This window comes from Camelus ferus, chromosome 5 (genome assembly GCF_009834535.1).
Source record: "Camelus ferus isolate YT-003-E chromosome 5, BCGSAC_Cfer_1.0, whole genome shotgun sequence".
NCBI classification, from domain to species: domain Eukaryota; kingdom Metazoa; phylum Chordata; class Mammalia; order Artiodactyla; family Camelidae; genus Camelus; species Camelus ferus.
Genome location: NC_045700.1, coordinates 80,081,049 through 80,362,371, shown reverse-complemented (window position 1 = coordinate 80,362,371; position 281,323 = coordinate 80,081,049). Strand labels below are relative to the sequence as shown.

General features: G+C 51.7%; 3 protein-coding genes across 26 annotated transcripts; 1 reads left to right on the top strand and 2 right to left on the bottom strand.

Annotated features, from left to right (window-relative positions):
• Positions 1 to 9,570: 9,570 nt before the first annotated feature.
• CXCR2 (C-X-C motif chemokine receptor 2) lies at positions 9,571 to 22,606 on the bottom strand. 7 transcript variants are annotated; one of them, XM_032480217.1, is made up of 4 exons: positions 22,355 to 22,606; positions 19,745 to 19,827; positions 17,205 to 18,011; positions 9,571 to 12,734 (listed from the first exon to the last, which is right to left on the bottom strand). In XM_032480217.1, exon 4 carries the CDS (start codon positions 12,706 to 12,708, stop codon positions 11,647 to 11,649), a length of 1,062 nt encoding a protein of 353 aa, XP_032336108.1. In that variant the 5' UTR covers positions 12,709 to 12,734; positions 17,205 to 18,011; positions 19,745 to 19,827; positions 22,355 to 22,606; the 3' UTR covers positions 9,571 to 11,646. The 7 variants fall into 7 exon arrangements, with proteins under 7 accessions (XP_032336108.1, XP_014416469.2, XP_032336107.1 ...); XM_014560983.2 differs by lacking the exon at positions 17,205 to 18,011; XM_032480216.1 differs by lacking the exon at positions 22,355 to 22,606 and having other exon boundaries at positions 19,745 to 20,050.
• Positions 22,607 to 23,697: 1,091 nt separating this feature from the next.
• RUFY4 (RUN and FYVE domain containing 4) lies at positions 23,698 to 50,664 on the bottom strand. Of its 6 annotated transcripts, XM_032480213.1 has the most exons (14): positions 50,528 to 50,664; positions 43,250 to 43,365; positions 42,066 to 42,224; positions 40,461 to 40,588; positions 40,238 to 40,344; positions 38,821 to 38,946; positions 38,369 to 38,475; positions 37,911 to 38,054; positions 37,394 to 37,463; positions 35,587 to 36,234; positions 34,780 to 34,886; positions 29,543 to 29,689; positions 24,886 to 24,996; positions 23,698 to 24,344 (listed from the first exon to the last, which is right to left on the bottom strand). In XM_032480213.1, exons 4-14 carry the CDS (start codon positions 40,504 to 40,506, stop codon positions 24,242 to 24,244), a joined length of 1,716 nt encoding a protein of 571 aa, XP_032336104.1. In that variant the 5' UTR covers positions 40,507 to 40,588; positions 42,066 to 42,224; positions 43,250 to 43,365; positions 50,528 to 50,664; the 3' UTR covers positions 23,698 to 24,241. The 6 variants fall into 6 exon arrangements, with proteins under 6 accessions (XP_032336104.1, XP_032336103.1, XP_032336101.1 ...); XM_032480212.1 differs by lacking the exon at positions 50,528 to 50,664 and having other exon boundaries at positions 43,250 to 43,370; XM_032480210.1 differs by lacking the exons at positions 43,250 to 43,365; positions 50,528 to 50,664 and adding an exon at positions 42,621 to 43,022 and having other exon boundaries at positions 42,066 to 42,350.
• A 23,298-nt stretch (positions 50,665 to 73,962) lies between these two features.
• TNS1 (tensin 1) lies at positions 73,963 to 260,646 on the top strand. Of its 13 annotated transcripts, XM_032480201.1 has the most exons (36): positions 73,963 to 74,112; positions 85,933 to 86,047; positions 97,326 to 97,363; positions 149,182 to 149,223; positions 161,209 to 161,250; positions 162,031 to 162,081; positions 167,937 to 167,986; positions 170,202 to 170,373; positions 172,746 to 172,796; positions 173,915 to 174,037; positions 174,461 to 174,525; positions 175,727 to 175,810; positions 178,801 to 178,913; positions 179,348 to 179,408; positions 179,639 to 179,714; positions 180,290 to 180,419; positions 182,440 to 182,505; positions 183,628 to 183,744; positions 214,210 to 215,781; positions 221,542 to 221,628; positions 226,635 to 226,831; positions 227,736 to 227,811; positions 231,288 to 231,380; positions 231,950 to 231,973; positions 232,422 to 232,460; positions 240,484 to 240,682; positions 243,250 to 244,316; positions 247,081 to 247,167; positions 247,916 to 248,047; positions 248,447 to 248,539; positions 249,259 to 249,336; positions 251,159 to 251,230; positions 251,473 to 251,641; positions 252,272 to 252,340; positions 252,831 to 252,863; positions 255,871 to 260,646. In XM_032480201.1, exons 1-36 carry the CDS (start codon positions 74,080 to 74,082, stop codon positions 256,013 to 256,015), a joined length of 5,661 nt encoding a protein of 1,886 aa, XP_032336092.1. In that variant the 5' UTR covers positions 73,963 to 74,079; the 3' UTR covers positions 256,016 to 260,646. The 13 variants fall into 13 exon arrangements, 12 of the variants coding, with proteins under 12 accessions (XP_032336092.1, XP_032336088.1, XP_032336091.1 ...); XM_032480197.1 differs by lacking the exons at positions 73,963 to 74,112; positions 221,542 to 221,628 and adding an exon at positions 216,549 to 216,611; XM_032480200.1 differs by lacking the exons at positions 73,963 to 74,112; positions 221,542 to 221,628.
• Positions 260,647 to 281,323: the final 20,677 nt, after the last annotated feature.

Genomic DNA, 281,323 nt, shown 5'->3' with positions numbered 1-281,323 from the left:
GGTCAGGGAGCTAATAGGAGAGTTGGAATATAGCGCTTTCAAAGGCATTGGGCTACTCTGAGATGAAAAGTCAGATTTTGGAATGGGAACCGATTGTCTTCCATCACGTTCCTACAACACCCATTTTTTTCTCTTCTCCTGGATCATTGCTATTAGCATACAAGTTCTCATCTTATAATAACTCTCCTTTGACCCCACATTGCTGTCAGCTTCAGTGCTAATTTTCTGTTCCACTTTTCAGCTAAGCTCTGAGTCTCACTGCTCAAGGGGTGCTTTAAGCCTGTGACATTTAGCAGAGTCTCAACTGGATGCTGACCTGGACCTACTCTGGGGTTTGCATAAGTCTGGGCACAACTTAAAAGAATGAAGGGTCTAGGGGCCTGCAGGGAATGAGCTCATCCCTAGGGAGGCAAGAGTTAAGCTCACGGGCCTGCAGAAGGCCATCATTCAGAGTTGGGGGCAATGGAATTGGGCGATGTGGTTAAGACCAGCCTTGGACTGTGGACTCTCACTTGAGTGTTAGCGAGATAGGGCTAGGAGTGAACGTGAAAAAGGCTGGGAGATTTTGGCAGTGAAAGCAACATACTCACTCAGGAAACCTGGCCATGTTCCATTCCAGGTGGCTGGGCTGAAATCGGCAGCTGAGTGAAGGCCAGCTTGGCAGGAGGGCCCAGGAGCCTCAAGGGGGTAGGTGGAAAGTGGGTCCTGGAAAGGTTCCCTGAGCTGCTGAATCACTGCTTGCTCACTGGGTGTACACAGACAGGTGTAAACAAAGAAAGAGTTTAAAGGGAAAAAAAGAGTCAGATTTCTGTCCTGCCAGGAGTGTAGAAGAGCGTTATTGTTTTCTCTCACACACCACACTTCCTCCTTCTTAAGTTTCTGTTTTCCCTGGGCTCCTGCTTCCCTCCCACATCTTTGCCTTCTTTCGGTCTCTTCGGAAGGCCCCTTTCCTCTTTCAGTCCCTTAGATGCTGACATTTTTCCAGATCCTCTTCTCTCCCTTTTCTGCCCTTTCCCTATTGTCTGCTTTTCCTGAGTGATGTCACCTACTCCTGTGGCTTGAATGAGCAGCCATCTCTGTGAAAATGAGCTCCAAAAATGTGTTTCCAGGCTAGCCATTTCTTCTGGGCTTCCAGCACTAGATTCCAGGGCACATTGACATGTCTTTGTGTACCGTTACTATAAATTCAAAGTTGAAGCCAGCATCTTCCCTCCAAAACCTGCTTCTTTCAAGCCATTTGTCCAAGCTAGGGGTTGAAGAATGCTTTTCAGCTCCCTCCTTCTTTCTCACTGCCCCACCCCATCCAACTGATAGCCAAGTCCTCTTGGTTTGCTCTTTAAGATCTCTTTAACTCACGCCCCTATCTCCAACTCCATTGTCATTACTTTGCACAGCCACTCACCATTTCCACTGTAGCCTCCTAAGTGGACTCCTGCCTTGAGCTTCTACCCCTTTCGGTTCATTCATATACCACTCAGGGAGCAATCTGATTGCGGTGTTCATCTGCTTAAAGCTCCTATTGCCTGTGAGATAAAGTTCCAACTCTTTAGCACAGCACTCAAGGCCCTCTGTGATTTGGTCTTACCTGTGACCCAGGCCTATCTATGTCATCTTCACATCTGGTAAGGCCTTTGCTTTGGCCATTCTGACTTCCTTTTCCCCTGATACATCATCCTGTCTGCCTTAGTTTAGATTTCTCTGGTTGTAGTAACAGAAACCTGCTTTCAAGAGGCTGGAGCCTAAAGGGAATTTAGTGAAAGGATCCAAGGGGTATCTGATGGACCCCAAGGGTCATGAGATTTTAAGAGGGACCAGAACCAGGAGCAGGAAGGTGGCTCCTTACTTGGGCACTCTCTTTTTGAGGGCCACTGCTTCTTCATCTCTACTTCATTTAGCAGGTCTATTTTATTCCTCGTTTTAGGCACAACTTTCTCTGCTTCTTTCTGCTCATAGCTATCCATGAGTTTACATCACCCCGAATAAACTGAAAACTGCCTTCTGGGTCTCTATCAAAAATTGGTTTTCTTTCCCCCTGAATTTTCATCTACAGGTACTGGAAGAAAAAGTTCATGGCACAATCTTTTTTTTTCCTTTTAATTTATGTATTCATTTTACAATATTATATTTTTAAAATTGAAGTATAGTTGATGCACAATATTGTATGTGACAGGTATGTAAGGTAGTGATTCATAATTTTTAAAGGTTATACCCCATTTATAGTTATTATAAAATATTGGCTGTATTCCCCATGTTGTATAATACATCCTTGCAGCTTGCAGCTTATTTTATACCTGATAATTTGTACCTCTTAACCCTCCACCTCTACATGGGCACAATCTTATGAGTCTTGACATCAGTCTTGTGGGAATTAGGTTCCTCAGGGACCTGTGAGGAGACTTTCCAGTAGAGAGAAAGGAGAACGACTGGGGAAACAGGAAACCAGGGTCTAGCCCTGCTTCTGTTACTTGTAGTTCAACTTTGGCAAGTTTCCACCTACTCTGGGCCTCAAGTAGGCCACCTGTCAAAAGGGGAACTCAGTCTAGAAATGAATCCTTTTTTTTTTTTTTCCAAAATTTTATATACATACAATGAAATATTAGCAAAAATTAAGAGAACTATGACAAGGATGAACCCTGAAGATAATACAATCAACTGGTCACAAAAAGATAAGTACCATATGATTTCACTTACATGATGTACCAATAGTAGTCAAAAATCATAGAGACAAAAAGTAGAATGGTTGTTTTTAGGGGCGAGGTGGGGGGGAAATTGAAAAGTTGTTATTTAATGAGTATGGCATTTTGTTTTGTAAGATAAAAAGAGTAGTGGGGATGGATAGTGATAATGGCTGAATACTCATATGAATGCACTAATCAAGAAGTGAATCTTTTGGGGGAAGGTGTAGCTCAGTGGTAGAGCGTGTGCTTAGCATGCATGAGGTCCTGGGTTCAATCCCCACTACCTCCATTTAAAAGCCAATCAAACAAACAAACCGAATTACCTCCTCCTCCCACCCCCTCAAAAAAGAAACTGGGCTCCCAAGAAGTGAATCTTTTAAGCTCCCTTCCACCCAGACAATCTAGATTTAGGTAAAGCAGTTCAGGGCCACCACTCACAGATGGGCAGGTTTGACACTGCACAGCCCTAGAGGGTTGCCATTTGCAGAGTGTTCAATGTACATGTATATGTCCTAAGTGGAAATAGTAGAATCTTCCCATAAATGGAGGATTTTTATGCGACACTGACCCTGGTCCCTGGGAGTTACTATGACATTGAATCCCCGGAGCCTTTCAGAAATTCCTGGGAGTCATGCTTATTCATTTTTGTCAGCTGAGTTGGACCCTTGGGCAAGGGAGGGAGTTAGGCAGGGGGCAGCAGTGGTGTCCAATTGCCATGGCCAATTGAATAGTCAAGCAAAGTAAATCCCTTAGTATAATGCTGGACCTCCGAGAAAGTCCTCTAGAAAAGCTAGCTGGTATTATCACTGTAGTGGTACAGAGAAAAAGTATGGGACAGAACACCTCATGGGAATTAAGAGTTTAACACAACTTCTGGGTTGGCTTGGCACAGAGCCAGCTTTGATAGGAAACCGTCCCCACTGTTTATGGCCACGGGAACATGTCTGACATCAGACTTTGCAAGGCTCTATTGGGAAATCAGTGATGTGTCTGTTTTCTCCGGGAAGGTGCCTTGTGAACGTCTCTGAAGCTGCTTGGGGAGGGGCTTAGGTTGGGACAGTGATGTCTGCTCTTCCCCACATCCTCTCCCTACCCCCACATCTGCCCCACCTTGGGTGGATGGAATGGTCAGGAGGAGGCTCCATGCAAGGCTATCTTGCTTTTGGCTGGGGGTCAGCCTAGAGGAGTTGGGGGGGGGGTCTTAGAGACTGGAAGTGGATATGGAAAGAGAGAAGATGTAGACTATATACCTGTAAGGGGAAAATCACTCTCACAGACAATTCTAATCCTGATAGAGAATTTCTCATGTCCAGTTTGAGCAGATCTGCCACCATTGCTTCTGGGTCAATGGGTTTTAAACTTGAGTCTTGATCAGATTCATCTTGGGCTCCAGATTCTCAGGACCCACTCTCAGCTATTCAGATTCTTTAGGACTGGGACTGTCACCTCACGTTAACCTTACGCTGGGGTAGTGAGTTGGATATTTTCCATTTGCTTGTCCAGACCCCCCTCTGCCTTTCTCTACCATGTGCTATGCCCTGGAATGCTGACCAATATGGACTGCCTTAGTGGATTTCTGGTCCTCTGGTTTCTGAGTTCAGCCAGTAGGAACCCTGGCCGGAGATGTACAGGCAGAAGCTTCAATTTCAGAGAATTTATCCCCCAGCTCTGTCCCTGCTGATTGCTGGGAATGGCTCTTGGAAGGCAGCCCACATCATATAGCCTTCTCTTGGGGCTCCTGCCATGGCTCCCCTACCACTCCTTGGGCCTAGGGTTAGTAAGAGCTCACAATCGTTACTGGCCTTAGGGTGCTGCACCATTGCTCATTACTTTCTCCAAACCCTTCCCATATTTTGTTAAAGGTCCTTTTTATTCAATTCTCATGAGTTTTTAAAAATTGAGATATAGTTGATTTACAACATTGTATTAGTTTCTGGTGTATAGCTTAGTGACCTACTTATACATGTATGTATGTATGTATGCCTTTTCATATTCTTTTTCATTATAGGTCATTTCAAGGTACTGGATATAGTTCCTTGTGCTGTACAGTGCAACTCTACTATTTATCCAGTTCTCGTGAGTTTGATGAAACTATCTGTCCTTGCCCAGCTCCAGGATGCTATCTGGGTCCTGCCTGGACCCTGATCCATTTGGGGCTTGTCCACAAAGCTACACTTTAAGCAAGGAGCCCAACTTAAAGATGGAGACAGAAATAGAAATACATTAGAAATACTGTTTCAATGGCTTTTAATGCTTCCTAGTTCCTTTTTGGCCTCTTAGTGCTTAAATTATTTGAGACTAAGGTGATGTTTTTCAAAAAGCAACTTTACCAGAAAATGAAGTTAAAAAGGAAAAAAGGCTAATACTATTTAAGGAGAAAGGAAAGCACAGAAACAGGCATATCCACAAAGCCCAGCCTCCTTGTCTGTAAGGAGGCCTACACCCGTGATGGCCCGCAGGCCCCATCCATACTCCCCAGGCCTCAGTCCTCTCAGTTCTGGAAAAAACACTACCCCAACCAAATAAATTGAAACCATTGAAAACTGCATGAATTAATCGTGAATATTACTCTGCCCTCCAATTCTCTTTAACAGTAGCTCCTTTTAACAGCTTGGTGTAGATCCTCCTAGATATTTTTCTGAACATTTTTAAACCCATATATATTTTTATGTTTTTAAACAAATGGATAAGCCATTTACTATGCATGCTGTTCTACTTTTCTTTTTCATTCAACATTATTTCTTGAAGATCTTTCCATGTCCATTCACACACAATCGTCCCTCAGTTGTCATGGGGGATTAGTTCTAGGACTGCCCCATGGGTACCAAAATCCACAGATGCTCAAGTCTCTTATATAAAATAGCATACTATTTACATATAATCTACATTCATCCTCCTGTAGACATTAAATCACCTCTAGATTACTTACAATACTTAACACAATGTAAATGCTAAGTAAATTGTTGTAACTACAAGATAAATGCTATGAAAATAATAGCTGATGCATGGTAAATGCAAGTTTGGTTTTTTGGAACTTTCTGGAATATTTTTTCCGAGTAGTTTCAATCCGTGGTTGGTTAAATCTGCGTATGCAGAACCCATGGGTACGGAGGGCTGACTGTAACCACGTCATTATTTGTTCAAGTTTTCTAAAAACAGTTTTATTGAGGTATACTTAATATAAAATTAACTCATTTTAAGTACACAATCCGATGATTTTTAGTAAATGTAAAGAGTTGTACAGCCATTACCACAATTCAGATTTAGAATCTTTCCATCACCCCTAATAGAAACGTAGTGTCTGTTTGCAATCAACCCCTCATCTACTTTCTGCCTCAATAGATTCACCTTTTCTGAACAATTTATGTCAGTGGACTCATACAATATGTGATCTTCTGCTCTGGCTTCTTCCACATAGCATCATGTTTTTAGCCCTCAGTTAAACCACTGCCTTCAATGCATTCCATGATGTGGATGCACCTTCATAGTTTGATCTAACCATTTCCCTACTGATGAACATTTAGGTTGTTTCTAAGCTTTGAGTTTTATAAACAAAGCTGCAAGATGTATCCTATATGCATTTGTCCACTTATGTGGGTATTTCTAAGGGGTATATTTTAGAAGTGTAGTTCCTGGATTAGAGGATGTGTGCACTAAAAGAGGTATGAAATTGCCTTCTCTAAAGGCTGGACCTATTTACTCTCCTAGAAGTAGTGATGATAATACTGTCTTCTCATTTGATGAATTCTGACCAAAACCTCTCTGCAATGGCTCCTCCAAATTACTGAAGTTGTCCCCTTTGTTCTCCTGATGACTTTCTTCATATTTCCCCCTTTATTTTAATAATTAAAAGCATTTTAATTGTGAATAGAGCACGTACTTGTGGAGAACTTACGTTTATAGCTTAAAGAATGATAATATAGTGAACCCCAGTTTTCCATGACCTAGGTAAAGAAAGAGAATATTATCAGCACCCTCCAAAGCCCCAGTGTGCTCCTCCCTAATGGGTTGAAACCTTAAAAAAGCATTATCCAAACGTTGGTGGTAACCATTCTTTTGTCTTTAGATTCCTTTTCATAGGTAACCAAAGTTCGAGTGAAAGATTTGTACAGAGTCAGTTTAGTTAAGCTGGAATTATGTTTTCCCAAATCCCTTCCTTGCTTAGTTCCAAGTTAGCGTCGACCGGAAGAAACTTTAGTGTGAGATATGCAAGGCAGAGTTGGAGCACAAGCTGCATTTTTTATGCTCTGGAAGGTCAGCACCAGGTGCGAGTCGCTGTGACATGCTGCCGCTTATCTGCTAGCTGCTGTCGTTGGTCGGCCCGCAGTGGGTCCCCAGCCCCTCGTGCTCCCGAGGCAGGTGTGCGCTAACCTTCACGATGCAGGTGCCAGCTTCTCCAGCAGGCAGGCCATCCACAGACAGAGCCTGGAGGCCACGAGAGCCCCTCGCAGCTTTCAGTCTGCCCTCGCAGGTTCCAGCTTGTCCTCGCTCTTCACTTCACATGCATCTTTCCTTCTTGGCTGTCTGTCCTGCCACTTTCAGGTCCCAACACCAGAAGCAAAATCAACAGCCTGATCTAGACTATTTAACCGACTCCCGGTTGCTACAGTCAGATCCCTGCAACAAATCCCTCCTCCTAGTGGTTCTGCTTTTCTAACTGAACCTTCTGTGGTAGAGCATGTGTCTCAAGAGAGGGTTTAGTTTGGCCTGTCTTTGAACTTCGTGTTGGGCTCTGATTGTCTTTTAACTGTCCTGCCTGCCAGTGCAGAATAGGGTAAGCTTACCTGAGCCTGCCCCTGTACCTCTGCCCTAAACCTCAGCTGGCCCTTCCTTCCATCAGACTCCAAATCCCAGCACCAACATAGATGACTCTAAGTCCTGAAGAAGTAGACTGGCCCTATTGTGTGAGTGGAATGCTCTGAGAAGTTCATGTATAACTCATGTACCATTAGAAAAGCAAAATATTTGGAAAAAAATGAATTGAACTAGGAATTTTTATTCCAGTGTCATTACTATTCAGCCATGAGATTTTGGTCAAGTTGCTTTGTGTGGGCTTCAGTGTCCTCACTTAATGATTTGAAGGACTTGGCCTGGGGGTGGGTCTCTGGGTCTCCCCTGGCTTTACTGCTGCGCGATGGTGTGGTTCTCCGTGACGGTGTGGTTCCCCCTGTGGGCCTACATGTGATGTGTTTCAATGTGACATGCAAACTGGAGGTACTTCTTCATATCACCCAAGAGAGGCTGCTGTTATGAACAACAGGAGCCCATCCTGCAGAGTCTAGGGAGGGATTGTGGCAGAGGAAGATGTCATAAACTTTGGGGACAGAGAAAGAAGACAGATGGTGTTAGTGTAAGCAGAGGAATGTTCTCTGAAAGCAATAGAGAGGCCAGCTCAGACGGAGCATGCAGCTCTGGGCAGAAAGTTGCTGGGCCCCGACATAGTGGGACTCAGGCCTGGAAACTTTGGAGGAAAGACAGAAATCAACAACTCAAAGGCAGACCCTGATTTGCCCTGTCCTAGTGATGGCTTAGTTGGTAGATTATTTGGGCCAAGACTGTCTCTATGTATGTGTGAGAGAGTGTGAGTAAGAGACAGGGATAAATATTAACAGCTCACGTAAGTACAACTCAGCCTCCGCCTCATTGCTTCTGGGCTTATTTTATCCTCTTATTTTCCTTGGAGAACCATGTTCTTTTAGCCCCTGTTCAACAAGGAAAGTGCAGAGTTGCTGGAACCGGAGTGGCCTCCTCCCACTGACAATCATCTCAGGGAGCCGTCCGGTCCGCCTGCCTTGCCCAGTCCTGGCAACTCTGGTGTTTGGTAATTACCTGTCTCCCTGCCTTTCCCTCCTGATGAATCAGAAGCTAGTCTGAAGGCTCAGCCAGAGCAGCTAAGTCATGTTTGATCCTGACTGTAGCACGCCACCTGGCAGAGTGAGCTGGGAACAAGAGATTACTGTTGCTGAATTAATCCTGTTTGCTGAATGTGAAGGAAAAGCACCTTCATGAGTTAGAAGTCATAGTTGCCTGCCCCGTGAGCATTCCAGCTCAGAAGTTTGCTCCTACCTCCCTGGAGAGGCCTCTTTTCATGGCCAAAGTGGCTATCCCCTTGATTAAATGGTCAGACAGTTGTTAACATGAAAGGGATTGGAACCTGGTAAAAGTTTGGTGATAATGAAGTTCAGTTCCCCTTGCTTCCTGACTTCCTCAATAGGCTGCTCAGAGCCAGAGTCCCTCCAGTCCAAAACCCGTCAGAGACAAGCCCTATGAACAGGGGCTCTGCCAGAGGGAGGCTCAGTCTGTTTTGAGTGCTGCTGTACCCCAAACTCTGAAACAGGAGGCACCCAATCCTGCTGAAGGAATGAGTCAAATCTTTGTTTTGTCCTGGTGACTTATGCCATTTCCCTATTCGACATGAGTGCCCTTTTGTCAAACCTGAATGATGAGTGTGTCTGTGTGTGTTCTGGGTGGTAGAGGGGAGAGAGTGAAGGGGAACTCAAAGTGGGGCTTGCTGGTTTTGAGCTCAGGAGAGCTCTCTGACTTCTGGCTACCCAACCCTCTGACTTGGTAGACTTTCTCAGCCCTTCTAGGTTCGTCCTTGACACTTGAGTACTCTTGCACCCAGGGACGTGAGGAACACCAGGGGATCCCAGGCCACGTTTCCTTCCATAATACATATTCAGCGGCAGGAGGCTTGGGCTGGGGGAGAGGAAGGAAGAAATGCCAGCCTCCACCTTGATTTTAGTCCTTCTCTCTATGTACTCAGTAACTAACAAAGGGATTTATTTATCATAAAGAATTTCATTCAGGACCTCTGCTCATCCTTGCCCGACCTCTCTGTAGCACTTAAATGCTTTGTGTTGCAAGTAATGAAATACCCAACTAAAAGTAGTTTATACAAAAGAGACATTTAATGATATCATTTAAGAAGTTATAGGTAGGTGGGTCCATTGGTTCAAGTTTGCCTTTTTGGAACTACGTGGTAAAATATGCATAATACAGAATTTATCATTTTAACCATTTTAAAGTGTACAGTTTAGTGGCATTAAGTACATTCACATTATTGTGCAATTATTACCACTGTCCATCTCCAGAAACTTTTCATCATCCCGAACTGAATTCTGTATCCATTACACAATAACTCCCCATTTTCCCCCTTCACCCAGCCTCTGGTAAACACTATTTTACTTTCTGTCTCTATAAACGTGACTATTCTAGGTACTTCATATAAGTGGAATCATACAGTATTGTGCTTGGTTTATTTCACTTAGCATAATGTTTTCAAGGCTCATCCATGTTGTTGCATGTATCAGAATTTTATTCCTTTTAGAGACCGAGTATTATTCCATCGTAGGGATATATCACACTTTGTTGATCCATTCATCTGCTGATGGACAATTGGGTTATTTCCACATTTTGGCTATTGTGAATAATGCTGCTATGAACATTAGTGTACAAATACCTGTGTGTAAAGTGGGACCTCACTGTAGTTTTGATTTACATTTTCCTAATTATTACTGATGACCTATTTCTTTATGTTCTTTGGAGGAATGTCTACTTTCTAATTCCTTTACCTATTTTTGAATTAGATTGTTTGCTTGTTTGTTTTTTGCTGTTGAGTTGTAGAAATTCATTATATATTCTGTATATTAACCCCTAATAAGATATATGATTTCAAATATTTTCTCCCATTCTGTGGTTTGCCTTTTCACTCTGTTGATAGTGTCCTTTAATGCACAAAAGTTCTTAATTTTGATGCAGTCCAATTAACCTACTGTTTCTTTTGGTGCCTACACTTTTGGTGTCATATCCAACAAATCATTGCCAAATCCAATGACATGAATCTTCCCACCTATGTTTTCTTCTAAGAGTTTTAGAATTTTAGCTTTAATTTTAAATCTTTGACCCATATTGAGTTAATTTTGTATGTGGTGTAAAGTAAGGGTCCAATTTCATTCTTGTGCATGTGTACATCTAATTTTACCAGCACGATTTGTTGACAGACTATTCTTTCCCCATTGAATAGTCTTGGCATTCTTGTTGAAAATCACTTGACATTTATGCTTAGTTTAACTTCTGAGCTCTTTATTCTTAGGCTCTTTTTATCATTTGGCTCCATCAGCCTGAGTGTGGACATACTTTTTGCCTCATTGTCACAAAGTGGCTGCCTCAGCTCCACACATCATATCTTATAACCATATTCAAAAGCAAGAATCAAGGATATGTTTCTCTCTCTCTCTCTCTCTCTCTCTCTCTCTTTCTTAAATCAAGAATATTTCCCAGGGGTCTCCAGACCCTAGCAAACTTCCTCTTAAGCAAAGGTGCACTGAAGCCAATTTTTACCTGCCTGTAAAAGCATACTATTACATTTTCTAGATTTCGTGAGCTGGTTGCTAAACACTGCCACCCCTGAAATCAGCCATGGTGGGAGCATTTACACACTGGAACATGGCAAATGCTACAAATCAGAAGTTTTTCTCCTAGAAGATTGGTTTACCAGAACACTATTGCCTTTAAGTCTCAGTAGTCAGAACCAGATGATATGGCCACTCCTGGCTGAAGAGAGTCTTAGAAAGTGAGTGTCTGTCATTCTCAGCCTCTCTCAAGGGACTTTGCTAGAAGGCAAGGAAAGAGAAAGTTGGGGAAGCAACTAATGATGTTTGACATCACTGGTTCCCAATGGTGGAAACTTTTATAGTTACTTAAATGAGTGTCTTCAAAGACTCTCTGCCAGAAGACAGAGGGCTGTGGGCTCAATGGTTGGATGGACCAAGCTCTAGCAGTTGACATGATGATTATGGTAAGAGGTGGGGCCAAGGCACACAATGGGGGCCTGATAAGGATATGGCCTCAGCAACTCCCTGTAACCAGAATGGCAGGCTGCCTTGACATGCAGACTGTGAACAGTCAGAGGATATGAAGCTTGGAATGGATGGTGAAGGGAAGGGAAGAGCCCTGTGTGGGGGTCTTAGAGGGTGGTAGAAGTGTTCCCTGAAGAAGAGCCAACAAAGGAAGGCCTGCCGTCCTTGACCAAGAACTCCTTGCTGATCAGGCCATGGATGGCCATGATCCTGAGGAGTCCGTGGCGAAACTTCTGGCCAATGAAGACATAGATGAGAGGATTGAGGCAGCTGTGGAGGAAGCCCAGGATCTCAGTGGCATCCAGGGCCCGGCCTATGTCATTGCGACGCTCACAGGTCTCCGAGATCACCCGCATCCTCATGAGGGTGTCTACGATCAGGACCAGGTGGTAGGGCAGCCAGCAGAGCAGGAAGACGAGCACCACAGCAAAGATGACCCGCATGGCCCGGTGCTTCTGCCCCATGTGGGCCGCAAACAGTGTGCGCAGGGTGAATCCGTAGCAGAACAGCATGACCAGCAGGGGCACGAGGAAGCCAAAGGTCTGGGGAAGAGCCCGCATCACCACCCGCCATTTTGTTGTATTGGCACCCATGTCTTCGTAGCAGACTGGGCTTGAATAGGGTGGGTAGATGGTCCTGCGGAAGAGGAAGATGGGCAGGGCCAGGATCAAGGACAGGGTCCAGATGCCTAAGCATATGAACTTGACCCAGTGCCGCTTCTGAGTCAGCGTGCGTGTGGCATGGACAATGGCCAGGTAGCGGTCCATACTGATGCAGGCCAGCAGTAGAATACCACTGTAGAAGTTGACTTCCTTCAGGAGTGAGACCACCTTGCACAGGGGTGTGCCAAAGATCCAGCCTTTTGCCTTGGAGGCGGCCCAGATAGGCAAGGTCAGGGCAAAGAGCAGGTCAGCCATGGCCAGGTTCAGCAGGTAGACATCGGTGACAGAGCGGCCCACCCGGCTGTATAAGATGACCAGCATCACCAGGGAGTTTCCCAGCAGGCTAAGCAGGAAGACCAGAGCATAGATGAGGACAATGCCATACTTGTTGACATCCAGAGATTCTGGCCGGCATGGGGCAGAGTCTGGTAGGATAGAGGGCAGGTCAGTGTTGTAACTGTAATTACCAAAATCTTCACTGTAATTCTCCCAGTTAATGTCGTCCATATTTGAGGTAAAGTTAAATTTCTGGCCTAGAGAAGAGAGATGAGTGTTACTGCACAATAAAATCATCCCAGATTTTAGCCCGTCTGCTCACAAACCTCAGACAGCATTCTTCTTGTTAGCTTGGAAGTAACTTTCACTTCATGGAATGGCCAGGGCTCTAAGGTTTTGGAGACACATTTAATAATAAATGATACATTTCACAAAAAGTGTCTAGTTCCCTTCAAAGTCAGAGAGAGGATAACACTTTCCATGACATTGCTATCACCCAAACCACTGTTTCAACTTTGCTTTGGTTAATCCCTACAGAACATGTGATCTTGGACCCCCTTAGTGGTGGGCACCTCTGACTGTTGAGGCTGATTTTGATGTCAGAAACATGAAGTGCCATTCAGTGCTTAATCCGGGGGATTAAGCAGGCAATACAATTGGGTTAGACCCCCTAGAAAAAGATCAAAGCTTGCCTATAAAGCTGAGAGATGAATTCTTTTGTCCAACTTTCTGAAAGTTAGTTAAAAAGAGGTGTTCTGGAAAAACAGTCTGAGTGATAAGAGCATAGAGTTTCCAGTTGCTTGAGGTAGAATAAAGTTGACTCCGTTGGCACAGCCCAGAATTCTTTTGGGATGCAGGAGAGCTGCTCTGGGAGCACTGGTGCCGTTTGAAAAAATATGTTAAAAATCATAAGGCAGCTGACTGATTCTCCACATGGGTGGAAATGTAACAGATTATTTTGGGAGCTCTGGGTGGGCACATTCTGCCATGCAGGGGTGAGCAGAGAAAGGCAGTATGTCCCCAGCATAAGGAGGAGGGGCAGCAGGAAGCAGAGGAGGCCGATGGAGATACGCTATCCTTGTTTTGGTGGCTTTCCAGGCCTGGTGTGACCCTCCCTGTTCTGCCAGTGAGCACCTTCTCCCAACTCTGACTCTCCAGCATGCCAAGACTATCCCAGCTAAACCTACCTCTGTGGGCTTTGCCCTTATTACAGGGGTAGCAGAGAGCCTGCTTCTGGGGGAAGCTACAGCCCCTCTGAAATATTATCCCAGTTTTCAAAGAGGAAGTGAACTAAAGGAACCAGATCTTGAATTATCTTCCTTTTGAAACATGAAATCTATCACCACAGAGCCATTTCTTTATAACAAGGCATGGTCGTCCTGTGACCCGATGCAAGCCTGTAGCCCACCTGAACATGGAACCTACTGTTAAAGAGAAGACCATCAAGTAAAAAGGCTCAGGAATTACTTCACATTCACTACCACGATCATAATAAAAGAAAAAGGACAATACGGTGGTGATGAAGATGTGGAGAAGTTGGGCCCCTCACATATTGCTGGTGAGAATGTAAAATGGCACAGCTGCTTTGGTAAACAGTTTGGCAGTTGTTAAGAAAGTTAAACACAGCGTTATCATATGACCCAGCAATTCCACTCCTAGTATACCCAAGAGAATTGAAAAGGTATATCCACACAAAAACTTGGACATGAATCTCCTTAGCAGCATAACCACCAGAAAGTGGAAATAATCCAAATATCCATCAGCTGATAAAAAGATAACAAACTGTGGTATACACATACAAGGGAATATTATTCAACCACAAAAAGGAATGAAGTACTGATACACGTTACAGCATGGATGAAACTTAAAAACATTATTCTGAGTGAAAAGAGCCAGACACAAAAGGCTTCATGTTGTGTGATTCCATGTATGTGAAATGTCCAGAATAGGCAAATTGGCAGAGACGAAAAGTAGTTTAGTGATTGCCAAGGGCTGGGGGTAGGGGGAATGTTAGTGAATACAGGGTTTCTTTTTGGGGTGATGAAAGTGTTCTGGAGTTAGATAGTGGCAATGATTATATAACTGTGTGAATACAGATCTTTCTCAACTTACAATAGGGTGATGTCCCAATAAACCTACTATAAGTTTAAAAATTCATAAGTCAAAAATGTATACTAACCCACGGAACGTCATAGCATACCTTAGCCTACCTTACATGTGCTCAGAACACTTGCATGGGACTACAGTTGTGCAAAATCATCTAACACAAAGCCTGTTTTACAATAAAGTGTGGAATAGCTCAGCAACTTACTGAATACTGTATGGAAAGTGAAAAATAGAATGGTTGCTTGTCTCAGTCCAGAATGGTTGTAAGTGTATTGGTTGTTTACCCTCATTATCAGGTGACCAGCATCATGAGAGAGTAGCTTCTTATATGTTGCTAGCCCGGAAAAAGATCAAAATTCAAAGTACAGTTTCTAGTTAATGTGTATGGCTTTTGCACCATCGTAAAGTTGAAAAATTGTAAGTTGAACCATTATCAGTTGGGGACTGTCTGTGTACAAAAGTACAAAACCCCACTGATTCGTACACTGTAAATGGGTGACTTTAATAGTATGTGAAGTGTGTCTCAATTTTAAAAATTAATCAAAGGTGTCTAAGCTTGCAAAGGAAATGCAAATATTAAAATAATATCATCACCATCAATGACAACAACACAAGTGCTAGGAAGCTTTTCTCAGAAGAAGAAGCTGTGGTACTGTCAGTCATACATAGCAAAGCAGAAACCTGAATGAGATCAGGAGGAACTAGGAAAATATGCTCTTTTCCTCTAGAGAGATAGAATTCGCAGGAAGCCTTTGCCTTCCTGAGAAGGCGTTACTTTTCCCCCGAAGTGATGGGGGCCAGATAAATTGCCTTCTCAGCACTCAGAGACCACACAGATAGAGTAGATGAGATAGGTCGGTCCAGGAAGTTGAGAGATGTGGTGATGAGGGTGGGTTCCTGCCTGGCCAAGAGGCAGGGATGGTAGTGAGAGAGGGGAATAGTACAGCTGGCTCAGCCAGTGTTGCTGGCAAAACCTGAAAGGAATCACTGGCTCTGCAGTCACAAAGTCAAGAACAAGTTTGCTCAGAGGTCCAGGGTAATACCTACTGAAGTCGCAAGATGGGTCACTTCCAGGAGCAGATGATCAGAGATGCTCTAAGGAAGCACAAGATCGAAGAGAAGACCCACCTTTGAGAGTGGATGCAGAGCTCAGCGGGTGTTGGGAGCTCATTCCCTCAGAGAGGAGAACCTCACATTTATGAGCATCGGCTGTGAGAAGGCAGAGCTGGGGCAGTCACAGAAACTGCCTATCAGAAGGAGCAGCAAAGGCCAAGTGTGATTCACAGAGAGTCTTCATTCTGGATGATCCCGTGCTCAGCTGTACTGGAGGCGGGCTGGAGGCGAATGGGCAATCTCCCACTCCCAGGCATGAAGGGTCCAGAAGGAGACCATGCAAGTCAGGACAGACAGTAGAGAACACAGAAAAGGGAACAAGGCCAGGACAACGACCTCCAGCCACTGGGAGGTGGGGATAGGGAAGATTGTTTTAGTGTTGTTTGCTTTTTAATTCACCAGTCTCTGAGGTGCCTCGTTAGCGCAGTAGGTAGCACGCCAGTCTCATAATTCACCAATCTCTGGAGAGGCTGTCTTGACAGGTAAAGGGAGAAACTCAGGGCAGGCAGATACACATCTGGGGTCTGGTCTGTGCTTCACCAGTACATGATCGTTCGGTAGTTACAAATAGGTGTGATTGACCCTGTTTACTGGTGAGAAGACAAGCCATAACATGGTTCAGAAACCAGCCTGTAGTCACAGAGCCTCCAACAGGTGTGAATGGCTTGACATGCTGTTTTCAGTCTACAGATCTGCTTCTTAAAAACAACCATAGCTCTTATATTAAACATACTTGTAAGCTAAGTTCTTGAGATACCACGAAGTCATCCTGGATATAGTCCTCTCCCACTGTTTGAAGTTTTGTGCATTGCTTCCTTTGCTATTCCTTAGGCCCAGAATGAGAGAAACAGCCTTCACAGGGTAATAAACCAAATGCCCTTGACCTGACTGGTCCCTGCTGACCATCCAGCCACGTTCTCAGTAACCAAGCTGGAGATTCCCTCATTGAGTGAAACCGCCAGCCCCTTAATGACTCATGGTAGTTCAGAAACTCTATAGAAAGGATGAGTCTAATTTATTTCATGAAAATGCTAAATTTACAAGAACCCAAACCTTCAAGGCAATCTTTAACAACAGCGACAAGCAACAACAACAAATTCAAGATTGTTTTAATACATTATTCTTTCTCCATAAATATCTAGCATCTATAAGTAATCTAGTAATCTTTCTCTATAAATATAATCCACACATAAATGCATTTAATAGGGGGGAGAAGGGCTCAGCAGCCCCGGGCTCTTCCTCAGATCCAATCCTAGCCAAGCAGGGAGAGCTGGCTGAGTGGGCAAGAGAAGGGGGTGGGCAGTGAGCTGCCCTAGGTGGTTGTTGGAGAGAGATGTAGGGAAGAGGGGCAGAGGCTCTCCCCTTGAGGGTAGGGGGGCCTAAAGAGATAAGAGGGAGATTAAAGGATATGGGGATAGATGCCTGAGACCAATGGAGGCTGGATGTCAAGGGGGACAGAGAACAGAGAACTTCTGGATGGTGGGAGGTGTGGGTGTTGCAAGACTTACCAGGATTCTGGGCTTGTCACCTGAGGGACACCTCCAGGAGGAAAGATGTGCCTGACTGAAAGGGCGGCGGTGATGAGATGGCAGTGGTGAGAAGCCGGCGGAGGAAGTGAGTGGTGGATTAGGTTGCTCAATTATGGGGTGGAGCCCCTGAGGGTGCGAGATGCTTTTGATAGCTTGAATAATTAATTCCCAGGTCAGCCTTTTGATAACTAGGAGTCATTTTATGAACTGGCAGAGCTCATATTGGGAAGGGACCTGTGGGGTTTTCTAGCCCATCTCTCCATTTCACAGAGGAGGAAACTGAGGCCCACCCAAAGGAAGTGGTCCAGGATTTTTCTCATCTTTGCGCTGATCTCAGCAGCCCCTACTCTTTCAGTTGCCCTGCCTGACTCTCCCCACACTCCAGCTGCCTCGGGCTTCCAGTGCCCCAGACACCACTACCCAGGAGCACCACTGCTCTTGAACATCTTTCCCATCTCAAAGGGGAACAGCTCATTAAGGCAACTGAGGTGGAACTTAAACTTCTGGTGAGTCTGGTGGCTTTCGTTCTTAGACTTAATGCCTCTTGTCTCCACCCCAGCCAGCCCAGGCATCCTTAAAGCCTCCCAGATTCCTTCTCCAAGCCACCCACCTTTGAGAACCCCTACCCGCAAACGGGGGCCCCATTCCACCTTGCGTTGTCTTTCACCTCACTCCACAACCGTCTGCTCTCACCAGGCACCTCTCTTAGGGCATTGCTAGCTTTCTCTTCGCTTGTCCACTTGGAATTGGGTCTGCAGTAGCTGCCACCTTTGGGGCCAAGACCATCTAATTTGGAAAGCAAGCCATTTGGTAAAGTTAAAATCCCACCCAAGTTCAAACACATTTTTGAAAACTGTTGAGTGACAGCAAGACTATATTTTGGCACATTTGCTGTTGATTACACCTGAAAGGATAAATACAGGCAGAGCAGTGGACACTAATTCACCACCCCCTCCCAGGACCCCACCCGGGAAATCGATGCCTCAACACCCTCCACTACTCCTGGCCCTGGCCTCTTGCTTCACGCGTCCCAGGACTCACGGAGTGCTCAAAGCCTGTGACAATCTCATCTAAGCTACCCCTAGGAAGGAACTTTTCAGTCCCACTATTTAGCAAATATTCTTTGTCACCTTTCTCTTTCCTATGCTGGAGAAGAACGCAGTGATTTCTGACCAGGTGATGCTAAACCCAGACAGAGGCCTAGGACACATGGAGAGAGACCATGAGAACAACAATTAAGAACTCTGTTAGCTGAGCAACTCTGGGCAAGCAGCTTTTCCTCTCTGAGTCTCAGTTTACTCACCTGTAAAATGAGGCCAATGACAGAATCTAACTTGTTGGGTTATGCTGAGGATGAAATGAGGGTAAAGCATAGTGTGAGCATTTATTGCATTTATTGTTGTGGTTATTATTATTGAAATAGTTTATCAGCGAATAGCATGATGTCTCTCCCATGACATCCCCAAGCAAGAGAAAGCAGTGAGTCTGCTTTCTGAGCTGAAGTCCATGTGTATCTTAATTTGCTTTGACCTGAATAAAAACAGTCACGCTAGCTGTAATGTTGAGTATCAGCTTAGGGTCTAGCTTCTGGGGAGAGTGCTTTTCAGAATCTGTATAATTTAATCTTCACAACAGCCCCATGAAGTGTGCACTTTCTGAATGAGGAAACTAAGACTCTGGAGTTAGGCAACTTACCTAGAGTGACTCAGATGAACTGAGTTTTAAGCAGTTTTTAAGACTTTGTTTTTTAAACCTGACCTCAAATCCAGTGTTCTGTCCACTGTAACAAGGAGCTAGATCCCAGCCTCAGTTTTCTGAACTCTCTGTCCTAGACAACTGAATACGAAAGGTATAGAAAGGACAGCCCAGATTTGACATGTCCCAACCAGTCTACTTCCTGATTGTCATTAGATTGATTTAATTTCCTCTGAGCCCACTGCATGCCTATGGATGGTGGATTGAATGTTAAAACCAGCATCCAATCGTGGTTCTGCTGTTAATGGTCAGGGTGAGCTTGGACAAGTCATTTTTCTCTGGGTCTCAGTATGGTCCATTGGAAAATGAGGAGATTAGCCACATGCTGCTACTTAAACTTAATTAAAATAAAATAAAATTTTTAGTTCCTCAGCAGGGGGGGGGTATAGCTTAAGTGGCAGAGCGCATGTTTAGCATACATGAGGTCTTGGGTTCAATCCCCAGTACTTCCTCTAGGAATAAATAAGTAAATCTAATTACCCACCTCCCACCTCCCCAAAATTTTTTAGTTTCTCATTTCAAGTGCTCAATAGCCGCATATGACTAGTGGGTACCATACTGGACTGGGGATCTACAGAACATTTCCATTGTTATAGAAAGTTTGTTTGTACCGTGCTGTCTTAGTGAAGACTTAGTTATTTTAGCTTTAAGTTTCTGCAATTCATCACTTCAGTTCTCAAGGGACTCAGAGGAGACTGAGATTTCCAAGTTCTTTCCATCAGAAATATGTCCCCAGCAGCCCAAAGTCTGAACAGCCCACCTACCTGCTGTTGTTGCTACAGCTGCTGTGTTACTGGAGTGGCCACGGATGCCTCCACTGTGACTCAGGGCTTGGTAGCTGTCAGGGCTGTTGGACAGGAAAAAGTGAAGCAGACTTTACATGGAAACTTCTGACCGGGGCCACAGGGGGAAATCCAGGAGGCCCACAGTGGGAGGTGTTCCCACAGAGGAGCAATGAAGTCTTTTCTAGGACTCTGACTGCAGCCCGAGGCTCTGCCTGGCGATTCTGTAATGAGTGCTGGGAATTTTCACACCTTCTTGTCTAATGGCTTCTGGAAGAGCCTGCCAGTCTGAAAGTGGAAGTTGACTTCCTCCGCCTCTGTTCTGAATCCTCCTTACAAGGAAAATGCAGGCAATCACAGCCCCCAGCTGGCAGATGTGCCTAAATTTACGTACACACTTTCTTCCTTCCTTCTAGGGGCAGCATGAGAAGTCACCCTCATCTTTCTAGTGAATTCCTGCACCTGGCTGTGGGACTGACTGCCTCTCACATCTTTGAGGATCTTGCCTTCTGGGCCCTCTGCCCCTCAATCACCTCTTTCCCTGAACTTGCTTGGGTCTTTCCCTCCCTCTGTTCTAGGACCCCTTTAGCTACCATCACCCCCAGGTCCTCCATTTCACAGGCAAACTTCTTGAAATAGCAGCAAGCAGTTGCTGCTTCCACTTTGCCAACTTCTTGTTCACTGCTCAACCCACTGCAACCAGCTTCCTTCTCACTGTTCTGCGGAAACAGCTTTTGCCAAGGTTACCAATGACCTAGGGTTACTAAATCCAGTAAACCTTTTTCTTAAAACTGTTTAATATTATAAAAATAAAGCATGCATATTGTAACAAATACAGGTGATACAAAAGCATATAAAGTAAAATTGGAGTCCCTTCCATCCCTCTGTTCACCCATATCTTGTGAACATCTTTCCAGACCTTTGCCCATGCATGTACTAACATGTTTTCCTTCCTTCTTTCCTTAATAAAATAATATTTAACTAGTTATATTGTTCTGCACCTTAAAAATGTATCATGTATCTATTTCACATCAGTTCGTATAGATCCATCTTGCTTTTTTCAATGATGACATAATGGTCCATGGTATGGACTTCACATGATTTATTTGATAATTACCTTATAGATGAATATTTAGGTTCTTGCTATGAGCATCTTTGAATGTAGGTCTTTGGGAACTTGTATGAGTGTTTCAGTAGCTTAAGTATAATTTTGCTGGGTCATATTTACGTACATTTAAATTTTGATTATAACTACTACATTGTCCTTTAAAAAGACTTTTCCAGTTACTCTCCTGTTATCTGTATAAAAGGACCTCTTATCTTATCTACTCATACTATCTTGTATTTGTCAATTCTGTTAAAATATCTTGGCTCAGCCTGCTGTGTGCCTTTTACTTTATTTATGGTGAAATTGTTACCATCCATGTTTTATTTGATCTCTACACCATTTAACCCCACTGACCCTATTCTCTTCTTATTGCTCCTGAAGTTCTCTTGGTCTTGCCTGTCACTTTATTTCTTAATTCATTCCTCAAATATGGATGCTCCTTGGAGCCTGCCTTGGTCCTCTTGTCTACCTGCTCTCCCTAGACCTGCCCACCTGCCTCCTTGGCTTCATCTCCCACCCAATATGTGCTAGCGTCTCCCACACCTGTAGTTCTCAGCCTCTTTTCTAAGCTCAAATTCCTACATGTAATTCCTTCCTGAAGTATCCCCTGAGGTCCTACAGATGCTGCAGGATGCTGAGTTTGCAGAAAACCAAACTCATAGGATTCCCTGAAACGTGTGTTTCTCCTCCTTAACCTGGAAACGGGCACACCCTCTACCCTACCCTCGTTCTTCCTCTCCATGGAGGCCATCTCCGTAACATCTTTGTGATTATCTCCTCTTCCTCATCTGGTGGCGCCAGGCCCCATTTTATTCTCTCTTGCTCAAACTCCTGCATTTGTTGTGTGATGGCTATAGATTCCAGAGCTGGACTGAGTTAGGATCTCAGCAACGTCACCTTGGACAAGTTATTTCATCTCACGGGTCTCAGTTTCACCATCTATAAAATGGGGATAATGAGAGCACCTACCACAGAGGGTTGTCCCGTGGATTAAAGGAGTCTGTATTTGTAAAGCAGTTAGAATGGTGCAAGCACTGTGGGTTGCTGCTGCTGCTGCTACTACCACTACTATTTTCCTAAATGCTTTCTGCCTCAAGCCTTTCCCTCCTCAATCCATCCCCCACCCCCTACCAGGACGATCTTCTTAAAATGTGAATTTGATCACCCTCTTCCTCTCTTACAACCCTTCAAGAACCCCTGTTGCCCTCAGGCAGAGTCAAATTCCTGATCTGGCCAACTTGTGTCCCCGCATGTGACCCCACATCTCCAGCCTTATTTCAGGCCATGCCCCCTTGAATCCTCAACACGACTGCCCTGCAGTTCCCCTGCAGAGCTGTTCTGGTTCCGTTGGGCTTTGTCATGCATTTCCCTTTTTCTCATCCCCAGCCTCCTGGTCTGGCCAACTGTCTCCTTTCCAGTTTAGCTCAGTTGTCACCTCCATGCACCACTGTCCCCTCTGTGCTCCTCAGCATCCACAGACTTACCTGTGTGATGGCTTCAATTTCAGGGACCTGTAATCATCAGCTTGGCTGCCTCCTCCTTCCTACAGTGAGGTTCTTGAAAGCAGAAATTTTTATAATTTATATGAAATCTGTCTCCCCAAACCAGTCACAGTGTTTGATATGTCCTAGGTGCTTAGTATCCTTTGTTGAGCACTGAATGGATTGACAAAGTGGGGAAACTGATGTACATTGCCCTGCCATCTCACTGCTGCCTTTGATAAGGAGAAGTTCTCACTAGCTCTCCAGGGCAGGAACTGCTGTTGCAAAACTCTTGCTCCATGCGACGGTAATGGGCTGCAACTCTTGGTGGCCCTGACCCCAGGAGGCAGTCCACAGGCTCTGGTCAGAGTCACAGGGTTACCCAATTGCTGTGGAGTCTCTGGCAGTCTGTGTGAGGCAGAGGGGACAGGAATAGCACACATGCCTGTTTGGAACCACAAAGTCTGCCCTGGAGCACAGGTAGGATAGCTAATCGCCTTGTCATAGAGTGGGGCCTGTATTTCTTCTGAAACAGCATTCTCGGAAGCAGCACAACTGGGTTCCCAATGAATAACACCTAAGACTTCTTGGGCAATCAGGGGATATGATCTGTACCACAGAACTACACGAGTCCTTAACAACCGTCTTAAATATTAAAGTCTAGCTGAGTAAGCACTGCACAGAGAGTCACCTAGACTCAGCCCCTTCCTCTAGGCACTCACAAATTGGGACCCTGCAAGTCACCATAGTGGTTGGCAGGGAAGGACAGAGAGGCTCAAGCCCCATGTCTGTGCCTCCTCTCCTGTCCACCAAACCAGACATATGCCCTGGGGAGTAACTGGGACTCTCACATTCTGTTGGTGTGAAGGTACAATGTACAATCTCTTTGGGAAATAACCCAGCAGTTTCTTAAAAGTTAAACATACACCTATCATATGACCTGGTCTTTCATTCCTAGGTATTTACCCAACAGAAATAAAAGCATATTTCTTTGCAAAGATTTGTACAGAGGTGATGATGGGAAACATTTGTAATAGCCTCAAATTGTAAACAACCCAAATGTCAGCAATAGGTGAATGTATAAACAAATTGTGGTATAGCCACACAGTGGAATACTACTCAGCAGTGAAAAAGAACAATGGATCTATGCCACAACATGGGTGAATCTTAAAATAATTATGCTGAATGAAAGAAGGCAGATAGTAAAGAATGTATACTGTATGATTCCATTTATATAAAATTGTAGAAAATGCAAACTAGCCTCTAGAGACAGAGAGCAATTAAGTTGCCTAGGGATGAGGAGAGGTGTGGAGCAGGAGGGAGAGATAACAAAGGGCACAAGGAAATGGGGGCTGATGGATGTGTTTATTATTTTGAAGATGGTGTGGCTTCACGGATGTATATTGAAGTCAAAATTCATCAGATTGTACACATCAGATTCATGTGAAGTGTATTACATGTTAGCAGCACCTGGAGAAAGCTGTTAAAAATGAAAGATGATAAAGACATACCCCTGAAGCACACAGACTCCAGACAAGTGTCTTGATGGATGGGCTGGCTGAAGAGGGAGTGCAGAGGAGAAACGTCAGGGCCACCGGCTCTTATTCTTGGATGAGGATTTTCTGAGGGTGAAGGGACTTTCGAGAGGATGACAAGCACTCCCTCATGTCACAGAAAAAGCCTGACAGCTGAGTGCTTTGCAAGGTTGCCCAGCTCAGCAGTGGGAGATGCAGGGCGGGCACCTGTCTCCTGACAGCCAGCCCCGCTCCTTCCACCCTCCACACCACGGCCTGTCCACTCAAGTGCTGTCCTCTTTAGATCGCTGACTTCCAGAAGGTGGGACCGGTCAGACCAGAGGGCCAGGAAGAGCTGAGGGGTAGGGGGTCTTGGTCAGAGGACTTGGGCTTCTCTTCTCTGGGAGCAGGGTGGGCAGTGGCGCTCTCTCTTCTTGTAATCCACAGAGCAGGCATGGCAAACCCGGCCTCCGCAGAGCCTGCAAAGCAGAAATGGAAGAGTGCGGCATGCATGGATGTGTACCGGGCAGGGGGCAACGGGATTCGAGCATCTTCAGGTCCACTTGTTTCTCATCTCCCGGCAGAACAGCCCTGGGTCTGTCTCAGGAGGCCTCCCCTTTCCTAAAGAGTATCCCGATGCCCCACCCTCCAGGGTCCTCTAACTCCAAATGGCAGGTTCTCCTGATGGCCCATTGTCCTCGCTCCTGTTGCTTGTCCTGCCACCGTGTTCCCAGGGCAAAGTGAGGGGCGTAGCTTCCACTGCACAGGAAATCTCTTCCCAGATGAGATCAGCCAGTCTATTCTTGGAAGGGTTACACAGTCCCATCTTTCAGATGCCATTCCTTGTCTGTCCCCTTCCTACTATTCTTGTTATGTTTCTGCTAAGCTTTGGGTAAAATGAGTGGCCAGCTTTAGGTGGCCTTTTATAAGGTGTTCCTCCCTTCTCTGGAGTGGGCAGAGGGCTGTGGCTGGTGGAAACTGGGTTGTCCCAGAGGAAGGCTTCTGTGCCCCACCCATTACCTGCATGGGTACCGCCGAGACAGCCGGCCAAAGATCTTGCTACAGCTGACACAGCATCCAGGGGCCACAGAAGAGAGATGCTGGACCTTCTGCCACAGGTCATCCTTCTCTCTGATGGGTGGTTGGAGGTGGGGACATATACACACAGAGGAAGATAGAAAGATGGAAATGGCACAGATGGAGAGACAGAGAGGGACAGAAAGAGACACAGAGATAAAGAAGAGAAAGACAGAGAGGGACAGAGTGAGTCTCACAGAGATATACACATAGACAAAAAGAGACCGGGGATAACAGAGCAGAAAAACAGAGACACAGAAATGGAGAGGGAGACAAAGAAGGATGGAGACAGTCACTCAGAGAGAGAGGAAGGAAGTCAGGGAGGTGGAGAGGGAGACAGAGACACACAGAGAAGCAGATGGGGAAATACATGTAGAGGGAGAGAGCAAGACACAGGGAAAAAGATGCAGAGACAGACAGGGAAAGAGACACAGAAATAGAGGGAGAGACAAATACAGAGAAGATGGAGAGAAAGAAAAAGACATAGTGATGGAGAGAGACAGAAACAAGTGAAGAGACAGTGAGACACAAACACACAGAGATTGGTGAGTCTCCAGTTTTTCTGGGAAGATGGATGGTGACACCCAGGTTCTCTTTGCCCAACATAACCTTGATGTATTATTTAAGAACTTGTTCATATCCCACCTCCTCCAAGAAGCACTCCCTGATTTGAAAGCCTCCAGGGGGTTCTCGCTCCAGACTCCTAAAGCATATAATGCCTATTATCTTTTATTTAGCACATTGTACAAACTGCCTTGTAGTTACATATGTTTATCCTCCTGCAAAACTATCTTCACTGTTTTTTAAAGGATGTTTATGAATGTGGGTAGTTTTATATTTTTATCAAAATGACACATACATACAATTTAAAAAGTGAATGGTACAGAAGGACTTCTATCAAAAGGCCTTCTTCCCAGTCTCAGTGGCAAACCCCTTACATCTTTTAGCTTATTCTCCTTGATATTACTTCCATGTTTATGTAATATGCTCCTATCCTTCTTTCTTCATTTTATTGATTTATCAAGAAAGAACATCTTCTATAGAGCTCCTTGATATCAGAAGATATGGCTTATTTATTACCATACTCACTATTAACTCTTCTTCCTTCCTCCCAATGCAGTTATATCCCATTTTTGGTTCCTCTTTTGGCTACGATGTAATTTTACAGAATACACTCACACATTTATTTCTCACTCATTTTATAAACTAAAGATATATCACAAGACTGCCATCCTGCAATAAGATTATACCAGCAGCCTTCTCTTCAGCTTTCCCCCTCTCTACTTCCTGACTTGTCATCTATTCCTGCAAATCCAATATGGTAGCCACTAGCCACATGTGTGGCTATTTAAGTGTATATTAAACTTAATTAAGGTTAAAATTAAAAATTCAGTTCCTTAGTTGAAACAGCCATATTTGAAGCGCTCAGTCACTACATATGACTAGTAGCTACCATACTGGACAGGGCAAACGCAGAACATTGCCACCTTCACAGAAAGTCCTCTTGGAGTCTGTTCTGTACTTACTGTTGTTTGGGTGGTGACATTTACACTTATTCTATAATTATAATTGTCTTCTGTGCATTGCCTTTAGGTTGATTCTAACATTGAAAAAAATCAATGAATAGTCTTTATTATTATTAGACAACATATAAGCATACTGTGTCAACTGGAGCTAAGATGTGTCCTATAACATTTGCCTTCTTGGAAATTTGTTGTTTTTCTAAGACTTTCTAATTGCCTTTCTTTGCTCTTTGCACGAGTTGCCTTTAACTTAGCCTAATCCTAACTGCCCCCTCCACAATTTTTTGTCATAGCAGATACTCTACTGAGTCTCTTTCTCCCCAGAGACCTCCCTCCTGGACTTCTCAGTAATTCTGCTATAGCCTGAACTGACAGTTTCCCGGGCTTGCTGCCCACTTGTCATCTTGGAGATTCCCTTTTCTTCTCTCCTAGGCTAGAGCTACTATTTTCTGAATTCCACATCTTCTTTCTTGGCTTACTTCCTTGTTTTTCTGGAGTATATCCTTCATTAACTTCCTAAGAAAGGCTGTGTGGGAGGTGAATTTTCTGTGACCTGTCTATCTGAAAAATGTCCTTCCTCCATCCCCTCCACACTTACTTCACAGTTTGGCTGGACATAGAATTCTAGGGCAAAAGCCAGCTTTTCTCAGAACTTGAAATCATTACATCATTGATTCTTAACATTTGTTGGGTTTGAAGTCTTCTGTAAGTGGACCTATCTTTTAGGATATTCTTCTTATCTTTGTTTTACTGAAATTCTACAATGTTCTATCTAGATGTAGTTGGTTTTTTTCCCCCTTTCGTTTATTGTGCTTGTCACTCAGTGAAATCTGTAAATCTGAGCTCTGTGTCCATCAGAGCTGGGAAAGTGTCTCATATTTTCATCTGATAATTACCTTCTTTCCATTCTTTCCTTTTTTTGAACTCCTATCAGTTGGAGAAGATACTGAAACTCCTGAATCGATTCTTTATGTTTATTTCTCTCACATCTCCTTTTATCTTTGCTTTCATTCTACTTGCTGAGACTGCCTCATCTTTCTCTTTCAATCCTAGTGAATTAAAAAATTTTCAGTGGTCATTGTTTAATTTCCAAGTACGTTTCTCATCTTTTTTTTTTGTTTGTTTTAGTTTTTTTTTTGGGGGGGGTAATTTGGCTTATTTATTTATCTTGAGAGGAGGTACTGGGGATTGAACCCAGCACCTTGTGCATGCTAAGCATGTGCTCTGCCATTTGAGCTATACCTTCCCTCATTGTTTCTTATCTTTTGATGGTTGCTTTTCACAGCATCATGGGAGATGGATCTTTTTTGTTTATCTTTGTCACTCCCCTTTATTTTCTAGACTCTGCTCAAATGTCTGGGGGATCCCTGGTTGTCATTTCATGTTTAATAAAGAGGTGATAAAAACTGCTGGAGCTCCAAGGAGTGGACAGGGATGGTTGACTCGTGGCTTCCCCTTAGGCAAGCTTGGGCAGGGAGCTACCTGCTGCTCTAGACTCTCAAATGCCAGAACACACTGCTTTATTATTTGGGGCATCTAAATTTCTTTAGAGAAAGATCTTTTAATTATTTGCCTGGGAAATAGGGCCCTCACTGTTGGGTGTTTGCATGGGGGAGGCAGGCAGGAAGCATGAGTGTGCACTGTTTTTTTAATGACTTCATCAGTTAATTTTCCTGATTTCTGCCCCTCATCTCACTTCTGCCACTTGTGTTCTTGGTGTCTCCAGACCCTGAAGTTCTAACATGGGCTAAATCCAATATTCACTTCTCCATCCATTTTCTGGCTTCTGGAAATTAGCTGAAATCTCTCATCTATGGTTGGTTCCTCCACTTACCGCTCTGTTTGCAATTTATTCTTTTACCATCACTTAAGTGAGATCCCAGGATGGAGAATAGATAATGCGTGATCAGTCTATGATCTTGGCACAGAAGTAAACCTTTGTGCTCTCCCCTCCCTTTTTCTTTTCTTCTTCTTCCTTTTTTTTTTTTTTTTTTTGCTTACGGCTGTATCTTCCGCAACACTTCGGTGAGGGACATTGTATTATGTGATTTGGGACCTGAGTGATTAATTTCTTTAGCACTAGGGAAAACACTTGTCTCTTGGGATGAACTGATGTAGTTCCTTTGAGTGGACAGTGAAATTTAGGTAACTTTCTGTTTCCTTTTTTGATCCTCCTATCAAGATGTTTTAAACCTAACACTTTAGGAGTATTGTTTTTCATCTTTCATTAAATCTATTTTTCTTTAACAATCATATATACAAAGGTCTTTTATTGTTAGCTACGTTTAATTCTTCTGCGAGATATATAGCTAATTTTTGGCATCTTCCTTCTTTCCAGTTGACAGCTCCTCAAAGGAGATTATTCTTCAAATTCTTTGTCCTTTCCAGGCTGATCTCTCCTTTCCTCATCTTTAATCATTTGGATTTTGTGCAAGAGGATTAGTCCAAATGATCCCTCACAACCTCCAGTTCTAATGGAACGTGAGTCCAATGGTCTCCTATTTCCTGAATGAGGTGAAAGTATAATGGACACCTGTGAATTACCGCCTCACTAGACTGAAGGGTAGAAGCCAGGTTTCACACATTTCCTCCATCCCTCAGTGAGCCTAGTGGTTTGGAATTGATCCTGGTGAACTCAGCCTCTGGAACCCAAGACACCTGACCCAGGACAGGCACAGGTCCAGTGGTCAGAGGAAGTCCAATAGACAGGCAGGTATAGGACATTCAATTACCTTTCAGTTAACCTCCTCCTTCTTCTCCTAATTCCTTTTCAACCCTTGGGCTCCTTTCCCTTCTCCTAGCATTGGTGTGTGTGTGTGTGTGTGTGTGTGTGGAAGTGTATGTGGGGGTTGGTTGGCGGAGTGTGTGCCTTAGAGGTAGAGGACTATATGCAATTTATATGCTGTGTGTCCTTGATGGCCAAGTCAGCCTCTCGGACCCTCTGTTTCCTCATCTGTAATATGGGGATAACAGCGGGGGGGGGTGAAAGAAGGAAATGAGTTAGTATATAGGAAAGGGCCAGAGCTGCTTGATACCAGCCCCCCTTCTGTACCCCAGTCCTGGGGTCCTGCCCTTACTGAATCAGTTCCAGCACCCGCCTCTTCATGGCGCGGACCAGGTCCCGCTGCCCTTCAAGCTCCTCCTCATGCATGGCATCCCTCCTTTCAGCCTCCAGTTGCTTCTGCTCCAGCTCCGCCTGCAGCTGGGCCCTCTCTTCCTGACACCTGTGCGCAGAAGGAAGACTGAGTTCTGAGGGAGAAAGCGCAGGGGCTGTGACTGAGCTGGGCTGGGCCTCTGCGTGGCAGGGAGCCCTGCTGGGGAAGCTGGGGATGCCCTCTGTGGATGGACTGCACACACACACACACACACATGCACATCACACACTACACACCACACGCCTCATATTCACAACACCGCACACACACACTGCACACACTCACAACACATACACGCTCACACACCACATACTAGAAAACACACACACCGCATACACTCACAACATAGCACACACACCACACACACTACATTCACATATGCATTATACTACACATCCATACACACCACACACATCACGTACCTACACTTACACCACACCACATGCCACTAGACATACACACTCTGCACACACTCCCAATACAACACAACACACACCCCCCACATCACATACCACACACACCATACTTTCCACCACACGCATACATCATAATACACATCTCACACATGCACACACCCCATACACCACACATACCACACATCACACATCACACCGAACCAAGCACTTTGTGGTCTGACACCTGTGGGTTGATGCCTCAAACCTTCCAGAGAAATGAAAACAGGGCTTAGCCTTGAAGGTTCCTTTACAGAGGACAAGTCAACACTTTCATTTGTTTTCCTTTTTTAAAAGAAAATTTCCATTTTAAAATGTAGTTTTCTGGAAAGGCATGTTCACAATCATGGCAGCTCTCTGAGGGAAATGGGTGTCTGGGAACCCAGGCAGGATAGGCTGTGCCAGCTGAGAATAATTGTGGTGTTTGGGAGAGGGGGTAAGTGGTGTGGGATTTGGAATGATTATTTGGCTTTAAAATATTTTGAAAAATCATGATACATTGTCTTTTCAGTTAAAAAAAGTAATCTTAAACATGTGGCATTCTTCAATTTCTGTTTCAGTTTGGGCTTGGAAACGCCTCAGCTCTATTCTTGCCTCTTTCGTTTGTCGTTGTGGCTTCCTAGAAGGTTCCAAGAAAACTAATGGACTGGAAAGAAAAAGGTCCCAGCTCCAGATCCCAGCCTCTTACTCCATCGCTCAGATAGGAGGGCGTTGCCACGGTGGTGCCTGTCCTGTGACCTCTTGATGCGTGTGTGTGTGTGTGTATGTGTGCACGTGTGTGTTTGTGTGCGTGTGCACGCCCATGCCCCTGCGCTGAGGGCGTTTGAGGGGAAGAGGCTTGTGAGCAGCTTGACATGAACTGAGTTACTAATGTTTCAAATGCTGCCACGTGTCATGCTTCAGGGAGGAAAACTGGGTGGGCCATGAAATCAAACCGACAAGACAGCCACCGAAATGCCGAAAAGGCCAGTCCCTGCAGCCTTAGAAGGAGTGACTTTTAATAAACATTCTAGTCTTCATTTAATGAACATTGTAGCCTCTTCATTTCTAAGTACTGGGATTTCATTTTCCTGTGCCTGCCCAGTGATCCCAGGGCCCCTGGTGTGGCCAGTGCAGGCCCTAATGTGACCACTGTGGGTAGTGTGTGTCTTTGGGTAGGAAGGAACATTTACTAAGCACCTACTGTGTGCCAATGGCTGTTTTCGGTGTCAGGAATAGAGCGGTGCCTATTCCTGGTGGAGCTTATAGCGTGTTTGGGGCAGTGGTCAAAACAAGTGATAGACCAGTAAAATAATTAAGTGTATGACAGCGACAAAGGAGGGGCTGGCTCACAGAGTTGAGAGGCGCTTGGAAGTCTTCTTAGACAAGGTGACATCAAAGCAAATCTGAAAGAAGAGAAGTCTGCAGGGTAGATCCAGCCAAGAGCATACACAGAGTTCTGCAAGTTGGGAAGAACTTGGTTTGTTTGAGGAAAAGAAAGAAGGGTTAGTGAAGCTGTAACCCTGTGAAGGGCAGGGGTGAGGGAGCAGGAGGTGAGGTGGGAGGCAGGCAGGGTCCTCAGAGGCCCCAGGAAGCATAGGCTTTGATCTCAGTGCAATGGAAGCCGTTGAAGCATTTAAAATATTTCAAGTATTTGAGGGGGTGACAGACACTCCTAGTGCAGGAGACATGGAAGGGATTAAAGTCTATCGAGTACCTACTGTGTGCCTGACACTGACCTTAGGGCTTCATAGCCTTGTTTCATTGAAGTTTTGCAAATTTATGGTACAGGTAATACGATCATTATTTTATAGGAAAGAAGATAGAGATTCAGAGAGGGACTAACACTTGCCCAGGGTCACACAGCATGATAAGTGGCAGGGAGCAGAAATTGGAATGCAGGCCTGTCAAGCTCTCACCTCTCTTTGCCTCCCCACACTTGCATCCCAGCAGGGCCCTGATCACCAGTGGTTTGTGGCACCAGGGCTGAGTGGGCAGCAGGTGGGAGTGAGGGAGGGATCCTGTGGTCCTGGGCATACCTCTGAGGAGCTCCATACTGCTGCCCAAGATGGGGGGAAGATGTGATGTTTGCCTAATTCCCCATCTGAGGACCGTCCACTCATTCCTGTCCTAATCCCTTTTGCTTTGAGGTCTAACCCACCTCAAAGGAAAAGGAAACCCAGAGGAAACTCACCTGCTTGAAAAGATGGTCTCGTAAAACATCTGAGCTGTAAGGAGGAGTTTTAGAGATCCCACCATCTCCTTTTGCAAATCAATGACCTAAGGCTGGAAGGGGAGGGCCAGTGTCCCAGGACCCCACTGCCAGAAAGCCAAGGGGTGGGTATTGGAAGCCCAGGCATATTTTTAAAGCCCCCGGGCTGTTCTGCTCTGGGGCCTGCTGCATCTCCCCTCTGCATCTAGCCTGGGGCTCTGCCCCTGCCCACCTGGTGCCATTTATTCTCCACACCACAGCCAGAGTGATCCTTCAAACACCCAGGTCAGACCATGAGACCCCTCTGCTCATGACTCTGCTCCTACAGCACGTGGGAGTCCAGCCACACACCCGTTTGCTCACGTCAGAATACAGACTAGCTCCATGGAGCAGTAAGTCCTCGAAAACACAGTTCAGCCCAGAACAGGCCTGTCTACACAGACAGAAGGCAGTTAGTGGTTGCCCAGGGTTGGGGAGGTTGCAGAGAAATGGGTAGTGACTGCTAATGAGCACAGAGTTTCTCTGTGGGGTAATGAAAATAATCTAAAGTTGATTGTGGTGATAGATATACAACTTTGTGACTATTTTAAAAACCACTGAATTGTCTTTTAAAAGCAAAGAAGTATATTTTTAACATTAAAACAGTCACATCATGTCCCCCGTCTGCTCAGGACTCTTACTGGTTCAAAGTCAAGTCAAAAGCAAGGTCTTTTTGATGACCTACTGGGGTCTCCCGTGACCCCCCCACCCCAACCTTTTCCTGCATCCTCTCCCTCCTTCGCTCCGCTGGGGCTATAACGACATCCTTGATGCTGTGCCCATTGCCATCGCAGGGCCTTTGCTCTTGCTGTTTGCTCTGCCTGGAACATTCTTTTACCACATATCCAAATGGCTCACTCCTCACTTCCTTCAGGTCTAGATTCCAATTTCATGGAGGTCTTCCCTGGCCATGACACCTCATCTAAACTATCACCCCTGATGCTTACCATTCCCCTTCCCTGCTCTATTTTTTTCCTTCTTAGAACTTACCACAATCTGATATCCTACGTATTTTGCTTGCTTATACTTATCAACTGCCTCCCTATTGGCATGTAAGCTCCACAAGGGAAGGAATTTTGTCTGTTTTATTCATGAAAGTATTTTCAGTGCAGAGTGGGCACTCTGAGTGTTTGTGGAATGACTGAATGATGGAAGGGATGACAGGCAGCAGGACAGGGGTCTGTGAGACAGGGGCTTCCCCAGCCTCAGGGAGCAGCCTGGGGCTGGTGGTCTCCCTGGAACGCCCAGCTACTCCCTCCAGCCTGTCTTCATCCCCAGAAGAAGGCCTGGGTGGGCAAGGCCCCTGCATTCACTTAAGGCCTGAATCATGGGAATCTTTGCTGACCAAAGCACAGGACTTAGCTGAGTGTCTGGTGGGAGGAGTCCCAGCGGGTCTTTTTGGGTTGATTTCTGGGCTGCTGGGCCTCTCTCAGCCTTGTAAGCAGTCAGTAGATACTCTGTGATTCAGTCTGAATCACAGACTCAGGCTCCCCTGGGGGTCGGGGCAGGTGTCAGCCACGTGGGAGAGACAAGGCAGGCGGGCAGACTGAGGCATGCAGAGACCACGGGAGAGACACGGAGAGACTGAATCAGACCAAGGAAGATCTTTGCACAGCGGAGATTTTTAAAAAATAAATTATGACAAAGAAATCGAGACACTGAGAGATCTAGGGGGAAAAGTAGAGATGAAACAGGGCACTTTGGACCCTTGAGGTTAATGTGGTGATGGCAGGATGAAGATGCTGGATGGTGAGAGAGGGGAGGGGGCACCAGGGAGACTGAAATACAGGAACTCGGGATACTGGCCCAGGGGTCGTGTTTAAGCCCACTAGTTCTGGAGACAGTTGTGGGTTCCGGCTCTCAGCTCCTCTACTCACTAGCTGATACCAGGTGAGTTGTGTAGCATCTTTAAGCCTTAGCCTCCTTGTTTATAAAATGAGGGTTCTTGGAGGACTGATCTGAGGTGGCTATGAAGAAGCACCTGGAATAGTGCCAGAGATGTAGTAAATGCCCGGTAATGATAGTTATGATTACAATTATTAAGAAGGTGAAAGAGAGATTGTATAAAAGGGAACAGGAAAATGAGAGACAAACAGAAGAAAAGAGAGAGACTGAAAGAGATAGAAAGGCAGGATTATGGTGGGGCAGGAAGGCTGCATGGATGGACAAGAGAGAGGGGAGCCCAGAAGAGGCAGCAGAAAGGGGCAAAGGTGATTGTGGGAGGGAAGGGAGGGGCCAGAGACGTAGACACCTCCTGGGGCTATGCAGCAAGGTCACTGAGGGAGGGGGCTGGCAAGGGGAAGCCGCCCAAGAGCGGAAACAATACCCTACATGCCTCAGCATCCCCAGCTTGTGCCCCACACTGGGCCTGGTGCACCAGAGGTGCTCAGAAGATGCTTGCTTTTTGACCATGACCGCGAGCCTCCTGCCCCCTGGACTCCCGGCTCCTGGCTTGTTCTGATGGTTGCCTAGGTTACCTTCTGAGCTGCTCCTGCAGTGCCTTCAGCTCCCCTTCCTGCTCCTTCAGCAGCTGCTCCTGGTGCTGGGCCTGCTCCTTGGTTTTCTGGAGACCATGTCTGAGGCTCTGAGGGCGGGGAGAGGGTGAGAGGAAGGGAAATAGAAGCTGAAGGAGGAGGGCAGTGACCCTAGCCCAGGGCCTGACCTGACAGATACCCCTGTGAGACCCCAGGTCATGTGAAACAGCCCTTGGGTGGTGGGCTGGACTGGGGACAGCACTAGGAGCTGGCTCTGTCCCTGGGTGAGCCTGAAGCCACCATCTCTTCCTTCATTAAAGGATTGAAGTTACAAAGTTCAAGGATCTGGAAGACTCCGGCTGGGGAGGAGGCTGAAGGAAGGCTTGAGAACAATCCAGGAGAAGCATCAATAAAAGCAAGGAGGCGGGGTCTGCAGTAGGAGAACTTAGAACCTGCCAATAATGTGGGCTATGGAACTTGAGAACAAGCAACTGCCCTGAAGAACTGCTTCGGAAGGGATCACAAACTCAAACGCCTACAAGGGCTGGGCAGGTAGTATTGATGAATAAAGTAGGCTGGGCGTGAAGCAACAGGGAGCGGTGGGGACTGCGGTGGACTGAAGAGTGCATGCTATTCACGTGACAAACTGAAGAACTTCCAAAAGGCATCCTCAGATCCTAATGATCCTGTGTGGACCAATACAAATTGATCTGTGGGCAGGAATGGCCCCAGGCTACCCTTGAGGACACCCATCCGTGGGCCAGGTTGGGGAAGAGAGAAAAGATAGGGACAGAGCTCAACTGCTCTCACCTTGACCACATCCTGCAAAGCCATCTCTGCTTGTTCCTCCTTCCTGGTCACACTGGTCACTTCTGTTTGCTCTTGGGGTTTCTCTGTGGTGGAGCCTTCCTTTGTTCCCAGGCCCTGAAGGACCCAGGGCTCCCCTGGGATGCTGGGCACCTCTCCCTCCTGCCTGCTCCCTGACGCTGCGTCCTCTACTGTCCCTTTGGGGCTGGAGGCCAGCAGCCTACGGACATGACCCCACTCTGCTTCTCTTTCATGAGTCCCGTCTGTTGTTCTCTGGCCCGACACATCCAGCAACACCCCCCTGCCTTTCGCCTCTGTCCCTTTCACCTCTTTCAGAGCCCCCTTGGCCCCCTCTCCCTGTCCCTGGATACTGGATGTTGAGTTCTCCAGGTAGATCCCTGTCCTTGGAGCTCCTTTCTCTTGGTCTTGCTGAAGCTCCTCCCCCTCTGGTTCCCACATGCTCTGGGGGTGCCCAAGACTCCTGGGATCTTTTTCCTTCTTTTCCAAAGAGGAGGGAAGATGCCTGTGTTGCTGCGTCCTTGGGAGTCCAGCCAACCGGTCTTCCCTGGGTGCATCTTGCAGACAGCCAGCTTGGCTGGTGTATGGCTCCTCTGGGTGGACTCCTATGGGGTCTCTGTATGTGGCTGAGATCTGCAGAGAAGCCCCAAACCCATCACCCCTTTCAGTACCAATTCACCAACCTGGTGCCTGTGAAAAGCCACAGCCCTAATCCATTGAACTGGCTAAGGGTATGGATTCCTGGCTCCTCCCACTAGAAATATTGATTCAGCAGATCTGGGGTAGGGTCCAGGAATCTGAATGTTGACAGCACCCCAGGAGACTGGAGGCCCGGGCTTTGATCTGGTCAGGGAGCAGCAGTGCTTCTCAATGCCCTTTCCTTTCTCACCTTGTACCCGCATCTTTCTCCTTCCTTTACCTCCATCTTCTGCACTGATCTGATTTCCCCTAAGTTCTTCCCATCTATCTCCTTTAGTCTTTTCCCCTGAACTTGACTTCTCTGTGTTTCTGTTTTCTCATCTGTAAAATGGGAATCATAATACTGCCTTGTGGTTGTGGTGAAAGCTTAAACAGACAGCCCCTAAGAGTCACTTCTGTCAAGAAGGCTTCTCTGCGCTCCCATGTTCCTGGGCATGTCTGATCACTACACTTGTGTTGCAATGTGTTCCTTTAGGGCCTGTCTCCCTGAACAGACCTGGAACTCCTTTTTAGGACAGAGATTGAGTCATAGCATTTGCACCTGGTGCCTGGAAGCTGGTGGGGGTGCAAAGCAAGCTTGTGGAAGGATGATAACCACAAGTTACCCCTTATTGATTATGTTGAAGGGGCCCTGCTCTGTGCTGGATGTGGGCTGTCACAATGCATCCTCAGGATGCCCCCAACCAGGTGGGACAAGTTTCGTATCCAAGGTTGGTAACAGATGGAGCTGGAATGTGAACCAGGCAATCTAGCTCTTCAATCATTCCCTGAATTGAACTGAGATGTTTGCAAATTGTCCAGCAGAGGATGTTTCCCTCGGCTGTTTCCTATGAGCTTCCGGTCACCTTCTGCAGCACTTCCTCCTCCCCTGGGCCCCAGTGGCACTTGCAGATGGTGCCAGTGGTTCCCTTCTCTCTCCCATATCCTCACCACCTTAGAAGCATGAGCCTTTCCTTCTGTGGCTCCCTAGCCCCAGGTCCTCATGTTGGCCTCTTCCTCTCTGTCTGTCCAGATGGCTCAGTTACTTCTCAACCTGGGGGTCCCCACAGAGATGGAGGAGAAGCAACTCAGAGTGAAAGTTGGGAAGAGGCACCTCCTTTGGGGAATCTGTGGTCTTTCTGGGTCTTCTCCCTTGGGTCCGATTGGAATTGGAGCAGTGGGACCTGAAAATGAAAGTGGCAGGGGGACCTCCGGCCTCTCTCGAGCAGCGGTCTTGGTTCTCAGATGCAGGATATCCCATATTTCCAATCACCCATTCATCCCATCACCCCTCCCATTTTCCTGCCCTTCCACCCTCACGCATGCATCCTCCTCTCCATCCACCCATGCATCCCACCCTCCACCCATCCTTCCAACCCATCCCAACATCCCAATATCCATTCATCCTTCTAAACGTCTACCCCAAACATCCAACAAGTGACTTTGTGTTCTATGCAGCATCATGGGACATCATAAGGTCACACTGGGGAAACAGAAGGCTAGGGAGGTGGAGACCCGGGAATCAGGGAGCAAGAAGGGAGAGAGGAAAAGATGGGGTTGGGGGCTAGTTTGGGTGGGTAGTGGTAACAGGAGCAGGCATTGAAGAGTCCCTCCACGCTACACCTACTCACTCTGAGAACATGGGCCAGGCCCCATCCAAGTCTGGCCGCTGCAGGTCCAAGTCGAAAGCCACTTCATTGAGAGCATAGAGGGAATCCAGGATGTCTTCCTGGAGTTCAGGGCACACCAGAGGGCTCCGGGGGCCATACCACTCCCTGTGTTAACAGTGATCAGCACCCTTGACCTCTGGCCCTGGTGCTATTCCACCCCCAGCCTCAGAGAATCCAGCTCCACTGCACACCCTATTGGGATGGTTCCCCAGGCAGGGTTGTGGCCACTGGGGAGCAGGAGGCCCAAGCATCATGATGTTACCAGGACTGGGATTCTAACCTCCCCTTTGCCCTTTCTCCTTTGACTTTCCCTTTACGACCCTCATTTTAGCTGTCCTTGATATTAAGCCACCATTCTGAGGTAAAGAGGGATCTTCATGAAGGAGGGACATGGGCTCAGATGGTATCAGTAGCCACACCTGATAAGCTCTGGGTTCAGGAGGCAGAGCTGCAAGAACTCAGCCAGCTGTCCATGGGCGAGGCAGAAGCGGATGAAGGCACGGCCTTTTCCCAGTGAGGTCTTCAGCTGCAGAGCCCACAGGGGACAAGTGAGGGGGTGGTGATGTTAGGGCAGAGGGAACCAGCTGGCACAGAGACAGAGGAGCTGGGAATGAGTGGTTGGTGGGAAAGGGTGTCCTGGGACTTGAGGCTGTGGGAGGAAAGGCAGTGGCTAGAGGGGTGCTGAGGGCAGGGCTCAAGAAAGATGAGGACCAGGTGAGGGGGTCTATGGTCAGTGGAGCTGGGATGGGGGAGAGAAGGGCCTCGGGCGGGTCTTTTTCCCCTCCTGGCCCCTGAGCTATCCTTGTTAAGGGCCAAGTGGCAGGTCTCCATCACACCGAGGCCAGCCTCCCTGCCACCTCGCCCTGGATACCTTGCTCTGTGAGTGGACGAAGCGGGCTGGCTCTGTGTTCCCCCGCTGCTGCCCCAGGGCAGTGCAGAGGAAGTCCCAGTAATCCTTCCGAGGCCTCAGGAAGCCCTTCTGCTCTTTCTGGTCAAACTGGAAGCAAGCAGAGGGAAGGGAAAGTGCAGAAATATTTCTCCCAAGAACCTGCTCTGCGTTCCAGCAGGCTGAGTGGGTCCATGGTAGGGGGGAAAGAGCTTGTGCAGACAGGCCCAGCTTCAGGTCCTGGCTCTGCCCCGACTGGCTGTGTGACCAGGAGCAAGCTGCTTGACCTCTCTGAGCCTTCAACGTTCTCATTCATTCCTTCATTCATTTCAGAAATACTTACAGAGCACTTACTATCTGCCAGACCCTGTTTTAAGCCCTGGGGATACAGCAATGAACAACTGATCTCGTGGGTTTACATCCTGGTAGGGGAAACAGACAATGAGCAAACTGAATAGGTAAAATATATAGTATGCTACAGTGTGCTGACTGCTAAGGAGGAAAAATAAAGGAGGGAGAGGGAATAGAAAGTGTGTGGTGTGTGCATGCATGTGTGAAATGTGTGTGTGGTGTGTGTGTGTTAAAAATCTAGATTTGGGTGACCAGAGAAAGCCCCACTGAGGAGATACTATTCAAGTCCAGATCTGAAGGAAATGAGAAAGTATGCCATCCAAATTTCTGGGGGAGGAGCATTCCAGGCAGAGGGAATAGCAAGTGCAAAGGCCCTGAGGTGGATGCTTTCTTGGTGAGTTTTAGGAAGATCAAGGAAGCCAATGTGACTGGAGTGCAGCAGATGAGGGGCAGACTGGCAGGAGACTCACACAGGCACACAACACATACCACACACACAACACATACCACACACACACAAACCTCACACACACATGCACACTCATACCACACACACATACAAGCACAGAGAAAAGGAGGAAGGGGGTGTGTGTGTGTGTGTGTGTGTGGGTGGGTGGGTTGGTGGGGATGGGCTGGTCATGAAGCACCTCAGGGGATTAGAGGGAAAATGAAACAAGATGGGCATGGAAAGAACTTAGCTGGGCACATAGTAAGTACTCAATAAAAGCTAGTGATAGTGATGACTGAGGCTGTAACCAGTAGCAAGGAGGGCCAACCCAAGGATATCCATGCCTCTGAAACTTTTGTCTTTAGAGCAGGGTGGCTGCCCCCAGCCCCACTGAACCCTGCCCCAGCCTGGTCCCACCTCACTTCCCAGACTACAGGGACAGCCTTCAAGGGTGAGGTTATTTGTTAGGAAGGACCTGCTGATTGAGGGAGATGAGGCCGTGCATGGTAGCAAAAAGATTTCTCAGAATCTGGGAAAGCCCATTGGGTGGTTGGTCACTGGGACCTGGAGAGATGGGAGAGAGGAGGGAGGGGAGGGCCCGACCTGCAGCAGAAGCTCCAGGCAGCCACAGAGTCTGTGCAGCTCAGCGCTGGCATCTGTCACCGGCTGCTGCCCACCCCCAAAGCCCTGGAGGATGGCGGAGACGGCCGCTGTAGGGAGGATGGTGGACATCAGACATCGGGCAGTGGGGGCTCTAGCAGAGGCTCCCGAGACCCTGAACCTCTCCCCCAATTCGGTCCCAGAAACTCTCTCAGGACATACTCACCCTTCAGGTCCCTGGTGATCTTGAGGACCTCTCCCTCTTCCGCCATGAATATTTGAAAGTGACGTGATTCCTTGTGGCTCCAGAATATCAGCCCAGGAAGGAACCTCTGGCTTCAGCCGCCCAGCGGTCTCCATATACAAAAGATCAGAAGGGATGTGACATCTTTGGGGCCACAGAGAGAGTTAACTGGTGGGAGAAAATCCCAGCTCTTTCTTGTAAGACAGGGTGGGAGGATGACAGTGTGACCCCCACTCACGGAGCAGTTCCTGGGAGTCAGACCCTGTGCCCCTGCCCTGTGTCCCTAACAGCCTTGTCTCATTCAATCCCCATAATGACCCTAGGAGGGTTATCTCAATTTCATTTTATACAAGGAGAAGGGAGTTCAGAGAGGATAATTGTTTTATCCAATGTCACAAAGCTCTCAGTGGTGAAGCTAGAATTTGAACTGGGGTCTGGCTGCCCACAGGGCCCATGTTTTCAGTCCTGGCTGGATGTGAGCGGCCCTGTTAGAACACAAGCCATGTATATGCTGGGCTGAGGGATGCCACCCCTTCCCCACAGGGGGCTTTGCCAGAGCAGTCATCATCCTTGGAACACACATTCATTCTTTCCTGGGCCCCAGCTGAGTGGAAAATGTGTGTTCTTTGAGGAAAAGGAGGCAGAAGTAAGGCGAGGCCCCAGAGTGGGGCCTCGGCCAGAATGCTGGGTAGGGAGCAGGACATGCGATTTTTATCCTGTGGCTTTCTTCCAAGCGACCCTCAGCCTGTTCCCCTCACAATGGGTCCTGGGGCTCAGAGAGGAACACTGTGGCCCCTGAGGGCCAGTGGGCTTATTCTGAGAGTCTGAAGTAAAGACAGGCATGGGGTGGGAAACCCAGATGTCCTGTCCCCCAGGCTGTGGTGCCTGGAATTTCGGAGAGTGGGTGTGAAGGAGCGGTAGGATGCAGTGGAGGGGAAGAAAGAAGGAGATGAAGGTAAATGAGGAGGGTGGGTGGGAGATGCATTCAGATGTGCTGGGAGTCAATAGACCTGGTTTTCCATTCTGGCCCTGCTGCTAACTCAGTGTGTGACCTGGGGCACAGCCTCTGCCTTTCTTGGGCCTGTTTCCCCATCTATAGATCAAGGGGTTGGGCCGAGGGTCTCCACAGCTCCTCCTAACCCTGGTTGTCTATGAAATCCACAAACATCCAGATGGACCTTCCCCCTTCCTCATCACTATCCAGGATTCCTCTGCCCTTGCTCCCAGCATCACCCCATTTTCCCAGCCACCCCCAGACCTGGGGGCTTCCCTGCTACTCACCTGGGAAGGCCTGGCTGGCTGGGGCATGGGAAGGAGGACACTGCAGCCTGAGACTGTCACTTGTGACTGAGGGCCCCAGCTCAGCCTTTCCCAGAGTTTGCTGCCTGGGAAGTGACTCAGGCCTGGCCCAGCCCACTGGAGGAGGGGGAAACCTTGCTTATAGAGGGAGGAGCAGAAGACTGCAGGGGAGCAGTGGTGGAGGCAGGGTCAAGAGCTCCAGGGCAGAAGGGGTGAGATGAGGGATGGCTCCTCTCAGGCAGACCTGGGGTAGATGCACTTGTTGACGAAACACAGACTCAGACTCACCCATGTGGTAGTGGCAATTGATGCTCTGCAAGTTTCTTTCCCCTTCTCATCACAGTCACTCTTGTCTTTCTTCCTTATCGCCACCAGGTGGCACAAAGAGGCTATGATGCTGCCCCATCTGATACTAAGCAGTCTTCACCATCACTTGGTTGGAGTGTCCTGCAGGTGGGGAGGGGAGGGCATGGGTCCCACCACATGTCTCCCTCCTCCTCCCCTCCTCAGTCTTCTGAGAGGTCCCTGTGAGTGCTGCTCATCAGTGCCATTTTCCCAGTTCTGGGATCACCCCTAAAAGAATTAAAGTGAAAGCACTGGTGAGATGCTGTGTCCAGGAACCCACAAGGGGGGTTGCCCAGGAGGGCTTGTGGTCCTCCCACACTGGCTTTGCTCTGCCTCCTTGAGGCGGGGGTCTTTCCACCACCCGGTCCCCAAGGGCTAGTACTAGGGACAGAGAACAGAGAAACAGGCACCTGCGAGGACTATCCTTTCCCACCCCCAGGAACGGCATGCAAACACTGGCGCACGCGGTACCCTCCTGCCAGGACAGGGTCCTCTTACCAGGACTGCCTGCCGGTATCTCCTTTTCTGGGACTCGGTCTCCTGCGTGCAGAGGCTTCGTCCCCCTTCTCTGTCCCCCGTGTGCCTGTCTCCCGTCTCTCCCTCATTATCTCTCCTTATCTGCTTCCTGCCTCTCCCGTCGCGCTGGCTGGTGATCTCTTTCCCGGCAGGTCCGCCGCTCGCGTCCCGAGACCCCGCCGCCGCCCCTCCCCGCGCCACAGCGCCCTCGGGTCTCCGTCGTTACTGGCTGCGTCCTGGCGCCCGTGTCACCGCCCCTCGTCGGGCCCGCGCTCCCCGGCTTCCTGGCGGTGCGGACCAAGAAAGCTCCGGGCGGGGACGGGCTGGGGGGCGTCGCCGTCCCCCTCCCGACGTCGGAGGCACCCTGGGCAGAGCGGTGGCCAGGGCCGGGGGCGGGCGGGCGCCCGGCCGGATGGGCTGCACCGTGAGCCTGGTGTGCTGCGAGGCGCTGGAGCCCGCGCCCCTCTGCGGCCCCCAGCCCCCGGGGAGCCCTCCGGCCCCCGCGCCGCCCGAGTGCCGGGAGACCCCTGGTTCCACTCGCGCCAAGAGCGGGCGGCTACTGCTTCAGGTAGGGCGCTGCGTGCGTGGGTGGCGGGCAGAGCCCAGCTCACCTGAAACGGGCAAAGAGCCTCTCCAGGAAAGCGCTCGGCAGCGGTTGTGGCGCTCTGGAGCCAGGACCAGGTGAAGGGGCAGTTAGGTTGAGGTCACACCTGGATCTCTTGAGCCCCTGGAAGGAGAGGGATGTAGGACCTGACCCTCAAAAGGGCAAATCTTTCAGGTATGGTTTTAGGAGCCACCTAAAAGGGGCAGAGCTGGACCTGTTGGGAAAGGCATTGGAAGAGTGAATTTCCCCTGAGCCCATCCAGGGGTTGACTGTGTGTCCCACCGGTTTCTGTGGCCGTTGTCTCTGACCCGGCTCTGTAGCCAGGAGGGAGGGGGCCTTCTGAGTCAGGGAAGGCCCCTTCAGAGTCAGGATCGACCTGAGGATGGTGGAGGAACCAGGCCCTCACCCCTGTGTTCTCTGTTCTGGGTAAGTCTTAGAGCTCTGCAAGTGGGACTCAGAGAGGTGGGGACAGGCTGGTGCTGGGAGGCAAGTATGTGTTCTGGGCTAAGTGTCTGTCCATGAGCCACCAGGCCTGGCGCAGGTGTGGGCATTGGATTTCTCTAAGGAGGAGGAGGAGGGGGAGATCTTTGGAGTCACTAGGGACTAGATAACTCTGCCCTTGGTTCCCTGAATAATCCCAACCTACCTCTCTGTCTGGGGGCTGTGAGGGCTGAAGCCTCCCAAGATTTGTTTGCTGTGTGGGGTTTGGATTATACTGATGTCTTACATCCCTCCACCTGGGGCACACAGAGTTTGGGCAACTTAAAATTTATTGTGTGACCACATCCCAGCCCCCTTGTCCCCCTTCACTTCAGCAGCCAGTGAAGCCAGGTGTGTGTGTGTGTGTGTGTGTTCACCAAAGTGACCCCTCCACCCCACTTGACTGGTGCCCCTCTAGGACACAGATTTGATATGTTTGTGGTTGTTCTCCACAGTGCCAGGCATAGGGCTGCGCTTATAAACCCAGCTCTCTGTCCTTCCTAAGCTCTAGCCTTAATCATCACCATGATGACCAGCCATGCTAAGGGACAGACTTGGTGGGATGTAGTTGTTGCCTGAGCCCTCGCAGTGGCTGCTGGTCCAGGGATGATCTGGATGGAGGCCAGAGCCTAACTTCGGGCCCTGGGGGTAGGATGAGGCCTGGAGGTGTCAGCTGGGCATCCCAGACTACTGCTTCTTGGTCTTGGCAGAGGGGCAGAGAGTGATGATGACGAGGCAGAACTCTTGGGCCCTTCCAGAGGCCATCAGGGCTCCTCCCCTGCCTCAGAGCTTCATGAACCTTTCTCTGTTCTTGAAGGTTTGGTGGGAAGTGAGTTCACAGTCTCCCTCCCTTATCTGTTCCTATCTCAGATGCTTTCTGACTTTACTCTCTGTTGGTAGGTCTCCCTGCTTTCTCCACTCTGCATGCAGCCAACAATGGGGTGGGTGCTGGGGGGCCACCTGAAGGCGGGTAGGGGCAGGGACAGGGACAGGGACAGGGACAAGCAGTCAGGGCTGAGATGGAGGAAGGAGCCAGGGGCACTGGCGGTGGGTGATCAAGGAGAGGGGAGAGGTGGGGGCAGGGAGTGTGTGTGTGTGGGCATGTGACAGCCACAGGGACAGGCATGGGGACAAGTGTCTGTCTGCATTCGGATGAGCTGGTTTCTGAGTGGCCTCTTGAGAGAGCCTGGCGCTCACCCATGACTCACCCCTCCTTTATCTTCAGGATGAATCTCCGTCCCAGTTCCAGCTCATGCCCACTGCTTCCCTGGCTCTGGGTCCTGCAGGGGACGCTGTTGCTGGCTGCTCTCTCCCCTTGCCGGGGTCCTCATTCATAGTGTAACCCTCACGAGACCTCAGCCACCCAGGAAAGGGCAGCCAAGCTGCCTATTGCCTCCCCAGAGGAGACATTTTACCATGTTCTTGTGTTGGATAAACATCTCTTGGGCTCCCAGCTCCCCCAGGAGTCGGGGCTTAGAAGCTACTTAAGCATCTGGGCTCCCAGCCAAGGCCCTCCCACTGACAGTCCTGCCACTGAAATGCCACCCTTTCTGCCACAGACACCCTCTTCTCCCTTCCCTAGGCCAAACTTCTCTCCTTGGGCCACAAGCCATGTTCACATCCCATCTCCACTTGCGGCCTTGTTCCTCCTCTCCCTGCTTTGGCAAGCACCCTTCTCACAGGGCCATCTTGCTCTCTTGCAACTGTGAGCTGTCCTCACTCACCCCCCTGAGCTGGCTGTCCTCTGCTCAGACCACACTGCCCTTCTCACTCTGGTGGCCTCTTTGTTCCCTCAGGCCCCATTTTCCACACCTCTCTCCTCCCTGGCTGGAATTTGTGGCCTGCGCCTCTTCTCGGCTTTGAGGAAGGTTGCCCACCTAGGCGCACAAGCCTCTAAGCTCCAGCTCTGGATTATTGAAGACCAGAGGTGTAAGCCCTGTCGGGTGGCCTCCTTAGGGTCCGATGGCAGCCCTACACTCCGATTCCTCCCTTGGTCCCACATAGCAGCCTGCCAGCCTCAGGAGAAGGAAAGGTGGGGCTTGGCACCCCTCCTGAGCATTCCTGCCAAACCTTCTCTGACCTGGGCGCCAAGGGGCCTGGAGGGCATCTCCAGGTGCCAGCCGCGCCTCCTTGCTCCCTGCCATATCCCAGGACAAGTGGGTGCTTGTTGGATGGTGGTGGGAGCAGAGGGGAGGAGACTCCAGGCTGCTTCTGCCGCCTCTCTCTGAAAGCCAGCCCCTGGGGTCAGTTCAGCTGGCCTCTGCTCAATAGCCCGGAGCCCTACTGAGTTCAGGAGGTTCCTAGGGTTAAAGGTCCTGCAGCCTCCCCTGAATTCCTGTCATGGGGTCATACACCTGTGATGGAAGTTCTGGGTTTCTAACCCCCTCTAACCACCTCTACTATGAGTTGAATTACTTCTTCATTCTCTCTCTCTAGTTATGTACAATCATAGACCCCAGAGCTGAAAAGGATCTTGGTTAGTGGTTCTGAACCTTGTGAGGTCAGATTCCTGTGAGAATCTGATGAAAGTTACAAATACTCTTGTTAGGGAAATGTATGTGGGCATGTACACACACAAACACGCAGACACACACACACACACACACACACACACACACACACAGAGACGCACACAACATCATGAACCCCCTCAAGCCCACCGAGGGTCTTGATTCTTACAAACCCTGTGTTTCACAAATGGGCACACTGAGGCCCAGAGAAGGGAAATGACTTTCCCAGGGCCACACGAGTGGTTGGCAGAGCCAGGACCACAACCCAGGTGTCCTGACCCTGCGCGAGGGAAGTTTTGTTCTCAGAGGCAACTTTTGCCTTCCCCAGACTGCCTGCAAGATAGGTGGGCCTGACCATTCATTTATTCCAAACTTTTTTTCTTTTTAGTTTTAGGGTATTCATTACCTCAGTTTGTAATAGAATTTATTTCATTGTAAGTTTATGTATTTCTTAAATTTATTTTTATAAAGATGTAATTGACATACAACGTTGTGTAAGTTGAAGGTATACGTGTTGATGTGATGCATGTGTATATTGTGATGTGATTATTGCTGTTGTGTTAGCTAACACCTCTTTCATGTCACATAATTATCATTTCCTTTTTGTGATGGGAACGGTTAAGATCTAGTCTCTTAGTCAGCAAGCACATTTGAGCACCTGCTGTAAGCCAGGCGTTGAGCTGGGAGCTGAGACTAGAGCAGGAATGCAGGCAGCCCATTTTCTTGGCCTCAGAGCAGGTGTCAGTCTGGTGGGAGAGAATCAAGTGCAAACAAGTAATCGCACAAACGCATTGTTGGAAACAGCACGATGGAGAGAAGTAGAGGATGTAATGGGAGCTACCGGAGGGATCAGATGTAGATTGGTAAGGCAGAGGAAGTGGCATTTAAACACGGCACCGAAGTGCAGGTAGAATTTAGTGAGACGCAGTCTGGGTTGTGGGAACAGCACACGTGAAGGTCCTGAGATGGAGAGGAATTGGGAGTGCCTACAGAACTTCACAAAGGTTTTCTCTGGCTGCTGCTGGCTCCTCCTGAACTCTGCTGTCTGTGTGGGGTGTGTAGGGGTGGATTGCAAGGGGCGAGGGGCAAAGAAAGGAGACCTGGGGAGGTGGTTGCAGTCATGGGGGTGGGGATGATGATGGTTTGGGTTAGCGAGGTGACTGGCCATAGAGAGGGCTCCCTGAGGATGAGGCCAAGACTGATTCAGGACGAGAAGGGACAGGACATGGAGATGGCTTGGAGGTGGGGTGAGGAGTGGGGGGTGAGGTGAAGATGACTACCTTCATCTTACGAAGACCATAACTGGTAAGGCTTCATCAGGCATTCCTTCATTTTAGTTTAGTGAAGTATTTCATAAATACAGAAAAGTGGGCATGCTTTCCACAAACTGAACACGCCCATGTGTCCATGTAAACAGGATCAGCCAAGAAATAGCGCATTGCCTGCACCCAGAAGTCCCCCTTCCTGTCCCCTTCCAGTCACTAATCCCCCTTTGAGGGTTATTCATTCTCCTGACTTCTGCCAGTATAGATTTACTTGTTGTAGAACTTCTTATAAAGGGAGCACATCACATGTGCTATTTTGTGCCTGACTTCTTCTGAGCAACATTGTGGTTGTGAATTTCATCCATATTCTTGAGTTTGGTTGTAGTGTCCCTTCTCACTGCTGCACCGTGTTCCACCGTGTGAAGACATCAGTTCTGCTATTGATAGGCATTTGGGCTGTTTCCAGTTTGGGGCTATTGCACACAGTGCAGCTATGAGAATTTTCGTGTGAGAGGATCCTGTGTTCTAGTTTCTGTCCGGTAGACATCATCCCTCTATTTTGGTGGTGTCTCTAGAAGACTCAAGCATCTCAAGAATTAGAGGCATCATCCCACAAAGGGAGCACTTCATCATCTTGGCAACGGACATGAGAGACATCCTGGGAAAGGGGAGGATTCCTAACTCTGTAATATGTCCCTCTGTGGTGTCTCTTCTCATCTTGCCACCCTCTTCCCCCACGTGGGGCTAAGGTGTCAGAGGGGAAGGAGGAAGAAACCCTAGAGGTCTGTATTCAAGTAAGGGTGGGGGGGTCAGCTGACTACCTGTCTCAGCCTTACCCACTCTCTGGGGGCAGGTCTGGGTCCTGGTGTGGGTCAGGAGTGTGTGAGGCTGAGAATGGGCCCACACCCTCTAGTCCTTCTCTCTTTCCTGAGGGCAGGAAGCCAGCTACAGCCTCCTTGTTTGATGTATGAACTTGCCAAGGGCCCCTGGCACCAGAACGGAGTGCCGCGCCAAGGGCAGGCAAGCCAAGGCAGCCCCTGGAGGGGCAGCAGCCCAAGAGTGGGAAGCAGAGGCTGCCATCTGCAGAGAAGCCAAGCATGGGGAGCAAAGGAGATTCAGGTGATGCTGAGGGTCCAGGTCCCCTTGCTGACTGTCCCAGCGCCGATTGCTTTTGGCCCATCCCCATCAAGAGACCCTAACCCTGGTGCTTTCGGCCAGCACCTCCCTCTCCAAGCCTGAGTAGCTGTAGGGCCCAGAGCAGGAAGCTGGGTCTCCAAACCCACCCCAGAAATAGGGGATGGAGAGACCTCAGCTTTAGCGTTCCTTTCTGGCCAAGAAGAGGAGAGTGTTGGGGGTGCTTCTGGTGATGCCTGTTTCCCTCATAAGTCTGTGAGCCGGTGTTTTCAGGCCAGAGCCAAGGTTTGGAGAATTTGGTATCATAGGACGTGTACCGTATAGATGCTCAGTAAGGGTTACTCAGTGAGTGGATGGATGGCGAGAGTGGGGCAGGGAGAGACCCCAGGGAAGGAGAGAGAATCCAGGTGGAGGCCAGGCACAGGGCATGGTGTCGGGAAGCTGTGGCCTGCTGCTTTTCTGCCTGGGAAGCTGTGGTCTCTCCTCCAACTTAGGGCTCCTCTTGGCACCCAGTGGGTGGGCACAAGCGTGGGGATAGGAGCTGGGGTGAGGCCACCTGGGTCAAGCTCAGGCATGACTGGAGGTCAAATAGGAATGTCTGCAGGGTTGGAAGATGTCCACTGACAGCAGGCCTTTTTGAGATCTGAAGAGTGTGGGAAGGGAGGTAAGACCCTGGTGGTCGGCTGGGGCCGGCAGTGGGCGGCGGTCGCAAGGAGGCCAATTGCTGGGGGCTCTGTCCTCTGGCCTCAGCTCAAGCTTTCACCTCTGCCCAGCTCCTCTTGGCATTCCTGCCAGCATCTCCTTCTCAGGAACTTCTAGTTGCCCCATCAAACCCCATTTCACCCCTCTTCCTGCTGCGGCTGAAACCACAGTTGTCGAGAATGGCCGGGTGGGTGCTTAGACCCACTCCTCAGAGCCTTCTGGCAAAGCCTTCGTTTGGTGCTCTGTGGGCCCTGCTGCCTCTGTGTGAAATGTTGGTTCTGCACCCAGTGGAAACTTCCTGGTTCTCATTTATCTGCTCACTTCTCAGCCAATCTGCCTTTCTACCTACCTGCTCCTTCTTCCAGCCACCACCTTCTCTTTTCCATCCACCCTTCATTCTTGTCTCCATCACCTTTCCCTTCTCCCACTCTCCCATCCTCTGCCAAGTACCGGGCACACACATGTGGTCTTCCCCAGTGAGTCCTCACCTTCTGTTGGGACACCCTGTGCTGTGGGGGTGGGTTGGGGTCAGACATCCAAACACATCATCCTGAGACAATATGCAGGGAGGCCTGTGCAAGCTGTCACCTGGTTCTGGGGCAGGGAGTGGCTCTTCTGCCTGGGACAGTCTGGAAAGCCCACCCAGAAGAGGTAACATTTTGACAGGGGTCCTACAAGATGAATAGGAAGTTCACCGACGCAGAAGGGAGCCAGGGCCATTTTTGTTGGGCCCAGGAGTGTGAAAGTGTGTACTGCCCTCAGGGAGCTGGAGTAGAGGGTGGGAGGGGAGAGGCTGGGAAAGAGTGGGTCAGCATGGGAAGGGCCGTGAATGCCAAGCTGCACATTTTGGACTTTAGACTTAGATAGGCCATAGAGAGCCTCTGAAAGTTTCAACCAAGGCTGGGAGGGAGTCTGCATTTGAAACTATCCCTGGCACAGGGTGGAGGATGGATGACAGGTGGGCATGGGTGATTGGAGTCAGCTGATGGGGTCATTCTCACGTGGCTGTGGATGAACCAAATGGTTGTGTGTGTGTGTGTGTGTGTGTGTGTGTGTGTGTGTGTGAAGGGGTGCTTTCTGAAAGCTGGTTCCCTTCTTCATCCCTGACTTCACCTCCACCCAGCCTTTCATCCCCTAACCAACAGCCCCAAGACCCCGGGTCTGGCGGGCCAGGAGTTAAGCCGGAGAGCTCACCTGGGGGAGAGGCGGCTGGCTCTCTGCCTTGTCCCTTTGGCTTATTTTCACCTGCTGCCCAGCCCAGACGTTGCTCCCACGGAGATCGGGCAGGGGACAGGCCTGGCTTTGTTGGGACCCTGAGACCCAGCCTGGCCTGTTGGCTTTGCCCTGGAAGGGCTGGAAGATGAGGAATGGAGGCGGCGGGGAGAGATGGAGATTCCTGGGACCCAGTGCTGTGAGCAGACTGGCTGCTGAGTTCCTTGGCTGCCACTTCTGGCACACCCTGGTCACATGCCTGAGGGGGTGAGCTGGGGGTGCTTGGCCAAGTTTGGCAAGAGGTGGGTGGGTCGGAAAGTGCCCCAGGGCCATGTTCTCCTTCCTCTTCTGCTTCCTGTTGTCCAATAGCTCAGCCCGTCCCTGCCCTGAGGAGGTGCGGTGCTCTTTCTTGAAGGATCAAGATCTTTGGGTCCAGAGTTGGCTCTCCTCCTGATCTCTATGCCTCATTTCCGCCTTCTTTCTCTCCTTAAATCTCTCTTATGCTCTAACTGTTTCTTTCTGTGTCTGACCTGCCCACCTCTTAGGAGTTTCAAGTCCCTTTTCCAGCCTCTTTCTTCCCCTGAAAGGCAGGAGGCAGGGATGGATGGCCTCTCCCTTACAGAGGAGGCACAGAGGAGTAGTGGTTACACAAGTGGCCTTCTGAGTTAAACTAAGTTTGACTTCGGGCTTTGCCATCTCAGGGCTGTGTGTCACTGAGCATTTTATGTAACCTCTCTGTGCCTTGGTTCCATCTGCTGCCCTTAAAAGCACGTAGGACGGTGTGGGGGATATCGATAGCATTTAATCAGGAGTAGCTGTTGTTGCTGTTTTTATAGTTATTGAGTGATTGTATTAGTTCAAGTCCTCTGAGAAACAAGCTGGGCTTAAATGTGTGACGATTTTATTAGAGGAGATGCTTGAGTGAAAGGAAGGAGCCAGGGAGGATGTGAGAGCCCTCAGATGGCAACGTGAGTCTGACCCTGAGTGAAGAGGAGGCAGAGGGAGTGAGAGTGGGATGCAAGTGTCCTAGACCTCTGTGCAGTCGAGGGAGAGTTTAGCAAAGCTGACAGGGAACCCAGGAACCAAAGTTGGCCGAGTCGGCTCACCCCCAGGAACAGGCCTGTCTTAGAATCGCTTTGACAATGGCAAGGAGCAGCCCGAGGGAGGTCCGGCCTCAGCGAGCACGGTAGTGGGTTTCAAAGCGTACAGCTGGGCCCCTGCTCCTGGCACAGGAGGTCTGCAAGGTGCATTTTGGTGGCCACCACAGGGCCTTGAGACTCAGGACAGAGCCATGGTCCTGAGGTCTGAGGTGGGTTGGGAGGGATGGAAGGGGGTGACCAGAGGAGCTGGGAGAAGGCAGCAGCCTGAGTCCTAGGCTGTTATGTCCCCTTCCAGGCCTGAGCCTGCTTGGTCTGGCTGCTAGGCCTCCTCGCCTGGGACCTGGCTTCAGTCTGGGTCCTGGCTGTTGAGTTACTATCCTTTACCTTAATCATGTTAAATGGTTGGTCCTGCTTGGAGCAGAGGGCTGGCTCCACCTGGCCTCTGACACTGCTCTCTGTCCCTCTTCCTTCCTGCTGGAGGTACTGAGGGGGAAACTGAGGCCCAAAGAAGGTTCTGGGTAAGTAGGGGCTTTCAGGAATCAGCATTGCAGTGGCCTCCTCTTCCCCTCTGGACAGAGCCATCCACCTCAAAGTTCATCCTAGGGGAGGCCTGACAGCCTGACACTACCCTTAACACTGACCTTGGGTGTCCTTTGGGACTGGCTGGGCTGGCCGGGCTGGCCAGAGTGTGGGACAGGGGTGCGGAGAGACAAGCCAAGCTGCGACACCATTAGGGGAATGAAGTTGGAGCAGGAACAAGTGTTTCTGGACGCTGAGCTGAGGCCATCTGTGGCGGTCGGACCAGACCCAGCCCAGCCAGACTGTCCTCTCCACTGCCCCCAGGAGCTCCCCATCACTGCAGACTGCATTGAGATGTGTGAGCCGCCCAGACGGCCTCTTGAACCCCAGCCACTCAATATGCTAAGCAGGGCTAATTTATTCCCTTGCTTCTTAATGGAATTGCAGCAAAGCCAGCAGGGAGTGAATGTGTTGGAGGTAGCTGGTGGTGGTGGAGGGCGGTATTCTCCATGGTTCTCTGCATATCTTGCTCCAAGACCCCTGGGCTCCAGAGTGACTTGACATTTTCCCCGCACCGACCCCAGCTCCCCATCCAAGCTCAAAGAGGAGGCCTTGTAGTGAAGGGAGCAGGGTAGCTGGGGACAGGTAGCTAGATGAGTTCTTGCTTGCTGCTTCCTAGCTGTGCGCCCTGGGCAAACTACTTAGTGTCTCTGAGCCTCAGCTTCCTTACCTGTAAAACAGGGAGAATAGAGCCCAGCTGACCGGGCTGCTGTGAAGAGCCCATGCCAAGCTCTGGGACGCTGTGGGCAGGTGGCCCCGTTTGAGCCTGTCTACATGCTGCTCTTGTTGGCGCCTCTTTCCCTCTTTTGTCACCCTCTGCAGTCTGGACTCCTGAATCCTGAGGTCAGCGGGGGATGCGTGTGCAGGGAGGAGGCTGTTCTGGAAGCTCTGCTCTATACTTCAGGGATTGGGGGTAAGGGGTAGGGACAGATGAGCTGACAGCCCCATGTGAACAAAATGAGACAGGTTTTGTGGTGGAAAAGTGTGTAACCATGTGTTGGGCTGATCTGGTTGCAAGTCTGGGCTTTGCCACTGACTACGTTTGTAAGCCTCAGTTTCCTCATCTGGGAAATGGGAATGTTAGCACCTACCGGCAGGTTTAGGAAGGGGATTAAGTTGGCTGACGTTTGTAAAGTTACTGGCATATAGTAGGCTCTCAATACACATCAGTTTCCTTCTCCCTCTGGAAATGTCCTTCGAAATCATCTGGTTGACCCCTTCACTGGCTGGCTTGGGCAAGGGCCTCACCTCTGAGCCCTTCTCAGAAAGGGCGGGGGATAGGGAGAGCCCTGGGCTTGGGATCTCTGACTTGGCAGACAGATTAGAGGTCACTTAGCAATAATGATAATGAATGCCCTTAAAAAGAGACTCACGCAATACTCACAACAACCCCAAAGTGATGCAAGCAGGTATTATCACCCCATTTCACAGATGGGGAGTTGGAAGCCCAGGGAGTGATTTGTCCATGGTCTTGCCGCTGTCAGTGCAGGGTTGGGACATGAGCCAAGTCTTAGGGTTCCTGGTTCTCTGCACTTGGCCTGTCTCCTACCTCTTACCCATCTGTTGAGCAAGACAGCCCCACTCAACTACACGGGGAGGGGGTGTGCAGTACAGGTAAAGGGAGGGGTTCTTCTTGTTCTCAATGGTCCCTTGGGAGTAAGAAGTCATTGTCTTGTTTGACTGGTCAGTCCCTCTGGGACACTCCCACTTCGCTGTCTGGTCTCCAGCCTTGAAGGCACCCACCTTCTTCCCTACCAGAATGAGGCAGAGTGGGGAATGGGTGGGGGTTAGCCTGCGGCAGCTGCCTTCTTTGGGGTTAGGGTAGGGTTAGGCCTGTTGCCCCTCACTCAGGCTGGACCGGGAAACGCAGCTACCTCTCCCTCAATTGCCTCCAGCAGGTTGACACTTCTGACCTCCTCCTCCAGGAAGCCACTTCTTGTCCCAACTCCCCAGCACAGGAGCCCCATCCCCCACCCCTGCTTCCCCTTCCCCCTAAGCTCCCCAGCAGCCTCTGTGGCTGTGAGAACAGCCCCCATCTTGCTTCCCAGACCCACTGACTGGGCTCTGGGGTCTCCCTTCTCCCCCTCCCCTTCTCCCCCCATTTATCTCGGGAGGCAGAGGCCCTTTGTGAAGCTCTTTGTGTGGATTTGAGATCCCAAGGTCAGTCAGGGGGACAAAGGGACACCCCTCTCCCCTCTCCATTGTCCTATCTCTTCCCAAGGATCTGTGTGTGTGTGTGTGTGTGTGTGTGTGTGTGTGTGTGTGTGTGTGTGTATGCACATATGTGTGTGTCCATGTCCTAGCTTGGTGTCTTTTATATGGAAGGGCAGGAGGAATCTTGAAAGAATTCAGGGAGGCAGAGCAGTCTTGGGGCCCCTACACCAAGGCTGAGAGGCCCTTGTGGGAGAAAGGAGACTAGGTGCCTTTGAAGAGGGGTGATCGGTCCTGGGAGTGTGTGGGGTAGGGGGGCCGAGTCACTGACTCTCTGGCCCCAGGACTGGGTGCTGTCACTCCTCCCCCCACCCCGATTCCATCTCTGATTCCATCATTCTGTATCTGTTTCTCTCTCCTTTCCCGCCCCTGCTCCCCCTCTCTCCCTGCAGCTCACTCTCTCCATCCTATCCCTCATTCTCACCCTGGCATCTGCCTTCCTTGGCACTGTCCCCTCTCACCCAGGACAGACCAGGCAGGCACCCCTCCCCGTTACTTGATGCCAGTTCCAGGGAGGCCCTGTCACATGCTGCCACCCCTGTACTCCAGCCCTTTCTTGACTTCTGCCCTCATCTCAGCTGTCCTAGCCTTGACTCCCTTGCCCTGGGCCCCTGCTATTTCCGCCCCCCTCATTCTGCGGGTGCCTCCTCCCAGGGGTGCTATCTCCATGGCCCCAGCCGTGGCTCCCCTTTACCCTGGCCAGCCTGATGACCCCACGGTCTAGAATAACACTGGGTGGCTGGCTGCCCGCCGGGGCCTGGCTAAAAATAGACCCATGCTTGGTGTGCTTTCAGGGCAGTCTGGGGCAGAGGTAGGGTCCAGCCCACAGGTCCTTCATGGGCTCCTTGGGGGACATACTCTGCCGGGGCCCTGGGGCCTCCCCACCACCCCGCTGCAGCCAGAAGCTTGGTTGGAGGGCCATGGGCCCCAGAGACACCTGGGAGGGACTTTCTGGTGCTGGTGGGTGACACATGGGCTCAAAGAGGCAAGCTGAGTGCCAGAATCAACCCAGGATTCCCAGCTGGTAAGTGTCGATGGTCTTGACTTGAACTCAAGTCCGGGCTCTCAGACTGGAGGCACAGTTGCTCCAGCCGTAGCTGGCTTTTCTGCCCACAGGTTGCTTTAAGACGAGTTCTCATTCCCAGCTTTGCACTTCTCTTGCTTTGGACTCTGAGCAATGACTCAGGCTCTCGGAACACAGGCTTTCCCACCTGTACGAGGGGGTGTTCCACCTCTTGGGGCTACTGCTAGGCACGTGGCTGCTGGGTCAGTGGTTGACAGGACTCCTGGGGGGTGTCCACAAGCTCACCAAGCTGGTAGCCTCCATCCTTTTCAGCCCCAGCCCTGGACACTCTGTCTCCTCTGGCCTTTTGGATCCCTCCCTGGGTCTCGGTCTTCACGTCCTCTCTGGTCTCCAGATGGCTCCAATCATGGACTCGGGGGCCCTATGGGGTCTGCAGAGCTCCCTGGAGAGGACAGCCTGGCCTCTGCCACTGTGTGCAGAGTGGGTGAAGGGGCAGCTATGGGCTGGGTGCCCAGTGAGGGCCTCCATCTGGTCTCTGTGCTTTAAAATTCCCAAGAGCCTTTGTGTTGTTGCTCTCTGAATATTCTTTTAATTTTATTGCTGCTGTTCTTGTTTCATGGATGCTTTTTCTCCTCTGATCTCTCTGAGGAGATTGCTAACTTTTTCTCGAAGTTTTCCTCCCATGGATTCTACCTCCTTTCTCCAAGTTGCTGCTGGTCTCTGCTGCTTCTCTGCTAAGCTTTCCTCGGATGCCTGGGAAGCTGGGCTCCCCATTTATATTTCAAGTGGGACATTAACGGGTGGATTGTTTGCACTGGGGTTGGGCATGGACCCACCCAAGGCTTTGCTGGCTCTCGAGTGTCCAGCTGGACTCCTGCACTGGGGAAACTGCTGTCAGTGTCTCTGAGTCTCTCCTCCTGGGCTTGCCAGATTTCCAGAGAGGTTCCCACTTTTCTGCCTTGGGGTAGGTACAGGCCTGGGTGCTTCATATTCAGTAAACACTCACTTGACCCCCTCCTTCCTATCAGTACTCGTGCCCGCAACTGTGCCTGGTGGTCCCGGGGCCAGAGTCCACTGTCTTTCCAGTGGACTCTTGTCTTCTGCTGGGGGTCAAGGAGAGGATCTGGAAATCTAAGCACTTCTTCAGTGTCCTGCCAATCTTCCCGGTTCAGGTTAACATTGACCCCTGCCCTTAAATGTGTTCCAGTGCCACTGATCCTAAACCTTTAGGGGGTTCTGTGCTGAATAATCTGGCGGCTTCCTGGCTTTTCCCGCAGCCATCTCAGGGTTCAGCTTTCTCAGGCTCACAGTTCCCACGAATACATCTGCTCTCCAGCTCCCAGAATTTTGACACCGTTGTCACGGGTGATAATCAAAATATTTAACAAGAGATCCTGGGGACTGTGCTGGGAGGCTGGAGCAGGTCCTGAGGCCCCTCCTGGGCCAAGAATTTGCCTTTTCAGGTCCAGGGAAGGGGCTAGAGCAATGGGAGGGCGGGTGTGCAGTAACTATTTACCCACTGGGCCAGAAGTATGTTAGTTCTCAACAACCGCAGTGGTTGTGCTGTGCTGAGCATCACTTCTCTTCTGCTTTCTTTTTTTGGTCCTTCAGGCTTTATGCTTTAATTAAAAAAAAATCTTTTCTGTTGCTTTCAAGGAGTTTCAAGAGGGAGCAAAAGTAAATGTGTGTGTTCAACTGGCCAACTTTTCTGAAAGTATGCACTGCCCTTCTCTGGGCTGGGGCCTCCCTCACCTGCAGTGGAGCAATGCTGGCAGGCAGAATGCTGTGACTGGGGAGGAGGGCTGGAAGATGCAGCCTTTTCTGGGACCCAGATGCAGGAGGTCCCCCACTCTCCTCTTCCTAGGTCAGCTGTCTTAGTTGTGGCTTTGAGGGCACTGATGGGATGTGAGGTGTGAAGCCACCAGCAGGTGTGAAAAGAGCAGCAGAGGATGTGGGAGGTCAGACATTAGGAAGCACTTCCCAGCCAGCCAGGGCTATGAAGCCAGAGAACAGATGATCTGGGGATGCTGTGGGGTCTCCCTTCTGGAGAATTTCAAGCCCCTGGTTGATCTGGGCTAGAGGGGATCTGCGGGAAGGCAGGGGGCTGACTGGGATGACCTCAGGCGGCAAGGATTGGATTTTGGTCTCTTGATTTCCCTTTGCCAACCCCCTCTCTTCATCAACAGAAAGCTTCTCTCCATGGGAGGCAGGGTCCCTCTTCTGTGGTGCTAAGGGACAAGCCTCTTAGGGAAGAGGAAATTTGAAATGTGAGAGGCAGAGATATGAGGAGGTCTGGGGGTCTAGAAAGAGACTTAAGGGTGGGGAGAGACCCCACGAGGGCCCCCCCACCCCAGGGCCCAAGGCTGGAGGGGAGGGGCCTCCTCAAGGGGGATGGGGGTTTCAAGGAGGAAGACAGTGGGAGGGAGGTTCTTAACTCCAGGACAGACCCATACTGACATCTCCTATAGTCAAGCAGGACGTAGACAAAGAAATTCCTGTCAAGCAAACTCATTTGCATATTCTGCATCCAATTTGCATGTTATTTGGGGTCCAAAATGGCTAGAAATTTCCTTTGATACCTACTTTTCTCTTTCCAGGGGTACTCAGCTCTACCCCTGTCTATTCTTTCCTGTCTACAGGGTCCCAGCCCTGAACCTTCTGCTCCAAGACCCTCACCTTATCCTGTGGGGGCATGTTTTATGTATTTCCATCTATGCTGTATACAATTCCTCTCTCTTCAGGATCTTTTTTTTTTTTTTTTTTTTTTTTAAGTGGAGGTGCTAGGGATTGAACCCAGGACTTCCAGCATGCTAAGCACACACTCTACCACTGAGCTAAACCCCCACCCCTCCTCTCTCCAGGCTCATTTTTGCTTCCTTCCTTTGGCTCCTTAAACAAAACATACCCCATTGCTAACCAACTCCCAGCCCTTTCTTACAAACTTTCAGGAACAATAATGGGGTTCCATCAGCCTTTCCCTAAGAGGGCTCCTCCCTGTCCTCCAAGCTGCTTCACAACTCCCACCTCTACCTCCATCCTCAGCCTGTTCACATTTTCCTCTGTCTCCCAGACACAGAAACTTAAGGAAGGGGACAATCGGGTGCTAGACAGAACTAGGTGTGAGTGGCCAGGAAAGGCCTGGTTGAAGAAGATATTTCTGATGGATAAGGAGTAGATGTCTGGATGGGAAGAGGTGTCCTACTCCAGGAATCTAGGATGACCATGGCTGGTAGGAATGGGTTTTGGTTTTGGTAAGAGAATCCATACAGAGGGTGCTGGGCTGAGTAAGGTTGGAGATTTGGGGACAGGGGAGCAGGGCTGGCCTGCTTTCCTGCTGAGGTTTTGTGCTAAGTCATAGGAATCTGAAGACTCAAACCTCATTTGGGGTTTAGAAGAGTTGGGGAATAGTAGGGTGAAAACAGAGGCCTCTCTGGCAGTGTGGTGCCACATAGGAAGTTCTTCCTGTTGTCTAACTTGAGTATTTCCTGCTGAGTCCTGACCATTTCTTCCTGATTATCCTCAGTGGGGATGGGAAGCTCAGGAACTCACACCTATGCTTTCTCTTCTGTCTTCCCTGCTTGAGAGGCATCCCTCAGTTCCTTCTCTTCCTGAGTTCCAGCTTTTTCTGGGCTTATGTGCCCCATTCTACTTCTCCTTTGGCCTGCTTCCAACATCTTCCTAACAATGCTGTTTTGGCTTCATCCTGCTAGGACTCCCGGCTGCTCTTTCTCGGGTGTCCAGTCTCTGGATGGCAGTGTGAACTGTGTGTTCCAGACAGGGTGCTCTAGCCCAGGGCTCTGGCGGGGACTGTCTGTCTGGTGGGGGAGGGGTAGGCAGCTAGCAGACCCAGGGAGGGTTGTGGGGCAGGTGAACTTGCTTTTACAGTCACCCCAGAGTGCCTGCCCCTCCTGGCCCCAGGTTCTAAGATATTTGTCCAGTAGCTCCCAAGGGTGCCTTGATGAGTCAGGTCTGGTGCCAGACATTTTCACATGTATTGAATCCTCACAATTACCTGTGAGGTTAGGATCCTTGTCTCCATTTTGGAGAAGAGGAAATAAGTTCAGACGAGAGAAATAATCTCTTCAGGTTCATACAGCCAGTAAATGTCAGGGCCAGGATTTAGACCCTGGTCTCTGCTGGCTTTATACCTCAGTTCTTCTCTTTGGGAGGTGGCAGTGGGGATGACGGAGGTGACACTTCCCATGTCCCCGGCATGGTCTCAACTGCACTGGGAGGTGAGAGAGGCAATCGCAGCAGTACCCATTCCCCAGAAGAGGACACTGAGGCTCCCAGAGGGGCCGTGCCTGAAACCTCGTCTGAGGTGTTGCCTCTTGTCCTCGGGTCCGACTCCTCACCCCTCACGGCCTCATGACTCTGCTCATCCATCTACAGGGCTGGGATGGGGCTGGGGTGCCCAAAGCAGGCTGCACCAGTAACCCCCTTCTCTCTGGTCTGTCTGGGGCCAGGCCTGCCCTGCTCTACCCTGAAGCTCCCAGACAGAGTGAGAATAGAATGTGCCAGAAGTCAGGCTCAAGTGGATCACAGAGAGGGTCTGGGATCCTTCTAGGAGGGGGGCAAGGAGCAAATGGAAATCAGCAGGCCCAGGAGAGCCTCCAGCCTTGATTCAAGGGGGTGCAGGGATTTTACCCATGTCTGATGCAGGGTCCAGCCAAGGCACACCGAGGTGCCAGTTTTCCTGGCTTCTGTGGAGCAGTGAAGGATTCAAGTCTGGGGACTCTTGAGGTTCTCCCAGGAGCTTGTTCTGGGCCTGGCCCCTGGGCACCAGCTGTGGCCTTCTAGTCAGGAAGCAAGTGCTTGAGAGCCTTGGCCCAGATCTGGTTCCTGACCCCAGGGACTGCAGCCGGGTCCTTGAGGGTCTCAGCTCAGACTCCCTCTGGGTCTGCCCCTTCATGATCAGAGTCTGGAGTGGCGGGAGTCCCTGGGAGCCCTGGGTCCGGCTTGCTTCTGGAGCCTGGAGATGAAGCCATGTCGCTTTGTTTTGTGCCTCGGTTTCCCTGGTGGGTTGGCTGGTGGCATGCCATACTTTCTCTCCTCTTTCTTTATTCCTGTCCTCTTCCCTTCCCTTGAGGCTGGTGAGGCTGACCCTTCCCCGCTGCTCTTTGTGAGATGGTCAGAGCCCTCCACCTCCCTTCTGTCTGCTGTCCCCCACTTCCTCCTGCCCTCTGCTTGTCTCCATCTCTACACTCACACCCGCTCTCTCTCACTTCTCTGGTTTTAGACAGCCTCAGCTCCACTGCCTTTCCCATTTTGGATGTCTCTCTTGGAGGCTCCACTTCCCCTCTTCTGTCCTTATCCAACTTGGGGTCCATCTGGAATCTGGCTCCTCCTGGCCCTCCTTCCTTCTCACAGCTTCCTGAACGTCTTCAGGGCACAGGGGTCCCACTTTCCAGTCTCTCTCCCATTTCTTCTCTCTGTAGAAACCGTAGTAGGCGGTGGGCCCAGGAGAGGAGCCCAGTGTGGTGTCCTGGCTGGAGAGGGGTGAGGAGTGCCAGTGAGTGGGAGGAGGATGGTTGTCCAGTGAAAATAGGCGGTAGGTGGTGATCTTCTTATCTGTATCCACCCCCATTTGCTCAGTCTCTGATGTCCCTAGCTGCCTGCCAGTCACTGTCACTATCTTTTCCTTCCTGGGACTAGGGGCTTTAACCCAGCTCCCTTCCTTCTGTGCCTCCCATACCCAACTGCCCTCTCTGTCCAGTTGGCTGGTTTCCCAGGAAGGGGAGGGGGGCTGTGTGGGAGGAGGTAAGGGCGAGGTGGGTGGTAATTGTATTGTCTTGTACCAGTTCTGATGCAATTGGGCTTCCCAGACTGGAACCCCCCACCCCCCTGCCCCCTCCTTCCTCCCTCTCCTCCTGCCTTCTCCATTCATCTAGCTCTGTCTCCCAGTTCCATCAGAATCAATTAGACAGTCCCTGCTTTAATCTCATTGCAGGAACCTGGGCTCAGACCCAGCAGCCCAGCTCCTAGGTCTGCAGTCCCTGTGCTGGCCCCTGCAACGAACACCCCAGGGACAGAGGGATGACCAGGATGACCTCAGGGCCCCTGTTCTTACTTCTCCACCCCCAGATGCTATGGCCTGCCCCAGGGAGGCAGCCCAGGCCCCCAACGGATCAATACCCACCATCACTCCAGGTCTGTCCCCACCCCTCCCCTACCCACCGTTTATCATGTCAGCTGCTGGGTGGTGAAGGAAGTCATTTGGAAAGGGGCCCAGAGGACCCAGGATTCTTAGCCTGCAGAATGCAGAGTGGTGGGGGTAGGGTGGTGATGGGGGCTTGAATAATGAGCCGCCAACGCCTAAAGGCATTTATTGTGCAGAGAGGGTGACCAAGTGGTTCTTCCCCAGACAAGGCAGTCTGAGAGGAAAGGGTCTGGAATTTGAGAGCCGGGATGGAGGTTAGGTATCAGGAGGAACTTCCTGCCTGTCATGGGTCAGAGACCTGGGTTGGTGGTGATAAAGGGGAGAACGAGAACATAGGGGCTCACCTCCCTGGGATATCTATAAAGGAGCAACGTTTCCTCTTCTCTCCCTCCTCTGTCTGCAATGTTGGGCTATGGCAAAGCAATCGAGCCAGGAATGGTGGGGCCTTGATCCATTCTGGATCTGCTACTTTTCAGCTGTGTGATTCCTGGCAAGTCACATTACCTCTCTGGGCCTCGGTGTCCTCATGTGCAAATCATGTTGGGGTCGGGGCAGGGAAAGGTGTTGGGTCTCTTTCAAGTTTAACTGGAATAAGTGTTGGATATTAAGGAGCTAGGATGCAGAATAGGGAGGTGGGTCCCTCGTCAGGGGCGGGTAGAGTGGAGATTCATAAAGATCTCACTCTTCTGGTGCAACAGCAGTAAGAACCCGGAAAATGACTCCCCACTTCCAGGGCTGGAAAGCTGGGGTAGGGACCCAGTGGGTTTAGAAGCAGAAATGGCCCACCTTCCATCTTTCTTTTTTTTATTCATGCAATCAACCAAGCAGTCCACCAGGTAACTCATGTTTATTGACCATGTGTCCTACGTCATGCTGGGTGCTGAGTGCTGGGAGTGCAACCATGAATGACTGACAAGGTCCTCTGGGAGCTGGCAATCTGCTGGGAAGGGCGTGAGACAGTGACGAAGTGAGCAGATCTATCAACAAGAGATAGTGCTAAGTGCTGTGAAGCAATGAACTTGCTGGTGTCACACAGAGACTGGGAGCCGGAGGGATGGAAGGACTCCAGTGGGGTGGTTAGAGAAGGTGACCTTGGAACCTATATGAGATGGGACCCCAGCTCTGCAGGGACCCTAGTTCTGTCACTGTGTATGAGTCCTGGACCTTGAATATGGTTGGGTAGTTTAACCATGAGTGGGGCTGGTGAACTCTGTCCCTGATGGAGGTGCTGAGGCTCTGGGGAACCCAGTCTTGGAGGATGAGACCCAAGTGGGAGCTCCCTGGGGGTCACAGGAGGAATTGCTATAGCTGGGAGGGTGATAAAACTAACTCTAGTTGTGAGAAAGCACATGGAGAGCTGGGCCTGCCAGAGCTGTCCCCATCTGATGGAAGAGAAAGGCTGGGGGACCTCTGGGGAATGGCCTCTGTGCAGCTCTCTTGGTGTGAAAGCAAGACCCGGAGCCTCTGATCAGATGCCCAAGCCATCTTACAGGAGCTGCCTTTGTTCCCCTGCAGACAAAACCAGCCAGGGGCACTATGGCCCTGGGGACCTGGGACAGAGGAGACTCTGTGCTTACTTTTTCCCCAAGGGGCTGGTGGCTGTGACCTGCTCTCTTGTTTCCCTGACACCTTTGCTGGATGCCTCTGGGAAGTTTCCCGTTCTTCTGGTCACTGTGGGGGGGGGTGGGGCAGAGTGGAGAGCAGCCCCCTCGCTGTGAATGTCGCCTCCATCCCTCCTGGCTCTAGACCCGAATCTCCTCCCTGGCCTGCATTCAGAAGCCAGGTCTCCAGGCTGAGTGAACAAGAGTGGAATGTGGAGGAGAAATTCTTCCTCCTTCAAGCCCAAGCCAGACCCACAGTCCAGCTCTGCTTGCCAGTCTGGAATCTAGGAGAGGAGAGGAGGTAGAGGGAGGAAAAGCGAGGGTCCCAGGGGGTGGGAGACAGGCCCAGGGTCTGTGGGAGCCTGAGCAGGGTAGGGAGACAAAGAGTCCCCAGAGGATCAGTCAACCCTTTGAGGATGGTGGCCAGCTTTTCAATAGTTCCACTGGGGAGGCCAAGGTGAGGAACTGGGGGGGCTGCCGTCAGCTACCTACGTGGGGGCTGCAGAGAGATTGGCGTCTGATGTGAGGCCCCTGTGACTGACCAGACCCTGCCCAGGCTTATCCCAATTCGTGGTCTCCTGTGTCTGAGCATCTGAGTCTGGTCCATTCTGTGGGGTCCCGCGTCTCTGTCCCTGATGCTTGGGGGCCTGGAAGGAGAAATCTGGGGTGGGGGCATGCAAGAACCCACCAGGTGCCAGATGCATTTTCTGGTGCATTGAGTGCTTTGCGGAGAAAGAGATTGAAGTTGGAAGGGGATTGAACGCCCTCCCCACCTCTTCAAGATGCACGAGTTTGGGTGAAAGAGGAAGCATAGGGATCCTTGCTAAAGCTTTCCAGAAGGTTCTGGGGGTCCTGGAGCTGCTCCCCTCAGGGTTCTGACCTCCTCTGGGGATGAAAACAGAACCGAGGATATGTGACTTCCCATGAGGCACCAAACTCCCGAGGACAAATTTCTGCATGCTGTTGGGATTGTGCACAAGAGGACAGAGTTCATCAACCTTCGACCTTCGGGAGCTGAGTTACTGGGCCTGAAGCTATGTGGGGCGATGGGCTAAGAGAGGAGACCTGGGGAGAAGCTCCAGACAGTGCCAGGTCTGGCTTCCTGTCCCTGTCGGGTGCAGACTCTTCCCTTGCTCTCTGGAGGGTCACTGGTTTAAGGACACCTCCTGCTGGCCAGTGGGTGAAGTGAAGGACTCCCCACCTTCGGAGTCCTTTTCATCAGTATTTCCTTGTTGGGAAGGGCAGAATCTAGAAATCTCTTCCTTCTCTTCTTTCCTTCTATTTGATGAGTGCTTTTCATGCCCTAAGTGCTCAGAAGACTTAAGAATCCTCTTAAGGAAAATCATCTTGTCCTTGCCTCAGGGTCCAGGCAGGAAGACACTCCAGCCTTTCTGAAGAACTTCCTTCCATTTAAAAGATTCAACCTGGGGTTCCTTCCGATTCAGCTTTATTCCACCTACTGTGGATTAAGCTCCATTTCCTCACATCTCACATCTGATCCATTTCCTCTGGTGCCAGGGTGGGGAGGCTGTGGAGATTGCAGGCCCCCAAAGAGGAGGCAGGCCCCTTCTGCAGGCCTGGCACAGACTTCGTAATGCCTGGCACTTCGCTGGAGGTCATGGGCATGAGCAAAGGCAGGACCTGCTAGGGATGGGCCCATATACTTCCTTTCCACTTACTTCCCTGATTCCACCTTTCATCCAGAGCCTTCATGGTGGTGTGTGGGAGGGAGGTGATGGGGTTCCCTCTTGCCTGGGAATTGTGGGGGGGGGCGGGGTTGAGGGCCCTAACATCTGTCTTTCTCCCTCTCTCTGTCTACGGGCCAGCAAGGCCCCCTCTTTCTCCCTCACTGTGCTCCTGCCAACCTCCCCCAAAGCCCTGTACCCCACTGCCTTGTCTCAAGGAGAGGAGCTGAAGTCGGGGCGGGGCAGGGCCTGAGAAGTCTGCTGGAGTAGAGGAGAGCTTGGCCCTGGTCCTCAGGCTGCATGTTGGGAAGGAGACCCTGCCTGGAGCCTCCTGATGCTGTCTCTGTGTCCTCATCCTTCCCTGAGGAAGGGGCCAGAGAGACAGCATTGCCAGGGAAAACGTCCCTGAGATGGTGCCAAGGAAACCCAGGCCTGGGAGTGCAGGCAGCTGGGGGCAGGGTGGGGGTGGGGCCTGGCTGGTGCTCCCGTGGCCTGTTGCTGTGGAAGAGGCCCTGGCAGGGTCCTGCTTGCAGCCTCAGCTCTCCCGCCCCTTTTCTTTCTGGGCTTGGCTGGCTGGCTCTCCTCCCAGTTTCTCTGCAGCGACAGAACCAGGGGCAAAGCTCAGGGCTGCTTCTCTACCTCTCTGTAGTCTGCCTGTGGGTCTCCTGCCAGTCTCCCTCTGCCTTTGTCTCTCTGTATCTCTATGTCTCTGTGCCTCTCTCCAGAGTCCAGCACCTCCTTCTCGTCTCTCTCTTCTTCCTGCTCCCTAGTTCCAGGGTCACAGTATGGTGATCCCAAACAATATTCTGGAGAGGCCCCCATCCCCTGTTCACATCCTCTGAGCACTGCAGAGGCAGAGAAGGGTTCCCAGCCTCTAGTAGCGACCATGGGGCAGGACATGATGGGACACAGTGCACCCTGGATCCTAAGCAGGAGGTTCAGCCAATAGCTGTGGGAAGTTTGTCCAGCTCTCATCAATCTGATCTGGTACAGCCTCTCAGGCAGGGGCCCTTCCAGCTTGTGGGGGCGTTTGGATGCTTGGAGCTCCCTCCTATAGTTGGCTGGAGAGAGATCCAGGCAGAGGAGTCGGGGTGTGGCCAGGGTCAGAGGTTGGTGAGTTGGGACAGCTGGTCCAGGTTGTGTCCTTGTGTGCATGCCAGGCCCACGGATGTTTCTGCTTCAGTCAGGGAAGCCAGTGGCCTCCGTTTAAGTTAATCACATTATGCTCTGGGGAGCAATATGGAAATAAGAGTGAGGTCTGGAGGGAATCCGCACACACAGGCACACACACACATACGTGCACACTCACACACTCACTGCAGCTTGGAGCACAATGCTGCCGCCGCCGCCGCCCAGGCTCCCACCGCCGCTGCGCCTTCCTCGCAGGTGGACGCCCGGTGTCTGGCACCGCCTCCGTTCTGTCGGATCAGCCTCTCCTGCGAACCACTCCGGGAGCCTCCGAAGTTGCCGGGGTGCCTGTGCCCGCCCCTCAGTTCGCCGGGGAAACCAGCAGGCGGAGGCTGTCACGCCGAGGGGAGGAGAGAGGGAGCTGGAGGAAGTCCCCGAGGGTGGAGGAGCCCTGCAGCGGTTCGCGCCTCCCGCAGGGGCTCCTGAGGAGATGGAGCCACGTCGGGGCTGTGCCGCGGGAGCCCCATCAAGCTCCTCCCGCTAGAGGGGCCGGGACACTCGGGCTGCTCCGGCGGAGCTGAGCTTTCGGGAGACCGCGGGGCAGGGCTCTCGCCTTCCTCCTCACCACCTCTCCGTAGCGCCGGGTCCTCCTCCCTCGACCCTCGACCCTCGCACCCCGAGGTGCCCACCCTCGGGGTCAACATGACTCGACTGAGCTGGTGCTTCTCCTGCGTGATTCAATGGAGCAAGTACCTCTTCTCCTGCTTTCTGCCCCTGCGTTTCTGCCTCCGCAGACAGGTAAACTTACCTGGCACCTGCCCCACCTCTCCCTGACAGGCACTCTCCTCCCTCGGGCACCTAGGCATCTAGTTTATCACCCTCCCACCCTCAGAGACACCCATCTGGACAGCTGTCAGCCTGGCTGTCATCAGTTTGAGGACTCCTGGGGAGCCCCCACCCATGCACGGATCAATGAGGGGGAGTGGCTGCCCCTCCCCGGCCATCTCTGGTTTGGGTCAGAACCCTGAAGGTTAGCACTGGAGTGTGTGCAAGGGCGGTGGAGATCTGAGCACAGAGGAACATTTCTAGGGGCTTTAAGCATCCCTCCCAAGTTTCTGTGGGAAGGGAGAGCAAGTTCCTGGAACTGTCTTTTTACACCCCACCCCCCCACCCCGGCTCGGAGGATTTAGTGTAAGGCTGGGCAGTAACAGAGTGAGCTGGAAATGGGGCTGATGGACGTCAGGAGGGATTTCCTATTTATTCAGGATGATGAAGGGTCATGGAGAGGATGGGGGCAGTAGCTGGGTTAGTGAGGTAGGAGGGGTCTGGCAGGACCCGCAGTGCTGTGGTTCAGCATCTTTTCCCCTGGGATTCTCCCAGAGAAGATCCTTGACAGTGCCTTCCGCTTGTGCATTGGGAGTGAGGAGGTTGAGGAGAAGGTGGAGGTGGGGGTATAGCTGGCCAGGAGAGCAGAAAACTGGTAAAACTGCATGTAACCTTAAATCCTCCCCTGGAGGCACATGACCTCAAGCCCCCAGAAGTCTCCAGTGAGGGGAAAGATTTCAGGGACTGGGGGTCTGTTTTCTGATCCACTCTCCATTCCTTAAGGGAACCACAGGGGCCCCTGTCATGTAGGGGGAGGGGAGGGCGCTCAGTGCATCATTCAGGCTAGAAGTGCCAGCTATAGAGCCAGTCTGCCTGGCTGTGAATTCTGGCTCTACCATTTGCTAACTGAGCTTTGGGCAAGTAACCTACTCTGCCTGTACCTTAGTTTTCAAACATGTAGAATGGAGATAATAAAAATACCTGTATCACTGGATTGTTGCGAGGATTAAATGAAGTAGGACATTTGAAGTGTTTACCAAATGCTTATTCCATAGTAGGTGCTCAGTAAAAATTAGGGATCTTACCTTTATTATTGCTGTGCTTTTCCAGCAAGGATCTCCCTCCTTGTAGACTTCCAGGCAGGCCAGAGACGGAGTATGTGGGGATGGAGGGATCTCTCCCAGGATCCATTCTTCCCATCACATGGGTAGGAAGGATCCTTTCACTCCGTAAGAAGTTGGGATGTTCAGCTCCTCCTCCCAGCTGCCGCCTCTGGGACTCAGTTTCCCCTTCTGCCACTCCGCAGTGGGGAAAGGTGCCAGCCGGCTCCCGCCCCAGTCACCCAAGCTGTGCTTTGAAATCTAGCAAAATGCATTGTCCCCAGGGATTGGCTGCGAGGCAGGCGCTGCAGCTGTGAACCGCGGGGCCAGAGCCCCATCTGCACCCCTCTGGGCTCTGAGTTCAAATGCTGCCAAGTCCAGGTTTTCAGACTTGGGAAAAGGCAGCCTGCGGCAGGAATGGCCAGCCAGGACCAGGTCAGTCGGACCCCAGGCCACTTGGTAATGCCCCCTCCTCACTTGGAGAGGTTGAAGATGACCAAACTCCTCCTGGGCTAGGGTTTGAGCTGGGGACTGGGGGTGAGGGGCTGGATGATCAGCTGTGGCTGCCTCCCTCCAGCCTCCGAGGGCCTGAGTGAGGCAGGAAATTAGAGCTAGGGAAGAGATTGAGATCACCGAGTCAAGCTCTGGGAAGGATTTTATTAAAAATTGTTGAGATTGGGCCTAGAGACTGTCCCCACCCAGGGTGCAGGTGGAGGGGAGGTAGGGGAAGGGGATGTGAGTCATGCTTCTTCCTGGGTCAGCTAAGGAAACCAAGGCCCAGGTAGGGCCTGGTTGGAGCCTAACTTTCCATCTTAGGGAGCATTCTGATTTCTGGAGTGCAAGGAAGTGACTTCCATATCATACCGTAGGGGTGGTAGGCATGCAGGCAAGGGGCTGGACCTCCCCTAACCCCTAGGATCCCTTGATGGGCATTAGGATGAATGTCCCATGCTCCAGGCTGATGTGAGTCCCAGGCTTGGTGAGTGGAGCATGGACAGGGCCTCAGCCGCCCTCACTCCTTGGCTGCACCCTTGTTCCCTGAACACCCTGAACTCTGGTATGTGGAGGCTCTGTGCCGCCCAGAACTCAAAGGCTGGGTGTGTATGGGGGAGGGGAGCAGGGAAAGGTGGTATGGCTTATCTGAACAGAGTCCCTGTGGCCAGCAGGGGCCAGACCCTGCCCTCACCCAGGGCTTGCTACGACTCTGCTTTTTCTCTTCTGGTTGGCTCTTCTGGAGCCACTAGGGAGTCAGTCAGTCTCACCCTGACCCAGGTGGCAGGATTGTCCTCGGCTTCCCTCTCTGTGTCCCCCTGCCCCATCCTCGCTGCCCCAAGCTGGACCTGGGTCTGAGCAGCTGACCTTTTTCCTGGAGCTTCAGCACCAGCCCTTGGATAAGGAGTCAGGAGGAAAGGACAGCTAACACATCACCTCAACATGGGACCAGCCCATGTCCCTGTGCAACTGTATTGCTAGAGGAGCAGCAAGAAAATCCTTGATCCTCACGAGAGGTTGGGTCAGATGCCCTGGATTCCATTCTCACACGTATTAGTTGTATGACTCTGAGCAAGTTGCTGAACCTTTTTGTGCCTCAGCTGGTAGGAGGCTTAAATATGGTACTGCAATTAAGCATCTGGTTAGTTAATATTGATCTATCTGGGGACGGGGGCAGAGTGGCAGAGTCCAAGGGGGCCAAAGGATGCAGATGCGGTTACCGAGGGCTTTGGTGTCAGGTTCCTGTGTCCCATGCTGTTGGGAATCTGCTGTTGGTCATTGACGGGGAATCGCAGCACCAGCTCTGCACTTGCCTATCTGGTGGGAGGCTCTGGGACCTGCTGGGAGGAAGGCTGCGGTGCCTGTGGCCCCAGTGTGAAGGCAATGGCTGCAGCGTTGGCAGGAGAAAGCTGGCAGCATGACTCTGGTCTTACAGTGACTGGACAGTGGGTGCTTGGGAAAAAAATCTGGGGCCTGGGAGCCACTGCTCTGTGACCTCAGGTCCGTCCCACCCCCTCCCTCCACTGCAGTGGTTTCATCTCTTAGCAAGGGGGCTGGGTTAGGTGAGCGGTGAGTCATAGACCAAAGCCCCCTGGCAGATTTGTTTCATTTAAGCTGACAGAATGATTTGAAAAAAGAAAAAGCCAACCTTTAAAAATTCATATTTTTTTTCATATTTTGTATGAAAGTTTCATAAGATAATATAGATTTGGGGTTTTTCTTGAAAGATCAAAAGATCTGACAGTGTGGACTCATGTCGCTGTTGCCACAGTGGTTGTTGCTGCGGGGCGGGGTCCCCGTTAGCCGGACCTGCCCTCTCCAGGTCCCCGTAGACTCCTTGCCCACTCCCCTCATTTAATTTCTGTTGAGCCCCTGAAGGGTCTGACTGTGAGCCCTGGACTAGTTGAGCCTGGAGGTCTTTCCAGCTCTAATATTCTGTGACCTTCGGACTCTGTGGGCAGTGGTGACAGAGGAAAGTCTCGATGCCACAATAGGAGGTGGGCTGACAATGGGAAGAACTTTTTGATGGGCAAGTGTGGAAGGATAGAAAGAATGGATTGGAGGGAGCTGGGGCCTTGCCCTGGGAAATCCGTGGCATCACAGGAGGTGGAGCTGGAAGGAAACTTCGAGACCATCATCAGCTTGGTCAGTTTGCAGGTGAGGAAACTGAGGCTGGGAGAGGGCAGTGCCAGGCTCAGGCTTTGTTCCTGCCCTCACTCACCCTTCCCTCTACCTCAGCTCAGCCTGCCTCCGGTCCCAGTGCCAGCCCCAGAGCCCACAGTCCTGACTGTTTCTTCAACTGGTTGCTGACTGGAGGACAGTGAGCAGCAAGCAGGAAGGCTCTGTGTGCAGAGGGGAGAGAGGAGTTAAACACCAGCCGCTGCAGGAATGGCTGGGGCAGTGGGTGGCATGTCACAGGGTCGGGGCGCTTGCTAAGGCTCCTGGGACCCCAGCCTGGAAAACCCAGCCAGCCCACCGGTGTGTACCTGATGTCTGCTGCGTGTGAGACCCTGGTGCAGGCATGGGGTGGGGATCCTGGGATGGGTGATACTGATCCAGCCTGTGGAGAGTCTGCAGCCTGAGAGAGCTTGGAGGTGAGGGGGTGAAAGGAAGAGATGGTGCTGAAGATAGGTGGGTATTACAAGCATGTGCAAAGGTGTGCAAGCAAGGTGCACCCAACACCCTTTCAAGGGGGCCAGGGTGGGCTGGGAGGAAGATTTTGGAAGGGGATAGTAGATGATAAAAGTAGGAAAATATGTTAGGATCCATTGGTTGGTAGATTGAGTCATTGCTTCTTCTCATGGCTGGCACCTGCTGTATGCCAGGCTCTGGGGTTACAAACACAGGCTATGTCCTTGCCCAAGGAACTCTCCTCATGTGTGGATGGGGGAGGGGATACCAGGCTGTGAAGGATGAATAATGGGTAACAAGCCTGAAAGCAGAGTCATTACATACAGATAGACACCTCAGATGGCAGAGTTGAGCATTCAACAGGGAAGGTGGTGGTTGGGTAGCTGGAAGTTCTTCCCAACAGTGAAAGGTTAAAATACAGGGGAGACCCCCATAGTCTTGGAAGAGAGGGGTGGGATTCTCGAAGGGGCCCCCCAGCACTAGCGTTCTCCACTCCCATTTTCAGTCCCAGCTGAGGGGACTGCAAAGGGAGCTGGCCTGGGGGCTGCAGGGACACTTTGGGCTGCATGGGAGGCCGGATGAGTTGGTGTCACTGTGACTTAGTCTTCGGTCTTGTTTTTCTTGTTTCTGGGAAGCCGCAAGGTGATTTCTCAGAACTCCCGAGATAGCTGCCGGGAGGCACATCTTCTAGTGACGCCAGCAGCAAAGGGCTTTGGGAGCAGGCAGGGGGAGATGGGTGGGAGTGGGCACTGGGACGTCAGGGCTGAGCTGGCTGTGCCCTTGAAGTTGCTGGGAGGCTGGCAGGGCTGGTGATGATGGCTAGGGGAGGGCCCCTGAGAACCACTCCTCCTTGATTACCCTACACTCCAGCCAGTGGAGAGAGGGAGGGTTTGCAGGAGTGTCTGTCTGTGGGCATCCCTAGAGATGGCTGCAGGGCCAGCTACATGTGGGACACTGGTCCATTTCAGTGTTGGCTGAACTGTCAATTGAACCCTGGCAGGCTTGGAAGGGATACCCAGGGGGCATTGTGGTTCTGGAAAGGGATGCAGGGTAGGGGAAGAAACTTTCATTGCCCCATAGCTCTGCAGAAGGACTTAGAAAGATGTGAGAAAGGACCCTGATTCCTCACCTTATAGCCTTCATCAGAGCAAAGATTCTTGACTCAGGTACCTGCTTCAGGAAGGACCAGAATTAGACATCTTGCTTTGGTATCCTCCCCTGACTTCTCGTATCACCAAGTAATAGAGGCCCTTGTGCAGTGCACAACTCGCACAGCTGCACGTGGCAGCCTGTTCCCAGATGAAGTGTGAATGTTTCCCTCTCATTCTGGGGTATCCCAGGTAGGTGTCCTGGCTGGACTATGGGCTGGGAGCCAGCACACCTGGCTGGGCAGGTCCACCTAAAGGGAGAGGCCAGTTGAAGAGATTGAACCTTGAAGTTGTGCCGTGTGTGGTGTTGACAGAGAGTGGTGAGGGCATGCTCTTGGGTGAGTGGGAGACAGAGGCAGGGGATATATAACCCTTTTCACATGTGGCCCGGGTCATGTACTGCATGCTGGTGTGTGTACATAGGAGCTCAAGCAGAGGACTTTCTTGCCAAGTTACTCAATCCAAGAAAATGGTCTCTGAGTGCCTGCTCTGGGTGGGGCCCTGTCCTCGGCATTCTGTGTGTTTATGTGAGTTGGACTGTGTGTCTTGGTGTGTGTGTGTCTACAGAAGGGGGTGGGGCTGAGCCCTCTTCCCCTCCCCTGGAAGGCTCCAAAAAATAGAGCTGATGATTCACCAGCCCCACCCACCCTCACTTGGTCCAGCTGCGGCCAGAGCTCCAAGAGGAAAGTTTTGGAGGGGAAGGTGGAGGGGGAGTTGAGACAATGAAGGCCCTGGGGGCGGGGGCAGATTTTGCTGGATTCCCCTTCAGTGAACCCTGGGAATGCATTTGGAACCTGTACCCCTCTTCTTCCCTGCTCTAGACCCCAAACTCTTGGCCCTGGGCTACGGTGTTGGTGTCGGGGAGGGGAGGAGAGGGGAGGGCTCGTTGGGGGGGTTGGGGGAGACCCTGTTTGAGGAGAAGTAGGCATGTGGAATGGTGGGAGGTGAAAACTGGGCCCAGGGAGGGGGAGCAGGGGAGGTGGAGGAGGAAGTGGGGAAATGCAAACCAAATGTTGGCCCAGGGCACAGTCAAGAAAAACAGACTCTCGCGGGAGCCTGCAGCAGGGCTCCCTTTAGGAACGGCAGGAAGGGCTGGGACAGATGTTTGGAGAAAAGAAAGAAAGGGGAAAAAAATGTAGGAAAAACTTGAAATGAAATCCACAGCTCAGAGGGGGCAGGGCCGTCCTCCAGCGGTCTCAAGCCTGGTTTCTTGCGAGTAAAGCATCGGGCTCTGAGCTTGCTGAAGGGGCACCAGGGCCTGACCTGGCTAAGTGTGTGTAAGCGAGCGTGTGTTCCAAGGGCGGGAGGGCATGTGTGTGATCTTGGAGATGGGATGGGGCCAAGGAACCCCAGGGCAGGCAGACTGTGCTGTCTCATGTCTGCCTGTCCATCCATCAAAGGTCGGGGGTGGGGGTCTGCAGTAAGTAGAACAGACTCCAGACGCCTGGTGGTGCCCAATCAAACCAGAAGGCAGAAGGAGCCTTGGGGGCTCACAGGGGCGGTGTGTCTGGGTTTGGGGGTGGCTTCTGCAGGGAGGGGCTGTCTCCTGCTTTGCCTCCTTTCCACCCCCTGTAAAGCAGAGCTTCTGACCCCCAAAGCCACTAGTGGAGCTGGGAGGAGGGAGGAGACAGGAGGCTGGGACAAGGGGGTGGAGTGGGGGAGGAGGAGGAGAAGGAGGGAGGGTGAGTTGGAGGCAGGCAGGGTGAGCTGCCGGGGCCGACAGATGCTGGCAGAGCCAGAGCAGCCGCTGCAGACTCAGAACTCCCTTCTGCCTACTCTGTGGGGACTGCGAGCTCAGGGGGACAATTTGCAGGCCCCGAGTGTTGCCCCAGACACGGGACCCATCGAAGATGACGTGGATCTGTCTGTCCTGCATGCTCTGGGTAGGTCCTGCTGCTCTAGCTAGGCGCTTGAACCCCACCCCCCCACCCCCACTCCTTCGACCTTAGCCTGAGGCTGAGAGAGCCTGTGGTGGGGGGAGTGTCGAAGGTGAAGGAGGGGGGGTCTCTCTGTCTCTAAGGGATGGAGGGAAAGACTGACTTGAGTAGATCCTCAGCCTGAGTCTTTCCCCATCAACAGGGCCCAGGCCCTGGTTCTACTGGTCAGTACACCCCGGTCCCCACTGCTCTCTCCCCGAGTTGAGTTCAGGAGCTGCAAGTAGAAAGAAGTCATCAAAAAGTTGGATTCTTTTTGGAGCCTCTCCTGTCCCCACCCCCACTGCCACCCCCACACTGGGGTGAAAATTCTTTACCCCTCAGTTGCTCAGCCCATGAGTCTGAGGAAGGAGCAGTGGTAGGGGCCTGGGGAACAGGGGATATTGACCTAGAAAGTGAAATTTGGAGAAGCAGGGCTTGGGGTAGGCTCTGCTCAGATTCCATCAGTTTTATCCCAATTTCAAATTCTACCTGCTGCTATCCCTCCCTCCATAGCCCTCCCATCCTTACCAAGACCTCCCGACTCCCTCCTGTCTCAGAGGAGGAAGCCATGGCCTCCTCTCCCCCTTTTCTTGGCCCCGATTCAGGAAGGCGTGTGTTGGGGCGAGGTGCCTGAGGGGTGGGCAGGCAGGGTCTGGGGGCCACATGGTGATGGTGAAAAGTCTTAAGGCCAGTCAGGGGCAGAGGCTTCTGGGAGAGGGGGCTGGGAGGGGGCTGACTGCTGGAAGAGGGGAGGGAGTAAGGGTGAGACCCCTTCCTCAGAGGGGCTCCGCTGCTGTCTGGGCCAGGAGAAGGCATGCACAGGGGTCAGGAGGGCGAGGAAGTCATCCCTGGCTGAGGTTAATGTTGGTCTCAAAGAGAATGATGGCTGGTTTGGGGGAGGGGGCTTCAGGCCCAGGATCCAGATGTGGCCTTTCCTGCCCCTTGCCCTGTTTCGGCCAGTCCTGGGGAGGGTTCTCTTTGGCCCAGGCAAGCCCAGGCTGAGGACAGTGGTGGGAGATCAGACTTGGGCAGCCAGGTGTACTTTGGGCAGAGAGGGGAAGAGGGGAAGAGGGGAAGGGGCTGGGCTGAGAGGGTTTGGGTGGAGTGTGGGGCTTGGGTGCAGGCACGGGTCTGAGTAATAGATTGAAGGTGTCTGGAGAGTCCTGCGCAGAGGAGGCATCAGGGGTTCATTGGGCTGGTGTTGACATCTGTAAAATGGGAGCAAGTTCATCTCTCCAGGCCCTTCTGGCTCCTTGGGACAGGCTCTGGGAGGCCTGCGGACTATGCTGAGGATAGAGGTGGGCAGGGAGGGAGGCCTGCAGTGGGCAGGATGGCAGTTGGACTTCCAGGGGTGATGTGCTGCTGTGGATGGAGGAAGGGCCACATCAGCAGAGAGGCAGTGGGAGAAGCGTTTCTTGGCTGTGAGCCTCAGTTTCCCTGTTGGTGAGATGAAGCTGATGGAGTGGGGTGCAGTAACCCTGTCCATGTTTCTTCTCTCCCCGAGACCTGGGAGAGGGGACAGGGGACCAAGGGCAAGTGTGGATTCTGTGACTTCTCTGAGGCCTTCCCTTTGCTCCTTTTTCTGCCCCCTCTCCTAGTGCCTTCCCAGCCCCTGTCCTGCCCCCACCCCCCACCACTGGGGTTGTGGGACAGCCGAGTGGGCAGGTTTCTGTGGGAATGGGAAGCAGCTGGTGGGAGTGGGCTGGGCAGAGGGTGTTTTCTCTCCGTCCAGCCCCAGCCTGGATGCCCACCGGCAGGATGGGCCCAAGTCTGGCATTGGGTGGACTGGCCCAAGGCCACAGTCCTGGCCCCATCAAGCTTCTTATCCCCCTCCTCCAGTCATCCAAGGCTATTGTACCAGAACTTTCCTCCTTTCTGGATGGGCCTCTGTGGGACTGGGGTGTGTGTTTGTAGCAGGGAACGAAGGGATAACCAGTGCCAATTATGGATGGGGGCATGGAGGTCCTGGAGACCAGGTGTTGCTTCTGCCTTGAGAGGCACCTGGTGGTGGGAAGTGTGTGGACTTTGACACCAGGCAGGATTAGGCTCAGATCCTAGTTTTGTCATTTACCAGATGGGCAGCCTTAGGTGCAACAGCTTCCTTCTTGAGCCTCAGTTTTCTGACCCGTTAAGCGGGGAGAATAATCCACACTTTTTGTCCTGCTCGGGTGAAGACAGAGACAATGTACATCCAAAGACCAGGCACCCAAGCACACAGTAGGTGTTCAGGAAATGCCGGTCCCTCCCCTACTCCATACCCCTCTGCTAGGCTTATGGGATTCCCTATATCCCAGATCTGATGTGGGGGAGGATCTCCCCAGGAATAGCTGCAGACAGTTCAGTCTAGAAGTAATCTATCTGTAGCACATGGTTTTAACAAGCTCTAGGAATAAAAATCACTTTATTAGCTGGGGAGCATAGCTATATATTATGCATAACTTGATTTTTTTTTCTTCAAATGCTCCCACTTGCTATTACATTTTCAAGTATGGTTTATTTAGAGAACAATTACATGCTATTAATTGAGGCTTTTTGTGTTGCCCAGATGGAGTTAGAGCTGCAGGCTCTTCCTTCTGGAGGGGCTCATTCTATTCCTGGGAACTGGGAAGAAGCTTATTAGATGGGGCTGAAAGAACCCCCAGGCAGGACTGAAGGCCAAGTCCAGCCCTGACCCCTCCCTGAGCAAGCCTTGTGGCCTCAGGCTCGTCACTTGACTTCTAGGCCTCACCGAAGCTTGGATGGTGTTCTCTGAGGCCACTTCCAGCCACAGACAAGGAAGCGTTCTCTTTGCTGGGGCCTGTGTGCTTCCCAGCGCCAAGCACATGTTTTTGTTGGAGAGTCCTCATGGGCCCCTGGTTTCCTGGTGGGCAGTTCTTGCCCTGTACACCCCAGCCTGACCACTTGGTCCTGAGTTCACTCTCTGGAGTTTTGTTGGCCCGTAAGGGCTGTGCCCACCGTGGGTTTGGGAGCTAGTCTGGGCTGCATGAGACTGATCAGGGTCTGAAATAAAACACTCCTTTTGTAAAATTTTTCAAAATGACGTTTGAGGTACAAAGTCCAGGAGAAATACCGTCCTGTTTTTGGGCAGTGTTCAGAGGAAGTGTGGCGCGCTGGCCGAGAGCTCAGTGCCTGGGTTTCATCCTGGCCCTGTCAGTTGGGAGTTCTGTGACCTTAGGCCAGTAGCTCCAAATCTCTGTCTCGCGGTTTCCTCACCTACTTATAGGGTCGTTAGGTTTTAAATGAGCCAATATATGTAGAATAGTGTCTCCTTCCCAGTAAGAGCTTGAGAAATGTTAGCTCTTTTCATCTGATAGCACATTTTCAAGGCCATGCAGCAAGTTTGTCAGAACTAGAACCTGGATCTCCTGCCTCCCCAGCCAAGGCTTCCTTTCTGGGAATACTTTAGCGCAGAGCATGTGGGGTCAGTGAGAATGGAGGTAAGGAAGATGTGAAGGCCCAGAACATGCAGGCCTTTTCCTGCAAGTAGCTTGCACAGGGTCAGAGCACGGACTTGGGTGCAAATCCTGGCTCTGCCGCTTGCTAGCTGTGTGGTCCCGGCAGCTGTTGAACTTCTCTGTGCCTTACCTGTGTCCATTTCCTTGAGTTTCACAATTTCATTTGAACCTCACTGTGATTCTGGGAGGTAGGAAGGCCAGGGAGCTCCAGTTTCTAGCCAAGGTGAAAGAGACCCACAGAGGGGAAGTGGCCTGCCCAAGGGACCACAGGGCCACTGGGTTCAGTGCTCCTGCAGAGAGGAAGGGTATGGGCTGGGGGCTTTGCAGCTCTGCGTTGAGGGGTTGGTGGTGAGCAGCCCAGGGATAGGAAGTGGTGAGCACTGTGATGAAGAAACCATGCAGTCGTTGGGCCATGTGAGCCCCCACCCACCCATGTTCCCGTCCATCTACCTCACAAATGATTACAGGTGCCAACTTTCTTCAAGAAACTTGCAAATATTAGGCAGATGATTGCAATAAGATGGGTGTTACCAGGAGGATGGGGGTCGGGTTATAGCTCAGTGGTACAGTGCGTGCTTAGCATGCTTGAGGTCCTGGGTTCAATCCCCAGTACCTCCATTAAAAATAAATACACATTGTGCTGTACACCAGAAACTGACACAACGCTGTTGTTATGTACTTCAGTTAAAAAAATTATAAAAAGGAATAAAAAAATAAATATACAAGTAATATCTTAAAAAATAAATACAGGTGTTTAAAAATAAATTTTAAAAATGTTAAAAAAAAAAAAAAGATGGCTGTTACCAGGAGGGAAACTGTGGGGACATTTAAAGGAGGATCTAACCTAGATTAGGGGAGAGGAAGATGTATCAGGAAAGACCTGTCCGGAGGTGAACTTTAAAATAGCTCCAGCGATGAAGCTGAGACCTCAGAAATCCAAGTGCAGGAAGAAAGAATAATTGAAGAAGAATGAGGCGGAGTAAAGTGGCCAGTAGACGGCCTTTGGACCGAAGGGCACTGACGATGTAACTGCCGGGGCTCCTCCAGGTCACATGGACGGCAGCTGTCAACACACCCTTGGAAGTGGTGGTAGTGCCATGGTTAGGGACTTGGGGACCCTGTCTCAGACTCAGATTTGAATCTTCCATCCCGCCTTCCCTGTATGTCTCAGAGCACATTCTTCAGCTTCATCGTAGGATGTTGTTGTGAGGATTCAATGATGGAACCTGTGCCAGCCCCTTGCCATTTTGTCAGGCCCATTCATGGGAGCTTAGATGACCCACATATCTGCACCCTCCCACTCCAGGAGATGATTTCACTTCAGAGCACAAGAAAGGGACTTGGGACTTGGTGCTCAAAAATGGTGGGATGTGGTTTACGACGAAGCCAAGGGGAGAGAGAGACAGGCAGTCTGATGGAGAAGAGATGATTCAGCTCAGGAAGCCAAGTCAGGGGCAAGGGCTACCGGGGAGAATCCCAGGCTTCCCAAGCCTCTGTGTGCTCCTCTGTCACGGGGGAGCGCAGTTAAAGCCACTGTCTGCATCCTCCATCCCGTGGAGATCCAGGGCTTCTCAGTATCAGAGAGCTTTCTCCTTGGCCAGGTGATGCCAGCACCTGGTGTCTGTGGTGAGTGAAGGGGCGGAGCCCGTGTTCTGTCCTCTGAGGGCTGGACAATGGGAGTGGGTGGAATTACACTAGAAGGAACCAAGGTCAGGCAGCAAATCCATCTGGTTTGCTCCTTCTGACTTGTTCGGGGCTCCTGCTGTTCTGGACCCAGGGGACACGGAGCAGCATGACATGCAGATGCTTGTGCCCAGTGGGCTAGTCCAGCACACACAGGCACGTCAGCACAAATCAGAGCCCATTTCCAGTAAGCACTTACTACATGTCAGGCGCTATTCCAACCACTTTTCAGGCATTGCATCCTTGTGATCCTCACAACCTAGGAGCGGTTGCTATGATTAGCCCACTCAGCAGATTAGTAAAGTGAGGCAGACAGGGGTTAAGCACCTCGCCCAGGGTCACTGAGCTAACAAGTGGGGAAGCAGGAATCCGTCAGATTGCACAGAGCGCTGTGATGGGGCATGAAGCACGTGCAGTGGAGGAAAGGAAGGGACACTTGGCGGCGCTTAGCCTGGACCGAATCGTGAGGAAATGACCAGACAAATCGAGATGCTGAGGGACAGACAGTCTGTCAAGGAGCCTGGACTCTTCAAAAAAGTCAGGGTCATAAAAGAGAAATCAAAAGGTAAAGCAGTGTGTCCACATGAAAGAGGAAAGAAACGCAGCAACTAAATGTAATGCAAGACCTTGATCGGATTCTGAGTCCAAAATAAAATCAAATGCAAAGAGCCAGATCTAATGGGTGCATTGTGGCAAAAGGGGAGATTAGACTATGAACTGAAGATTAGGTAACAGTATCATATCGATGTCGAATTTCCTGAGAGCGGTAGTTATACTGGGCTGAGGTAGGGGACAGAGACAGAGAACAAGCTTGGGACTGAAGTGGCGAAATGTTAACAACTGGTGAATCGAGGCCAAGGGCTTACGTATGTTCATCTTTTTCAGAGTTTTAAAACTTTTCATAGTGGAAAAAGAAGACAGGGGTGGGGAGACTGATTTTGACAGAGGTGCTGGGAGGTGGTATCTGGGAAGAGCTCCCTGAGGGGATGAGGTTTGAATGAGGCCTTCGAAGATGCCTAGAAGCTGGACAAGCTGAGAGGGAGGAAGGGCATTCCAGGAAGAGGGAACAGCAGGGTGGAGGCTCAGAGGTGGATGCAGGGCAGGGAGTTGGGGAGCTTGGTGTAGGGGTTGAGATGGCCTGATGGGTGGGGTATGGACCGAGGCTGCTTCCCTGCTGACTCGAGGGAATGCAGGTTTTACCTTGGATGCATGGGAAGGCGTGGAAACATTTTGGGGTGAGTGGGGGTGTCAGTGGCCCCACAGAGCTGTGCTCCTTAGAGGCTGTGTGGGGAGGAGGGGCACAGTGTCGAGGGGCCCATGAGGCTGTTACACCAGTCCCAGGCAGAAGTGACAGGGCCTCCAATTGGGCAAAGGTAGTGGAATGAAAAAGCACTGGAGGCCAAGAGAGTGTTTGGGAAGCAAAATTTACAGTATGGCAACCGGTTGGATTGGAGGGTGGAGGGCCGGGAAGAGGTGAGAGTGACTCAGAGTTTTCCACCTAGGGCGACCAGGAACATGGTCTGGCCATTAGCTGGCTGGGGGATTTGCAGGGTGGGCGGGTGGTTAAGGAACTTCGGGGTGTACATGAAGCTGAGGTGGACTTGAGGGGGAGCTTGCATTTGAGGTGCTGGGGGACTCCCAGATGCCAGGCTGCAACTTCATTGGGAGTCCCAGTCTTCTCCACAGAAATGATGGCTGATGCCAACCAGGGCCTGGTGTCCCAACCCAAGGTGACAATACATGGAAGGGTGGATGGCCAGGAGGCAGGGTGAGGACCAAATGATTCTCCAGGTCTGTCTTGGACCTGCTTTTTGGTGACTCTCCCAAGACTCACTGGCTTGCAGGCATCTGCCCTCTGGCCTCATCATCTGGGCTCCTAGTGTTGGCCCAGGGAGCCTAATGGCCAGGGCTGAGGAGATTTCTTGGGGAGGAGGCAGGAGTTCATGAGCTGGAGGACCCCTAGTGTTATTAGCCCCTTTTCATCACCCCCCCACCACCACACTGCCCCATGGGGCTGGGAGGAACCAACAAACAGCCATTCCCACCCCAAGGCCAAGGACTCCTGCCAAGGCTGCCCAAACCAGATGTGCCACACCCCTCTGGCAGGAAGCTTGGCTGAACAGAGGGTGGGAGGAAGAGATCCCCTAGAGGCCCAGGAAAGCCCTTCAATGCTGGATGGGCTTGTTCCAGGGCTAGGGCTCTGGGCTTGGAGAGTGGGGAAGAATGACTTCTGGCAGGGACCCCTCCCCTCTTCTGGGCTCTGGCTCTCAAGGGTGTTGGAAAGACCAGGCAGCTCCTGCCATGCTGGGCCTCCTCTGAGTTTCCCCCAGGTCCGTTAGGAGCTAATCCAGCAAGGGAGGGGCTGGGTGTGCTTTGTGAGGCTGTCTGCCACTTGTCGGGGAAAATGATGATCATTGTCATAACAAGCCGCTACCCTCGAGCTTGGGGCTTTATGGGCTCATCCACGTGCTCTGCCTGTGCGTGCAGGGTGACCGTGGGCGAAGGCAGGGTAGGTACTAGACCCTCGTTTCTCTTCTTCCTCTGGGCTTTGACATGTGATTGTTGGGAAGTTCTCGTTCCCCCGAGGCTAATTGTGCATCCTGGTGGTTCTTGCCCGCGGGGTTTGCTTTGCCTTCAGTAACTTCACAGCTCGTGTCTGGCCCCTTCTTCCAGTGACAGATCCTGCGGGTATTTGATAAGAGACTTACCCACCCTAGACTTTCTCCTTCCTCATCCTGGGGAACCTTCACACCTGTGCATCTGACTCTTTCAACAAGATTACCAGACATCCCAGTTTATACCCGGAGAAGCCAGTGCTGGCAGAGTCGAGGTCATGACCTGGGGTCACTTGCCCGGGCGTGGCTGAGCTGGTCTCCTCGCTCCTGCTGGGGTTGCCCAGCCTCTCATGGAGGGCGATGTCTTGCTAGACATCCTTACATCATCTCGTTAGATGTAACCATGTCCCATCCGCAGATCCCACAGTCCCTTCATCTCAAACTGGCCCATTATTTCCCCTACACTGTGTACACTCGGACTGTCTTGTCCACATTTCATCTGGGGACTATGAGGTCCAGAGAAAGCCACTGTGGTGTTTTCAAGGCCTAAAAAGCAGGTCTCTAGACTCCCCTCCCAGGGACCCCTTAGTCAGAGAGGCAGGATGGGGTGGAGGTGAGGGGAAGGAGCGTGCCAGGTCATCCCCCAGGAGCAGCTTAGGAAGGCTGTGAGAGAGGCCAAGGAGTGTGTCTGAACCCTGTTCCTGCTCTTCAAGGCCAGGCGAGAGGAGATTTCATAAACTCATATTTTATGGGATTGGGTCGGCAGGGTAGGCAAGCCCAGGGCCCAGGGGAGAAGGCTGGGTGTTTGCTTGTCAGCCTAGAAGCCTCTGCCTGCTCCCCATCTGTTCTCTGGGCAGTGGGACCCTCTTTGGGGAAATTCCACTACCCCAACTATGCTTTAGGGAGGAGACCTCTTTCCCTGGGCTTTGGGGGAAGGGCTGGATTGGGGATGAAGGCAGAGAAGTCTGGGGGATAAGCTGGAAAAGGGAGCTTTGTTAACTTAGTGGGGTGGGAGAGGTAAGCTTGGAAGCGGCAGAGTAGGACTGAGATGACCGTGCTCTAGGTCTTCCTGCCTTCCTCCCCAGACAGGCCTTACACTGAATGCCAAGGCCCCTCCCTGTGCCTCCTCCCATCCCTGGGCTGTGCTGTTGACCTAGGGCTGGATCCCCTCCCCGCAATGTCTGTGACCGAGATCATTTGGAAGGCTGCCAGCCAGGGGCTGAGATGGGAAAACAGGGGAGGTGTGACCTCAGAATGGAGGGGATTCACTTGCCTCTCCTTGTGGGATGGGGACACTGAGTGAAGTCCAGAGCTGGGCAGTGCCCTGCCTTCTACCACGCAACCTGACACCTCTCCTAGAGCCGTCTTTGGAATATCAGAACCCTGGCCCGGCTGCCTGGCCCAGCCACCGGGGGGCACTGCTGGGCTCCTGCACCCACTCCTGGCTCCACCACCCTTTGCTCTCTCTGACTCTGCCCTGGGCTTTATCTGTTCCTTCCTGCCTCTCCACCGTCTCTGTCTGCCTGTCTCTGAATTTTGAGACAATCTAAAACTTCAGAAAAGTTGCAAATACGGTGCAAAGAATTTTTTCCCCCTGAGCTGTTTGAGAGTAAGTTGCTGGTATGATGCCCTACTACCCCTACATACGTTCCTGTTTTCCTACAAGGACTTTTCCTACCTAACCTGACACAGCCATCGAAGTCAGGATAGTGACATTGCTGCGTGACTGCCTTCTCATCCTCCGACCCCACTGAAGTTTGGCCAGTTGTCCCAGTGATGTCCTTCAGGGGCATGGAAAGAATCCAATTCAGAAGCGGCTGTAACATTTGGTTGTCACATTGATTTAGTCTCGTTCCATCTGGAAACCTCCTCGGTCTTTCCTTGACTTTTGTGACCTTGTCACTTTTGAAGATTAGAAGCCATTTAATTGGTAGACTGCCCCGCCATTTGGGTTGGTCTGATGTTTCCTCCTGATTAGGTTCAGCTTGTGTCTGTTTGGCAGGAGCATCACGAAAGTGATGTTCTGTTCTCAGACTGTCTCCTCCGTGGCACACGGTCTCCACTCATCCCATTACTGGTGATGTTAACTTTGATCGCTTGATTTAAGTGGAGTCTGCCAGGGAAAATTACTTTTTTCCCCTTTGTAATTTATAAGTATGATGTGGGGAAGTGCTTTGAGACTCGCAAATGCTCTGTTTCTCATCAAACTTTTGATGTATTCACTTATTTCACGTATCAGTGCGGGCTCATTTAAGCCATTACTATCATTATGTATTTGATGCTCAGATCTTCCCAGTCTGAGGGGCCCCTTCAAGCTGGCTTCTGTGTCCTTTTGTCTGTCTCTCCCCCTTTGATTCTCTGGTTCCCTTTATAGTCTCCATGTGTTTCTATCTAAACTCTCTCACTCTCGGTGCGTGCTTGTTCGTCTCTGTCTTTATCTCTGCCTTTATCTTGGTCCTGTTTTTTTCCCCTCTCTGTCTGAGTCTTGCTTTTGTCTGTCTTTCTCTCTTTTCTCTCTCTCTCCTCTCTCTCTCCCTCTATCTCTTTCTGTATCTTTGTCTTTTTCTCTGTCTCTGACACTGTCTTTGTCTCTCTTTCCCCCCTCTACCTCTCTCTGTCTTGCTGGCTTTCCGTCTCTCTCATTTTGATCATTTTCCTCTCCGTGTCTTCCGCGGCTCAGTCTTGTTTGCCCAGGACTCACCACTGCAGGGTCTTCAGCTGGGGGTCCTGGACTCGCTGGGTTTGTGGGACACTGTCAGCCACCCTCGTCTGAACACACAGAGCTGGAAGGCTCTGGAGCAGGGTGCAAGGAGGGGGATTGGAGGAGAAGAACCCTCTCCCTGGAACTGCGGGGTCTGTGATCATGTCTGTGTCCATGTGTGTGCAGAGGGCGGGGAGAGGAAGCGTCATGTCTGTGCTTCTGCTGGCCCCTGCTGCTGGAGCCGGGAAATGAATCACGTTAGACACCAGGGTGAGGTCCTTGGAGAGGACAGTGCATGCGTGCAGGGCATGACTTCCTGGGGAGTCCTCTGAAAGGGGAGCTTTCCCAGTCTGTGCCTGGGCTGGGGGCCGCGGGTGGGAGGATGTTGGTCCTAAGCAGTGTAGGCACAGGACTTTGCGCTTAGAGTGCATTTCCATATCTGGTCATAAGGGGTGTGGGGTCCAACCTCATGCTGTCTGGAGGGGGAGACTGAGGCTGGTGGTAGCGGTGGGCTGGCTACTGGCCCAGGGCTCACGGCAAGTCAGACCCAGAGAAGGCTTGACTGCCAGCCCGCCTCTCATTTCATGTGTGTGGTGGTGTAGTCTCAAAAAAGATATTTAACCTATCAATATTTTTATAATTCAAAGCATAGTATATAAAAATAAAGATGGAAGATGCCTTCTAGGCTGGGGCAGGGGGCGGTAGTGAGGGTGAGGGAGAGAACTGAGGGGCCCAGCACTCTGGGGTCGTGGGTACAAGATTCAGGGCCACCCACAGTGGAATGGATGAGTGAGCTGCGGGCACAGGATGGAAGACCACACAGCGATGGGAAGGAAGGAGCCACTTCTCTATGCGACCACGTGCATGAATCCCACAGATCCTTGCTGAGCAGAAGAAGCAGACACATACTGTGTAATTCCACTCATATAAAGTTTAAAACCTGGCAGAATGGATCTTTGGTGATGGAAGTCACAATAGTATTTACCTTGGGGTGACAGGGACTGGGATGGCCACGGGGGAGCCTCCTGGGGTGAGGTTCCATGAGGCGCATGTGTGTCAAATTGTATTGAGCAATAAGTTTAAACTTAGTGCACTTTGCTAATAAAGTAAAATTTAAGAACATGATTAAGAAACCACAGAGGGGCCTGTGGTCCCTGGGTGTGGGGTTTCCAGTTATCTGTTCCCACTTCAGTCTGGGAGCCTGAGTCGCACCCATAGCCTTCTCTGTCCCTGGGCACCTCCTCCCAGAAGTGGGCTCAGGCCTCTCACAGCTGAAGGGGCTCTCGCCTCTCCTTTTTCCCAGGGTCTGCCTGCTTCTCCCCAGTCCCCCGGCTCTTTCCCCAGGAGCCCTGCCTTCTGCCCAGGCCTGACCACTGTTCCTTTCCTCCCACAGCCCGAGGATCTGGAGGCCCCCAAGAGTCACCACTTCAAGGTGAAGACATTCAAGAAGGTGAAGCCCTGTGGGATTTGCCGACAGGTCATCACCCGGGAGGGTTGCACCTGCAAAGGTGAGCAGCTGGCTGGGCCATGGGGGTGAGGAGCATGTCTTCATGGGAAGGAAATGGCCTGGGGCCCAGGTCAGGCTGGGACTTGGCTTTATGGATGTCCTTGGGGTCCCGACTTGGTGCCTGGTTCTCCTCTGGGAGGGGATGCTGAGCACATGGATGGCAAGCGTGTGGGTATGTTTGGACGGCATATGGCAGGTGTGGATGGCATGAAGGGGTATGTGGATGGCATACAGATGGCATGTAAATGGCCTGGAGGAGGCGTACGGATAGTATGTATTGGCAGGTGGCTGGTGTGTGGTTGGTGTGTGGAGGTCATGTGGAAGGTTTGTGGGTGGTGTGTGCCCGGCACTGGGGATACTGCAAAGACACCAAGCCACAGTCCTCCCCCTGTGGCAGCTTAGGGGTGAGTTTAAGAGGACCCATGTTCACCCTTGGAGAAGGGCCTGCTGGCTGCCAGGCTTTTGCAATGACTGTTCTCATGTGTTCATGGAACGGCCTGGGGTTTGCTGTCACTGCTGCCAGGGGAGTCAGTGTCTTGTCCCAGATTACACAGTGAAGTCAGCAGGAGGCCCCTGCACCCGATCTTGGTGACTGACACCACCCACCCCGATGTCCCACCAGATGCCTCCCTGTCCCTCACCCCTGCCTCCCATCCATCCCCAGCCCCCTCCTCCATGCGGCTTCAGTTGCTGGGCTTCTCTGCAGCCAATTCAGGCAGCTGGCATCTCTCACCTCTTGCAGCCCCTCTGCCTCTCGCATCCTGACCCCCCTCTCCAGCCCACCTCTGCACCAGCTTCCATGTGGATCTAGTCCTGTCAGTTCCCTGGGTAAAGCCTTGGCAGCCCTGACACCCTCAAGACCAAGCACAGACCCTTTCCTGCGGCCGCATGGCCTGGCAGTCCACCCATTGCGAGCTCTCTGACCCATGTCCTCCAGCCCCCAAGGCCATAGTGAAACAAGCTACACCTTGCACACTTCTCGAATATGCCAAATATATACAATATGCCAAAGGGCCAGGACATTTCTTGCCGGAAGCCTTTACTCATGGATGTCTCTCTGCTAGAACTCTCCCCTCTTCCTTCCCTTCATGCCCAAATCCTGGTGGGGCTGGGAAGCTGGGCATCACAGCCTAGTGAACAATGAATAAAACACTTCGTATGAAAGCACTCCTGCACATGATCTCTTGAGATGCTCATGGCATCCAGGAGGTGCTGGGGTCATCTCTGTTTTACAGATAAGGAAGCTGAGGCTCAGAGTAGCTAAATCTCTTGCCAAGGCACACAGCTGTCTGGGTCAGAGTAGTGTTTCCAGCTTGTGGCAAACTCTGGGGGTGGGAGGGCTTCCTAGACAGGGAGTTTCAGCTGGTGTTGGAGGTTGGAGTGAGTAGATAGAAGTGTGTGTGTGTGTGAATGTGAATGTGGGAGATGTTCCAGGCACAGCTAAGGGCAGAGGTTTATGGTCCTTAACTGCAGGGCTGGGTCACCCAGACTGAGTTTAGGGGGCAAACAGGAACTTTTGCAATACCAACATTAGCCACAAGGTGGCATCCTCCCCCCAAGACGTCTGGCTGGGATAGGTGGTGGTTTAGGGTGGGAGCTGGAAATAAGCCAGGGAGACGTTGCTTAGGGTTCTGCATTTTGCTTGCATCACCACCTCCACACCACCCTGTCCCCTGAACCTGCTCAGGTTAGCCCCTGGCCATCTCCCCATTCCTTCCTAATTCAGTGTGCTTTCCCTTCATCCCAGTGACCCTCAATGCTGCTCTTATAGGGGCTGGGGTTAGAGGGAAGTTCCGACATATTCACTGGGTGACCTTGGGCAGGTCTCTGGCCACACACTCTGTGATAGTCTGTGGTCCTAGGTTCTGCAAATGACCTGGCTTCAAGGCCTCGGTTCAGGAGGGGATTTGACCCCACGTGAATGGAAGGCTCCCAAGGTGAGCAGGGATGACCCTGGTCTTACTTGGTTTGGAGCCCGTTCCTGCTAGTGTGAACCAGAGTGGAGGGCCCATGGCCAGTGGCTGCCAGGCTGGTTTGGCAGCTCTGGGTGAGTTTGCAGGAAGAATGCCAGGGCTACTCTCCGGAGGCACCACCAGGTGTCAGGACTGGGCCACGGAAGGACCAGGGGCCCCCGGCCCTGCAAGGGAGGACAGAAGACTCCTGGCTCTTCTACAGGCCATATGTGCACCCCCAGCAAGAGGGTTGGGGGCAACAGGTCTGTCAGCAGGGTTGGGGCCACTGCGTTTGCTGGTGGGAGATACAGGAGTGGACCAACCCTCTGTGCTTTGGAAACAGAAGGTTGTGATGACATGAGATGAACAGACCCCTTATCCATCCATCCATCCATCCATCCATCCATCCATCCATCCTTCCTTCCCTCCATCCATGCAGGGCCACCAGGTGTGTTGAACAGGCTGTTCCCTGGCTGAGAGGGCAATTGTGGACTAAAATCCAGGCCATATTTTATTCACCAAGCCCAACCCAAAGGGTGTGCTATGCTCCCTGGTTCCTCTTCTGGTCTTTAAGTCTCGGACTACAGCCTGGATTAATGGCTGGGGGTTCTAGGTCGAATGTCAAGGCCCTGAATTCGGTCTCCATGGGGCTTGCAATGTTGAGGGAACTTCTGCTGCAGGCAGGGGCAGTGAGGACACCTTCCCAGATCTAGAGAGAATGGGGTATTTGTCCATCTCTCACCAGCTGCCCTGCTCCATAGGTCCCACTCTCCTGCATTTCACCGTTTAATGGAACATGGCCGAAGGAGGTGGGGTGGAAGATGGGGTGGAGAAGGAATTCAAGGAACCTGGGGTCTAGTCCTGGTTCTGGAGACTCAAAGGCGACTGAGGCAAAGAACCAAGGTGGGTGGACATGCGGGTGTAAGCGTGACAGACATATAGGAAAAGAGGTCGCCGTGAGACCTCAGCTGGTCTTCTCTGGCACTGAGCCTGCTTCCTCCTGCGTACCACGCGCTTAGTAATCAACCTTGTCCTCATCTCTGAGGTGGTGATTGTGAGGAGCACGAAGGTTCTGTGTGTGGCTGTAAAACGGGCAGGAGTGTCAGGACCAAGGCTCCCTGTGGGGAGACCATGGGAGAAGAAGCCCAAGGCCTTTGTCAGTGGCCCAGCCTCTATTTCCAGCCCTGTTGCTCACAGGATGTGTGACCTCAGATAAATCACTTCACTGCTTAGGCCTCAGTTTCCTCATCTATAGATAAAGGGCTAGACCAAGAATGTCCCCTGAGGCCCAGACCATGGAAGAGCCTGGAGAATTCCCTTGTTGGCATCTGTAGAGTCTGGTAACCCTCCCAGTGTAGGCTGCCACTCCACGCTTGTGTGCATGTGTGCACCCATCTGACAGTCATGAACCAAGCCCCGCTGGGCTGGATGCTGGGCCAGATACTGGTGCCAAGATTCAACCCCTGACCTGGGAAGCAGACATGCTATTAAACAGTTACAGGGCCTGGTGGCAAAGCTGGCACAGAGCTGTGTGTGAAAGGCTGTCTCTGACTCAGCAGAGATTTTCCTGTCAGGCTTCAGCAGGGATGGCATATGTAGGCTGGGTCTTGAGGGATGTGTAGGAGTTCCTCAGCTGAAACATGGGTTTCTCACAGGTCTCTGGGGGCAGTGCTCCAGGGAGTCTAGGGCCTTGCCCAAAGGCCTTAGCCTCTTGCCGGGCTGAAACCCAAGGGAAGAGACCAGAATGCCAGCTCAAGAGCCCAAGGGCTGCCGTCTGGATCTGAATGGGGGCCCAGATTTAGAGTGTTTCCCTTTTCAATGCCCCTGGTCACCCTGGAAGATAAAGGCCGTCACCTGCAGTTTCCCCAGGGTGGGATGCACCTGGGGAAGAGGATTCAGCCCTTCATGGGACAAGCCTACCAGAAGCCCTCACTGGCTGTATTTGGGGAAACCTTGTTTCAGGGAGTCTTCTCCTCTCCACTGGGGATCCCAGCTTCTACTGCATCTGAGGACCTCCTTGGAGTCATTGCAAAGAGCCTGCTAGAGTGGGAGGACCCTGGGTTCTAGTCCTGGCTGGCCCCTGCATGGCTGTGTGACGTTGGGTGAGACACTTAACCTCTCTGGGCCTGGTTTTCCTGGTTCTCTAAATGAGGGGTTGGACTAGGGCACAGGTTCTAACTGTTGCAGGGAAACTGTAAGTTTCTTTGAAGGTGTTTTAGGGATCTGAGAGGGTAGAGAAGAGGGGAAATCTGAGAGCAGTCTTAAGGATCTAGGGCCAGGGAAACCCTGCCCACTTCAATCAGCTCTGGTTTTGGGAGTTAAATATATTAGGAGGCCGGCTGGTGTGGCAGTTTTGCAGTTGTCTCAGACATCCTAGATTCAAATCCCAGCTCTTACTAGTGAGGACTTAGGCAGATTGCTTCCCCTCTCTGAGCCTCAGTTATCTCACTTTTAAAATGGGTCACATAGCAAACCTCCCTCCTCAGGTTACTGTGGGGATTACCTGAGATAATACCCATGAAGTGCTCAGGACAGATCCTGGCACACAGCAAGCATTCAATAATTGCCAATCAATATCACTGAGATTCCATCTAAGAGGAGGCAGTTGCAGGAGTTTAGCTGCAAAAACAAAAGTTTGAAAACCACTAGATAGGATGATCTAGAAGGTTTCTTCCTGCTTCAACATCAGAGCCACATTGTACCCACTGCCCCTGACCACCCCCAGAGATATCTTGCATTAGGGTTCTCCAGAGAAACAAAACCAGCAAGAGGGGTAGGTAGGTAGGTAGACAGACAAATATTTAAGGAACTGGCTCATTTGAGTGTGGAAGCTTGGCAAGTCCAAAATCTACAGGGCAGACTGTCAGATTGGAGATCCAGGGAAGAGTTGCAGTTCAAATCCAAAAGCAGTCTGCTGGCAGAATTCCTTTCTTGCTTGGGGAAATCAGTCTTTATTCTTCAGGCCTTCAACTGATTGGACAAGGCCCACCCACATTATGGCAGGTAATGTATTTTACTCAAAATCTACTGATTTAAATTTTTACCTCATCCAAAAAAATCCCATTCACAGAAACATCTAGAATGATATTAAACAAATATCTGGGTACTGTGGACTAGCCAAGTTGACACCTAATATAAACCCATCACATACCTCCAAGCCAGGCAGTGGAGATTAGCAAGGCAGGGAAGACCTGAGAGGCCCGGTGGGCAGGTGGGCAGCTGGAAAGTTGTCTCTGCCAGTCGGGGAAGGAGTGGAGGCCGGCCAGGCACACAGGCAGTTATCGCCAGGGTCAGGTGCACACTGAGGCTATGTGCTCATTTTCCGACCCGAGGCCAGGAGGAAAAGGCCATTTAGATCCCAACAATGTTGGCTTCCTGTGTTCCCGAGAGGCAGGAAGCCACCCCAGGACAGAGCACCGGCAGCCCAGCGAGGCGGGAGTTGGCCAAGGGCTGGGGTTGGGGGTACGGTGCTCCACCCCTGCAGGTAATCCATGAACCCCTCCCCAATATGGGATTTTGGCTCCGTCTCAGGCCACCGGCTGGGCCCTGCTGCACGGAGGCAGTGTTAACACCTAGGGGCAGAGGTGGGGCCTCTGGAGCTCCATGGCGCTTTGGTTTGACAGGGTTCCTTCCCCAGAGGGCATCATCTTGCAGGGTCACTGGCCTTCTGTGGGGGGAAAGCCACCATCTGCTCAGGTGGGGTTGATCCTGAGATGTGTGTCCAGAGAGGGCTTAGGCAGCAAAGGGTGCCAGGAAGGGGAAGCTGGGCTTTTCCTGCCCTTGTCACCCTGAAATGAGGAATGGTACCCTGTGGAGTGGGTATCCTTGTCAGCTGGATGTTTCCTCAACAACCTGAGATGTCTTCAGGGTTGGAACCTGGGTTCCCCACTTTGTTGGTTGGAGGGAGGAAGTGGTGGGTGGTGACTGTAAGAGCTTGTGCACAGGCTCTCACAGCTGGAAGAGGGCTTGGAGACCATCTGTTTCAGGGGTTGGAAATGCAAGCGCATTCAAGGGGAAAGCAGGCAAATGAGTGTGGACAGTAGGCCATGGTGAGGGTCCAAGGGATCTGGAAAGAGCTGATCTGCTGAAAGGCATTCCAGCTAATTAAAGACATCTTTGAGTTTTAAATATTGGGCCAGCTAATGAAGGCAAGGGTGCAGGCCCAATCTACCTTGGAGACTGCCAGTTGACCGTGTTATTCTCTAAGCAGGAATTAAGACTCAGAGAGGGGGGAATGACTTGCATCAGGTCACACAGCTATGCTAGCAGTTAGGACTAGGACCCAGGTCTTTTTCGAAGTGCGCTCTGGGCTGGCCACGTATATTAATTTGTTTAATTCTCGCAACAACCCTGCGAGGTAGGTGCTATTATTACCCCTATTTTGTACATGAGGAGATGAAGGCTCAGAGTAGTTAAGTAACTTGCCCCAGATCACAGAGCTGGTGCATGACCTGCATCTGAGCTGAGAGCCAGTCTACATGTAGCCAAGTAAGTAAGCAGGTAGATGGAGAGCAGGACCAGTGCGTGAGTGGATGAAGGATCAGTGAACTCCTTTAGTGCTCCCAACCCTCACCAGGCTTGATCATACATGGTGTTTGTCCTGAAGCACTTGGGAAGAGTGACTATGGTCCCTACTTGCCCTCTCCCAGCAGAGAGTGGAGCTGAACAGCGGGGCTCACCCACCCTTACTTGTGTCTTTTCTATTGTCCCAGAATGTCAGCCCCGATCCAGGGGGTTTAGGGTGGGGAGAATTTTTCCAGTTTGAAATTTACTCCACATTTATTGAGCCCCATCTATATACCTGACCCAGTGCTAGGGGAAGGGACAGTATAAAAAGCTGCAGAGTTGAACAGCACCTCAGGACCTCCCTTTCTGTCTTCAAGAAGCAGTTGAATGTGGGGGAGAACAAATCAAAGGAATATTTAGTTCTTCAAGCTGGCAAGAGCTTTCCAAGGGTGGTGGGCTGAGGATTCTAGTTGCACAGAGAAGAGAGGGGCCATTTTTGAATGCTTTATTATCCAGGGAAGGACATTTTGAGCTGTGCTTTGAAGGATGTATAGGAGTTCACCATTCCAGACCTGCACCTTGTAGACTCAGAGTCTGTTTGAAGAGTTTGATGCTGCAGGAACAGATCTTGTTAGGGGCAGTGGCTGGAGGTGGAGGCAAGACCAGGTCATGCAAGGTCTTATAAGTGTGCTGAGGAGCTGGACAAAGAGTTCTAAGCAGGAGTATGATGTGATCAGTTTGTACCTGAGAACGGCCTGTGACTCTGTGGATTGAAGGGGGACAAGGCTGGTGGGGAGATGGGGCCCAGGGAAGGATAATTGGTCTGAATTAGTGCAGTGGTCAGGGAGGAAGGCTGAGATTCAACAGCCTCTTTGGATGACTAGTTACTTAGTAGGGTAAGGAAAGGGAAGAAGGAATTACAGGGAGGAACATGCAGGGAGCAGGGAAGGACCCAGGGGACGGCAGCTGGTCTCGATTCTCAGCATCAGCCTTTGGCTTCTTGCTTTCTGAGGGATCCTATATTTCTGGTTCTGGTTTCTGTATTTGTTAGCTGTAACTGTGTAACAAATTACTCCAAGCCTTAGCAGTTTAAAATAAACACAAAATTATTCTCTCATATAGGTTCTGTGGGTTGGGCATTCATGAGTGGAGATTTGCCCAGGTAGCTGGGTGGTTTGCCCATGTACTCTGGGTGTTTCCTGAAGTTGCAGTCAAGATATCAGGCAGGGCTGTGGTCATCTGAGGGCCTGACAGAGGCAGGAGATTCCACTTCCAAGGTGCCTCAGTTGTGTGCCAGCCAACTTGGTGCTGGCTGGTGGCAGGAGAGCTCAGCTGTTCACCACATGGCCCTCTCTACAAGGCTGTTTGAATGCCCTCGCAACATGGTAACTGACTTCTCCCAGAGTGAGTGATTCAGGAGATGAAGGCTGAAGCCACCAGTAACTTGGATGAGAAGCCATCTACCATCAATTCTGCAATAGCCGATCAAACAGCCCTGTGCACTGTGGGAGGGAGCTGCAGGAGGATGTGCACACCAGGAGGCCAGTCACACTGGGGGCCACCTTGGAGGCTGGATGCCGCAATTTTCCTTTCTGTAACACAGTTGAATGTGCCGTTAAACTAGAAGTGAGAAGCCAACCAAATGGCATGTTTTAAATTGCAGCAAGAGGGATGCAAGTTAGAGAGTAGGAAATACCGCCCTATGGGAGAATACCTGAGACAGGTGACTAAGACTGCAAAGGAGCCTTCCCTGGAGGGGACTCGGGGCAAGAGGGTTTCCTTGCAGTTGGGAGCAGGTGATTTTAAAGGTGTAAAAATCCATGGGGGCTTGGCCATGCCTGCGCTGCTTAGAACCTGCCACTTGAATTCAGTTTGCTGAGCTGTCTTCTGGGCTGGGGGCTGGGGGCAGTTTTCCTTGCTCCCCGCTGTAGAGCTTTCAAGGACAGGCTCTGCATTCCAGCACGTAGGAGCACTCAGCACATTGTACTGAACTTGCCCGATGATTTCCCCATCTGCCCTCCACTCAAGGGCGTTTACTGAGTGTCTGCCCACTGTGTGACAGGCAGGGCTGCCCTGAACAGTCATGTAGGCCATTCACTGCCAAGGGCGCCCGGCCGCCTGCAAGAGCACTGGAATCAGCCCATGCCTTGCTTACCAAGCCATGCATTCAGATTCAGGGCTGGGTCCACCTGGAGAAAGGGCATCTTCTTGCCATTCTCACAAAGACACTGTACTCAGTTGTGTGTCCACCAGGTTGGTCTGCTCAGAGGGTAGGACTTTTCTAATTTTCACATAGGTGCTATTTGGTGCTGTGGGCCTGGAGCAGACACTGTTCTAGCTGCTGGGGATACAGTGTGAATGAGACAGGCATACTCTCTGCCCTCATGAATCTAGCGTAGGGAGATGTACTATATATAAGGGAGCAGGAATTATCCAAGATGACTTGAGATTGTGAGCTGCGCTAACAGAATTTTATTAGGATGCTGCTGAGAAAGAATGATGGGAGAGCCTACTGTAATTTGGATGGTCAGGGAAAGAGATGGCTTTCAGTGGATTCTAGAAGTAGAAGAAGGATATGGTTGGGTGAACAATGGAGAGCTGGGGTGAGAGAGAGTGTTCCAGGCAGCCCAAAAAGCAAGTGCAAAGGCCCCAAGGTAGGAAAGATCTTGGTACATTCTGTGAACATCAGGAGTATGAACTATGATGCTGGAGGAAGATGGGAGTCCTGGCTCTCACTGTGCTCCTAGTGTCTACAACTACGGTTGGGAGGCCTGGAGTGGACACATAGGGATGGATTTTGATTGAATATGAGACATTGAGGGGAGGGTTGTGGTTCAGGAAAAGGCCGAGAGTGGGGTGGGGATGATTAAATGGGGGTGAAAATAAAATTCAGGCATGATCTTCAGTCAGGTCAACTCAGCAAACATCTACCAAGCCTCTGCTGTGTGCTAAGTCCTCTGTATGTGTGTGTTTGATACAGAGGGAGATAGAGACCAAGCCAGGAGTTCCCTTCCTTGAAGGAGCCCATAGCTGTAGGAACCAAGATGGTGGCAGGAAACGTGCACTCTGTAGTGACGCCTTCAAGGAGGTAGGGAACAGTGAGAGAGGCCTTGAGAGAAGGGGCCAGGACTTATTCCTGAAGACCCAGCATTTGATTAGCAGAGGGAGAGGAAAGGTTCCCCTAGTCTGAAGGCAGTGGCCCAGTGGGGCGCCTGCCTGGCTGGGAGGGCCTTCCAAGCTCAGGCCACATGGCCTGAGGCTTTCTCAATTCCACATTCCATGGCCAGAAAAGAAGACATAGTGGGTGGGGCTGGGAAGGCTGCTGGTGTCAAACTGGACACACCCTTAGGAGCCGAGTTGCCACCTGGTGGTGGGGCAGTGAGAGAGAAGCAGAAAGGCTAGACAGAGGGGCATAACTTGACTTGGGTGGCCGGCGGTGGAGAAGTCCCTGAGCTGGGCTGTGTGGCTGGTGGGGTCAGGAAAGCCTTGCTCAGCACTGGCTGAGTCACAGGCCTGAGCTGGGGCCAGAACTAGGTTCTGGGAGAACAAGATCCGGCCAAGGTCACATCCCAGACTCCTCCCAGTGTGCCTCCCGGTGTCTCCTGACCCCTACTCCACAGACAAACCAGCAGGCTTAGTGCAGGGAGCCCTGGGGCCTCCATCTGTGCCTCTGTCTCCCTTTCTGTGTTCCACTGGGGATCTGGTTGGAAAGGAGATGGGGAGACTGTAGATCCAAGAGGCAGGGCAGCTGACTGTGGCCCGGAGCTGTGAGGATTTGGGGTTAGGGCTGTTCTTTCACAGGTGCCCCGGCCCACCTGCCTCAGCCAGCCCTGGGCAATCCATAAGGTCAAGCCAGTGCAGAAGCTCTTATTAGGGGACCCCCTCACCCTAGCTGCAGGACCTGGTGGGAGGGGGCCACCAAACTCCTGGGTGAGGGCCCTAGGGGTAGGGTGGGCAGGACTGGGACATTCCAGGCTGAGGGAACCCCATAGGAAATTTGATTCCAGCTTCTGTTAGTGGAAGGGCGGAGCAAGTCATGTGTATGTGTGTTTGTGTGTGTGTTTGCGTGTGTGTGTGTTTCAACACAAAGTTTGTGAGTCTGTGTCCACAAGTCTGTCAGGCTGTACTCCAAGGGTCTCCCATGAACGTGTGTGTGCTAGTGACCCCAAGTCAGAGGTTTCTTCTTGGCCTGTGTGTGCGTCTGTGAGGCTGGCTGTATGTGCTCTGTGTGCACGTATGGACGAGTGTGTGGACGTAAATGGTTCCTTGGTGAGTGTCTGTGTGTGTGTATATGTATGTAAATATGTATGTGTGTGTGCACCGGGCCTCCCCTGGATCATGAATTGGGTCTGTGTATCTCTCTGGGGTGGGAGGGGGAGTAAGTGTGATCGTGGTTCCCGGGTGCCGGCTGACTGTCTAGTGTGTAAGGGAAGGTCCCCTTAGTCCTTGCTATTCCCTGCTCGGTTGGCAAAGGGCCTGGGTCCTGGCCACCTCTGCCCCTGTTAAGGATCCAGAGGCCGAGTCGGGTCCGCGGCTCTCCCCCTGCTCCTCCCACCTTCCCGCGCCCGCCGGAGGGGCTCGGGCAATGGGGGCTCGGCGCCTCCCCGGGCCCCGCGGGTCCACAGTCTCCAGCGTTCCCGCCCCGCAGGCTTCGAGGAGCTGCGGCAGCCCCCCGCCCCCTCCTCTCTCCTTCCCTCCTTCGCTCCGTCCCTCCTTCCCTCCCGAGCGCGGGTTGCGGGCGGGGGTGGGAGGAGATTTCGCCGGAGTTTCCATTTCATACCTCGCGGCTAAACTTTCTTTCTGTGTCTCGCCCTCTTGCAGTCTGCAGCTTCTCCTGTCATCGGAAATGCCAGGCCAAGGTAAGGGGCTGTGGGCCGGCTGGCCCCGCGGCGGGGTTGGGGACGAGACTATCTTGGGGTGCCGGGACTGGAGCTGGGGCGACGGCGGGCCGAGGCGGTGCCCTGATCGTCCCCTCCTTCTCTCTTTGTTTATGCAAAGCTTCTGGGCCCAGGAGCGGGCTCAGGTCAAGGTGAAGGCGAGGGCCGGTGGGCAGTGGGAGGAGGGGCGCAGCGAGGGGCATGGGGGGCGCGGCTTTCTGTCTCTGCGGCTACTGGAGGTGGCTGGTGGGGACCGAGATCCGGGAGAAGGGCCTTTGAAGGTATTTCCCCTAGTTCTCTAGGCGGGTGGAGATATGGAGGGGGTGAGGGGTGCATTTCAATTACCCTGTGGGCCGCGCAGAGTCCTAGTCGGCCGGATTTGGCCAGCAAAGGAAAACGCGGGATGGGGCCACAGCCGTAGGACCTCGAGGGCGGGCGAAGGGGATGGGTAGGAGTGGGGGGAGGGGGTGAAGTTGAAAAAGGTCAGAGGTCAGGGTCGCTCTGGGCCTGGAACCTCCTAAGCAACCATCCCACTCTCTTTATTGGCGGGGGTCCCAGTTTGGTCCTCAGTTTCTCTGTCAGTGGTTCCTGGCTTGTCTTAGTGGGAGAGGAAAACGGAGGCAAGAAGCCTCCAGAGGGATTGCTGGGTCCTGGTTGGCCAGGTTGGCTGGTCCCCTAATGCATCCTCTCAGGCCTGGACAGAGGAGTGATGGATCAGCTGGTGGCAGCCTCTTGGAGTAAAGGGATGGCAGGGGGAGGGAGGGATGACACCAAGATGGATTGTGATGAATCATTTGGGAAGGAAATTGTTCTGTCAGATGCGCTCAGCTCCCTGGAGGTGGAAATGCCCTGCCTTAACCTTTCCTATGCAGCCAGTCTCTGCACTGTCCCCCATTGTTGCTAATATCCTCCCTGCCCTCTCACCCCTACCTTTGCTGTTCAGTTCAGTGAGTGGAATGGGGGTTGGGGGGGGAGAATACTTCAAAAAGGAACTTTGAGCAGTTGAGCCCCAGTGTCTGGTACATCTCATGCTCTGCATCTTATTGGCTGGATGACCTTGGGTAAGTCATGTAATGTCTCTGAGCCTCTGTTTCATTCTCCAGGATTTGGGAATAAGACAAGATTGTTATAAGGATGAGTTGGGTTAATGTGTGTGACACACCATAGGTGCTCAGAGACACAGCAGGTAATTGACTGTTATCAATCAGTAGCTCTGAGGGTCAAGTGTCACCCTGGAGAAGGGTGCTGATGGAGCAGACAGGTCTGAGAGGAATCCACTTTCTCCTGTGTGACCTTGCTCAAGTGAAGTACACAGCTTTGCTGGGAGTGTCTCCCCATCTGGAAAGTCTGTTCTCCCAACAGAAGTGCAAAGGGCCCAGCTCATGGTGGCCACATCTGGACAGTTCCTGCCCCTTCTGTTGTTGTCTGCTTTTCTGACTCCCTCAGCCTTTTCTTCCCTAGGTGGGGAGTGAGTTTCTGCTTCTCCCTCCATCTCCCTCCTGGTTCTCTTCATCCAGAGCAGAGTTTTCCACCCTTAACCTCAGAACCTTCCAGTGCTCTTGCTCCTCCTCAGTCTACCCCACCCCCTTCCTGCACCTGCTTCTCTCAATAACAATGGACATTTGTACAGTGCTGTAGGCCTTAGAAAGCACTTCAATGCATTATCTGATTTTATTCTTTTAATTCTATCAGAGCATAAAACAGGCCGAAAGAGCCCGTTGTTTTTCAGATAAGGGAACCGAGGCACCCAAAGGTTGAATGACTCTCCTAAGGTCTCACAGTATAATTCCTCACCCATCTCTGTCCTTGGGCCTTTGTGCTTCCTTCTAAATGCTCTTTCTTGCCTATGGACAGACATTCCTTGATCCTTACCTGCACTTCCACCTCTGCCTTTCATCTCTTGCAGCAGTGGATACAGTTAGAGAAGGATCTGAGTAGGGTGAGTGGGGAGTCTGGAGAGGCTGAGAGGTGTGACAGAAGGTGGCTCTTTGTTGTACAGCAGCCTCCTGTGTGGAGGCAGAGGGATGCCCAAGTTGACTTCTTGGGGATGTAGCCTGTCTGGCAATTCGCACATATGCTGGGGGTCGGAATGCACCAGGCTACAGCAACCCTGTTGTACTCAGCCAGGAAGGCCAACCCAGAGCAAGGGGGTGGACTTGCAGGGCAGTGGTCAGACAGACAGATGGGGCTTTTTGTAGGATTTTCCTCTGTAGGAAATGAGACCCACTGGTAGTATGAGCTCCACCCAGCTGGCAAGTCTCTCCCCTGAAACCACAGCTCTTACTCCCGCCCTGCCTTTTCCTCCTGCAGGGAAAGGGTGATGTGAGCCCTAGAACACACAGCAGAGCTCTGAACTTGAAGGTCCTCTCATCCATCCTCCTGCCTCGTCAAAATGCATTAAACAAATTTTTTTTGAGCTCTTTCCAAGTTCCAGACACTATTATTGGTGAACAAAACAGAGAAGGCCTTTACCCTCATGGGGCTGACATTCTAATAGGATAGACAGTAAATAGGCAAACAAGTTATGAAGGAAATGAGCTAGGGTGGTAGGTTAGAGAGTGATTAAGCTGAGTGGCCCAGGAAAACTCCTCCAAGGAAGTGTTGTGTGAAGTGAGACCTCAGTGATATTACGTGATGATTTGAGATTGAAAGAGCCAGTGCGAAGGCCCTGAGGTGAGATGAGTGTGTCATGCTTGAAAGAAGGCCATGTGGCTGGAGACTAGCGAGTGCTGGAGAGCTTTGAGCATGAGAGACATGATCTGGCTTCCACTTTGAGAAGGCCACTCTGGCCTTGAGCAGTCCAAAGGGTAGGAGAAGGGAGATGGGCCAAGAGGCAGCTGATATTGCCCAGGTGAGAGAGGCTGGTGGCTTAGTCCAAGGCGCTCACAGGAAAGACAGTGGGAAGGGACCAAGCCTGGGATGCATTCTGGGTTGTGCCCAGAGCCTGGCTGGTGGATGGGATGTTGGGTGCGAGAGAGAATGGGCTCAAGGATGACTCCCAGGTTTTTGGCCAGAGTCACCAGTACATGTGGTTCCATTTACTGAGTTAGATGAAGTGTGTGAGAAATTTCTAGGGAAGAAGGTGCCAGGATTTCTGCTTTGCTTGGTCTCTTATTTCTCAGTTCTTCTCTCCTACACTGGGAGTTTCTTGCTGATGTTGATCCTCTCCTGTCCTCTCAAATTCAGCTCACTCTGGCCACCCATCTAGAAAGTGACTGGTTCTGGATACTTACACATATCACCTTCCAGACTGTTCCTGCAGCATGAACCCATAGCTCTGAGAGGGGCTCTGTTATTTATATGTCACAATACGGTATAACAAATTACCCCTAAATTTAGTAGCTTAAAGCAGTAACACACAGTTTCTGTGGGTCAGAAACTTGGGAGTGGCTTAGTTGGCTGGTTCTGGCCTCGGGTCTCTCATGGGGTGGCAGTCAAGATGTCAGCTGGGGCTGTAGTCATCTGGAGGCCTGATGGGCTGAGGATCTTCTTCCAAGGTGGTTTTTTCATGTGGCTAGCAAATTGGGGCTGGCTTTTTGCAGGACGTCTCAGTTTCTTGCCACACAGACTTCTCCATCAGGCTGCTTGCGTGTCCTTACAACATGGCAGCTGGCTTCCTCAGAATGAGTGATTCAAGAAAGAACAAGGTGGAAGCCACATGTCCTTTATATCCTACCCTTGGAAGACAAACACTATTTCTCCAATATACTATTGGTTACCGAAGTCAGCCCCACTGAGTGTGGGAGGGACCTATATAAAGACACGAATACTTGGAGGCAAGAATCATTGGGACCATTTGGAGGTGGACTACCACAGACTTCCAGAGAGAGAGCAAAACTGATCTGGCTCTTGGGAGGTCTCAAGAGTGGTGGGAAGGGCAGGGACATAGGAATTAGACATACCCAGGTTTGAACTCTACCCCTGCTGCCTTCCATCTGTGTGAGCTGGGTTATAGAGGATTGAATGCACACTGGCACATAGTAGGTACCTTCTCCTTTCTTGGAACCATAGGTGAAACTGGAAAGGAGCCCAGATATTCTATGCCCCGTTCTTTGCCACTTGGGCTTACTTGAGAGAAAATGCTCAGTACCAGTAGAGGAGGGGCCTTAGCGCCCAGCTCATAGTAGGTGTTGAACACATGTTTATTGCACTTGCGAGGGTTGAGAGATACGTTGTGCCCTCAGTTTATAGAATAGTGCTTGGGTCATATTAGAGGTTCCAGTGAATGAGTAAAAGAGTGGAATAAAGAAATGTTGAGAAACAAGAAGTTCTTATGTAGAGAGAGAGGCTGATGGGTGGATGGGAGCAGGAAAGAGGGAGCAGAGAAACCATTTTAAAATTCCCCTTCAAAAAGCTCTCCTACCTCCTGACACAGAGATGCTCCAAATAATAAATCTAGATGTTTACATTTTCTAGTTGGTGGTATAACTCATATACCATAAAGTACACAAGTGGATAAATTTGTACATACATATGAGCCAGATCAAGATCTGGAACATTTCTAGTACCCCAGAAATAGCCGTTATGTTCCCCTACCAATCAATAGCCCCCACAGGTAATTGCCAGTCTTACTTGCGCCATCAGAGGCTAGTTTTGCCTGTGGATGAACTTCATATAAATTGAATCATGCAGTATGTTTACTTTTGTGTCTGGCTTATTTCACTCAGCATTATGTCTGGGAGGCTCATCGGTGTTCTAGTGAGTGGCAGTGGTCCATTCTTTTTTATTGCTATGTTGTACTCCCGTAGGTGAATTAACCACAATTTATTTATCCATTCCATTGTTGATTGCCATTTGGGTTATTTCCAATTTGGGGCTATTATGAACAGGCCTGCCATGAACATTTAATCACCTGTGTCTCCACTGAACTTTGTAATACACAAAACATTTCCTTTCACCTTCTCGGTTCTGTAAGAGAGCCCCACTTTATAGATCCAATGGGGAGGCCCAGGTAGGGTAACCAATTTGGCTAAGGGCACCTTAGCACAGTGGCTTTCTGGCACTGCCCTGGGATAGATGGAGGGGGAGCAGATGAGAAGAGGAGTAGACCAAGAGTGAGCGTGAGCCAGAGAAACAGATGAATAGAGAGAAGGGGCTGGTTCAGGCACTGACAGCTCACTGTAGTTCATGGAAACCCCACTCTCCAGCCATCCCCCTAAATCTCTTGAAGGAAGCAAATTCTAAGCCTCCTTTAGTCCCCACCCTTATGTCTCATAGGGGTCCTTATTTGTTCCCAATTGTTTTTCTCCTGTTGAGGATTTAAAATGAACGGCCCAGGATTTGCCTTCCACTTTATTTGAGCACATGCACGGTGTGTATATACACAGCAGATTTTCTTCTGTTTTGCTTTTCTCCTCACGTGCCTGCTATACAGTTCCACAACCTCCAGATACATTGTATTCATTTACGTTTTAATTTATTGTTTTAAAGGAGATTTTAAATTTTGTGGTAGTTTTACAGTTATGGAAAAGTTGCAAAGATAGTACAGAGAGTTCCTGCAGAGCCCACTCCCAGTTTCCCCTAACCCCCCATGTGTGTTTGAGAAACCCTCTTTTCACTCCTCATTTGCCCACTTGTTTTGAAATAGCAGTCCCAGCTGACAAGGGCAGCTCCTTCCAGCAAAGTGCTTGGTGTCCATTCCAGGTCAGATAAGAGATGAAAGGACCAGGTAGCTGCTGGGCAGGCAGATTGTGCAGGCCTGCACCTCAGCCTCTGGGCAGAACCTTCTCACCTCGCTTTTAGCCTTTTGCTCTCTGCTGCCCTCCTCCCAGCTGGGCACTTCCCTGCCCTAAGTACCCAGGGAGTTGAGAAGTAGTGGGTGAAGGGAGGAAGCGGCAGCTATAACTTGGTCTCCTTCCCTGTACCAGAGGGGTTTAAATCCCATCCTTTAAGCTTGAAAGGAAAGGAAATCCCATAATTAACCCCCATCTTTCAATCACATTACACATCACCTTTCCCGCTCTCTCATAAACACACCTGCAGCCTCCTGTCACAGTTGTGTTGGAGGCTTGTTGTGGTCTCCTGCTACCGGGATAGCCGGGTAGTGGGAGGAGGTTCTTGGCCCCAAGACCCATCCATTGCTCTAAGCCCAGCGGAGGGTTTAAATTCTTTGCTCTTGGAGACAGACTTTTGAATTTAAATGCTGACTACACCCATAACTGGCTGTGTGACTTTGGGCAAAGTACTTTACCTCTCTGAGCCCCAGTTTTCTCATCTGTAACATGGGAGTTATACTAACACTTATCCTGTAGGGCTCTATGAAAAACCAACTAAAATGCCAAGCTCAAAATTTAGTGGTCAAAAAGTTGCTAATATCATTTTGTGTTCCTCCTGCCTTCTTCTAACTCACAAAAGGTGAGGAGAATCTGAGAGACCAACCAAGCTTGCTGAGGGCACTGGTGTCAAGCAGGACTAGATACCTGCGTGTGCCTTTCTTCTCTTCTCCCTCTCCGTTATCAAGGAGGAATGAGGAAACCACGCTGGCGAATATGTCTTTTGCTTGTTTGCTTGCCTCAGGGCCCCCGAGATCCATAGCAGTGGTTTCCAGACGTTGTTTGTACATTAGAATCACTAGGGTGCTTTAAAAATACTCATGCCTGAGTCCTCCTCCCCAGGGATTCTGATTTCACTGGTTTGGGGCATGATCTGGGCATTGGGGTTTTTGCAGGTGGCAGCCAGGGTTGTGAGGGTACATTGGTACAACCTTTCTGGAAAACAGTTTGACTGTTCCTTTTATAAAGGTAAACATACTTGCCCTCTGACCCAGCAATTCCACTCTAAGGTATTTACCCAAGAGAAATGGAGACATGTCCACAGAAAGGCTTGTATGAAAATTCATAGCAGTTTTATTCACAATAGCCCCAAACTAGAAAAACCTGAATATTCAAAAACAGGTGAAGAGACAAATTGTGATCTAAAGGTCCAGTGGAATACTACTCGGTAATAAAAATGAGTGAACTATTGTTACCCGTAGCATCATGGATGAATCTCAGAAATACTGTGCTTAGTGAAAGAAACCAGACGGAAAGGAGTACATGCTAGGTGGCTCAATTTTAATGAAATTCTTGACAAGGCAGAACTATCATGACAAAAAGCAGATTAGTAGTTTCCTGGAACTGGGGGGGTATGGTGGAAAGATTGACTGCAAAAGGGTGCAAGGGAACTTTTTTGAGAGTGATACAGATTCTCTTTATCTTGATTGTGGTGGTGGTTGTCCAGAGTGTATATATATACATGTATATTTGACAGACTCACTGAACTATATGCTTAAAAGGGATGCATTTCTTATATATAAATTACATTTCAATAATGTTGATTTAAATGAAAGCTTCCCAGGTGAATTTGCAGCCGAATTTGAGAACTGCTGGTCTGCAGCTTCTGAAGACCCATCTCTGTCCTTGCTGACTTGGTGAGCACCCGGCCCAGCGCCAAGTGTGTAATAGAGCTTTCTGCAGTCAAGAGCTTACTCTTTTTAAAAAATAACAACTTTATTGACATGTAATTCACATACCATACAGTGCACCCATTTCAAGTATACAATTCAGTGTTTTTTTGTGTATTCAATATTGTGCAGCCATCGCCACCGTCAATAGTAGAACATTTCATCACCTTGAAAAGAAACCCTAACTGTCCCTCTTCAATCCCTCTGCCCTAGCCCCAGCCCTAAGCAACCAGTAATCTGCTTTCTGTCTCTTCAGAATAGTTCCCTATTCTGGAGATTTCATAGAAATGGAATAATAGAATGTATGTTGTTTGGGGTTGGCTTCTTTCACACAGCATGCTTTCAAGGTACATACTTTTTTATGGCCAAATAATACTGTTGTATCAGTATACCACATTTTGTGTATCCATTTATCAGCTGATGGACATTTGAGTTGTTTGCACCTTTTGGTTATTGTGAGTAATACCACCATGAATATTCACGTACAAGTTTTTGTGTGGGCATATGTTTTCACTCCTCTTGGATATGCAAACCTAGGAGTGGAATGACAGGGTCATATCATAACTCTACATTTAACTTTTTGAAGAACTGCCAGGCTGTTTTTCAAAGTAGTTTATGTGAGTTTTCTAGGTTTGCTGTGACAAAGTTCCACAGACTGACTTAAAATAACAGAAATTTATTGTCCCATAGTTCTGGAGGCTGGAAATCCAAAATCAAGGTGTTGGCAGGACCATGCTCCTCTGAAAACTGTAGGGGGAATCCTTCCTCACCTCTTCTAGCTTCCGGTAGAGAGCTTTGGTGTTTCTTGGGTTATAGATGCTTCACTTTAATCTTGTCTTCACATGGTATTTTCCATGTGTGTATTCTTATCCTCTTCCCTCTGTGTCTGTCTGTCTCTGGGTCCAAAGTTTTAGAAGGACACCAGTTATATTGCATTAAGAGCCACCATAATGATCGCACTTTAACTCTGTAAAGACACTACTTCCAAGTAAGGTCACACTCTGAGGTCCTGGTGGATTAGGACTTCAACGTATCTTTTTTTGGGGGGATGACACACAATTCAACTTATAACATAGCTGCACCATTTTAAGTTCTCACCAGCAATGTATGAAGATTCTGATTTCTCTACATCCTCATCAGCAATTATTTGACTTTTTGATTTTATCCATCCTAGTAGATATGAAATGATATCTTATTGTGGTTTTGATTTAATTTCCCTGATGACCAATGATGTTGAATATCTTTTTATGTGCTTAATGGTCATTTGTATATCTTTTTTTGAGAAATGTTTACTCAAATTCTTTCCCCATTAAAAAACATTAGGTTATTTGCCTTGCCATTATTGAATTGTAAGAGTTCTTTATATGTTCAGGACACAAATCTCTTATCAGATATGTGGCTTGAGGTATTTTTTTACCCATTCTGTGGGTTGTCTTTTTACTTTGTAGCATACAGTTTTAAAATCTGGATACCGTCCAATTTGTTTATCTTTTTCTTTTATGGCTTGTGCTTTTGGTGTCATAGGCTAAAGTCAAATCTTAAGTCATATTTACTCCTATGTTTTCTTCTGAGTTTTATAGTTTTGGTTGTTGCAATTAGGTCTTTATCCATTTTGAGTTAATGTTTGTATATGGTGTGAGGAAAGGGCTCAACTGCATCCTTTTTTTTCATGTGCCTATCCAGTTGTCCCAGAACCATTTGTTGAAAAGACCATTCTTTCTTCACTGAATGATCTTGGCAACCTTGTCAAAAATCAGTTGACTATAGATGTGAGGGTTTATTTCTGAACTCTTTACTGTATTTCATTGAGAATGGAATAAGACTATGTTTACCCTTATACCAGTGCCACACTATTTGATTATTGTTGTTTTGAAGTAAGTTTTGAAATTGGGAAGTGTGAGTCTTCCAAATTTGTTCTTCTCTTTCAAGATTGTTTTGTATATTCTGGGTCCCTTGAGTTTTCATTTGAATTTTAGGATCAACCTATCAATTTCTACAAAGCAGCCAACTAGGATCGTAGTAAGGATTAAATTGGATCTGTAGACCAATTTCGAGAGTATTGCCATCTTAACAATATTGAGTCTTCTGATCTGTGAGTGTGGGATATCTTTCCATTTATTTATATCTTTTTAAATTACTTTCCATACTGATTCATAGTTTTCAGAGTATAAAAGTTTTATACTTTTTTTTGGCTAAATAAGTATTTTATTCTTTTTGATGCTATTTTAAATGGAATTGTTTTCTTAATTATACTTTCAGATTGCTTATTGCCAATATATAGAAATACAATTGATTTTTGTATACTGAAGATTTATCTTGCAACCTTCATGAACTCATTTATTAATTCTAGTAGTTTTTAAAAAAACTTTTTGGGGGGAGGGATAATTAGGTTTACTTATTTGTTTTTTATTTTTAGAGGAAGTGCTGGGGATTGACCTCAGGGCCTTGTGTATGCTAAGCATGCACTCTACCAGTTGAGCTATATCCTCCCCCTTAATTCTAGTAGTTTTTAAAATGGATTCCTTAGAATTTTCTACATACAAGAGCATTTCATCTGTGAATAGAGATAGTTGTATTTCTTCCTTTCCAAACTGAATGCCTTTTATTTCTTTTTTTTTTTTTTTGCTTAACTACCTGGCTAGAACCTCCAGTACAGTGTTGACTAGAAGTGGCAAGAGGGGAAATTCTTATCTTGCTTTTGATCTTAGGGGAAAAGCATGCAGTCTTTCACCATTAAGTATGTTAGCTGATGCCCTTTATCACGTTGAGGACATTTCCTTCTATTTCTAGTTTGTTGAGTATTTTTAAAATCAGGAAATGGTGGTGGATTTTGTCAAATCTTTTTATGTATCTATTGAGATGATCTTGTGGTTTTGGTTTTTTATTCTATTGATATGGTGTATTACAGTAATTGATTTTCAGATGTTAAAACAACTGCATTCCTGGGATATATCCCTGTTTGGTCATGATGTATAATTCTTGCTATTACATGTTGCTGGATTTGGTTTCTGGTATTTTGTTGAAAGTTTTTGCACCTCTATTCATAAGAGATATCGGTCTTTAGTTTTAATTTTCTTGTAATGTCTTTGTCTGGTTTTGATATAAAGGTAATACTGGCCTCATAGAATAAGTTGGAAGGTGTTTGCCCCTCTTCTACTTTTTGGAAGAGTTTGTGAAGAGTTGATACTGATTATTCTTTAAATGTTTGGTAGAATTCATATGTGAAGTCGTCTGGGCATGGGCTTTTCTCTGTGTGTAGTGTTTTGATGCTAATTTAATCTCTTTATTTGTTATATATTTGTCTATTCAGATTTTCTATTTCTTCTTAAGTCAGTTTTGGTAGTTTGTCTTTCTAGGAATTTGTCCGTTTCCTTAGCGATCTGACTAATTGCCATACAATTGTTCATAGTATTCCTTCATAATTCTTTTTATGTCTGTGAGGTCAGTGATAATATCCTCTCTTTCATTTCTGATTGTAGTAATTTAATTCTTCTCTCTCTCTCTCTCTTTTATTTTTCCTCTCCTGGTCAGTCTACTAAAAGCTTATCAAGTTTGTTGACCTTTTCAAAGAACCTACTTTCTCTCTAACTCTTACAGGGTTTTTCATGGTAATCACTTTGTTTATAGCCACTGTTTACTGAGTGTTCTCTGCATGGTGGCTTGGCACTCGTCTCATTGAATCCTTAAAAAACCACACATAAAGCAGATATAATTGGTCACACTGTCAAATGAGAAACTGAGGTGAAGTGTTTTGCAGCAGTCACGCAGCCAGCAGGCCTGAGTGTCTGGCTCCAAAACCTTTTTACTTCTTACTTTTCCATCTTCAGCCTTTACTCTCTGCTGCTGTGGTTCATTTTCTGATTTCTAAGGAGATGAGCCATGAGTCACCAGTCCCTCGCATCACCTGTCAGTGGGCCTCAGCCTCACCTGGGGAGCCCATTAAGCATATTCCTGCCACCCTTCGCTTTGGTTCAGTGAGTCTTGGCTTGGGCCCATGGATCTGCATTATTATCTAACACCCCCAGTGATTCTGATGCTGGGGTCCCTTGATAGCACCTGACTAATGTGTGTTTGCCCCCTGGAAACTCCTCTTCAGCTCCACTGGACAAGGGCCTCCAGGAAGCCACTGGTTCCTCTGGCCTCTGTTCTCCTGGCTTCTGTTTTCCCTGAGGTGGGGGTCAAGGATGAGGTAGGTCTTGGGTGGGAAGCCATTTTATCTCTGCTTTATAGTAAATTGCAAGAAGTTGGAACAACCACCCCTCCCCCCAGTCTTTCTAGTGCTCTCTCTGAGAGTGTAGGGCCTTTGGGGGTTAATAAGTAGGCCTGGAGTGTGTCATAAGCAGTCAGTTAGTGCGCCCCCCTCCCCCCAAGGCTGGAGGAGAAAGTGACACTGAGCTGTGACTGGCTTCTCATTTTCCTGGAATGTGGCTCCCAAAAGGTCTCATATTTTTTGGCGTTTCTGACTCTGGGGCTGTGTAAACATTACACAGGGGTTTGCTGCATCTGACAGACTGTAGGAGTTAGGAAGGGGGAGGGTGGGAACACAGAGCAGGGAGAGAAGGGCAAATAGGGGCTGGAGAATTGGAGCCAGAGAGGGAGACAGTAGAGGGAAATCCTGGGGTCTCCTTGAAACAGGACATGTGGCGAAACATGCAGGAGGGAACAAAGGCCAACGGATTCCCACTAAGAACGAGTGTGAGGGATCTGGTGAAGGCTGGGGTCTATGGTGTAAGGAGAGGGCAGGGGGGGCCAGGGCAGGTTAGAAGTCCTATCAGTTGCCTGGGAGGGCAGGTGACTCCTGAACCCCTGGTCCATGCCAGCCTCCCTTTTAGCTGGGGTGGTCTTCAGTGCCTGCTGGAGCTGGCCAAGCAGGGAGAATGGGGGTGAGGTGGGCTTCCCCTCCTGGGGCGTCTGCCTGTGCCTGAGAGCTGCTGGTCCTGAAGGAGGACCCCGAGATGCCTCTTGAGGATTCTCCCCTGCTCGGCTCTCCCTGTAGGCCATGACTCAGTCTTAACCTTCTGAGCCTTTCAATCCACTGACCTAAAACCGATGCCAGAGCCTAGATGTCCTGGCGAAGGTGGAGCCCCTCTGGCCGTGGGCTCAGGTGGATCTTGACTCTGCCATTTACACGAGCTTTGTTCTATCAGACAAATTGCTCCACCTCTGAGGCTGGTTTCCTCATCGGTATAAAAATGGTGACATTGACATGGATTAGCCACCTTGCAAAGTTGGTGTGAGGATTAGAGAAAATGTAGGTAAAATCCTGGTAGGTAATAGGCTCTTCCTCGATAGATGATAACTCTTATTCTGTTACTCTGAGACCCAAGGATAACAAACAGAGAAGTGCCCCAGAAATCCACCAGGCAGCAGGCCTGGCCAGAGTCACAAGAATGACCATGGCCCACACTCCCTTCCCCTCCCCCTCATCGATTCCTCCACCTGTGGTCACCTGCTGGCCCCCCACGGTCTCCTCCTGGTCCCATGTCCTCCTGCTCTGCCCCACCCGGAACCTATGAGGCCCCTGCTCCCTTGTCTCTGAGGGTTTTGGCCCCTGGCTGATGAATGACTTGGCCAATTGTTCCTGGCAGCCAGCAGGCAGGCGAGATGGGATGTTAGCGGGGGGCCATTAGGAGGAGAGGGGTATGTGTGTCCTGGGGCAGAGCAAAGCACAGAGTGAGTCACAGATTAACCCCCTGGCCTGTTTCCACCTGCTGGACCTGGGCACCCAAGCGAGGGTGTCCAGAGGTGTCTGGGTTCAAACCAGGTTCTGTCCAAGGAAGCGGGGAAGGAAGGTCACTTGTGGGTCATGTGTGATTGGAGTAGCCGCAGAAAAGCTCCAATACCCTCTCCTGCACTCCGAAAATCATACTGGCTTGAATTCCACCATTAGTCTCCAGTTTACAAAGATCCTCTATCCTTACACAGACAGGATCATTTAATCTAATCCTCACAACACCACTAAAAGATAGGCATTAGTATAATCCTCTAGGGCACAGAGGAGGAAACAGGCTACGATGGTTGAGCGATGTGTTCATACAGGTGGAACTGGGACCTGGGAGTTGAACCCAGACTCAGGGAGAGCCTTGAGGAGAGAGTCTGACCTGGAGGTGGTGTGGTGATCATCCCCGACCCCGAGTCTGACTTTCCATCTTCAACGCTCACTAACTCTGTAACTGGGCAAGTTGCTTAGTCTCTTTGTGACTTGGGTTTCTGATCTATGAAAGTCATAAAAATAGACCCTGCCTCCTAAGATTATTGTGAGAATTGAAAGAGTGAATATGTCTAAAGCGTTTAGAGCAATAGATAATTACCAGCAATTATCATCATGGCTCCCCTGTGAATGGAGCCCCAGGACAGAGGCTGCAGTGAGGTTAAATAGAGGAAGTTGTGCTTTACTAAGCCTACCTGGATCTCCAGGGAAGACAATTGGGTGGTCCCCACTTGACTGGGCTGTCTTGTGAGATGGTGAGCTCTCAGCAGCCATCTTGTGTTGTAGGGAGGGAGTTTGGATTGGAGGCAGTGAAGGTCTTTTTGGTGTTAAGACTTGGGAGCTCAGGAGTCAGAGCTGGATTTGTTTCCTGCTTTCCTTGCTTACAGCTGAATGAACTTGGACCGTTTTCTGAAGTGCCCCCATTCTCAGTTTCTCATCCAAAAACAGGTCTTAAAAACCTTCCTATAGGGTTGTGGGGAGAACTAAATTAGCTAGATATGGAGTGTGCTTTTCAGCTCCTGGTGCACAGTAGCCAGTGATTTGTGACAGCTGTGGTTGTGGTGGTGGCATCGTGGTTATTATCATTAGATGCCGAGTCTGGGTCTCTCCAGGTGATGATTCCAGAGCTAGAATACCCGTGCATTCCACGTGTGTCACCTTATCCCTCAGCCAGATCTGTTTGCTCTGCTCCCTGAGCCGTCTGCATTCTTCCTCCTCTGCCCTCTTAGTCTGAACATCCCCTGTCTGATTCTGAGGACACCTTTCCAGGTCGAATCCTTCTTCTCTCCCAAGGACTTAATTCTTTAACGCTCCTCTGAATATCATTTTAACCCCTAATCTGTGGTCTTCTTTAAGACCCACTTAAATTTTTTTTAAATTTTGAAATGATTTTAAACTTACAGAAAATTTGCAAAAATGGAACAAAGAGTACTAATATTCCTTTTCTCAGTTTTTCTGAATGTTGACATCTTACGGGACTGTTGCACAATCATCAAAACCAGGAAATTAACATTGATCTGATGCTATTAACTAATCTACAGATCTTAGTAGAATTTGGCCAGTGTTTCCTTTACTACCTCTTTTCAGATCCAGGATCCAGTTTCAGATCCCACTCTGCATTTTTTCATGACCTCTCAGCCCATGCTAAGGTGGGACAGTTCCTCAGTCTTGTTTTCTCTCCCGTGACTTTGGCCCTTCTGAAGAGTACTGCTCAATTATTTTGCAGAATGTCCCTGTTTGGGTTTATTTGATTTTCTATTTCCATCATTCCTTCTACATTTATTAATTGGAATTCTACTGTAAAGAACTGTCCCTTATCTTCTGTTTATTTATTCAATTATTTGTGGGTTTGGAACCTGGATATCCACTTTATTTATAGGTTATAATCATTATTTTTATCATTATTTTTCTTGGATCAAATTGACCCAGCTCTGGTCACTGAGAAGTCTTTTAAGTTGGTAGGACCCGTGGTTTTTGACCTCTCTTATCTGCTCTCTGTAGCAGGCAGGGTTCTCCAAGGAACAGAACCAACAGGATATTTATATGAAGAGGATTATTTTAAGGAATTGGCTAACGCAGTTGTGAGAACTGTCAAGTCTGAAATCTGTAGGGCGGGTTGGCAGGCTGGCAACTCAGGTAGGAGTTGATATTGCAGCCTTGAGTTAGAATTTCTTCTCCAGGAAGCCTCAGTTTTTGCTCTTCAACTGATTGGATGAGGCCCACCCATATTATTGAGAGTAATTTCCTTTTATGTAAGGCCAGTTGACTGTAGATATAAACCTATCTACAAAATACCTTCACACACACCTAGATTAGTGTTTGATGAAATCACTGGGTACTCTAATCTAGTCAAGTTGACACAGAAAACTAACCATCACACTCATCCATTGTTTAGGAAGCAAGAGGGTCATTTAGCTTTCCGTAAGTCAACAAGGGTGGGTGGATGGAGAATACAGGGGCCCCCTCAGGCTGGTTTGGGATGGAAGTATGCAGTTCTGGTTCAGGCCTCTTTAGTTTCCAGGTTTGACCTTTGCTTCCTGCCCTCTGTGAGAGCTTGGGCAAATCCTTTTATCTGTAAAAGGGGAGAATCATTGTTCTGGGGTGGGTGGATTCAGAAGAAGGATTTTAAATGCCTGCCTTGGAAGCCTGAGTGGGCCCCAGCCCCTGCCCCAGGGCTTGGCTTCAGGTACCTTCCAGGACTTGCAGCCACCTATCTGGGGACATACCTGGGGTACCCCTCCTTCCTGGGAGAGGCGGAGGTGCTGTTAGCAGCAGCTGTTCCTCTCTCTGATCTGATCACTTTGGAAGAGGGTAGTCAGGGAGTCCAAAGTGGATTAACCACAGAGCCCAGGCAGGAGTTGTGGCTACGGGTGTGTACACGCGTGAATGTGTGCTTGTGTGTTTAATATCCTGAAGTCAGATGGGCAATAATTGGAGATGCAGGGAGACCTTCTGGTACTCGAACCTGCAAGGGGCCCACAGATGCTGAGCAAGGCTCTCTAACTGGACAGGGTTCCCGAAAGTTCTCAGGCTGCTGAGGAGGTGGGGGTGAGATGCCTGGCTTTCCCAAAGTTGGGCAAGGAGATGTAGAAAGAGAAGGGGAAAGGGGCCTTCATGCAAGAGGAAAACCCTAAATATATCCCCCAAATCTCCCCTGCTGAGGGGGCCTTGACGTTCCTTCCACCTCCCTGAGTGTCAGTTATTCCCCTTCTTTCTATAAGGGAAACTGAGGCCCAGGGCGGTTCTAGCTTCAGAAGAGGAGTGGATACCAGACATTGTCACCAGCTTATTTTCTTGCTCTTCATGGAGGGCAACCTAGGAGGAAACAAGTTGAAATCACAGCTGGAGAGGGTTGGGTTAGTTCTTGGAGGTGCTGGTGGGAGCCTGGGAAGGGGGCCCAGGGGACTGAAGGGGCAGCTGGGACTCCGTGGCTGGAATCTCAAGAACAGAAGTGGTTGTGTTTGGCAGGTGAGGGCCAGGCCTTCCTGCACTGATGCTGTGTGTGTCTGTAGCGGGGCAGGATGAAGAGCCGAGGAGAATCCTGGGGTCCCAAGCTGCCTTGTGCTGACTTAGGGAAAACAGTGCAGTCCAGCCGTGCCCCTTACAACCTCATTTGTTCTCATGCCACCCCTGTATCCACCTCTGGGGTGGTGGGACAGGAGATGGGACTGGTGTCAGTGAGCATCCTTGGGCCATGAGCTGGACCAGTCCAGCCTAAGTTTCCTCCTCTGTCTAGCTCACGGGTTGCTATGAAGAGCTTTGGAGATGGCATACCTCGTGGGGCCCATGTCCTCTTTCTGGCTGGGGTGATCAGTAGGGGCAACTTTGTGTAAAGCTGGCACTCCTTCTGCCCCACCGCTCACTGAGGGGACTGGTCTCCCAGGACCGAGGTACAGGAGTGAGTTCCTCCCCTATGGGGAGTCCTCCCACTGCCTTCTGCAGCTACCACTCCTCCTCCTTCCCTTGCTCCCCCCTTTCCCTCCTCCCCTCACCCTCACCAGGGAGGATGATAAACTTGCTGCCAGCTCCGAATAGGGCCTGACCTCAGCGGCGAGGCATCCCCTTGCCCCCCACCCTCCCAGCCGCGGGTCCTGCATTCCTGGAGAAGATGAGGTTGAGCTGCTGCCACTCACCCCTCCTTTGTCCTGAGGGCTGCTGCCCACCCTGCCACTTCCTTCTTCTTCCCTCATCAGAGCCTTCAGTGCCAAAGGCCCCAGCTGTGGGCCTCGGACAGGATAGATGATAATAATAATAATGGTGGTTACCATTTATTAAGCAGTGAGGCACATTACATGGATAGTGTCAATGAATTCTCAAGACAGTGCCATGGGGAGGTTGCTATTATGATTGTTCCAGTTTTAGCCTGGACAGGGAGGGGAAGGTGGTGAAGAGAGGGGAACTGAGGCTCAGAGAGGTCAAGCTGCTTGCACCACCTCACACAGCCCCCGCCCCCCACCCCCCCAACAGCCCACCAGCAGCATTAGGCTCAACCCAGGACACAGGAACTGGTCCTGAGAGGAGATGCAAGCATGGGAGGCCAGACTTGCTTGGGGGCCTGGAGCCTCCTGGGGCATCTCAGCTGCCAGAAGAGATGGGTGGGCATCTCCTGGGTGTTGAGAGCTTTATGGAGGAAAGTTAATGTCCCTCCTCTTTCCTTCCCTGGTTTCTAGAGGCATACATTCAGATCTGGGCAAGCAGGCAGCCCTCTCCAGTGTACTACCTGCCTGCCTTCAAAGTTCAGCGAGCAGGCTTGGGTGTCAGGGAGATGTAGGCTCGAATCCTGACTCTGCCACCCACTGGCCCTGGGGCCTTGAGAAAGTCCCATAATCTCTCTGAATCACAGTTTCCCCATCTCTAAGTGGGCATGATATCGTCTACCTCGAAGGACAGTTCTGGGGACTGGAGATACTGGAAGAGCAGAGCCAGGCCCGAGCTGCCCTTGATAAATCGCAGCATTGCACCCTCCGTCACCCAGCAGCATCATCGCTCTCCATCCCAGCTGTGCAGCACCAGCCGCCGGGTCCAACCTCTGGGACCGCCATGTCAGGTGTAGCCACGTACCTGCGTGCTCAGGTTGCAGACGAGAGCCCGGGTAGGGGGTGAATGACTCCCACTGTGGGGCTGTGTATCGGCTTCCCACGCAGGGGGCGGTGTGGGTGATCTCGCTGCTTTCCCAACCACTGTCAGGCTCGTTCTCCTTTCCCATTTACCACATCAGTCATCATCACCTTGCACTATTACTTCATTTAAAAAAAATGACTTGCTTTTTTTTTTTTTAACCTTTTACTTGTTCTAGGTGATAGAATTTATGGGTTTAATCCAAGATTATGTATTTTTAATCTCTTGCTAAATACAAAAAAAATAAAATTGTTGAGCCACGTTTCCAATGAAAATCATCTTGAATGTCATACTTTAGGAAACAGTGGTCAGATGAACTTCTCTCTCTTATAGATTTTTTTTTTGTCAATTCTTAATTACCAGAGATTTGAAACATATACAGAAGCAAGAAGAATAGTATACAAAGAATAGTACTCCTTTGTACCCATACTCCTGCTTCAAAAGCTATCAATATTTTGCTGTTTTTGATTCATCAGTCCCCTGTCACTTTTTTTTTTTTTTTTGGCTGGAGTGTTTTTAAAGCAAATCCCAGACGTTATATCATTTCACTGTAAATACTTCAGTACGTATCCTTAACAGATAAGGGCTTTTAATTTTAACATTACCGTAATACCATTATCACAGTCAACATAATTAGTAACATTTTCTTAGGAGCCGCTAATACCTAGTCTGTGTTCAGTTTTCCCTGATTATCTCAAAAATGTCTTGTTCCAGTTAGTTTGAGTGAGGCAGATGGACTTGGAAACTGTGCTGTAGTCTCTCTGTTTCTGTAATAATCCTGTGTCTGCATGTATCATTGCCTCTGCCTCTTCACCAATCAATGGATCATACATGATCACTTTTTCTGACGGGTCCTTATTCCAGTTTTCACCTGTCTCCTCTCTCATCCATCCTTTTTCTCCAGCACAGTTTCCCTCCAGGCTCCTAACCAATGTCTCTGTCCAGTTGGATGTGAAATCAGGAGCCCAATATCCCTCACATTTCCAGCGTCCCCTCCCCAGCCTTGGCCTGGCCAGCCCACTGCCTTGTCCCCAGGAAGGAGGTGCTCTGGAAGGAGAGGCAGTGGGTACTTCTTGGGTGAAGTTGGGCACGGTGGCGGGGAGCTCCTGTGCCCATCTCCCTCGATGCCTCATCTGATGAATACTATGTCCCTGAGATGCCCATGTAAGGCTGCCTGGTTTGCTGGGAGTGGGGGCCAGTGGACAGGGCCGAAGGGGCTGGTTGTGGGGTCATGAGGCTCTGGGAAGCCTTACTGGACGGTTGGCCTAGGGCTGGCCAAGGCCTCGTGGGAACACACCCCTGCTTTTAGTCGCGCTCCCCTCCAGGGCCCTCCCTGCCTGGGGCCCCTGCACTCTTGCTTTCATTGCCAGCCAAGGTCCTGCCCTCTCTGAGCCTGGTTGCAAGCTTGGGACGCTGCTCTGCTACTCTGATCCCAACTCCCTGGGGCTGGGAAAGTCATGCCCCGAGTCCCCGGGCCTTGTGTTCTTCCTCTCCTGCCTCTGCTCCCGAGGTCTCACGCCTCAGTCCTTTGTCTCCTGGGAAGTTGAGAGGATGGGGGTACTTAAGTGGGCCCTCTTCCCAGATTTCTCCTCGAGATCCTCGGCATCTTTGAAGAGGCTGCAGCTGTTCCCTGGGTCTCAATGTTCTCATTTGAGAAATGCCCAGAACAGTGCTTGACCGCGTTGACCGAGTCACCAAGAGGGATGTTTGAGGCTTAGGTGTGTGCATATGCATGCACGTGCATGTGTGGGCACCCAGACTTTAGAGCTGCAGCCTCTGAATGTGAGTGAGGGCTGCCCGGCACCACCAAGGTCCAACAGAACTTTCCAGCCCCTCGCCCCGTGTATTCTCTCTCTGCTGTCTCTTCCCTTCCGGTATCTCAGGTTCCACCTCCACATCTTTACATCTTTGTTCTCTTTCCTGTCTGACTTTTCTCTGTAGTCCATGTCACTCCCTTCTGCTGTGCCTTTCAGGACTCTGTATACATGTGTCATCCTCAGGGTCCTACCTTGTTCCCCAAGTCCCAGCCCTTCATCCTGATCCCCTCAACCCTTTGTCCTTAACCCCTCAGCCCTAAAATCCAAAGACCTCTCCCTCTTGACTCCATGATTGGGGGGCCTCTTTCTCTCCCAAGTTTCCTCCAAAGTGCTCTGTGACTTAGGGGAAAGGAGGGCTCATGTCCTCCCGTCCTCTGTCCCAAGGATACCCCTCCTGCCCAAAGGCAGCTACAGATGCCCCAGAACTCCTCCTAATGCCTGACAACTTTGTAGGGGTATTGCCTTCATGTGTGTTACTGAGAGTCCCCGTTTCTGAGCCTGTAATGAACACAAGGCTTTTCCCTGAGAAAGACGATCCCTGAGATGTCCCTGATCTATCCAGTGGCACTGAAAATATGTGATTTAAGGGTCAGCCATGAAGGAGGGTTGTTTGAGGTCCTGGCTTAGGCGATGGAAGACCTTGGTTCAAATTTTGGGTTTTCCTCCCTAGCCATGGGGTCTCAGTGAGCCTCAGTCCCCTCATCTATGGAAGAGGAGCAGCAGTGATGTCACTGAGTTGTGGAGAGAATGGGGCCAGATGAGGCGCCCAAACACCCTGTGGTGTTGGCGGGGGGCTCCCGTAGCTTCCCCATTGCCTCAGGCTCTGCCTGTCCGAGGTGCGCTCAGATGGAGGTGGTGCGGGGCGTGTTTGCCTAGCTTGGGGGGCCTGGAATGCAGGGAGGACAACCTGTAGTTTAGTCCACTTCTCAGGATGAACACAGCCCTCCTCTCTTGCTTGTGTGGGTGGGTGTCTCTGAGGGGTCCCTGGAGATGGGAGACTGCCAGGCCCCTGGCCAAGGCGTCTGTGTTGGTGGCGCCGGCTTCTGGGGCACCTCCAGGACGGCGCTGCGGGTGGGTGGAATCCAAAAGAGTGAGACACCGAGGCCGGAACGTGCCGAGGATGCTTGGGGCTGCTTATCTCTGGCCAAGAATGTGCTGTGGTATTATTAGCCGGCAGCCTTCTCGCCTTTGGAATAACCACCCGGGTGGCATGGCAGACACCTGTCCAGCTCTGCCTGCCCAGACAGCCCTCGGGTGCCTGCACTGAACCTCCTGTGGCTGGAGCTCATGTGTGTGCCTGTATGTATGTGTGTGCCTGTATGTATGTGTTTGTGTGCATCTACATGGATCCACGTGTACGTGGGTGGGGCATGTGCCTGTGTGGGTGCAAGTTTGCATGTCAGTATGGTTCTTTGGGGGCCTTTAAGCACTGGCATGTGTGTGCAAAGAGTGTGCTTGTGTATCTGTACTCATTTTCATGCCTGTGTGTACACGTGGATTTAAGTGCATATGCTTGTGTGCAGTGTGTAGGTACCTGTGCACGCATGCATGCATGAGCGTGTGCGTGTATGAGTAAGTGTGAGTGTGCACGATTGTGTGTCTGTGTCTGTGTGTACCTGTGCCTGGGGGAAGCAGGAAGCCCCGAGGAGGCCTAGGGAGCAGGAGGGAAGTAAAGGAGGGGAGGCTGATGACACCACCTGGACGTGGTGAGAGGCTGGGAGGCTGGGTGGGGAGGAGGGGACAGCAGGCAGGTGTGCAGGGTAGGCAGAAGGGGCTGCTGGGATTCTCCAGACTTGGGGTCTGGGCCACTCCCCTTGACTGGACTCTCCAAGGCAGCATGGTAAAGAGCCCTGAGGTCAACTGGCCTGAGTCCAAGTCCTGCCTCCATCAGTCACTAGCCTTGTGACTTTGGGTAAGTGACTTAACCTATCCAAGCCTCAGTTTCCTCATCTGTATGATGGTGATAATAATAGTACCTGCCTAGAAGAGTTACTGGGAGACAAAAAAATACAGTGCCTGGAACATACTCAGAGCCTGATAAATGATAACGTATCGCCATCATCATCATGACCGTGGACCCCTCTGTCTGCCCTGCATCTGGCCTTTGCAGTCCCTCTCTGGCTGAGACCTTCAGGCAGGGTGGGAGACCCCCAGCTCATTCCGCTCATGGCATGACAATGAGACGGAGGCCTAGAGAGGGCACAAGACTGGTCCAGGGTCACCAGGAAGCACGGCAGAGCCATAAGGTCGGTGCCCCTTGGCTCTTGGTAGCTTTTTCTACCAAGAAAGGCTATTGAAGCTCTTTCTGCCTTGCTCACATTTCTGGGTTGGCAGTCTGTTGCCGGGATGGAGAGGAGGGAGAGTCTAGCTGGCTTTCTCACCCAGGCCAGCTTCTGCCGACAGCCCAGGGCGCATCTGTTCACCATGCAGCTTCTTACAGGACTGAGGCTTCCACTCTCTGCCCTAACTGCCCTCCTATGAGTCTTTGATTTTGAGCTCCCAGGATCTTACTGCAAATCCTGACTCTCAGATGGAGAGGATTGGGGGCAGGCCCCAAGATCCTCACTTCCTCTCCTTGTCCTGCCTGAATAGCCAGCTCCGGACTGAGGTCCTCACACCTGGTTGGGCTACCCTGGCCTCACCTTCTGCTCCGTCTTTGGCCAGACAGGAGTGAAATTCCTAGGAAGCGCCAGGCCCATTTAGAACTGGGCCCCCACCTGCCCGCCTCTACCCCCACCAGCACATCCCACATCCTCTCCCTTGGCCCGCCTAGGCCTCCCTTGAACTCCCAGGTGCCAGGACGACTGCCCCACCTCCTCCACCAGGGTAGCAGGCCCAGGGTGTCGCCAGGCATGTGGGGGTGGGAGCGGGCACTTTGGCGCCTCTGTGTGGTGGGGTGGGGGTGGGCAGAGGCAGGTGGAATCTGCCAGGATCCCCGAGCCTGGGCAGGCTGTGATTGCCCTGGACATCGGCCAGAGAAGACTTGTTTTTCACAACCACCACCAACTACCCGGAAGAAGAAAAAAAAAACCAACAACAACAAAAACAACCACCAAACTTTTTTTTTTTTTTTTTTTTTTTTGTGGAATCTGCTGTTAATGGCCGATTGGCTGTACATTATTAAACAGGCAGCTGGAGGTCTGCCAGGGTAGGGTGCTTGAGCCAAGACTCACAGCCTGAACACAATGTTCCTAGGAAAACAGTCACCGTGGGGTCCCTGGGGAGGAACACCCAGAGGGAGGGGCTCCAGCTGTTGCTTCTCGCCCTGCTCATCTTTCCCACCCCAGCCTCTGTCTGGTCATCTTGTGGGGCCAGGGCCGTGCTATATCTGGAGCCTAAGCATCCAGGCCCTGTGAGCCCTTTCCCTTCTCCCTGCTCTTTCCCTTTTCACGGTTATGTGGACAGCCTCTTGCTTCTGTCCCTGCCCAGTGAGCCCAGCACTGGCTCTCCTGGCGGCTAGGCTGAGCATTGGGTTGGGAGCTGGACACCTGGTTCTGGGTTGATTCCATTGAGTTCCTCCCTGTGGTGACATTGGGGTTCCCTACTTGTACCCATGTCACTATAAGGATGGTCAACTCTAAATTCTCACCAACATTTTGTAAGCCCCATGGGGTGGCCTTGGAAAGATGCTGCGGTGATTGTTAACCAGGCTTTGTAGCCCTTCCTGCTCCCGTCCAGGTTCTATCGGTGAGACCAGGAGTCATTTCTCACCCAAACTCTGCTGGGAGTGACTGGACACTGGATCCATTCACATCCTTTTGGACAGTCCCTCCAGCCCCCTTGAAGCCAACCAGGGTATAGGTCAAAGGTCTGAAGGTGACTTCAAGTGGAAGAAAAGCAGAGGGTCTGGAGTAGGGTGACCACCATCTTCGTGAAGCCAGCGCCATACTAGGGTATGCGGACAGAAGCAGAGCGTGGGGTCTGTGTCATGCCGGGGCGGGCCCACTGCCTTCTGCACTATCAGGCTGCTGCTGGCACGTGCGTGTGGGGGGTTATGAGTTTGGGAACTGATCCTAAGGAACCTTCTCTGAGCCTCTAGAGATAAGATGGCGTCACAGTTAGGAGTACAAACTGGGCTTTGATCCCATTGCCACTGCTTCTTTGCTGTCTTCTTCTTATTGACTTTGGGCAAGTGACTTCGCCTCTTGTGTCTGAGCTGCTACAACTGTGCAAAGCAGGTTAGAATAACACTCACTCACTCCCAGGGCCGTGGTGCGGAGTGAATGAGCTTGTGCGTGGACGGGGCCTGGCACGTGTGGAGGGCGCACTGGCTGTCGGTGGTCCCTCCCACCACCATTCTGTGCTTCCCCTTCATGTTGCTCAGCACTCTGTATGTCACATGTCTGTGCTTTGGTTTGCTCAGTGTTTCCTCATCCTCCAGACCCTGTACCTGGCTTTGACAGGGGCTTTGGGGCACAGGGCCTGACCCAAGGCAGCACTCACAAAGCATTTGCTGAATGAATGGGTGAGTGAATGAACAAATGAAGGGATGAGGGCTGCCTGGTCAGGGACCAGAACCAGAGAAACAACTGAGCACCTAGAAAGTGGAAAGATCCAGAAACTGTGGAGGACCAGGAATGTCCAGCCTGTGAAGCGACTACTCTGGGAGATGGTGAGTGACTGTGTGTCTGCGTATGTATGATTTTTGAATAAAGCTTGGAAGTCATTTGTTCCCTGAGGCTGGACCCGGGGCCTCAGGAAGTAGGCTGCAGCCAGTGGTGGGAGCTGCTTTGGCTGTGGGGGGAGCTCAGGGTGGGGGGTGAGCAGGCAGAGGCTGGTGGCACGCCAGGCACACGGAGAGCCCCGTGCTGTGTGGGAGGTCAACTTGCCAGGTCCCTGCCGACTTGATGCTGCTGCTTCAGCTAGAAGAGTCACAATCTTTTAGTCGATGTCTCTGAATGTCAGTTTCCTCATCTATAAAATAGGATCAATAATGGTCAATATCCATAGGGTTGTTCAGAGGATTCAAGTGAGTTAATATCCACAAAGCTCTAAGAACATGGAAAGCATTCTATAAATTTGAGCATTTATTAAACAACACCAAAATGATATATCGGAAGAAGAGATGAATTGTGATTCAAGTGGGCGCGGTGATGGCTTCTTTGAAGGAGGATGTGGGGGGAGCATAACCGTACCAAGGGCTGCCCTGGACAGACTCTGCACTTGGCACTCAAAGCGGTTAAGTGACTTGCTTGAGGTCACACCGCCAGTGGGTGGGTGGCCAGGCTTCGGGCGCGGTCTGTGCCTCTCCAAAGCCTGGACTCTCTTCCCTCCACTCCTGAACTCCAGCAGGGCGGGGCTAGATTTCTCTGATTCTCATACCCTGGGAGGGATAGCACCTCACTTCAAGGTGGAGCAAAGTGATTATTATTATCTCTAGGGATGGAACCTAAGTCCTCAGGAGGGAAGTCTCCAGCTCTGTCCAACCCTGAAAATGCTTTATAATTAAAAAAAAAAAAATGGGGAGAGAGTGAGAGTGGGACAAGGGTGAAAGTTTCAACAGCCTGTTGCCATGGAAACCAGAGCAAGGAGAGATAGTCATAAGAAGAACACTGGAGGGACGAGGATATGTTAAGGAGAAGATGTTAAGGAGGAGGAATGGTGAGATGATGGGTAACTTAAGGGGGTACAGGGAAGGGAAGTCGATGCACAGAAGGGTGAGGAGGTGGACGAAGGCCATGCCAGTGATGAGAGAGAGGAGGGAGCAGAACCCAAGGTTTGGTGGGACCTGAGCCAGTGGGCAGCTCCAGATTTGGGGCAAGCGTGGCTGGCTAGGGCCAGTCCCCAAAGGTCGACTGGGCAGTGGCAAGGGGGTAGTTGTAGAGGTGGGAGGTCAGTGGACCAGTACTTGAGCCAGCCTGGGACAGCACGTGTAAGTTCAGCCACCAGCCTGGCTCCTTGCCTCTCCCAGCCTGGCCGGCTCAGCTAAAGGGCCGCTCTCATGCTGGGGCCAGCAGCCTATCGGCTGACCTGGCCTTGTCAGGATGCTGCTCTGTCCTTAGCAGCTGATCAGCCCCTGGCTGTTCCTGCTTCTTGGACATTCAGAGGCGAATGGAAAATGGTCCCAGGCTTCAAGGAATTCACAGAAAAAGGGGCAGAAAGAAAAAGGAGTGCATATGGGCCGTGACGTTTGCCCTGGCTTACCTTCCCGAGAGAGGTTTTCCAGTATTTGATGATCCATGTTGTATCCTTTCTGCATCATCTGAAATAAAAATTGGACCCTATTTCTTTAACCCTCCTGTGCTTTTATTCAACAAATATTTATTGAATATGTACTGTTGTCCCCCCCGGGATGCTCTTTGATTTACAGAGTATAGACGAGGACTTGACATTTCTGATGGTGTCTGAGCAGTGTGGAGTAGAGTGGAACCCTTACCTACTTTGGTTTGGATTCTATACCTCTATTAATGCAATCAAAAGTGCGCATGCCTTTTAGGGGCAACCATAGCCTGCTGTCAGCTGCACTGAATTTCTGTTTTCACCAAATCTTAGACCTTTCCCAAGATTAACTCAGTTTTTTTTTTTTTTAAACTTTTGAACCTTAATTCAGGACTCTACCCCATGGGAAATGTTCCCTTGCTAATTTTGGCTTTTTTGTAAAGTCAGTTTTACACTTCGATTCAGTTTGGCATCTTAGCTTTTCCTTCTACTTTTTGTTTTCTTCGTGTACTTGGTAAACCTCCATTGTAAGTCTTCACCTAAGTTACTGATAAGTATGTTGGACAAGCCAGGGCAGAGGACAGAGCCCTTTGGCAAGTGAGAAAGTTGACATTGATCTATTAATCAACATCCCTTGGCTTGCTGGCTAGGAATCCACTCGGCTTTCTCTCTTGGCTCTAGGCATTTCAGCCTGGATCCTGCCAACACCTTCCTGAAACCCAGATAATCTGGGTTTGGGGATTCCCCGACCGTCCAGTCTCGGAACCTTATAATAATGGGTTAGGGTGGTGGATGTGGGTATGTGAGGCGGTGGGGGTGTGGGCTCTCTGAAAGAATCCAGGCAGAGCCAGTGATTATCACTGAGATAGGCTTAAGGGGAATCCTGTCCTGGAGGCAACTAAATCTCAGGGTCCTTCCAGCTTCAAAATTGTGTTGCTCGGGGAGACAGGGATTCGTGTGTAGTCAACTGGCACCATCAGTGACTCTCTGCCAAGGACCATCATCTGCTTGGAAACGTGTCCGAGGAATCTTCTAAGGGACCTGAGAGGTTATCAGATGAGAAGATGAAAGCCAAGAGGGCCTGAGAGTGACCTTGGGTCACCAAGACATCAGTGGCTGAGCAGGGCTGGAACTTGAGGTCCTGATTCCCAGTCTGAAGCTCTTGGTGCTGAATCCCACGTGCCTCTCCTGGGTGGAAACTGAGACGGTCTCCAGGAGGGGAGAGGCTGCTAGCATGTGTCTTGGGGACAAGCTATTGGCAAGCCGCTTTTTTCTTGCTTTCCCTGCCCTCTGATCCTCCACCCTTAGACTACAGTGCAAATCTGAGAGTAGGAAGCTGGAATGTGGAAGACCTAGTGCTTTTCCCTCCCTGGGGGAGTGTGTGGCAAAGGGCCTGAGGCATTGCTGCACTTTGAGAGATGCTGGGAATGCATGTAAATGAGATGCAAATAGGGGACTGCGGTGAGGAGGGGGTGCCCCTGCTCCTGCCTTGGTCTGGCCTGAGTGTTAAGGATGACAAATAGAAAAGGAAAGGACCAGTGACCTGGGGTGTGAAGCCCAGTTTTGGAAAGAAAGGAGGAAGAAGGGATCTGTGGGGCAGCAGATCTGTGGGGTGTGGCTTTTGGAATCAACTCTGGAGGGTGCCCTAGCCAGGAGGTCCCAGAGGGTGCCCCAGAGATGAAAGCATCCCAGGGGGCAGCCCAAACTCATCTGTAGCTGCAGGAGGGTGGTGTGGTCAGAAGGGGAAGGGCGCAACCCAAATGCACAGACATTCACCACATGTCTAGGGTGACCCCCGGGGCCTGGGTCCCAGCCAGCTGTGTGTTTGGCACAGCAGAATTCTGAGGCCCTGGGCCTCTCTCCTCAGGGTCTGTGGTGGAGAGGGAGGAAGAGGGTGAGGGCCAAGGGTGCTGGAGAGGGTAGCTCCAGCACCTCCCCCAGAGACCACCCCTCTCCCTGTCCTAGGAAGATTTAAGAAGCCAGTCCCTCCCTGCTGGGTGTTTGTGGTCAACTGTCAGTTCAGAGGAGCTTCCCCTCAGTCCTGTTAAGAGCCTGGGAATCTGGCCTCTCGAGAGTGGGGGTCGAGTGACACGATGCCCTCCAGAGGGGGAGCCGGGGCCTGGCATTCCCACTTGTGCCATTTGGCGACTGAGCCTTGAGTTGGAAGATCTGGATCCAAATTCTACCTCTTTCCTCAGCTGCTCTGTGATGTTGGAGGAGTCCCTTAACTGCTCTGAGCCCATCTCTAAGACTGGGAGAAGAATCTATAGTCACGTCCCAGGTTTTAATGGAGATCTGCACGGAGAAACACAAGGGAAAGGTTAGGTGCAGGGCGGGCGTTTAAATATTGACAAAAATGAAATGAGGGAGCAAATGAGATCAGCTCTGGGTGGACCTCCAGCCCCCTCTAGGAAACCTGGATTCAATGCTCTTGGGCATTGAATCTTGGGCACTTTTCTTTCTCTTGACTTTCTCTTGGCCCTTTCTTCTCAGTCTTTTAGTAGCCCTCTCTCCCTTTCTGTAGCATCCCCGCCTCTCCTCGTGGCAGTGCCTGATTCAGCACCTGGCCCCAACATGCATGGTTCATTTTCCCTCTCTTCTCAATGGCCTCTCTGTAGCTTCATGGGCAGTCCCATCATCCCCAGCTCCCTCTCCTTCCTCCTTCTGGGTCCCTGTTTCTGACTCAGTCTTTGTCCCACTCTCTCCTCCTGGTTTTTCTGCCCTCCGTTTCTCTAGCGTCTGTCTTCCCTTAACAAGCAACCATTGAATGCTTATTAGATGCCAGGCACTGCCCTGCTCCTTTCTGGGTTCTGTGTCTCTCCTTGCCTCCCTGCTGCAGGCTTCTCTCCCTCCCATCCTCTTAAGCCTCCTGCCCTCCCTTCCCCCAGCTACACTGGGCTCCAACACTGGTATTATTCAGTTTTATGAGAACCCCCTCAGGCCTGCCCCTGAATGGACCAACCACAACTGGAACCAGATGTGCAGTCTTGCGCTTGGGGATGGGAGTGAGGGAGGGAGGAGGGAAGGGGCATAGGCTGGCTCAGGGAGAGGGGAGGGGGTTGGGGGGATGGGAGATGGGAAACCCTGGGAATCCTGAGTTTTTAGGGCTAGGGGAGGAGTGGGGAGGGGAGAGAGAGAAAAGGGACTGTGTAGGCTTCTGAGGAACCGGTTCTGGCTGTGTGTGTGTGTGTGTGTGTGTGTGTGTGTGTGTGTGAGATGGTGGGACTGATTGGGGAACGTGTGTGAGATCAGCTGTGGGACAGCTCTTGGAAATAAAGGAAAAGGCTGCTCTTCTTTGAAATCCTCTAGTTCCTCTTAATTCCTCTGTGTGGTTTCTAGAGACTTGCTGAATTCACAGTTCTGTGCCCAGGTGCCAGAGTGGGAAGGCTGGGGTAGAGGGAATGAAGTTGGGGTGGGGGATGACAGCGGCTGGAGGAGGGCGTCTCTCAGAGCCCCCTGGATCTGCCGCAGACCTGACGTGGGTGGGGTGCACTTGGGACATCCATGTACCAGTCGCATGGTCCCCATATCTTAGCAGAGTCAGTTTTTTGGTTTGCAATTATATAGCTTTAAAGATAAAAGTCTGCAAATAATTATCTTGGTACAGCTTTGTGCAGAATTAAGCATTTAAAAGGGAGGCTTCAAAGACAGGGCCTCATCACAGAGGGCCTCAAATGTCCTGCTGCAGAGCTTGGACTGGATATGGTAGGCGATGGGGACCTGGGACTATTTGAGGTCAAGCAGGATGAAGGTGGGTGTAGGTTGGAAGCAGGTGATGGGGAGGATGGAACTTCTGCTATTCTGTGACCTGGTAGAGGTTCCACTTTTATAGTCAACTCCCCCTTCCACCTCTAGAAGAGCCTAGAACCTTTCCACTTCCCTCCCCTGACTGCGGCTGGCGCAAGGCCCTGAGCTGCTCCTGGTCTGCAGAGGGTGTGCGGGTTGGGCAGGATAAGGCTATCTGGAGAGTTGGGGCCAGCGAAGGCTGGACAGGGGCCTGAGGAGGCCTGGGCCAGGTTTCCCTATGCAGTCTCAGAGGCATGTTCTGTGGGGCCAGGTCTTTCCCATCTCTGGGCAGTGCCAGAGATTGATTGAACTCATGTCACAGATTGAGGCCGCTGTCAAGGCTGGTAGGTTCTGAGACGCTGGAGCTTGGGACTCTGGGAGGCCAGACTCTTCCCACCTGGGCAGGGATGAGGCCATCTTGCTCTGGAGGCAGTGGGTGGATGCAGTGATGCCTCTATTCCGCCCTCCCCACATAGGTCCTGAGAAGGTGCCCCTCTCCACCCCCTCCATTCGCCTGGGCTTCCCTATCACTGATGATAGGGGGTGGGGAGCAGCCCTCTAATGTGCTGACCATCCCAGTCACATGGCCCCAGATGCTCCCAAATCTTTCCTGGGCTCCCAAATCTGTTCCTCCTGGGCTCCCCTGTCACTTTACTCTTTGGAAAATTGAAGCCTGGGGAAAGGTTTGGCTGGATTCATAAAATTAGTGATCATCAGAACTGAAAAGGTCTTGAAGACCTTTGGATCCAAAATCATTGGCCAGCAGGGGAAACTGAGTCTCAAAGATGCAGGTCATTGGCCCAGGACCTCCCACATGTCAAAGTGAAGGGCCTTTCAATCTCGAAGGGCTGGGTGGTGGGAAGCTTGGCTCTGGAGACCGAATAGGGTCAGAGTTGCTCTCTACGCTCTCCTGTGTGGTCTTGGACAAGTCAGCTAACTGCTCCAAGGTCACTTTCTTCAGCTAAAATAACAAGGGAGATTTGAAGATTAAGTGAGAGAGAGAATATTCTTTAAATGTCCGACATACCGATAGTGGACGGCAAATGACTTTTCCCTTCCCCTCAAAATAATCCTGTCTGCTTCTTCACTTTCATCATTTGTATGGTACTCCAAACTTTTCAAATCACATTTCCCCCAATGCTTTTCATCGTAAAAAGCTTTTTACACATGGAAGAGTTGAAAGGATGATATAGTAAACTTCCTGATTCTATAATGAACACTTCGATGTATTTGCTTTATCACATTTCTATCTATTTGGCAATCCATCTTTTTTTTTTTTTCCGATGTATTTCAAAGAGAGTTGAAGTATGCATTCCCTTAACTCAGAGTTCAATTCAAATCACTTTTGAGTATACAGTCACAAATGTCTAACTCAGCGCAGGAGAAAAGCAAGGATTGTTACCCCACATTTGCCAAATAAGGGAAAAAAAAACCAGAAGTGATATTCTAGGTCTCCAGTCACCAAGTGAGTTGGTAACAGCATAAAGCAGAATGGTTTGTAAAACTTGCTATTTATTATTATTGTCTCACCAACCATCCTTCTTCACCCAGTAGCCCTTGAGCTGTTTCTCTGCAGCTCTGTCTCTTCCATGGGGTCCTGGACCTCTTGGCATCCCACTCCCTTTCCCTACCTCTGCCCTGCAAGCAAGCCCCCTGCCCCTCCCTATGGGTCCCCAGGGGGGCTGGTGGGCCAGTAGCTGAAGGAGAGGGGAGGCCACCCTTCTTGGCATGCCCTGCCCCAGGCGGATGTGCTCTGCTACCAAGCAGGCGAGCTGGGAGCTGGGCATGAGTGCCCTGGCCCGAGTGCTTCAGGGGTTAAAGGAGGTGGCGGGGCGGACTGCTGGCCGGCTCCGGGAAGGGGGAAGGAGGCGGTGCGCCGATAGCCCGCCCGCTGCCGGGGGAGGGAGCCGGGCGAGCAGCGCCCTCGCTCAGTTGCTCCCAGCAGTGGCCCTGGGACCAGCTCTGCTCCCTGCGCCCGCTCCCCGCCTGGACACAAGGCTCACTCACGCCCTCCTCTCGGCAACCAGCTTTTTGCCAGCCACAGCTGCTGCCCCATCACTGCCCACTGCCCTGTCCTGTGAGCCCAGACACCCACCCAACCCAGTGGCTTCTCTGCCGGAAAGGTGAGTGCGGGGTGTGAGTGTGTGCTCCGTTTGTGTAACTGGCTGCCGACATTGATGCTGTCAGGACCATGATCAGGGCGTAAATTGGGGGAGGGGGCGGTCAGCCCGCCTGATCATGTGTCTCTGGGCTAGGTAGCCCCTCAGGGCCGACCTGTCAGTCCCCTGCCTTCAGTGTCTGGTTCTGGCAGGGATGTCTGGGGCGCGGTTGTCCCTGCTCTGAGAGAGACCAGTCAGAAGGAGTTTTGTTTGCTGGAGAAGTTGCTGGTGTCAGTGGCTGCTTGAGACCCAGACCAGCAGGGGTGAGTGGGGAGGGACATACTGACCAAGGCAGGGGGTAGGTTGGGGGATTTAGGCTCCAGGGTCCCTTCCCCTACATGCCAGCCACCTCAGGGCTGCGTGGAGGAGAGGACCACCACACAGGCGTGGGCATTTTTTCCTCTTCATTTCTTTCCCCGCCATTGGCTGGAGTAGTTCCTGGCACCTTCTTCCTCCTTGGGGCTCTTTTTGTTCCCACCCCTCATCTCCCAGGGGGCCCCCAAGGCAGCAAATGAGGGTCTGGCAGGCCTGGAAAGGTCTCCCGTGCTTCACTCCCCTCAGCGTGGGTCCGTGCTCCTTTGCCTGTGGGCACAGGCTGGCATGAGTGCCCCATGCCACCCTCCCCCATCCAGCAGCTCTTACTCCTTCTACACCCCTCTAGGCAGAAATAGCTAATCCAGGTGGTTAATGAACAGACATACGCAGCTGCCTTTCGCCCCCTTCTCCTTTCTCTGTCCCCACTGCTGCCGTCTCCTGCTCTGACCCTCTGATGCCCTGCCTACCACCCCCTTCCGAGCCAGAGCATCCATACAGAGCTAACTTCAGTGTCTGTCTCCCACCCTCAGTTCAGGACCAGGGCCAGGACTGCCTGGCCAGATGTTTTTAGGCTGGCCACTGTCCTAGTAGAGGAAACTGGGACGATGGTGACCGAGTGGTGATCAGGAGAAGGCTGCTGTGCTCCCAAGTCTGGTTCCTTACAGGGGAGTGGGATGGGGTTAGGGGACAGGGTAGGTGCTGGCTAGGGGAAGAACTGGTTTAAGGAGGCCAGGACAGGTGGTTGTGGAGCGGGGTGAGGCTAAGAGGGAAAACTGGAAATGAGGGTTCCAGAGTTTTTGGGGACAGGGGCTTCTCTTCTGGAAGCCCCAGTGCCCCTTCCACGTGGCAAAGCCAAGCCAGAGGGGTCAGGAGGGAGAGAAGGGAAATAGCCTTTTTCCTCGAGTCTCTGCTGGGCCTCTTCCTGAAGCTGCCTGGGTGGGGTGGGGTGGGGACCACTGTGGCTTAGACTTGGTCATAAGTTGCTCCCACCCCTGCCAGCTGGTGGCTACTCCAGTCTCCCCCAGCCTCTCTCTCTCCCCCAGGGCCACAAGGCTTGCTACAGCTAAGACACCCTCTTCCCTGACCCCTCTGGCCTAGGGATGTGGGAGGGAGGACCTGGACCTGGCTCGGGACGGGGAGCTGGATGGGAGAGTTCTAAGTGGGATCAGTGCTGGGATCCCAGCTTGGGGTTGACCTTGACTCTGCTGCCCACAGAGGGCAGGGAGTGGAGGTAGTGGGCCAGGGCCTAGAAGGGTCTCAGCCAGTCTAATAGGACTAAGAGCCAGGACTTTGATCCAGAGCTGAGACTTCTTGGGTGGCAGAGGAGGCAATCTGGGAACCTCTGCTTCCAAATACCTGGCCTTGAACCCTTCTGGCTCTCCTTCTGATCCCTCATCCAGTATTTCATACTTCCCTTCCCCTCAAAGCCCCAGAACCTCCCATGGGAGTTTCGGTGTCCAGAATTGTAAACACAGGGAGCTGGTGGCCAGGTGGAGGGGGGCTGGGGTAGGGTGCAGATGAGTTCAGGGGCAAGGTTACAGTTTGGTGACCATCTTCTCATTGCTGGTGGACTGTGGCTGAAGCCTTGGAGTTTGGGACCTCTCAGTGTCCTGGTTCTACTGAAGAGTTGGAAGCAAAGGGGCAGGATGGATTTTTGTTCGGTGAAGGAAGGTGTGAAGGAGGCCTCCCTAATAAACAAGCCTGGCGGGTCAGCGGGAGAAGGGGCTGCCTTGTAAGGTAGTGAGCTTCCCTTCCAGGGGGGAATTCAGACAGAGGCTGGACAATAGCATGGAAGGATTCCTGAGCTGGGATGTGGTTAGAAGGGATGACCTTGAAGGTCTCCTGGGATGCTGAGGTCCTGGGATTCTTGGAGCTGGGGAATTCTCTGACACCCGCATCAGGGAGCAGGAAGTCAGTGGCCTCTGGCCTGGGGCGTGGGCGCAGACACTCAGGGTCCTCCTCATCCCTGCCATGTTCAGGGAACAGGGAGCCCGCTACTCTCCCTTCACATCCATTGCTCAATGGCCCACCAGGTTGCCTCAGCTGCTTCCTGCAAGGATTCTGAGTTTCTTCTAATTCCTCCTGTCCCCCTCTGCTCCTTGCCCTGCTGGTAACCAACACCACAAGGGCTGGAGCAGACCTGTGGGCTCGTGGCCTGGTGTGGAATGGAGCGGGAGACGCATGGCAGACCTTTACCCATGTCCCCTGCAGAGTCCGCGCCCTAACCCCACACCGGTGAGGTGCTAACTGGGGGCAGTGGTGTGCTGTGAGGGTGGACAGCTCGAGCCCCTGCCCAGTTTGGCCCCCCAAAAGGGGCTGCCCCAGCCTGCCTGGGGATGGTAGGCAGCAGAGCCAAGATCAGAGATGCAAAAACAACCAAGGCTGCTCTTCTCTGAGCCTCAGTTTCTGAATTTGTAAAATAATACAAGGTTGTCAGGGCAGCTCAAAGTGGTTTGTGTAACTAACAGCTGGGGGTTCAAGCAAAGGGCGTTGTTCTCAAGGGCCTCTCTGGAGTGCAGGAGGAGCAGGCCACCTGCTCCCCCCTGCCAGCCTCTCCAGACCTGTTTTCCAGGTGGAGGTGGGCCTTGAGAGCAGGGAGGAGAGGCAGGGTGGGGGTGGGGTGAAAAGGTTCTAAACACCGAACTCTGGGAGGCTTGGGCGTCCCCTGATGGAGTGAGTGTCAGGGTGGGCTTCTGGGTTGGGCTCTGGACCTACACCTTCTTCTCCCTACCGTCCCTTCTATCTGGGTGCCCCTTGATCCTTTTTCTCCTCAGTGGAGAGAGTGAAGGAGTAGGGTCCCGGCTTTGACTAAGGATGAAGTTCTTTCTGATGTCTAACTTCAATACCTTGGGCCCAGATGAGGCTGCTTAATCAAGACACTCCTTCCTCTGGTCTGACTGGGACCCAGTTCGGGGGTGAGGGGCAGGAAGGTGAAATGCTGAGTGTGCCCTTGAGCCTGGAGAAGTCAGGGTCAGAGCTGGGGCCGGCAGAGGCTGCTTCTGACTTCTTGGCTTATTTCTGGGGCCACAAGTCTCTGATACCCCAGAAAGGAAAACTAAGGTCCAGTTGAGGGATGCATATTGAAGAGGGGAAGAGGAAAGCCCTCTCAGTTACTAGACTCTGAAAAAAGCAAATCAGAAGCAGGTGTGCTGCTGCGGGAGGAAGAGAGTGGGTTTGGGACACTTCTGTCCCTGGCAACCCCCCTCCCCTGGCCCTGGCTCTTAGTTTTCAAAGCTATTAGGTGTGCAGAGGTGTGGGCACCAGTGAGCTGGAACGACGGTAGTGGAGGTGGCAGGGCTGCCAGCCTTGCAGGGCCGTGCTCCCTCCCTCCATGGTGTCCCCTCCATTATGCACAGTCACACGCCACCTTCCTCTCCTTCCTTTTCTCAAATCGCCTGAAACATTTCCCATCTCTGGGTGGCGGGGGTGGTGTAGGAGGTGCAGCTGGATCCCTGGTCTGCTCCTGCCCAGGTTGGTGACCTTGACCATCTTCCTGCTTGTCTACAGTTTGATTTCCCTCAGGGAGGGTGATTGGTCTCTTAGGAGTTGGAGCTTGGGTGGGGTGGGGGTGGTAGGTGGGCCTGAGCCAGTCCCTGGCGCTGCCTCCTCCAGGGTTAGCCTGGGCCCTGTAATCCCTGCCTTTTTAGGGCTGGATGCCTGTAGCTCAGGCCTGGGTGTTCCAGGAGGCTGAGAGGGACTGGCTGAGAAGGGCGGGGTCCTAGGGAGCTGCTGGGCCATGAGGGGTTACAGGAGGGCCTAAGTGGAATCCCATCCTTCTGCTACTATGGGGGGAGGGGCCTAGTCCTAGGTCAGGTCTCCCAGGAAACTTCCTAAGCCTTTTCCAGCAGAGAATGTGGGACCCTTCCGTTCTCCTAGCCCTTGCAAGCTCCCTGTGTGCTGACTTGTCTTCTAACCGGATTAGAAGCTCCTTGAGGGCAGGCCTGTGTCCTTTGCCTCCCTGGTGATCCTTACTGTGCCCGGCAGAGTGCTGCTGAGCACAAATTGACTACCTAATGAGGGGCAGAGGGGTAAGAATTTTAGTTTTTTTATTTTCAATTTTATTTTTAATTTAACTTTTTATACAATTTTTAAAGGTTACTCTCCATTTACAGTTATGACAAAATATTGGCTATATTCCCTATATGAATACATCTTTGCAGCTGATCTCACACCCAATAGCTTTTACCTCCTACCCACCCCGAGTGTTGCCTGCCCCACTCTGCCCTCTTGTAACCACTAGTTTGTTCTCTGTATCTGTGAGTCTGTTTCTTTTCTGTTATATTCACTAGTTTGTTGTATTTTTTAATCTCCACGTATAAGTAACATCATACAGTATTTGTCTTTCTCTGTCTGACTTATTTCACTTAGCGTAATGCCCTAGGCAGTTTTAATAACAGTTTCTGCCTCATGGTGTGGTTGTGAGGATCAAGTGAGTTAGTTTATTTAAAACACTTTGAACAGTGCTGAGCACATAGTAAGTGCTCAGTAAATGTGAGTAATTATTATTATTATTGGTGGTGGCAGTGGTGTTCTTCCCAGAGCCCCACTCTGGGCTGACCCTTTCATCTCCTGTCGTGGTTGTTCTACCCCTAAGATGGGAGGGTTATGGGACCAGAGAGTAGATAGAGGACATGGTGGCATCGTTTTTGCTCAAGGGGTCCTACCATCAGAGCCAGAGAAGAGACCTCCTTTCCCCCTAACTCTTTGTCTCTCTGACTGAGGGGAGGTGGGGTGATGAGGGGACATCTCACGGTCTTCTCTGCCCGGGAGGATGCAGTTATGTTTATGGAGGGCTCTGAGAAAGCTGCTAGCACTGTAAACAAGATGCATTATTGTAAACCAGCCCAGGCTCTCCTTGGATTCCTTCCCATTCCCCGATAAGAGTCACCGAGTCGGAGACTCTCAGGCCTGGCAAGGACATGGCCTGGCCTCCAGGCAGGCTACGCTTGACCATCCATAGGGGTAGCACCTGTATGTTAAAGTGTGATTCCCCTAATATGCTGCAAATTGCTGTGTCTTACACCCTCTATGTCTTTCTGAAATCTAACCTGTGTCCCTCTTGCTGCAACTCTAGCTCAGTCCCTTGTTGGTAGGAAGTGGGGGAACCACACGCAGCCCTTCCTGTGTGCCGTGTAGCTGGGAGCTTTGACTCCGTGGTAGGGGCAGGCTCCTGGCCACATGCCCTCTCCATCCCAGGCCTCCCTGGGGTCCTTTGCTTCCCTGTGCCCCTGACGTTCCTCATTAGCAGCGGTCAGCCTTTGGGGCCTGCCAAGCTACACGCTCCACCTAGCCCTGGTTCCCACCCAGGGAGGCTGAGGTTGCTCCGGGTCGGGGGTTTGAGCTCCATTTCCGGACCCCTGGCCCTCCCAGTTGCAGCTGTAAAAGGCATTAAGCACTTTTTTTGGAGAAAGAATGGGCTTGGGCTGATGATGTTGACAGCTGGGGAGGGTTCCTGAGCTCAGCCCAGCCCTATCTTGCTTCCCCTCCTCAGCCCCTGCTCACCTCTGCCTCATTTCTAGGCCATTGCTCATCTAGAGGAGGGGCTCACCTTTGACCCTTGACCTTGACAGTAGGCAACTGGTCTCTGACCACCCTTTAAGGGGAGCACTCTGTGGGCTCAGCACTGGGCTTGGTGCTGGGGTGGGAATGGAGGGCAGGCAGAGGGCTTCCAGGGAAGTGTAAGGGAGCGTTTCTGCCCTGGGGTCCCAGTGGCCGAGGGCAGTGGGAGAGAGCAAGGCTCTTTCTCCATGCCTGGACTCTGGACGAGTCCCTTCCTTTGCTGAGCCTGGTGTCCTCACCTGTAAGACAGAGGGCTGGAGAGAGGCTAGGCTAGGAGAGTCTGCAAGTCCATCTCCCTGCCGGAGCCTTCCCTGGTCCCAGACTGCGAACTTCACCTTGGATTGACCTTGCTTCCCTCCCCGCCCCGCCCCCACCTCTGGCAATTGCTGGCAGGAAGTCCTGCTGATTAGGGCCCTAATCACCGCTGAGACTCCCAGAAACAGCCAAGCTGGTTGAGAAGAGAGGGACCGCCAGGCCAGGAACGGGGGAAGCACCAGAGAAGCTCCCACCTAGTTACATGGACTGGGGTGTTGACTGTGACTGGGGGACACTAGTTGCCCGCTTGGGATTGGGGTCAGCTCCTTGGGCTGGGGCAGTGCCCGTGCACCTGCTGTAGCCTTGTGGCAGCAGCTGAATGCAGTTGGGCACACTTAAAAGCCTTTTTGGGCATTGGCCCTCTGCCAGGCAAGGTGCCAGGGGTAAGTCTGGGGCTGGAAAAGCCAGAGAGATGTAGTCTAGTAAGAAACAATGGGGAGTAGACAGAGGGTTTCTGCAAAATGCAGAGGGGTCATCGAGCAGGAAACAGTGTAGATGAGCTGGCAAGTGGAGAAAGCTTCAGAGAAGAGGTGCCATTTGAGATGGGTTTTGAAGGTTGAGAAGGAGTTCTATAGGGAGGAAAAGGGACAAAGACTTCTTCAGGCACAGGGGAAAGCACAGAGCCGCGAAAGTAACAATGGATAAAACAAGGGCTCCAGCCCTGTGTCAGAGTTGGACAGGCTTGGGTGACCCTCCCAGCCCTGCTGCTTACTAGCTATGTGACCTTGGGTGGAGCCTCAGTGTCTGCATCTGTATAATGGGGCTAATCCTTACCCTCACAGAGTTATGGTGGGAGATGAAATGAGATCCTACTTGTGAAGTGCTCAGCTCTGTGCCTGGCACAGGCTCAGCCCACAGTAAGTGGTTTGGGTGGGAAAGGCTGGCTTTGGGGGAGCCTGGAGGTGTTGCTTGGGGTCTGGCTGTGGGAAATTTTCTGAGAGAGGTTAAAGAGGGAAGCAGCAGAAGGCTTTAACATAGGAGAAACAGAAGGAGGGTGTTATTGAGAAAGGTGATCTGGACAGCTGTGAAGGCTGTGTTAGGCCAGGGAGACCCGGTGACAAACCCAGGCCCCTGGAGTCCTGTGTTCCAGTTGCTCAGCCTTGGACTGGGAAACTCCAGAGTCACTCCATGCCTCTGGGCTTGCTTCCCACAGGCTGTCCTCTTCTCTTGATCAGGAGGCTGGGGAAGCACTGAGATCTCCTTCCTGGGAGATCTTTCAGGCTGGAAGAGAGCCCTTTTTGGCAAGGCTTCACACACACGAAGGGCTGGACAGACTGCAGCAGGCGGGAGTGAGGGTAGACTGTGGGCAGCTCCAATTTCTAAGGTGTTAAGAAGCTCCTTTGGGGGGCGTCCGTCACCACCTGCCTGGTACCCAGTAGATGCTCACTGTTTGTTGAATGAATCAATGAACGAGAGTGTCCCCGGGCAAGGTGGAGGGACCTGTCTACTTGGAAGCAGCAGGTGCCCATCCTGACTGTAAGTGACCTGGTGAGTGTCCGGATAGGGGCTGCCCATCCGGAGCCAAGAGGAGTGTTGAGTGTCTCAGAGGCCAGGTGCCTGGCCCACTGCTGGTGCTTAGTGACCGTGTGGATGAGGGAGCGGGGATTTCAGGAGCTTTAACTTCCCTAAGTGGGGTCTTATCACGAGGGCAGTGTGGTGTGGGGGTCAAGATCAAAGACTCTGCAGCCTCACTGTCTGGATTTGAATCCTGATCCCACCTCTTACAGACTGTGTGACCGCAGACAGCTTACCTAACCTTTCAGTGCTTCAGTTTACTCATCTGTAAAACGTGGGAAATGGAAAGAACCGTGTCCTCTGGACATGCTGCATGAGCCTTGGTTATTATTACTGTATTGGTATTACTATTGTTGGTGCGGAGGGAAAGAGTGGGGCAGGGGCTTCTTGGCAGGGATGAGTGCAGCTTCCCAGAGGGAGATGGGGGAGCATAAGAGATAGAGGAGTCTCCTCTGGAGGCTTTGAAGAATCCTTGGTGCCTTATGAACTGCCTCTGACACCACACATGGCGCTGCCTTTGCTGTGGCCAGCTGAGCGAGCTGAGCGTGGGAGCGGAGGCAGCAGCCAGGCCTGGATTCCAGGCTGGAGCCCTGGGAGAGCAGGGGCAAACCGGAGCGAGGGGCGGGGGAGGAGAGGTGAGCAGAGACGTGGCCAGGACTCTCCCTAATCCCCAGCTGGGACCCCAGGAATTCCTTCCATCATCTCCTGCCAGAGGGCCTGGCCTTTTAGCTCCCGGGCCTCTGGAAGGCCTGTGGTCCATCTCCTTGCTTTCGGCAGACTGTTCCTGATGCCCCTTTACTGTTAGAAAGCGATTGCTCACACTAACCACTGTCTGGCTGCAACTCCTTTCTTCCCGCTCCATCTCACCTTCAGATCTCCCATCGCCAGTGTTGTGGGATGCGCAGCTGCTTTGCAACAGGAGGGAGTGAGGGAAGACTTGGTAGACATCAGAGCCCTGCCCTGATTCCGGGCAGGGGGAAGGGACTATGCAGTGTGGTGGAGGGACTGATGACAGGGGTCAGGTGGCCTGTTTCTAGTCCCCCTTTAGTACTGTGTGACCTTGTACAAATCACTTCCTCACTCTGAGTGTCAGTTTTCTCGTTTGTGAGATGAGAGGTTGGAGTTGGGAGAGTTCTCACTTTCTATTTGGTGCTGAAATTCTGCCAAGTCCAGAGATGGTTCTGAACAGAGAGGCTCCTGCTCTTGGGGCTGTTGGAAGAGCTGTCTGCCACGAAGGTGGGGGCTCTGGAGGGTCTGTATGTGCCTAGTGTGACGCCCGCTGAGATGCGGGGGAGGTCCCCTCCAGCCCTGGGATTGGAAGAGTCTTTGCCCAGTGACTGCTCCTCCAGCTCCATTTCTTGGAACAGAGTGGAGGGCAACAGCTGTCGGGGGCGAGTGGGCCAGAGTCTCTGGGTCTCTGTCTCAGTGATTCAGGTGGGGATGCTATGGCAGGATTTGAGCTGGTGAAGTGAGGGAGGAAACTGGGCAGATCTGCCGGCTCCCCGTTGGCCACTCTCAGGGGACAGAGTGGGAGTAAGTGATGTGCTGAGCGGTTGGGGTGCAGAGAAGGGTGAGTAACAGTTGTGAGTAATGGCTCATGTCTCTGCTGGGCAGGTGGCCTTTAGACTGTACAGAGCCATCTGGGGCTCCAGAAATGCTATCCGGAGGCCCAGCCACTGAGTCACGGCAGCCTGAGCTCCACTGCCCCTGCCGTCCTTAGGAACAGGGGCCGGTTGCATGCCCATGTCCCCTGTCCCCTTTGCCTCTGTGCCTCACTTTAGTCCCTCCCACCATCTATACCTCCAATCCCCTTGGCCCCATAGCTGCCCTGTCTGTCTTCTAAGCATCCAGGTGACTTGGATTACCTGAAGGATTATAGATTTTATATTCTGGCTGTCCTAGGCTTGAGTCCCAGCTCAACTGCTCATGCTGAGAGGTCTTGGGAAACTTACTTTTCTTGCTGAGTTTCAGTGGCCTCATATGGTAAAACGGAGTATTGCTTGTTGTGCATATTGTTGGAAGGATTAAATGTGATACTGCGTCTGAAGTACACAGTACATTGTAAATATTCAAATGAAATAGTTGTCCGCAAGCCCTAAACTCTTGTTTTGCTCCTCCTCACCACGTCCACACCTAAAATTCCTGCTTCTATGCCTTCATCCCATAATTTTCAGGATGCTTATCCTCCAGTTAGATCTGCCCCATCGTTTGTGCACATGCCCTCCTGTTTCTGCCATCTCCTGCCCAGCTTCCATTGGTGTGCTTTTCCCCGTCATCTTATTCCTACAGAAGAATGGGCAGGGCTCAGTGGAATGGGCGAGTCCAAGGGGAATTTGTCACTTGCCTGGCTGCAGTGTGTGGGCAGGCTCCTGTGGGCATCTTGCACCCCCGTCTCCCTGCCGCTGGTTCGTGCTCTCCCCTCCCCTTGTCTGCCCGCATGGGTCACTTCCCCCTCTGGCTTCCTGAAATCAGCTGAGCTTAGGGCCATACAGACTGCCCCTGCCAATGGGTGTGTTGATGGAGCTGCCGTGTTCCTGTCTGTGCTGCTCTGCTTGGGGTGGGGCGGGAGGGAGCACCAGGGAGTGACTTTGCATCTGGACCTGTCAGTGGTCCTATGGCGTGTGTGGGCTCTGTGTGTGCCTCGGGGCATCTGAGCTGTGTGTGTGCAGTGTCTCTGTGTCACCAGGCGCCTATCTGATATGAGCTCTCTCTCCTGTCCGTTTAAATTCTGCCTGTGTTTTCCCAGCCAGATAGAGCCAGGTCTTCCGCTGCTCCTCCCTCCACCCCCTCTTCCCTCCAGACCTGGTTTCAGATGCGTGCATCTTGGAGGGCCTCCCAGGGAACAAGGAAACATTGCAGGGGGGTGGATATGCGTCAGATGGAGCCAAACAATGCCGGTGACAGCCAGGCCTCTGCTGGCCTTCATTGCTGGCCTGGCTTCAAGTCTCTGCTGCTGGCTAATTGGGAGTGAGAGGGGGCTTCCTGCGACTCGGCCACAGATGCATTTAAAGGAGCTACAAGGATCTGGGCTGTCCTGCTTTCCAGACCTCCTGCTTCCAGGGTTCCTGGTACAGTCCATCAGAGCAGATGGGGTTCCAGAACACCAGCCTTTGACATGAGCTAATTGTGTGGAACGATCACACACTAACTCCTCTTGTCGCTGCCATCTGTGGCCCAGGAGTTTTCTACATGAGTGAATTTTCAGATAATTGAAGCTTAAGGTCATGTGAGAGTCGAAAGCTCCAAAGGAATAAAGGTAAATTGTTCTGATGGGAATCTTTTGCATTGTATTATACTGTTCCGAGCTCTGAAACTTAAGGTAGATGGGACCTTAGGAATCACCTACCTCTTCTTATTCTGTTCTTGTTCCTCAGTTTTTTCTGTAAAGTGGGCATAGGAACAGAACCTACCTTTGGGTTCAAGCAAGGGTTACATGAGTTGAAACACATCAAATGTACGTAGTATGCCTGGTACAATTTGTTGTCCTTTTTTTTTTTTTTAAAACATTTTAATGTTTCTGAAATTGGAATGCATCTTACAATTGAAGTGTACATTTGGGGTAGCATTTCCTCCTCAAAAGCTGTTGATGGTGCCCCAGACAGTCAAATGGTATCCTTAAGATTAGGAAGCAGGGCTGTACACACTTATGGTCTGCAAGGCTCTTTGCAGATGTGGAAGGGAGAGAGACCTGCAGGGCTGACTGTGGCCAAGTTTCAGAAGGCAAGGGGGCAACTCTGATGTCTCTGTGGATTTGATGGTGGCCCCCAGCCCTGGAATTCTCTGGGGCCTGGCTCATCCCACCCTCTCCTCCAGCCCCCTGCCCCAGCCTCCTCTGCCGGCCCCTAGCATGCTCCTCGGCAGTTCCCGAGGCTTCTTGGGTTTCCCCCATGCTCTTAAATTTTTTTCCCATGCATCCTTCCTGCCTCACTGTTCCAGCACAGCTTAGGGTCAGAGACTTTTGTCCCTTAAAGTTCTCATCGAGGGACAGAAACTCTCATGGGGAGTGAGGGGGTGGGGTGGGCAGTCTCCCACTGGGTGTAATTTCTGGAAAAACAGATGGACTTGAGTCCCAGTGAAATAATAACCCTCTTCATACCACCATTAAAGCAGTTACTGGGCTCTTTTGTAATTCTCTGTTTACATGCCTGTCTCCTCCACTGGGCCACAAGTTCCCCTCCTGGGCTGGGCCATTCTTACTCCTCTCTGGCTCTCTAGCTGGGAACATGGCACCGAGGGGCCCTCGGTCACTGTTGTTGAATGAATGCATGGTTTTGCTTCCATACCCATCATCTCCCCCCGTCCCCAGTTCCACTAGAACCTTGACCACAGACCACAGCCCTTTCCTTGACCAGATTCTTCTAGGAACTTCCTAGAAGCTCTGTTTTCAGTGCTGAAGCCGTGTCACCCAATCCCCTGCTTCAGAATAAATGGCCCTTCTCCAGGTGGGGAAGAAGGGCTGGGGTTTTCCCTGCTCTTTAGATCTCAGGAGAAGGTCACCTTGAAGTCTGCTTTTTAGACTCCCTGTTCAATGCCTCCACTTCTGTAATAGAGGTCCCATGTTCTCTGGGTCCTCCTGTAGTAGAGGTCCCGTGTCCTCTGGGTCCTCCAGGCTGGGTCCTTCAGTGGTGTCCGGCTCCTCAACCTTCTCACATCCCTGTGTAACCTCGGTAACCTCTCTCCTCTCTTCCTGGCCCCAGCTCAGAGCCTCTTTTCACCTTGGTCTTCTCTCTCTACCTCTGCCCCCTGACATCTCCTGGGCCCACCCACCTCAGGGCTATGCCCTCTGTGAAACTCTGCCTGTGGCCCCTGGCTGGGCAAGGTGGTGTGGTCCTGGGCAGAGCCGAGGCTTGGGGTGCCCCCAAAGTAAAACTCTGGTTCCATTACTTACTGCTTGTGTGACCTCAGGTTAAGCATGTGACCTGCCAGAGCTTCATTTCCCCATCTGTAGAATGGGTTGATAACCCCTACCTCAGAGTGTACATGGGAAAAACCAAACTTGAAAGTGGTTTTCCCTGGCTGGAGCAAGGGCTTGGAAGTGGAGAGGTGAGAAATGGGACCAGAAAGAGAGACATGGCCAGGTCTCAAGGGCTGTGAGGACCATATTAGGGCACCTGGACTTTATCCCATGGAGCTGGGAGCCTCAGAAGGACTCTAGGCAGAGGAGTGGCATGACTGGATGTGCATTTTAGAAATAGTTCCCTGGCTACTGAGTGGAGAGTGGATTAGAGGGCCAGGGCTGAGGGCAAAGAGGCCTGTGTTAGGAGGCTATTGCAAGAATCTCCTTGACTAACGGGACTGGGGGTGGTGATGGAGGGGCTTTGAGAGATGTTTGGGTGGAGGACTTGGCTAGGCTTGGTTGGGGCAGGAGGAGGAGTCCAGGCCGACCCTCAGGTTTCTGGCTTAACCACCTTGGGTGGCCAGGGGTAGGGGAGTGGGGCAATTGTCAGTGGCCAGTGGGGGAGCCCTGGAGGGGGCAGAATAGGGGCAGGGCTATGAGCCCAGGATGCTGACCAGTGTCAAGCCCTAGGCCCAGTTGTGCCTTCTCGCCCCTGCTGGTACTTCCCTGCGGCTCCGCATGCCCCACCCTTGTCATTGCTGGCCCTTCCTGGGCCCCTGGCTTGACCTCTTGTGCTCCCAGGAGGCGCTCAGTACCTGTTTGCTGAACTCAGCTTCTGATTCTCCTGCTTGCTAGAGTTTGCTTGTGAGAAGTCTGGCTTGGTGTGCAACCACACTGACTTTGGGTGTGGGCAAGTGTGGTCCCTGAGCTGGGGTTCCAGGGGAGGCAAGATCTTCAGAAAAAATATTCTGCCACCAGCTAGGTGTCCAGCGAACCAGATGCTACCTTATGCCATCCACCAGACAGGCTCTGAAGGGGGCTGGCTTCAGAGGGTGGGGCCCGCTGGCTCTCAGTGTGCTCTGCTAGGCCCAGCCCACCCGCTCTGCTGCTTCGGGGACCTTCTAGGGAGGGCTGATCTGAAACACCACATTCCAGAGGGCTCCAGAGGGTCGGGCACACGAGGCCCTACCCTTGTGGGGGTTGGGCTGTGCAGGTCAGGGTTGCCGTGTGTGGGCGTGGCTAGCAACTCCCCTGGCTGGAGAGCCTCATCTTAAGTGTGTTACAGGACCTGGAGGCTGGCAGGGGCTGGGGTGGCAAGTGGGTGAGGCTTGAGAAGAGGCTCCTGAGACAAGAGGGACGACTGGGGTACAGGGAAGGGGGCAGCTAGAGCTTGAGGGGCAGACTGATTGGGTCAATGGTCCAAGTGGATCCTGGCCCAGGAGGATTTGGGGGAGGGGTTGGGGCTGGGGTTCTGGGAGCAGTGCCCCGAGCCGGCCGTCTGGGACTCCCTTGGGTCTTGTCTGCCTGGGTTCTGAGTCACAGACTGTGCTGAGTTTGGGGAAAGAGCCGGGCCCCATCTGCCCCCCGACTGGCTCCCCGGCTGCGGAGGGGACTCTGAGCTGGGGCATGGCCCCCGCCCCTCATCTCGAGGTGTCCCTGGGAACAGGCCCCTTCTTGCCTTCAGGAACTTGATGTACTTCCTTTCCCGGCCCCGAGCAGAACTCTATATAAGGGAAGGAAACAGCGAAGCAGGCCGGGAGCGAGCTCTGGTGAGGATAGGAGGCCCGGAGGAGGGGCACAGGCCTGGGAAGGAAATGGAGTCAGGGCAGTGGCCCCCTCTTCCCCGGGACCCCCCTGCCCAGGGCTGGAAGCTCAGTCTGGGAGGCCGGTGCCTTCTGGCCGTTCCTGGGGCTCTGCCTCTTTCGCCACAGTTGTTCTACTTGCTCTGTCTACACACCCCACCCACATCCCCCACAGCCCTTTCATGGCTGCCTGACTGGGAGCGCCCTCAGGTCCTGAAGGAGCGCATGCTCACCCCAACCTGGCTTCCAAGCCAAGCCCTGGTCCACTTGGCTGGGCCTCTAGCCTGCCCTTGCCTGGCTGGCTGGGCCTCCTGGGGCCTTCTTGGTAAAGCCCAGTGGACTTGTGAGGTGAACTCTGAGGTTCTGGGCTGTCCACAGATGAGGGGTCATCTGGCTACATCCTTGATCATGGGGCATGCCTGCTGGATCCCTCTAGGATCCGTCTGCATTATTCTTGACCCCTCTGGTGTCACCTCAGTGACCAGGCCTCAGAGGATGGCTGCGTTCTGGCCACAGGTTCCTTGGGCGGGACCCGGCGGGTGAGCAGCAGGCAGAGCTGTGGGCAGGATGCCGGCTCTGTGAAGGGCAGGAAGGGAAGTGGGGGACCGCCTGCCCCCAGAATGGGGGAGCGGTGTCCTGCCATGCTCTGGTGGGGAAAGAGTAGAGGCTGGAGGGGCATCTGTCCAGATGAGGTGGGGATGAGTGTCTCTAGGTTTTAGGGTGCCTGATGGCCCCTTGTCTCTAGGCTTCCAGGCTCCTCTCCAACCCCTTTCTCCTTCCCCCCATTATTATTGGTGTTACTGCACATCTCCTGCTTGCCTTAAGCTCCCCATCCTTCACCTCCCCCTGGTCCCTCTCCTACTCAGGCACCTTCAGTGGCTCCCCAGGGCTAAAAGTCTTAACTCCTCTGCTGGACATTGAGAGTGGCCCAAGGTCCAGCCTGGAAAGAGAGTTTGCAGCCAGTCTGCTTCTATCACCTCCTTTGATCTGCCCTTCAGTGCTGTTTCTTCCCTCCTGTCCCCCATCCCGTGTCCCAGCCAATGGGGCTTCTTTTAACATATGAAGCATTCGCACCTCTATGCCTTGTTCCTGTGGTTATTTCCACCTGAAATGCCCTTTCCCCATCTCCATCTTCAAAAACCTTATCCAAGTACCTCATGAGCTCCAGGCTCTGAGCAAAGCACCAGAGCTTCTCGATGAAAATGGTGCATGTGCTTCCTGCCCCTGTGGGGCTTCCAGGGGAAGTGGGTGAGACACACAAAAGAACAGTGAAAGCCTGGCTGGGGTGTCCCCTCCTCCAAGGAGTCTGCCTGGGATCCCTGAGCTCTCTCTGCGCTCTCACAGCCCCGGCACCTCTACCACGGTGCAGCCTCATCCAGCCGTGGAGGCAGTGAGGGCATGCTGGGAGAGGCAGATACTGAAGGCAGGCTAGCCTGGTGGTGGTCCTGCACTGTCACTTGGTAGGTGTGCCGTCTTGGATCTCACAGGATTGTTGAGGGGGCTGCCTGAGATCTTGTAAGATGAGGATGCTAGTAAACTACCTCAAGGGGGTCATAAGGAGTGAAGGGATAATACAGACCAGGGCTTAGAACAGTGCCTGGCACCCAGTGAGTGTGCAGAAAATTTCAGCAACTACCACTTCTGCTTCTGCCAACACTATTACTTTTAGCTGTTTGACTTCTGGGAGATGGCATTGAAGCCAAAGTCAGAAGGATGAGAGGGCTAGCTATGCAGACAACTGGGCCAAGAACATCCTGGGCAGAGGGAACAGCATATGCGGAGGCCCTGAGGAAGAGCAGAGCTCAATCCCAGGGACTGAGAGGAGCCACCTTGTGGGTGGCTTTGGGTCCTGGACAAGGGGGGATGAGCACAGAATGATGGTGGGGGAAGACGGCAGGAACCAGGTTGTACAGGGAGCTCCTGGCTTGGGCTGGCTGCTGTCGAGTGCTTTAGACCCTCATGTCCTGGTAGTCTCCAAGGCTGTGCCCTGTTGTTGGCATTGTGCCCAAGGACCTTTGAAGTTCAGAAAATACTTGTGGGTGGAGGGCTGATGAATGTCAGGCATTGACCCTGATTGAGCCCGGTAACACTCACATCCCGCCTGCATCCCTGGCTCTCTACCTCGCAGACTCCGGAGATAAGCCGTTCTGCTGCATTGGCCTTGGGCAAGTCATTACCCTTTTTGTGCCTTGGTTTCTTCGTCTGTGAAATGGGTGTTATAACAGTACAAGCCCATATATTTTTTTATTAGGATCAAATGAGTCCAAGAAAAGGACTTAGGACAGTAACAGACATATCAGCACATCCTGCAGGCTTTTTGTGCTCTGTGGAAATTGGTGTTCATGGGAGAATCAGCACAGCAGAGAGGGCAGGAGCACGCCTCTGTCTGGAGCCAGACTGCTGGGTTTGCATCCTGCCTCCTCTGCTGGACAGCTGATTAACCTCTGTGCCTCTGCCTTCTTATCCACAGAACAGGACACTCAGGGTTGTTGTGAGAATGAAGTGAGTTAATTTACTCCAAGTACAAAGCACAGGGCCTGGCATGTAACAAGTGTGATGGAAGTTATTTGCTGCTGCTGCTGCTGCTTTTATAGTTGGCATATTTTTCAAAGAGGAAAGGCTGAGCCTCGGGTCCACCAGCAACCCTGTGTGCAGATGGGTTGTGGAGGTAGACCCAGGGGGAGGAGGCTTACCTGAGGCCAACTTCCTGGGCCTGAATTCTGGAATCTCGTGCTGTCAGCCCTGGGGAGGTGAAAGGTTGGCAGGGTTGGTACTGAGAGCCCCTGCAGACACTCCAGAGGCCACCTCATCTGCAGAGGGAGGGTTCCTAGCTGGGGTCCCCAGGGGGCAGGGGGAGTGGTCACTGCCAACAGTAGGAGTCTGGGGCCACAGGGCATGGGCCAGAGTGGCAGGGGGCCCTGGCTCTCCCTGGCACATTCCAGGCTCCTGAGAGGGTGGCCAGGGGCCAGGGTGCCGGAGGGAAGGAGAGAGCCTTTTAAGGAAACATTCTCTGCTTAAAAAAAAGAGAGAGAGAGAGAGAGAGACAAGAAACATTGAAACACACAACAAAGTTAGTGGGCTGGCTGGCCGGCTGGCCCTGGAATGCACAGCTGTGGGCGGCGGGTGGGGGAGGCCCACTGGGGGGCAGCAGGCCACGAGGGGGCACCAGGCATCAGGCCCTTGGACTGGGGGTCCACAGCTGCCCCTCAGATCTAGGGGCTGTCTCTGCCTCAGGGGGACAGGGAAGGGACCTGGGGTAAGGACACCTGGGGCCCCATTTTTTCCACTTTCTTAAGGTGGTGCTGGGGGAGAGACACTTGTCTATTCTGACTCTGCCTCAAAATGTGTCTGCAACCCCCTCCCTCACTTTCCCAGCCTCCTGTCCCAAATGGAGACTAGAAACTCACTCTGATATATTGCAGGGGAAGCCAATGGCGGTGGATGGAACTTGGCTGTGGCTGGGAGGCTCAGGCAGTAGCCAGTGGCACCCCCATCTTTTGCAGTTGATCCCCTATTTAGGTTCCCAGCTCTGTCCCATCTCTAGCTCAGAAGGAAGGAACAGAGCAGGGTGCTGTCCTGTAGATTGCACCTGCTCCTACCCAGGGCCTGAAAACCCGTGGGTGATAGAGGGAACAGGGGATACTGGGGGCCTGGCCCCATGAGGTTGAAACCTATAAGCCCCAGAATGGGATTTGGGGCTGGGGGCTACAAGAGACAAGGAGGAGGCCACTGCTAGTGTGCACCCTGTACCTCAACAGGAGGTATAATAGTACTACCTTATTGGGTCGTTGAAAGGATCACAGGAGTTAACGTGGGTAAGGCATTGGTAATAATGTCTGTCATGCAATACACATTCAGTATGTGTTATATGTTTAAGATATTGTTCCCCTTTTTTTGGCCTCATATGTTACTCTCCCAAGTCCTGGAGTAATGTTGAGTACTGAGACTTCAAGCAGGCCTCTGCTTGAAATGAGTTGGGTTAGGAGCCTGCCATGTGACTGGGTCAAGAGCCCACGGATGCTAACTCCTAGCCTGTCCACCCTTTCCAGGGCTCGGGCCACATCGTCCTGCAGGCGTGGTCCCCTTCTGGGCTGCTGTGTCAAGCCAAGGGAGCCTTTGGGCTGGCTGGACAACAGAACGGGGTGGGTGGCGGGAGGACTGGGCTGAAGGTGAGGTCTTTGTGAAGAGCTGGGGCTCTTCCAGCTGGGGCTATAGGCTGTCACTGTCACTGCTCCACTGGGGTGGTGGCTGGGATGGGAGGCCGGCTTGCTCACTGTTCCAGGAGGGAGCTATCCCCTCTTTGGCCATCCACCGCTTATGTCCAGACACCCTCAGGCCCGGGGGGAGAGCTTCCCCCTCCGTCCCCTCTGTAGGCCTCCTGCCTGGTGTTCGGGTCGGGAATTGGAGCCAAGGTTGAGGTATGAGCTCCAAGAAAAACGTGTCCCAGCTAGAAAAAAGGAACACACTGAGTCTCTGATAAAGGCCCCTGCTAATTGTCAGGATAGTGGTTTGGCTGCCCGGCCCCCAGAGAGGGAGTGTTATCTCAGGATAGGAGCAATCCAGCCCCCTCCCTGCCCTCTCCCTCTGTCTTGAGGCCACATCACCACCCACCTCCCCCCATCAGAGATGAAGATGAGGATGATGACTAAAGTAATAGGTCACACACTGAGGGTGCTTTCACCCTTCAAGGCCTTCCTCATCAGTTAGCGAAGTGGCCAGTTCCCTCTGGAAGAATCGGCGGGGTCCTCCACCAGCCTGTTCCCTGCACGCTTTGAGAAACTTGCCAGCTGTTTGCAGCTCTGACCTTTGGGTGAGCTATCTTGGCACTGGGGAGAATGAAGAATGTGACTTTTTCTTTTCTAGAAGTCTTAAACATGGTTTTAAAAAATTTAAAACAAATCTTCCCATATTATAGAAAATTTAGAACATGGAACCAAGGAAAAAGAATCTTTATTCTTATTACTTTAACCCTGGTGCTTTGACCTCCAGTCATTCGGCATATTTTTTAACAGAATTTAAAAACTGTGACATCCTTTCATTTTTGCCTTCTGCTCCTCCCGCTCCCACCTGAGCATTATTGCCTAAGCGTTTTTCCATGTTGCTACATGGTCTTCCATCAAATTCTCCCACTGGAGAGTGTCAGTGTTTGTGAGTTGAAGGAAGGGGTGTCTAGTGTGGGATGGGGAGAGTGGAATGATCTCAGGAGGCCCTGGTTTTCTATGGGGATGAAAGATGCTAACCTTGCCCCTTCTTTCTTCCTCCCACAGGTGGCTGCCCCCTGTATTCCTCCATCCAGCCATGAACTGGTGGTGAGTGACAGTCCATCCCGTGCCCTGCCAGCCCCACCTCCCCTCTTTCCTCAGCTCCCTGCTGCAGCTTACTTTAGGCCCAAGCATGCTGAGTAGCCCCCACGGGTGCTGATCTGTTAGGTAAGGAGGAGGAAGGGGCCACGTCCCAAGGCCGAAGCTGGATTGGGAGGATATGAGTCATGAGGTCCCTTCTGATGAGATGTGAGGCCTTCTATTTCAATCCTGAGACTTAGGTCCTTGGAAAAACCCATAAAAGGGCATCTTGCCTGTCTCTAGGCCTGGCCAGGTGCCTGTTGTCCTGGGGCTCGTGGGACCTGGGGATGGCATCTCCTTCTACCCTGGTCCCCTGTTAGGTACCCTCCGGCCGGAGGAGGCGGGGATGGATGGCATGACCCACAGAATCCATGTACCTGGGCCGTTGCTCACATTTATTCGAGTGGCCTGTTCCACCTCCAGGCTCCTTGGCTGACTCTGCTTTTTTGCTCTCTCTCCACGTCCCCCTTCTCCTCCCTTCCCTAGTCAGGCTTCCAGAAAAGCATAGGGCAAGACTTCTGTGAGTTATGGGCTGTCGAGAGGGGCCTGCTCCAGACCGATCCCAGCTGGGCTGATTTGGAATGTTGGGAGCTTTCCCTCTCTGCCCTTCAGAGATCCCTCCTGCTCCCCAGCCCAGCCCTGGAGGCTGCGGAGGAGGGGCCTGCCTGCGTGCAGGTGCGTGCTGCTGCCTGTGCCTGTGCTCAGGGGTGTGTCACGGAGGGCCCCTGCGGGCATGATCTGATCGGCCAGTGGCTGGTGCGGAGGTGCCTGTGGTGACACTGATGTGGGTGGGAGTCTGGGGGAGGTGGCAGAGGTGCCTCGGGGCCCAGGTGGTTTCGGGTGTCTGCATCCCTGTGCGGTAACTTGCCCAGCCTGGGTACTGGAATCTCACTCAGGTCACCTGGCCTTCTCTCCTCTAACACCTGTTTGCCATGTGACAATGCGCAGGTCCTGCCCTCTTTCTGGACCTCAGTTTCCCTTTCTGTCGAAGAGAGGGGTTGCACTAGATACTCCAAAGGCCTTCTCAGTGCTGATAAGTATTCCCTTGATTCAGGGTCCTTGATGGAATGAAATAAATTATGCAAGAAAAGATTATTCAAGAGTGCTTGTGACTCTTAGCTGTCTCGAGGACCCAGAGCAGTGTCACTGCCCTCTGCCCTCCTGGCCCAAGCCCTGCCCAGCTATTTCCCTTCCTTGCTGTAGCCCCTCTTCCTGGTCTCACTGGGCTCAAACCCTTCTGGGCCTCAGCTCTCCCTGGCTGTGCCGCTCCAGATGTGGTGTGTTATTCGCACAGGGCCCAGCCGAAGGTCATCTGACAAGAGTAGGGGATGGGGGTGGGATGCTGTGGGAATGAGGCCAGCCTGGTGTGGAACTGCCAGGGAGAAATCTCTCTGGGACTGTGGAGGGATACCATGGGGAGGAGGGTAGGGAGGAGTGGGGAGGGGTGAGGCTATGTCTCATCATTTCAACCCAGCTGCCACTTCGCTGCTGAGAACAGAATGTCCTTGGCTGGTTTGGGATGGCTAGGGGGCTCCGGGGTTTAAGGCTGTCCAGGCAGAAGCCAGATGCATGACCTCTGGGAGTCTCGTGAGCTTGTTTATGTGAGAAGGGGTCAGAGGTTGAGACAAAAGGGAATAGGTTGGCATTCCAGCTGGAGGCCATGTAGTTAGATTCCAGAAGAGACTCCTGCCTGAGCGAGGTTGTGGAGTCTTCCCTTCTCTGTGATGTGCCCTACCTGGATGGGGGAGCTCTGACCTTTAGGGAGGTTGGATCAGCCATCGGATGGTGGAGTTTCCCCACCTGAGTCAGAACCTGTCCCCCACCCCTCTTCTAGAAGCTCCTTCCTTTACTCACTGTGCTGCAGCTACCTGGCCTTCTTGTTGGTCCTTGAACATATGAGGCATGATACTGCCTCAGGGCCTTTGCACTTGCAAAGCTTTTCTCATGGATACCTGCCAGGCTCTTGCCCCCCTCCAGGGTCTTTACTGAAGTGTCAGATTTCCCTTCCCCCAACAACCCTACTCGGGCTTTTTTTGCCCCTTAACATGTATCACCATCATACTTGCTTATCTTGTTTAAAAGGCTCCCCCACACCAGCATGTAAACTCTGATACAAGAAGTTTTTTTTATCCTTTGTGTTCATTGCTGTATCCCCACTGTCTGGCACACAGTTGGTGCTCAATTCATGTTATTGAGTGGCTGGAAGAGGACCTTCAGCCAGATGCCTGGCACAGATTAGGTACTCAATAGACAGGACTGCTGTTGCTCTTAGTCCCTACTGGTGGGCGGTGGGGGATGTGATGGGGGCCAGTCTCCAGTTGGAAACTCTGCTGCCTTCCCCGGGGAGGGAAAGTGGCCCAGGGGAAGCTGGGAGAAAGTTTGGCTTCCCCCAGAGAGCGCTGAGCACCTGTTTCCTCACTGCAGGCAGGCAGGCAAGTGCTTTGAGCAGGTTCACAAGAGGGAGGAAAGGGCGGGTTGTATTTTTCCTTCCTTTTGCCTTCGCTGCCTGCCCTTCAGCCTCTGCAGGGCTGGTCTCTGGCCTCCCCGCCCCCTCCCTCTTGCCTCACACTGTGTGTCTGCCTGCTTGTCCTGTTTTGTCCATGCCTCCAGCTCTCCCTCTCACCCATCTTGCTTCAATCCTACCCCCCTGGAATCGGACCGCTCATCCCTGGGCACGGGATTTCTGCCAGCCTCTGGGCCCTGCCGGCCAAACACATCTTCCGGCCTGTGCCAGGCCAGCCAGGGCACAGTGGCTTAATCTTCAACCAGTGTTTTTGTCTTACTCGACAGATGTTGCCCAAGCCCTTGGGTAGAAGGGTCACCTGCCTCCTGTGGGGTCCACGTGTTGGGGCAGGATGGAAAGGGGAGAGGGCATGTTTGCCATGGACGGTCCTGATCCTTGGAAAGAGCTGAAGCAGCTTTTCTTAACATCTAAAAAATAAGAGTCAAAAGGAATTTCCAGAGGGTGATGGCCAGAAGTGGCCAGGCCACCAAGGTTGGTCAGATGTGAGCCCTCCTGCACGCGTGGTCTGGCACCAGGAGACCTGGGCTAAGGGAGAATGTGTGGGCGCTGCTTCTCCTCCGAAGGCCAGCCCCGTGGTGCTTGAAACGTCCTATGGAGTGAATCCCATCGAATCACAGGTCGGGGTGGAGAGTGCAGCGGGGAGGTGAATGGGGAAATGGGAATGCTAGGTTGATTTCCTCTATCGTAGTAATCAGAGCAACAGTGAGAAGTTAATTCTTGTCTAGAACTTTCTCTTTGCAGACCTCTGTTCTGAATGCTTTACAAAAGTAAACTCATTTATTCTTCAAGACAAGGCAATGTGTGTGGGGGTGTCTCAGATGGGGAACACAGATGAGGCTTAAGGCCACAGAGTTATTCAAATGGGGAGCTGGGATTTCAACTCAGTGGCTGGGCGCCAGGGTCCACACTCATGACCGTGATCATGACAGACGTGACTGGCTTGCACAGCAGCTGTGGTCTTCTGAGCCTGTCCCCTGACACTGGGCCACTCAAGCCCACAGTGACTTCGGCAGAGATCTAAATCCATCCTTAGGGAGAGGAGCAAACTGGAGCTCAGAAAGGCCAGACTGGTTTGCAGTCACACACAGTGGCTGGGGCTGGGGCAGGAGTGGGGTTTGTATTCCTGAATCTGCTTTCTCCCCAGTACCCTTGGTGCTTGCTGCTGATGTAAATACCTGATGTTGCCAGGCAGACTTCCCCTGCATTTCTTATTCTAAACAGTACCAGCCGTGAGTCCATCTAGCTAGCTTCTCTGTTTACCAGTGGGCCTGGGATTTTGGGGAGGGTCTATCCATCTATCTCTCTGCCATCCACCCTACCAACAAACGTTTTCTGAGTGCCTACCTTGTGCCAGGCACTGTTTTCAGGCTGGAGCTGCAGGGTTCTTTTCTGCCAAGTACCGGGGCTTCTGGAAGGCAGGTGAGGATGCAGTGGGCACGGAACCACAGGATTGAGAGGATTAGATGCTATCTAGTCAAATCCTGCTCTTTCTCAGGTGAGGAAACTAAGGCCTTGAGATTTCTTTTCTACTCTAATCCATTTTTAAAATTGTGGTTTGTTTCACTTAGCGTAAGGATGCTCAAGGATGAAACCTCAATATTCACCCATGTTGTAGCTTGTGTCAGAATGTCCTTCCTTTTAAAGGCTGCATAATATTCCATTGTGTATATATGCCACATTTCACTTATTCATTCACCTGTCAATGGACACTTGGGTTATTTCCACATGTTAGTCACTGTGAATAATGCTGCTATGATCATAGGTGTATAAATATCTCTTCAAGTCCCTGCTTTCAGTTCTTTTGGGTATGTACCCAGACGTGGAACTGCTGGACTATACAGTAATTCTGTTTTTGATTTTTTTTTTGGAGGAATCACCATACTGTTTTCCATAGTGGTCGTACCACTTTATATACCCACCAGTAGTGCACAAAGGTTCTAATTTCTCCACATCCTCCCTCATACTGTTTTATTTTATGTTTTTCTTTAATTTAATTTTTAGTAGTAGCCATTCTAATGGGCATGAGGTGGTGGCCCTGAGATTTTCAAATGACTTTCTCAAGGTGCACCTGTATCAGATCTGGGGTGAGGAGGTTGGCAGAGAAGCACGTAGAGCCCTTTAGCCCCCGTGCTGCCGTCTTGCTGTCCATCAGGGAGAGTGGCCAGCATTTGCTTTAGTTCATTTGAACTCCCAGCCCTTATGTGTTTCATCCAAGGGCACTGAGCCCCTGGGTAGCCATCTTTGGGAGATTCTGGAAAGTGGAGCAATGTCAGGAGAGATGAGCCCAAGAGAGACTTGACTCTCAAAGGAGAAGGCAAACTCTGAGCACTGCATTCCAAATAGGATTCCCAGAGTGATGAGGGAAGCTGGAAACCCCAATCTGTGCACCTCCTAGGCTGCTTAGTTCGGAGAGGGAGAGTAAAGGCAGGCTCAGAATGGGAGTGAGTGTGTTGAAGGACACCCTGGCTTACTTCGTGTGGCTCTCCAAAGTCGAACCTTGTAGGTGGAGGTTCTCATGAAGAGGAGGAGACATGGATGTAAAGGAGAATTTTCTAACACCTACAATGGCCCATCGGTGCTGTCTGTCACTGGAACACATCATACTCACTGATGCCTATTAGGATGCAGATGGGAGGTCCTCTCTCTGGGAGGTGCTTGGGTGGAGTCCTCAGGGCCCTCTGAGGCCCTGCCCTTAGGCGGGGCTGTGGAGGGATATGGTTGCATGAATGTGCTGACCACCTTTCCTTTGATCCCCACTGGGAGAAGCTCCAGTTGGGTGAAGGGGGATCCTCTAGGGGACCCTGTTCAGTGGGGAAGAGAGAGAGAACTCTATTGTGGAAATGAATTAGTGCCCGACTCGGGGGTTCTGACAAGAGGCAGCCTTGGGGTCCAGGGAGGGCAGCAATCCATCTGTGCTATGCTGGTTGAGGCGTCTGCCTCCTCTTCCAAGTCCAGTTTAAGATCTGAGCAAATGGAAGAGAGGAGGGAAGGAAAGAGGGCCTTCCCGAAGGTGGCAGAGCTGAAACAGAGATGGGGTAGGGCCTGGGACAAATTATCAAGTCTGATGGGGCCAGAGCAAATGCAGAGCCCTTGCTAGGGGGAAGAGGGTGCCAGGAAATCTTGTTCACCTTGGTGGCCGTGGCTGAGTGCTGGTGAGAATAGACAGAGAGTGAGAATGGAGGCGGGAGGCAGCGTGGCACGGTGGTGGGCAGTGAAGAGATGGGGGCAGAGCCTGCCAGTAGAGGAAGGGAGAGGGCAGTGGAGTCCACCCGAGGAAAGAGGGGCCAGATAAGGGAGGAATCCAGAAGCCGGGTTGGGGAACTTGAACTCAGTGAACCACACGTTAAGGGCCATTGTGGGTCCTTGAGTGGGAAAGTGACCCAAAGTGGGGTTTGAGAGCGGGAGTCTGCTGCCAGCTGTGGGGTGTGGCTTGGTGGCCGAGAGGTTTGCCAGGAGACGGGCCAGGGGGACCAGATGAGGCTGGTGCAGGTGCTCAGTGCTGGGTGGAGGATTTGGGCAAGGGCAGACAGAGGGGCGTGGAGGAAGGGTCCAGGAAGCACAGACTCCCAGGGCCCTGGCTGAGGGGTGGAACAGCGTTCGTGGGGAGCTGTGGCAGGAGGGGGCGAGAAATATTCCAGCCTGGCTCAAGACCAGCCTGGTGGGCGTGTGTGAGCAGGACAGGGTGGGGGGGGTGGGGGTCCAAAGTTACCCAGCTTCAGCAGCCGGGAGTTGGGTGCTGGGTCCCTTGGGGTGATTTGAGTGGGGAGCTGAGGACAGGAGTGGGCTTGCCCAGGCCTCTCCCTGGGGGTGCAGGGAAAATCAGGCATCACATTCCATTTAATCACATCCAGCCTGTTTTTTCACTCTGGTGGCTTCAGCCTGCCCGGGAAAGGATGTGGCCCCTGGAGCAACTTCATCCAAACATTCATGGGGTGCAGGCTGCTGCTGCCCTCCCTCTAGCCCCTTGCCCTCCGTGGTGATGCTCCCGCTTCTGGGATGTGGGAAATCACATGGGGTGAGGAGTGAACATGGACTTTGAGGTGTAGATCTGAGCTAGTATGGAGCTGGCTAATCTCCCTGGAAAATGTTTCCTCATTTGCCAAGAGGGATTCAAAGTGCCCCTCTGCTGCCCCTGCTGCACGTGTTTTTGTTATTACCACGTTGCTGGTCCCCCGACCCCCGCTGGCTGTGGGGTCGGTCTGTGATGTGCCTGCTGGCCATGCTCCCTCTAAGTGCCCCATAAATGGAGCTTCCCTGCCCTTCCCTGCCCTTCCTTGTTGCTTTCAGTCTTCTCTCTTCATTTGTTTAGGGTTCTATTTTGGGAACAAGTGAGCCTGGAATAACGTGCTCTGGGTCCTGGGACAGAGGACATCCCAGCCCCCACCAGCCCCACCACCAGTGCCCTTCCCCTTCTGATAGGCAGCGCTGCCCTGACCTCATAGTTCAAGTCCCTCATGGCAGTTGCTGTGATGTCATGGGGTCTTTTTTGGCCTGAAAAACTGCCTGGATTCCAGGCCTCCCAGGGGGCAAGAGTAGGGAGAGCTGGAGAGGTGGAAGGGGGGAGGGTGTGAGGAATTTCTGGACGGAATGTTCCTCCGGAGGCTGAGTCCGCATTCTGCGCTGGCCCCCCTCCCCCCAGTCCAGGGCTTGGGCACCTCCCCCCACCTGCTATGGCCCTCTGCCTTTTCCTTCCTCCAAAACAGCAGCCCACAGATACATTTTTTCCCCCCAGCCCACCCTCCCTGCAGGCTACCAAAGTGTCCCACCGTGTGAACCTCCAGCTCTCATCCCAGCCACCCCAACCTCCACAGAACAGCCCCTCCTCGGGCCCACACCATTGGGGGTGGGTATGCATGGAGAAGGCAGGCGTATCTTTTTTTGGAAAAAAAAAATCGAGGAAAGGATGTGCAGCTTCCCTTATCCACCCTGCGGTTCACAACCCCTCACATTCAGGAAGCTCTCTCTGGTGTCCGACTCCAGTCTCTCCTACTGCAGCCTGTTTCCTCCTCTTCCTCTGGAAGTGTATTGAAGAAGTCTCTTCCTCCTGGGGACCTGAGACAATTAGTCTTTAAGCTGCAGAAAGCTTGTTCCCAATAGGAGGGCAGTTGATTAAGAGTAAGTGGAATTGAAGGTCATGGCCAGGAGAGGAGACAGCATGAGGGGGATGTAAGGAGCAAAACCAGCTCTCCTACCTGTCAGCTGTGTAATCTTGGCCATGTTATTTAATTTCTTGGCCCCTCAGTTTCCTCACCTGTAAAATGGGGTAACCCTGTGAGCATTATGAGGACTGATGATCATGAAAGCGAAGAGGCCTATATTAAGCCCAGGGCATCATTAGTACCTGTTGAGTAATTATTATGATTGCAGTAACATTATGAAAAGGCACCTGCAGACCAGGGCAAGGAAGAGGTAAGGCAAATGGGGACCCTAGGGTGCAAAATTGGAGGGGGTATCACTCTCAGGGTTGCGCACCCTGACGCTGAATGCCTCCTTAAATTTTTTGCCCTGAAAGTCTGAGTCTGGTCCCTGCCTTGCTGCAGACTCCCCGGTTTGAGACTCTAGAGCAGAAAGATCCATGGAGAGCAAAGCCTTGCTGTCAAGTGGCACCAGGTCCAAACCTTGAGCTGGATTTGAGTTGTCCTGCCTAGGGGCTGGGGCATTCTGGAAGACCCTAGCGGCGCAGTGAGTCAGCTGCCCTCAGCTCTGGAAAGTCCGAGGTCCTTAAGATCCAGAGTTTGTCTTGGGATTGGGCAGTGGGTGGGGCCTGGCGGGGGGGTGCCATCCTTGTTTGGGCTTCATCTTCTTTGTCTTTCTGCAGCTGAGCCTGTGTGTGGAGGAAGAGCAGAGACTGCCAGGAGCTACCCAACTAACCCTGCCTGCAGGCTGGCTGGGGACAGGCTGGGGGGTCAGTGAACGAGCTCATTGGTGGGCTTTACTGGGTGCCAGCCTGAGTCTGCCATGAACCGCACTGTGCGAGGCTGGACGGGTTATACCTACACCTCTCTGCACCTCAGTTTCCCCATCTGTGAAATGGGGAGGGAGCAGCTGGTGTCTGAGTTTCCCCTCAGAGCTGATGTTCTGAGGAGTGGTGTGCAAGGATGGGGTGTGTGTGTGTGTGTGTGTGTGTGTGTTGTGTGCTGAAGGTAGGGTGACAGCCGAGGCCTAGTGGGTCTCTGCCAGCCATTGAGCTCTGGGACTGTGGCCTCAGGAAACCACAGCCCTGATGGTCTGGGAGCTTCCCTGGAGCATACCCAAACCTCCCTGCAGGGCCTGGGGTGGGGGTGACCTCAGGGGAGACCCCCCCAAACCTGGCCCTCCTGTTACCAGTTCTCTTTCCCAGTAGCCCCAGAGCTGGCAGTGCCTGGGAAACAGAGAAGCAGGACTTCAATCCCAGGAGGACTGGGGTGGAGGGGAGGGGCGGGGAGTGCAGCTTGCAGGCTGGGCTGTGTTTGCAAACTCTGCAGGAAAACACTGGGTGTTTAAGTCCGAAGGGGTTTTTGGAAATTTTTAGTTCTTCAGAATCCTCACCACCAGTACATTGAAGGCAAGCATCTGATGGCCGGCCTCCAGCTGGCACGAGGAAGGGATGGGGGCTGAGGGGCTGGTGCTCAGATGATTGCTGGCAGGGAGAGAAGTTTCTTTTGCACTGCTGAGGCCTGTGGTTTCTAATATTGACTCCTTGGTCTGCACTGTGCCAGACCCAGGAGGGGCGGGGCAGGAGGGTCAAGGTGGGGCAGGGTGGGGTGGGGTGTCTGGGAGAGGGCCTGGCCCTGGGCGTGTGCGGGTGGAGATGATAAATAACAGCTCCCATTTACTGAGAGCATCCTAAGTGTCAGGCCCTCTTCTAAGTGCTTTCTGTGCTTCATCTCACTTGCTTCTCACAAAATAAGGCCTTGCAGTCTTGCCAAAGAGCAGCAAGGACAAAGTGACCTACCTAAGGTCACAGAATTGGTAGCAGAGGGAGTCAGGACAAGGCCTGGCCATCTGTAGCCAATGCTTTTGGCTTAGGCTAGTGGTTTTCAAAATGTCATCCCTGGACCCGGAAACCTGTTAGAAATGCACATTTTCAGGTCCCTCCATCCTCTGCTGGATCCCACCTGGTAGGGAGGGCCCAGCTATACATGTGTCTGTCAACAGTCCTCCAGGTGATTGGAAATTTGAGACCCCCGGCTCTCACTCTGCTCTGCCCAGAGTTGGGGTCTCTTGGGAGACTCCCCAGAGCAGGGTGAGGAGCTCTTAAGGGCTTGTAATGGGCCTGGGACAGGTACTCTGTCTCCAGTTTCTCCATCCCACCTAACTTCTGTCTTTCTGACCCCCCCCCTATCTAGGGAGGCTGGTGACTGTGAAGAGGGAGGGTTTTGGACCTGGGAGATCTGGGTTCAGATCTCAGTTGTGGTGTGTAGACTCTGCGCACAGAAGGTTCCTGCAGGCCTTCTCCTCCCCACAGGAGGCCAGAGCAGCTCCAAGAGGAGGCAATTGGGCTGCCCTGCCCCGCCGAGGGGTCTCCACCTGAGCATCCTAGAACCCTGGACCAGAAGAGACAGGCGGCAGGGTGTGGTCAGAGGGCTGGGGTGGGCTGGCACTGTTTCAGAGAACTCCCCTGGGTGCGGCTAGGTGGTGGTTGGAGGCTGGGGGAGACCCTGGTCCCAGTTGTCAGGTAGCTCCTAGGGCTCAGTCTGGGGCAGGGATCCCCAGGGATTTCCGGGAGGCTGATTTTCCCCCTGCCCAGTGGCCTGTGGCTCAGGATTGTGGAGTCTGGGGGCAGCTGGGTGAGGATTAGGATGGGGCTGGGAAGGGGCAGAATGTGGCATCTTTACTCTTCTTCCAGAGCCATCCTCAGACTCCAGGTGGGCCAGCCTAGGGGGGCTGAGGGAGGCTGGCTGATGTGCCTCCCCACCTCCTACTCTGTTCTGGACCCTGTCCTCCCTCAACCATCCCAAGCTGCCTTGACCCTGAACTACACAAGAGGTTTCACCCACCTGGAGAGAAGTTTTGGCGTCAGCCTCCCGTCTTCCCGGCAGGAGGGGTGAAGTATGGGCCCCTTTCATAAAGAGCATGACTGCCTTTGGCTCAGCCCACTTCCTTCCTCCATGCCCATCTTGGCCCACTTCTCCTCCCAGATACCAGGGCCTTTGAGGTCATTCTGTCTATCCCCCTGTCTTCAGACATGAGCAGCTCACCCTTAGGTCCCAGGGATGGGATTGGGCGGATGCTCCTTATTTTGAAACGCACTATCTTAACCTGGTCTACACTCATCTCGGCAAAGGCTTGTTTCCATGACCTTGACAGCTGTGCTCACGCCTCTTTGTAGGACTCAAGGGCCCTTCTAACTGAGCTGGGAACAGTGGCCTGGAGACTGTGGCCAGGAGGTGGCCCTGGCACGGGGAGTTTCTCTCTGGTGATCGGGAGTCTGAGGAGCTCATGTTTCAGGATGCCTTTAGTAGGAAGCAATTCTGTTGGTCTGAGCAAGGGAAGGATGGCACTGGGGTGAGGGACAGCCCAGTCCACAGGCGTTTACTGATGGTCCGCTCCACATAAACCCAGCATGAGGGACATGGCAACTGAGTTGGTAAAATGCTGCTTTGACTCTGTTTCAGAGGCAGGGCGCATAAGAGTCGTAAGTAAAACAATAGTTGGAGAATTAGACATCTTCCCATGATGAGATTATTCATACCCTGAAGACCAAATAAGTGGCACAGATCCTGGAGGTCCACGGTGTGAGAGAGAGCCCCCTCTTGCGGGGGGGTTCAGGGAGGGCTTCATGGAGGAGGAGAAGAGAGGAAGCAGTTCTACAAACAAAGGCTTGGATGTGGGAATAGCAAGGGGTCTGGATGGAGCAGAGCTTTTGGGCATGAAAACAGCTCTGTGAGGGGGCTGGGCCACTGGTGGGGGTGGCCCTTGAAAGGCCACTGAAGAGAGGACGCTGGCAGGCCCCTCACCCAGGGTTGCTGCAGTTTGATACAGAGCACGAAGTGTAGAGACCGAAGATGGGGTTCTAACCCGTTGTCCCTCTTTGTAGTAGGTGACTTTGGGCCACTCATCTAATTTCTCCTTATTTGTAAAGTGGGGCTCAAAGCTAGTAATGTAGCTGCCTCACTGAGTTCTTGTGAATAAATGAAACGGTCAGTGTAGGTGCACTTGCCTGGTGTGTGGGAACAAGAGTAACTTACTTGCTCCTTGCTCCTTTTTGGCTGTCTGAGTTATTGGCCCTGGTGAGGTGTGTCCAGCTGGATGGTTCTAGTAGTAGTTTGTCATTTTCCAAACTCTGCCCCCCAAGCTTGGGGTCAGCGCATCTGTCTGAGTCTTGGCTGGTGCCATCGCCCTGTCTCAGGACGCCTTCTGCCCATCACAGCCACTGGCCCTGGGGAGAGAGCCAACCTGGGGAGGTTTGCCCTGAGGCCTCATGCTGTTTCTCCTTCTGCCCACAGCCCGTCAACACTGAGAGCGCTCCAAAGAATGTAGTGGACACGGTGAGTGACGGCGGGGGGTGGGGCGGCGGGGTGGCCGGAAAGCAGAAGGAGGATTGGGAGGAAAGTGAACAGATGTGTTTGGGGACACTCTTCTGGAGTAGATTTGGGGAACTTGAGGGAAGGGTGGGGACATGGATGATGTTGGGAGCCGGACATCTGACCATCCCCTTGTGTGTCTGGAAATGGACTGTAGAGGAACTAGGCTGGGGGAGAGGGAGAGGCCAGTGGTTAAATGTGGACTTCTTTATTAAATATGTAGAATGTGAGAAAGCCAGGCAGATCTTTCCAAACCCATCTCCCTGACTTAGCAGAGAGACACTTTCCTCAAGGCTGCGTGGAGGAGGCAGGGAAGGAAGTGAGTGGGTCCTGCGGAGGGAAAACTGAGGCTGACAGCTGAGAGGCATCTCTTGGCCGTGGCCAGCGTGGAATAATGGGCTTGGAGACTGAGGACTTGGGTTTACAGCCTAACTACTCCAAGGTTCTATTTGTGTGACTGTAGGCAAGTCATGAGCCTGCCTGTGCCTCAGTTTCCTCATCTGCAAAATGGGAATAGTAATAATGTCCCCCAGGAGAGGTCAGGAGACACAAATGGAGGGTGTGATTAGCTCTGAGGAGCCTTTAGTGGACAAAAAGATTCTACGCAAACAGCCGAGCCCCTTGCCAGGCCCTTCTGCCAAGCCCCCACCCCCCACCACTGCTACACCCAACTGGATAAAGACCTGGTAACTTTTGGTGACTTTCCTTGATTCCCCTCTCTGACTGCCTTTTCTTTGTCTCCAGGGAGAAGGAGCCTTCCGGGGTGGAAGCACACGGAAAAGCCTTGAGGAAGAGGTCAGTATAGGCAGGAGGAGGACAAAGATGTGGCCGGGTCCCTGGTGCCTGAGGTGCGGGGTGGACCATGTCTCACACTTTCGTTTGGTGGGGCCTCTCCTTAAGGCCCGCTTTCCAGAAGGGCAGGCAGGAGTTGCTCAGCTCAATTACTGAGCCAGGAGAGGGGCTGGGAGGGTAAGCAGGCCCCATTACTTGGGTACTAGATCCCAATCTTAGCTTCAGCCTCCAGCTCAGCTGGATCCGGAGCTCATTTGCCATCACTTAGGTGGACTCAGTGCTGCAGGGTGGGAGGAAGAAGAGAAGGGGCCTGCTGTGCTGTGTGAGGCCTGGCTGGGTGGTGAGCAGTCACCAAGGTAAGGACCAGGGGAAGGGGCAACGCCGCAGCAGGAGGAACTAAGGGCGGAGATGAAGAGAGACTCCCGGGATCTTAGAGGGAATCGCAGGCTCTGCTTCTCTGGAGAGAGGAGGCTTTGAAAATGTCCTAAATGCTGCTGGTTCAGGAGGAAGCTGGAAGATGGTTGATCTCGCAGGACTCCTCCTGCCCTGCGGTTTTGGTGGAGGGTGATGGGCAAATTCCTTACGTGGAAGGACCTCAAGGAAGGCAAGAGGAGCTCTTCCGGGACCCCGCTTCCAGCTGTGCTCGTGTCTGGGCTCGTCTTCACAACCCCAGGGGCAGAGGCCCGGCCAAGTTGGGCCTTTCTCTTTCTTCCCCGCCCTTCTCTGACAGTTTGCCCCTCTGCTGGCCTCTCCATCCTCGCCTGCCCTGATCTGCAGAGGAACAGGGAGTGGTTTTGGCGGTTGGCACGGGGGGAGCTGTTGATGGCATGAGGCCCTATCATCTGACAGCTGCCTGACCCACGGCAGGGAGGGCCTCAAAGGAAGGTACTGGGCTCCCGCGGGCAGCCACACTTCTGTGGTGAGCCTGCCGCCGCTGCCACATTGCCCAGGGGCAGCCCTGCACAGCCAGCCCTGCGAGGCGGAGGTGTCCCAGGGGCTACACAGAGCCCCTCCAGGAGGAGCAGGACAATGCCTCTCAAATTAGTGGGGAAGGCTCTGTTCAAGGTATGCACGGGTCCTGTGGGCACGGAGTACCCATGCTGGTGTGGGACCCTTGTCCGGTTTGTGATGTTTCTGGGGCTGGGGTGCAGGGAAGAAATTAATTTTTGTGTACCTACTACTAAGGATTAACTACCTTAATGTACACAAAGTGTATAATATGTGCTCAATAAAAATGGGAGCCATTCTTCTTACTGTTATTTTGGCTAAGGGCCAGGAGCTGGGCTGGGTCTTTTTTTGATCCTCATGACATCCCACTGTGGCAGATGCTGAGACCCCATTTTATAGTTGAGGAAACAGAGGCTTGGAGGGGTTCACTGACTCGATAAACGTCTTCTCCATCCCATCCCGGGATGGCTGCCTGGATCTGGTGTTTCCAGGACTCTTGATCCTTGGCCAAGGGACAGGGTGACAGCGTGTGAACCAAGCCATTTAGCCAATGATCTGGACACTCTTATAAGCTGAATCCTAGAGCAGTTGCTCCCCACAACCCCAGCCTCGACCAGACAGATTGTACAAGGTAAAGCTGCAGCAAAAGAGACTGAAGTCAGACATCATGAAGAACTTTTTGACACGAGGATATGTGTGACCTTGATCCTGGGAGAGAAAGAGATTGCTGTTTAGTTGGGATTAGGGGTGTGTGGTTTTTTCTTTTTTTTTTTTTTAAGGAAAAAGTTCTGTTGATCTGGGATGAAAGTGTGTGTGTCTGTGTGTGTCAGCAGTGGGTAAGGGTGCCGTCTTGTCTGGATATGGGAGAAGGGACATGATGAGTTTTGCTCTCATTCATCTAAAGTTGTTCATGAAAGACTAAGCGAGTGAGCAGATTCCAGAATGATCTGGATACTGCAGAGGAGGAGAGAAAACCTCTCCTGAGGTTCCCAAACACCTGTCCCGGGCTGAGTGATCCCCGGGTCACCGAGTCGGTCCCCTGCCCATCCACAGGTCTTTCCTGCCGTCTGCCCGGGGTGAGGAGACCACTTTTCAGGGCAGCATGGTTGCTGCCCTGGGCCTGCTGCTGTGATAATAATGTGCCTGTTTGTTGAGCTGCTTTCCTGTCTCTGGCCTGCCGCCCAGGACTCACAGGGCAGGAATGGCTGTTTTCCTCTGACGGGGTTGGTGTGTAGCAGCGTTTGTGGATGGTGTGCTGTGTCACACTTTGTTTTGGAAAAATCCAGGCTGGTGGGCAGGAAGGAGAGAGGAAGGGGTGTGGCTGGAGGGGCTGGTGCGGAGGGGAGGGGATGGTTACAGCCCCCAGAGGAGACATAGGGATGGGGAAGGGCCCTTGACGTAGATTGGTCACCGATCTCTGGCTGCTTGACATGGCCCCTGGCATTGCTTCCAGACCCTCCTCCCAACTGTGCCCCCTGGGGACTTGGGCTCAGGAAACAGCTTTTCTTTTGGTCCAGAGCTGTTGTGTTTGGTCTGTGGACCTCAAAGGAAGGCAAGACTCTTCCCACACAGTCATTGCTCCAAACCAACCCCGCCCAGATCCTGGGGTTCCCACTCTTGCTGCGTGGTGGTGGGAGAGGAAGAGAGCAAAAAACAGAGCCGAGGGTCATAGATCTTGAGCTGCTCAGGAGTGTCTGATCGGCGGTCAGCAGCTCTCACCTGCAGTGAGGACTAAGGCCAACAGAGTTGGCCTAATCTGCAGCAGGAAGGGTGAGGGTTAGATACCAGGAGGAACTGCCTGATAGTAAGAGAAGTAAGACACCGTTTGGGGAAGGCTGTGGAATTTCCTTACACAGTGTCCTGTAAGCAAAGGAGAGACTTGTTTCCTAGGGAGCTGGATCAAAAGTCCTTTTATTGATCCCTGTCTTGGGAGGGCCAGGGAGGAAGTTCAAACCATGTGGGTAAAGGGCTTTGAAAGTCTTGGAGAGGGAAAGAATGGGATTACGGGCAGACAGAGAGCTAGTTTTCTTTATAAAATAAAATCTTTGGAGTACTCTGTAAAGCCCTCCGGTAGTTTCTCCCAGAGGCTCTAAGTGGAACGGGTCAATTACATGCGATTGTGTTGTACCCATTTTACATATTGGTCAATGAGACCAAGCGGCTGCTTCTCACACTGGCTGCGTGGATGAGTATCTTCCTTTGCAGAATATAAGCTCTCTGAGGTCAGGGGCCTCATGCACAGCCAGTGGACTCAATGAAGTTCATTGCATGAGGGAATGCATGCAATGATGGGGAGGAGAGGGGACTGCATCCCTCTTGAAAAAGGCCTGTGTAATGAGGCACGCAGCGGAAGGCTGTCTCCAGCCCTGTGTGTGTGAGGTCACTGTGTTTCTTGAAGCGTTTTATGTTGCTCACATCCCCCTCCCTGCCCCCCAGCCCTTTTGTGGTTCTCTGTTCTCCCTGTGACTCTGTGTCCACCAGCACTCAGACAGGTTACCTGTGCAAGTCTGCTTTCTGCCAGTGAGCGTCACATGCCCGAAAACTTTGCAGAAAACAGGAAGCCCTGTCAGTTAGAAGGCGGCCCAGTGATTCATCAGGGGATGACCGTCCAGCTGTTTGTCCCTGTCCTCCACGCTGGGGTCACTGTCCAAGGCAGCTTCCTCCCGTCTCCCCTTCCCCGGCTGGCCCAGCAGAGCAGAGCCGGCTTGGACTTTGTCTTATCACCTCTGGAGGCGGCATGGCCAGACTCTGTTAGGGCCAAGTTTTTATTTATCTTCCCTGGCTTTTTTGGGGTGGGGAGGCTGAGGAATGTGGAATGTTGTAACATTGGGAAGGGGGGTGGAGAAACAGGAGCTGGCTCTCCGGCCCTGCTCATCCTCCTTACCCCTGCGCCCGTGGAGGCTCCCGGCTCCCCTCAGCTCCCCCGTCCCCTTGCCAAGCCCAGCTCAATATCCCATTGTCTCCCTGCAGCTCCCTGGGCCTGGCCCTGTGGTCCTGGCCACACCTCCAGCCTTGGCTCTGGTTGTGGCTTCCAGTTGTTAGAAGCAGCTGTGGTGGCCTCCTCCAAACAGGGCTATGGATCAGCAGCAGACGGAACCCGAGGGGCTATTTATAGCAGGGTGGCCCTGGGGCCTGGAGCGGGGCCTAGGGCCTGGGGAGGTTCAGCGGCTCCTCATCAGGGGCCAGTGAAACGGAGACGGATGAAGTGTGGGGTTTCTGCGTTCCTCTGGGTGGGTAGTTTTGGAACAGCCCGGTTTGGGTCTTGAAAACCGAACACAACTCAACCCCTCCTTACCGCCCGCCCCCAACCCCCCACGCCTGACTCATGCAAACCCGAGTCCTCAGGGCCAGGAGAGCTGTGGAGACAGAGAAACTTTCCGCCCCGACAGTCCCACTTGGCTGTTTCCTCCTGCTGCTGCCTCCAAGGCTGAGCTGTTCAGAGCTGGGCGGCAGCCCAGGCGGAGGGGACTCTGGCCACAGCCTTCTTACGGGAGGCTGGATGGAGGGGACTCCTCTTAGTGGGGCTGCCCTGACTTTGGGCTCAGCTGGGAGCTGGGCCATGGAGCCCAGCCACCCCTGCCTCGTAGGCGCTGCTGGACCTGGAGAGGGCTGAAGGGGGCTTCTCTTCTTGCGGCCCCAGTGGTCCAGCCCGAAGTCAAGGTGAATCCTGCCGGTCATCACTGTGGGGGTGAGTTACTGTGGCCTTGGTTTCTCCTCTCCTTGGTGGGATTGTGGTCCTGCCTCCTCCAAGACGTGGATGCGTATTGGTGGTCAGGAAAGGCTGGTTTTGGGGAGTCTCAGGGATGTTTGGAAGGTGCCAGTGGGCTCAGAGAGCTCTGCCTGAGTCTGGGAATCTACCAGTTGGTGTCTGATTTGCGTCGAGTGAGGTGGCTGAAAGGATGGGTGGCAGCTGGTGATGTTGGATTTTGATTTTCTGTAGAGGTGAATGTTTGGTTATATCTCTGACTCGCTTTTTAATTGTCCTTGATGTAATAACGGTAACAACATCTAAGTGCCTTCTGGGCATAGTTCTTCTTAATCTTCAAACAACCTCATAAGGATTGTCCCGTCTTACACGTGACATTACAGAGGCTCAGAGCGTTAAGGAATGCAAGGCTGCCCAGCAGGATGCTGTGGGACTCTGACCCTGTGCTTTCATCACTGAGCCATTGGGATGTCCTGGGATATTTTGGACACCAACTTGGGTTCCTTTGCCTAATTTTGTTCAAGTTGATAACCCTGGGATGGGGAGCGAGTGAATGGGGGGCGGTGACAGATGCTGGGCAGTGGGTCCTTAGGAGTGTGATTTGCTGCCTAGCACTGGTCTTGGTTACTGCCAACCATGCCTGATTTCTTCTTGTCTCAAAACTTTTGATAGAATGAGCCGGTGTTGCTGCTTTAAAGGAGAGAGGCGTGTGGGCTGCTGGTGGTCGGAGGAGAAATGTTCAGAGCTGGGCAGAGGGTGGCCAGCACGCTCATCTTTCCTTCTTTCATGCTTGCGATCTCTATTCTCCACTTGGGGTTGCTATTCCGATGTCCAGCGAATCAAGGTGAAATGGGTTTCCATCAGTTTAGTGACAGTTTTATTGAGCGTGGACTCAGCGGAGATAGCAGGTGTGATGCATTTCTCAGCATTTGGGATTTCCTCCTTGTCTGGGGAAGGAAAGCCTTCCCCTAGGGAGGCTCGCAAGCACACAGGCACACTCACGTGGGATTGGCATTAATTGCTTTTGGCTTTGGGTTGCTGTGTTGCTGGGGCTTTAGGGTGCCTGGGCTGGAACGCTGGCAGAGGTAGGAGAGGAGAATCTGTTTGCCCGTGGTCCTGACTGCTCCCATGGACAGCTCTCTGCTGCAGTCTTGCTGTCCTGCTGGCCTCCTCCCTAATGCTACTTCTCTTCTCTCTTTCCCAGGGCTCCACCAGAGTCACGCCAAGTGTCCAGCCCCATCCCCAGCCCATCAGGTATGCCAACTGTGGGTCAAGGGGTAAGGGTACATGCAGTGAGGTCGCTGTGGGTGTTCTTCACAAGTCATGCCTTTTGGTCTCTGAGACTGAAGTCACAAAGCCACCGGTAGGGAGCATGGGCAGACGTGAAAGCCGCAGGGAGAGGATGCAGGTTGATGCCGCTGGGAAGCATCATGTTTTGCATTCTAGCTCGAAGCCAGGCCTTGTGTTGGATTCTTTATTGACCAGCATGATCCTATCAAGCCCTTGCAACAGCCCTACAAGATGAGTATTTTATTCCCATTTGGCAGATGAGGAAACTGAGTCTCAGAGAGATGAGGTGACTTGTTAAATGTCACAGAACCACCAAGAGGCAGCTCTGGGGTTTGCACTCAGTCCTGGCTGGCATCGAGGCCCCTGCTAGACCCTGTTCCTCTCCATGGGCAGAGATTTCTGATGCTGGAGGGTCATTTATAAAAGGAAGGTTCTCTATCTGGCTGGGCTGGGGGAAGGAGATGCACAGGGGACTTGGTGCCTTGCTCATCCATGATCTCTTTTTCCTGCCTCAGCTTCTCTAATTTTCCAGCTGGGGCGCTTCCCTCTCTGCCTCCCCTTCAACCCCGAGGCTCCCGAGATGAGTGAGAATCTGGCCCTAGGGATATGGAGCCCCAGCGAGAGAGGGCCTGGAATGTAGCTGAAGCTCCCAGTGGGTTATAGTTCAGGCTCCAGCTGTCCACAGAGACTCGAGGGCCCATTTAGAGGATCCCCTCCTCTCGTAAGCTGAGAGTCACTGTGGGGTGGGTGGGTGAAGAATGTGATGCTAAGGTTGTCCAGGTGGGGGTGCGGTTCTGCCTTTAGTAGGAACCCCACTCCCAAAGGCTGCAGTGAGAAGCTTGCTTTAGGGATGAGGAATGGCTGAGAGGTCAAATTCAAAGTGGGCTCCCAGCCGACTGACCCCTGCTCCCTGCCATTGCCACCACAGAGAAGCTGTTCAACACCCTTGGCTCCCCTTTCTCCAAGCCCCGTCTACACAGTTGGGCTCAGAGCTAACCCTTCTGGATTCTGCCCTGCTTTCAGCATCCCATGGCTGTACTGTCCGGTGCCACCGTGTCACACTGAAACACCTCTGTGGTATTCCTCCTGCCGCCCCTCTAGTCTAACTTTACCCCACTGTAGTGAAAGGTTATCAAAATGAACTGTGAGTGTTGCTCACCTTGGAGAGAGGGGGGGAAGCAGGACACTAGGAGGCTGGTGATGGGTTAAGAAGGGGAGGGTGTGAGGTGCACCCACAATGGAATGCCAATGTCCCCATTTCCCCTTCCTGTCAGGCCCCCAGTGGTACCCTGGACCCTCCCTGGAAGAGAAGCTGGGTGAGGTACAAAGGACCCCCCACCTCCCCTCACCCAGTGCCCAGCCCAGGGGGCTCCCCACCTCTCCGAGGAGCTCAGATGGTGCTGGGATGTCTGGGGGCCACCTGCCACCACAGCACACCCTCTGCTTCCTGGGCCCTTAGAAATCAGGGCGGTCAGTGGCAGGAAGCTGCCCTGGGAGGTGGTGGGAGCTGACAGAGGTGGGGAGACAGCCAGAGAACAAAGGGCAGGAGTCGGCCTGCCTCCGGGGAGGGCTGGAATGTGTGCTGTGGTCTGGCTTACCTGGAGCCCAGGTGAGCGTGTCACCTGAGCTGCCCCTTCCCCTGAGGGGCCTCCCTGCCCACTCCACAGCTCGGAGCAAGGGGAGAGCAACAGAAGACTCAGCTCTGGGATGCGAAAGCACCCAGTTCAGGCTCTCCTTTCTCTTCCGGAGCTGTCCCCGTGTCCTTCGAGAAGCTTCTGCCAGACCAGGTGGCCATGATATATCGGGAGGCTGAGCTGGACTCCTGGGTTCCTGGCTGCTTCTGGCTCTGACTCTGAACTCTGGGATTACAGGCTGAAGGCAACGCCAACAGGACTGATGAGCACCTAGGACTGGTGTCATCACTCCTCTGTTCTGAGATGGCCTGAGATCCTGGCCATCTCCTTCCAGCCCTGTTCTCTCCGGCACTCCCAGACTGGCCTTGCTGGCCACACTGGCCTTGCCAGGGGAAGTCTCTGGCCTTGGCTGTGGGTCAGGGAGCAGCCAAGCCCCTGGGTTAGATTTGGGGGCCATGTTTGATGTGTTGAGGGTGCAGATACCCTGTCCTTGTCCTGGGGCCCTGGATCCTGGTCTGGAACCCCTCTGCCTGCTGTCTCCCCAGAAACATGAGTGTAAGCCGGACCATGGAGGACAGCTGTGAGCTGGACCTGGTGTATGTCACCGAGAGGATCATTGCCGTCTCCTTCCCCAGCACAGCCAACGAGGAGAACTTCCGGAGCAACCTCCGCGAGGTGGCCCAGATGCTCAAGTCCAAACATGGAGGCAACTACCTGGTGAGGACGAAGCCTCTAGCCTGCTGGCCTGGTGCCCCCACCCTTTCTGCTTGCCACCTCCTCCTGCTGGTGTCCCGACCCACCTGCCCCTGAGCCAGCTCTTCTTCCCTTCCTGCTCCTGCCCTTGGCCCCGGGTGTCTCTCGTGGCCTGAGTCTTCACTCACTCACCAGCCCAGCTCTACTGTAAGGGGTGTATCTACAGTTGGGATGCAGCACCTGGAGCCAAGTTGTGTGTGTGTGTGTGTGCTTCTGTGTGTATGTGGGGTGTGTGTACGTGTGTGTGTGTGTGTGTGTGTACGTGTATGTGGGGTGTGTGTATATGCATGTGTGTTGACCAGGAGGAGAGAACAGCAATAAAATCTCACGTTATTGAGTGTGATGAGCCAGGTCCTGTTCTAACTCCTTTCCGTACATTTAAACTTCACGACAGCAGTAGGAAGCAGGTTTTGTATGAGCACGGAGGGGTGGGGTATCTGCCTAAGGTCCCAGCGTCAGGAAGTGGCAGGAGTGTGACACTGTCAGTGCCTCTGAGAAGTCTTAGGGCAGGGTTGTGGCAGAGTGTGTCTGAAGGGACCTTGGGTTGCTGACACTGGGATCGTACCTGGCACAGGAGACTCACCTAACCAATGTGGAGGAAGTGGCCCCATGGTCTCTAATGTCAGAAAGGCTGGCCTGGGGGATGGGCTCTATCCTGGCCCCAGAGGAGGGCTCGATCCACTTTACAGGAGGTATGTGTGGGCTGGACCCACGGACCAGATGGGCCACCTTGAGGAGCTGTCCTGGGATGTCTGAACAAAGACGGGGTGTGAGGCTGTACTAGGTCCCAGGGCCACAATAGGAAATTACCACAAATTAGGTGGCTTAAAACAACAAGATTTACTTTTTCACAGTTCTGGAAGCTAGAAGTCCAAATCGAGGTATCAGCAGGGCTGTGCTCCCTCTAAATCCCACAGCAGGGGCCCTGCCTTGCCTCTTCCTATCTTCTGGTGGCTCCTGGTAGTTCTTGGTGACCCTGGGCTTGTAGTGGCATCGCTCCAGTCTCTGCATCTATCATCACATGACCTTTCTTTCCTGTGTCTCTGAGTGTCCTCTCCTCGTCTTATAAGGACACTAGTCATTGGATTTAGGGCCCACCCTAAATCCAGGGTGATCTCATCTCCAGATCCTTAACTACTTACATCAGCAAAGGATCTATTTCCAAATAAGGTCACATTCTGAAGTTCCGGGTGAATGTGAATTTTTGTGGGACACTATTCAGCCCTCTACAGAGGTCCATCCATCAATTCTGTTGGGCATTCTGGCTTTAGGGGGAGGGTATAGCTCAGTGGTAGAGCGCTTGCTTTGCGTGCACAAGGTCTTGGGTTCAATCCCCAGTACTTCCATCAAAAAATAAATAAACCTAATTACCTCCCCCAAAAAAGAAAAAATTTGAAAAAAAAAAAAGAGCCTGGCTTTAAACATCAGAAAGTTCTGGGTTGGAATGCTGGCTCTGCTTTTACTATCTGATCTTGGCCCTTAGCTGCACTAAGAATTAAGATTTCCATCTGTAAAATGGGTCTAATAACCCTCCGTACCTCTGTGGTTGCTGAGAGAATTAAGGCAGCTGTTAGACGTAAAGTCTTAATACGGCCTGGCAGGCTGCAGACACTCAAGTGGTGTCTGTTGTTAACAGCATAAGGTATGTTCCATCTAAGATCCTGCCAGATTTCAGGAGTCAGGAATCCGTAGGTCTCTGCTTTCCTTCCCATTCCAGACCCTGTGGTCTTCTTCTCTCCCTGGAGACATCACAGGGGTCTTTGAATTTCCCAGGCCATGAGGTGGGTATGGGGAGTTCTGCATGCCTCCTTCAGAGGTGGAGACAGAGATTGGGGGATTCCTGTGGGATGTGGTCAGGTGTCAGAGGGCATCTGCTGGGAGAGGGGTGTCAAGGGTCTGAGAGGGCCCACCCAGCGCGGGTTACACTCTTGGATGGAGGGTGTCCGACCACAGAGCAGTTGCATCTTCGTGGGGTGAGCTAAAGTCAGTGTGTGAAGTGGAAACCAGAGATGGCCAAATACTTATCATTTGATACCATTGGATTCCACTCAGGGTGGGGAGATGCCCACCTTGAGGGTGGCACAAGGGACCCAAGACAGGTTGATTTCCTCCTCGTCTTCAGTTCAGGACGTCTGCTCCCCCAGGGGAGTGGCTCGGTATGTCTCCCTCTTTATCCTGATAACCTGTAGTTGAGTTCCTGTTGGTCAGTGTGTGTCTGATGGGACGCATGTATGCTCATGTATGGGTAGAATTTCCAGTAGGAAAAAGAGAGAGAGAGAGAGAAGGAAAGAGAGAAAGCCAGCCTTCTCATAATCTCCTCCTTTTCCTCCTTCTAGCTTTTCAACCTCTCCGAGCGGAGACCTGACATCACGAAGCTCCACGCCAAGGTGAGCCCATGGCTGCTTGGGGGTGGGGGCTTCTCCCTGCCTGGAAGGGGGAACAGATGGGCCCCCTCTCCCTGAGGTTCCCACATGAACATCTTGGGGAAAGTGCTGCGACAATTTGCAAAGCCTGTTCAAAGTTACAGTGCCGTCTGCTATGTGAAAAATAGAAGAGAATGTATTTATTGTTTGTGTACTACAAAATACAGAAAGCAAAGCTCAATACGGTGCTCTTCACCCAGGTCTGCCCCCTGCGGTGCACACTGGGGCTGGAGCTATGGGATGTTTAGTCTTATTGAAAAGTATCCCGGATTTAAACTGGCTGGGAATTGCCAATGCAGACTTCCTCCAGCCAGCCTCCTTTCACTTGCGATTCAGTGGGCTGTGTGTGGGGCTTAGCATGGATGTCTGCTCTGGACCCTGGATTCTGGTACCTGTCACTGTGTGACCTTGAGTGGGCGGCAGACTTCTCTGGGCATCAGTTTGCACCTCTGAAAGTGGATTAGATGTGCTCTCTGGGCCCTTCTTGACACAGGTTTTCTCTGACTTTAAAGTTCTATTAATTAAGAAAAGTTTGAAGGAGCCTAATGTCTGCTATTCAGGTCTGTTCTCTGTTCCCTTCAGACCTCTTTCCGCTGACCTGAAAACTTGATGGTTTGTGTGTCCGGGGCTTGGAAAAGAGCTATGAATAGCCCTTCACCCTTCCTTCTTCCTCCCTGAGCCAGGTCTCAGGGTTATCTGTGGGAGGAGAGGTTGGGAACAATGCTAGGGGGTGTTCTGAGGTCAAAGTGATGTACAAGGGACCTAGGGGCCATCGGCTGTAAGCCTTTGCCTTATGCACGTATGAGAAACTGGGGCTGGGGAAGGGGCCGTGACTGGCCTGAGGTCGCACAGCCAGCCAGTGTCAGCCAAAACTCAGGCCCAGGGTCTCTGGTCCCGGGCCAGCATCCTTTGCCTCTGCATCCCTTCCTCCCAGCTGGGTTGACGGTTAAGGCAGGAACTGAGGCCCTGCTGCTGGTGCCACCACTTGGGTACTGGCACGAGGCATGTGTGCTGGCCCCTACCCCACCCCTGTCGTTGACTCTCCGGGTTCTGCCACTTCTCTCTCATGGCTCGGGCCACAGGTACTGGAATTTGGCTGGCCCGACCTGCACACCCCAGCACTGGAGAAGATCTGCAGTGTCTGCAAGGCCATGGACACCTGGCTCAACGCAGACCCCCACAATGTTGTCGTTCTACACAACAAGGTCAGAGCCGGGGCTACAGGATGAGTGTGTGTGTGCACGCACATGCGCACGCATGCACACACACCCACACATGTGTGACTATATCCTTGGATGAGTGCATGTACCTGCCCGTTTCATTGACTGTGTGAACACACAGGTTTGTGTGTGTGTATTCTCCTCCTTGAGGAGAATAAATTCTGTCCCGGGCACCCCCAAGAAGTGGGGGGTAGCAGCTTGAGGGTCCCTCGGGCATGGTGAATGATCAGCTGTGTTTTTTCTCTTTGACGGTCAGCCCTCACCTGCTTCTGCCCTTCTCCTGTTCTCCCTTGGACTACCCCCTTCTCTCCAGCCCCTGCCCCTGCTTTTCTTCAAGGTTCTGGATGGGCTCCGGGGCAGGAGGGCCAGCGTTAAAAGTAAAGGCTTTTGTGTTTCGGGCTTTTCCAGGGAAACCGAGGCAGGATAGGTGTTGTGATCGCGGCTTACATGCACTACAGCAACATTTCTGCCAGGTAAGGAGGCCCTGAATATCGCCAGCAGGAATCCCCTCCCCTCTTCACCCATCTAGAAGTTATGCACGCCTCTGCCTCTGGCCAGCAGAGGCCTCTTCCCACTTAGGTATTTTGCAGCAAGAATAGAACGCAACCAATGGATGAGTCCCATGCTGATTTGGGTTTGCAGAGGGGCAGAGGGGTTGGTCCCTTCATTTAGCCATTTGACGGGGGTGGCGGGACAGCCCCTGTGCAGACTGCGCTAGGTGCTGGGGATAGAGCAGGGGGCAAGGCCAGGCCCCGGCCCTCATGAATGTTCAATAAGTAAACGAATATGTCAGTAAGAGCAGGTGACAAGTGCTGTGCAGAACGGAGACCAGAGCAAGACTGTGGGGAGGGGAGGCCTCTTGAGGAGGTGGAACTTGAGCAGAGACTGGAATCAAGTGAGGGGAGGTGGGAAGGACTGGGTCATATACAGCCTCTGGGCTGGGGGAGAGGGGGAGCCGGGAGGGGTGGTGCTGGGGGCCTGGGACCTTCCAGGCAGAGAAGAGGGGATGCAAGGAACTGGCGTGTTTGGAGCCGAGTAGGTGAGGGGACGAGAAGTAGTAGGTAGTGAAGCTGGGAGTGGGCGGAGCCTGGGGGGCCTTGTAGCCCTTGATCAGGATGTTGGGGTTTATTCTAAGAAGGATGGGACTTCATTGCTGAGTTAAGAATGGAGGAGCTGTGTGATCTGTCCTTTCATTTTAAAATCTCTTTGAGGGTGGGTAGAATGTTCTATGGAGAGTTTGATAATAGGATGGTAGTTTTATGACTTTAAGAAACCCGACCTGGCCTAATCTTTGCTTAATGGTGAACATTTCCTATGCACCTACTGTGTGCCCACATGTGCCAAGCTCTTTACAGATGTTATCTCACTCGATTGCCATAACAACCGTCAAGTAAGGCCCGATTATTACCTGATTTGACAGGAAGGGAAAGTCAGGTTTAAGAAAGTTAAGTAACTTGCCCCAAGGTGCAGGGCTACTAAGTAAGTGGTGGACTTGAGATGGGTTCCCAGGCTGCCTGGCTCCAAGGCCCCCATGCTGAGTACATGCTGGGGCAGTCCTTTCCTGAAAGCATCTCAGGACAGGGTGGCTGGAGGGCTCTGCGGGGCAGGGGTCTGGGGACAAGGGGCTCTTGGACATGGAAGCTGGCTCCTCTGACTACCTGTCTCTCCCCACAGTGCTGACCAGGCCCTGGACCGATTTGCAATGAAGCGGTTCTATGAGGATAAGATTGTCCCCATAGGTCAACCATCCCAGAGAAGGTGGGTGGCCAGGGTTCTCGGCCTGGTGCACACTTGTGTGTATGTGCTCGCTGTATGTGGGAACTAGTCTTGTGTGCTCATGGGGGTGGAACAGCATGCCCAGGTTGAGGGTGTGCCAAGCACACGTGTCCAGGTGCCAGCCTAGAGGGGCGTGAGCTCAGGGTCATGGTTGAGCCCATGTGCAACTGTGTGTGCCCACAGGGGTTCCAGAGGCTGGTGCAAGACAGCAGCGGGGCCATCAGTGGGAGAGGTGCAAGAAGGCAGCTTGTATAAGAAAGGCAATGCCATTCAGGGTTGCTTCCGTGTTTAGGTGGGTCTACAGGAGCCTGACATCACTGCCACCTCCCCTAAGGAGGTCACAGACACTCATGATAAGGGCCACCTTCGGCTAGGAGAGCTTTACAGTTTTACAGAGGGCTCTCAACCACGTGATCCACAACAGCCCAAACAGGAAGCAGGACAGGGATGGATTTCTTCATTCATCTGGCAAATTTTGGGTCCTCTAGTGCGTTCAGAGTGCTAGAGATATCTAGTCGGACAGGACAAAGTCTTTTGCCTTTGGTGAGCTGACATTCTATTGAGAAAGATGGACATTACACAAGTGAATGAACCATCAAGGTCATTTTGGACAGTGAGAAGTGCTTTGATGTGGAAAAACCAAAACAGAACATGATGGGCTGGAGAGTAATGGGGGTGGGTGTGAGGGGCTGATTCCAATGGACTGACCTTTCTGAGCAGTTGATATGTGAGGGGAGGTCTGGGAAGGGAGAAGGAAGCATCTGAGTGAAGGTCTAGGGTCAAGGATCCAGGCAGAGGGAGCAGCAAGTACAAAGGCCACAATGTCCTATGGGCTTTTTCCAGCCCCTCAGAACACTGACTGGACACTCAGGACCCCCAGCTGCAGATCCTGGAGCTTTCCAGCCTCTCTGTGCTGGGAGTCTCCAACCCACACCGCATCACGCCTACCTTGCTTGCCTGGCTAAAAGTGTGCTGGCACTGCTGGGGACTGTTTCTGCCGTTGTAGCAGGAAGTACAAGAAGGAGTAAGTCCTCAGGTAACCAGTGCCTTACAACTGACACAGGACAGCTGGTAGTCAGCCTCTGTGTCAGTGATCAGAAATGAGCTGTCTTTATTTGCAGAAAATTCTGGCTAGGCTGCCAGACACAGCTGCTGTGGATCAGTGAGAGTCTTCCCAGGGAAGAAGTCTCAGGGAGGAGAGAGCTATCATTCAAGACCCTGGCTTTTGCTACATGTGACTGGTGGCTTTGGTCCTGAGTCTCGCCCTTGACCTTGAAGGATGAGAGATTCAAACAGAGGAGCATGATGTTACAATGGCACAATGCGGCTTGGAGAGAGTGGGCAGAGCAGTCACATCTCTGAAGCTGAAAGCCTGGGCAATGGGGATCAGTGTTACCTCTCAGGAATAGAATTGTTCAGGGATTCCACTGTGCAGAGTGTGTGCTTACATAGCATGTGATCAGTGTGTGTGTGTGTTTATATTATCTGTGTCTGCCTTGCAGCTCATATTTGCAACTGCATCATCTGATGGGTGGGTAATTCCATCTGCATCTAAATGTGGAAGTGCAACTGTTGGGAAAGTGGCATTCATTGCTACTTTCCTGCCTTCTTGTCAGTGTCACTTGCAGGGAATGGAGCAGCTGGAGGAAAGGAGGGCAGGGACAGAGGGAGGGAGGGGCTTTGACTGCAGCTCCCCCATTCATTATCACCCCACCCCCGGGCTCATTGTCCCCAGCACACAGACACATCCTGTTGGCATGATCAGAAGATCTGATAGGAGCCTGCCATTCCAGGTTTCCGGTTTGAGCAATGGGGCTGGGGGCTGGGCAGGGGCCTCAATAGGAGCTGGCCCTGCCCATCAGATTATCTTCCTGGGGTAGTCCGAGGTGGCCCCACCCTGGCCCAGGGACAGAGGCCCACAAGCCTGGAGGTGAGCCAAGGAGCCAAGAGTCAGGATGGGACCACTGTCATGGTCATGCGGATTCTGGTCTCACCCGCCTCAAAGAGCCCCCATTGGCTCCCTTGGAGACTCAGGATGCATTCTGATTGGTCCAGATGACTCAGCTTCACATCGTCTGGCCAGTCAGACAAGGAGGAAGTACTGACCAAAAGGACTGGCCTGTCCTTCTAGTAGATGCACTGGAGTCAGACTGCTTGCTTCCCTTCTCCCCTGACCCGCTAGCCTCCCAGCTTTGTGTGTTCTTGCTGTGTGTCTTTGGGAGGCTGATTACCATTTCTGGACTGAGTTTTCCCTCTCTTCTAGAGTAGTGGGGGATGGCTTACTCCTTCCGTTCTTCCAACAAGATCTTTGTTAAGGGAATCAGGGGTTGTTAACCCTAGAGATAGGAATACTTAGTGGAAGCTAAGTATCCCCCAATACCAAATGAATGATATAGAGAAACTTTGTACACTTCAGTGTAATATAAAAATGTGAAGGGTTATAATTATTAAGCTCTTACTGTTTGCTGGACTGTCATGTGGCTAATGGGTCTGTGGGGTAGAACTGGGGCCTGTGGGTACAAATGTAAGCCTGGTTTGGGCTCAGTGTAAGGGTTGTCAGAGCTGTCTGGTGGTTGATCAACTTGCCTTGTGCAGTAGTGAACAGCTACATGCTGCCAGGGATGTGTGGGAGTAAATTTGGTCCAGCAGGGGATTCCTGGGCTGGGAGTGAAGCATGAGTGATGTGGTCATGTTGACCACCAGGGGGCGCTAGAGAACCCCAAGTGGGAGGCTTGCCTTGACTCCATTCTAGGTGTAATGGTACCTGTTCACCCTCCCTACCTGGGGCTCCAGGCAGTAGGGGAGGACTGTGCTGGGGGCAGAGACCCCAGCTGCCAGGAAGCTGGGGTTGGTTGGAGGAGGGGAGCTTGGTGGGGCCACCTAGGGTGATGTTCTTAGGGGGGGAAGAGAACAGGACTGCTCTGCTCCAGCACAGGCTTCCCTGGCTGAAGCTGCCCCTCTCCCTGCTCCAGGTATGTGCATTATTTCAGTGGCCTGCTCTCTGGCTCCATCAAAATGAACAACAAGCCCTTGTTTCTGCACCATGTGATCATGCACGGCATCCCCAACTTCGAGTCTAAAGGAGGTAACTGTCCGTGCCCGCTGGCTTCCACTCCCCTCCTGTCTTCCATCTCCCTCTCTTAGGAGGCAGCCCTGGGGGGTAAGAATGCAGGCTAGCTGCAGCCTTAGGCTTAGAGTCTCAACTCTACCACTTCCTATTTCTTTGAGCCCCAGTTGATTCATTTGCAAAATGGGTTTAATCCTGGTGGTGTCTGCAGGGCAGATGACACTGGACATGGCAGTGTTTTTGTAAACTCAAAATGCCTTTTAAAAGTCAGGAAAAAAAAAAAGAAAAGTTAGTATTTCTTCCTCTTTCTTTTTCCATTTGTCCTTCCTCTTTTCCTACTTCCCCTTCTTACCTTTCCTCCTCTGGTTGTTCCTTCCTTCCCTCATCCCTCCTCTCCCCTTCCTCTTCCTGCTGTGTCTGTTGTCTTGGCTAACACCACCCCTCCCTTACAGGGTGTCGGCCATTTCTCCGGATCTACCAGGCCATGCAACCTGTTTACACGTCTGGCATCTAGTAGGTATTCGCAGGAACGAGTGGCCAGGGATGCCGGAGGCCGAGCCTGAGGATCAGCGGCACGGGTTGGGGGGCTGCCTAGAACCTTTTCTAGGAGGACTTTTAGGAGAGGGCTCAGAGATGGGGTCAGTGAGTTTCCCCAGTAAGCCCCGGCAGAGGGGCAGCTGGGAGAAAGTGCACTGCCCCACCCTCTCAGCAGCCCTCTCCCCTCTGCCTGCCTCTCTCCATAGCAACGTCCAAGGAGACAGCCAGACCAGCATCTGCATCACCATCGAGCCCGGGCTGCTCTTGAAGGGAGACATTTTGGTGAGTCGCCTCTCTGCTCAATCCCGTGACTGCCATTTTTTTTTTTTCCTGCTTCCCTCCTGCCTCTCTGGACAAGAGTGTCATTCTTGGTAAGCCGCCAGCCTTGGGGTTGCAGGTTCCCAGGGGCCCTGCTGGGTCTTCCAGGCTTTGATGACCCTTGTCCATCCGCTGCCTTGGAGTTGGACGTGCCCTCCGCTGGGCTCTCCTCTTGTTCTAGATCATCTTCAGGGAAATATCTCTCAGTGTGAACTGTTACCTCAGGGCTTCCTGCTGGTGACAGGACTCCCTCAATCCAGGTCCCTCCTCCCTCCTGCAATTTAAATCCACGCCTATATTTTCTATTCCTACCTGCATGCAGGAACTTCTTGGGATGATAGCCTTGTCCCCGCAGGGCAAGACTGGCCTCCAACTCTCTGCTGTTCTAGAAGTTTCCCCAGAGAGCTCTGAGCGCCTGTCTGGTATTGGTGACCTCTTCCTCACTGGGTTTGGGGTGAGCCTTGAGGGCCCAGTCATGGAGCTAGTAAGGAGGCTCCCTAATTTCCTGCCTGATGGGCTCTGCTCTCTTTCCCACGCAGCTGAAGTGCTACCACAAGAGGTTCCGGAGCCCAGCCCGAGACGTCGTCTTCCGTGTGCAGTTCCACACCTGCGCCATCCACGACCTGGGGGTGGTCTTTGGAAAGGAGGACCTTGATGATGCCTTCAAAGGTGGGCTCGTCGAGTAGAGAGGCAGACCTAGCAAGGAATAATTAGAACCACAAGGTGGAAGAACAATGACGGAGCGGCTGTGGCAGCAGTGAAGGGGGAACCATGTTCCCAGGGAAGGGGAGGTGTCAGGGAGGTGTCTGTCTGTGCTTCTTTCTGCTGTCCATTTGAGGTTTCATCTACATCGTATTCAGGCAGGCCTGGAACATATCCACATCCATCCATCCACCAGCATCACTCGTGTGTCTGTATGTTCCAGGCATGTGTCAGACCCTAGTGATACAAAGAGAAAGAAGTCAGGCCCTACCCTCAGGGAGCTCACAGTCTGGTAGGCGAAAGACACACAAACATGATACTATGAAGTGATGCTCACAGTGATGGCGACAGACACAGGCATGATGGGTGCTCCACGGAGCAGACACCGTTGCTACTGTAACTTCTCTTCCTACAAGCAGTGGATGGTGATCTGTGTCCAGATTTGGCCCAGGCAGAGATCAGCTCATGCGGCTGGGGCTCAGAGGGGGGAGGGGCTTGATCTCCCACTATAGTCTGGCTTGTGCAGGAGAAGGCTATTTCTGTGATGAGCTTTCCCTGTACTGGAGCCAGGAGGGCAAAAGCAGATGATGTTGTTATAATTGCAGAAGAGAATGTAAATGTTATCAGTCTTAACAAGGAAAATAAAGGGCTAGCTGACAAAATAAATGGGTTGTAGAGAGGTGGGGGGAGGGAGTGGCACAAATTTCCTCTTCCTACATGGAGTCAGGACATGATTGAAAATGGACAGATCAAGAAATAGAGGCTTAACCATAGTACTGAAAGTTTCAGAGGTAATCAGAAGGATGAATTAATAATAATAAAAAAAATAAAGCCAGATTTAAGAAGAGAGGTGGTGCAGCCATTATGGAAAACTATGGAGATTCCTTAAAAAACTAAAAACAGTCTTAACATATGATCTAGAAATCCCCCTCCTGGGCATATATCCAGAGGAAACTCTTAATTTGAAAAGATACATGCACCCCAGTGTTCGTAGCAGCACTATTTACAATAGCCCACACCTAAAGGTGGGCAACCTAAAGGTCCATTGATAGATGATTGGATAAGGAAGTTGTGATATATTTATATAATGGAATACTACTCAGCCATAAAAAAGAATACAATAATGCCATTTGCAGCAACATGGGTAGACCTGGAGATCGCAAAGTACTTACTTCACCTAAGCCAAGTAAGCCAGAAAGAGAAAGAAAAATACCATATGCTATCACTTGTATGTGGAATCTTAAAAATAGACACAAATGAATTTATTTATAGAACTGAGACAGACTCATAGACACAGAAAAACTTATGGTTATCGGGGGAAAAGGGGAAGGGGAGGGATAAATTGGGAGTTTGGGATTTGCAGATACTAACTACCATATATAAAATAGATAAACAATGAAGTCCTCCAATGTAGCACAGGAAACTATATTCAATACCTTGTAATAGCCTACAATGGAAATGAATATGAAAAAGAATATATGTATATGTACGTATAACTGAATCACTATGCTGTACACCAGAAACTAACACAACACTATAAATCAACTATACTTCAATTAAAAAAAAAGTGATGGAAAAGAGAAAAAAAAAAAAAAGAAGGGAGGTGGGAGTACTGTAAGTGATCCAAATTATTCATCTTCATAGTGGTGAATCAGTGAAGATTATTTAAAACTGATATACCTAGAAATAGTGGCATAGAAACTATGACTATTATTTAGAGTCTTAGAGGTAACTTTTAGTAGAACAAGAGCTAGAAATAGTTAGAAATGGTTAACTCAGGCAAGGAGGCCAGGGCCTAGGGTGGCAGCCTTAATTTCATTTTGTGTGTGTGTGTGTGTGTGTGTGTGTGTGTGTATATGTATATGTAAAACTTATATTATCAACTATGTATGCACATATTGCTTTAATTTTTTCTAGAAGAAAACTTTTTGTGAAGTCCTTTTTGGGAATTGATTGCCCATTTTTGTTTTTCCTCTTCCTTTTTCAGATGATCGATTTCCAGAATATGGCAAAGTTGAATTTGTGTTTTCTTATGGACCAGAGAAAATTCAAGGTAAAAGCCAAGTTAGAATCCATTGATTCACTCCATTCCCTCGATCCTGCCCTGCCTTACTTCACCCCACTTCCACCACTTTCCCACTGATCTATTCTACGATTATCAAGTTACCTGTGATTGAGAGGCAGGCCAGTAGTAAAGGATCTGGATATCATAGTGGACCCCCAGCTAAACATGAATCAGTGACTTAATCCCTGGATAATAAAAATAAAAAAGTAGACAGAGAGGCGCTGGGTTGGATAAACTATTCTGGTCTCATTAGGTCATTATCCTATTATATTCAGAGACTGAAGGCCTTGGTGGATGGAGGGACTGGCCAAGGGGACACTCAAAGGTGCTGGATGGATGATAAGTATTTATGAAAACTGAGGTGATTCAACCTGAAGATGAGAAGGCCAATTTAATTATAGCCTTTAAGCCAGTACACTGGTTATATGTGGAGACCAGTTGTTTTCCATCTTATTTGAGAACAGAATGGGAAGAGGTGAAGTTGGGTTACAGACAGAGGGACTCTAGGTGAATTAAAAAAAGGACTGCTGGGTCAGGAAGGTAACTCATCCCAGAAGGCCTGACTTGCACCTTATGCTATCTTCATGCTGGATGTGTAGGAGAGATTCTACCTGGAGTGGAGAGCATGTTAATGGGGAGAGGGGCAGGGATGGCTGAGATGACCTGGGTCCTCTCAATGTCAAGGCTGTGATTCGCCTGCTGTCCCTGACCCCATGCAGCCCATCGCAAGCCTCTCCCACCTTCCCTCCTGACTTCAGGGGCAGACTCTCCGGACTCTTGGCACTGCCCCAAGGGCCCCTGGGATACAGAAAAGAAAGAGGGTCCCCAGCCAGAGTCCTCGGCTTTCTTCTAGAGGGTCTTCATTCCTCAGCGCCCCTGTCCTGACTTACCCTTATGACCTGGTGTGAGCCTCTTCAAGAATGCAGGAAACCAGACTCCTGGGTTCTCCATCCAACTTAAGCCACTAGTCCCGCCCCACCGTGGTCAAGAAACTGAGAAGTCCCGTAGGGAGCATCCTTGGGGAGCTGGTTGGCTTGCTCTGTTTTTCCAGCTGCTGATCTGTTTTTTCTTTCCCTTCACTGTCCTCTCTGCCTTTCCCACTGTTTTTAGGCATGGAACACCTGGAGAACGGGCCGAGCGTGTCTGTGGACTATAATACCTCCGATCCCCTCATCCGCTGGGATTCCTATGACAACTTCAATGGGCATCGAGATGACAGCATGGAGGGTAGGTGGGACCAGCGGCTTCCAGCCCCTCCCCAAACTGCACAGCCCCTGCTCACATTGCCTCAACTCTCTTGGTTTGCTACGACACCATACTAGGTTCAGAGGGAGAGTGGTGCAGAGGAGAAGTCCAAGGAGAGAGCTCACAGTTCAGTGGGGGAAGAGAAAACAAAACATGAATGTGTTAAGTAATGAAGGCAGAGCTAAAGAATGCAGCAAAGCAGCCATACAAGGGTGTATCCTTGGTGCCAGATAAGTCCTGTTGGCAGCAAGTGCTCTGAGATTGGCAGGGGAGGGATTCTTGAGAGATGGAATGATCTCGGAGGGCTCCTTGGAGGAGGTGGCCCTGCGTGGAGCTTGAGATAACTCTCTGTTCTGCAAATATAGCATTTGTTAAATCTCTTTTAACCTTGTTGTTGGATTTCTTCAGGCTCGCTGCCTGAGTTCTCTGGGGTCAGAGCACTAGGAATGTAGACACAGCATTTAGGGCCCTCCAGCTTTCATCAACAGCCAACGAAAATGTTTGCGAGCTGGAACCAAACCGGGAGGCTCCAAAATTTGAAAAGAAAGCAGCAGAATTGAAATTAATACATGTTTAATTTAGCTACAAAACCTAACATTATGTCAGATGTTCATCTGCAACTCTGTTCAACTCTTGAGAATTAGATATGAATTATATTGATTGATGTGGTTCATTTGAATATGTGTGATGGGACGCAGGGCCGGGCCTCTGAAAGTGAGCATGTCTGGAGCACAGGAACCCTTGAGACACCCTGGCTGGGGTTTGGCCACAGGCTTGTTACCCTGATTTGGTCCCGGGACCACAGAATATGGGAGCTGGGAGGACCTCAGGACCATTGGCCCACCCCCCATCCATCTTCAGCTGGGATAGCTGAGATCCCCGTCCCCCAGGAGGAAGCATCTCTTGATTTAACCCCACGACCAGGATGTATCATTTTAAGGGCACTGGTGTCCCAGCCTCTGTGCTTCTCTTCCCAGCTGGAGCTGGTCCTTGGGTGGTCTGCGCCGTCCCGGGGACCCTGGGCCATGTGGCAGAGCTGGGCTAGGTAGATGCGGCACCCTCACCCTGCCTCCTGCCTCCTGCCTCCATCGCCAAGGTTGTGGATTTTTTTACTCCACCCTGAAAATCTTGTAGGCCTTTTCTTGCATAAAGATTCTCCCTCTGACCTTGGAGATACCAGAATGACTGATGGATTTCAGACTGGGATGAGGGTGGTGGTTGGGCTAGAATTGAGGATTTGTTGGGAGTATGTTCATGTGCAACGTTGCCATGTTGAAAGTTTGTCCTCGTACCTACCTGATTCCCACCCTTCTCCGCTCCCCAGGGGCCCAGCCCATCCACCAGGGTCCTCCCTACTGCGCTGAGGCTGTCCCCTCAAATTGCTCCTCCCCTCGCCCCAACCACATCCCCTTGTGCCCAGTAACTGAGGAGGAGGAGGATGAAGTGAATTAGTCCGGAGGTACCGGTGGCTGCCAGCCTAATTGTTCATTGTTCTGGGGATGTTTGCATTTTTAACAAGAACACTTGGCAATTTGAAGGAATTTTTCAATGTCTCTTCATCTCTCCCTAGTGTGGATTCAATGTGATGATAAATGTAAAAACATTTAGTAAGCCATAAAGTGCCAGGCAAACAAAAGGTAAAATACTTAAGGGGAAAGGAGTGGCTGTGGGAAGAATGGGGCTTGGGATATTGTCAGCTGTGGGGACAGGGAGAGGGCAGACCAGAGAAGCAGGGAAGGGGAGGAAGGAGAGGGCGAGGGAGGCCCTGGACTCCTCTCCTGACCCCTTGCCAGCCCTCCTCTCCTCTGATCTGCTCCTCCAGGCAGGGGGATGGAACCAGTGGGACCTTTTGGCCAGTTAAAGGTCAGCTTGTCCTGTAGGGACAGAGGGGCTCCTGTCTGGAGGCTGAGATGCTGGCCCCGTGCCCGAGGGTGGGAAGGGAGGGCAGGGGAGCAGCTCACTGCCATGCTGTCCTCCTCCCAGGCCTGGCTGGCCTGGGCCCGGAGCTGAGCAGCTGGGGTGGTCACTGGGACAGACCCTGCCTGTCCCACTGTGTGCTCCCCACTGTCTCTGGGCTGCACCTCCGACAGGGACAGGAGAGCGAGGCGGGTGGCCCTGGGGCGGGAGCAGTGATCGTTATCCTCGTCCTGCTTCTCCTGGCTGAAGCACTTCTGGAAGGCTCTAGATTCTGGGGCCCAGAGGTAAATGCATTTTGTTCTGGCTAATTTTCTGGTCAAGAGAGCAGAGCAGGAGGCCTGTGTCTGTCTCCCTGGTTGTGGGCTGGTCACTGTGTCTCAGTTTCCCCATGTGCTAGCTAGGATATGGATGCCTAATGCCCAAGACTCTGGGAGCGCAGGAGGTGGCTCACACTGGAGCCTGGGAGGGGCTTGGCTGTCGGCCGGAGCTGTCCTAGGGCTGGGGGATGGCTTTGCGGGGGGCGATGTGGTGTCTGAGGCAGCTCTGCCTGCTCTCCGTGGAGGCCCTGGACCAGGAGAGGCAGGCTGGCCCCAAGGCGCTGAGTGCAGGGGGCGAGCACGTGTGCTTTAGAGCCCAGCTACCTGGGCCACACCTCCTGTCTGCCCTCTGCAGCTGTGTGCCCTGGGTCTTCACCTTCCTGTGGTCTTTGTTTCCTCACGACAAACGTGGAATGGTGACAGTCTTCACCTCCTCGGATTACTGTAGCGATTTTCACAAAAGGCAGTTGGTACAGTGGTTAAGACTGTGACCTCTAGAGCCAAACTGTCCGGGTTCAAATCCTCTGACAAGACACCATTCTCTTGGGGCCTCAGTTTACCCTGCTGTGACACAGGGATTCCGTTGATAGGTCAATTTGAGCACCTTTTGGGGGAGCAGGAGCTGCAGGGGGGCTGCCTGTTGTGTTTCCTTGTGAGTCTCTACCATGTCGATAGTGACTGTGACTGGCATCTCAGGGGTCTGCCGACAGGACCAAGGGAGGAGCTCCCTTGGCCTTGGTGTCCAGCTCTGGCTTTGCCATGCGCCAGTCACGATGCCAGGCACTTGATAGCTGCCATCTCATCTGATGCTCATGGCCACCTTGTGAGGTTGGCACTGTTATTAGCCCTGGGTGGGGGATCATCTAGGGCACAGGGGGCTTAAGTGACCTGGCCAAGTTTGTCTCACTGGTCAAGAGCGGGTCTTGGTGTGAAACCCCAGTGCTAACTGCTATAGCATCCTTGACTGGCCGACATCGCCAGGGGATGTCCTGTGACAATATCTGGGCCCCTTTGAGCCTGGGTGAGTGTCTGTCAGCTCTGTCCCCCACTTCTCACCACTGGACAGTCCAGATCACCCTGGCCCTGCTTCTGAGGATGAGGAGGGGTTACATGCAGTGATGCACTGAGTATAGTACCTGTGGCAGGTACTTAGCAGGGCCTGAGTGCCAGGAGCAGCTGAGGTACATCCACTGATGTCCTCTGTCTCCCTTCCTCCCCCACAGGAGGGACTGCTCACTCTGGTGAGGGGCTGACCTCTCAAAATATGAAGGTGGTGTGTCCAAGGTGAGGTGAGGCCATTTCTGGAAGTGGCCCATCTCTCCTATTTCAGGCCCGCCAGAGGAGGGCCCAGGAGGGGCCAGGCCAGTACCTCTGGAGCCCACTGGGTGACTCAGAGTGGCTGGGGGTGGCACTGAGCCGGGCTCTTGGTGACAGAGGTCATCTCTGGCCTGGGCCCCACCTTGGCCATCCCTGCAGCGAGAGGTGGTCAGCACTGGGCTCAGAGTGCCTACTCCTCTGGGAAGCCCTCCAGATGACGCTGACTTAACCCTCCTCATCCTGTCGGGAACTGCTCTGGACTTAACCCCTTCCTCACTTCCCACATCCCCACAACACAGCTCCTGTGCAGGTTTCCAATTGAGGGCGTACAGCACAGTGATACCCAATGTGCCCTTCCGCTCCCTCAGGACATCCCCCAATAGTCTCAGTAGCAAGATGATGGAGGAAAAGCCGGGTGGGGACTTCTGGTCTCTGCAGGCCTGCCTCCCCAAACCACAGAGCACATCTCATGCCTTCTGGCCACAGAGAGGAAACTGAGGCTCGAAGGGGGACGGGACCTGCCCAAGGAGGAGGAAGTCCTCACGTGTGGGACCTTCCTTCCATGATCTTGGTTCACTCTGTCCCAACCCCATGGGGTGATGACCACTCAGGTCCCCAGCATGTGGGGAGGTCAGCGATCTCGCCTGGGACCATGAGATAAGGGGTGGGGTTGGCTTGTGAATCCAAATGTTGACTCCAAATCCCTTCCCGCCCCCAGGCTCAGTTTCTTCTCCCCACACCCTGAACTCAGGATGGTTGTCCAGCTCCTCACCTTAGAGGACAGGGTGCCCACAGGGTAGGCGTGGGTCCAGGAAATAGAGCCAGAAATTAAGGGGAAAGGGAGAGTGTGCCTCTCTGTGGGGGACCAAGGCTGCAGTGACCATGGTGCGTGGACACTTGGCTCCCCTACACTTAAGCCAGAGGAGGGGGAGGTGATGAAAGGGGAAGAATCCAATGGAAGCTCAAATGAAGAACTTTCTGATCGGAGAAGCTTCCATGTCTTGGAGCAGGTGGCCGGGGAGCAGAGGAGTGCTGGCAATTTTGGGGACTCCTTACTTGGGGAGCAGCATGCTCTGGTGAAGCTGGGGGCCGGGTGTCTTAGTCAGCCCGGGAGGCTGCAACAAAGTACCACAGACTGTTTGCCTTAAACAACAGACATTTATTTTCTGACAGTTCTGGAGGCCAGAAGCCTGAGATCCAGCTGTCGAAGGCTTGGTTTCTCCTGAGGCCTCTCTTCTTGGCTTGTAGATGGCCGCCTTCTCTCTTCTCTTAAGGACACACATCCAACTGGATTAGGGCCCATCCTTACAACCTCGTTTTGACTTCATCACCTCTTTAAAAGCCCTACCTCCAAGTAGTCACACTCTGAGGCACTAGAGGTTAGGACTTCAACATATGAATTTTCAGGGGACACAATTCAGCACATAATGCCTGGGAAGGAGTCTTCTGGGTCACCAGTAGTCGGATGCCCTGAGTGCAGAGTAAGAGAAGGTGCTGGGTGGGTGGAGGGGAAAGCAGTCTGGTCCCCACCAGCCTCCTGCTCTCTGTCTTTCTCTGGTTTGGTCCGGAGCCTGCCAGCTCAGCACTCTGGCTGACACCACATTTCACAGCCTCCAGAAACCCCATTAGCTCTTTGGCCTGAGTCCTGAAGCCCCGTGCCCAGATCCTGGCTCCTGGTGGGTGGGAGTGGGGCTGTGTTTTTGTCTATGTTGCACAGAGTCATCTCCAAATTCCTCCAGAGTGTTCCAGGGCAAGCCTTCCCAGAAGCAAGTGCCAGGCTGAGGGAGTTTGGGCTGCCCTCCACCTCCTAGAAGCCTGCAGGTTGACCAGGCCTGAGTTGCCTCACTACCCACTCACTCACTGCCACCCTTCCCTGACCTCCTTGGACATTGAGTTGATTAGAGTTTCTCTTGACTTAAAAAGAGAGGACCCAGGAGTAGGGGCTGGTGCTGGGTGAAACAGCAGATTGCTCCAAGCCAAAAGGCAAATGAAGGGAGAAATGACAAGTCTGTTGGCCTAGCTGAAGATGGGGAAGGGGCTGGGAACCACCCCACCCCTGCATGATGCCCAGCACCCCTTCTGTTTCCGTGGGCAGCCCTGCCAGAGCCAGGGGCTGGAGCCACAGGGGCTTGGTTTTGTACCCGAGCTTCTCAGCCCTCGGTTCTGTGAGGAGAGGAATCCCCTCTTTCTGGGGAGAGCGGCCAGCTCTGTAGGACACCACCTCCTCGCCACATTCCTATGTCTGAGCTGGGGAAGAGCCTCCCAGGAGCCCCTGGTCTGGTGACTCTCATGAGCTGGACTTGACAAATGATTCCCTGATTTTTATTGAGAGAGACACACAAACAGGCAGAGAGTGAGAAAGAAAGAGAAACAAGTGAGGGATCTGGAGAGACAGACTGACCCGGACAGACATTGGCCTGGGAGACAGGAGATTTGGGTTTGGATGTCCCTGGTAACTCCTTTTTTTTTTTTTTTTTTCAGATCTTATTTATTTCCTATAAAAATGGGCTCCAGTTGTGATTATTTCCATTTCTCTGAGCTCATTGTTTCTTTTTTTAAAAGTGTATTTCTCCATTCTATTGCAATAACAATCTTAAGTCTTGGTGACTTATAACAATAAGGATTTTTATAACAGTTTTTTAAAGAGCAGTTTTAGTTCACAGCAAAATCAAGAGGAAAGTACAGAGATTTTCCTTATAACCTCTGCCCCGACACATACAAAGCCTCCTCTGTTATCAACATCACTGGCCAGAGTGGTGCAGTTTTTACCCTGGATGAACATACACATCATTATCACTCAAAGGCCATAGTTTATCTTAGGGTTCACTCTTGATGTTCTGTGGATTTGAAATGTATAATGACATGTATTCATCATTATAATTCCATACAGAGTATTTTCACTGCCCTAAAAATCCTCATGCTCCACCGTTTCATGGCCTGCCACGACCCCTCTCCCTTGGCAAGCACTGATCTTTTTTTACTGTCTCCACAGTTTTGCTTTTTCCAGAATGTCATACAGTTGGTATCATACAGTATGTAGATTGGCTTTCTTCACTTAGTAATATGAATTTAAGTTTTCTCCATCTCTTTTCGTGGCTTGATAGCTCATTTCTTTTTAGCACTAAATAGCCATTGCCAGGATGTACCACAGTATATTTATTCATTCACCTACTGAAAGACATCTTGAATACTCCCAAGTTTTGGCAATTATGAATAAAGAGAGCTCACTATTTCTTTTAGTAACTTATGAGGTTCTAAGATGGACCTGCTGAGCTGTCTTGAACTGGAGTGAGAAGTAGCAGCACTCAGTGGCTGTGTCAGTCAGGAGAGGCTTGGTTCTGCTGCACAACAAACAGCCCCCAATTATCAGTGGCTTAACCAACAAAAGCATATTGTTTGCCCATGCTGCATGTCCAGTGTGGATTGGCAGGGGTCTCTGTTCATCTTACTTTCTCCAGGCTGATGGTGGCTTCATATCAGAGATGCATCCACCACCACTGCTGAAATATGTAGTGGACAGTCTGACTTGCACATACTTCTGTCTGGACATGACACACTTCTGCTCACATTCCATTGGCCAAAACATGTCACACACCCATGCCTAACTTCAAAGGGGACAGGGAATTTGTGCGTGGAAGAAAGCAGAAATATTGTTGAACTGACTGAGGTCTCCTTTAGAGATTAAGATTGTGGGATCTAGGATTGGAAGAACTGGTACTAAGCTCTGTTGTTTTTAACTGTGTGCCTTGATCAAGTCACTTTGCCTCTCTGACACCCAGATGCCTTATCTGTAAAATGGGTACAAGAACAGTACTTTCCTTCTAGGATTATCATTAAGACTCAATGTGATAACATATGAAATGTGAAAAGAACAGCACCTGGTGTGTACTATGCTGGCAATAATTTGTGTCTATTGTTATTATTGTCAAAGTGCTGGAGGAAAGAAGAAAGAGATGTTATTTTGAAGGCATGCAAACCCTATCTTTTATGAAAAAACCCACATCCCCTGGCCCCTCTACTCTCTGGGAACCATCTGTAGCTGGCTCTGTTCTGGGAGCCCCACGCTTGGAAGTCAGGAGACTTGCTGTGTAACCTTGGAAGAGTCACTTCCCCTCTCTGGTTCTGTTTTCCTCATCAGTGAATTGAGGAAGATGGATTCCCAAGGGGACTTCAGCTCTACAACCCTGATGCTGGTAATGATGGTGACAAAGACAATGACTAGATGATAGCTAGCCTTGTGTACCCACCCTTTGCCAGACAGCATTACCTACCTGTTCTTTTGGTTACTCCTGCCCACGTGCCATAGGTGGTTACTGTTCTGAAATCATTAGGCTGAACCAGCAGAACTTGTAGGATGTGGTTTTAAAGCTTCCCCTGCCCCTGAATGACATTGGAGCGAGCCCTGTGCATTTTCTCATCACACTGAGGTAACACAAGAGCCTCGGGGCAGTAATAAATACACCCAGAGCCAGTGAACTTGGTGCTGCGCCCCGTTAGTTCTTCCCCCCATCTGCTCCTACCTGGAGCTAGCTGTGTGTGTGTGTGGCGGGGGGTGGTGGTTTCAGTAGGTTTTCTCTCTGTTTTCCTGACTTATGTGAAGGGAGGAAGGAAGGAAAGGAACAGAACGTTCTTCTGCCCGCACCACTGTGAGGCTGCACAGACGCCCTGGGTGGAGACACAGGCATGGACGGTCGGACTTCTGAGCTCTTTGCCAGTGGAAGATTCCAGAGGCGTCAAATGCTGGCTGTCTCTCTCCTACAGCCCTTTCATGGGTGTTTTGGGGACACCCCCAACCCGCTCTCAAACTCCCCAAAGTGTCTCCTCACTGTCTCCTTCGGGTGGGTGGCTGCAGCTCTGTCAGAGGCTCACGACCCTTCCACGGCCCAGCATCCCTGGCTCCCTCCAGCCTCCTGCTGCTGAGACAGTTTAGCCCTCCAGGTGGCAGCCCCAGGCTGGCTCTCTCTCTGCTTGCTCCGTGGGAGCCCTTAGGCTTTTTTTTGGGCTGAGCACCGCCTGGGACTGAGGTCTGCTGCTTACCATGCGGACTTGCAGGCCTGAGCTAGCCACAGCTCTCCTGTTTTCCATGCTCCTGCGGACTCATATTGAACTGAGGTGCAGGAAAAGCCCCCGGCAGGTGGCACTTGCATTAAAACATTCTTCTCTTAGATTCCTCTTAGAATCTCCCACTTCCTGTTCCTTTCACTCCCTTGACCTGGAAGTGTGTGTGTAGGGTGTAGTTTAGAGCCACAAAACAGTTTTCAGCCACCCTGTCTTTAAAAAAATTTTAACAGCTAATATTATATATTCCCAATATAATAAAATATAATGAAATATTATATTGATATAATCTAATACCATAACTTCACCTACTTAAAGAATACAATTCAGTGGGTTTTAGTATTATTTAGGGTTTACAACATCCCCATAATCTAATCTTAGAATATTATCACCCCCTCAAAGAAACCTCCCACCCATTAGCAGTCACTCCCCACATCCTTCCCCACCCTCAGCCCTAATCTACTTTCTATCTCTCTAGATTTGTCTGTTCTGCATATTTCATGAAAATGGGATTATACGGAACGTGGCCTTTTGTGGCCTTCTTTCACTCAGCATAATGTTTTCAGGGTCCATCCATGTTGTAGCGTGTTGGTACTTGGTTTGTTTTGATTGCTGAACAGTATTTCATTACATGGTTTTACCACATTTTGTTTTTATATCTACTGCAGTGGATGAATATTTGCATCGTTTCCACTCTTTGGCTAGTATGAAGAATGCTGCGATGGGCATTCACGTATGTTTTTGTATGGACTTATGTTTTCATTTCTCTTGGATTGATACCTATGAGTGGAATTGCTGGGTCCTGTAGTAACTGTGTTTAATCGTTCAAGGAGCTGCCAGGCTGTTTTCCAAAGTGGCTGCAACCATCTTACATTCTTACCAGCCAATGTATGAGGATTACAATTTCTCTACATCCTCACCAACACTTGTAATTTTCTATTTTGGAGGTTCTAGCCATCCTGGTGGGTATAAAGTGGTATTTTCTTGTGGTTTTGACTTTTATTTCCCTAGTAATTAATGATGCTGAACATCGTATCTTCTTTAGAGAAATGTCTGTTCACATCCTTTGCACATTTTGAAAGTTGGCTGTTTTTCTTTTGGTCTTTTTATTAAGTTATGAGTTCTTCCTATATTCTGGGAGTAGGTCCTTTATCAGATACATGATTTGCAAATATTTTCTCCCTTTCTGTGGGTTGGCTTTTCACTTTCTCGTTGTCAGCCATCTCTCTGTGCAAGCCCTGCTTGGTGATCGCCTGCCTTACTTTTGGAATGTGGCGCTCATGTCCTGGGGTGTCTGTCACAACTAAGGCCTGAATACTTCTGTGTGAACACCAGGTTATGAGCACTCTCATTTTATAGGTGAGGAAACTGAGGCCATCACAGAGAGGTTAGGGACCTCATTCGAGGTAATACCCTCAGTAAATGGGGAAGGCAGGGTTCTGACAGGGGCGAGTAGGGGTCTGGAGCCAGTCAGAGATACTTCTTCTTATCATTCTGTGATCTTGATCTAAAAGATTATTCATCCATAGCCTGAAATGCTTTAGGCTGCTTCATTTGAGCTCGTTCCTACTCTGGAACTGGTGCTGGACTGGCCTGGAAAACAGAGAAGACTGCAGCAAGAGGGGCTTGAGTTAGACACCTGGTAGAACTTCCTGACTGTGAGAGGGTGGACTAACGGGCAGGGAGGTTGTCCTCTTGGCCTTCTTGGGCAGAAGTGTTGAGAAACAAGGGAGACAGTTCTCAGTGTGGGGTGATCTACATAGAGATAGCGACAGAGGTAGGAACAGAATGACTTCTGGAGGAGGATCTTGGTACCTTCTACTCCCCGAAGAGGGAGTCCTCTCTGGACCTGCTGGCACAAGTCAGAGTGCTGAGAATTTAAATGTGGGGTCGGCCTGACCTTCAGGGTAAAGAAGATGACACCGCTGACCCAGCATCTGCCGGCCACCTGCTCAGCGCTGCTCCTGGCCGAGTGGGGTGGGGCTTGTCCTGATGCCCTTGGACCCTTAGCTGGCCCTGCTCTGTGGGGCAGCTGGCAGGCTTGGAGAGTAGTGTCTGCCCATGGAACATTCAGTAAATCAATACCCTCCCGACTGAATGTGCCTTTGGTCCTCCGTAATCTCTGCTATCGGGTAGAGGTTGGAAGGCTGGAGCCACACTCAGAGCGGACGCAGAGCTCTTGGCCAGTGGCCTGAGTGGCACGTCTGCCCTCTTGCTGAGCTCAAATATCCAGCTTCAGGCCAGGGAAGAGGAGAACGCGCAGTCTTTCCCCCTGAACCGCCTTCTCTGCCTCCTGCCAGACCTGTAGACAAGTGCAAGTTAGCTGGACCCGGCAAGACCCCAAGATATGAACTCTAACCGTGTCCAAGAAAAGAAATGCAACCTCCCATTGATCAAATTTTTTTTTTTTTTGGTACCCAACTAAAGCTGCCTTTTACCCCTCATTTCCTTACTTTCTCCCTTTCATCTTCCTTCCCTCCCTTCCTTTCCCCCGCCCTCCTTTCCCAATAGTTACAGATCATCTACTAGATGGTGGGCCCTCCCCGAGCTGTAAAAAGTGGTGCCTTGGAGTCGCCTGCAGACAAGAGCAAGGTGTGTGTGTGGCAGGATCAGACAGGTACACCATCTGCGGTGACCCATGGCCAAATGGAGAAGGATGTTGGCCAAGAGCCATGCTTCTCAGGAGAGATGAAACTTCTGGGGATAGTGGTGATCAGAGGTGGATGGCTTCGCAGAGGGGCTGCCTTTATCCTGGGCCTGGGACAGTAGATGGCATTGAAAACAGAATTGTTTTTCACTAAAAGTGGCATAACAACATTGCTCAAAGTCTAGAAAGTTGAGGGAAAGAAAGCAATCAAATTGGCCTGGCCTTCCTCTCACCGCTGCCCCCATCCCATGGTGGGGTGGGTGGGATGTTAGTGGAATTTGGGGGTTGGTGAAAGAGGGAATGTTGGAGAAGGTGGAGGTGAGAGTGAGGGGAGCACTGAGGAACTGGATTCACGGGGTCCAAGAGGAGAACAACCAGGAGATTAAGCGAAAAAGACAGCACACAAAATCCTGCTGCAGGTAAGCCCCTGCAGCCCAGATCTGTTGCCCAGTGGATGTGGCTGAGTGATGGGCGCTAAATGAGAGCAGAGCTGGTGAAAGCTGTTTTTCTGGATTGTTCTGGAGTATTCCTTGATGGACCTGTTCAGGCCCTGGGTGTTCCTCCGTGCCTTTGGAGGCTGTGCCTGGCCCTCTTTCTCCTGGTCCAGGCCAGTTTGCCTGGGGCTGGCTCGTGAGTGCTCACTGAGGCTACTTTGCTTTTTGGCAAAGTTTAACTTCTCCACTATGGTGTTGGCTTTCAGGCCCATCTCTCCATCAGCCTTGGAGAGGCCGTACCTCTCTGGAGCTGGTCTGCGTCTTGCCCACTCCTCCTGCCTACTAGCTGGTGTGCTTCTCTTCAGGCAACAGAGCCCGTTCCTCTTGGTCCGCTCCCCGAGGCCCTGCTTTCTGCCCAATAGAAAGTTCTGAGGCCATTTATGGGAGAGGTTTCAGTGGATCTGGGATCTGGAGGATGATCTGTCCTTCCCTCTTTCCTGGTTCCCCTCCGTCTACTTCCCCAGCTGCTCGTGGATGACTCATCTCCTGTACGTCTCTTTCTTTCTTCTCTATGCTCCGTTTCCTGCCAAGAGACCTTCTAAAATCCTGGCGAAGTTGCTGAGCTCACACACCTTCAGTAATAGGCAGCTTCCTCTGAAGTTAAGAAGGACAGTGTCTTAGAGAAGCTCGGGAAGGGATGAAACCCAGGGCACCCTAGGGAGGCAATAGAGGTGCCATAGTGGTTGAGAGCATGGGCTCTGGACTCAGGCTGCCTGGGCTCAAGACCCAGCGTTGCCTCTTAGCTTCCGTTGACCTTGGGCAAACCATTTAGTCTTCCTGACCCTCAGTGTTCTCCCCTGTAAAATGGGAACAAGGATATACCTTTTCTATAGGGCTGAACTCTTAGCTTTTGTTTATCTGTGAAGCTTTTGATTTCTCCATCAAATCTGAATGAGAGCCTTACCAGATAGAGTATTCTTGGTTGTAAGTTTTTCCCTTTCATCGCTAAATATATCATGCCACTCTCTTCTAGTCTGTAGAGTTTCTGCTGAAAAATCAGCTGATAACCTTATGGGAGTTCCCGTGTATGTTATTTGTTGCTTTTCTCTTGCTATTTTTGAATATTTTCTCCTTATCCTTTATTTTTGTCAATTTGATTACTGTGTGCCTTGGTGTGTTCCTCTTTGGGTTGATCCTGTGTGGAACTCTCTGTGCTTCCTGGACTTGGGTGACTGTTTCCTTCCCCAAGTTGGGGAAGTTTTTGGTTATTAGATAGGGCTGAGAATTAAATGAGGTAATGGATGGGTGCTCAGCTCTGTGTCGGTTACATAGAAAGACATCAGTTAACATTAGCTGTTACTGATACTGCCACCTGCCCTTGAGTGGTATTTTACACAGTGCTTCCCTGAGTGAGAGTCAGTTTACCTTTCAACCATCCCAGTTGTTGAACTGGACTTTGAACCCCAGCCTCTGGCTGCAAGTCCTGTGTTCTTCCTACAGAAACTTTTCCCCTGGCATCATCCAAGTGCCAGGCTCCATTCCTATTGTGAGCTGCTCCCTCTGCTCAGGGGTTGGAGGATTTGCAGAAGTCCCACAGATAGTTGGGGGCAGAGCAGGCCTCTCACTCCCAGGTCTTTCCAGAGTCCTAACCTCCACAGATCCTGCCTCCCTGGCATCGATCATCAGTGCTGGCCAGGCTGTGGGCCCAGGTGACCCCTGGAGCACCCATAAAGCTGCTTCTTTCTCTTCCACTTGAGAAAACGTATTGGGATGCAGGAGAATGAGAGTGCATGATTACTGGTGTAACCTTGAATCCGCTGTGCTGAAGAAGAAGAAAAAAAGAGAAAAACAAATCATTTGTGTTCTTTGGTACATGGCCTGTCCTCAGTAACATCCATTTGTTCATTTGCCTTTTATTAAACAAATATTTATCGAGTGCCTGTTATGTGCTGCTATTCTAGATGCTGAGGATATAATAGTGAATAAAACAAAGATCCTTGCTCTTGTCGTGATTGTATCCTAGTGGGAGAAGACAGACAATATAAAAAAAATTTTTTTTGAAGACATTGTAAGTGCATTTGACTCTTGAACGACACAGATCTGAACAGCGCAGGTCCACTTATACAGGGATTTTTTTCAATAAATATAAGTCTGTATTTTCATTTTATGGCTCTTTAACTGTGGGGAAAAGTTTGTGTTCAATTAGAGATCACAATGTGTGGACTGAAAAGAACAAGGGTTTGAATCCTGATTTTATCCAGACTGTTTCAGCTTCCTGCCCTCGGGTGAATAATTTATTAATTCTTTTGTTTTTGAGGCAGAGAAAACAGTATGTGGATTTTTGACTATGTAGGGTGTTGGTGCCCCTAACCCGCCCGCATTATTCAAGGGGCAGCTGTAAACCGGAGAGCATGTTAAAAGGTGATAAATACTCTAGGAGTAAAATAGAGCAGAGTGAGGGTTATTGGAAGTTGTTGTGGGACATCGAATGGTGAGTTGAAAGTTTTTAAAAAGCTGATCAGCCTAGGCCTCACTGAGAAAGGGACACATGAACAAAGAATTGAAGAAGGTGAGGGAGTCAGCCAAGCAAAAACTGAGGAAGAGCAGGGGGAACAGCAAGTGCAAAGGTCCTGAGGCTGGAGCCCACCTGAGATGTTTGGGAAGCAGCCAAGGGGCCAGTGTGATTGCAGCTGATGGTTGTAATAGGAGATGAGGTCAGATGAGATGGGGACCAGATCATTTAGGGTATAGTGGCCACTGTAAAGATTTGGCTTGTACGTGAGCTGTTTCACCTAATGCTATAGTATGATGATCTTTTCATAATAGCATATAAAAAGCCTTCTCATTTTTTCAGCTGCATAATATTCCACTGCATATAGGTACTGTGTTTTATTTAACTAGTATTTTTTTTAACTGTATTTAAGTAGCATGAACATCTGTGTTGTTTTCAATCTTCTGCTGTTTTCAGAAATGCTGCAGTGAGTAGCCTTTTCACTTGTACGTAATACAGTTTCATTTGTGCAAGTCTGTCTGTAGGACCAATTTCTAGAAGTGGAATTGCTGGATGGAAGAATATATGCATATATAATTTTGATAATGCCAAATTGGCCTCCATAAGCATTGAATTAATTGGCACTCCCAGACAGCAGTTTGGTTAGGGACTAGAAGGAAAATCTACCTCTCCCTTCTGTATACACCCTCCATGAGTCTATTAGGTACCCATTATGTCCTTTACTCCTCATCATCCTCCTGTGAACTGAATATCCTTGTTCCTATTTCACAGATGAGGAAACAGGCACAGAGAGGTTAAGTAGCCTCTCAGTGTTTACACAGCCAGGTAGATGTAGAGCTGGGATTCTGACATCCACTGTTTCTCACCATAGCTTCATGAGGGCAGAAGTCTGAGGCACCCTGCCTCCTGTCCCTCTGCTACCCCGCCTCACCCCAGTGGGCACGTGAACCTAGCACTACTGTGCTGGCATCCTGGAGACCCTTGCAGGCCAGTGGCATGATGGGAAGAGGCCAGCCCGAGGGGCCTGGAATCACCCTAGCTGAACTGGCTAACCCTGACTTCCCCTTCTGTCCCCTCCCATCATCGGCCCCATTGGTGAGACCTGGGAGGCTGTGATCTAGCTAATTCTGCTCTGGGGGGCGGGGGGAGCTCCCTGCCGCCTTCTGCTGGGTCAGCTCACTCCGGAGTCTGGGTTTCGGCGTTTCACTGATGAAAATAAATCTACCTCTTTATTGCCCTGCATGGCCCTTGGAACCTCTGCAGCCTGGTGTGTATTTCCAGACTTCCTGTAAGTCACCATTTCTGTCCTATCCCCCAGGGGCTCTGTGTCTGCTGCAGAAATAGCCTTGGACCAGTTTGGAGCCTGGAGCCACCCAGGCAAGACCAAGTAGGTGAGGAGAGTCAGGCCCAAAGAATTCAAGAGCTCTGAGACCCTGACAGTGCCTGGTTGAGCATCTTCTCTGAGTTGGATCCTTGAGCATCTAGAGTTGGCTAGGAGTTCAGGGATGACCCGGCTGTACTCTCCCACTGCACAGAGGAGTAAACTGAGACCCATCCAAGCTCACTCCGTAGTCCTCTGGCCCTTTGACTCCCAGTTTACTGTTGCTACCAGACAACACTTTCTCTGGATCTCTTTATTGTGCAGTGGTCAGTTAGGGGTTGGGAGGCAGAGCTGGGAGAGAGTGGGTTTTAGCTTCAGCAGGTGGGGTGGAGGTCTGTCCTCAGGAGAGCCGTCTTGCCTTTGAGGGATGTGAGAAAGGGGAGCTGGTGGCAAGACTGGGTTTTGTTGAGGTTCAGGTGAATCCTCCACCCACGCATCTATCAGATCAGGGGAGTGACAGCTTCTAGGGAGCGAGAAGGCATCTTGTAGGGAGCTCTGACAAAGCCGCAGCAGGTTCTGTGTGCAGAGGGGACTCGTGAGCCTTGCCACACTCCCCTTTCTCCTGCCTCTCCCTTTCTCTGCTGAAGCATTATTTGCACGTGAAAGACTCTCCTGCAGGGGTGGAGGTGCCCTGCTCCAGATGTCGGACCTGCTTGCCTTCCCTCCCACCCTCCAGGGCCAGGGCCTGGTCCACCCCAAGCCGGCTTATTCAGGCTGCAGGCGGGCTCCCTGGTTCTGGGAAGCAGTGCAGAGCTGTCGGTGGGTGGGGGCCGGGAGCGGCTGACTGCCTTTCTCATCTGGGACCATGTCTTTACATCCTTACAGCCAGTCAATGCCCCTTGTGTTGTTTTGATTGCTTAAAAAACTGTTAGCAGCAAAGTGTTCTTTGATGTTTGTTCTTCGATGTTTGTTCTCCTTCTCTAGGGGCAGTGAGATCAGATTTTGATATGAAAGCTCAAAGCTTCTCAGATCATTCCTTTTTCCTTCCTCCATCCCCCTCTGTCTGTATACTGCTTGAGAAACTTCGAGAACCAGGCAGGAACTCTTCATGCAACACAAGGATAGAAAGAGGGCTGGTGGTGGTGCCCTGGCTCCTATCTCCTGTCCAGGCTTGTACCCCATGGTGCTGTAGCTTCTGTGGGTAAGAAGGGTCACTTCCAGCTTGTCCTTCTGCAGCAGGGCCTTCCTGCTTCTGGCTCACATCTCCTCACTTGTGTGAGCTTGTCTACAAGTGCCTGGGAGAACCCCACGGAGGGGCCTACAAGAGCCTCCTTCTACCCATGCACACAGAGGGACACATTTGGGAGAGGAAGCAGAGACCTACCCAGATCCTCCACCCATCCCCGTTCCATACCCACTCAAACACAGAACCACAGAGAGCCCTCTGCACACAACCACCGCTCGTGCATAGGAGCCCACCCCACTGTACATCCCCATAGCAGTGAGGTGAGGGGAGCTGTCATGTAAAACACGGCAAGCCTGGTAATCAGTACTTCAGTGTGGTTCTTGATGGACTTGTTGAGTACCATTGACATGCGATAGACCCTAAGTGCAGAGATGGGCTCATTATGAACCAGCTCTGAGGCAGTTCCCTATGAGTTTACAGAAATGCTTTGAGCCCTGGCAACATCATTAGGATAAATGCTTAAAATTCCCGGGGACCACTTTGGTGGGACAGCACCCACTTGGATGGTGGGGTTTGGGCCAGTTGTGATTTAATCATCTCTCTCCACTCCCTTCATCCTGCTGGATCCTCCAAGCTCTCATCCTCTGCCCTGTCCCTCTCCTTCCTCCTTCCTCTCGGGGAAGTAGAAAGAACTTGAACGTAAGAGTCAGATTGGCAGTGTGATCTTGAACAAGCCACAGCCTCTAAGCTCCAGCCTCTTTACCAGGAAGATGGTTGCCCTACTTTGAAGGACAACGTGGAAGCAAGCGAGAGAACATCCATTAATGTGCAGGCACATAGTTAAAATGCGCCCACCCAGTTCTGTTGTGCTATCTCATCCTTCCTGCCTCCCCAAGCCCCAGGAACGTCCTTCCTCACTCTCCTGCCATCCCTCCCAAGTGAGGACTGCTACCGAGATGATGTCCATGTCCCGGAGGCAATCCGAGTGGGGAGAGGCGGGAGGGAGGTGAGTGGATACACCCAGACCCTTGTCCAACTCAGCCGTCTGCCTGGGAGTTGACGATTCCCTTCCTGCGTAATCCTCTGGCACTGAGCCTTCTGCCCTACTCTTGGGGAACCCGTTCCTGAGCCTGGCCCTGTCCGCTGCCGTCCTGAGGGGAGTGAAAATTCCGGAAGGCTGGGGCCATGCCAGGGCTGCCCAGAGCCTGCCCGCCCTGGGCTCTGGGTCGCCTGCCTTCTCTATGCTCTGGCCTGGAAGACAGGGAGGAGGTCCTGTGGGAGTTTGTGACTTGTTCCTATGCCACACCCTGAGCCGCACCCCACCCAGACAGCCGCCTTTCCCTGGGGTCCTCCCTCTCCCCTGAGACCTTCACATCTCGATGCTTGAGACACCCGGGCCTCTCTCCTCCTCCTTGTGTTCTGCTTAGAATCAGAAGCTTTAGAGTTCAAAGCTTATCTTGCTTTTCTCTCTCATTTTACCACTTCGGAGATGGAAGCCTAGGAAAAGGAAATGACTTGGACAAGGTCAAGTGTTGAGTTAGCGGCTTGGCTGGGATTGGGACCCAGGACTCCTTAATTGGGCCCCACCTCTGTCTCTCACATCCCAAACTCCCTCTGCCCTCAGTCTGGCTCAGGGCTTCTAGGCTGGGGCACCGCTGACATTGGACGCAAGCCTAGTGTGGGGGCGGTCCTGTGTGTTACAGGATGTCTAGCCGCATCTCCACCCACTGGATGCCAACAGCATTTCTTCTACAAATGACAACCCCACATATTTCCAGACATTGTCGCATGTTCCCTGGGATGCCCCATGCCCTAGGGGAGGACCGCTGGTCTAGCTATCCCTTCAGCCCCTTGTCTCTGGGACTTCACTTCTCCCATTTGTAGGATGTGAAGTAGCCCTTCACTAGGGACACTCTTTTCTGCTTCCTGCTTCTGTTCTAGGACTGGGCTGCTTGGAAACCAAAACACTCAGCCATTTTGTTCCTTAAGAGAAAGAGCAAAAACCCAGGTCTGGAAAGATGCCATCCCTCCCTCCTTCCGGTCTTTGGTGTTGAAGCCATCTCTGGAGATGGGAGAGGCAGTGGCATTTTCAGGTACAATGTTGGCAATAACCGATGTTGGGACAGTCCCAGTGTTTGTTAATTGAACATCACATCCTCAGCTGTTTCGTGAGACTCTTCTCTTTGCTGGACACTCGATGCCACGATTTTTGAGCAGAGAAAGGACAGGTCCTGAAGCTTAAGCAATGAGCGTGCTTCGTCTGGGCCCAGTGAGATAGGGTCACCCAGGAGCTGTTCAGGGCGGGGTTGGGTAGGGAGGGAGGAGGAGAGGCAGATACTGTAGTGGTGGGGGTTGTATATGTGTGGCCGCCTCATTTAGAGCACCTGTGCGTGCTGTGCTGCGTGCTTTACGCATATTACATCGGTCTTCGCCGTGCCCTCGGAGATACCCATTGTACAGATAAAGAAACTGAAGTTCAAAAAAATTAAGTAATTGGCCTAGGGTTGCTCTAAGCTAGTAAATAGTAGTGTCTGGATTTAAACCAGTGTCTGCTTGAACTCTATGCCCATGTTCTTAGCCTCCGTGTTCCTGGCAGATGCTGAAGTGACATGCGTCACAAGGGCTGGGTACAACTTCAGGTTGCATTATTAAAGGTATGGTTTCCAGAAACTGGGAGATGTTAGTCCTGTGGTGCTCCTCATAGGTCAAAGAGCCCACATGGTTGTCCCTTGCTTCAGAATGATAAAAACTACTGGTAGCAAGTGCTCAGGTGGTGAAGAGAAGCGAAGGGAAGGTATGGTATGGCGGGCTCAGGGACTTCCGGTCCTGGGGTTGGGGGGGGATTGCCTGTCAGAGAGACTCAGGAGGACAGTGTGCACCACGTTCAGGGTCTGAAGAGCTCTCATGTGGCAGAGCTTCGGCTTGTCTGAGCCACCCCATTGGGCACAACAAGAATAGTCAGTAGAAAAGGAAGGGAGCTAAAATCTACCTCTAATGATGAAATGGGCCTTTGGGGGGACAGTAAGATCCCTATAGCAGGAAACAGGTAAGTACAGCCAGGACTTTTTAATTGTTTTGCCAAACCTGGCTGCCTAGTATTCTCAACTGGAGTGTATTTTACAATTCAGATTCCTGGGCCCCACCCTTCACAGTTTGGCCTCTGGAGGTCAGGGGTGGAGCCAGGGGATCAGGGCTTTTATAAAACTCCCCAGAGGCTTCTGGTGCAGCCAGTCCCTGGGTGGAAGCAGAAAACTGCAGGACCGGGATGCTACTTACAGGGACTGCCGCGTGGTAGTGTTTCCAAAGTATGGCACGTGGGCCAGACTGGTAATTATATATGCAGTGATTTTAGGGGTATTTATTTTAATGCACATTAAAAAAAAAGTATAGAGCTTTCACACCAAATCTGTGATATCATGGATATTGATGCTTGGAGCTACTTGATGTTAAGTTTATTTTAAGAATTTTACAAAATTTATAAAAATAAATTGATGGGGTTCCTATGTGCAGATAAACATGAAGGTTGTATGCAAATAAAATCTAGGTTAACACTGTCTTAGATGAACAGGCAAGTGGCTGGACTGGTTGACCTTAACCCTTTTAAGAACCTGTGGTTTGTTGGTTCGTTCTAGAAGGCTCCATGGAGGTAGGAGGGTAATTACAGTAGTTTGTCCAAATTGTGGTCTTACAACAATCCTGCACTGGGAGAATCGGAAGCCCTCCTGCGCCCAGTTTGGAGTCTGAGGCGTGAAAACTCTCTTCTCCCTTCCCCATTCTTACTGGTTTCTGTGAAGTCTTTGACACTGGTCTGGGGGCCTCCCCCATCTCATCAGTTACGATAGAGCAGGGTCCAGAGTACAGGGCAGCACACTTGTTCTTCCTCTCATTTTCCTCCTTTACTCTCAGAGAGAAGCAGCCGGTGATGCTGGCAGCGGGGAGGGGGCTGGGGGTGAGGTGTCTGCTCCCAAGAGGGAGAAGTAGGTGGCCTGCACCTGGCATGCCTCTCCCTCCCAAGCCTGCAGTGGCACCCCTGGCTGTGAGGGGTCTGGGCATCAGAGTGGGGTGGCTGCAGAAGCACTTTGGGGTTGCAGACTAATTGGGGCCCTGGTGGGGAGACCCAGGCCATGAAGCCCCCGCTGGCCTGGATGCAAACCCCAGGCTGTCTCCTACCACCTATGGGTGTTGGGTTGGGACATTCAATCAAAGTACAAGTATAAGATGGAATTTGGTGTCTTGCTGGCACTTTTTAGGGCACACGAGGGGAATGGTGGGGACTTTTGGGGCAGCTCATGTGGCTTTTGGCTTAGCAAGCCCTTTCAGACCTGGGTGTTTGGGGATGAGAGTGGCTGTCACTGACACTGAAAAGTTACTCTCTCTGCCATTCATGATTGCCACAGATGGGAACAAGCTGAATACCAATAGCCAGTCAACTGGAGGCTTCTCAGGTGGCCTGGTGGATCAGTATCCTGGGCCAGGCACCTACTGGCCTTCCCACTGGGCCAGAATCTAAAGCTTTGCACTGAGAATCTCGCTTTGGGGCTCCTGTCCCTCTTCCAGCAGCCTGCTTACCCAAATACCCCAGTCCGTCTACTCAGGCTCTCTGGTCACCTCTGAGAAACACAGGGACTTGGGTTTTTTCCCCCTTTTATAAGCCAGGGAAGTGTCTTGGCTCTTAGACTCTGTCCTGTGAGGGGGAAGGACGGGGAGAGAGAGGGAAAAAAAAGATTTCCACCTTATTGTTCAGCAGCTGGAAAATTGTTGTCATCTGTTCTGCCTTTCATTTGCTGAGAATGGGAAAAAAATGTGGAAAAGTTAGGGGAAATAAATCTCAGTACCCTCAGAGGAACTCTCACCCTTCCCTCTTTCTCCCTCACATCCTAGCCGCTTTGCTCCCATTTCTTGTCTGGTCCTGGGGCCATGATGCGTTTGGGGCCTGGGCTGGGCAAGGGCTGTTCTGAGGCTGTGCTGGGCTGCTCTGGGATGGGACTGGGCTGGGGCCGTTGCTGGGCTGGGATTGAGGTGGGGCTGCAACTGGGTTGGTGCTGGGGCTGGAGCTGGGCTGGGCTGGCCACTTCTCACTCCATGTGGAGGGCTTGGGAAGCCACTGTGATGTCATTCGAGAACTGCATAGCTACAGGATGATAAGTGAAGCCCTGGGGACCCAGCTGGCTGAAATTACAGACAGAGTTTTATCCCACTGGCTTCCTACAAGCCAGAGTGAAGCAGCGCTAGCAGAGCCGAGAGGGGGAGAGAGCGAGTGAGCGAGAGCCGGAGGGAGGGAGCGGTGTGTGTGTGTGTGTGTGTGTGTGTGTGTGTGTGTGTGTGTGTGTGTGTTTGTGGTGCACGGGCAGGCAGGAGGCACTTGCTCCTCCCACCCCTGACAGTCCGAGGGAGCCCGGGTAGGACACAGACAGCACTGGGAGCTGCAGCCATGGAGAAATTATTTGAAACTTGAGGCACAAAGAGCAGAGAGCAAATCAGAGTGCTCCTTTTCCCTTCCGTTGCTCCCTCTCCGTCCAGAGGGTAAGTGTCTGCTGTGTCTGCCGGGCAGCTGTCTCTCCCGTGTGTGTCCTTGTGGGGCTCTCTGCTGGACCTGGGGAGAGGGTGGTGGGCAGCTTCTGTGCCTGGGGCCTGGGTTCTGGGGTGGGCCTGGACCTGGGAAGGGCGTAGGGCTGTGGGGGGCCATGGCCCACCGTGCTTCCTTTAGAGGCGGATGGGGCTGACCTTACCACCTCCCTCCTGGACTCGCTGCCCTGTGTGAGAGCTGCCGCCTCAGGTCTGGATTTGGGAGGTGTTGGAAGGGGGCAGTGTGTCTCAGTTACCTCACTTGTTTAGGGGTGAAAGTTCACGGTGGAAGAGAATGGGGTGAGCTGAGGGCTTGGTGGAGACATAGAATAGCTCCTGAAACATTCCCATTTATTCAGGATAGCACCCCCGTCAGTCATGTGGCCTGAAATCTGTGGCACCCCCAGTGCAGACCGTTCCCCTGCCGGCCTCCTGTGGGCTCCCATTTGTGGCTTCCTCCCAACTTTGGCAGGGTCCTTGGCGACTCGGCCGGCCCCCTTGCCAGGGATCTCTGAGTGTCCAGGCGGGCGCCCTGGTCTGGCAGAGAAGGCCTTCGGTTGTTGTGGGCCCAGGAGCTATTTTTACCTTCCCGAGTGTGCCTGTGATATCTGCTGCCCGGATAGGCCGATGGCTGGAGTGGGAGGGCCGGGCTCTGGCTATAGTGCCTGGCGTGGGAGCTGAAGGCCAGGCTGGAGGCTGGCCCTGCAAGTTCACATTTGTCTCACCAGCGTGGGCTGGCCTGTGCCTGGGCAGGTCAGTCACTCTCCAGGCACTGGTCCCCTGGGTCTGAGATAAAGGTCACAGGCAGGTTTTCTGTCCCTACTCCCTCTCTCTGGGGGAAGTCAAGTGAGAGGATATCTGTGTAAAGTGTGTGGGTCCTTCCTGAGGAGGGCCTGGGGACACATCTGTCACCTTCACTTGCCCAAGCCCTCTGTATTATGTTGTGAGGTTCTTGGTGCAGCCGCAGTTGGAGAGTCCCCCCGCCCCCCAGGCTACTCCAGCCATCTTCACCTTGAAGCAGCCATCAGGGGAAGAGCGCTGAACTTGGAGGCAGGGAGCCGAGTCTGTGCCCTCCGTGCTGGGTGACCTTGGAGCTTCCCAGGAGCCTGCAGAGCCTAACTGTCCTATAAAATGAGGGGTGGGTGGCAGATTAACTGATCCCTTAAGGCCCTGCAACTCCCCAAACCCCATTGCTTTTAAAAGGCTCTCTTGGCTCAGACTTGTTCTGCTGCCTCTGGGGGCTGCAAGCTGCAGGGGGGCAGGAGCCGCTGGTGGGAAGGGCTCTGTTTTCCATTTCTGTCTGAATGCTGACTTTATCCATCTTCAAGACCCATGGGCTGAAGTTCATTTGGACATTGGGTCCTGTGCCTCCCTCTTTCTTTCTTCCCTGAGCAGATTGATGGAGGTGGCCCAGGGAAGGTCCACAGAGGCAGGTTTTTGGGTGACACTGGTGAGGTCCCTTGTACGGGGGCAGAGCCACCTGTGAGAAGATTGATGGCAGCCCTGGGAGGATTCTCGTTGCCTTGGTCCATGCTCTGAAAATGCAGTGGGTGCCCTATGAGTGTTGCTGTACAGGGGGAAAGACAGGTGTCTCCTCGCCACATCTGGACTCATCCGTCCCCGTCAGCCGGGGCCTGAGCCTGTCACTGTAGCACCAGTGGACACTTCCAGGGTGGACCTAAGTTCCTCGGGCTGCACCTGTCACCGGCCCACTTTGCCTCTCAGAACCCGTGTGTCCTCTGTGTGGTTCCCTTTCAGAGACTCGGGGGCTTCTCTTCAGAGCCTAATTCTGCTGCTCCTCAGAGTCCCTGAGGAAGCCCATTCCCATCTGGAGAAGTTCCAGAACTCTCTGTGAGCTGTGTTGAACAAAGGGCTGCCTCAGGCCCTGGCGAGCTGTTTGTGGGGGAGAGGGAAGGGGGCGGTCAGCATGAGTGGAGGCCAGGACTATCACAGGCTGGGCCACAGGAGGTCCCTGCTGCCATTGCCAGGGTGTCTCAGGAGAACCGCTGACCATGCTTGAGCCATGGGGCTGAGGTCCCCACCGCCCTCTGCGTCCTCATCCCCTCCTCACACCACGCTGCTCCCCCAGGCAGGTTAGAGCTCAATGTGTTGCTCTGGGCTGGGCCCCTTCTCAGGCTCCTCCAGCTGGAAGGGTCCCCTTTCTTTGTGTTCCCCCATTTCTCTTGGATGGAGCCTGGTGTTCTCCACAGAAGTCTGCGTGACAGTGAGGGCCCCTTAGAAGCAGCACCTTAACTGTTAGATGCATATATCTTAATTTAAGAATCATATGTGGACTCTAGGGTGTCCATCACCCCCCTGAAATTATGTGCAAAATTTGTACGTGTGCATTTTGGAGGGAATTCATCAGATCCCTGAAGGGGTCCTGGGCTGAGAAAGTGAGTGTCCACTGGACTGGGTTGGAGCGTGGCTGAGGAGTCTGTGGGGGACACTTGGGGTATGCTGGCTCAGCCAATTTACAGGGACCTCCCTGGGGCCCAGCCTGTGCTGCTAACTCTGTAGAGTACCCCTCGCTCATGATATCTTGGCTGCAAGGTGTCTCTTCCCTTTGGGAGAAGCTTGGGGTCCACCTGCTTTTTCACTTCTCTGGGGAGCAGTGGAAGAAGAGCGTCTCAGTGCTGACAGGGCTAGTTCATGTCATGCAAGAAGCATTGAAGAAACCTTTAGTGTGCGCCAGGCCTTGCACTCTGTAGGGCCATCCTGAATCGCTATGTGAAGTTATGCACTGAACTCTAAGAGGCTCTGTTCACATAGACCACATGCGAACGGTCCTATCTGGGAACCAGGCACTGAGGGAGAGAGAGAAAGACATAAAGGCCTTTCCTCAAGGAGCTTAGTGGGGGAGGTAAACATGGACGTCAGTAGTGACCGTCCAGTGGGTGACTGGTGGTACAGTCACAGGAACCGGCCAGTGGGAGCATGAGAAAGGCCTATCTGAGTCTGGAGGACCGGAGAAAGGGCTTAGGCCAAGGGAGGCTTCCCAGAGAAGTTCACACTGAGCCTGAAGGAGGAGGAAGAGGTTCGCCAGGGAGGTTGGGAGCTGCCAGAGCAGGGTGAGGAAGGGTTTTTTAGGAGAGGGAACAGCATATAAATAGAGTGGGGGTGTTTGGAGTATTGAGGACAGTGAAGGTGAGGTTTCAAAAGGCAGGCGAGGGGTCAGGTGATAAAAGGTCTGGCACATCTGTCAAGAGGGGAGAGGGGCTGGGCTTTGCTCTGTAGGTGATGAGAGCTGTTGACATGGAGAGAGAAGAGTATGGCGTGTCTGGATGTGCCAGGCCCAGCTCACGATAGTCAGCTCCTGAATCCTATCACTCGGCAAACCGGCAAGTAAGCATTTGAATCTTGACTTGAGTGGCTTCGAGGCCAGGCTCTGCGTGGTTAAGTGGTTGACTCAAGTTGAGTTGGCCATTAAGACGGAGGCCGTCCTTCTGAGTGATAGGTGCATTTGGGGCAGGGGTGGGGTTGAAGGAGGCGCTTCTCCTCTGCCTCCTCTCCAGAACCACATCCCTCTGGCCTCCCTGGTACCCAGTCCCTTCCTCTGGCTTCCATGTGTTGCTTCTCAATAGCCCTAGCCCTACCCCAGCCCATGGCCAAAGGGTTAGCACACTCAGAACTTGCTCTCCTGGCTGCCTCTTGGCCTAGCCTCAGGACTTGTCAAAGCTCACCTACCTCCCCGACCAACACACATTTGACACCTCATTCCCATGTTTAAGGAGCTGAGACTCCCTCCCGGCCTGCTAGGGCCCCCAACTGCCTCCAAGCCGCCTGTGTCCAGGGTGGGCACAGTGCCTCTTCCTGTTGGCACTGCATTGATTTTCCTCCACGTTGGCTGTTGGTTGGTTATGACTGCTTCGGGTAATGTGTTCTAATGAATTGTTATTCTGCTGGATGTGGACCCAAAGGACTTTTTATCCTGAAGGGCCCCCATCCTGAAAACCTTGATAAATCATTTTCTGTGCACAACAGGCTTGTGATTGGATAGGGAGGGGTCTCCCCTCCCCTAGTCACTTTCTTGCAGTTGAGTAGGCTGACTCCCTTTATTCTTCCTGGTTGGCCTTTCTGGCCCGCCTTCTAAATAAATGGTATCTCCCCACTTGACATCAGTAAGAGAAGTGGAGGTCCTTAATCTCAGGGCTCAAAAGGCTGACCGTCAAGGTCAAGGTTTCTCAAGATGTTATCAAGAAGCCCCGAGAGCTAGCTAAAGTGCTGATCCTTGGCCCTACCCTTGACCTATGAGTGAAAACCTTTGGAGATAGGCCCTGGAATCTACATTTTTAACAACTCCGGGAGGAGATTCTTATGAACAACTAAATTAGAAGACAACTGCGCTAAACCCTTTAGCACCTTAGCATCCCATGTTTATTTCCTTGGTTCCTTTGAAGTATGTGAGACGGATGTGTGCTGGCCTGTGTGTGCTTCCAGCCCCAGGGGCACCTCCGCAGTTCACTGGCGGGAGCCTGGGGAGCAGAGAGTAGGGAGGAGGTCCGCATCCAAGTCAGCTGGGGATTTTCCTCAGAGCTTTCCAGAAGCATGACACGTACATCTGGATTACGGCCGCTGTGGAATAAGGGCCCCTTGGTGCAGTCGAGCTGAGTGTTGAGGGTGGAGTCCAGGGCTTGGAGCAGCTGCTGGGAAGAGCGGGGAGACATAGTCAGACAAAGCAATCAGAGCCTTGAAGAGACTGCGGACTTCACTTCCTGAGAGAAACAGGCACAGTGTCCAGCCTGGCCCGGGCTGGGGGCCTGGGAGCTCGCCCCGCTGGCCGCGGTACCTTGTGTTTCCCTTACAGTTTGTCCTTCTGCTCCACTGTCACCCATTCCAGCACCCACGGCCCCATCCAGGCAGGTCCCTTCCTCTATCCCCTGCCCCTTCCCACTGGGTGTCCAACATCCTCTCACCTGTGATGGTTTTACCTGAAATGGCCTTGCCCATTGAGGCTGCTGGACTTTGTGATGGATCTAGTGGTCCTTTAGCTTAAGAGTCCTAAAGTCATCTTCCCTCACCCCTCCAAGTCCCCACTCCTTCTACCCACCTCTATTTCACTCCTCCTCTTTGCTCTGCCTGCCTCTCTTTTTTGTCCTTCCTGCCTTAATAGATTGAAACCAACATGGTGTTCCGGCTTCTTGTGGTCCTGGTAAATAGCTCTTAATGTGACCGTGGTCGATGGGGAGACAGGGGTGACGAGCGTGTTGCACAGTGTGGGGGACACAGGCACGTACCCTCATCTCTGATGGGAGTGGCAGGTGTATGTGCCCCACATGTCATGCGTGTGCTGGGGTTTCAGCAGAGCCCTCGCAGGGGCTAGACAGACCTGGGACAGGTGTGGATGTCCTCAGTTTCTCCTCTTGATATGAAAAGGAAGATGACCCAATGAAGGTGCAGAACAGCCTGGAGTGTGCTGCCAGCTCTGGGCGTCGGAGCAGCTGGCCCCTCCTTTGAGGACAGAAATAGATATTTCCATTTGTACTTAGCAAATAGAATTTAATGAAACAGTTTACACTTTTGATTTTCTTATCAAGCCTTCGTGGCCTGGCAGTTGTAATTCCTGATGCTGTTGCTGCAAACAGTAGCCCACGTAGGAGTAAATGACGTGGCAGAGTAAGTTTAGTATTGACATTTTCAAAATTAGTGAAGAGTGGGTCGCGGCCAGAAGGGCTCAGGTGTCAGGTGGTATGAATTCTCCCTCCTTGCCTCAGGAGGTGCTTTCTTAGCTCTTTTGCCAAAAGCTCTTCTTTTGTGAACCCTAGTGGGTCTGCTTTCTCCTGGCAGGAAGGAACACTCTCAGGTTTGCACTTGTTTGCGCCCAGGGGTTCTCACTGCCTTCTGGGTGTAAGTGAGACCACTGGAAACTCCACCCTTTGCTGCTCCCCCACTTCCTAGACCATGTGTGCATGTTCTTGGGAGGTTAGGGGGTTCAGGGTGTGGAGGAGATAATGGTTTGGGCTGCAGGGTGGGGCCAGGGCCCAGGAAGGGGCCCGCTTTCTCTGGGGCCAGCAGCTTTCCAGGCACAGTGAGAAGGAAAGACATCTCTTCAGACTCCCATTAACTGTTGTCAAGGGCCCATCCTCGCAGGAGCCACCCCCTAAAATCTGGGTGGATGAGACCCTCCTGAATGCAACACTTTTCTCCTCTGAAAACAGCCAGCTGGGGTCTCTTTTGTGTGTGTAGTACGGAACCCATTTCTTTGGAGGGACGCTGCGTGAGAGGCAGCCTCTCGTCTGACATTTCGGCCCCTTTAGGAATGATGCCAGGCGAGTTGGGAGAGGCAGCCATGTGTGCAACTGCATTTTAGTAGCCTTTAGGGGTCCGGGCACAAGGGGCAGGCTGTTGGAGAATCTGGCCTTTCTCAGCTGAAAGCCCTTTCCAGTTCAGACCAGCGCCATCCCTGTGAGCTGTGGGCTGCGGCAATACTCTGGCCCAGTGTCACTTGGGGCCTGCTGCTGGCTGAGGTCCCAAAGCCCCAGGGAAAACTGGGGGCAGAGAGATGGTTATGGAGAGTTAAGGGAATGGGCAGAGCATCCAGCCCCTGGGGGGTTTGTGTGGACAATGTGCCTTGTCGGGCGTCTCGATGCTAGCTCTCGGGTGACGTCAGCTGGTTGGCCTGTGGTTTGTGTGTGTGTATGTTGATCAGGATGTTCCTGTTTTGTGGTTGTCTGATCACTTGTTTTTGGCCGTGAGCTTCTGTATGAGTGTTTATTTTTAGCAGCTGCCACTTCTGGCCTGAGGGCTGATCCTTGGGCATGGTAGGAGCTTGTATTTTCTGAAATGTTTGTGGCTTTAAACTTAAGTATTTATTTTGGGGTATTGCTGCTTTTTACTGTGTTTATTGTAGTGTGTGTGTGTGTGTGTGTGTGTGTGTGTGAGTGATATGAGAGATAGGGTAGAATAATACAAATTGTGTGATCTTTAAATTTCTGATTTAGTTCTGATCTTAAATTAGTTCTGATTTAAATTTAGTTTTATTTTAATTATGTTTTAAATTGGTTGTGTTTTTAAATCCCAGCGTTACCCAGGTACTGTGTGTCTACAAATAAATGGTTTCACCTCTCAGAGTCTCAATTTCTCCTTCTTTAAGATAGGCATAACACCTCTGACTCACAGGATTAGAAATAATGTACGTGTGAGTGGAGCAAAGTGCTTGGCATAGAATAGGTGTTGACTGCACGTTAGCTATTAATACTGGTCTTTGTATATTTGTGTCCACGCCCACTCTTTCTGACTGGGGGTGCCTGTCTGGTGTACCCCCTGAGTGCACGTGTCTGGGTGTTTGATTTGGGCGATTTCTGGGTGGAGCGTGTTTCTCTGGATGTCTTTGTGTCTGGTTTTCTGCGTGAGTGTGTGTGTGACTGTTGGTGTCTGGGCTGGAGTTTGTGCCGTATTTGGGAGGGGGCTTGCTTTTCTTGCCAACTGGGGCCTGCCTTGGAGTGAGGGGAGGGGAGGTGTGTGCGTGTGTGTGTGTGTGTGTGTGTGTGTGTGTGATGGCTGGAAACTGGGCTGCTGACTGTACAGGGTGTGAAATCACCGAGTTCCTCTGGGCGGGGAAGTTCTTCGTTCCTGAGTCAGCCCTTTGGCCTCCAGCCACCCAGCGCTCACTTTTTCCTTCCAGAGAAAGTATTGCTCATGGGGTCCCCCAGAGCTGTCTGCAGACAAATGACCCGGGGGACACCTCTCCCTGATGCAAACTCTACTTTTATGTTCTCCATCCCTAAGATGCTCACTCCACCTCTGGTCCCTGTATCTCCTTTTCAGACCCCTACGGGCCCCAGAATTCAGAGGAAAGTGTGTCCCCTTTAACAAGGGGCCTCCTGGCTTTACTGAACCCCACGTTGGCCCAGCACCTCCAGGTCCTTGGGAAGCTAGTTACGTACCAGAGCCAGGCTTTGGGCTGGGGCACTGTGCCCCCAGGACCCCTGCCCAATCTTGGGCTCCACTGCCTGGCCCTGATGCCGGGTGTTGGGAAGGGCAAGAGCCTGGGGAAGGGATCCTCCTGTCCTTTTGCTTTTCTGGCCCTCCTCAGGTCTGTCTTGGAGTGCTAAGGATGTTTTGGGATCCAAGGAAGGGAAGCTTTCAGCTGCTTTCTTTGGGAGAATAGAAGATGTCCCATCTCCCACTGACATCTGCTATCTCTATCTCCCTTCCTGGCCCTCTCTTGTAGAGGTTGTGGGCCACACCCAGGGACCCCTGGATGGGAGCCTGTACGCCAAGGTGAAGAAGAAGGACTCACTGCACGGCAGCACTGGGGCTGTCAACGCTGCGCGTCCTGCCCTTTCGGCCACCCCCAACCACGTGGAGCACACCCTCTCTGTGAGCAGTGACTCCGGCAACTCCACGGCCTCCACCAAGACAGACAAGACCGATGAGCCTGTCCCGGGCCCCTCTGCTGCCCCTGCTGCCCTGAGTCCCGAGGAGAAGCGTGAGCTGGACCGCCTGCTCAGTGGCTTTGGCTTGGAGCGAGAGAAGCAAGGCACCATGTACCACACCCAGCATCTCCTGTCCCGCCCAGTGGGGGGCCCTGCTGCGCCCTCCTCTGGCCGCCACGTTGTCCCCGCCCAGGTTCACGTCAACGGCGGGGCCTTGGCATCCGAGCGGGAGACAGACATCCTGGATGATGAGCTGCCTAACCAGGATGGGCACAGCGTGGGCAGCATGGGCACACTGTCCTCCCTGGATGGGGTCACCAACACCAGTGAGGGGGGCTACCCAGAGGCCCTGTCTCCACTGACCAATGGTCTGGACAAGCCCTACCCTGTGGAAACTATGGTCAATGGCGGGGGCTACCCCTATGAGTCTGCCAGCCGGGCAGTGTCTGCCCAGGCTGGCCACGTGGCCCCCATGCGGCCCTCCTACTCTGCACAGGAGGGTTTAGCTGGCTACCAGCGGGAGGGGCCCCAGCCAGCCTGGCCACAGTCAGTGACCACCTCCCACTATGGCCATGATCCTAGCAGCATGTTCCGCTCTCAGTCCTTTCCAGAAACCGAGCCCCAGCTGCCCCCAGCTCCAGCCCGTGGCGGGAGCAGCCGGGAGGCTGTTCAGAGGGGCCTGAATTCCTGGCAGCAGCAGCAGCAGCAGCAGCAGCCTCGCCCACCTCCTCGCCAGCAAGAAAGAGCCCACTTGGAGGGTCTTGGGCTCAGCAGACCTAGCCCCCAGCCACTGGCAGAGCCCCCCATGCCTGGCCTCCCTGAGTTCCCACGGGCAGCCTCCCAGCAGGAGATCGAGCAGTCCATCGAAGCCCTCAACATGCTGATGCTGGATCTGGAGCCAGCCACGGCGGCTGCCCCCCTGCACAAGTCCCAGAGTGTCCCTGGGGCCTGGCCAGGGGCTTCCCCTCTCTCCTCCCAGCCCCTCTCTGGCTCCTCCTGCCAGTCCCATCCACTGACCCAGTCCAGATCTGGCTATATCCCCAGTGGGCATTCCTTGGGAACCACTGAGCCGGCCCTCCGGTCCTCCCTGGAGTCTGTCCCTCCTGGCAGGCCTTACTCACCTTATGATTATCAGCCATGTCCAGCTGGGCCCACTCAGACTTACCATCCAAAGAGCCTAGCCTCCTCCTCGTCTGCTCTCCTTCCAACCACCCAGAGTGCACCAGGGCCTCAGCAACCTCTGGCCTCTCTTCCTGGCTTCACCGCTCAGCCTCAGCTCCCACCAAAGGAGATGACTTCAGACCCATCACGAACTCCAGAGGAGGAGCCATTGAACCTGGAGGGGCTGGTGGCCCACCGGGTAGCAGGTAAGAGCCTTGGGGACCATCAGTGCTTGCTGTCCCCTCCTGACTTCCTCTACACCTTCCCTCTTCGGTCTTGGTTGGTTTTGCTGGGGGAAATGCAGGCACAGTCATCATGCCTCAGTGGGCGCTGCTTTGGCCCGAGGAAGAGGCTGTCAGGAGCCCACGTGCCAGCCATCCCTTCCTGCATTCATTGTCTGTTAGGCTCTAAGACAGGTATTGAGAATCAAAGATCAGTGTCTTTCAAGAGCTTTCAGTCTAGTGAGGGAACAGGTACACAGACAGATAATCCTAACAGTGCAGTGTGTGCTACAACAGAGGTGGGGAGCAAAGCCCCAGAGCCTGGGAAAGCAAGGCTTGCCCCCTAGGGCAATCTGCAGGTGTTGACTCTGGGGTTGGAGAACAGATTTCCTATCAGAGAATGAGCTTATCTTTGTGGAGAGAGGAGAGAGAGTGGGGCAACCAGTCGAGCTTACTGGGGAGATAAATGCAAGAAACAATGGCATGCCCAGGGCCATGCTGGGAGGGGCAGGAAGTCTCCCTTCCTTCCCTCTGGCCTGAGCTGATGACCATTCCGTGGGGCAGCCAAACTGGGCGGGAAATCCTATGAGTTGGTTTTGTGGTTGACGTGAAGTCCAGCCATGGGTGAACCAGAGCCTGGGGCAAAGGGGACCTTGTACCAAGCCCCTCCGCTGACAGGGTGGTGCGAGGCCGGGATGCAGAAGAGGAGCTGGGCAGCTGACTCTGCCATCTGTCCCTTTTCCTAAATTTAGGGGAAGCTGAGTCACCATGCCAGCTGCAGAGAGGAAGGGAGACACCCTCCCTGGAGATGGATGGTGGGTTTGGAGAAGTAGCTGGGGCCAGGCCTGTTGGCTAGTGGGCTGGGTCTAGGATCTGGTGTGGGGGCATGGACACCCAGCTCCTATGCTTCGGAGCAGAGCACAGTCCCCAGTTCAACTATTGGTAACTTGAAATTGGCCATAATGAAGTATTCACATTATGGAAATTGGCAGTCAGGGCTTCACCTGCTCTGGAGAGTTGGTCTAGCAGCACATCATTGCTTTTACCTGAGTCAAACCACAAGATGAGCAGCTCTATAACCCCGGGGTGAAATGCTCCATGGGGTGGTCCCCTTGGGGCTCCGTCTACTTTTGTCCACATCTGGGCCCCTGTGATACAGAACCCCGGGCTTGTGGGCAGAAACCATTTTCTCCTGGTTTTGTTGAAGGGAGAGGAATGGGTCCTCTCAGTATTTTACAGGGTTGAGGTGTTAGCCTGAGGAATAGTGATACTCTGGTCTAATGACCCAAGGGACTCTTCTCTGCGGGAGAAGGATGAATTTCCTCCCCGTCCCAGAACCCTTCTGTAAAGCCACACTTTAATGGCCCCATAAGGATGTCCCTCTTGTAGCAGCTCTCCCCTCAGCCTTTTCTCTCCTATCAGCTTCTGAGATCTTGACTGTCAACCTCCATATCCTGTAACTGCCCAGATTTTGGCTGCCAAGAAGTCACAGGGAGGGAAGGATATCGTTGGCACAGTATGTCTGTCCCCCAACCCCACTGTCATCTCCTCCACCAGCTGTAAGTGACTTAATCAGGGGAAGGGGTAAGATGTGTATAGGGGACAGTTACATTTGGTCCCCAGGGCCACAAAGGGCCCCTTTGGTCCATGCCCTGTCATGAACAGTATTTCTTATGTCAGCAGTTCTTCTTTGCACACCTTCCTCAGGAGCCCTTCAGGGTATCTGCAGTGCTTGTCTAGATAGAGATGCACCAACAGGATCAATTTGTAGAACAATCTGGGGCCAAGGGATAGACTTTCAGCACTGCCTTTTCCTTCTCATTCTATATTCTTCTACTAGAAGCTGGAACATAAGCTTCAACATGAGTAACCCAGGAAGCTCAGATCTGAGGGAGAACCTCTGTATGGCCATGGATGTGATCTGGTTTCTTCTGGCCTTTCTCCCTCGGGTCTGCCTTTTCTTCCTTGGCTGTCCTCCATACCTCGGTGCTATGTCCCTGGTTCATTCCACTTTGATCCAGCTACTCTTTATGTCTTATTTCAGCTTAGATCTCAGAGACTGTAGGGATAGTTTTCTTAACTTGATAAAGGGTGGGTACCAGAAATCTATAGCACACATCACACTTTCTTGTGAAACGTGAGAAGCTTTCCCATTACACCAGGGACAAAACAAAGATGCCTGTTGTCACCACTATCATTTAACATTGTATTAGATATCCTGCCACTGCAATAAGACAAGAAGAAGAAATAAGAGTCAGAGTTGTTGAGTCCATTCAAGTTATCTTATGATCCTGATTCTGTGACTGGAGCGATCTCAGGTGTCTCTAGAGGTAGAGCTTTCAATGCATATTGGAAATCAGATGTGGATCTTATCTCCAAGGAGTCTAGAGTTTAGTAAGGGGAAAAAGAACTGGAACTTTAAAATGAAGTTATTTGGAATAAGAGAGAGATGGAGAAAGTTCTGTGGGAATGAAGAAAAAGGAAAGATCATTATCAGCTAGAGAGATTGGGGAGGCTCTGTGTTGAGTGTGGGTTTTGAACAGAGCTTTGGAAGCTGGGTAGGATTTTGAAAGTGAGTGAGGTCATTGGAGAGAGAGGATACATAATGAAGACAGGAAAGCATAGGACATGTTTGAAGAATAGAGTAGGTTGGGAACATATAAGCTGTATGAGAGAGCGTCAGGAAAGGTAGTCTGTGGCCTGCGTCCAGTTGGTTTTAAATACCAGACTGAGGAGCTTGCATCTTACCCAGTGGCAATGTAGGAAGTCATTACTATGTTTCAGTCAGAAGAGGATGCCATGATCAGGGCTGTAGTTTAAGAAGATGTATCTCTGATGGGTCTGGGCAGGAAGGATGCAAAGGGGGAGAGACTCTGAGCTAGGAGATTTTAGCTTATTAGCTAGCCTAGGTGATGGGGACTGACCATGGAAATACAAAAGAAGAATTGGGTGCCAAGGACTCTGTGGGAATAGAACCAATGCATTTATGAATTGATTGACTGTAGTAGATGAAGAAGAGAGAGACATCAAAGATGATTCTGAGGCTTCATGGATAGAAGCAGAATGATGGTTCCATTAATGAGCCAGAAGTTAGGAGAAGGAGCAGGTTTGATGTAAGGTGAAGACCTCAGTATCAGATGTGTTGAGTTTGAGATGACGGTGGAGCCTCCAGGTAGAGATGTATGGAAGGCAGTTGGACACCTAGAATTGGAGCTTGAAACAGCAGATAGGGCTATAGATTTCAGAGTTGTCCTCACAAAGGTGAAGGTTAAAGCTTTGGGCATGGATGCGATCTCTATGTCAGAAAGCATGGAGAGAAATGACAGAATGAAATGGCCATGAGGGAAAAGGAGGCCAGGGGACTGAGAATGAATGTTCAGGGCAGTGAGAGGAGACTGGGACAGTAGGTCATCACAGAAGTTAGAGTAGGAGAGGGTTTCCAGGAGGAGGAGGGGGAGGTTAGCAGTGTCACTGTGGAGAGATCAGGGGAAAATTCATCGTGCTTGCCAATTAGGTGGCCCCAGTGATGTTCAAGGGCATATTTTCTGTAGAGTGGTGGTGACAGAAACCAGACTGAGGGATTGAGGAGTGAGAGGTGAGAGAGTGCAGACAGCGTATCAGTTACTCTTTTGAGTGGTTTTGTGATAAAAGGGAAGAGGATGGTAGCTGAAGAGAGTAGCAAGATATTGAGAACTTTTTGTGAATATAGGAGCCATGAGAATGCTTTTAGAGAAGGAGAGAGCCCAGGAGGATAATTTAGGCTCAACCAGGAGGTGAAGTACCTCTTCATGAAATAAGAATAAAGATGGATACAGATATAGAGAAATGTTGGTGTCAAGCTTTGGGAGCTTAAATTGAGAACCCAGTTTTTACACTTTGCTAGTGGAAATAAGAGATGAGACAAGGCCCATTCCATCATTCATTCAACATGTACTCCTAATCCATGCTACATGCTAGTCTAGGCTCTGGAAAAATGGTGATAAACAAAAGAGATAAAAACCCTGTTTTTAAGAAGTAGAAATGGACAATAAACAAATAAGCAAATATACATATAATATGTCCAATGGGTGATTAAGTGTCATAGAGATAAAATAAAGCAGTGAAATGCCAGGGAGGGGTGAGGGGTGGGTGAAAGGCGGTTGCACTTTACATAGGATGGTCAGGGAAAAGGCTTCACTGGTTGGGGAAAGAATGTGCCAGATGGAACAGCAAGTGCAAAGGTCCTGAGTCAGGAGTGTGCCTGGTGTGGGGGATGTAGGGGGCCTGAAGTCAAAGAGGGGATGACAGTGGGGACCAGCTGGCTGTGGGCCTTGTAGGTGATCATAAGAAATTTAGCTTTTACTATACATGATATGAGGAGCCTTAGGAAGGATTTGGGCAGAGGCATGATATCCCTTGACTTGTTTAAAAAGGATTAGTGTGGCCAGGGTGGAAGAAGACCAGATAGGAAGCTGGTGTTATCGATCAGGATGGTGTCTAGAGATGGTTAGACGTGCTCGGGTTGTAGACATATTTGGGAGGTGGAGCCATCAATATTTACAAGGAGACTAGACATGGGATGTGAGAGAAGGCAAAGTCAAGGATCCTGGCCTGAGCAACTGGAGGATGGGATTCCTCTTTATTGAGATGGAGAAGAATGTGGGAAGAGCTCGCTTAGAGGCATTATCAGAAGTGTGATTTTGGCCACGTTAGATTTGAGATGCTCACAGAATGTCCAAGATGGTTGGATATGTAAGTCCGGAGTTGATGGAGGGAAAGTTGGAGCTTAGAAATGTGGGAGTTGTCAGCATATGGATGGATATGAAGCAAGGAGCTACATGACACTACCCAGCGGGTGAGCACAGATGGAGGAGGTCCCAGGATTAAGTTCTTGAACATTCAGCAGTTGGAGACATGAGAAGGAACCAGCAGAGAAACTGGTTTGGAGCAGCTTTCGAAGTAGAAGAAACTGAAAAAGATGTGTTTCCCTGGAAGGCAGGAAGGGGTGATATTTGCCCCTGTGCGGCCCCTGTGGTGTGAGATGGGTTGGAATCAGCTGGGGTGAATAAAAGGACATCGCTGGTCCTTACGGTTCATCCAGGCTGGCTCATCTTAAGAACATTTCAGCGGTGCCCAGCAGTTTGGGGCAGGAGTAGGAAATCCTAAGTGGTTCCCATGGAAGGGGATTATTAAGAGGGGGTGTGATGGAAGAATGAAGGGCTGAGGGGTGCTCTGATGCTAGAGAAGATGACCCTTGGGCTCAGACTAGCAGGGTCACTGGTGAATCCTGGAAGAGACAGGTGACCATGAGAGGAGGGAGGTCCTGGGATGGGGCTGCTCTGAATGTGAGGGCAGGTGGGGCGATAGGATTGAAATCTCCTGGTCCCAGGCCGGTAGCTTCTTGCTCCACGCTGGGGTTAGAAAAGAGAGATGTGGGTGGTGTCCTTCCAGACAGCAGCAAGTCCACCTGCCCTTTGGAGAAGCAAGACCCTGGACCACCCTCTTTTCTTGTCTGCCACCCTGCCCACCTCCCTCCAGTGTGTGGCCAGATCCCAGACTCAGAACACCAATTAATCTTGATTTTCTCTTTGTTTTTGTTTTGTTTCGTCCTGTTTAATGCCTTGTCCCTTGCATTCTCCGTGTGTCCCGTGTCCATCTGTCCCCTGTGCCATGGGTGTGGTGCCTTCCTTGCCTGGTGTCCTCCCCTCCACCCTGCCTCCCCTCCCTGCTTCCCTCTGCCGGCTCCCCTGGGGTGGGGATGGGCAGCGTACAATGCCAGGCTGCAGGGCATTGGGCGGAATGTCAGCTCCGGGCACCATCCTCTCCACCGGCTCCGATCCACCTCTCTCTCTGGTTGGTTCCTCTCCCCCTCCCATCTTTGCTCTCAGTTTCTCCCTCTTGCTTTCCGCCTTCATGTGCTATTCCCGCTAGACTTTTACCCACTTTCTTCCACCCTCCTTATTTCCCACTTCTTCCTCACTTTTCTTTCTCTCCCTCTTCTGTTCTTTTCTTTCTTTCTTTTTAATTCTCATTGCCCTCCTCCTCTCTCCTTGCCTACCTCTCCTCCTCGCTCTCCCTCCTCCCTCTCTTTTCTGCATGAGCGAGTGCTCCCACTTCTGCATGGACATGGCATGATGCTTCCAGCCTTGGCCTTCCCTGCTGGGAACAGGATCTGGGGTGACTAGACCAACTTTCAGAGTCCTGGTGGACACTCAGGGCTTTGCAATGAGGGTGCTCAGTGAGAGTTCAGGACAGCCTAGCTCTTTAGCTGCCCCAACCAGACCACCTGGGCCGCCTGGCCAGAGCCTCAGTGGGTACAGTACTTTCCATGGACCATCGGGCTCAAGACACAAGCTGGTGCCCTGGCACCGGCTGCTCCATCCACTCTTGAGTACACACTCCCTGGGGACAGAGCACCCCCTCTGACCTCATCCTGAGCCTCTGATCCTAGGAACCAGGGCCAAGAGTCAGAAGCCCTGGGTGTGGTCCTGGCTCTGCCTGTGACCACCTCTGTGACACTTCTGGGTGAGTCTCTTAATTGCTTTGAGCTCAATCTCCCAGTGTGATAGAGGATCATAGCCTTGCTGGGTACTGTTTGCATGATGCCTTGATGCACCCCAATATTGTGAACCCTCCATCGAGGGTCACGTTCCTCTCTTTGTTGTAGTCCACTAGTGTCTCTCTCCCTGGCTCTTGGACATCAGGCCCATAGGCTTTTAACCCTGGGGAGGGACTCCCCTCATCCTTTCCCTGCTCCTTGGAGCCCGGCGGCCCAGGTAGGGAAATCATGTGCTCAGGCTTACCCCATGCGTGGCCTTGAGCAGTTCTGGGAAAAGGCTTACTGGGCGGTGGAAACTGTTGACTCCCAGTGGCAATATCTGGTGCTTTCACGACCATGGATAACGGGGAGATGGCTCTAGAAGAACGCCCCCTGTCCGCCTCCTCTCCTGTCCCTTCACCCTTTTCTCGGCCCAGTGGTGGGGAGTGCAGTGTTCAGCTGGGCCTAGGGGTTTGGGGGCAGTTCTGGGGTGGTGGGCCTGTCCTGAGGGGAGCTGGCATGGCTTGCCCTGGGGCTGCTAGTGTGACTGCCGTGTGGCTTTCTGGTGCCCTGGCCCAGCAGGTGGCCTCCCGGATCCCCTCACTTCCGGAGCCCCAGGCAAGCAGTCGGACACCCAGCCCTGCCACCTGGAGCTGAGGAATCCAGTCTTTTGGAAATTGGAAGGCTGGAAAGAAGAGCTGGGTCTGTGGGGGTAGAAGCGGCCAGTCCAGGGGGCATAGGGGAGGCATGTGATGAAACCCGACCTGAGGGCATTTGTCTGCAGGGGCCCAGGACCGGCTGGCAGCCATGCTCTATCAAGGTGGTGTATTGATGTATGCTGGGGCTGCAGCCCCTAGAATTGCCCGTGTGTGTGTGTGTGTGTGTGTGTGTGCTCGCGCGCACGCATGTATGTGATGAAGGGGATTCACGGCCTCAGGTGCAGCCCACTTCAGGGGAGCTTTGGAGCCATCTGTCCCCCTACGCACAGCACCATCCTGGGGGGCAGAGTGAGAACCCACGGGAGATGGGGCTATTCCTGTACCCTGCTTTTCTTGTCTGGTGGCCGATGTGGAGGCCCTGGGCTACACTGACTACCATCCTCCAGGCGGTGGGGAAGGCCTGATGCCCACAGGGTGTGAGTGACCCTTGGAGGACGACAAAGGGCCTCTGGATGTAGCGTATTATCATTGTAAGGGCCACTTTCTGGCCATCAGGGTATCCATTCCTCTGGGATGGGAGCTCGAAGGCTGGACTCACCAGCTTTGCTGGGAAGACCTTCCAGGGCCCCTTGCCTGCCTCTCTTTCCTCCTTTCTTCATGAGCTCCCTCTGGGCCCCGGTTTCCTAGTGGGGAAAGGCTGATGGTGGAGCTTCTGAGGGTGACTGTGCCCCACTGCTATACCTGTCGGGCTAAGGCTGTGTGCGCCCCCGCCTGTGTATGCATGTGCCTGTGTGCGTGCAGGAAGACACAGAGGCCCTGAGAGCGGGGCCAGGGCCAAGAGACTGAGAAGGTCCCAGGGTCGGGGGTGGTGGGGGAGGCGGGCAGTGTGGGGAGTGGGCCTATTTTCATTATCCATCCGTCTCTGGGATGTGAGGGAGGGGTGTTCTCCCTCTGACACTGGCTGTCAGCTTGTGTCCAGACATCCCAGCTTGGCTGAAGAACAATGGAGCTCTCTTCTCTCCCTTCTGCCGTGGCCCGCCTCCCCTCCCATAGAGAAAGACAAGGGAGAGAGAACATGGCTCTCTGAGCACTCCAGGGCAGATCTGGGCCTGCCAAGGGGGACAACAGTGAGACACTGTGTTCAAAGAATGTGAGAGGCCCAGGCCAGCCACTGGGGCTGTGGGGGCACTCTGCGGGAGAGGGGCTGCCCCCGTGGGAGTGGAATGCAGGGTCTTCCCCCATCCGCAGTGGGAGACTCTGCCCTGCAGCACTCTAGCTCTTTGGACATCAACCTGTCCACCCCCCTGCCTCTGGACAGAGCGTGCTCCCGCGTGCCAGTCTGTTAGCAGCGGCGAGGGGGCTTGAAGAGGTGTGATTGCTCTCAAGTGTCTGACCGCCTTGGGCTGGGATCTCACACCTCCACAGCCCAGAAGCCCCTCCAACAGTCCAGCCTCCTCTCCGGGTGGCTGCAACCATCTGCGGCCCCTGAACATGGAGGACGTTTTGGATGCGTCAGGGAGAATGTTCTCTGTCCCTCTGGGAGATTCAGGCCCTCAAATTGAAACAGACCCATTTCTCAAGGGCAGACATCAGATCCCCAAATGGGGAAACTGGCCACCCTTTGCAAAGGCAGAGGGATCTGCCAGAAAGAGGCTGTGGGGCTGGGTGAGCCGGAACTGAGACGAGCCCTAATGCATTTCTTTTAACCTTGGGGCTGAACTTGGTTCCAAACCCCAAGAGCCTTTCCCGAATGGGCCTCCTTTGTCACAATTATTATTAGAAAATCAATGGCTATGTCTGTTTCTCTCTAATGTTTTTGCCAGGAATGAAACCAGCAGCAGCTCTGGACCAAACTGCCCAGGGAGGCCTGAAAGGGAAGGGAACTTGGTGGAGGTGGGGGAAGCGTAGCCCCCACGGGGGTCCCCATCCGAGTTGGTGGGAGGTACAGCCGCTTCTCTGACAGCTGGGAGCCTGGGATTTCTGTAGGGCCCCTGGGCACTGCTCAGCCACTTAGAGCCGTGCCCCATCTTTCATCTGGGCTGTTGCTCATAATGGCCCCCATTTTTCTATTCTGAGAATAAGGGCCCTTTGAGGTGAGGGACTTACTTGCTTTAAGTAAAGCCGTTTGTGAGTCTGGTTTACTGTCTTCAACCGGGGCTCTTTTTTCTCGCTTGAGATGGTAGGCAGGTTGCCTCTGAATAATGAAGAGCCCAAAGTGGAACCCCAGAACACCCCTCCCCCACCCCAGGGTACCTTCTGCATTTGCAGAGTCGTGCCAGTCCTGCTGCTGTCCAGACGGGGCTCCCAATTATGGGACAGTACGTGTGCGTGTCTCTGAGTGACTATGTGTGAGAGAGAGACTGTGTCCGTCCCTAGACTTGGCAGCCAGCAGCCTGCTGTTCATGAGTAGGAAGGCTTCCCAGTATGTGTTTTTCATGGCTGCCTTAGTGGCTGTGCCAGGTGGGAGCTGGGGAGCCCCCCAGGGCCATGCAGACCCCATTGTGGAGGGTAGATGATGATTCAGTTTGAATGAGGGTGATTTCTGCTTGGCTGCACTGACTCTTTCCTGGGGCCAGCTGTGTATGTGTGTGTGTGCACGCGTGTACTTGAGTGTGTGTGTGCATGGGTGCCATGGGGCAGTCTTTCCACAAATGCTGGCTTGAGGCTGGTGTAGCCAGAGTCTCACAATGCCTTTGGTAAGTCCCAGCACCTCCTCTTACCTCGCCTGCCCTCATGGGTGGTGGTGAGGGCCGGGCTGAGAGTTTCCTCCTGCAGGGTAATGAGGATGAGGGGCATGCCCTCAGGCTGGGCCTTGGCCTCTGGGCCCTGGGGTGTAAGTTTTCTAGGATTCTGGAGCTAGCTCAATGAGGCAATGGGTTTCGTGCCGCAGCCCAGCTGTGGGAAGAGGGGTGGGAAGGGAGGAGGGTGAGATTAACAACGTCCCCAGGCCCGTGGACTGGAAGGGAAGTACACAAAAGCAGATGGAGTCCATGACTCTAGGCTCTTTGCCTGCTGTTCTGCTGGGAGGGGCAGGTGGGGACCTGGACCATTTTGGGGGCAAGAAGGGGGTGGGTAGATAAGGGGTCAGCATAAGGGAAATCAGTAGGAGGTTTTAGAGGTGCACTGGATGAAGGCTAGGGAACCCCAGAGAAGGCCAGTGATATTCCAGGGGCCGGCTGGGGCCGGGACGTCATGACGAGTCTTAGTCATTTCTTGGTTTCTTCTCGGGAGCATGGTTTGCAGGATGAGGCATCATCCACTCTTTCCAAAATCCTTCCCCACGGGCCTGGTGTTGCTTGTTGGTTGATGCAGTCGCCTTGGAGACTGTCTCTCCTCCCACCACCTTCCCTCACTTGCCTGGAAGCTCTGGCCCTCTGCCTCTGGGGCTTGGAAGAAATTGACATCTGTTTCTTGTATCAGTCCTTTGTGCTCCAGGCCCCAGCCCTGTGCAGAGTAGAGATTCTTGGTGAAGGCCAGCTCAATCGAAGCAGGTCCCCAACCCTGCAGAGAAACCTGGGTGTGGGCAGAGGCAGGCTGCGGGGAGATGAGCCCCACTCCAGCTTGGCCCCCTGGGCTGAGACACACTGCCCTCTCTGGGGGAATGATCAAGCCTTTCCCCCGTGTCATGCTCATCACCTTCTGCACCCTGCCATTCCTCCCAGGGGTGCAGGCTCGGGAGAAGCAGCCTGGAGAGCCCCCAGCACCTCTCCGGAGGCGGGCGGCCAGCGACGGGCAGTATGAGAACCAGTCACCAGAACCTGCATCCCCCCGTAGCCCGGGGGTCCGCTCCCCTGTCCAGTGCGTCTCCCCGGAGCTGGCTCTCACCATCGCTCTCAATCCTGGAGGGCGGCCCAAAGAGGTGAGTCCTGGGGCCCCAGAGGGTAGCAGAGCCCACCTGAACTATTCAGGAATTTGATGGTCACCTGGCTGGCACTGACCTGTCAGTAAACTCAGTAATTTTTCCTCCCTAGGTCTCCTCTCTGGCCTGTGGAGCCCATTTCCTTTTCTAAATAGCTTTTATGCCCCTACTTCTTCCATGAACACTGAGGCTGAGGTTCCCTTCTGACCCCTAAAGAGGGCACCTTAGTGGGGTGGTCAGCACCCTGGATATGACATAGGTGACCGCAGTCTCTAAACTCCAAGCCAGATCCTATAGACTGAGAGTTTTTTAGCCCTTTCTAGACATTGGGTTTTCTTGGGAGATCTAATTTCAGTGCCAAAGTGCATTTCTGAGACGTTTCAGTAGTTTGAGGAAGTAGGTCTTAAACTTTAATGAGGTTAACAGTCACTAGGGAGTTTGTTTAAAATGCAGATTCCCAAGTCCCTGTCCAGAAAGCCTACCATAATAGACCTGGGACGGGACCCAGGACTCTGCATTTTAAACATGCGCCCTGGAAGATCCTGATGTGAGTGGTCCGTGTTTGATAAAGCCCGGGCTAACAAGTCATTCTGGATATAAATGACTTTTGGACATCTTTTCTCTCCTGCCTTCTGGCAGGACCCCAGTGCCCTGCCCCAAGCCTCTTCTCTTTGGCCTTGTTGTGAAATATTTCCAAGGCAGGTGCTACTGGACTGTGGCAAATAGACACTTTCTAGCCTCTTGACTGCAAAAAGTTGTTGGGACCACAGATGGCGGAGGTCTCCCTTTGACCTCTGTGTTTACCTGGGGAGGGTGAGGGGCCAGCCTGGTTAATTGGGAGCCTTCCTCCTCGGGGTCATGGGCACCCATGGGTACCCCCTTTCCCTCCCTTGTTGTCCTGCAGCCCCATCTTCACAGCTACAAGGAGGCCTTCGAGGAGATGGAGGGAAGCTCCCCGACCAGCCCACCGCCCAGTGGGGGTAAGAACTCCGCACTCAGCCTACTTTCCCTGCGACCCCTCTGGCCTGTGTAAGCTCTCCAGGTTTGGGGGTGCTGGCAAAGTTGGGCAGGGCCAGAATCTGCTGCTTCTCATCCCTGTGGCTTGTTTTACTTCAGCCTCCTTCCCCCACTGCTCTTCTGTCCTGTTGTCCACGCTCACACATCTAAGGATGCAGCAGCCACAGGCCTAGCATCCAGACTGACCTACAACCACAGGGCTCCTGGACTCCCATATTGTGGAGTTTGCCTGGTTGATGAGAGCCTCTGCAGCCTTATGTACAAAACATCCCTCATCCTAAAGTGATTCTTTGTGACTTGCTGGTGTATCTCTGAGACACCCCCGGGCCTTCTTGATTCTGATCCTTGTTTCTGTCTGGGTTCAGGCACCTCTTCCACTGTGGGCAACCTGTTTAATTTCCACCAAGGAAAGAAAGGCTTAGAACCCTCAGGCTGACCATGTCCCCATCTCATCCATCTCTTGGCCTCCAGATAGGAGCATTTAGTCTGCATCTCCCTGATGCTCTCACTGGAGAGGCAAATCCCTGTAGGGCAGAGACATTTCCACCCACAGAGAAGACCTGGGTGAGCCTAGGAGAGGGGCAGTGTTCCTGTATATGGTAGAAGAGACACAAGGAGGAGCTGGGGGAGGCCGTGATGGAGCAGTACTCAGGGTCCCTGTGAGAGTCCCAGGTTGGCAGAGATGGAGAGACTGATGATGCTCTAGGGTCAGATTGGGTGGGCCTGGCCCAGGCTATCCATTTGCTCCAGTCAGAGGGGAGGAGGGTGAGGACAGGAGAGTCAGAGCTGGCCATGCCTTCTGGTGGTTGGCTGTCCTGCACAGGGAAGGAGTGTGGCACCGGTACCTGTCCGCTGGGCCAGCAGAACTCATGCTGGCTACCATCTTGGATAAGCAGGAGACTGAAGTTAGGAGTGGATACCACGGCTGTTCCTAGAGCAGCACTGTCCAATGGAAAAATAACATGAGCCATGTTTGCAAGAGAAAATTTTCTAACAGCTCCATTAAAAAACATACAGGAAACTGGAGAAATTAATTGTAATGACTTTTTAAATTTAGCCCCAAATATCTAAAATATTATTATTTTGATAGGTAAATCAAAATAAAAATATTAATTATATATCTTACAATCTTTTTTAAAAAATCAAAAAAGAGGCTGGTGAAATTAATTTTGATAATAGGTTTTATTCAACCCCAAAGATCTAAAATATCATTTCAATATGTACTCAGTATAAAAAGATATTTTGCATCATTGTTTCATACTAAGCCTTTGAAATCCAGTGTGCGTTTTACACTTACAGCACATCTTGCCTCAGACTGGCCACACTACAGGTGCTCCATAGCCTCATGTGGCTCGTGGCTCCCATACAGGACAGTGTGAGCCCAGGGCAATCTGTTCAAGACAGTTCTGTGGCCTTTTATAACTCCATGGAATCTCTCTCCCTAGTCTTAACCCCCTACCTTCACACCTGCTCTGATTCCCTCTTGGTCCCAACAGCCAGGATCCTGGCCATCACCCTGTTTGGGATGAAGCCATCTGGGCCAGGCTAGAGTTGGGTTCTGCCACATGTTTCTGTTCCCATTCTTCCCTCCCTCCCCTTGGCCAGTCACGGGTGCTCCCGTGGGAAGAATAAGTTAGAGGTTTCCTCTATGCACAGGGTTGGGAGAGGGACAGAGGTGGAGAAATGTGAGGAATTCTTCTCTTGGGAAGCCAAGCCTTGCCTGGCTTTAGGGCCACCCACTAGTCTGCCTCAGCAGAAGGGCCAGATGCCTGGGGACTGAAGACAGGAGTGATTAGGGAGCTGGAGGTGCTGAGGGGAGCCTAGAGAAACCTCCCACTGCCTCTTGTCCCCTCGTCCCCTGCACCTCCTCTCATTGTTTCACCTGTGCCTCTGTTGCACTTGTTGGGGAAACACATGCGGACTTCTGGGCTGGAGAGGCTTCGTGCTCATTCTTCCATAATTAATTATATTCAAATGCATTAATAAGTGTTTGATAAGTGTCTGTTACAAGACACCTCTGTGTGTGTGTGTGTGTGTGTATGTGTGAGAGAAGGAGGGACAGACAGAAGCACGCAGGCCTAGACCTACCCCAGGCCTGGACGTGTGTGTTAGTATGTGTTTGTCCTCTCTGCTGTATTTGTCCATTGGGTATCTCAGGATGGAGTGAAGGTGGAGTGACAGGTGGGCCACCCATCTGGACTCGTGTGATGGCTCTCTTTTCCCATGGACACCTATGTACACCTGCGTGTGCACAAATAAGTTATTTAAATTGCTGCATTGAAAGGTTATATTTTGGAGGGGCTAGTTGCCTATAGGTCTCACTGTCTTTTGGGAAAGGGAAGCGGTGCCAGGGAAGGTCCCCAAGCTGCTGTGTTTGTCCTAGGCACCCGAGGGCCACAGCTAGTCTGTTGAGGCCATCAGTGTGGGGCAGGCAGCCTCAGGCTGTAGCAGTTCTGTGTGGCTGCTGTCCTCAGTGGCTGTGGCCTCTGCAGGCTCCCGAGAGCTGTGATAGGAGACACAGAGCTCATTTCTTTACTTCTTGAAGAGGTGTGTTAGGAGAAATCTCGTGACTGGGCAGAGCAACCGCCCAGCATCAGCTCAGAGTCGCCACGTCCTCGGCTGATGGGAAAAAGCCTGACTGCCCTTTCTGACCTGTGTGTCCTGTGACACTTCCAACCCAGACAGGCGGCTTGGGAGGGAGCTGGGGTTCGCGCAGGGAAGTGGTGCTCTTGGCCGAGGATTGTGGAGATGGGGCTTCTTCCCCTTCCAAAACATTGAGGTTTTGAGGGGTGGGTAAGAGAGCCTCTGCTGAGAAATTCTTTCCTCCTGGGGTTTGCAAGGGATCTGCTTGCTTGAGGGCCAAAGCCCTGTGACCAAGGGCTGGTCTGGGTCCTAGGGTTGGTTCTGCTGGTGGTCCCTTCCTCGCCTTCTGTCCTTTACAGGGTGCGCCATCTTAATACTACATTTTCTTTAAGTCCATCTACGTGCCTTATTTAGAAAGATTGTGTGTGTGTGTGTGTGTGTGTGTGTGTGTGTGTGTGTGTGTGTTAGGGGTGGGATGGGGAAAGTAAGAGGAGGTGGGTAGGGAGAGAATAACATAGAGCAAGTCAGAGAGCGCCCAGGAAACCTGCACGTGTGTTCTAAGCATGCGATGTGAAGGGACCATAGCGAAGCAACTAAGGGCCTCGGGAGAGAAACTGTTTTCTCGAGGCTGATGGGCAGGGCCGTTCCCTGGCTGCCTTTACCCTTTGCACCGCTGAGCCATGGAGAAACAGAGACAGGAGAGGAGCCATAGCAGCACCCCAGGGCTGGAGCTGGCTCCGCTGCTCCGTCTCCTGCTGCCCCCCTTCCCCAGCATGCCCTCACTTAGGAGGGGTCCCCTCCCCACATCTCCACCCCGAGCTCACTCCCGGGGTCTCCCCTCTTCTTTCTGGCACAGTGCGCTCCCCCCCAGGTCTGGCCAAGACACCCCTGTCTGCTCTGGGCCTGAAACCCCACAACCCAGCGGATATCTTGCTGCACCCCACAGGCGGTGAGTGACTCTGGCAGGAAGGGAGGTGGTCCGGGAGGCCGAAGGGAGGAGAGGGGAGTTGGAGGACCCCTGTGGTCCTGGGCAGGGCCTAGAGGTGGTGGGTTCTCGGGACCCTTCTGGAAACAAGGTGGCAGCCTGGCTTTGTGCCCACACTGAGGGCAGGCCTGGGTGGGGCTCTGTGCAGCTGAGGGGGACTAATCCCTCTGTAGCCTTCCTGCCCAGGAAGGGGTCAGTGCCACTTCCAGCGTCCTCTGGCCTGGGGGTTTTGGAGGCCTACCTTGTTTCTGTGGAGTTGGTTAGCTCTCTGCCGGATGCCTGGCTCCCCACCCTGCAGTGCTCAGACACTTGTGTACACACACACATACACACACACACGTGCATGCACACACCCCAGGTTCACACCTAGTCACACTTCCCAGCTTCTCTCCTTCCTGTGGGAAAAGGGAAGGTGGGGGCCCTGGGCCCTTACTGGCCATTTTGAACAGACTGAGCCCAGAAACTTGCTCCCTAGACTCCGGTTTTTGGGCTGGGCTGAGGCTCTGGGGGCCAATTTTGTTTCTTTTCCTTAGTCACCAGAAGACTGATCCAGCCAGGTAGGCGGGCAGTGGCATGCAGGTGTGACCTACGTGGACACATGGCCGGGCACAGCCTCCCACTCAGGATGTGTCTGCATGGTCAGGGACACTGAGTCACCGGGTGGGGGGCTGCCTCTCACCAGGCCCGCACACTCCTGCTTGAGGCATGGGGACAGTGACAGGGACGCCGGGCTGCTCCTGAGAGTGAGGCCCTCTCCCCTGGGAGCCCTGGATCTGGGGGCAGTCAGGATGGACTGCACCCCCTTACCCTACAGCTCTTCTGGGGAGCTTGTCTCTGCCCTGGGCTCACCCTGCTTTCCCAACTGCCTTTTCTCAGCAAAGTCTCTCAAGAAATAATCCCTGTTAACCCATCTCTCTCTTTCCTTTTTGCTCTCCCTTTCCTCTTCATCACCTGCCTCTGTCCTGCCTCTCCTTCCTCCCCACTTCTCTTCTCATCTTCCCTCAGAGGAGGATGAGGGGAAGGGGGTGACAGAGCTTCCCAAAGGTAAGTGTGGCCTTGCTGTGTGGCCACTCCCCACTCTCCAGGGCTGGGAATGGCATTTCACTTCGAGTTTGCGCTGCCTGGCTTGGGGGCCTCTCTTTGCTCTGATCGGGTCTCGTGTGACACATCGCCCCCAGTCCCCACCCCCTGGTGATGAGCTGTCACCCTGGATGCTGACTGAGGTGCCCGCAGCTGCTGGGCATGGGTCTGGGCGCGGCCAGTGTCCCGGTGCTAGTGCGGTGCCCCCTGGCTGACAAAATGCCCCTCCCCAGCAGCATTTTTGCCCCCCCAACCTGGGGTGCAGCCAGCCCCTTCAGAGGGCGGGGGCCCGTCACCCCATTGCCCAGTCGTGTTCCGCACTTACAGCTCAGAGCAGGGTTTCTCAATGTCGGCACCACTGACAGTTGGGGCCGACAGCTCTCAGTTATGGTTGCTGCCCTGGGCCTTGTAGGGTGTTTAACAGCGTCTCTGGCCTCTACCTGCTACATGCTGGTAGCACTCACCCAGTAATGATGATCAAAATGTCTTCAAAATGGCAAATGTCCCTAGGGGAATAACCACCCCCAGTTCAGAGCCACTGTCTTGGAGCCACGAGTTGCCCTCTTGACACCCTTGCGTGATTTCCTGTCAGCACAGGTGGTAGGACATCCATCTTTCTGGGAACTTGGATGCCTTTGGGGATTTTGGAAAAGCCACGGACCCACCTCTACTCAAATGCATTGGGACACCCATGCACATAATTGTGACAGTTTCAGGGAGTTAGCACGATATAGATGAATTCCACATTGCACACAGGGAAGCAGAGAGGTGATGTAATCTGGCTGAAGGCCTTTAACTTATTAGGGACACAATTCAAATGATGACTCAGAGCAGCAGGTGAAATGAAGGCGTCCTGCCTGGAACCCCCTGGGCATGGTTCTGGGCATCCACGTCCCCATTTCCACCCCAGGGGCTTGGACTAGGTGGGCACCGAGGCACCTTCCGGCTCTGACGTGTTAGGTGTTCTGACTTCTTACCAGAGCCTGGGTTCCCTGTGGCCTCTGGTTTCTTAAGCCCACTTCCTGCTTTCCTTTCCACTTACTACCTTGATTTTCTATCCGCAAAGTGGGCGTGGGCTGTGCCCCGCTGTATCTGCCATCACCCAGTAAGATGGCTGGAGCTTCCCATAAAACTCGCCCAGTCCTAGCCAGCTAGAGTTCAGGCAGCAATGCCAGGCTGCCTGGGGTACAGAACAAGGAAGCCCCCATCAACAGATCCTAGAATCGGGTGAGCCACGCATGCTCCCGGCTGCTGGTTCCCGACAGGGCAGTGGAGCTGGGACAGGGGTCTGAACAAGCTGGGGCCTGGAGCCAGTGTTCGTGTGCTGTGTTTCAGGTGCCCACCCATGCAGCAGGCTTTCAGCTTTCCTCATGGTTGCTGATCTCCACGGGCTGGGGGACCTCACACACTCTCCAGTGGGAAGGTCTGAGGGTGAAAGGTGCTGGTTGTGTGTTTCCCACTTTGGGGTGACTCTTTAGAGGAGCGAGTATCCACAGAATGGAACTGACACCCGCCCCTTGCGCCTTATGAATGAATCTCAGCCTACAGGGCATGAGCCCTCTGACCCTCCTCCCTCTGCCCTGGAGTCACGGAGTTTGCAGAGGAAGGTTCTTAGGGATCAACTCAGCCACACCCCTCATTTTCACAGAAGTGGAACTGAGGTGCATGTTTTGGGGTGAGGGTGGGCCATCTGCCCAAGGTCATAGTTAAGCGGCCAAAACTGGACTTACTGGTCTCCTGTCTCCTTGTCAAGTGGCCGTTTCAAAGCCCTCGTCCTGCCTCCAGGCGCCGTGCCCTGGGATTCCAGCGTGGGGGTTGGAATGCCTGTCATGGCCTGGGAAGCCGGTCGGGTGGGGGCAGGGGGCAAGGCCTTGGGCCGCCAGTCCCACTTCTCCTGACTCACACATCACCTCCCGGGTCAGACTTAAAAGCACATTCTTTGCTGACCCTCAGAAGTGCTGCTTGATTTCCCTGCTGATACTTTGATGGGAAACTCAGAAAAAGAGGCCTGTGAGAAAAAATGATGAGAGGCAGACTTACTCAGCTACGGGGAGCAGAAGACTTTAGGGGAGTCTGCTCTGTTCAAAGTGCTATGCTAGATGCTTTTCATTCATTCATTCTGTCATTCGTTGATTCATTTTTTCAATAAATATTTTGTGTGCCTACCATGTGCCAGGCACTCTGGGGATATAATGATAAGCAGCACTATGGTTTCTAATCTCATGGAGCAAATGCATGAACAGGCCAGAATTAAATTATCACTCAAAATTACATATTGTGATACGTGCTCCAAAGGGAAGGGATTCCGTTTGATGAGACCCTGGCTGAAGAAGTAAGATGTGAGGGTGAGTGCATTAAGTTGGTGACACTGGGATGGGAGAAAAGCATTCCATGTAGAGGTAAAGGGCACGTGTGAAGGCCCTGAGGTGGGAGGAACAGCATGTTCTTTCCAGGAACTGTGAAATCAGTGAAGTGAGAGCAAAGGGTAGCTGGAAGGTGGAGCAAGAGGGAGTGTGGGACAGAGTGAGGGTCATTGGGCAGGGGCAGGACCATGTGGGGTCATTGTCACATCATCTTGTTTAATAATCACAGAAAGACTGAGAAGAAGGTGGTTGGAACCCCAGTTTGCTGATGAGGAGATGTTTAGGGATGTTAAACGACTTGTCCAGACCTAGACAGTCAGTCAGGGGCACAGCTGAAAGCCTACCCTGGATCAGCACATGGAGGCTGCCCCTTTCCATGTGGTTGCACAGAGCACAACCTCTAAACGTGGGCTTGGAGACTGGGAGCTCTTCTCTGTGATGGAAAGAGATGAGGAAAGCCTGCAGCAGTAAAGACAGGAGGTCAACACTGGGGACATCTTCCCCATGGTGAAATGGAAAGAAATTCCTGAAACTTCTTCCCTGGAGGAACAGGAACAGGGAACATTCAGCTAAGGTTCTGTCTGTCTGGATGATTGATGGGATGGATTTGGCACAAAGGAAGACAGTGGACTAGAAATGACTCCTCTGGGGATCTTTCCTGTTCTGAGATCCTTGGTGATGGGTTTCCTGTGGCATCTGGGTATTTCAGGGCAGTGCTGTGCAATGCAGATTTATTGAGCACCTACTCTGTGCCAGGATCCCATGCTAGGCATGGAGGGTATAAAGATGAGTGATACAGCCTATTGAGGACAGAGATGCTGGCAGATATTTCAGCATAAGATAGTAGTGCTGAGTGGGGGAGATGAACAGCATGTGATGGGAGCTCAGAGGAGGGCCGTGTGGCTCAATCTCAAAGTTTGAAATTCTGCCTTTTGAGCTCCTGGATTGGGACTTGTGGGGTTTTACTTCCTGCCTCTCCCCCACCCACATGTCTTCATTTCACTTGGAGTGGGCAGGCCCTTTCTCTCCAGGCAAGGAACCTTTTCTGGAAGGCAGAAAATGCACTTCAGGGTGTGGGTGAATTTCTGACCATGGGCCCCAGTCACCGATGGGGCCAAGTTGTTCTCTCTACCTCAAGTCCAGCTGCTCTCACCCTCCAACAGCCACTTGGAATGGGTTTGGGCTCCTGGAATGTTCTCCATGGAGCACCCTCCCTGGCCACACCTCTCCCGCCTTTCCCAGTTCCCGTTGCCTCTGGGTGTAGCTGCTCCAGAATTGGCGGAGAGCAGGGAAAGAAGGTGCAAAAAGAAGGGTACAGGGAGGCGGGAGCAGACACAGCTCAGGCACAGGCTGGCGACGGGCGGCAGCTTATAAACTGGAACTAGCAAGAAAGAATTAGAAAGGACTTTCTCATCTCTTGACACTTGATCCTGGCTGGGCAGGTGGGTATTCTCATTCCCATTTTACAGATGAGGAAACTGAGACCCAGAAAGGTTCAGCAGCCTGTCCCATGTCACCCCTCCAGTAAGTGAAAGAAGGGGGAGCTTATAGGTTGTATGCTGTCCTGAGGTGGGGAGGGGAGAAGGAGGGCAGGAAAAGACAGGAAAAGGGGGCATTTACAGTACAGAAATCTGAGTCTGAAAATTTGGGAAAACTGATTATTTGACCCCAAAGGTTGGTTTTGAACAGTTCTGGAGGTGGACTCAGAAAATCAATGATCTTCTTAAAGGTACCTCCTGCTCTGGGTTCATGAGGAGCAGAGATTAAGTGAATCTCTACCCCCCGATTTGGGCCTGGAGGGGCAGGAAGGGGTGACAGACTAGCCAAACAAAGAAGAGGATGGAGGTGGAGAAGAAGGTCAGGGCAGAGCCAGGTGACCTGGATCTGAAACGTACAGGATGCTAGCCCCAGAGCAAAGCCCCCAGGCTGGTTGGCTGCCTAAAGTCACAGGGCTGTTCCCATGATGGCGGAAACGGCTGCTGGTGCTTCTCCCTGGGTAAACAGTCCTGTCCCCCAAGTTCAGATACCGATTCCTTTGAGAGCTCTGGAGCTTAGGATCTGATGGGAGTGAGGATAGGGCTGATAAGGCCGATGCCTTAAGAATGTGGCCATCGTATAGCCACCTCTGGTTTTCTGATATCTCCAGCTTTCTAACATCCTGTCCCATCAACGTTCTGTGCACACTAAACTCGGACTCCTGGCCTTGAGCTCAGGTCACTGTGTTTGGGCCAGAAGGAGTTAGTGGGGATGCAGCCTTGACTAATGGCAAACAGAGTAGATAGGAGTCAGCCTCCATCATCCCAGGCTTGGCTCTGTTCTGACTGTGGGACAGGTTGGGTGGCCCACCTTACCTCAGTTCTACTGCTGGTAGAAGCAGTCCATGTACTTTTTGACAGGGTGAGGTGCTTACCCAATAATGTGAGCTGGCAATATCATGTGAGTTTCTTACCCAATGTATGGGTCAGGTCCTGGTACGAAACAGATGCCTCATTCCAGTGGAGCAACCAAGGAGAGTTTAATGGACTATATAGAAGGTCTGGGCAAGCCATCGAGGGACAGTGAAGTACCTGAGCAGGAAGAGGGAGCCTGAAGGAACCAGGAGAGAGGTGGAGAAAGGGCCCTTGGGTGGAGGGATGCAGCTCTGGCACTTTGACCTTCTCTCCCCTCTCCCTCGCTCCCGCTCATCCCCTGCCAGTCCCTCCTACTGGCTGGCTGAAGGCCAAAGCCATCTGGAGCCCTGAGCCAGGAGGCCTGGGGGATGCAGTCAGTAAAAGCTGGCTTCCAGGGACACGGAGCAGGCTGGGGAGTGGATCAGGAGGACATCAGCAGGTCGGAGAGGAGCACGGACTGCAGGGGTCATCCACATGTGTTTTAGCTTGAACTTTGGGAGTCAGCAAGAATTCAAGGGAAGGACTGGAATGAATGTGTGCCTCTTAGGTCTTTGTTCCTGTGTACCTCTGTCTGGGTGGGGCAGAGGGTAAAGGTCACACATATCAGGGACCTATTGTGTGCCAGGCGCTGCAAATACAGATCAGCAAGGAACCCCAGGGCAGCCAGGGAGCAAGTGGTATCTTGCTGTCTCTGGGTCAGGGAGAAGGGTGCTGAGTGCCACGGGCACCCCAGAGAAACTGAGAGCCTTGAAGGGTCCAGGAGGAGTTTTCAGAAAGTGACCTCGGGAGGCCAGAGATGGGCAGGGAGGGTGGTCTCTGCCCTTGGGTCTCAATTGCTATTTTCATGGGTGTGAGGCCCTTTCTAATGGTCCCTTCTGTTAATCTGGGTTATCCCAAGGCGTGGAGCGGCCCCCTAAGGCTAAAGACACACTGAAGCTCTTGGCTCCCCGCTTTTCACCTGGCTGTATGTGCGGGGCTGAGGAGTGGGTCTGAGGAGCAGGCTCTGAGCCAGATCGCCTGGGTTCCTGGGCCACCCTGCCGCTTGCTACTGTGTGACCCAGGGAAGATACTTACATTCTCCAAATCCTACTTTCCTCATAGAGTTTGCTATTTTTACCATTATTAATAGCCTGTGGAGTTGGCTCTTCTCTGGCCGACGGGCTGGAGTTCTGGGTAGCAGCCAACTGTGGGTGTCCCCATAAGGCTGTGTTCCCTCTCTAGGCCACCCAGAGCCAGCACTGAGAGTCAGGAGATGGTATCCATGCCCACTGATTGGCTGTGTGTTCTGAGGCGAATCGCTCCACCTCTCAGGGCTGAGGAGATAGGTTACATCAGGAGCCAGAAAACTACGGCCAAATCTGGCCCACCACCTATTTTTATAAAGAAAGTTTTATTGTAACACAGCCATGCTCATTCTTTTATGTATTGTCTGTGGCTGCTTGCGCGATACAGCAGCAGAACTAACTGAGCAGTGGTGAGAGAGACTGTCTAGCTCTCTAAGCCTGAAATATTTACTGCTGGGTCCTTTATAAAAAAGTGTGCTGCCCTGGGCCAGGGGGTCTCCACAGTGTCGCCTGCTTCAGCTGGGCCTCGGGCTTGGACGGCACGGAATCATTGCCTTTGGAGTGGGTGTGACCTGGGGCTTCTGGGAGGTGGGAGGGCGGCCTGGGCTGGTTGAGGGGGGCTTTTGAGGAGGCCTTGCTGGCCTCTGCCCACAAGGACTCCGTCATTGGGCGCCGTAGCGAGTCCCCGGAATAGACTGTCCCATGCCCGTCCTTTTGCAGACATCTTGCCCTACCCTCATCCACTGTCAACTGCTGTTGGTTGGAGGGAACGTTGGGTGGAAACTAAAAGACACACTGGCAGCCTCTGGCTGGAGTTGTACGCAGACCCCCAACGCCGGCCTCCTCTGTAACGGGCCCTGTTCTGAAGGACCATCCTTTCTTGTGTCCAGAGGCCTCTGAGCCTGGGTGCAGGAGGTCAGGCCTGGAAATCACGTCAGAGGCCAGGCGCAGGAGGCTGTGCTGAGCAGTGAGAGCGTGTAACAGCCCGATAACACCCTGGTGATTAGGCTCCTTCCAAAGTAAGGTTTTCTTTGGGCTGAGTGGAGGAGGGGGCTGTTCTCTGACTTGGTGGCTGGCACAGTCCTGGCAGCGAGGACCCCAGGGGCCTGGCCCTCCAGCGCCGCACAGACTCTGTGGTTCTTCTGTTTCTCGGGCTGGTTTCAGCAGACGCCCTAATTGTGGGCAGATGGTGGGTGTGTGCTCAGGTCATGTCCCTCCTGGGATGTCCACAGGGACAGTGCCAGGTTTGGAGGTGGCAGGAACGTCATCCATCCCTGATCCTGTCCCTGGAGAAGCCAAGGGTGCCCTTCTTCTTCTTCCTGTTTGATAGTGAGTTAGTTTCAGAGGCCTGGGGTGAGGGTTTGGGGGCGTTGGGGGTAGGGGGTAGGGTGGCCCAGGAAATCTGGGTCCTGGCTGTGCCTCCAGCCATTTCCCTGTCCAGGCTTCAGCGTCCTCACCTGCAAACTGACCTTTCTGGAACTTGCCCCCGCCCCTCCCCCACCCAGCCTTCCTCTCAGACTGTTCTGAACACCAAGTGGATAACGATGTCAGTCTCGGGAGGAATGCTAAGTGTGTCAGGCAAGGTGGGTGAGTGTGTCTTGGCACACAGGGACAGGGTGTGACTCACCCCGCACAGGCCTGTTGCTAAGCCAGCAAGCCTGTTTCTGGATTCTGGGCGCCGGGTGGAGCCAGTGTGAACCCGGGCACTGTACTGAGATGCAAGGGCAGGCTGGAGCTCTGGGCCCACAAAGAATCCAGACTCCTAGCGGTGCCTGGGGAGCCTAGAAGGACCTGGGGTCCAGGGTAGCTGGGCTGTAGAAGAAAAGAAGCAGCTGGTGGGGGGACACCAGTGATGGACGGGCGTCCTGGCTCTAGGAGGGAGGATTCTGTCATGGCTGTGTTCTGAGGCCCATTTCTGGAAAGCTTCTCAGAATGAGGCCCTGGTTAAAGGTTCCCTGGGGGCTCTCAGAGCTTCTCCAAGACGCTGGGAAGAGGGTGGGCATGAACAAGCAGGAGCCCTGGAGAAGTACCCTTTGCCTGCATGGCTGTCCTTTTGGGGCTGTCCCCATAGGCTCTGCTCTGGTGAGGCGGGTTTCCTGGAGGCTGGGTGGGGTCCACGCTTGCACCCCTGTGGATTCAGGCTCAGTCCCTGTCCCCTCACCCCTTCCAGAGCCCCGGAGCTATGTCGAATCGGTGGTGCGGACAGCAGTGGCTGCGCCCCGGACTCAGGACCCCGAGCCCAAGAGCTTTAGCGCCCCGGCTACCCAGGCGTATGGCCACGAGACACCTCTGAGGAACGGGACTCTGGGAGGCTCCTTTGTCTCCCCGAGCCCCCTCTCCACCAGCAGCCCCATCCTCAGCGCTGACAGGTAAGTTGGGGGGAGGACCCAGGCCTGGGACAGCTCAGATGAGGCCTTTTGCATCTGCCTAGGGTTTGGACGGGCAGAAATCATACTCAGATTGCTGCCCCTGGGAAACCAACCCCTCAGGGTGCATTGGGCGAGTGTCCCCTGAGTGCCAAATCCCTGGGCAGACTACTAAGGTGAACCAGGTCCTTCCCCCAAGTTTAGAATCAAATGAGTCATCACTATGTTGTGAGTGCTTCCTGTATGCAGGCATCTTGCTAAATGCTTTCCATTTAATCCTCACAGCAATGCTCTCAGGTAAGTACTGTTATTATTTCCACTTCTTCAGAAGAGGAAACTGAGGCACAGGGAGAGGAAGTAGCTTGTTCAAGGTCCTGCAGCTAAACAGTAGCAGAAATGGGATCCAGATCGAAGGGGTCTGGTTCCAGAGCCCACATCTCTGTCCTCCCCTGAGACCTGTGTTACAGCACCCACCTGTCACAGGGTGTCAGTCAGATGTGCCTGAAGCAGATGTGTAAGCGAGGCGCTCAGAGCTCAGAGCAAAAGGCTGTTATTTCTGGCTCGGGGTGTAGAGAGTGTCTCTGGGGGCTGGAAGTACTTGTGCTGAGGCCAGAAAGTTGAGCAGGGGTTGAAAAGTGAAGGAGGGTGGAGAGGGCCTTCTAGAAAGACAGCACAGCAAGGACAGAGCTGGGACTGCTTCTGTCCATCCCCTCCCATGTCCCCTCCCCCTCTCAGCCTGGGACCCCGTGGGACCCCGTGGGATCCCTGTCCAGCCTCTTCATCACACTTCCCCAGGCAGGGGTGAGCCGAGTGTGCGTGTACCCGCACTGGCCCAGGGCAACGCGCGTGCTCCCAGGTCGGGGGTGGAGGACGAGGTGGGTGAACAGAAGCAGTTTTCTTCTAGAGTCTGAGAGTTCTGAAACCTTGAGCCACGCATGCACCCCCAGTCCACCTTGCCCCTCCTCAGCCTCTTGACGGCTCCATTTTTGAAAAGGTCTGGCTATGGGCAGAAGCTACATTCATCTTTTAGAGAAAAGAAGATTTTCCTCGCCTGTCTAGCCACCCATGCTGCTGTTCAGGCAGTCCTGATATTAGGAAGTCTTCGCTGTTTCTCACTCAAATTCCTCCTGCAGTAGGACTCAGGAAGCTAGCGTTTCTCCTCCAGGATTAATTATTTGGAACTTCATTTCTGTGTCCCTAGCACCTCCAAACCCTGGCTCAGCCTGACGTCCTCCCATTCCTCAGAACCCAGGTTATTCTATACTGAAGTAGTGTTCCACTCGGGCCCCTTCTGGAATGCGAGGTAGACTTTGTCCTGGCCTGGCCCTTGACCTCCTCCCTGCCCTTGGCTCTTGCCTGGCCCTCCCACCTCACATCACCCAGGGGACCCGAGCTTATCCGACCCAGCCCAGGGTGGGACCAGCCAGCTTCCAGACTCCGGCCTTCCAGTCTGCAGCTCCAGGCTTTGTCCCGTAGTCTTATGTAAGGACCCCCGCCCCGCCCCCAGCCCCAATGGCTCCTGGTCAGAGCCTGCCTGCTACCTCCCTATAGCTGCTGCTTATGCAAAGTCCCTGTCAACCTCTGTCTCTCCTTCCATGTTATCAAGGAATAGCAGTTTGGCTCTGGAAGGAATCAGGGTCACTTAACCAATCTCCCTCATTTTTCATGTGGGAAAACTTTAATATGCAGAATGCAGGTTTCCCAACTCAGAGGCCATTGTGTGGACGGCCACATGGTCTGGTACTTAACCTCACTGCAGAACCTTTGGTTGTGTCTATTCCCCCAGGTACTGTGCCCTCTGAACTGAATTTTATTAGTCTTAGAATTGAGAGCAGTGCCTGAGCTCATCTAATATAACCTCCCAATGGAGGAAATTTCCTTCACAGCATTCAGGTCAAGAGATTTGTTAGCCTCTGCTTAAATGCTCCTAATGATGAGAGTCTCATTACCATTTAGGCAGCCTGATCCATTAGTGGTCAGATCCAACGGCTGGAAAGCAGGCCTTATAATGAACTGAAATCTCCTTCTATGAGACTTCCTTGTCTTTGCTTTTTGGAGCTACCCAGGAATGAAGGCCAAATTACAGCACTCTCAATGTTTAAAGATGCCCATAGCACACCTGGGAACACTGAGTCAAGGTGGGGCTACTTCCAGTAGGAACAGGATCCAGGTGGCTTGACCCGCCTCTCCAGTGTTCAGTTTCTATGAAGCTGGAGAGGTCAATAGGACAGTCACCTTCAGTTTCAATAGGAGAGGTCTTCTTTGACGTGGTTGAGCAGTCAGGGTGGTGCTTGGGAATACATGGGCTTTGGAATCACAGCTGAGTTGAAATCCTGTTATTTTTATGAGCTGTGTGGTTGTGAGCCAATTGCTTAACCTCTCTGAGCCTCAGTTTCATCTTCTGATGGTTTTTAGGATGATGTATAAAAGCCCCTACTTTCCAACTTCCCATATGAGGGAAGCTTTTATTGTCGTTATTAATGGTTGAAGGGAAGTCTGAGGTTCACTGAAAGCCTGTCCTTCTTTAAATGCCATCTGCTGACATCTCGACCTGCCCCACCTCTCTCTAGCACTTCAGTAGGGAGTTTCCCATCCGGGGAGAGCAGTGACCAGGGCCCGCGGACACCCACCCAGCCTCTGCTGGATTCTGGCTTCCGCTCCGGCAGCCTGGGCCAGCCCAGCCCTTCGGCTCAGAGAAGCTACCAGAGCTCTTCTCCTCTCCCGACTGTGGGCAGCAGCTACAGCAGCCCCGACTACTCACTTCAGCAGTTCAGCTCCCCGGAAAGCCAGGCCCGGTCTCAGTTCAGCGTGGCCGGTGTCCACACAGTGCCCGGGAGCCCTCAGGCACGGCACAGGACAGTGGGCACCAACACTCCCCCTAGTCCTGGCTTTGGCCGCCGGGCTGTGAACCCCAGCATGGCTGCACCCAGCAGTCCCAGTATGAGCCACCGCCAAGTGATGGGTCCACCAGGAACTGGTTTCCATGGTAACATGGTCTCCAGCCCCCAGAGCAGTGCAGCGACCACTCCAGGAAGCCCGAGCCTAGGCCGGCACCCTGGGGCTCACCAGGTTTTAGGCCTCCACGGCAGTGTGGCCACCACTCCAGGGAGCCCCAGCCTGGGCCGACACCCTGGGGCCCACCAAGGCAACCTGGCCTCCAGTCTCCATGGCAATGCAATGGCTAGCCCAGGAAGCCCCGGCCTGGGCCGTCACCTGGGAGGGTCTGGATCTGTGGTTCCTGGCAGCCCCAGCTTGGACCGGCACGTGGCCTATGGTGGCTACTCCACGCCTGAGGATCGGAGACCCACGCTGTCCCGGCAGAGCAGCGCCTCGGGCTATCAGGCTCCTTCCACACCCTCCTTCCCGGTGTCTCCTGCCTACTACCCGGGCCTGAGCAGCCCCGCCGCCTCTCCCTCACCGGATTCAGCAGCCTTCCGACAGGGGAGCCCGACACCAGCCTTGCCAGAGAAGCGGAGGATGTCCATGGGAGACCGAGCAGGCAGCCTCCCCAACTATGCCACCATCAACGGGAAGGTGTCCTCCTCGCCTGTTGCCAGCGGCATGTCCAGTCCCAGTGGGGGCAGCAGCGTCTCCTTCTCCCACACTCTGCCTGACTTCTCCAAGTACTCCATGCCAGGTACGCCCTCCCTCCACGTCCATCTCTCCTGCTGGCAGATTAAGTCCACCAGTTAGGATATCTGTCCCAGTCTCTGTCCTGACATCTCCTTGGCAGACAATCTTGGGTGGATCACTGACTTCTGGGCCTCAGTTTCCTCATCTGTATAATGGGAGTTGGAGCGGTCCTCAAAGCAGATGTGCTGTGGTCATGATAGCTGAGGGGGCAGTGATGAGGATGTGGATGGTGTTGGCATTGCTGTTATGATTATCATCACCGTCACCATAGTCACTACCACTTGCTGTGCCACTTGGCAAAGTGGGTATTATTACTTCCATTTTACACGTGCACAAACTGAGGCTTGGAGAGGCTCAGTCATTTGTCCAGGGTCTCACAGTTAATAAATGGTTTCCCATCCAGACCCTTATCGCTCTAAAGCCTCTGCTCTTAAAGCATGATCCGAGTTGTCTTGTGTTTGCGTATCTCGAGGGTAACTGTGATTTAGCACAACCTTGAAAATGGGCCTTCCAAGCCTGGACCCCCGTCCCTTTGGTCAGCCCACAGCACTCTGCTTCTACCTGTCGATCCCCACTTTGCCACACATCACTAATAATATGGCCAGATGCCATATGGGACAAGGCCGAGGTTTGGGCATTTTTACTGGAGTCTAGTTTCTACCAACCTGGCTTCCCTGAAGCTCATGCCGGTTTGCACACTGAATTCTTCTCTATCACCGGAACTGGGCACATTTTGCTTCCACATAGAGGGCTCATTATCTGAACAAAAAGGTCAAGGCTTCAGCTGATCTGCAGCTTCTCAGCTAGACCTCAAACCTGACTGTGCAGAGTGGCCCTGGGGCCTGCGGCATTCGAGGAAGATTTAGAATATGGCAGGCAGCCTGGGATGGGCCCCAGCTGCCCAGATTCTCCGTGTGCCATTCCCAGGTCCTGCCCTGAGCCTGCCAAGCCAGGGGCACCTACAGTGATTCTGCACACCCCTGCTTCCTGCTGTCCACCAGAGACATCTGGTTCCCAGCCCCAGTTCTTGGAGGATGCAAAACTTCTAGTACTTGGGACATTTCCTGTTTCCCACCACCTCCCTTGCTTAAAATAGCCATGGGAGTCAACACAGGAAGGCACACAGGGCTGCAGCCGCCTCTGACAGCTCATTAGACAGACCTCAGCAGCCGTGGGGCCTGGGGCTTCAGAGCAGAGAGAGAGGCAGCTTGCACAGTTGTATGGCCCAGCTGCCTAGCACAGAGGCCCTGCTCATTGCACAGCTGCCAGGGAAAGGAGCTGACCTAGACCCCCTCTGTCCTCCAGAGACCGATCCCAGAAGTGGAGCAGAGTGTAAAGGACAATTTGAAATTGACTAAGCACTGGACACACAGCCCAACCCGTGTCTCTTGTCTGTGCCCTGAACAGCATAGACTCCCCTGCTCCAGACTCTCTCTGAAGAAAGGAAGCATGTAGAATTGGGTTACTCCTTTTTTTCCCTCTTCCCCCATCCTCCTTTTTGTTTCCCTTGGTGCCAAAAGATGAAGAGGTTGTAGAGTGAGAACCACATGTCCTAGTACCCAGGAAGATACAGTGTAGCTGGCACTGAACTGGCTGCTGTGTCTTCTTACCTGGGAAGGTTTTACAAAAGCCTTTCTATGGACCATCTGTGTGACTTGGGCAAGTCACTCCCCTTCTCTGAACCTCACACTCTTCACATGCAAAGTTAAGTGGTTGGTTACGATGCTCCTCCAGAACCTACTGTTCTATGAAAGCATCCCTAGCCTGTGGAGGATCTGGGGCCAGGGTGTCTGCCTGGGAAGTGGGTTATGTGACACACAGTAGATGGCCTCTTGATTCCAGGCCAACTCTTCCCCAGTTTGTCCCAGGCAGGGCAGGAGTGATCTTTTTGCTGCTCTGCATGAGGCTGAGCCCGTGCTTTCCATATGGGAAGCGAGGAGGGGGTTGGGGAGAAGTGACAGGAATGTATCTTTTTGCTGTCATCCTTGAGGTTGTTATGATAGAGCTGGGAAGTTGAGCCTGTTGGGAAAGAGACTGGAAGGCCAGGGGGTGTCTTAGCCTGAGGGAGAGAAGCTTCCAGAAGGGTTAGCCTGAATCTTCTAGAGGAGGGGAGGAGGAATGGAGTAGGGCTGGCTTGGTGAAAATGCTGTTCAGGCTCTTCGACAGGAGGGCAGCTCCGTGACCCACGATGGTTGGCAGGAGACGGGGAGAGGATGAGAAAGCAGCTTGAGGACCCTTCCAGCAATGTTCTGATGATATCTGAGGAGACTAACCTTCTGTGTTAGTTTCTTAAACAGCCATAACAAAGTCCCACAGACTCGGTGGCCTAAGGCAACAGGAATTTATTCTCTCACAGTAGCGGGGGCCAGAAGTCCGAAATCAAGGTGTTGGCAGGGTTGATTCCTTCTGGAGTCTCTGTGGGAGACTCTGCTCCAGGCCTTTCTATTAGTTTCTTGTGGCTGCTGGCGGTCTTGGGATCCCTTGGCTTGTAGACACATCTCCCCAGTCTCTGCCTCCATCTCCATCTTCATGTGATGCTCTCCCCATGTGTCTTCCTGTCCCCTTCCCTCTTCTGGTAAGGACACCGTTCATATTGGATTGGGGTCCATTCTAATCCAGCATGACCTCTTCTTAACTCAGTTACATCTGCAAAGACCCTATTTCAAGTAAGGTTCCGTTCACAGGTACTGGGGTTAGAGCTCCAACGTACCTTCCTGGAGGACACAATTCAACCCACAACCCTTTCTTTTCCTCTCCTTCTCCTTTAGACAACAGCCCTGAGACGCGGGCTAAAGTGAAGTTCGTCCAGGACACCTCCAAGTATTGGTACAAGCCTGAGATCTCCAGAGAGCAGGGTGAGTGCTGGGCGGCGCTGAACGCCCCAGGGTCCATCCGGTCACAGCTGGCTGCTGCCCACCGTGTCCTTTCTGGGCAAGGAACAGACTTACTCCTCTTTGCAGTAGGAACAGACTTACTCCTCAAGCTTAGACAGTAAGAAGCACCTCCCCACTGTGAAGTGGCGCGGAACAGGAGCAATGGTTGTAGCTGCTCCTCCGAAGGCTCCTTAAAAACAGCAAAGTCTTGGTTTTCCAGGGCAAAATCAAAGGTTGGCAGAGATGATATGAAACTTTAACTCTTCATCTGCATGATGTGGGAGATTTTTGCACATTTTACAGAAAAAAACATAGTCGGGATTGTGGGGGGTGGAGATGTGAGGCCTTGGCCCCTAAAGAAAGTGCTATGTGGCTGTCGCGCAGGGTGACTGCCACCCACGGGTCGGATCCAGACTGCCGCCTGTTTTCGTAAATACAGTTTTATTGGAACACAGCCGTATCTGTTTATGTGTGTCTGGGCTGCTTTCGGGCTGTGATGGCAGCACTGAGTAGTTGCAGCCGACACTGCCTGCCTAGCCTGCAAAGCCTGAAATACTGTCTGGCCCTTGACAGGAAACTTTGCTGACTCTAGTATAGGAGGACCCCTCAGAGTGTTTGCACTTGAACTTTAATCTCAACTCACCCGAGGGAATGAGATTCGTGGCCCGATGAGACTTAAGCAAAGCCAGTGCATCAATTTTTCATTTCCTCTTCTCTCCTCCTGATGCAGCCATCGCCCTCCTTAAGGACCAGGAGCCAGGGGCTTTCATCATCCGTGACAGCCACTCCTTCCGAGGAGCCTATGGGCTGGCCATGAAGGTGTCTTCGCCCCCTCCGACCATCATGCAGCAGAATAAAAAAGGTGACACCAGCTCCTCCAGCAGGGCCTCAGCCTAGGTGGCTCCTACGTTCTTGTTAGAGCCTGAGCTGCCGGAAGGGCTAGGGGAGGGGGCTGTCAGCTTCTAATTCTCTCTGAAGCCAGTCCCTGCCAATCAGACTCTTGAGAAGAGTGGGTCTTGGGCTTGGTGATGAGTGGTGTCAGAGAACAGGGAAGCAAGATTATTAGCACCCTGTGATTGAGTTTTCTCAAGGGCTGGGATAGCAGTGGTGGTCTCTCCACTCCAGGGCTCTGGCCATGCTACTGCTGCGACCCTCTCTCCATTAGAGCCCTGCACGCTGGAGAAGTCAGAAGTGGTGTGGGGAGGTGGTGGGAGGGTGCCACGAGGAGTGACCACTCTGCGTTTCTTTCTCTTCGTCCCAGGAGACATGACCCATGAGCTCGTGAGGCATTTCCTGATAGAGACGGGCCCCAGAGGAGTCAAGCTCAAGGGGTGTCCTAACGAGCCAAACTTCGGTGAGCTGTCCCCTCCTCTGCCTCCCAGTCTCAGGCCTGTCCCAGGTTCCCCGCCACAGCTTCTGCCCAGCACCCTTGTCACAGGCACAGCAGAGAAGTGAATACTGACTCCCTTCCTCTGCGCTGTGGCTCCTTCACTCTCCCAAACACGTTCTGTATTTGTCTTCCCCGCGGAGACTTCTGTCATTCTCATTGGAGTCACAACTATAACATCTGCCTTTACCCACCACTTACTATGTGAAAGTCACATCCAGGTACCTTGTATCACTCCTGGTCTCAACCATCCTGCATGGTAGGTGTCGTCCCACTTTACACATGAGGAAACTGAGGTTCCTAGGAGTTAGACACACCCAAGGACACATAGCTAATATGTTGCTGAGCAGGGATTTGATCCTACCATCTGCTGACACTTCTGCCGCACACTCCTGAGAGCAGCCCTGGCAGCTGGAGGGACTTAGGAGAGACATCGGGAGTGACTTCCTATAAAGGAAAGTTATGCAGGTAACTTTCTGTCTGCAAAAGTGAGCCTTTAGAATCTTCCCCCTTGAATCTTGCTAACAAAGAGGGAGTGGATTTTCAGCTTTGTGGGTGGGGGTTGAGGGAGAAGAAATAGAGAAGCTGAAGATTATAGACAGTCATGGGGGGTTGGGTGGGCTTCCTCTGTGCCCCTGGCTGGCTCTCAGTAATGCTGTGGCTGACGGGCTGTCTCCTCCCTGCAGGATCTCTGTCTGCCCTGGTCTACCAGCACTCCATCATCCCTTTGGCTCTGCCCTGCAAGCTGGTCATTCCAAACCGAGGTAGGAACCTGAGACTCCTTGCCCTCCAAGCCACACCCTTGTGCTGGCCTCCTTCTTGTCTTGGCCCAGCCAGCTGCTCCAGAACATGGGCCAAGGTTGGAAGAAATGGGTTATTTGGCCAAGCTGGGGAAACTCAAAACCACTCTCTTCTTTATTTTTTTCTAATAAAAAAGAAGGGAAAGTTCATTAAAAAGCTTAACTCTAGAAATATACTTAATTGACTTGTCCAGATTGTTCTGGAAAATTCTCTGGAGGCTTTAAGAATTCGTACTTGCATCCTCAGAATTAAGCTTCACCTCAGGGGAGGCACTTGAAGCAGGAGACAGTCCTGGGGAGGCCCATGCCCAGAGGATGAGATGAGCGTCGGTGGGCAGGGCAGAGGGAAGGGGGAGGTGGGGCAAATGTAGGTCATGGGGCATCCAGGTGTGTGGGGGGTTCTGCATGGAGAGGAGCAAGCACAATCGAGGGCTGTCTTAGAGGAAGAGGTGGCTGGGCTCCGCGTGGTGTGGGAAGGAAACAGGAAGCCTAAGGGGTCCCTGGAGCTTCTAGTCTGCATGGCAGAGAATGTTCCCTGGACAAGGGGATACTGAGCTGATGGTAGGAGCAAGCCCTCTTTTGATTGTGGGAAGTATGCATGGAACCCAAGAGCCTCAGGACATAGAAGGCGAGAATTTGAGTGAGACTCCGGGGCTGGACAAGGAGATTTTAGTTTCTCTTAAAGAGATGTCCAGCTTTGGAGGATGGCAGATAGAGACCCCAAACTCCTCCCAGCACGGGCTTCCATCACACAGCTCCAGGTCCACGGGGCCCACACGAGGGGAGGGGAATATGCCTGGCCCTGAACTTGAGGTCTAGGAACAGGGAAATGGGGTGCCATCTACCAGTGCTCTCTGTTCAAGAATAGGGTATTCAGAAGTGTGTCTGGGACTTGCTTTCAGTCTGTCTTGGAGCTCCTGGGGTTATGTCCACACATAAAACCTCCAATATTATTTGGCAGTTTCTATGTATCCAATTCAATTTGTTGAATTATTAATGATAATTGACCACTCTTATTAGTTTAAAAGTTCAAATACTATTTAAATAGCACTGTTAACTGCAGGATTTAGGCACTATTAAAATTACATTTCTAAGGAATTTACCAAAGTAATTCAACAATTATGAAACTGCTTGATCGTTTACACTGTACAAATCACTTGTTCTCAAAGTGTGGTCCCCAGACCAGCAGCATCAGCTCCCCTGGGAACTTGTTAAAATTGCGAATATTCTCAAGCCCCACCTAATCCGAACCTCTGGGGTGGGGCCCAGCAATCTGTGTTTTAACAAGCCTGCACACCAAAGTCTGAGAAACGCTGGTATAAACAACACTCAATTCTTATTAATATAGAAATTGTAGTTGTGCCGCGTTGTGGTTTAATGAATTAGGGCATTTATTGATCTGTACAAAGACACGTCAGTACAAAACAACTTGCCGCTTGAATGCTTGCTGTATGCCAGCCACTGCGCTGACACTGTACCTGGAACATCTCAAAAACCCAATGAAGCGGGTACTCTCACCATCACCTCCGTCTTGTAGATACTTGGTAAGTGCCTGGGTGGCCATATGAACCCCACCCTGTTGGACTCCAGAGCTCCCGACCAGTGCACTGAATACTTAATGACTGGATGTTTAAACTGGACACACGTGCCATCTGCCAGGGCCTGTTAGGAAAGGCAGTATCTGTTGCACAAAGTATTTGCAAAACTAGCCCGAGGCCCAGCCAAACTTGTGTTTCTTTCCAGCTCTGGAGTTTTAATTACCAGCTGAATTAAATGTTTGTTTCAGACCCCACAGATGAATCGAAGGATAGCTCGGGCCCTGCCAACTCAACCAGCGACCTGCTGAAGCAAGGGGCAGGTGAGTGGCCACCCCAGATGGGATCCCTGCCCAGGCCTTTCTTCCCCTCTGCCCCGTACCCTCCTGCAGGTGCGGGCTGGATGTCTTTCCCAGACCCAGATCTCCCTGGGCAGACCACATTTCTGTGTGCACATGCCTTGGCCTAAGACTGGCCTGAAATTCATCTGCTAGCTTCTCCCTTTAGGGAGTGGTGCCCACCCATTTCAACCCCCATGACTCCTTTTTGGGTGGGTTTCTTCCAGCCTGCAATGTGCTCTTCGTCAACTCTGTGGACATGGAGTCCCTCACTGGGCCACAGGCCATCTCCAAAGCCACTTCTGAGACACTGGCTGCTGACCCCACACCAGCAGCCACCATCGTTCACTTCAAAGTTTCTGCCCAGGGAATTACACTGACCGACAACCAGAGAAAGTAAGACTCTTCTGCTTGCTTCGGTGTTCCTGTGACCCATCTGCCCATCCACGTACGCACCCACTTACCAACTGATTCATACACTGCATCCATCTATCCATCCACCCACCTATCCACTCACCCACTTGCTCACGCACTCACCAATTGATCCATCCATTCCTGCATCTATTCATCCCCCATTTATCCTCTCCCACTTATTTATTCCTTCACTCATTTATGTCACCCCCTATCTATCCATCCATCCATCCATCCTTCCTTCCTTCTACAAATACGCCTGAATAGGTTAGACAGCTGTAAATGCATCTGATAAAAGCACCTGCTCTCTAGAGTGGAGCCCCTCATCTCATGCTCTCTCCCCAGCCCCTTTTCTTCCTCCTCCAGTGTCTCCCCCATTTCTCATTCCTCAGTGCCAGTTTCTTCCTTCTTTTCCTAGCCTCTAGCATTTGGGACATGTTTCTATGACACGTCCCTCTGTCCCTATGTGTTGCTTTATGTCCCCAATGTGAGCAGCCCCGGCCATCATGCTTATAAGGGAGAGGCTGTGTCGACCTGTGACAGCCACAGATGGAGGGTGGGGAGAGCAGTCACTTCAGCGCTTAACTCTCTGTTTCTCTGATGTGTGCGCCACAGACTCTTCTTCAGACGACACTACCCCCTCAACACCGTCACCTTCTGTGACCTGGATCCGCAGGAGAGAAAGTAAGTCTCTTGTAGACACCTGCCCTCCCAGCCATCACTAGAACACTGGAGTCTGTGTGTGTGCACTCATGTACGTGTGTGCATATGCACGTGTGCTTGTGTGTGCATACATGTGTGCACGTGCGTGTGTGCATTATTGGATCAATTTGAAGATCTACCTGTGTCTTTGGGACTGTGAGTCACTGTGCAGGGCATCTTTTTGAGTTTTTCTATCACAAATTTGAAGCGCCTCCCAGGGATCATGCGCCTGCTTCCACCCCATCTGCTGTGTCCCTGACCCCAAATCTGATTCTCCCTCCACGTTGGGGAAGGCTCCTTGTGCGGCAGGCCGCCGTGTTCTCTTCACTATGAATGCCCTGCTACGTGATCTTTGGAGGCTCCCATCCCCGGAACAGGGGCTCTGCCTTCCCAGGGGGCCTGGGCCTGCCCAGGGCTGGGCTCTAAGGGAGAAGGCGGGGTGGTTCACACTGTGCTGTCTTTCTTTCTGCAGGTGGATGAAGACGGAGGGAGGTGCCCCTGCTAAGTAAGTGTGCTTGTCCCCTGCCCCACTGGCTGCTCTTTGTGCCCCTTGCTTGGTGGTGGGGTAGGGTGGTGGTGGGGTAGGGTGGTGGTGGGGGTGGTGCGGGAGCAGGTTTAGAATCCAGGACCAGGGGTAGGCAAAGGGCAGCAAGGGTCACTCAGCTTTGGAGAAAAACTTGACAAAGGCCCAGACTCCAGTCTTGTCCCCTGCCCTCTCCCAGGACCAGACCATCAGGGGTTTGAGGAAGTGAACAGAAATCGTTGCGTTTTACTGAAGGTGATGGCAGTGGGGCAGGGGTTGTTTAAATGCTCTTTCCTGCAGTCCTGGCTCCCTGGGTTCCCTTTCTTGCTCTCTTGACGTGGATGGGCTAGATCTCCTCTTCAGACTGAGGGAGTCTGGAAGGTCTGAATTCCAGGGATGGCCCTGGGGCCCTCTGGTCCGTTTTTCCATCCATTCAGCAATTCATAAATGCCTCCAGGGAACTCAGCCCTGGGAGGAATCAGACCAACCAGGAGGCTGACTCTGCCCCCAGGAGGTCTGACATTGGCACAGTGAATAAGATAAATGTATAAACAGCAGTGGTTTTCAAACGGTGTTCCAAGGAGCCCTAGGGTCCTCAGGTTGCCACTGAGCTGTTACGCAGGGAGGAAAACCCGGCTATGATTTGCAATTATTTATAAGGATGAATCAGGATTTTCTCAGTTAAACCAAAACATAGTATAGGAATAACCTGGGTAATGAAGCTGATATAAGGCTGTCACTGCGATCTATAATTCCACCTTTTACTTTGGTTTATCCAAACAGCCCCATTTTTTCTCACTGATGGACCCTGTAATAGGTAATGGTTATGCTGTTGAATTGACACATTTATAGCCATAAGGACTGCTGTCAGCTTTATATATCCAGACTTCATATAAGATAGGCTTTAGAAAAAGAAAACTTCTGCTGTGTAAAAAACAAATAAATAAATAAAACCACTGCTGAATGAGATATGTCAGGAGGGTACAGCTCACATCTGTGGTGTCGCAAAGGAGAGCGCTTCCAGGCAGGGAGAGAGTTGGGAGAGTTTGGGAAAAGAACCTATATTTAAAAATAGGTCTTAAAAACAGGTCGAAATGGGTGTGGGGGTAGGAGCGAGCTGATTTCTTGGGGACAGGGAGGTGGGACCACAGACTGAAAGCTCCCTGAGGGCAGGACTGTGTCTGCTGTGTGGGAGGGGCTAATAAATATTTAATGAAGAAATGAGAGGGTGGAGGCAGGGAGGAGGAGAGCGAGGAGGAGCCCCAGTGAGGCTACCGTGGTCAAGGTGAATGGAACTGACCAATCTCAGCACAACGAATGCTCCCTCTGGGGGTGTCCAGAGGGGCCTGTGGGATGGGGGCCCTTGCCTGGCCCCAGGTCACATAACGAGTTAGCAGCCCCACCGAAAGGAGGCCCCAGCATCCAGTCCTCTCAAAGCTTGCTTCTTTCATGCCTCAGCTCTTCCTGGGCTCACGGGTCATTAGGGTCTCCGAGTCCCCCGCCGGAAGGCCAGAGCTCCCTGCAGGAAGGAGCTTGTCCTTAGTCACCACCAGGCCCTGGGAGGGGGAGATGGGCCAGGGAAGGAAGCGGGCTGGCCCCAGGCCTGGAAATCCCTCTCCTCATTTGGGAGCAGGTTGGGTGTTGAGCCGGCTGATGACTCGCCCTGGCAGACGTCCGGGAGAGATCAGGGCTGGACTGTGGTGAGGCAAGCGAGATGCCTCAGGCCCCCGATTTAAGGGGGTGCTTGTTTGTGCTCCTCTCTGCCCTTGAGGACTGAGGTTTCTCACCTGCATCCGCTCCCCCAAGCAGAGGAAGGACTTGGGCTATTGTGAGTCGGCCCTGGGACCATGGAGCTGAAATAAACATCAGGGGAGGGTAGGTGGGCGGTGTTCAGCCTGAGAGGTTGGCCAGCTCTCCATCCTGACAGAACCTGGCACCAGCACCAGGGTGGGTGCTCTGTCATGTGGGCAGCTTGGAGCCACTCCCTCTCTCCGCCCTTATCTCCCTCCATGGCACAAAGGAGCCTGGAGAGGGGGCTCTGAGGAGTGGTCCACAGGCCTAGGCTTCCCTGCTTGGGTAGACCCTTACCCCAGGCCTCTGGCTTCATTGTTCCCAGCCCCTGAAACATAGTTGGGGATAGCAAAGCCGAGGGGAGCCCACTGTGTGTGTGTGTGTGTGTGTGTGTGCACATGCATGTGTGTGTACATGAGTGCACAGGGTGACAAGCCAGACCCAACTTTGCTAATTTTAGCTGTTGAGGTCCAGTCCTGGGAGAGGGGTTTCCATTGGAATCTCCAGCTGTCGTGATTTCCCCATCTAGCTCTAATTAGCAACGTGCTGGCTGGGAGGGGACCTGAGCTCACATTCTGTTCTCCCCGCTCATATTTTTAACTCTGTTTTGCACAGAGAGAATGCTAGGTCACTCCAGTCCTGGTGTGGGGAGTGGGGGTTGGGGGAGCAGGTGTGGGGTCCCATCCCGCTCCCGTTCTTTTGAGCCCAGGAGAAATGTGTGCCTGTGTGGTGGGGGATGGTGGTTCCTTGTCCTTGGGTCTCCTTGACCTTCTGTGGTGTCTGAAGAGGCAGGGGACATTTAATTCATTTGTTTGTGTTGTGTGTGAGAACAGTCGGGTAAGGGTGGGGCTGGGACAGGCGGAGAGAAGCTGGTCTAGGAATGTTCCATTTTATTTTTGGTCTCATCCCCACCTCTCACTGTGCAGTCTTGTCATTCACCTCCAGCACCTCCTCCCTCTGCCCCTCCCAAAGGGGAATTTCTGCTGACCCTGAACAAGTGACACTGTCATCTCCAGGCGTGGATGAGATAGGGTTCTTTCCTGTGCTCCACTGTCAATACCCAGAGCACAGTGGGGTGGGGCAGGATGGGGGAGAGAGATCAGCTGGAAGACGAGCTTGCTCTCCTGGGCAGCTCTCCAAGGCTTGGGGTTCCTCGTGCTCCCTCCTCACACCTGTCACCCCTCTCCTGCCCCTGCAGGCTCTTCGGCTTTGTGGCCCGGAAACAGGGCAGCACCACGGACAACGCCTGCCACCTCTTTGCCGAGCTCGACCCCAACCAGCCGGCCTCTGCCATCGTCAACTTTGTCTCCAAGGTCATGCTGAGTGCAGGCCAGAAGAGATGAACTCCCACCCCTTGCCCCGGGGCCAGGGCAGTGGGGGTGGGGTGTGTGGGGAGGGGACCCATGAATCCTGACCATCCTTGAATCCAGAAGGAGGACTTTGGGCCAATTTTGGAGAAGGAGAGAAGAAAGTGTAACGTGGGGAGAGGGAAGTGAATTGAGTGGGAAGGGGGAGAGAGAAAGAAAGAAAGAAAAAGATGGAGGAGGAGAACTTGGATTCCCCCAGGTAGATGGATACTGTGAAACCCCCCAGAGCCTCCAAAACTAAGCAGATCCACCTAACTTCCCCTCCACCCTCTGAGAGGACGGAGCTGCTCAAGGGAGACAGAGCCAGCTTCCTTGGGGACCCACATTTTGGGGAGAAATGGAAAAGCTCTTTCTCCCTAACCCAACTGCTTTGCAAGAAGAAATCATGTCAAGAGAATCTTTTTCTGGCCACCTTTAGGGTAGATCACCAAACCAAAAAAAAGGCAGCATGGGACATCCAGTGGCAGAACTTTTGCTTTTGAAATTATCTCAGACCCGAGGCACTTAAGGTCTCTTTGCTCTGCCTCTGATGTACAGTTTGTGTATATATGGCCACACCCACGTCCTCACACACTGATCTGTTTGCCTCTCACCTAGAGTTATAAACAGGTGTGCTTGTCCATGTCCCCTGTGTTTGTACACACATGTATCCTGTCCAAAGAAGGTAGAGTTGGGGAGACAGGGCAGCTGTGGGGGCACAAGCCCTCTTCCCCAGGAGCACGCAGGATGATGGGTAATGGACTCTCTCTCAGTCTCTGCACCTGCTCTAAAGACCTTGGGTGCTGCCAGCCCCACCTCTTCACAGAGACCCCGACAGGAGTGGGGCTGGCCATGTTGCAACGTTAGCCTTGATCTGCCTCCACCAGGAGGCTGGAGCATTGGTTTGAGGAGATGCGGACATGTGTGTCTGTAGCCTTGGGGAAAGGATCCCTCAGGAAATGTGGCTGTTGAGCTCCAGGCACCTTCCCCAAGGCGTGCGGTCCAGCATCGGGGTGGGCAGCTTCCAGGCCCTCAGCCCTTCCTTGGGTTTTGTGCCCCAGATCCGCCTTTCTCAGACTGGCTTACGTGCATGATGCCTTTTGGGGTGCTGGGGGTTGAACCTTCCTGCTCTGCCCTGCCCTGTCTTGTCCTGAAGGGTCCCTGCGTTGGGGGCTCATCCTGGGAAACTGCTTCCAGAAGCCCTGCTCTGCGAGGCCACAGGAGACGCCCACAGTTCTCGTGCTCCCTCTGCAAGGCTTTGGGGTCTGACTTTTGCTGGGCTGCCCGGGGGAGCTGGGCAGAGCTTTGGGGGCTGCTGCCTGTATACCACATGGCCTGCGTACGATACCAAAGCCTTGTTCTCCCCGCTTCTGCCTTGGGTTCCCCGCAGAGCCCAGCTGCCGCAGAGCAGAGGGCAAAAGGCTCACATTTAGGCCAAGGGGCCAAGAGTCCAACTGGGCTATTGGGAACCCCCTGACCACCACCCAAGGTCTCTAAGCCAGATGGAACATCCACCAGATCTCCATCCTTAAGTAGCTCTTAAGCCTCTGGGCTCTCTAGAGAGAGGCATTGTACTGATATATAAATATATATAATATATATGTGAGACATACTGACAGAATCTGTAAGCTAATAAAATATAAGAAAAGGTTAAAAAAAAGAATAGGTAAATTGACAAGAAGTATTTATTATTTTCCCGTACTGCGTTATGGCCTCCCTGGCATAAACCAACCCCTATCCCTCTCTGTACAGATAAGTGAAGCCTGAACTGTAGGGGCCTTTATCCTTGGAGCAATTGGGGTTCTCCTTGCCCTGGCCTTGGCCGTCCCTAGACTCTGTCTGGGGCTCAGTGGGCAGAGGGTGCAGGTGTTCCATCCCCTTTAGCTTTGGCCAGCCAGGGCCCTGCCATCAGCTCCCAGCGATGAGAGGGGAGCTGCCCTGGTAGGTGTGAGAGCCTGCAGGGGACATGGGTGTGCGTGGTGGGCGTGGGTGATGTGTGCGTCTTGTATTATTTTCCTTCCAAGAAGCTGTGTCTGTGCGGACATTCTGTTTCAGGGAGTTGGAAAGGAGGGCGTCTGAGGAAGGCTGGGAGCAGCACCCCACCCTGTGCTTCCCAGAGGTTGAAGCCTTGTTCTTGGTGACTGAGATTCCTTCAAAGTGCTCTTCCTTCTGAGGCCTTGACTACCCTGATTTCCCCTCTCTCATTCCCTCCCCACCCCCAGCCCACCTCTCTACCCAGACAGAAGAGAATATTTGCACCTAGTTCCTTTGTAAATATCTTAATCTCCCACTGGACAGTCTGGGGACTCTCTCCTCCTGGTCTGGATGGCCAGGTGGAGCTTCGGACCCTTTGTGCAAATCTGGGTTCAGCCTTTGACATGTGCTTTCCCACTGCCCACCAGCAGCCCACCTCTCAGGCATGGCCAGCCCACCCCACTCAGACCTGACCATGCGTGACTCTGGGAAGGACCCAGGAGATGCTGGGAAGCTGATCAACTCATTCCCCAGCATCCTTCTGGAAGGAGTCAGTTTCCTAGAGCTCGGCCTGTCCAGAGGAATGATGGGGAAGGGTACCCCAGTCTCCATCATGGCTCCGTCTCTGGGTCAGACATTGCTTGGAAGACACCATAGTCCCCCCGTGTCTTACAGGTTAGGCCTGTGCACCCTGCACACGTGCACACACACATGCACACACACACACACACAAACATCACAGCACTGCGGTATATTCTTGCCAAAGATTTCCTTTCAAAGAAAGCACTTTTAATTATTGTTATTATTGTATGAATGTCTATCCTCTTTTCTCCCCACCATTTGTGCTGTCGTTTATTGTTGAATCTGTTTGTCAGCCAGGAGAGTGCAGTCTGGTTGTGAAAATGGGCTGGGGAGTGGGGGACAGGAAAGGGTCTGGGAGGACTTGCAAGAAGGAGCCTGGGAGGCAAGGTCAGCTTGTGATGCAGTGACATGGAGCGCAGGCAGCCTCAGGCCCAGCCCTGGGCCCAGGCTGCCTCTCACTGTGCAGCCAGGCCTGGAGGCAGCCAGAGCCTTGTAACCAGCCTGTTTGGTGCCTGGAAGGCAGGGGTCAGGGGAGTGACACCCCTCCCATTCAGGGAGGGAGGCCCAGTGAGGTCTGCATGGCCCTTCCCAGATGGAGTCAGAGGGGAAGACAGGGCATGGGAACAGTGGAGAGGTGACCCCAGAGGGGAAATGGGGAGGAAGTGAGCATTTGATCCAGCTCCAGGGGTGAGTGGAACGCCCCTGCCCGGCCATTGCGGTCTTCTGTCCCCCTCATTCAGCCGGGTGTCCAGGGACAGACGTATCGCGGAAAGGCCCTGTGACCCAGGTCCTCATTGGAGTCTGTCCCACAGCAACTCCAAAAGCTCCAGGACTGCCAGGATCCCTTCTCCCCTCGCAGGGTTTTTAGGGATCCTTGGGTGTGTCAGCGACTGGCAGGATAAGGGAGGGGGCACCTGATGGCCTTGTGGCCGTAGGAGGGAGCAAGTGGGACAGGTGTGATCCTCAGTAAAGGGGCTTCCAGGAGGGAGACGAGGAGGGCACTCTGCCTGACTCGGATGGGCCCAGCAGAGGCTGGGCAGGCTCCTTCCGCCACCCGGGCACTGTGGATGGTCTGTCAGTGGAGCAGCATCCATGCCCTCCCTTCCCCTGACGTCCGTCCACCAGCCCTGGCTCCTGGCTCTTCTCCCCTTTGGTCTTTCCCAGCTTCAGGATCTGGGGGGATTGAGGGGGCCAATGCCCTTCCCAAGGGCTGCTGCCTCCTGCCCCTACATCTCTCCACCCTCAGGTTCCTTGGAGAGGCTGAGGACAGAGTCCCTGGGCCACCCTTCACCCAGGTCCAGGTCCCGCAATCCCGAGACTGGAGTCCCCTGGCCAGTGGTAACACAGGATGTGTGCGCGCGTGTGTGCAAGTGTGGGTGTGTGTGTGCGTATTTTTGCTTGTCTCTTTAGGGAACTTAGGAGTTGGGTTGGAGGTGGTGGGCGATGGGACGTCAAGTTCACTATCGCCCAGCGGTGAAAGGAATCAGGAGGTGAGGCCTGTAGGGCCCCCGATTTGGGGGATCTCAGTGTTGGCGAAGGTGGGGCTCCTCTGCCCTCAGATGTCTGAAATGTTGGAAGATCTCTGTTTCTTTCCCACACCTGGGCTCTTCCCAGCAATGAGGTGACTGTAGAGTAGCCCACTTTTGTTTCTAATCAGTGTTCAACAGGTTGAGACTCTCCTGTGTGTCCACGTGTGGTTCGTGTGTGAGAGAGCACATCTATGCGTGCATGCTGTTTCCCCATTTCTCTCCTCTCCAACATGTCATTCAGAAAAAATGTAAGAAATTCCTCACCCCCACTCTCTCCTGCCTCCCAGGCCCTCTGCAGGAAAAACAGAATAACCCAGCATCTTCCCGATCCCCTGGCTGTGTGTTTATATAGATGGAAATATACTTTCTATTTTGTATCATCGTGCCTATAACCTCTGTCACCTTGTATAAACCTTGATGTATGCTACTTATCCTGGACATGAATGTATTGTACACTGATGCTCCCATTCCTGTACAGCTGCTTTGTTTCTTTGCAATCCATTGTATGGCTTTATAAATGATAAAGTGAAAGAAAAATCTGGACTGTTATCTAGCTGTGTTGTTTGGGAAGGGGCTCTGTCAGTGGGCAAAGGAGACCTCACCCAGGCTCCGGATATGTGGTGGGCTTCAGGGATGCCTCTGGTGGACGACTCACCCCAAGTCCTCCCCAGTGGTTTCCCCATCATCCAGGTCTTGTGTCTGATTATGATGGGTTTTTCAGATTCTTTTAGCTAGAAGAGAAACTCAACTCAAAATGGTTTATGGGGGGGGGGGGAAGGAACTTAGTGACACATGTGACCAAGAAGTCCAAGCAGAGCTGGCTCTAGGGGCCCAAGTGGTAGGGATTTGTCTCTGCTATTTGGTTCTGAGTTGGTTTAATTCTTAGGCAAGCTCTATCCTGAGGGTGGTGCCACTGGATCCTCCAGAACACGCCACTAGAGGCTCCGGGCTGTCATCCTACCAGTAAGATGAGAGCTCTTTTTCTCCCACTGTTTTCAATAAAGACCTGGGGCAAATGCTCATTGGCTCTGAGAGACTGCTTGGGCTGTATGACTAATTCTGAAGCAACTGCCCTAGCTGGATCTGGGTCACGTGACTACCTCTGGAGCCTTCTGAATCATGGGGACTGAGAATGGGGCAGTGGCTGGTCCCTGAAGGGGTGAGGTTTACCAGAGGACGGGGAATTCGAGGCTGCCAGGAAAAACCCATGGCGGCCAGCAGACGGCATGTGTGTAGCTCACTTGGACACCAGGCCCAATGGTCCTGGGTGAATTCTTTGCAGTTCCGGAAGTTTGAGGTGAGGCACACCTAACACAGTGCAGCGTCCCTCGGGAGATCTCAACTACTCATGACACAGCTGCAGTTCCCCAGTTGATCTGAGCTCGGATGAGCTGATTTGGGTGAACGTATGCCGAGACCCCCATTCAGCCAGCACAGCAAGTATCAAGGACAGCCTTCTCAATGTTTGGTATTGTGAGTGAAAAGTGTTACTTGCCATATCAGTAAATAAAGGATGTTGCAGCCATCAAGCCACGAGAGCCACCTGATGGTGAGCCCTGAGAGCACTCAGGATGGGGACAAATGGACTGCTCGATGCCAAGCCCTTAGCCACTGCAGCCACCCACATCAGTGCACCCAGAGTGGACTCAGGATGGAAGAGGACAGGACACTGGCCCTGGATAGATAAGGTGCACACCAAAGGAATGATTTCAGTGAGCCCTGACTCCTGCATCTTTCTATACATAGTAAAGCCTTAAATCCCTTAACCTGAGATAATCCGAACTTGGTATTTCTTTAATTAACAGTAAGTTTTTGATGTTCTGACTACCTGGTCTTTGTTGCAAAAACTCCTATACATCCTGGCTCTTCCCCTACTTTTTCAGCGCAGCCCCTTAGAGTAATCGGACAGGCTGTCTCCCGGGCTTGAAGTCCTCAGAAAATCCACCAAATAAAACATAAAATTCTCAACTTTTCGGTTGTGCACTTTTTCCTAGTCAGTGGTTTCAGGACTCCTTTATATTCTTCAGAATTACTGAGGACCCCAAAGAGCTTTTTTTCACATGGGTTATCTCCATATTTACCGTATTATTCATTAAAACTGAGACCATTTAAAAATGTTTAATTCATTCCCACAGCAATATTAAACTCACTACATGTCAACATAGTATTTTTATGAAAAAAAAAATTTCTTAAACAAAAGAGATTGGGTGAGAAGGGTAACACTGTTTTGCATTTTTGAAAAGCCCCTTTCATGCCTGGCTTAACAGAAGACAGCTGGATTCTCCCGTCTGCTCCTGTGTTCACTTTGTTGTGATATCACACATATGTAACTCCAGAAAACTCCGTTGTACACTCGTGGGAAAATGACAGCAGAAAAGACAAATAACAGCTTAGCATTATTAAGAAAATAGTTTTGACTTCACACAACCCCTGGGAGGGTCTCGGGGATCCCTGGAATCCCAGACTTCAGCCTGAGAACTGCTGCTCTGGGAACAAATACACAGGAAGCACAGACCCTGCCTGGGATGGAGAAGTAGCGTGCATTGCATCCCTGCCGTGTGCCGGGCTTCTTCCTGCTCAATCTTCCCAACGAACCCACGAAGCTGGTGTTGTTACACCCAAGTGACAAACAAGGAGACTGAGGCTGTGAGAGGTCACATAGCTTCTGATTGGTAGAGCTGGTGCTTGTCACTACTGGGACAGCTGCATTTAGCACACCTGCTAAATGCCAGAGACGGTGCTGAGCACATGTGTGTATTTTCTCATGTGCGTGCACCCGGTGAGATAAAGGCTGTCCTTGTCCTCATTTTACAGAGAAAGAAACTGATGTTCAAAGAGGTTCAGAGATTGCTTGAAATCACACAGCTGCTGAGAGGCAGAGCCAGGCTATGAACACAGGCGAGCTGACCTCCCAGTCCAGGTCCTTCCTGGCTCATACCTCTTCCTCTGCACTCAGGGTTTGCATCCAAAGGGTGCACTCAGACTCCTGAGTGACGGGCAGGCAGGAGAGCAAACTGATGGCATTGGTCAGACAGGGAGTCAAGGGCCAGGCAGTTGTGCTGGCTTCCTGGGGGGTGGCCCAGGGCTCCTGGTGCATGAACGGGGAGGGCATCCTCTGATGCCACCCAGCTGTGGAGTGATGTGGATACCTCAGGCTGGTGCCAGGAGTGAGACCGGGCCTGTGTGCTGGGTTGATCTAGCCTGTCTTTGAAGGGACGGAAGAGTGAGGCAGGTTGAGGCCAACTGTGTTCCCAGTGCCCTGAGGAGGGGGAAACGGGTTGGAACAGCAGTGGGGGGGGGATTAAGGAGGTGAGTGCTCATGACCCACCTTATTATATGAAGGGCCAAAGGGCCCTTCCATTTCTTGCAAAAAATGTGGTCCCCACACCGTCAGCATCAGCATCTCCCCGGAGCTTATTAGAAAGGCAGCGCCTCTGGTCCCACCTCCGACTTGTAGATCAGAGTCTGCACATTAACAAGGCCCCCAGGAAGCCTGCGCGGGCACTGAAGTCTGAGCAGCCTGGCGGGTATCACACAGCTGGGGCTCCAGGCCGGGGCCTGAGATGCTGATCGGGGGCTTGCCTCAGCTCCCCCTTAAAGGTCAGGACTGCAGCACTCTTGTCTGGGTCTCCACTAGAGATGAGCAGCCCAGAGCCTCACCCTGGGGCCAGTCCTGCTGACAAGGTCGTGGCATCTCTACAGCCTGGGGCTGGCTGGGGCCAGTAGGGGTGGGGCCAGGTAGGGGTGGGGTCTGGCCCTGGTGAGCAGGAACTCTGGGTACAGCAGATGTGCAGGGCGTGAACACAGTCCCACCTGGGAAGAGGCCGAAACATCAGCTAGGGGGAAGGCAGGGGGCGGGGGAGGGGGGGTGTAGGAGGGTAGGGTTGGGGCTGGAGGGATGGAGTCTCGTTCAGTCTCAGACTTGGCTAAAAAGTACCGAAGCCTGGGTCCTGCCTAGAGGTTCTGAGTGAATCAGTCTGAGGTCCAGCTGGGGCGCTGGGATTTTCCATCTCTCCTCAGAGATTTCAGGGGCAGCCAGGGCACAAAGCACTTCAGAGGAACTTACACTGACTCTTCCACAGCCAGTGTGTGTGCCCCAGAGATGGCGGGGAGCAGAGCCATCTGCTTCCCAAGGCCAGCCTTTCCCCATGTCCCTCTGACTCTGGGTCCAAATGTTCCTCCCGCTGCACCCAGGCGGGGCTCTACCAACCATCTCAGGGCCCGTCTCTCTCGGGCTCATGCCTGCGAGGTCCTAGAGACAGGCCATGGTGGGAAGGGAAGGGCCTGGAACATCCAGGTCCAGGGGCTCTGGAATTTCTCCTCATGGGTCTTAGATCAAATTTTGCCTTCCTCTTTTAAAGAACTGGATTTTCCTCATTAGTTGGTAGAAATGACTATTAGTCTCAGCAGTTTCTAAGCAGTTCAAAATAGGGGAAGAACATGGCTGCTTCTAAAAACACTGAAGGTAGGTGTAGGACACCCCCCAACTGCCACACACACACAGGAGGCCTGGCCCCTTGGGTGGTGCTGAGTCTCCAGGAGGCATCTCCATTCCTTCCTCCTTCCTGGCAACATTCTGGTGGAGTTCAGGCCCTGGGGGTATCAGGCCAGCAATGGGGCAGAGCTGCTCCCGCAGTGAGCAGACCCTTGGCTGCATCAATTAGCAGAGTGGTACCATCAGAGGAGGGGGAGAGCGGCCCTTCGAGCTCTGCAGAGCAGACCCACTGGGGGGCCCTGGTGCCCACTGCGTGTGGATGTGAGCAAGCTGCAGTGGGTGGAAAAGGGCCAGTCAGCTGGAGCCTCCAGAAACCTGAAGGGACTGCCCGGGAGAGCTTAGCTTGGAGAAGAGGAGGCATGGGGAGGATGGGATGCTGGCTGTCTGGCATGCGATGGCTGCCCTTGGACAAGAGCGTCAGCACTCTGTGGGCACCGCACTGGCATAGTAGGTGAGGGCTGCAGGGAGGTCAGAGGACAGAGGTGCTGCTGGTCATGGAAAGGGATGCTTTGGGAGGCGTGAGCTCCGGGCCCTGCGGGTGTTGGGGGAGGACTGCAGAAGGCCCCTCCCAGCCCCCTCTTCCAGCCTGACCTGGTAGTGAGGATGTGGCCCGGCCCGCAGCTGGGAGATGAGCCCCTCACTGCGCCTGGCCTAGGAGTGCACTGGCCTCAGAGTCAGGCTTGGCAGAATTTGGTTCTGGCTTTGCTGGGACCCCAAGAAAGCTTTTTCCCTCTCTGGGCCCCAGGTTCCTCATCTGTAAAATGGGCTAACACTTACCCTGGAGGGGTGGTGTGAGGACTGAGGCCACGTGACACGGAACACGTGACTCAGTCCACAGCTGCTGGGCTGTCAGCCCTTAAGGAGTATGCTCTTTCTTTTCCTTTTCTTGTGCCTCCTGCCTCCGCCACACCATTTCCTCGGGCCTCTGGGGAGACTTGGCAGCAGAAAGAACTTGTAGCTGAAAGCCTCCCGAATGATATTGATCTTGCTGGCTCCTGACTCCCGACCGCAGGGCTTGGGGATGGTGGTACAGCCGCCTCCACGGCTCCAGCTTTTATGGGGCTTAAAGATCATCTCTGGCCATCGAGACAGGATGTCCGGGCTCTGGCCCCTCCTCTCAGCCTCTGCTCCTTTCCCTGACTCCTGGGTTGGTCCTGGGAAATCTCACATTCCAGGGTCGGGTCCTGGGAAACCAGGGGCTTCCTGTAAGGTCACCAGCTCCCGCTCACTTCCAGCCCCATATCCCACCTGAGCAGAACTTGACCTGGCAGTCCCATGGCCCTCCCTCAGGGGGCTTGGGCTATTTGAGAACAGGAGTAGGGGCATGTGGGGCAGGGGTCCTTGAGGAGGGCAGGAGTCCCGCAGGAGAGATGAAGAAAACCTCTAGCCATGGAGACCTCAGGGCTCCCTTGGGTAAGTCAGTCAACCAATCAATCAATTAATTCATTAGCAAGTATTTATTAAGCTTCTACTACGTGAGGTGCTGAGCAATCCTGGGGTGTTCTTCTCTCTAGCAGCATCCCAGTCTAATGCAGCGGGGATGGGAGAGTGGGGAAGTATTAAAAGAATCAGCCAATTTACCATCACAATGCGATGGATGCCCTGGAGGAAGGGTGCCTCATGCAGCAAGAATTTGTAGTAAATGGATCTGGATGGCCTGGGAGGGCAAAGACTGTGTCCCTTAGGAAGTGACGCTTTCTGAATGTTAGAGTCCAAAGAGTGACCAGGAGTGAATTTGGGCAAAGAGGAGAGGAAGAGTGTTTCAGGCCAAGGGGACTAGCGGTGCCAAGGTCCCGGGGCAGGAGGGCATGCGGTTCTGAACCCATGTACCTCCTCTGGGTAGTACTTTCGACAGTGTCATTTGACACTCCTTTGAAAGATAGGTAGAAAGGTGGTTAAGTGCACAGGGTTCAAATTTTAGCTCTGTCTCTACTAGCTGTGCGACTTTGGGCATGTTGCTTGACCTTGCTATGCTTCTGGTTCTATGTCTGTAAGTGTGGGATGGTAATAGTGGTACCTCACCCGGGAGGTTGTTGTAAGAATTGGGGGTCTGTACCTGCAAAAACAGCTTGGGACAGCACCCAGCCAACAGTAAATGCTCATCCGTGTTAGCCAGGTTTTTTATTTATTGACTTAACATTTCCCCCTCTCCCTCACTGGACTGTAAAGTCCCTGAGAGCAAGGACCTAGGTCTGTATCTGAAGCCCCAGCACAATGTCTGGCATGTGGGAAGCCCTCTATCAATGTTTGTGGAAGGAATGAGGTAACGGCAAGGTCGGGGTCGCCCTTGGAGCCTGGGGAGGGGGAGGTTGGGCTGGGGGAGTTAGGCAGGGCATGTTTGGTCATGTGAAGCATTTGGTGTTTGATGTAAGAGCAGTGGAGGTTTTTGAAGGTTCTTAATCAAGGGAGTGGTGGGATCAGGTTGGCATTTTGCAAAGATGACTGGGTTGTCTGTTTCAACATCTGCTGAACCCTGACTAGTTAGATGGTGTAGTAAACATTATCTCATTTATTTGTTTATAAAATGATCCTGGGAAATAGGTATACAGCTAAGAAAACTAAAGCTTAGAAAGATTAAGTAGTTTGCTGGAAAATTCTGCATAAATGGACTTACAATCTCTTTCATTTTATATCATTTAGAATATTGGTTCAACTTTGATAACAGAGATTTCAAATGACTAAACACTTAAATGTGATAGAAGTTTATTTCTCTCTCAAGTAGAGGCTCTGGCTTGTATTATAGCTTTCCTCATGAAATTGTTCAGGAATCCTGGGTCCTTCTGTTTTGTTGTTCTGCCATTTTCAACACATAGTCCATTATGGTTGCTCCAGCTCCTGCCATTGCATCTGCATTCCAGTCAGTGGAAAGCAGGAAAACCAGAAGGGAAGGGCATGCCCTGCTCTTTGAGGACAAAATACATTGTTTCCATGGTGCACATTGTTTCTGTTCAGATTGTCATGGCCAAAATAGTCTGCTGGGAAATGTCACATATGCTGTGCAGCCATGAGCCCAACCATACTTCTGGTAACTTATTACTAAAGGAAGAAGAGGTGAGTGGGTATTGGGAGCAACTCTTAGTTTCTGATTCCCATTTTGACACCAGCGAGAAGGAGATCCCCTTGGCAGCTCCAGTGGCAGGAGGCAGGGCCTATACTGCGCTTCTTCCTGGGGCTGCACTCAGGGGAGGCTAAGCTGGTAGAAGTGGAAAAGCTCAATCAGTAATCCAGTGTAGGGGAGAAGGAAAGAGAAGAATTGAGAACGATTGTGTACACCTTGATAACACACTGAACTGAGAAATACCAGTTTGAGCAGAAGTGTTTGCAGTTGGACGTGTTGAGAGCAGCAGCTGTGGAAATTCCAGGTGCAAATGTTTATGTAGGAGAAGTGAAGGGTCAAGGCCGGAGGTAAAGGTTTGGGAGTTACAGCAGACACCACGTGGGTCCCCCTCTTTTCTCGGAAAGAACCTGACCTACAGGGGTGGCCCCCAGTGTCCATGTCTGTGTGTTGGGGCACCCTGACCACTTCCTCCCGCACGGTGGCAGGCTGCTCCGGGGCGAGTTGTCTGACTCAAGCTGGAACAGTCCAAGTTCTCCCCTGGACTGGAGAGAGGAGGGAAGAAAGGACCTATGGGTGGAGGTGGGGGGCTGCCTGGGCTTCTCAACATTGTATCCATGGAGATGACAAGACCCAGAGGATGAGGACCGGGGCAGCAGGGCCAAGCGCCTGTGCTCTGTGTAGCAGAGGGAGAACAGCCTAGCTCCCAGGCTACCAGACCTGAGGATGGACATCTCAGGCTGAGCCCTGGGGACAGAGGACTTATGGTTCAAGTGGGCCTGTCTCAATGGCTGGGCATTCCCTAAGCTCCAAGGATTGGACACAAATTAAAGTTTCTTGCCCCTTCAGTGGGGATGGTGATAGGAAGAGGGTGCTGTGAGGAAGACAGAGTTCTCAGGAGGGAGGAGAAAGGGGATGGACTGACATCTTAGCAGGTGAGGGGAGTGAGAGCTTCTGGAAGGAGGAAACGGCTGGTCGACAATTCAGCTCCCTGTAGGGATCAAGTCGAATGAGCCTCACAGAAGGTCTTTAACTTGATGACAAGGTGGCCCCTTTTCCCTTGGGAAAAGAGCGAAGGCCGGGTGGTGGGGCTGAGGGCTGAGGAAGAGGCTTAGCACAGCGCCTGGCTCTAGAAGGCTCACACTGTCTGTGGAACTGGTGGCTGGAGGAGCGGCTAGGAAGGGGAGAGAGACAGCCTTGAAAAAACCTTGACTTCTGCCCACTGCAGTTAACTTCTTCTTCTGAGCTTTACTCTTTGTTTTCCACCGATCATGTTGGCCTAGGTGTCCCCTGCATCCAGTGTTGGGGTGGGGAAGGCAGAGACCAGGAAAGAAGGTGATTTGTCTTGGAAATCTGAAGCCCCCGGGGGCTGGCCTTTCAGGAGCAGCTGCCTGATAGCTAAGTGGCTGTATCAGCAGGTGTCAGCCAGGGAGGCAGAAGCCTTTTCTGAATGACACGCCTTCAGATGACTAACACCTGCGAACTCTATCCCACGTGGAGATAAGAGAGGTGAAAACCAGGTGAGCTGCAGTGTGAGCCTTTGTGTGGGCGCAGGGTGGCATTACACCACCTCACCCACTTCCTCCTCTCGACTTCCTGCTCCCTAGAGCTGCCCAGCCTCTCATAACCCCAGATCCTGGGCTGGTATTGAGGACACCAGCTGGGCCAGGTAAACAGGCAGGAGGGAGCAGACGCAGACACCAGAGGAGGGTGCCAGGCCCCCGTCTGGATCCCTGGGGGATGGCCTGGAGGAGGCTGGACTTCCCTGATTAGCTCCTTCATCTTTCCCTTCCTACCTGCACTTTCCCTCTTCTGTCCCTGTTTTCTGTCCCCTCGTTTCTGTCTCTCAGTCCCCACCCAAGAAGCCACCAGGGGACAAGGTTTTGGCTGTAGCTACTGATGGTGGTTCCTCCTGGGGGATGGAGACCAGGGGAACTTCCCTTCCCAGGGATCTCGGGAGACAGGAGGGGCTTAGGCTGAGGGGGGAATTTGGAAAGTCCAGCCAGGGCTGGGATTCTGAGATCTGCAGCTTTCGCTTTCAACCTTGGGTCCACACCGTGGGGAATGGCTTCCCAGGACAGTTGTGGGCCTAAGGCTCTCTCTAGTGGCCACCAGAAGCACTGCAGGGGCTCGGCATGCCTTCTGGAAGAGGTCGCAGTGGGCAGCTGGCTGGGTCAAATCTCAAGGGCCTAAGGGACACGGTGGATTAAGAGTTGGAAGCTGAGGGTAATTGGGCACTTATAGGCAGGCTGTTTATTAAAAGCTCCAGGGCAGTGGCGGGGATGGAGAGCTAATGGCCTCTGTCCCCATCATCAGTCAGCCCTCCTGGCAGATTGGAGCTGGTCCCAAGCTTGTCAGTGAGTTCCCTGGGGGCAGGGCCGAAGGCTACACAGGTGGCCAGTGGTGGCAGGAGCTAGGGAGGCCCTGGTCCGAGGGTGTGGCTGGGTGGACCAGCAGCCAGGAGATTGGGGTACACAAGGAGCGGGCCGAGAGATTTCCCCTCTCAAAGCCTCGGTGTCCTCTCCGTTAACCTAGGCCTCCGACACCGGTGATGTCTCTGGGTGCCTGCTCACAGCCCTGCACGACCTAACCCTGTGTTCTCACTCCCTGGGTCTGTCCATCCCCCTGCGGCTGGGCCCACTGTTCAAGCCCTCTGTCAAGCTCTCCAGGCCAGTGAAGCAGCATTCTGTTCCCTTTGCCCTTTAAAACCATCCAACACTCTGGAAATTCTATTCTGCTCACCTCCTCCTGTGCGAGCACATTTCTGGAGGGTCCAGCCCCTATGGGGACAGGAAACAGCTGCTTCCTGTCCTCGGGGATCTGGGTCTGAGGAGCCGGAAGGAGGTGTCAGTATCCCCCGGACTTGGTTAGTTCACGTCCCTGCTCTTCACCGTCAATGGCCCCCATGAAAAGTGTGAGAACAAGCAGGCACACTTCTCCCCGCACCCTCAGGCCTCTGATCTCACCAAAGTGCCCCAGGGCTTTATGAAAGAGAAGCTAAATCTTACTGAAAAGAAAAATAAATCAGTGAATAAGCCTCTTTCCCCCTCAAAGGAGGGATGGTGGGTGCCTTTGCCCAGGCAGGACCAAAGCTCTGATAAACCAACTGGGAAACAGATGAGAAAACTTTCTCCTTTCACCCACACGGGAGACGTGGAGGCAGAACACGTGGCTGGGGAGGAGGAGCCTGTAAGTCCTTTCAATCTGGGCCTGAGCTTCAGTTCACGATCCCCAGGCCAGTTGTTTGACCTCTCTGTGCCTCAGTTTCCTTGCCTATAAAATGGGCTACAAATAACTGCCTGACAAAGCTATGTGAATATACGTGAGTATGTGTGTAGAGTATCTAGCCCCGTGCCCATGTGGAATGCTGGGCGTGAAGTGACAGTTATTCCCCACAGGACCTGGCCTCTGATATGCTGGGTCCTTTGGGAGGGGCACAGCCTCTCATCTACAAAAACCCAACAAGGTGGCCTCTACCACCTCATTTCACAGAGAAGCAAACCAAGGCTCAGAGAAGGTGACATTCATTTAAAAAGAGCTGGCATAGGTTTTGAACCCACGTCTATCTGCTTCTAAAGACTGGGCATATCTAGAAAGTTGTCGATGGGGTGGAGACAGGAGCCCACGGAGGGCAGGGGCCTGCGAAGGGAGAAGGCGGGAGCCCTTGTGAGATCAGAGAAGAGCCAGGCAGGAGGGAAGGAGGGAGTGGGGGAGGAGACCCAGGGCTCATGTGATCTGGTCACCATCTCATCTCACTGAGCCCTTTGCAAGCAAGACAGCTGAGCTCAGAGAAGGGAAGGGACTTTTCAGAGACCACTTGATCTCTTAGAGCCTGCTGGTTCAAAGATCCAGTAACAGAGATCCGACAGTCACCAAGAGGCTGGCAAGGCCAGACAGTGTCTAGGATGCATTTGGGAAGAATCCAGGCCTGGCTGTGGACAGCACAGGGAAGCAGACCTGCAGAGGGCAGTGGGTGGTTGGAAGCCAGAAGGTCAGTATGGGGTCTTCCTGCCCAGCCCAAGCCAGGAGAGCCCTGGGACAGCACTGAGGGGAGGGGTCACCTCCCCTGACACTGGAGGGGTTGGGGATGTGCCTGGACTCAACAGGAGAGAGCCAACCCCGTGGGGACGCAGGGAAAGAGAAGCCACAGAGAGGGAGCTCACGCCCAAGGGCGGCACATTTTGTCTCTGGGTCAGCCCAACATTCAGCTGCGGCCAGTGAGGCCAGTCGCCGGGTCCAGAATCCTCTCTCTCGTTTAGAAGAGGGAAGTGGACATTTGGCCTCCCGGCTGCCTCTGCCCTGGTCCTGGGGGAGAGGTGGGGTTTAAGCATGGAGGCTCTAGAGGCATTTGAAAGGGGATGTCGCCCCCTGGTGGCCTACACGAGCCGAGGCTGAAAGGCCAGAGGAAGTGCCCGGTGCAGGCGGTCGACGTCCCAGCTGATGAAATAATTCTGAGCTCCTCCTAGTGCCCCTTTGTGAGCGATGCCCAGGGACAGGGTGCATGGGGGATAGAGTGGTGGCTTTAAAGATTCAAAGAAGTGAGTGTGGTTTTCTCTGGAGATCCTTTAGGGCTATAAGGGTCCCGGGAACACTACATTAGTGGTGATGGCAGGGACAGAGGAGCAGAAGGACCTGTCCTGACCTCCAAGCACGAGCCGGGCCCTGTGCTAGCCCCCGAGGCTGCAGAGAGGAACAGGACCTCCCCATGCCCTCCATGATCTGTGCAGGACTCAGATGAGTGACCTGGTGACAAGGATGCAGCCGTCTCCAAGGTGGAGCCACCAGTGGTAGGAGCATAGCCTTTTCTCCAGTGGAGAAGTTTCTGGGTAATACCCTGGCCGCTCTCCTTACCCCTCAGTCTTCTTCATGTCAGAACGAGTGACTCATCAGCTTGGGAGTTTGGGAGGAGAAGTCGAGCAAGTGGTCCAGCGCCTTCTGCTTGCTCTCTCCCCCTCCAAGCCAGCATGTTCTTGGACATTTGCACCCTAGTCTCCTCCCCCACGTGCAGGGGGCCTGCGGCTGCTTAGCGCTACTCATCTCTGGGATGGGAGGGTCTCAGTTTTGGGTGATATATGGGCAAGTTCTTGTGGCCATGAATCTAAAGTCACATTCTCCAGTCAGCTCTCTCACTAACATTTTGATTTTCATCTTCTGGACTCTGGGCCAATCTCTCAATAGCTTCTGAATTCAGGTGTAGGGAGAGGATGCTATTTGTGGATTCTCTAAAGCCCTAGAGCAGCTGTTCTCAACCAGGGGTGGTTTTGCCTGCCCCGGTGAACTGTGTCACAACTTGGGGGGCGGGAGTGGTGCTTCTGGCATCTTTTAGAGACCGGGGATGCTAAAAAAATTCCTAAAATACACAAGAATTTTGTAACCCAAATTGTCAATAGTGCTAAGGTTGATAAACCCTGACCCTGATAAGTGTAGGGTGTTAATGAGACAGTAAAATAGAAGTGCCTAATTCAGCCTTGTGGAGTAGATTGTGTGGTGTGGGAGTTAAGAAGCCTTCAATATCTAATTTGGGTTTTGAAGTATAAAGTGAAGATTTCCACACAGGTGAAGAGTTTAGAGTGAGGCAGGTGGAAGACTCTCCAGGCAGCGGGAAGAGTGAGTAAAGGTGTGAGGGTGAGAGCTGTGGTGCCCGTGTGTGAGCATGGCCGGGGCAGGGGCTGTGAACAGGGAGCTTGGGCTGTGGAGGAGGGCAGGGCCAAACATGAAGGGCCTTGCAAACTTTGCTATCAAGTGTGCTTTTATAAAGCATAGAAAGGCACAAAATGCATTCAGAAAAGAGCACAGAACACAAGTGCATATAAATGTAGAGCTCAATAAATTATTAATTATATGGCATTGCTTCCAGTTTGAAGGTACTATGAATAAAGCTCTATATACATCTTTGTACATGTCTCTTGTTGTTCATGCTTATGAGTTCCTTTCTGGGTGTAAACCTAGGGATGGAAAGGCAGGGTCATGGGGTATTCACATATTCAACTTTAGTTGATACTGTCAAATGATTTTCCAAACCTCTTGTAGGCATCTACAGTCCTACCAACAGTGTAATCTCATTCCCATTGCTCTCCGTCTTTATCAGCACCTAACATTGTCAGTTTCTTAAATTCTAGCACTTCTGGGGTATGTGTAATGACAGGCATTTCCACATGTTTCTTTAAAAATAAAGTTTGTCGATATATAATTTGTATACAGTAAAATTCATTGTTTTAGGTCTATAAGTCTATGGACTTTCACTAACCTATACGTTTTTGTAATAAAAAAATATATTTCCTCACCCCCAAATTTCCCTTTGTAGTTAATCCTCTCCTGTCACCCCTAGTCTCTTGTAGCCACTGATCTGTTTCCTGTCTTCATAGTTGTGCCTTTTCTGGAATGCTATGTAAATAGAATCATAAATTATGTGGCCTTTTGAGCCTGGCCACTTTTATTTAGCAGTACGTCTTTGGGATTCATCTGATGTGTTGCACAGATGAGCAAATGGCTAGTTTCAAAAGTGAGATGGAAACTATGGGAAACATCAGGGGAAATGCTAGGAACAGAAACTACAGTAATAGAAATGAAGAATGCCTTTGATGGATTCATCTCTCATCTCTTACTTTCCTTCTATGTCCTCATTTTCAGCATAGATAGTTGGTTATACAGGAGGCACAAGCCGGAAGAAATGTGATTGGTTCCTCGGTTGCTTGTGTTTCTTAGAACACCATAGCCTTTTTTCTGAGTTAAAAATATGTTCCGGTTCAAATGCAAAGCATGGGCCCTTGTGGCTGTCGGTGTCCTGCTTACCCGGTCATAGACATAACCCACGCTTTTCGTCTTGCTGGATTCCACGTATAGGGCACCCACTGAATTCTGCACTCACGGGGCACTGCCAATGGTTGTGTGTGTGTGAACAGCAAGGAGCAGGGGACAAGCTTCCTGCTGAGTCTTCTCTGCTCATGGGCGTGCTCCACGGGCCCACTTGACTGGACTTACAAAACACAAGTTTGAAGATACCCTCATCAAGAATGGCATGATGGGTCCCTTTTGAGTGCAGGGCCCTCTGCCATCATTCAGATCATATGCTCAGGAAGCTGGCCCTGGAGCCCTTCACCCAGATGGAACTTAAACTTTCTGTTTTTTTTTTCAATTGAAGTACGGTTGATTTATAATTCTGAGTTAGTTTCAGGTCTACAGCATAGTGATTCAGTTATTTTTTCTTCAGATTATATGTAATTATTTGTAGGTTATTACAGATATTGAATATAATTCCCTGTGCTATACATTAAATTCTTTTTTTGTTTTACAGTAAATTCTTGTTGCTTATCTATTTCATGTTGAGTAGTCTGTGTCTGTTAAAACCATACTCCTAATTTGTCCCTCCCTCCCTCTCTCTCCCCTTTGGTAAACATAAGTTTGTTTTCTACGTCTTTTAACTTTATGTTTTCTGGTTTGTTTGTGATTCCCTCTCTCAATGATCCATTTCAGAGATTATCCAGTCTTTTTCTGCTATGAGAGAGATTCTATGACTGCTAACTCATACAATCCCACTTCCTACCACATCTTTACTTTTTGTTCCTCTTTGGTCTATTTTGCAACTTTCTATAAAATGCACCTTTATTGCTTGGTACATAAGTTATAAAGATGTATCTTGATTCCGCCATTTTGTAAACTGAGGGTATTTGAGCCCATGTCCTTTGCCTATTCTCTCCCCATTCGCATTTAACTGTTTTTTTAATGTATGCTTTTACTTACTATATTTGTGAGGCTGATACTAGATGCAAACACGAATAAAACAAATATGTCTCAAGGACAATAAAAGTTTATTTACTGCTCATGTAATGGCACTGGGAGATGAATAGGTTGGCAGTTCATTTGTTGATTTAGTCTGATGGAAGCCTTATGAGTTCAACGATAAATCAGTGTGGTTTCCGTGGTGACAATCAGCATTGCAGCCAGCTGGAAAGAATAAAGAGCATGGACAAGAGTGCGTGGGGGATGTTTATGGGTCAGACATGGAAGTGGCACGTAGTACTTCACTCACATTCCATTGGCCAGAGCTTAGGCATATGGACACATTTTACTGCAAGGGAGTTTGGAAAATGCATTCTACTTAGGGGCCTAGGGAGAAGAGGAAAGAGAACAATTAATTTTGATTAATAACTAGTGGTCTTTGTCACTTGTATACCATCAAGTCTGTGGTTTTCCTGTTCTTTTCAGTGATTTATGTCTTTGTTGAATCTGAAAGTTGAAAAGCAACATCCCGTGTTTACATGAACACAACTGTGTGGTCAGGATTCTGGTGCAGGACAAAATCCACTCTGGATGTTTGAGTGGGAGGAATTTATTAAATGGATTTCAACATTATTGGAAGGGCAGAACAGAACAGATGCTAGGATAAGATTTCAGGAACTGCTTCAGTTAGTCCCTGAGAGATCTGTGACTCCTCCCCAGTCAGATACCCACCATCTCCAGAACTACACTGGCCACTTCTGTGAACAGGATGCTGCCTGGATGAAGGGGCCATCACCGCTGGCTCTAGAACCACACACACAGAGCTGTTTGGAACTGACCAGCAGAATGGCTGCTCTAAGTCCTGCCTCAACACTCTGGAAACTTGTGGCTGGATGCCTAGACTACTGTTAAAAAAGCACCAGTACCTCCATGGCTGTGTGTGCCAGCAGGAAAAAGCACAAGTGGAAAAACCCACCTCTGCTTTCAAAAACCTTGAGTATTTGACTAATAGAACATAAATCACATCTAGGACTCTAGCTGCAAGGGAGCCTGGGGAATGTAGCTCTCAACTGTCCAGCCTCTGCCACACAGAAAAGCACATGGGGAGCAGGGGGTGGGAATGGAGGCTGAGCACCAACCCACCCCATCCATCCAACTGCATCCCTCTGACTAATCATCATCAGTTTTACCTATACTTAAATTTACAAACAACCTCTATAGCAACAATGTTCTCCCTCTGAATATAATACAGTAATCTCTTATAAACCAAAACACATTCACTATCTCCCTCAAAGCTGATGAGATACCCAAAGTTGCATCAGTTATTTCAGTCATCACTTGGTGATGAGCCTTCTCTCTCTTATTTAGTTACCATTCCATCTTGACACTTTGTAGCCCATGGATTGAATGATGAAATTAACCACCAGGACACAGGCTATAAAAATGATAGGGAAAAGAAAAGGGGGAAAAACAGGAAACTATTATTATTATTTTTAAATAACAAAGAAAGTAAGAGACTATAGGTGGCTGTTACAGCCCTCCTTTCTGTAACTAGTCATGAGGTTGTAGTGTCATTTGGGTATTTTCCTGGTGGAATGACCCAAAACCAACCCAAAGGGTTCTAAGTCTTTGATGGTCTTATTCCTACTGGGTTGTTAGAATGTTCCATTTATTTGCCACTGAACATGGCCATATTTGGAGATGCTCCAGAAGATCCCTTGGATTCTCGACCTATTTTCCCTTCTACCATACGAGATATAGCGACCTTATCCCCCCCCCTTTACCTTATTCTTATGCCTTTGCCTGTTGATTTAATGGCATATAAAGATCCAAATGGCTAGGAAACAGGTTCCTATTCCTATGTTTTAAAAATATGTATTTATTTATTTTAATGAAGGTACTGGGGATTGAACCCAGGACCTCATGTGTGCCAAGTATGTGCTCTACCACTGAGCTGTACTTCCCCTCCCCCAATTCCTATGTTTAGTGGATCCATTTTTGGTCTCCTAAGGGAAGATTTTCTCCCTTGGGTACTTAGATCCCTGTCAGCTTAGCCCAAGGAATGGGAAGAGATGTCTGTAAGGGACCATTAGGGTTAATAGTGAAAGGCACCTCTCCTATTTCTACTCCTTAGTTCCTGCATATGCATATTTCTGGCCATAAGTGCAATAGCACTCCATCTTAGTCCCCAGTTCTGAGCATATACTGAATTCTGCAAGAGATATCCCACTCCCTTAAGGTGTTGACTCCAAGTTAAAGTTGTAATGAAAGCTTTAGCACATTAGTTCGCTGTTCTACTACTCCAGCCTCTTTGGGTGATGAGATCCATGGTAAGTCAACTGTATCCTGTGGAAATAAGCCTATATTTGCTCTAAGATGATTTTCCAGGACAGAGACAATCTTGAGAGGGAGAGTGTAAGGGCAAATCAAGTATTCAGAAAATCCGTAGACTCTGCTGCTGGCGGGGGAACAAGCAGAGATGACAAATCCCAGAAAGTGTATGTTCCAGGAAGGACAAGTCTCTTCACCTTCCATGATGGAAGATGTCTAGTAGAGTGGTGAACTCTTGCACTAGGTGCTCAGTATTTTGGTCTCTGCTATTGCATACTCAGCAATGGCCAAAGCCAGATTAATCTCAGGGAAGGGAAATCTGAGCACTTGCATGAAGTCCACCCCTGCCACCACGGCCACTTTGTTCACAAACCCATTGAGTAAGCACTGGGTTGTCTGCGTAAAGAGGCTGGCTGATATCCTGAACAAGTCATCTTTGTCCACCCAATCATCAGAAGCCTCACCTGCAGAGAACACGTTTGGTAAGTTTTGTAGCCGGAATGACTCACTGAAGATGTCCATATCCTGATCTTTAGAATCTGTAAATGTGTTACCCTACATGACAGAAGGGATGGTGAAGATGTGATTAAGTTAAAGATCAGAGAGAGATTATCCTGGATACTCTGGGTGGGCCCAGAAAGAAGGAGCAGGAGGATTAGAGTCAGAGAAGATGTGAGTATGAAGCAGAGGTCAGAGTGATGTGATTACATGAGCCAAGGAGTACAGGTGGCCACTAGAAGCTGGAAAAGGTGATAGCTGGCTATCTCTTAGAGCCTCCAGAAGGAACATGGACCCAACAGCACCTTGATTTTAGCTCAGCATGACTCATTTCAGGTTTCAGAATTGTAAGATAATAAATTTGTGTTATTTTAAGCCATGAAGTTTGTGGTCATTTGTTATAGCAGCAATGGGAAGTGAATTTATTAATCCTTGTCGTATCACTGACTTAATCACAGATGTCTTCCGTGGCTCTCTGCTAAAGATATTTTACCATGTAAAGGAAATATTCATACATTTCTATTTTATTTAATTAAAAATTCTAATGTCACAAATGGATCCAGAATTTGGTCCAATGTCCTTCTGGGATCTATGAAATAATCGTATATGTTAAATAATCTCTTAATATGATGAATCATATTATGGCTTTTCTAACAATGAGTTATCTTGGTATTCCTAGAATAGTCTCATTAGATCATGTTTCTAATTTTTTTATGCTGAAATTAAAAAAAAATCAACATAACGGTGTAAGTAACACCCAATAAATTGAATCCCCTTAAAGTGTACATACTATTTTGTCAGTTGTAGATAGCTGTGAAACTATGACTGTAATTAAGATAAAGTGCTTTTCCATGAACCCCCAAAGAGTCCTCATGGCTCTTTATAGTATGTCCCTCCCTTTGCTCCTAGCCCCTGGCAACCCTATATATTAGTTTGAATTTTCTATAATTTTATGTAGATAGAGTAATATCATATATGTTCTCTTAGTTTTATCTTCTTTCACTCTGCATATTGATTTTGATATTTAACTTTTTTGGTGTTTATCAGTAGTTTGTTCCTTTTTACTGCTGAATAGTGTTCCTTTGTATGGATATACCACTTTTGTTTATCCATTCACTTATATGATGGATATTTAGATTGTTTTCAGTTTTTTGGTCATTGAGAATAAAGCTGCTATGAACATTTCTGTACAAGTCTTTTTGTTTATACACTAAAAAGTGAGTTTTATTCCTAACCCAGATACATATCTCACTTTTCATAGATAATTATATCAACATTTCCTACATATCTTTTCAGAAATTCCTAAGGACCATCAATGTATTCTTCTATGTATTTTTTTTATTTGAAGCATAGTTGATTAACTATGTTGGTTAGTTTATTGTGTACAGCAAAGTCACTCAATTATATATATATTCTTTTTCATAATAGGTTATTATGAGGTATTGAATATAGTTTCCTGTGCTATACAGTAGGACCTTGTTGTTTATTTACTTTATGTATAGTAGATTGTATCTGCTAATCCCAAACTCCTAATTTATCCGTACCTCCTCTTTCCCCTTTGGTAACCATAGTTTGTTTTCTATGTCTGTGAGTCTCTTTCTGTTTTGTAAATAAGTTCATTTGTATCATTTTTTAGATTCCACATATAAATGATACCATATGATATTTGTCTTTCTCTGACTTACTTAGTATGATGATCTCTAGGTCCATCCATGTTACTGCAAATGGCATGATTTCATTCTTTTTTATGGCTGAGTAGTATTCCATTGTATGTATATACATATATATATATACACACAACTTCTGTATCCAGCCATTTGTTGATGGGCATTTAGGTTGTTTCCATGTCTTTGCTATTGTATATAGTGCTGCTATGAACATTGGGGTACATGTATCTTTTCAAATTAGAGTTTTCTCCAGATACATACCCAGGAGTGGGATTGCTGGATCATATGGTAACTCTATTTTTAGTTTTTAAAGGAATCTCCTTACATTCTCCATAGTGGCTGCACTAAATTACATTCCAACCTACAGTGTAGGAGGGTTCTGTTTTCCACATCCTCTTCATCATTTATTGTTTGTGGACTTTTTAATAATGGCCATTCTGACTAGTGTGAGGTGATACCTCATTGTAGTTTTGATTTGCATTTCTCTGATAATTAATGATGTTGAGCATCTTTTCATGGGCCTTTTGGCCATATGTATGTCTTGTTTGGAGAAATATCTGTTTAGGTCTTGTGTGCATTTTTTTATTTTTTATTTGTTATTGAGTTGTATGAGCTGTTTATATATTTTGGAAATTAAACCTTTGTCAGTCTAATCATTTGAAAATATCTTTTCCCAGTCTATAGTCTGTCTTTTTGTTTTGTTTATAGTTTCCTTTACTGTGCAAAAGCTTATAAGTTTTATTAGGTCCCATTTGTTTATTTTTGCTTTTCTTTCTATTGCCTTGGGAGACTGACCTAGGAAAATATTGCTACAATATGTCAGAGAATGTTTTGCCTATGTTCTCTTCTAGGAGTTTTATGGTGTCCTGTGTTATGTTCAAGTCTTTAAGCCATTTTGAGTTTATTTTTGTGTATGGTGTGAGGGTGTGGTCTAACTGTACTGATTTACATGCAGCTGTCCATCTTTCCCAACACCACTTGCTGAAGAGACTGTCTTTTTGCCATTGTATAGTCTTGCCTTCTTTGTTGAAGATTAATTGACCATAAGTCTGTGGTTTTATTTCTGGGCTCTCTATTCTGTTCCATTGAGCCATGTCTTTTTTTGTGCCAATACCACTCTGTTTTGCTTACTGTAGTTTCATAGTATTATCTGAAGTCTGGGAGGGTTTCGACTCCAGCTTTGTTTTTTTCCTCAGTATTTCTTTGGTAATTATGGGTCTTTTGTGATTCCATATAAATTTTAGGATTATTTGTTCTAGTTCTGTGAAAATGTCATGGATAATATGACAGGGATTGTATTAAATCTATAGATTGCTTTGGGTAGTATGGTCATTTAAACAATATTAGTTCTTCCATCCAAGAGCATGCTATATCTTTCCACTTCTTTAAACAATCTTCAGTTTCCTTCATCGATGTTTTATAGTTCTCAGTGTATAAGTTTTTCACCTCTTTTGT

Excerpts from the sequence above, each read along its gene's own strand:
- RUFY4 (XM_032480209.1), bottom strand. The coding sequence starts at position 39,147 with ATGAGAACGTTGAAGGCTCAGAGAGGTCAAGCAGCTTGCTCCTGGTCA. Across the intron at positions 34,887-35,586 it reads CTTTGCAGGATGTGGTCAAG|AGCCTCAGACATGGTCTCCA; the intron begins GTGAGAGCAGTT and ends CCCCGCCCTCAG. Across the intron at positions 24,345-24,885 it reads TCTCGGCGGTACCCATGCAG|GCTCTGCGGAGGCCGGGTTT; the intron begins GTAATGGGTGGG and ends TCTGCTTTGCAG.
- TNS1 (XM_032480201.1), top strand. The coding sequence starts at position 74,080 with ATGACGTGGATCTGTCTGTCCTGCATGCTCTGG. Across the intron at positions 226,832-227,735 it reads CTGGAGGGCGGCCCAAAGAG|CCCCATCTTCACAGCTACAA; the intron begins GTGAGTCCTGGG and ends GTTGTCCTGCAG. Across the intron at positions 231,974-232,421 it reads CAGAAGACTGATCCAGCCAG|AGGAGGATGAGGGGAAGGGG; the intron begins GTAGGCGGGCAG and ends ATCTTCCCTCAG.
- CXCR2 (XM_032480214.1), bottom strand. The coding sequence starts at position 15,754 with ATGAGCTCCCAACACCCGCTGAGCTCTGCATCCACTCTCAAAG. Across the intron at positions 12,735-15,711 it reads CTCTGCATCCACTCTCAAAG|GCCAGAAATTTAACTTTACC; the intron begins GTGGGTCTTCTC and ends TCTCTTCTCTAG.